Source organism: Notolabrus celidotus, chromosome 6 (genome assembly GCF_009762535.1).
Source record: "Notolabrus celidotus isolate fNotCel1 chromosome 6, fNotCel1.pri, whole genome shotgun sequence".
In the NCBI taxonomy this organism is placed as follows: domain Eukaryota; kingdom Metazoa; phylum Chordata; class Actinopteri; order Labriformes; family Labridae; genus Notolabrus; species Notolabrus celidotus.
Genome location: NC_048277.1, coordinates 21030923 through 21319280, shown reverse-complemented (window position 1 = coordinate 21319280; position 288358 = coordinate 21030923). Strand labels below are relative to the sequence as shown.

Sequence of the window (288358 nt, the reverse complement as noted above, 5' to 3'; positions counted from 1 at the left end):
TGCATAAGAAAATACAATAGTTCCAACAATTTCAGAATAATGTAGTTCAGCATGAAAATGCAACGAATGCAGGGATTTCATCATTTGCAGCTATTGCTGAAAACCAGTACTGAATAGTTGTGACCTTCTGGGCCGTCATGCACTGTTTTAACAGACATGACTCTTCAGTGGAAATTATTGTCACAAGAAACCATTGTCTTTAAATCCAATTCATTGTTACATCAACAAATGCAGGTAAAAACTGTACCATGCAAAGAACCCAACATAAAGATGATCCAGAAACTTTGGCAATTTCTCTGGGCCTGAGCCCAATTAAGATGGAATAAGGCAGAGTGGAAAACAAACCTGTGGTCTGATTAATCAAAATTTGACATTCTTTTTGAAAAATCATTGATTCTGTGTCCTCTACTTTGAAGAGAGAAGGGACTACCCAGCTTGTTATCAGTGCATGCTTCAAATGGTATGGGAATGCAAAAGTGTCCGTGGCATGGCTGATTTACACATCTTGGAAGGCACCATTAATGCTGAACAATATGTACAGGTTCTGGGCATGGACTGTATAAAATATGGATGTAGGATCCGTGACGTCACCCATCTGTTTCTGAAGAGCTGTTTGAGGCCAATCGTCGGCAGCAGCCATATTGCTGCTGTCGAGTGATTGTGACGTAAAGAGGCGGAGTTTGAACCTCCTAGCCAACAGCTACAGTGTTCCCGCAGCCAGCTGTGCCTCTCATTGGAAGACTGGTAAAAAATTCACCCCCCCTACAGTGTGTGCCGATCGAGAAATGAGCTATTCAGACTACACTCGTCTTTTGTACCAGGCTGTAAACATGTTGTAAAGATAGTCTTTTTCCCATTCATGTGTATGTGACTCCTGGTACTTCCTGAGTCAGCCTCAAGCGGATCCTCGATGAACTGCAGTTTTTAGCACTTCCGCATTGGACTCATATTTTAAGACCGGAGGTTGTCGCTTGGTTCTGGAGCATCATATACTACCATCCAGACAATGCCTTCTTCAGAGAAGCCCTCGTGTATTTCAGCAAGACAATGCCAAAACCACATTTTGCTCGTATAACAGCAGCATGGCTCTGAAGTAGAAGAGTCATGGTCCTAAACTGGACTGGGCTTGCCACCTGTTAAAAACATTTGGTGCATGATGAAAATTAACACAAAAGAGATTTAAACTGTTGGGCAGATAAATCAGTTCACTTTCAAAACTCCAGAAACTGGTCTTCTCTGCTCCAAAATGTTTACAGAGTGTTGCAAAGAAGAGGTAATGCAACACATGATAAAACAAAAAAACCTGTCCCAACTTTTATTAAACTTTTTGCTGGCATCAAATTAACATTAGCATACATTTTTGATCTGTTGCCTTTTCCCTAGTTTCAATTTAACATAGGGTTTAAATTATTTGCAATCCAGGAAAATGTACTACCGTCATTTTACTCAGCACCTGCACTTTTTTAATCAGGGTTGCAGTTTTAGAATGCAAGATTACATTTAAGTCAAGTCAAGTCAAGTCAAGTCAAGTCAAGTCAAGTCAAGTCAAGCTTTATTTATAAAGCACATTGAAAAGCAACCTCAGTTGACAAAAGTGCTGTACAGTTATTAAGATACAATATAATCGTACACAAATATAGTAATAAATAAAAACAAAAAAAGAACATTAAGAGCTCAATTTAGGAAATAAAAAGAGTAAAAAAAGTAAGTTAAGCTAGAGCTCTAGTTTCTGTTGATTCTATTGTAAAAATATTTCTCCTGTGCTTCTCTTTTATTGGTTTCAGTTGAAGTACGACGGCAGGTGCAGTGATTTAAAACGATTATTTCAGGAATTTAGACTTTTCATTTAGAATAATTATCTGTTGCGGGGTAGACAGCTAACTTTAATAATATTGAATTTCATAACTTTAACTTCTCAAATGTCTCATTGCTGTATCCTTTTATGAGGTGTGATGATTGAGATGTATGTAGTAGACCACTAGAGGGAACCTAATCCATCTTCATACAGCATAATTCACTGCAGTCTACTTAGAGATGTGGGTGCAGTATAAGATGGTGAGACTGAATCTTGCAAGGGTTGACACAAGAAAAGCAACCTCTTTATGTCAAACAATGAAACAAAAGAGCTTACAGTGATCACTGCTAACATGACAGCAGATTGTACAGTTGTTCTAAGACAGGATTTATTGTTCTATGATTTTAGTCCTGGTTTGTGCCTTTGGGGACAAAATATTAGAGGGTAATTTCCTTTAATTTGCTGTAATCTCTACTCAAAAATTGTGGCCTCAGTTATACACACCAGTTTTGGGGTTAGTGGAACAGCATAGTAGTGCAACAGAGTGTATAATGAATGGGAAGTTTGTACATGTAGAACATTACCTTGCTGCCAGTTTCCTGCCTCGGACATGTTTTAGCATAACCCTTTTTTTAATGATCTTCATGGTTTCTTATTCATTTTTCTTGTGAGTTTCTTGTTTGATTGTTTCAGTTACCTTGCTTTAACAACTACCCCGGTTACTATATTCAAGGAAATCAGTTACACTGTATGTAAATGTATGGCAAAGTCATTGCCTGGCTTCACCCTTTTGAAAAAACAACAACAACAACAAAAAAGAAGAAACAACTAAACACAAAACTGGGACAAATTCAAAATGTCTCTAGCTGAATCCACAAATGTAGACTGTCATAGATAACATCTGTGTGCTTGTCATGATTGATGTGTTTAGGAGGTCTTTGGTAAACATGAGACCCTGCTGAGACTGATATTGAACAGATGAGGCAGGATAGAAGGAGACTATTCATCGGTGTGGCTGCTCTGCATGATAACAATAACCTTGACAGAAAAGCACTGGACGAATGGATCAGATATATTTTTAAATACTGCATTATTGTTTTTTAGAAATGAAAAAGATTCAAAGTTGTGAGCTAAAGACCTGTTTCTGTAAGAATAATAGTAGTTTTCATTCACTGTTGCAGGTTTACAACAAGCCCCGTAGGACTTATGTTGCTCACAACAACAGAGCTGTTGGGGGATAATGTTACTCTGCATGATGTCATGGCCTTCAGCAGCCAGCTGTACAGGTGCAGGCCTGTCCTGCCCATGACTTTGTTGTTGATTTATTTCTTTTGTTCTCAGAACATCCAGTGCCTTAAAGCTTAACGCTATATTTATGATCACTGTGTCATGGACTTTCTTCTGACTGCACACATGCGGGTAATAAGGCTAGTGAACCTGAATGCAACATACTTCGACTGGAGAGTGTTGTGACACCAAAATTTAAACAACTTTTTCTGTGTAATTACTGTGTAGTGAACAAAATGTATCTTGGTTTTTGACTGCTGGCTAGATGAATCAAATACAGGATGTTGCTCTCAGGATTCTGAAAATTTGAAATATATTTTTTCCTCCAGTTTCTCACACTTTTTGCTCGGTGAATACATCAAAACATCTAAGGTTATGGCCAACTGGCAACCTCCGAGCCCACAAGAATTGAAGCCAATGCAGAAGTGTTAAAAAACGGCAGTTTCTCGAGTGTCTTCTTGATGCTGGCTCATGAAGTACTGGAAACCACATACACATCCATTCAAAAAACACAATCTTTACAGCCGAAATAAACATGTTTACAGCTTGGTACAAAAAATCAGTGTAGTCTAGATAGCTCATTTCTCGATCGGCACACACTGTATGGGGGTTTCGAAATTTCCAAAATATTAAGATTACGAGTTTTCCATTATGAGAGGCACAACTGACTTGATTGACAGGCAGGAACACAGTAGCTGTTGGCAAGGAGGCTAAAGGCCCGCCTCTTTACCTAACACCAGCTCGATAGCAGTTAGGTTGATTTCAGCATATCCAATATGGCTCCCGCTGACGATCAGCTTGAAAAACAGCTCTTCAGAAATAGATGGGTGATGTCACAGATACTATGTCCATTTATTTATACGGTCTATGGTTATGGGGAGAATTTGACATCACCACCTACACAGGTGTAGTAATGAATACAATAAGCCATGACTGTTAATAGAGCTTGATTTAAATGTTGCTCACTCCAAGTTTGTACCTGGAAGTATTTATGTGAGAGTACATGACTTGTATTTAAAATGAGCAGTACCTTCTCCAAACCAGGAAAAAAATTAAATAAATAAAAAGCCTTGAAAGCAGGGGTATCTCATAAGTACTAACAAGGGTTGTCACTGTTGCTGTCAATTCCAGTGAGGGCAGGACAGTATTGAGGGTATGCTGATACCGTGGCTCAATCTAATACTTGTACTTGAATTTTACTCATTAATACAGCTACATGATTCACACCTCAAGCTAGGGCTGGGCGATAAATTGATAACGACAATTATCACGATATATATTCCTATATATATATTATATCGATATATATATATCTATATTTCTCAATATAGATATAACAAATGTTCCATACATATTCGATATATTTAAACCTCTAATTACACCCCCCAACCACTGGAAAGAGAGGGAGCGCCAATGTACCTTTAACGCTAGATGCCACCAAACATTAGGCAGAAGAAGAAGACCGCACTGAACAGCCAATCATACCACAGGGTTAGAGGTATTTGAAGGATTCAAGAAGTTTATCAGAGAACTAAATACAGACACAAGTTACAAACTGTCTTCAACTTTCACTCGGGACCAAAAATCTACCTTTAAATTTAAATGAAAGAATGATTTGATATTCATCGTGATAATTATCGTTATTGACTGATATGAAAAATTTGATCATGATGACATCTTTTTCAATATCGCCCAGCTCTACCTCAAGCACATAAAAAATCAGTATAACATATATATGATTGACAGTTAAATAGTTCTGTAATATATGTGGAACATCAAGGCTCTTTATTTTTGTGTCTTATTTTCAAAAAGTAAATTATGTAGTAGAAAACTCTCTCTGAAATTGGCCTTATTAATGCCAGAGGTGGGTTTTCTGCTCTCCTCTGTAAGTAACTGTTATCCATTGACTGTTTTTTGTTTTTTTTATTTGTACTCATTCTAAATCAGTGGGCTTTGGTTTCACCTGCAGCTCCTTGGTTAGTAAGTTTGTCATTGGCTCTCCTCCAGTTTGGGGCTGGGTCTTGCAGATGTGAAACTGTGCCCAACAGACTCTAGTCAAAATCAAGACACTCTCACATTAAGCTGAAATGAAAAGAGTCCACATAAATCAGGGGAATTAACATTTCCGTTTTGTTATGTCTTTGGGCCTTGGCTGGGCTAGGCCCAAAGACAGTGTGACTGGAGAGGCTGCACTAGTTATGTACATGGATGCTTCACATTGAGAAGCATCTTGTGACAGCTAATGCAAAACACAGGATCTTATCAGGCTTAGTATTGCTTGTTAGGCTGATATCTAACACTAAAAATGGCCCTGAGACTGGTTTAAGAAACAGATAAGGAAACACCAAGATTAGCCAAAACTGTGTTTTTTAAAATATGACCTCATCTGATTGAAAGAAAACAAAAATTATATTATAAAGGATATGATTTATTTGGTAACTTCAAACAAATACTGTTAAAACACCAAACAAAAATTGCATTCATCTCATTAACAAGACTTCCATGTGAAGCAAAACACTGATAGAGCTTATTACCTGTGCCATAGCCCTGTACTGCTGTCCAAGAGCTATTTAAAACACACCAGTGGGCTTTAAAATTGCTCTGGATGACATGTTCCTACACTAACATGTGCCTGGGCAGGCAGTGCAGTTTTATTTTGAAACAATCCCACATACACAGACCTGCTGCCAACAGATTTACATCTTCAGTGGGCATGAATGCTGAAAACTGAGGGACAAACTCATTCTCATTAGTTCATTTTTCATGAAATGTATCCACATTATTCCAAACACAGAATAACACTAGTCATACGTATATTCTAACGCAGTGGATCTGATGTGGCTCCAGTTATATAAACCTTACTTAGTTTACAAATTGCTTTAAATCCTGACTGCTTTGTGTTTTCATGCTCTTTACCTGGGCTGAAGTTGATGCTAAAATGCATGGATTGACTACTGGTTATCCCTCTTGCCATGGTATCCTCAGTAAATAGACAGTGGATTTGATTTATTTGCCTTAATTAGACATTCACATTTGTCCTTTAACTACCTTTCTTTAAATGCCAGACTGGGTTTTATCGTTTCAGGCTTTGACTTGACTTCTATGGTGACAAGCCAAGTAACAGACACAGAGCTTTTGTCTCTCCCCTTCTGATTTAATCTAGCACCTGTTTGCTATGCAAAGCCTCAAGAAGGGCTCTTTGATATAGGGGTGGGCGTGTGTGTGTGCATGCGTGTGTGTGTCTAACACTCTGGTGCAAAATCTGATGCTATCACTTATATGTTCTCTCTAATCTGTGCTTCAAGGCTAGCTATGGGTGTTTGATTTTGTGTATTTATTTCCTAAGATAGTAAAAAAATAGCTGTATGGGTAATTCCAAACTGGATCACACCAGTCTGTTCCAGCTGTTTGTTAGTCAGACCATGACCTGAAAGAATAAATAATAAATCATAGAGCTACTGCAAGCTTAAAATGTAAGAGTTTCTTTGAGAATTCATAAATATCTTTTCACGGTGGACCATTGGTTGGGTCAACATTTTAAATCAACAAAAGTTTTTAAAATATTAAATTGCATCTGAATTCTTATGAGACCTTTAACAATCAATACACAGATTATTTACAATAATAATAATAATAATAATAATAATAATGCTAATAATAATCAGATACCTGTTATGAAATATAGTTGGGGTTTTTTGGAAAATTTGGACAGAGTTTGTTAAACTTTTTGGGCCCTAAATGATTGATCTATTAAATCAAGATTGGAGGACTGATGTTAAAACATTAATCCAGCTGCCAGTCATACTGTTGCTCTTGAGAATTGAAGCCTTATGACAATAAGCAATCCTTACAAAACAAATGTGCAAACCAAGACCATTATAGTTTACAATAGTAGTAAAAAAGTTAAAAAATGAAGCCTTTTTTATGTAATATGACATTTTGAAATTTCTATTGAACCTTTAATTATCCAGGATAAAAAAAATTCATTGAGATTAAAACTCTAAATTTCAAGAGTTCAGCCAAGACAGACAGCTGCACAGTTTATATTGTTTCTGACAGCCAAATAGTAGCCATACATTCAAACACAGTACAAAACAATGGCCACAAAGCATTTACATATACAACATAACTGAATGAAATGGGACATTGTCACGCTCTGTTTCTGACTGTGCAAGATTTATTTCCCCACTGCCTTCACCTCAGCTAGTCTGACTGTGCCTGAAGTCAGGTCAAATGGAAACCATTTGGTTTGTGCAGAAAACAGCCCTGTAAGTGGATATACACTGTATCCAAAATCCCCAACTTTTAGAAAAATGTATCAGTGTCTTGTACTTTGGTGGTATGTGTTATGATTCTGACTGAAACTCTACACAAGACCCCTTCAGGCAACAGAGTCAGTAGACCTCTGTGATAAATTGGATGTTGTGCTGCAGGCCTAATACTCAGCTTTGATAAGGGATTCAGTTACTAGCGAATATTTCAGTCTCGGTTTTTGTCATGTGCAGATCCTTGGTAAAATCCTCCTGTCTCTTCATAGTCATCGGTTTTGAACCCGCAGTCTTCAGAAACTTGACTGCTGTCATTTGTCATCTGGGTAGAAACGGTTGCAAAAAGAAAGGCTTTAGGGGTAAGTAATTTCATTCTGTAGACATGACTTTATTTATATTTTTGAGTCTGTTAGTGAAATGCTACAGTTGTATAGACATTCTGAGGCTTTGAGCAGGATTCTTCCTCACTGTGTGGTAAATGTTGCTTATTTATACATCTACCCAGTCAGAAATAATCCTGAGTATGGAACAGGTTAGATGACTTACTTGTAGGCACTTTGATTTTTATCAGAAGGGTAATATTGTCCCACTATTTCACAAAAGGAAAAATGTGTTTACACACCTGTTCTTTATTTCTGGACCAAAAGAGAAGAGCCTGTACCTAAGCAAAGTTGGTTGTCTCAGCTTTTCTTACATACACAACAGAGTTGTCATTTTAACCTCTAAAGGATCCCAGCTAGATCCATGCACAGTTCTTGCTGTACGGTCAATACACAGGTCTCAAACTTGTAACATAATTACACTGGAAAAAGTGCTCCTCCAAAAACAAGAAAAAAAAATATTTATAGGTACTTTTACCTTGAAATAAGCAAAACTATCTGCCAATAGAACAAGTGAAATTTTGCTTGGTAAGATTTCTTAAAATAAGACTTAATATTTAGAAAACTGTGATCTTAAAATTAGCAGGGAAAACTTATTTTAAGCAATATTTTACCAGTATTCTAAAGCTTAGTGTCTCAGAATAAGCCAGTAATTCTAACAATTAGTATTTTTTCACTCAAAAAAGATTTTTGCACTAATAAATTTCACGTCAACTTCTTCATTTGATATATATTCACCTTAAATTGAGTTATATCATAGCGGCACTTCTCTGGGTTTAAGACCATCTTGTCCTTGAATTAAGATTACAAAGTTTAATTTGAGCATTTTGAGATATAACGTCTTCTCATAGTTAGCTGGATATACTAATAGTCAGGCATGTTGTTTTTTAGGATAAGCCAGCTATGCTCAAAAGTATGTTTCATTGTGTACATGTAGTTTAAGGATGGATATTTTTATCTGATTTAGAAGAAACAGTTCCTGAAAACTGTAACCCACCCTCAAAAAAACAACTTTTCTTTCTTTCTTTCTTTTATCAATGGAGCTGTTTTCTGATAGATTCTCCAATAAAATGCATTTACTTCAATCAAGTAAAGGGTTTATCTTAATTCAAGATTATCCGTCTTCTACAGATAAGATCTCAGTTTGAAAAATGTATGAAATGTAAAATAAACCTTGTTTCTTCCAATTTACAACTCAAAACAAAATAATTTCAAGATTGTTTGACTTAACAAGATATTTAAGTCCCTCTATCTTGTTCAAATGTTACTTGTTAAGTAACTTTATCTTAAATCAAGTGGGATAAGACATTTTGACTAAAAATGAGACAATTTCACTTGATAAGATTTTGAGTTTTTGCAGTGTACTTAGACAGACCAGGTACAACAATTTGAGAGGGCAATGTGAGAACTCTGTTTATGATCTGATACACACACACAATGTGTTGTTGAATCGGCCTATCATAAGATATATTTGCTAAAATAATCTCCTCCTGTATTCATCATACTTATTCCTCTCAGGTTAGTTCTGTGTTGTTTTATCATACCTTTACAAAGGTGAAATGATGGAGGGTTTTTAGGACTGGAGATAAAATAGCAGATCGGCTGAAACTGGACTGACCAGGCTGGAGCACAGCATGCAGTAGCTCGGAGCCTCTGCTGACTCTGTGTCAAATACTGTAGCATTGATCTGATGTGGCACTTTCCAACCTAAAGCACTGGGCTATTTCTAGTCTTGTATGTTGCTGCTTTATTTTAACACAATTTTACTCAACACCTGCAGAAACATTGGCAGGCCTTGCAGATTAATCCATTAAAAAAAGAATAAAGTTTAAAAAATATATTGTTTGGATTACAGCCAGAAAAAGTTGTGGATCAACAAAAAAACTGTATATATCGTGATTTATGATAGATTTTGTGTTGTAGTCGTTTCTTAAATAGAAATGATTTTTTTTCAGGAAAAACAAAAGATATGATGAAGTCATGTTGCACTACAAGTGGTTGGAAAGTTGTATTGTATTTGGAATTGTACAAGGTAAATAGAAGACAGATTTATTTAAAGAGTTTGTGCTTAAGTGGATAATGAAAAAGAAATGTTACTAGCATGGTTCATTTATAATCTCCTATCTACTTCAAATATAAATTCCAGTTGAGATGATGTATGGCTTAAAATCCTAATTCAAATAGAATTAGGATTCAAATAGATTGGGTTATGCACCGAACACACAAAAACACATTTTTAAGTTGGTTACAATGACAACAACAGTTAGGTTTGGCAAAAGGTCTCAGCAGTGAATTAGAGTCTTCAAAGGCGAAGCGCATGTTGACTGTGCAAAATGAGTAACCAAAATGAAACTTTCACTCTTTTAGTAGTTACACGGGATATACAGGATTTACATTTTATTTCTGTTTAAAGTGTTATGTTTACTCGTTTTTTCACATTAAATGGCTCAAATTTGTTGTTTTTTTTTCCTACCTGACAGGTTGTGAATGATACTGTGTCTCTCTGTATCTCTATGTGGTTGTACAAGGTGCAGATAAGGTTGCCTTTTCTCTCCGTGGTCCCCCCCAAACCCTATTCCAGGATACAACCATACTACTGTACAAAATTTGACTGTCAGTGAGTGCATCTATTTTAAAAATCATGAAGAGATCAGACTCAGGCCATGCAGAGCTTTTTGCTGCTCTATCATAGCATGACTGCAAAGGAAAAGGTACAGCCTGTCTTCCAGTCACACTTTACTGGATATATACAGCATCTCAATCTCAATACAAAAATAAATGAATATGTTTACATAATCGAGCATATTTAACAATGACAAAGTTTAATTCCAAAATCAGGTGTGTCTTAGCTCTGCAGATTTACTGTAATGATGTCATTATACATTTCAATGACTTACAAACACAGCATTGGGTGTCATGCTGATATTAATAACCTTGGCAAGACCATTCAATGTTCAGCTGATATATGTATGTAACTTAGTCTTTAAAATTGACACACTTATGTTAAGTGACTTAGGGCAGGGGTTCCCAAAGTGTGGGTCGGGACCCCCTGGGGGGTCGCCAGACACAAATCTTCAAGTCTTGAGATTTTTTCCAGAGTGTTCTTTTTTTAAGTTATCGAAAAATAGTACATTTTACCCATTATAGTAAAAAATATCGACTAAAATAGTAGCTAAACTTGAAATAAAAACTTGTATATAGAAAATGTGATCAGTTCTCTGCCTTTCTTTTTGCCAGGTGACTCCTAAGTTTAGGGTTAGTAAACAGTTAATTATCAAAAGCACCAGTAGCAGTAGTTTAATTCATAACAGTACAGGAAACTCAGACACATGCTCATATAGGTAGGATAATTTTCTACAGACCAGCTAAATGAAGCCACATTAAATCACTTTGAGGGACAGTGGGGGTCGCAAGTCTTTGGGACCTATATTTTGAGGGTCACGAGCTGAAAAGTTTGGAACCCCTGACTTATGGTGTGTTCACACCTAACGCGAATAGAATCATTCTCGCGAATGAATTACATGTAAAGTCAATGTATAGGCGCGAGTAGTCGCGAGTAGAGGTCTGGCGGCGCGTATCAAGTGAATTGAGCGACGCGAATGGCACGACCTATTTGCGCAAACGAAGCAAATTAATTTGCGTGAATGATCAATCAGTGCAGATCACCCGGTGACGTGTGTTGTGTGACGTATGGACCAGCAGAGATTCCCTCATCTGGAATATATGGGACACTTTGATTCTATTACCATGCAGCTTCCCCAAACTCTGTGACACTACCTGTTTTTATGGGTTCAGGAATAGACATGAGCTCACTGTGAGGACAGAGAGTCAATCAATCAATCAATCTTTATTTGTATAGCGCCAAATCACAACAAAGGTTATTGCAAGACGCTTTTACAAACATAGGAGGTCTAGACCACTCTATGTCAATATATATCTAATCTATCAGAATATATATCTAAAAAAGAAATGTTCATCAAAGACGACAGATTGGCCATAATCCTCCTGTCAGCCACCACCTCCACAGGGTCCAGGCCTGAGCTGGCCTTCTTCACCAGTGTGTTCAGTCTTGCTCTCCTGTATCCTGTCCGCCCACAGCAGGTGAAATCCTTCCAATGTGGCGTTCGTGTCCGGTGTTAGCTCTGTTAGCATGATGCTACTCTGCTAGTATTCCCTCTGGTGCTGGGTTAGCTCGTCCACCTTATCGTAGATAGATCTTACATTTCCCAGAGTGAGGAGGATTATATGGTGAGTTATGAAGAACTTTGTCTGTCAGCTATCGGTTGTTGTAGAAGGAAGTTAGCTCTGCCCCTTTTAGCATAACCGGCTTCCCCATTCAATGTCCGCGAGCTCAACCTTGTTACTGCGGCCAAGCCAGCCTCCACTTCTGAAACGAAAGGCAAGCCAGCCTCCACTGTATTCTGTTTGTTGACAAAAGACAGCTGTGGCGTGGGAACCCCCCTCCCTCTCGTGTATGTTCATGTCTTGAGCACTCGTGTACACACGATTTTGAAGCGCGAATTGAGCGAGTCATTCGGGCGAAGAGTGAGTAAACACAAAACATTCTTGCGTCTATATTCGCGCAAATAGCGCGATCGTTCGCGTTTGGTGTGCACGCACCATTAGAGGGAACATATTTGTTTTTTGGGGGTGTTCCAGTTATATAAGTGTTCAAAAAACATTGCATATACCACATGTATACATTTAGCACACTTGCTTTTTACAGCTGTTTATCAGTAGAGATCAGCTTCAACATCACTTTGTCGCTTACCTGATGCAATAGATTTTTCCTAATGAGTTCATGGTCTTCATCATTGGTGTCGAGTAGAGCCACTTGATGTTAATTTTGAAATCACATTTAAATGTCAGGGTCCCGTCTAGAATTGTATTAATGATAAAGCAGGAAATGCTTTTGGGCATGGCTACCTTGTGATTGACAGTCACTACCACTGCAATCACCAAAAACAGGATAGAGGCCTAGGAATGTGTTTCACCCCTCTTGTCTAAATGTGCCCACTTTTGGCTCCAAAACGAGGAGATGATGACAGCCAGGCTTAAAAGTTGTAGTTGATTTCATAGCTATTATGTTCACGTCATACATGTACAGTCTATGCTTAAAATACCACAGAATCCTTCATATTCCCTTCCCTAAATCCAAGTTCTCTCCAATCCCTGTAATGAAAATACAGCGCACAAACTTAGAGCTAGATTTTTACACCATTACAAAAGTCCTGTCATATCTTATTTCTAGCCTCATCCTAATTGATTCTTGGTGCAACCAGATGTTGATCAGTTGGGTTGACACCATTATTTATGCAGGGCCCTTGTCTGCCCATCAGCTTCCATGTGCCAAAAAATCTGTCTACTCCACAACTGGGTCATCAATCCTGTTCGACACACACCATCCAATAACAATCCTTGTTGTTGGCTGCCTGATTAGAATGGCTAGATCAATGTCATGCACCAGTCACTGAGCATGAATAAGGCTATTCATCATGTGTTGGTATTACATGCCTGGTATTGACCAGGTAGACAAGCTGGCCTGGAGGTTGTAAGAGTACTGTAGTTGTTCTTGTGACACAATGACATGGTCAAAGCTGGTTATATGAAGGGGGGTAGTGGCAGTCCACACATAGTTTGGCTTGTCTGCAAAGGACAGAGTCAGGACGGTGTCATTGGAGCTTCTGTTATTGGTCTTTCCACAATGATGACCAGACTGAAACACTAGTTATTTAGTTCACAGGAATACGTTTGGAAATGGTTTGCTGACTAAGAGAGTCCAATATCCCTCCGGTCAGAACTTATAATGACGTACAAAAGTCAATTAAATCAAGCTGGAAGAGTGGGAGACACCAATGCTACTAATTTTGAGGCACATAGATAAACCATAGTTAAATTAAAACGATAAAGCTAGTATAGATAATTTAAGTGTGCAGCATATTTGGCGAAAAGAGAAATGAAAGTTTCTCCCTTGCTGACTTATCATTCAGTTTAAAGACCTCAATGTGTGGCAATGGTGTTGTACTTGAACTGCTTTTAATTGTGTTACTCTTAACCATTCATAAGTCATAAACAGGGAGATCCATCCTTGTTTCCTGTTGTCTGGAGTTCTCGGGTACTGCTCTGACTCGTTGTTGTGGTTCCATGCTGTCTGTTGAGTTGCCCGGGAATGTTAGCATTTGTCACATATCTTTGCACCCTTTGAAGGATCACCACGCGACCCAGCAGCAGGCATACATCCTCTGATCTGGTCTGTTTCTGGGCTGAGCTAACTTTGGAGGCCTGCAGAGAGGAGTGTGACCCGAGAGGATTTTTGGGTGAGGCACAGAAATGGAGGCCTGCTGTATCGACTGTGTCTTGCATGCTCTTGTCAATGTATTAATAGGCCTGGCCTGAGACTGAGGGTTGCACACATGGCATAATTACATTAAGTTTTATTTTAATCTTAACTGTATATGTGCCTAAAATGTAAACGTTGCCAAACATACAAATTAATGTAATCATTAAAGAGTCTGGGAGGTTATTGGATGACTTTCCCAAGGTCATAAAATGAGGTGATTTATTTTCATCAACCTTTGTCCTTGCATATATATTTTTATGGCTATTGAGTTTGCTTGCTTTATTTAGTTTCAGCCCTTTGTCCATGAATGACTGAGATACCAGAATATCATGTTGTTTTCTAAATTTGTTGCCCTGAAGAACGACTGTCATTTACTACATGGAGCTATTTTCACCCCTGCACTTCTGTTCTTGTTGAGTCATAGGAAGCTGTTATATTTACAGTAAGTGTTAGGATAAAATCTCATCCGCTACCTGCATTGTGGGTTATTGATATCAGTCTAACACAATCACATTAATGCCACAAGTAGTGCAGTATGAAGACTGAGGAAACTCTCAAATTGTGTTATTGTCACAGATTTTTTCTGGCTTAAGACAAGAGTTGCTGGGATGGGTCCAGATCTGGGCATGATCATAGACTGTGAATAAAATGGACAGCATTGCTCCGCCTTTTCCCATTGAATGGTTTGAAGCCAAAATATCCCGTCCCTGAACGCTGCCATCTTGTAAATTTTTCTGCAGCCAGAGTCTGCACAGTAGAGAATTTCTGTGTTGCCACTGTAATTTCTGTGTTGCCACGGCAACGAGCTCCGCCCTACAGCGTGCCGTCACGAGATCCAATGGAGTTTCCCTGCACCTGTCAATCAAAGCAAACTCGGAAGTAAAACCTCGTTTTTTTTAACCTCTAATAACTAACGAAAAAGAAACTTTTCAGAAAAAAGAGGCCTTGAACACAAAATAGTCAAATAATAACTACATATCACCACAGCATACGGATGTGAAAAACATTCGTACGGCGTGTATTTATTTTCTAAAGTTTGACTGCAGCCACATTCAAATGAATGGGGAGACTGAATTTTTCACCTATACTGCAGCCAGCCACTAGGGGGAGGAGTTTTTGTGGAAGCTTCACTTCCAGCCGAGCAAGCTGCACCCCTGGGCATGATACATAAGCCTACCAAATATAATAATTCTAGGTTGAACCTGCTGCAGGGGCTGAATTTTTGAAAATGTGTTGGGGGTGCCACTGGGCTAAGAAATTGTACTAAGAGAAAGAAAAGTATGTTTTCATACACACTGCAAAATTTCAACACTGATGAGCCAATTGTTTCAAATTTATTGATAAGGCATCGTGTGATTATTCCTTTCTAAACCCTTGCAATCGTTCTTTTCATGCAACACTTCTATCTGTATCCATCACTTTCTGGTGTACTTACCTTTTTTTCCACAAGATTTTACTCCTTGTAAGTAGAGCAGCTTATTTCAACTTCTTTAATATCTGACCTCAGCAAAAATACCCCCACAATTCTTTGCAAAAGTAACTTTCACTTAAGCTACCTAATGGGTCTGAAGTATGTACTAGTCAGGGTTCCCACGCGTCCTGGAAAACCTGGAAAACCTGGAAAACAGTTGACCAGTTTTCCAGTACTGGAAAACACCTGGAAAATGGGAGAAGAAGTAAAATGTCCTGGAAAATCACATATAGTCCTGGAAAATTATTCCAACATGGCTGCGTTTGACCTGACCCTATTAACAAAACACATCCCCGTTCATTGAAAGCTGAGTGCACGCAGTGCTGGAAAAGACAGCGACACTGCGCAACTTTTTTCACATCTTTTCTCCTTCACTTCATAATCATGCATTCACAGAAAACGGGGGTATATTGTATAGTTTTATGGTACATTTGGCTCAATTACCGTACTCTAGCTCAGTTGTTCTCAAAGTGGGGTCCTGGGACCCCTGGGGGTCTGCTAACCATAGCCTGGGGGGTCCGTGAAATAATTTGAATTTGAATAAATTTCTAGTAAATCATAAAATTGTGCTGTGTCATTACAAAACAACATACACCATTGTTATGATACCATTTGGTGGCTCGAAGGGATATGTGAGTCTTGTTACTGTTAATTTTCTGAAAGCGTTTAAGATCAGTTACTTGAAAAGTATAAATGTTGTCATTTTGAGTCCGAAAGGAATGAAATGACCCTCTGTTTTAAAGTATACAAGTGGTATTTACTTGATTCAAATTTAAGTGTTATCTGTTTTTCACTATGGTACAGGTCTGAAGTATTTACATTGATACGTTTTACAATACAAATAGTTCCAAGGGCAACTAAGAGTGCAAATTGTAGTAAGCGTGTGCTGTAGTGATGGGAAGTTGGGCTCTTTTCAGAGAGCCCGGTTGTGATTAGGGTTAGGGTTAGGGTTGTGATTAGGGTTAGGGTTAGTGTTGTGATTAGGGTTAGAGTTAGGGTTGGAGTTAGGGTTAGGGTTGTGATTAGGGTTAGGGTTGTGATTAGGGTTAGGGTTGTGATTGGGGTTAGGGTTGTGATTAGGGTTAGGGTTGTGATTGGGGTTAGGGTTAGGGTTGTGATTAGGGTAAGGGTTAGGGTCAGGGTTGTGATTAGGGTTAGGGTTAGGGTTGTGGTTAGGGTTAGGGTTAGGGTTGTGATTAGAGTTAGGGTTAGTGTTGTGATTAGGGTTAGAGTTAGGGTTAGAGTTAGGGTTAGGGTTGTGATTAGGGTTAGGGTTGTGATTAGGGTTGTGATTGGGTTTAGGGTTAGGGTTGTAATTAGGGTTAGGGTTGTGATTAGGGTTAGGGTTTTGATTAGGGTTAGAGTTAGGGTTAGGGTTGTGATTAGGGTTAGGGTTGTGATTAGGGTTGGGGTTAGGGTTAGGGTTGTGGTTAGGGTTAGGGTTAGGGTTGTGATTAGGGTTAGGGTTGTGATTAGGGTTAGGGTTGTGATTAGGGTTAGAGTTAGGGTTAGGGTTGTGATTAGGGTTAGGGTTGTGATTAGGGTTGTGATTAGGGTAAGGGTTAGGGTTGTGATTAGGGTTAGGGTTGTAATTAGGGTTAGGGTTGTGTTTAGGGTTAGGATTAGGGTTAGGGTTGTGATTAGGGTTGTGATTAGGGTAAGGGTTATGGTTGTGATTAGGGTTAGGGTTGTAATTAGGGTTAGGGTTAGGGTTGTGATTAGGGTTAGGATTAGGGTTAGGGTTAGGGTTGTGATTAGGGTTAGGGTTAGGGTTGTGATTAGGGTTGTGATTAGGGTTAGGGTTAGGGTTGTGATTAGGGTTAGGGTTGTGATTAGGGTTAGGGTTAGGGTTGTAATTAGGGTTAGGGTTATGATTAGGGTTAGGATTAGGGTTAGGATTGTGATTAGGGTTAGGGTTGTAATTAGGGTTAGGGTTAGGATTGTGATTAGGGTTAGGATTAGGGTTAGGGTTAGGATTAGGATTAGGGTTAGGGTTGTGATTAGGGTTAGGGTTGTGATTAGGGTTAGGGTTAGGGTTGTAATTAGGGTTAGGGTTAGGATTAGGGTTAGGGTTATGATTGTGATTAGGGTTAGGATTAGGGTTAGGATTAGGGTTAGGGTTAGGGTTAGGATTAGGATTAGGGTTAAGGTTATGATTAGGGTCCGGATTAGGGTAAGGGTTATGATTAGGGTTAGGGTTAGGATTGTGATTAGGGTTAGGGTTAGGGTTGTAATTAGGGTTAGGGTTAGGGTTGTGATTAGGGTTAGGATTAGGATTAGGGTTAAGGTAAGGGTTAGGGTTAGGATTAGGGTTAGGGTTGTGATTAGGGTTAGGGTTGTGATTAGGGTTAGGGTTGTGATTAGGGTTAGGGTTAGGGTTGTAATTAGGGTTAGGGTTAGGGTTATGATTAGGGTTAGGATTGTGATTAGGGTTAGGGTTGTGATTAGGGTTATGATTAGGGTTAGGGTTGTGATTAGGGTTAGGATTGTGATTAGGGTTAGGGTTAGGGTTGTAATAAGGGTTAGGGTTGTGATTAGGGTTAGGGTTAGGGTTGTGATTAGGGTTAGGGTTGTGATTAGGGTTAGGGTTGTAATTAGGGTTAGGGTTAGGGTTGTGATTAGGGTTAGGGTTGTGATTAGGGTTAGGGTTAGGGTTGTGATTAGGGTTAGGGTTAGGGTTGTGATTAGGGTTAGGGTTAGGGATGTGATTAGGGTAAGGGTTATGATTAGGGTTAGGGTTAGGATTGTGATTAGGGTTAGGGTTAGGGTTGTAATTAGGGTTAGGGTTAGGGTTGTGATTAGGGTTAGGGTGAGGTTTGTGATTAGGGTTAGGGTTGTGATTAGGGTTAGGGTTGGGGTTGTGATTAGGGTTAGAATTAGGATTAGGGTTAAGGTTATGATTAGGGTCCGGATTAGGGTAAGGGTTATGATTAGGGTTAGGGTTAGGATTGTGATTAGGGTTAGGGTTAGGGTTGTAATTAGGGTTAGGGTTAGGGTTGTGATTAGGGTTAGGATTAGGATTAGGGTTAAGGTAAGGGTTAGGGTTAGGATTAGGGTTAGGGTTGTGATTAGGGTTAGGGTTGTGATTAGGGTTAGGGTTGTGATTAGGGTTAGGGTTAGGGTTGTAATTAGGGTTAGGGTTAGGGTTATGATTAGGATTAGGGTTAGGGTTGTGATTAGGGTTAGGGTTGTGATTAGGGTTAGGGTTAGGGTTGTAATTAGGGTTAGGGTTAGGATTAGGGTTAGGGTTATGATTGTGATTAGGGTTAGGATTGTGATTAGGGTTAGGGTTAGGGTTGTAATTAGGGTTAGGGTTAGGGTTGTGATTAGGGTTAGGATTAGGATTAGGGTTAAGGTAAGGGTTAGGGTTAGGATTAGGGTTAGGGTTGTGATTAGGGTTAGGGTTGTGATTAGGGTTAGGGTTGTGATTAGGGTTAGGGTTAGGGTTGTAATTAGGGTTAGGGTTAGGGTTATGATTAGGGTTAGGATTAGGGTAAGGGTTATGATTAGGGTTAGGGTTAGGATTGTGATTAGGGTTAGGGTTGTAATTAGGGTTAGGGTTGTGATTAGGGTTAGGGTTATGATTATGGTTAGGGTTGTGATTAGGGTTATGATTAGGGTTAGGGTTGTGATTAGGGTTAGGATTGTGATTAGGGTTAGGGTTAGGGTTGTAATAAGGGTTAGGGTTGTGATTAGGGTTAGGGTTAGGGTTGTGATTAGGGTTAGGGTTGTGATTAGGGTTAGGGTTGTAATTAGGGTTAGGGTTAGGGTTGTGATTAGGGTTAGGGTTGTGATTAGGGTTAGGGTTAGGGTTGTGATTAGGGTTAGGGTTAGGGTTGTGATTAGGGTTAGGGTTAGGGATGTGATTAGGGTAAGGGTTATGATTAGGGTTAGGGTTAGGATTGTGATTAGGGTTAGGGTTAGGGTTGTAATTAGGGTTAGGGTTAGGGTTGTGATTAGGGTTAGGGTGAGGTTTGTGATTAGGGTTAGGGTTGTGATTAGGGTTAGGGTTGGGGTTGTGATTAGGGTTAGAATTAGGATTAGGGTTAGGGTTAGGATTAGGGTTAGGGTTAGGGTTAGGATTAGGGTTAAGGTTAGGTTTAGACCGGGGTGCCCTTCAGCAAGGTACTGAACCCCCAACTGCCCGGGGCGCTCATTGGTACCCTGCCTTCTGCCCCATGTGACACGCTCCGACAAGGCTCCGACAACGCTGTCAAAATTGACATTTTAAACAGTTTTTTGACCAAACTTTCCGCCAACGCCTATAGCGCCCTTGTTGCCCCACCGTTTGTCCTCCTTTGTGTTTCAACTTTTTGGCGATCGACCACTTTGATCAGCCTGTTTTTTAAACGTAGCTAGCAGGTTACCTAGCCACGGCTTACACCGGCTTGTCATTAGCAGTAGCCGAGCTAACAGCCGCCTCCGGAACAGTCGCTGTTTTCAACGGTTCCCACAACGGTTCAACTGTCTGTGACCTGAAGTAACATCTCTGCAGCGGGTCCACTTGTTGGACCCGTGTGGGTAAGTGCCGATCGGCTGTCTCCCTACTTGGATCTCTCTCTGTGTGACCCCGGCTAAACCGGACCAACTCTGCGGGCTCCAGGTGGAGCCCCGGCGAGTAAGTCTCGGTCCCCTACCTGCTGCTGCCGCTGCTGCGGACCTGCTGAAACGTTTTTAACGCTCCTGTGTTTTTAGCCCTGTACTGGCCTCTTTTATCTTTACTCCCCAGCTCCACTACAACCATGGCTCCACTCACCTCTGCGTCCTGCGATTCCTGCTCCCGGCTCGCCGTCAAAATCTCAGAACTGGAAGGTCGGATCTCCACTCTACACCAGATCCAGGAAGCTGAACGTTTTATGGACACAATCACCTTCAACCCATCTCTCACAGACACCACCAATCCCCGAGTTCACGCTGTCCCTTCTCCTACTGCTGAAGAAGCCTCCCCACCGGTCACCGCACACAGTCCAGCTCCTACTGTCCCTCCTCCGTACTCCGTCGCTGACGTTTCCTGGACACGGCTCGGGGCCAAGCCCAAGTCTTTGGTCAGCTCCACTCCATCCCAACCGCCCCAACACGGTCATTGGTCCCTGCCCACCGCTGACAGCAGGAGAGGGGCACGCTACTCCCGTGACCCTCACTTCGACATCCAGCTGGAAAATAAATATGACATTCTCGCCATAAATGACTTCCCTCTTCTCTCTGCTGACTCCCGGACACCTGCACCGTCTCCCTCGCCGTCATCTCGGCCTCTTCCCTCGTCCATCCCCGTGCACTCGACCCGCCCCAGGACCCGCCGCTCCGTGCCTCAAGCCCAAGATCCACAGGATGCGTCGCGTTACGTTACGGCTGCGCCGCGCACGTCGCAGCAAATAGGTTCCCATTCAAGTCAATGCTCTAGAGTCCACAGGGCACGCTGCGGCGCGTCTCAGCTCCGTCTCTGGAGCGTTCCGCCGCGCCGCTCTGCCAGAGATACGCGGGGAGTCTATTTTCGCCGCTCCCCGCGCCCAGCACGCGTCAATCCACACAGAAATGATCGAACTATCCCGGAAGTCAGGCACGAAGATCGTATGCAACATCCGCTCACTTTCAAAATAAACACCATGTGCAAACACAAGATCGTAAATTTCACCACTTCTTCAACATAACGTCATAGCCTGTGGCATCGGGCCAGACGTCAGTCTCAAAAGATATCCGACACCATGGACGAGGAAAAGTTTATACTGTGTTGTTCTCGCGCGTTTTGGAGTTCTCGAGGGATCTTGAGTTTCCTGCTCCGGAGTGCGCGCCGCTCCAAACACGCATCCTATGGACCAGGGCGAAAGCCCCGGGACGGAGCAGAGCCGTGTCGAAGCCGTAACGCGGCGCACACGCATCCTGTGGATTCCCCGAGTCAGTTAACACCGGCGCCGCGTCGGGCTGCTGCCTCTCCCCTGTCCGCTCCGCCACCTGTTGCGGTCTCCCCCTCACCGTCCTCCTCCGCTCCATCCCCGCCTGAGAGCCGTCACTCATCTCCCCGACCACTGTTCCCTCCGACTGCTCTCATAGTCGGAGACTCCATCGTGAGACGTGTCCGCTTTTTTAACGCCATCACCCGCTGTTTTCCCGGAGCCACGGTCCCCGACCTCCTCTCCAGTCTCCCCGCTCTGCTGCAGTCCGTCCCGCCCTCCGTCACCAAAATCATTGTCCATGTCGGAATCAACGACACCGCACGAAGTCAGTCGGAGGTGACGAAAATGGATTTTAAAAAGCTCTTAAACTTTTTAAGCAGCTGCGGCTTGCGTGTTTTTATCAGCAGTCCAACTCCCACACTCGGTCGCGGCTCACAGCGTTTTAGCCGTCTCCTCAGTCTCCACACCTGGCTCCAGTCCACCTGCACTTCACTCCAAATATCCTTCATAGACCATTTTAATCTGTTCTGGAACCGGCATGATTTTTATTCATCCGACGGCATCCACCACTCCTCACTGGGCACCCGCATTTTAGCTGCAAATATTCAATACTCCGTTCAATCGCTAACACATGCTGCATGACTGTTTACCTTCCCCTCACACGCCCCCCCCTCTTCTTCTCCGCCGCCACCCCAAACCACCTGTCTGTGCGAGAGCTCCCCCTACCCGCCCCCTGTGTCATTACCCCCATCCACAACAACAGTTCATCCTATTCACACCATCACTACAAAAAGGCTTCCCTGCCCAAAAACCGGTATTAAATCAGTAAACAAGCAAAACCTCATCTACATCCAGCCCAGTCACCCCTCACAGTGCCAGATCATTTATAATTTCACATCCCCTAACTCTATCCCATCCATTTGGACAACACGCCGTTCCACTCCCATTTCTGCACCTCATCCCCACATCAAAAAGCACGTCAACACAGCCAACCTCGGCTCTCTCCCTAAGTCCTCCCACCAAATCAGTTCACATCATCTGAAAGTCGCTCTGTTCAACACCCGGTCATTAAATAACAAGAGTCTCATCATCAACGAATTCATCACCGACAATAAACTGGATATCCTCTGTCTCACTGAAACCTGGCAACAACCACTGGACTACTACACCCTGAACCAAGCCACCCCCCCTGGATACTGTTATCTCGCCAAGCCACGCCCTGACAGCCGTGGCGGTGGAATAGCTGCTGTCCTCCGCCAACAATCAAAAACATCCCTCACCACTATCCTTTCTCCACCATCATTTGAACATCTGTCATTTAAACTCTCTGGTCCAAAACCCCTAATCATTGCAATAATCTACCGCCCTCCCAAACATAACCCATCTTTTCTCTCTGACATCTCTGAATTCCTCACCCAACTCTGCGCCGTCTCACCCTCCATCCTCCTCCTTGGAGACTTCAACCTACACATTGACTCCACCCACTGCAAAACCGCAAGAGAATTTCTGGACATTCTGCAATGTTTTAACTTCACCCAACACGTCAACTTCCCCACCCATAACCATGGACACACTTTGGACCTGGTCTGCTCCACTGGCATCACCATCAATCACATCTCCAGCTCCGACCTCAACATCTCTGACCACCTAGCCATCCTCATTGACCTAGCCACCCCCATCGCTCAACCCAAACAGAAGCGCACCATTACCTACCGCAACATCAAGTCCATCTGTCCCTCTTCCCTGTCAGCCTGCCTCACAATAAAATTATCCACTCACCCTCCCTCAAACCTCTCCCCCTCTGACCTGGTCAACCTCTACAATGATACACTCTCCTCCTGCCTCGATCAGCTTGCCCCTCTGAAAACCCGATCTGTTTCCTTCACCCACTCTGCCCCCTGGTACACCCCCGAACTCCGTCAGATGAAATCAAAGAAACGCCAACTCGAACGCCTCGCCAGACGAACATCCCTCACCGTACACACCCTGGCATACAAGGACTTTCTCCACCACTACAATGACGCCCTCCATACCGCCCGGTCCACTTACTACTCCAACCTCATCCACTCCAGCTCTACCAACCCAAAGCACCTGTTCTCAACAATAAACAAGCTTCTCAAACCCATGGACAATCTCTCCTACTCATTCACAACAGACAAATGCAACTCTTTCCTGTCATTCTTTCAAGAAAAAAACGAAAACATCCACACCGAACTGCTTACTTCTGCCCTCCCCACCCATAGCCACACTCCCATCAGCCCCCCCCTAACAACCCAGTCTCTCTCTCAGTTTTGCCAAATCTCCCCCCTGGATCTCAATAAATCACTCTCCGGCATGAAGACATCAACCTGCATCCTGGACCCCCTCCCCTCCTCACTGACCAAAGCTTGTCTCCCTGCCCTTCGACCCCTTATCCTCTCCATAATCAACTCCTCCCTGTCCACTGGTTCTGTCCCTCCCGCCCTCAAACTCGCCTCTGTCACACCCATCCTCAAAAAACCAGGACTCGACCAGAACAGCCCCAACAATTTCCGCCCCATCTCCAACCTCCCGTTCCTGTCAAAGATCCTCGAACGCACTGTCGCCACCCAGCTCAAAGCCTATCTTCACTCCAATCAACTGTACGAACCATTTCAATCCGGATTCAGAACTCATCACAGCACAGAAACAGCCCTTCTCAAAATCACCAACGACCTCCTCCTCTCATCCGATAACAACTCCCTCAGCATCCTCCTCCTCCTGGACATTAGTGCAGCTTTCGACACCCTCAATCACTCCATCCTCCTCACCCGCCTTCAATCTTCCCTCGGTATCACTGGCACTGCCCTCTCCTGGTTCAAATCCTACCTCTCTGACCGCCATCAGTTTATCAGCATCAACAACCTCAAGTCACGCACAGCCCCCCTCTCGCATGGTGTCCCCCAGGGTTCAGTGCTTGGTCCCCTCCTCTTCATCATCTACATGCTCCCTCTTGGTCACATCATACGCCGCCACGGCCTCCATTTCCACTGTTATGCCGACGACATCCAGCTTTACATTTCAACCACATCCATCACCGCTGATTCCCACACCACCCTCACAAACTGCCTCACTGAAATAAACTCCTGGATGCAAACAAACTTTCTCAAACTCAATTGTAACAAATCCGAAATTCTCATCATAGGCCCAAAATCCCTCACTTCCACCTGCCCAGACTTCTCACTCACTATTGATAAATCCACTGTTTCAGCATCCACCCACATCCGTAACCTTGGTATCATTTTTGATCAGTCACTTAACTTTCAACAACACATTAACAATATTTCAAAAACTGCTTTCTTCCACCTCAAAAACATCGCCCGTCTCCGCCCCTCCCTCTCCTTCACAGCTGCTGAAACTCTCATCCACGCCTTCATCACCTCAAGACTCGATTACTGCAATAGCATCCTCTACGGTACACCCAACACCCTCCTCAACAAATTACAATACATACAAAACTCAGCTGCACGCCTCCTCACTCATACCCGCTCCAGAGACCACATCACCCCAGTCCTCCAGAACCTCCATTGGCTTCCCATCCCCTTCAGAATACAGTACAAGATCCTACTCATCACCTATAAAGCCCTCCATAACCTAGCTCCCTCCTACCTCACCGACCTTCTGCAGCCATATAATCCCTCCCGCAACCTCCGCTCCACCAACGCCAACCTCCTCACCCCTCTCACCAAACCCAAGCACCGAACCTGGGGGACAGGGCCTTCTCTGTCGCTGCCCCCACCCTCTGGAACTCTCTCCCCCAACACCTCAGATTCTCTCCCTCACTCACCAAATTCAAATCCGGACTCAAAACACACCTATTTACAAAGGCTTTTAAACTATAATTGATTGATTTTTTTTCTTGTTTTGTTTTATTATGCTGCCTTGCTTTTATTTGCTTTCTTCACTGTTCTCCTTTTGCTTCCTATTGTAAAATTGTATTTTCATGTAAAGCGCTTGGAGAACCTTTTAAAGCGCTTTTATAAATAAAATGTATTATTATTATTATTATTATAGAACTAAACTTAGGCATACAGAACCAGAACCAAACTCATGCAAACAGAACCACAATCAAACTTAACCAGAACCAAACCAGAACCCTACCATAAGATCAGAAGCGAACCAGAACCGAAACCAGAACCGAAACCAGAACCGAACCAGAACCGGACCAGAAAACGAACCAGAACCGAACCAGACTGAACCAGAACCGAACCGGATCCGAACCGAATCAGAACCGAACCGAATCAGAACCCAACCAGAAACCGTACCAGGACCGTACCAGAACTGAACCAGAACCGAACCGAACCATACAAGAAACGAACCAGAACCGAACCGGAACCAAACCAGAACCGAACCAGAACCGAACCAGACTGAACCAGAACCGAACCAGAACTGAACCAGACTGAACCAGAACCGAACCGGAACCGAACCGAATCAGAACTGAACCAGAACCTAACCAGAACCGAACCAGAACCGAACCAGAACTGAACCAGAACCGGAACCATACCAGAAACGAACCAGAACCGAACCGGAACCGTACCAGAACCGGACCACACCTGAACCAGAATCGAACCAGAACAGAACTGAACCAGAACCTTACCAGAACCGAAGCAGAACCGAAGCAGAACCGAACTAGAATCGAACCAGAACCGAACCAGGACCGTACCAGAACTGAACCAGAACCGGAACCAAACAGAACCATACCAGAAACGAACCAGAACCGAACCGGAACCGAACCGGAACCGTACCGGAACCGTACCAGAACAGGACCACACCTGAACCAGAACCGAACCAGAACCGAAGCAGAACCGAACTCAAGCAAGCTGAACCAAAACCAGAACCAAACTCAAGCAAACAGAACCAGAACCAACTCAGGTTAACAGAAACAGAACCAAACTTGAGCAAACAGAACCAGAACCAGAACCAAACTCAAGCAAACAGAACCAGAAACAAACTCAAGTAAACATTATTAATGTCCTCAGGTTGGCATTGAGAAATATCAGATGCCTCAGCTTGGATGGGCTGATCCGATTTATCCTCTCAGTGAGTATTTGCCCTGTCTTCAAGAAGACTCTCTGAAGGAACAGATGTAGCCAGGATACACAGCCTCCCCTCCATCACCTGTATCCTATATCCTCGCATACGACTGGCCGCATGGCCGCCATGCTGACCAATCAGAACAAAGTTGTGATTAGGGTTAGGGTTGTGATTAGGGTTAGGGTTGTGATTGGGTTCAGGGTTAGGGTTGTGATTAGGGTAAGGGTTAGGGTTGTGATAAGGGTTAGGGTTAGGGTTGTGATTAGGGTTAGGGTTAGGGTTGTGATTAGGGTTAGGGTTAGTGTTGTGATTAGGGTTAGAGTTAGGGTTGTGATTAGGGTTAGGGTTAGTGTTGTGATTAGGGTTAGAGTTAGGGTTAGGGTTGTGATTAGGGTTAGGGTTGTGATTAGGGTTAGGGTTAGGGTTGTGATTAGGGTTAGGATTAGGGTTAGAGTTAGGGTTAGGGTTGTGATTAGGGTAAGGGTTAGGGTTGTGATAAGGGTTAGGGTTAGTGTTGTGATTAGGGTTAGGGTTAGGGTTGTGATTAGGGTTAGGGTTAGTGTTGTGATTAGGGTTAGAGTTAGGGTTAGGGTTGTGATTAGGGTTAGGGTTAGGGTTGTGATTAGGGTTAGGGTTAGTGTTGTGATTAGGGTTAGAGTTAGGGTTAGGGTTGTGATTAGGGTTAGGGTTAGGGTTGTGATTAGGGTTAGGGTTAGGGTTGTGATTAGGGTTAGGGTTAGTGTTGTGATTAGGGTTAGAGTTAGGGTTAGGGTTGTGATTAGGGTTAGGGTTGTGATTAGGGTTAGGGTTGTGATTGGGGTTAGGGTTAGGGTTGTGATTAGGGTTAGGGTTGTGATTGGGGTTAGGGTTAGGGTTAGGGTTGTGATTAGGGTAAGGGTTAGGGTCAGGGTTGTGATTAGGGTTAGGGTTAGGGTTGTGGTTAGGGTTAGGGTTAGGGTTGTGATTAGGGTTAGGGTTAGGGTTGTGATTAGGGTTAGGATTAGGGTTAGGGTTGTGATTAGGGTTAGAGTTAGGGTTAGGGTTGTGATTATGGTTAGGGTTGTGATTAGGGTTAGGGTTGTGATTAGGGTTGTGATTAGGGTAAGGGTTAGGGTTGTGATTAGGGTTAGGGTTGTAATTAGGGTTAGGGTTAGGGTTGTGATTAGGGTTAGGATTAGGGTTAGAGTTAGGGTTAGGGTTGTGATTAGGGTTAGGGTTAGGGTTGTCATTAGGGTTAGGGTTGTGATACGGGTTAGGGTTAGGATTGTGATTAGGGTTAGGGTTGTGATTAGGGTTAGGATTAGGGTTAGAGTTAGGGTTAGGGTTGTGATTAGGGTTAGGGTTAGGGTTGTGATTAGGGTTAGGGTTGTGATTAGGGTTAGGGTTAGGGTTGTAATTAGGGTTAGGATTAGGGTTATGATTAGGGTTAGGGTTGTGATTAGGGTTAGGGTTGTGATTAGGGTTAGGGTTGTGATTAGGGTTAGGGTTGTGATTAGGGTTAGGGTTAGGGTTGTAATTAGGGTTAGGGTTAGGATGAGGGTTAGGGTTAAGATTAGGGTTAGGGTTATGATTAGGGTTAGGATTAGGGTTAGGATTGTGATTAGGGTTAGGGTTGTAATTAGGGTTAGGGTTAGGATTGTGATTAGGGTTAGGGTTAGGGTTGTAATTAGGGTTAGGGTTAGGGTTGTGATTAGGGTTAGGGTTATGATTATGGTTAGGGTTGTGATTAGGGTTAGGGTTATGATTAGGGTTAGGGTTGTGATTAGGGTTAGGATTGTGATTAGGGTTAGGGTTAGGGTTGTAATTAGGGTTAGGGTTGTGATTAGGGTTAGGGTTAGGGTTGTGATTAGGGTTAGGGTTGTGATTAGGGTTAGGGTTAGGGTTGTGATTAGGGTTAGGGTTAGGGTTGTAATTAGGGTTAGGGTTAGGGTTGTGATTAGGGTTAGGGTTAGGGTTAAGATTAGGGTTAGGGTTAGGGTTAGGGTTGTGATTAGGGTTAGGGTTGTGATTAGGGTTAGGGTTAGGGTTAAGATTAGGGTTAGGGTTAGGGTTAGGTTTGTGATTAGGGTTAGGGTTGTGATTAGGGTTAGGGTTAGGGTTGTGATTAGGGTTAGGGTTAGGGTTGTAATTAGGGTTAGGGTTAGGATTAGGGTTACGGTTAGGGTTGTGATTAGGGTTAGGATTAGGGTTGTGATTAGGGTTAGGGTTGTAATTAGGGTTAGGGTTAGGGTTGTGATTAGGGTTAGGGTTAGGGTTGTGATTAGGGTTAGGGTTAGGGTTGTGATTAGGGTTAGGGTTAGGGTTAAGATTAGGGTTAGGGTTAGGGTTAGGGTTGTGATTAGGGTTAGGGTTGTGATTAGGGTTAGGGTTAGGGTTGTGATTAGGGTTCAGGGTTAGGGTTAGGGTTGTAATTAGGGTTAGGGTTAGGGTTGTGATTAGGGTTAGGGTTAGGGTTGTGATTAGGGTTAGGGTTAGGGTTGTGATTAGGGTTAGGGTTAGGGTTGTAATTAGGGTTAGGGTTGTGATTAGGGTTAGGGTTGTGATTAGGGTTAGGGTTGTGATTAGGGTTAGGGTTAGGATTAGGGTTAGGGTTAAGATTAGGGTTAGGGTTAGGGTTGTAATTAGGGTTAGGGTTAGGGTTGTGATTAGGGTTAGGGTTGTGATTAGGGTTAGGATTAGGGTTAGAATTAGGATTAGGGTTAGGGTTGTGATTAGGGTTAGGATTAGGGTTGTGATTAGGGTTAGGGTTGTAATTAGGGTTAGGGTTAGGGTTAGGGTTGTGATTAGGGTTAGGGTTAGGGTTGTGATTAGGGTTAGGGTTAGGGTTGTGATTAGGGTTAGGGTTAGGGTTGTGATTAGACTTAGGGTTAGGGTTAGGATTAGGGTTTAGTTTAGAGCGAGAACTAAACTTAAGCATACGGAACCAGAACCAAACTCATGCAAACAGAACCACAATCAAACTTAACCAGAACCAAACCAGAACCAAACCAGAACCCTGCCATAAGATCCGAACCGAACCAGAACTGAACCAGAACCGAACCAGAACCGGACCAGAAAATGAACCAGAACCGAACCAGACTGAACCAGAACCGAACCGGAGCCGAACCGAATCAGAACCGAACCGAATCAGAACCCAACCAGAAACCGAACCAGGACCGTACCAGAACTGAACCAGAACCGAACCGAACCATACCAGAAACGAACCAGAACCGAACCGGAACCGAACCAGAACCGAACCAGACTGAACCAGAACCGAACCAGAACCGAACCAGACTGAACCAGAACCGAACTGGAACCGAACCGAATCAGAACCGAACCAGAACCGAACCAGAACCGAACCAGAACCGAACCAGAACCGAACCAGGACCGTACCAGAACTGAACCAGAACCTGAACCGAACAGAACCATACCAGAAACGAACCAGAACCGAACCGGAACCGTACCGGAACCGTACCAGAACAGGACCACACCTGAACCAGAACCGAACCAGAACCGAAGCAGAACCGAACTCAAGCAAGCTGAACCAAAACCAGAACCAAACTCAAGCAAACAGAACCAGAACCAACTCAGGTTAACAGAAACAGAACCAAACTTGAGCAAACAGAACCAGAACCAGAACCAGAACCAAACTCAAGCAAACAGAACCAGAAATAAACTCAAGTAAACATTATTAATGTCCTCAGGTTGGCATTGAGAAAAATCAGATGCCTCAGCTTGGATGGGCTGATCCGATTTATCCTCTCAGTGAGTATTTGCCCTGTCTTCAAGAAGACTCTCTGAATGAACAGATGTAGCCAGGATACATAGCCTCCCCTCCATCACCTGTATCCTATATCCTCACATACGACTGGCCGCATGGCCGCCATGCTGACCAATCAGAACAAAGCTCTGCTGTGAGCAGAGCTGGAGCTGAGCACTGTGAGAGCTAAGCAGCGAAAGGAGAAAACTGGGAGCCGGCTCTCTCTTGATGCGAGCCGGCTCTTCTGATTCACTCCAAAGCATCGGCTCTCAGAGCCGCAGCTTTTGATCATGACACATCACTAATGTGCTTAATCTGTGTTACAATTATGAGGGGGCCATGGACAATTTTCTCACCTGTAAGGGGTCCCTGGCTCCAAAAAGTTTGAGAACCCCTGCTCTAGCTAGCAGGAGTGCAAACTCCCGATAGTGAAAACAAATGGAACAAAAAGAACGACACAGCTGCACAGAAACTCCACGTTGTAGACATCGCTGATCATAATAGACATCGCCACGCAGGAAGACAGTTTAAACTTTTTAAACCTCTGAGAGATCTTCAAATACAGAGTGCGTTTTTACATCGGTGCGATTTTTTCAGAGTTTACGGTAACTCAAATAAAAAAACGTAACATTTGCTTTTTTTTATATCGACCACTTAGCAGGATGAATATCATGATGAAGCAGGTATATTTTGAGTCTGAGTTGAGTTGAGAAACATTTGTGGCCATTTTTGTCATTCAGATCTATTTAGGTCATTAATGCATTGATCCTCTGATCATTATTATTATTTAATTATTTCAGTAAGGCAGCTTCCTGATTCCTTTGCTGGCTCTTTTGTTTTTTTCTTAGCTCATTTTATATTTTTTGAGAAAAGAGAAAGCTGAGATGAGAGTTGCCCATCATTGTTACTTGGTTGCACTAATAAAGTGAAGTGCTGTACATCTGTGGTTGCATTATTCTATTATCAATTTGCCATAATTTTTAAGTATGTAAGAGATGATTTCATTGATAGCCATAGACTGCACGTCTTTCAATGTAGACTTCCACTGAGAGGAACATATTAGACTATTTAGGAACTAAATTAGGAACTAAATTTAGATGGCCATACCAGCTTGATCATCAATGAAAATGTCCTGGAAATGTCCTGGAAAATGATCTCTGGAAAAGAGTGGGAACCCTGACTAGTGCCTGCACTGCTGCCAGCATGCAACACATCCTAAATTTTTCATGACATGACTCAGGGAAGACTGAATATGAAGCTACTCCAGGGCTTAATAAAGTGCTCTGCTCATTTCTACAGCTCCATGCGGTTTATATGCAGGATTTTTTTCTTGCTGTTTAATGGGAACTCTGTGATTAAATAGTGTAGATACTTTTAAAGGACAACACACTTTATTCTGCTTGTAATAGGGACGGCCAGCAACTGATATGTCATATGGATTTGTTGTTGGGAAAGAAGAGGCAATCCTCATCTCCTAACATCATATTACTTTGTCATAGCAGCTGGTCCAAGGATCCCTTAAAACCAGGACACACTTAACCCTTCTGTTATGTTAGTTTCTCAGTAACAGCAATAATGTTCCTGGGTCAATTTGACCCGAAGCATATTCAATTATCCGAATCTGTCAGAACCCCAAAAAATCCCAATGAACATTTTTTTTAATCTCATTTTAAACTCTAGTACTAATCATTTAAATCAATATTAGGTGCAATGGTGTTCTTTTATTCTCACAGATCATGGTTCAATGAGGATAACTCACTTGTTTTTCATGAAAATTCATGTTAAAACCTTTTTAATGTACATTGGAAAGCCCTAAATATACATACAATGGTTTTACATGACATAGATTTGTGTTTATTTTCTTTTACATTTTGATTTTTTTTCTTTTTATGAAGTGATGTTGATAAATGAACACGAGCCACCTCTTCTGTCACCTGCTGCCCAGATTTTTAGCTGCATTCAGCTACTTTGGGATGCACATATTGCCTAAAATGGACTTTAAAAAAGGTCAATTTGACCCGTAACATAACAGGAGAGTTAAGGCAGCATTCTTTCTTGTCTTCCTCCCCCATGTTGATTCCTGATTCCTTGTGGCTTGGTCCGAAGTACCTCCCCTTTATAAACTAAAATAATACACTGTTATTAGAGACGTGGCAGAGGGGCGCCTCCAGCAACTGACAGCCTTGCAATGTTCTTACAGTCGCTTCAGGTCTCCTGATGTGTACCTTCTTTTTAAGTAAAGCCTAAAATTACTGTTGCTCTAACCGCTAACTTAGACAAGAAACACAAAAACAGAATGATGTGTACAGTTTGTGAAGGAATTAACATGAGTAGTGTAAATGGAGGGTAGCTTCTTTGAAGTTTTACTATGTGATCATGGGAGATGTTTAAACTGGAGATTACATTCAATCGGTCTCTGCCCCTGTTTTGGACTCAAGGTTGAAAGAGTCCTTTAAAAGCCCAAAGAATAATGTGTTACAAGTGGTTTGTGTGACTGCATTTTCTCAGTGCTGGTTCAGCTTTGATGGAAAGACAAAAGAGCAGGACATATCCAGTTTCATATCCCCTTTGAGTTACATTTTGGGGTATATTTTGCCTTTATTGATAGGGCAGATGAAGAGAGACAGAATATGTGGGGAGGAGAGAGTGGGGAAAGATATGCCGCAGAAGGTTGTGCACAAAAGTTGAGCAAAGATAAAACTGAAATTATTTTAATAGGAACCAAAGCAGCCAGAGACAAAGTACAGACCAAGCTAGGAAGTTTTAATCATCATGTTGTTTCGTACATCACAAACCTGGGAGTGGTTTTGGATTCAGATTACATTTTAATGCTCATTTTTAACAAGGTTGTAAGTACTTCATTTTATCACCTTAGAAACATAGAGAAAGTCAAACTTTTTTTATCTTAGAAAGACGATGAAATTATAATTCATGCTTTTATCACCACTCGTATCGATTGTTGTAACTCCCTTTTTACTGGTTTGCCCAAGAAGTCTAGAAAAAAACTGCAACTCCGACAGAACACTGCTGCCAGAGTTTTAACAAGGAGAAAGAAAACCGATCATATAACCCCCCTTTTTTTTTGTAACTCTGCACTGGTTACCTGCTCCTTTTAGGATTGATCTTTTAAAACTCTTTTAATTGTTTTTAAAGCTCTTAACAGCCTTGCTCCTCCATACATCACTGATCTCCTGTCATTTTATGTTCAACCACGATCACTGAGGTCCTCGAATGCTTCCCTTTTATCTCTCATGTCCCTCACAAGTGCCGGCCAGAGAGCTTTCTGTTTTTATCATAGACTGTATGAAATATGGACGTCGGATCCGTGACGTCACCCATCTGTTTCTGAAGAGCTGTTTTGAGGCCAATCAGCCACATTGCTGCTGTTGAGCCAGTGTGACGTAAAGAGGCGGAGTTTTAGCCTCCTAGCCAACAGCTACAGTGTTCCCGCAGTCAGCTGTGCCTCTCATTGGAAGACTTGTAATCTCAATATCTTCTAAATTGCTGCGTTAGAAAAAAAATCACCCGCCGCTCACAGTGTGTACCAATCGAGAAATGAACTATCCAGACTACACTTGTCTTTTGTACCAGGCTATAAACATGTTTATTTCTGCTGTAAAGATCAGCTTTTTTGAATTGGTGTGTATGTGACTTCCGGTACTTCCGGAGCCAGCCTCAAGCCGATCCACGATGAACTGCAGTATTTAGCACTTCCGCATTGTACTCATATTTTTAGAACGGAGGTTGCCGCTTGGTTTTAATGCACCAAAACTGGGGAACTCTCTGCCTCTGGACATTAAAACGGCGAGCTGTCTGGGTGTTTTTAAAAGTAAACTTAAGACTTACCTTTTTTTAATCTGGCTTTCAACTTGGAATAATTTGCTTTTAGCCCTGTACTGCATTATTGCTTTTATGACCATTGTTTTGCATCATTTTTTTATTTTTATTATTTTTATTCTATCTTATTCTTTTAAATTATTTTGTTTATTTTTCTGGTAATTATTTTATTTTATTTTTATTTTTTAAGTATTTCACAACACATTCCTCTATCTTTTTTTAGTCTTGTATCATTTTATCTATTGCTGTTGTTTTCTGTCTCTGTTCTTTTGTGGAGCACTTTGGGCTACATGCTTGAATGTATGAAAGGTGCTATATAAATAAAAATGAGTTGAGTTGAGTTGCGAGCCTGCTACCACTGGGATATAGTCTCTGTATGTAGGGCACACGCTTAAACCTCAAGGCCAACAGGCGCCCCAAAGTTTCATATCTTCTATCTTAAGTCAAGACGCTGTGATCTGTTTGATGTAGCCTGTTTCATTTTGCCAACGGGCCCTGAGCTTTCTTTAGATCCTTCTCACAATGCTTATTGTAACATGGCTCCTTTGTCAACTCAGTGTGGTGACAAAAAAGAGTGTTTCTTGAGGGGACGAGAGTGGGACGTGAATGGAGAGGCGAATATAATCGCTGTGTTGCCGCGGCAACCTAGAACACGATACTGCAGTGAGAGTCAGGAAACAAGGTGACTGGTTAGGTGGTGCTGTAACAGAAGAGCCCAGAGTGGTTACCTGTTGCCTCTTTAGATCAGCAACCGTCAGCCACCAGCAGGTAGCATTTCATGAGTATCAGGGGTTTCCAGAAGAGTGTCATCGCCTTGAGAAGTTTCTTTGATCTATTTATGTGTGGCAGATATACTCCTCATTCTACATGTTAATGCGACGTTTTTTTTACACACTCTGTATATTCTTAAGTTCAAGAGCCACACTGAAGTCTGTCATTCCTTCTCTTAGCTCTGTGCACACCTGTTTCCACCAAAGCAAACTGGATTTGGAAACGGGACTACCGGTGACATTCATGATTATCCACAGGCCTCCAGGGGGTTAGAGTAAAATATTCATGTTTATAGATTGCTGTCTTTAGTTAGCCTTCCTCAAACACATGGTCAAATACCAAAGAGTTGTCTGAAGGGATTTCATGAATGTCTCACATTGCGAGAGCTTTATCACAGCAGCTGTACAAGAGCGTGTGAGACCCCTGGAGAAAGGTGCCAAAGGCGGGGATCTTTTATCTTTCAACTAAAAGCGCTGTAGGCAAGGGATTAAGATCGCTATTCTAAGACACAGAATTAAGATGCAAGCACACTTTTGACTCCCAAAAAACCCAGAGGGCAAAGTGGGAAGTACTGAACTCAAGGCTCTCAAACAACACAAACCAATGGGTGATGTGACAGTGGCTTTGCCCACTTTTTATCTGCAGTCTATGGCTGGGCTTTGTGCACAAAGATGTGTTCCAGGCATAGACTGTATAAATAATGGATGTAGTATTCGTGACGTCACCCATCTGTTCCTGAGCGCTGTTTTGAAGCCAATCGGCGGCGGCAGCCATATTGGAAATGCGGAACATAACCAGGCATAGTGTGATGTGAAGAGGCGGAGTTTGAGCCTCTTAGCCAACAGCTATGTGTTCCCGTCTGGGAGTCAAGTCAGTACTGTCCTTATTTGGCCAAAAACTCGTAATCTTAATATCTTCTGAACCGTCATGTTAGAAAAAAATTCATCCCCGTACAGTGTGTGCCGATAGAGAAATTAGATATGTAGAGCCAAGCCGTTTTTTGAACCAGGCTGTAAACATGTTTATTAATGCTGCAAAGATCGTCTTTTTTGAATTGGTGTCTATGTGGTTTCCGGTGTTTCTGCAGCCAGCCTCATGCGGATTCTCAATGAATTGCAGTTTATAACACTTCCGCATGGGCTTCATAGTTTGAGACCGGAGGTTGCCGCTTGGTTCCAGGTCAACAAGTAAGACAAGACATTTACACAAGACACAGTTGTTTATTCACATGGAGGCCACTGAAGTAGCCCTTACTGAAAACCAATGTTTAAGCTGTGTTTATGTAGTTTAACATGCAGTACGACATGTGTTTATGTCTTTAGCTGACAAAAGCCAGAGTTCCCTTGTGAGTGAAATCACTTGTTGAAACAGCTTACGTTATGGCCACTGGTTGGTAGAATAGGCACACTATGGGGCCCACTACAAATGTTGTTAATTTCTTACTTGATGGCTAAATCTTGCATCTGGTATGGACCAATTGGTTTTAATATAAAAAAAATGCCTTGTTCCAATTTCCTAAAACCATCCCACCAAGACAAAAAAAATGTCTTCCTCTTTAGTTGAAAAAATAATTGTATACCTTTTGCATGACATTAACCACGTCATCATTAATGCCATTGTGTTTTCTACACGTGCAATAACTGTGTGAGGCTTGATGTTGCGACACTAATGCTAATGTCACTCATACATCCCCTGCTGCATGTGACACAATGGTATAGTGAGGGGACAGCAATCGCCTTTGACCTTTTCATTTCAGAGGTAGTTTGAAGGGCCTGTAGGGGGGAGGGACTGAGAATGCTGCTGTTAAGTGTAATCAATCAACACCCTGTCGCCCATCATCAAATCTCCCTACATGTGTGATATTTGAATGATTATTTTGCACCTCAGCCTTTGGAGGATTTTTAAATGTATTTGATTTGGAAAATAGATGACTTTCTATTTTCTGCTGTGTTAAAATCATATAGATGTTAAAAACATCAGGATTTTTTTCAACCATATTGCAGTGTTTTTTTTCTTTTATCTGCAATTTTTCATCTTGTTTGTAAATAATAGTAACTACAACGATGAAAGGAGTGTAGGGCTGCAACTCTTAATGCTTTTCAAATTTGGTTAATCTGCTAATTATTTCAACAGATCTTTTAGTCTATAATTTTCACACAAAAAAGATGAATGGGAAATTACTACAGATTTTTACAGAGCCCAAGATGTCTTATGTTGTTTCCCTTTGTCCACCGACCTATCAATTCAATTCAATTTGCATGAACAAAGACATGTTGTTGCCAAAGCACATAAGATTCATACACATACATTGCATATATATTCATTACATATTATATATTACATATTTTATATGCATTAATGAATGATGGTGTCACCCATACAGCATATCTCAATGTCCTCACTTGATGCGGTATGTTCATAAAACCTTCACTTAAAATCAGGTATTATGGGATGGTGTATCCCTCAGGCTGTGACAGGCAGACACATATTTAACAGCTTCCCCCAGGAGAACTGACAGGTTCTCATCTGGGGTTAATGTTGGGAAGTTTGTTACTATTTTAGTAATTTCCCTGTAGTGGGAATCTCTTAGTAAAGAGAACTTGCTACAGTGGAGGAGGAAGTGCATCTCTGTCTCTATGTCCCCTGTAGAGTAGTGAGCACATAGACGCTCCTCTCTGGGCTGCCATGTTTGCCTTTGTCTCCCTATCTCTACAGGTAGCTGGTGGTCACTCAGCCTGTATTTGGTCAGGATACGTCTTTGTATGTCCTATCACCCTTTATGTTACACTTATGGCAAATCCTCACATTGAAGATGCTGCAGGTTGCAAGTGTTTGACATTGGGCCTGGAAACATGTTGGGTGTAAAGTTGATAGATTATCAAGTAGGAAAATAATGTCCCATCTTGATTTATGCATTATTGGATTAATAGTTTCAGCTCTAGTTTAAAAGATGATGTTCAAGTAAGGGGTATTTGTTTGGACTTCTAAAGCTTTTGGAGGTTGCACATGAATGCGTGAGTTATTAATTTATCCTAAAATTATTTCAAACAAATTTTATAAGAAGGATCCATCGACAATAGCTTTACCAAATCTGTGATTTATTTATCTAATATGCAGATTTTATTTGTTAAAGTTTTGCAATCGGTCTGTGTTACAATGCTTCCATTCAACAAACTTTCATTTGAAACCACAGTAGTAGCTTTTTCTTGAGTTCTCATGTCATTTTCACTCACTTGTCTTTCAATACAGTCATTGTATTTTTTTCTTTTGAAATGAAATGCTTGAATCCATTTGTGACAGAGGGACAGATCAGCTCAGTGGAAAAGAGGCTTTTCATTGTGGGCGCAGAATGATCGTCTGTGTGCTCAGCAATAATATTTCCCGGCTGTTGTCCCCTGCGGTCATAAGGGGTTCAACCAATTTGTGTTAGCAAAGGTCAGGTCCGTGTGGAGTGCTGTTTACGTTCTGGGGTGCCCTTCTTCCTGAGGCGTCATTCACAGAGTAGTGTCACACACACTGGAAATCACACAGCCTTGTCCGAGTAAGTCTGCATTCCAGCCAACCTACAATATTTGGCATGTGAGGAATTTCGTACGCTCCATTTTCAAGTGTGACAGTGCTTTTACTGTCACACTTATTATTGCCACAAACACAATGCTCCTTTTATTTCCCCTCATGTTGGATTTATTGTGACTGAGATTCTATTGTCACTGGGTTTTTTTTGGAAGGTCACATCTGCAAGATATAATAGTGAAAAGCAAAACTTGCTTCCATGGGCTTGTTATCTATCTTCATGTCTTCAAATTGCATGATGTTCCTCACTGGACTTTTTCAATAGTTTACTTTTTGATAAATTGTGCAGATTATTTTGCAGATGTGAGTTATTCTGCAGACATCATAAATACCTGGCTTTATTTTATAGCTTGCCGTCAGGCCTCAAATTAAAGGTCTCTGTGGTCTGTCATTTCTTCTTTCCAGTGCAAGCTGTCATCTTCACTGCAAATGAGTACCCTTTATTTTATGGATCCTTCATTAATAATTTAAATAAAAGAAAATATTTTTAATCCTTCAGTTGGACTAACAGATAATCTGTCAGATGTTGCCTGGATGGTTAGGAGCCTATTTGGCTGCACTTAAATTCCCCACAGATTAAAAGATAGATGTGTCTGATTTTGCATTGGTCAGTGAATGCTTGTCTATAGTCTGCTTTATGAACAGTATATCCTCAAGTAAAGCTCAGATTGGTCTCTGAGGGTTATTTCTTCATGTATGAAAACTGTGCATGGATTGGGGTTAAATCTGACTTAAAATTTAATCGTGGTTTTAGTTGATCAAATGATTTGTAATCAAGGGCTTGGTCGCTCTAAGTGACAGGTGGGCACGGCTAGATGTCTGCTCAGTGTCACCTTGGATATTTCAGTCACTGAACTTAACCTCTCCACCTTGTTCGTGTTGTTTTTGCCTCATGGAGAAATTTTGTGAACCTCTGTTATCTTGGCTTGCTGGCTATGCTAGCAACAATTAGGGTTGCAAAATTCTGGGAATTTTCAAAGTTGGAAACTTTCCATGGGAATAAACTAGGAATTTTCTAAATTGAAGGTTGGCTCTTAATAGTGAACTTAAATAAAGTTGGGGAAAATATGTTTTAGCATAATCCTGACTAAAACAATCAGATTTCATGCAAGTGTAGTTGAATATCAATGCTATTCCTCAATCACATGCACACTGCTTACTGCAGGGCTATTGAGACCACGCCCCCTACATGCACTTTTTAATTATATGTTGAATGGGACTTTTTTTAGAATAGAATAGAATGGCTTTATTGTCATTGCAACAAGTACAGTGAAATTGAAAAGGTGCAGTCCTCATTAGGTGCCATTTAAAAGAGACAAAAACAATCAAGATATAAAAAGTAATAAATACAGGAGTAAAAAAACCCACTGTCATACACATAAAAAATCACAAATCAAATCACGGAGACTTGTTATTGCACAGTTCCTTATTATTGCACTTGTGTTATTGCACAAAAGTCACCATTCAAAAAGCCCATACTCACGCAGTGTTGAGAGCAGTAATGGCCCTTGAATAAAAACAGTTTTTTCGTCTGTTTGTTCTTGTTTTTAATGTCTAGGGAGAGGGGCTCTTTTATTTAACATTTTGAATGGGACTTTGTTGGGAGTGCATTTTTGTTAATTTTTGAATGGATTGGGTCGGAGGGTAGAGTAATATTTAACTCAACATTCATATTTTGGTCTTCAATGAAATTATTGATTGTTCAATAAAATATTTAACACTTGATAAAGTTCTACTTACAAATAAATCTGTTTTAATTGTATTATTTTGGATGGATGTCTGCTTATAACAAAACAAATATTTATGCTTGGACATGATACCTTTCCGTTAAATTACCCTCAATTCCAAGTTAATTCCCATAAACTCCCATAATTTCCAATTTGGAATTTGCAACCCTAGCACCAATTAGCAGGCATCGGTGTCTACCTAATAATAATGCTGGTACAGCTGTATGTGTTTTTAGCAAGGAGAGCACCTGCTCTCCTCCAGAGATGTGGTTGAGGAAGCAGCCTACCCACTATATTCTCTCCTCATGTATAAGGTCTGAGAAAGCACTGCTCCAGTCTACAATGAAATCTGTGAGAAACATGGTGGTGAACAGCTTCTTTTTTGCTTCTGAATTAGCCACTGGTGTCAGCTTTTGAACTTTTTGAACTTTATGGTCACCGCTTCTTGCTATCTCTCGCACCACGCTCTTCTTTAAATATTGCCACTTCTGGCTAGGGGTGGGACAAAACATTGATACAGCAATATGTTATCCTGACTAAATATTGATATTTCAATTATAAAAAGATGGGACTCTTAACAGGTTTTCTAGCCAATGTGACTCACTGCGTCACTACTTCATGACTTCCTCTGGTGGTGCTAATGACATGAATGAGGGTGACGTGAACAACAGTTAATTGGTCGAAGAAGTCAACAGAGGGAAACTAGCTGAAAAGAAGTTATGAAATGTGCTAGCCACTTTCAAAACTAAAGAGAGAAAGAAAGAAAGAGAAGAAAAAAATAATTCAGCTTTTACTCTGAGGCAAGAAGAGAGGTGGAGGATGCACTCCAGTGAAGAGAGAGTTGCACTGACTTCATGGGCTTGAGAGTTTCAAGGGAAATTTACCACCCATTTTATGGATGAGAGGGAAATGTATGCCTATGTGCTACAAACTAGTGTGACGCACCAGACTTACTGTAGTGCTCATATGGTAGAAGTTTTACTGAGGGCTATGGAATTGGAGCTGTTGTTAAAGACACAAGACTGCAACTGTTAAGGTACAGTCATACAGGTTAACAACACAACAGGTTTTTGTTGAATGTTGAAACTGAAGATAAAAACCACACACCTTGTGTCTTGTACCTCTGCTGATAAGTGATGCAGTTTACTTTATTTGTATGTCTTCAGTGATATAGGAGACACTTTTTATTTATCTGCAAAAATGTGAAGTCTGATGAAAGATATATTTGCACTACATCTATCCCAATGGGGAAATTGATCTTCTTTCAGCAATAGCATCAAGAATTTAGTTTTCAAGGAGGTTAATTCTAGAAAAGACCCTTTTTTTTCCAGAGGTGGTACTTTTATTTTTACTTTTTTTTAAGTAGTTTTAGTTCATGGTGCTTAATGTCACAGTCAAAGAAATGATTATTTTCATGAGATGGAAAATTCAGTCTCTTTAAGTTGTACTGCTTTGTTTCAAGCTAGACATCTAGCTGAAAGTTATACTGCTTTTATTACTATTTTCAGGAGAAAAACACAAAATTGTCAAAAATCGTAAATTGGGTTTTTTGTTAAAAAAATCTGGGATTTTATTCCTAGGCCATATCGCCCAGCCCTAGCATGAACCAGTGATTTGTACCCCTACTTCTGGCTCCAGACAGCCTACATGGCAAATAAGAGTGGTTCCAGTGAGGCTTCTATGAAGATAAGCTTTTTTTTCTGTTTGCTGTAATATAATTAAAAAACAATATTGAGGGGGTTTGGTCTGACTTTGGCAGAAAATGCAACCAGCCAGTTTGGAAATGATTCATTTTCTGATATTTTACAGACCAGACCATTAATTAAAATATATAGAAAGAAGTCTGTGGATGGAGTAAGAGGATTTAAAGTTTCTGTTTTTTTTTGTTTGTTTTTTATCTCTGCCTTCTGTAACAGTACAGCAGGGTCTCTGCAAAGTGATCACAACAATGGGTTATTACTGGCACAGAAAGCTGCCTTATTTTTTTGCAGTTTGAAAATATTTTGTTCAGCCAGGTTCAGTTCTGTTTGTCCTTTTGACAGCATGAACACAGTTTGTGGGCGTGTGTTTGTATTTGTTAGGAAGCCTGAAGATTGTGTGGTTCTCACTAAACCATTGTTCAGAGTATTGTTGTCCGGTTGTGGTGGTGGTCTGCGGTTCACCAGGGTGTAGGTGTTTAACAGATGACCACTGGGAAAAGGCGGCCATTACATCCTGCTCATTATGGTCAGCCTTTGTGCTCAAATCATCGGATTATTCCCTTGGCAGTTTTTGATGGATTTGTTGTGACAGTCAAGTTTAGATAAAGTCATTATGAGCAGATGGTAAGTCCTAACAATTGTACCTATATCCTCTCACAGCTGCTGCAAGGAATCCTTTATCAGACGACCTTTGTCAGAGGTTGAATATCATCATGCTTTTTGAGCAAGCCCTGGTCACACAATCGAATTACCAGACGAAATAGACATTGTGTGGGTTCGCATAGCCCTGGGCAGGCAGACAGACACACACACACACACACACACACACACACACACACACACACACACACACACACACACACACACACACACACACACACACACACACACACACACACACGCAGCCTTTGCCCCAAAGGGACAAGACAAATTCAAGTATACATCATATTATATCCTTTCTGACAACAAGCCCCAGTGATGGTACACAATTAAGCGCACTTGATTTAATTATTTCATGGCCTGACTCAAACCACTGAGGGTATTTTACAGTTGCCAGATCATAAATATTGAATTTGGGTTTGTGCATGCTCTGAAAAGAGCTCAGCAGTGACAGAGAGAGTGCTGCAACAAGGAGCACCTCCCTTCCTCCGTCCACTCCTCTCCTAGTCAATGATGTAATGTTTCTGCTGCTGATAGAGCAACCCCCTCTCCTTCCTTTTTTTCACATTTTTTCCCCTCCCCTTCCGATTTGCTGCTGCCGCGGCTGCTCTCACTGGCGGTGATAGTGGTGGTGGTGGATGCGTGCGTGCAGCGCCGGTTCAGCAACATCTCTGGGCATCTCTCGGGATCCCTGCAGAGCTTCTTTTTTCCTCTGTCACCACTCGACCGAGAGCCGCTCCTGCTGAGCACTGCTAGACCTCATCCTCTGCTAATAAAAGGTAATTTTTCTGGCTCATGACAAAAGATATTCATTGTAAAAAAGAGAGTAAAAGGGGAGCAGAGAGGAGGAGAGAGAGTTAAATAGAGGAGTGACAGACAGAGGGTTGACTGAGTGTCCACTTAGCTGCTGAGTAAATTGGTCTGGTCGTTGAAAGCTTCTTGTCGCCACAACGCTGAATGCCATGGCAATTGCCCCTGTGGTGTGTGTGCATGTACTGTAGTATCTTGTTGGTTTCCATGGTAAAGATGAGACGGATCCCTGTGCTGGCTCAGAGCTAATTCTGCATGTGTCATGGAAAGCTAAAATTGCCTGTGGTGTGAAGTGATTTCTTTTCTCTTGTGCATAATTTATCACAGATTACAGTCAATTCATTCACTTCCATGGGATTTCTTTTTTAAGATCGCAGCTCTGTTTCACTTTTTGATAAGAAAAAAAAAATTGTCATTAAGATTATTCATCCTACTTTCGTGGAACATACAGTATGTCTCACTTTGATTCGCCTGCTCTACAAAAACTGGGCGTGTACAATGACAGTCATGAATTCGGGATGAGTGATGCGGTGGGTGTTATCTGCATGCAGACTTTTGACCACTTCTGAAATTTAACGGTTACATGCAGCGCTTTAAGCGGATGTTTGGACAAACACTTTTTCTTCGTCACCATCTTTCACAGGATGTGATGTTCTGGCACAGGACCACAGTGGGTTGGTTATGAATGCACAGTAGGTTATTTTTTCAGGAGTTGTTTAACCTAACTCTTGCACTTTATGAGATGCTAACTTAATATTTCATGTCTTGTCTGCCCCACATGTAGATGGTCTTATAACTTATTCATCCTCAGGATTTTCCCTGCATTTGAGTCATCACTCTTTTGTCTCTTTTGTCTCTTTCATCTCATCAAGTTTTCATCCCACAGTACACTGTCTTTTTTGTTGTAGTCAGCTTGACAAACCAACACATCCCTAAACAACGATCTAATTACACCTCTGGGATCAGGGTGTATGAGGGGGTAGATCCCAGCCAAAATAAATCATGTGTTACTTTGAGGGTCATTTTATGATGTCCCATGGGGATGGGGTCATGTGTCTGCTGAATGTAATTGGTCATTGGAGAAACCGCGGAGACAGCAGATTACTCTTCAAGCTGTTATTTTTTCTGCATAAATGTGTCTACCCAAAGACAGCTTGTATATGTAATTACTGCACCGCTGAAACTGAAATGTCAAACATCTCGACTTTGTCATTTTCACCTGAAAGACAAGGTGACATCATATGTCAAGTCAAGGGTAATGATGTATTGAAAATGTCCATTAGGTGTGATTGTGTTTGACATGAAGGATTTACCACTTAGGGAATAAATTATGTGAAATGTGCTTTGGGAACAGAGTGATGAAACCAAACTCCCTCTTCTTTAGGGTTGTCTTTAAAAGTTGTTTTTTAAAAACTAATTTTGTTTATTATGGATGTATGATGTGGTAAGTAGTAAATCTGTCCTTTGGTCAGCTTAGATTTTTATAGGTCCTAGTAACAGTAGAACTTTCCCTGCATTTTAGTTGCGGCCAATATGATCAAAATATTTTGAATATTACATTATCAATTTATATTCTGTATGTTGTGAAGGGATGCAACAATTATTCTGTTATTTGATTACTCTGACTACTGAACATTTTTTTTTATTTAATACTCTGTGCCTTATGTCTGTTTGTCCAAAACTCAAAGATATTCAACTCAGTTCAGTTTTTATTTTTAGCTTTATTTTTGAGAAAGAAATGAAAAGGGATATAACGAATATAAGAAAGAGGGAAAAAAGCAACATTAAAAGACAGACAGTATACAGACATACAAGGTTCAAGGTTCAAGGTTTCTTTATTATCCCTGGGGGGCAATTTGTCTTTCAGTCAGCGGTGACACAAACAAAACAGTACAACAAGTCACACCAACATCAAAACATTCAAAACAGTAACAACAAAGAAACAACAGCTATGCAGCATCGTTAAGCAGGCTAGCTGCTACCGGTACAAAATAGTTTATTTTCCTATTTGTCCTCCTTCATACACATATTATCGATAACAGTAATGTATGGCTCGTGTATGTTTTTTTTGAGGGAGCATACCTGGACTGGTGACAAAAAAAAAAAGGAAAAAGGGAAGTGGTATCATTTCGTGCTCTGTGATTGTAAATGGTTATTGGTGGGGGTAAGAGTATGGCTAGGGTTATTTATAACTCAGTTCAATTTGATGTAAGAGAAACAAAACAACACCCTCACATTTGTTAATTGTTCACATTTGAGAAGCTTAAACTCACTTAAAAAATAATAGTACATATATTAACTGTTGATCAGCTCAGAATTTAATCAACTTATTCTTGCTGTTTGAACATTTAAGTTAGCAAAACTACACAAATCACTGTCCGATCATGTTTTACAACCAAAGTGGTTTATCAATTGTTTTTTTAGGGATTTGGAACATGATCCTTCTTCTTATGCGTCTGTAAAAACATATTCAATTATCTGAAAATGAGTTGCCATTAGACTGAAAATGGTGCTCCTCTTGCTTTTAAAGTTTTGACACAGTGGAAGTGCATAGTCAAAGACAAGGACAAAGACAAGGGGTGTTAGATCGATGGATGAATTGAATTACCAGAGAGGATCATCTGTCTTTATGGGAGTGGTCACTGGGTTAATACCTTAAATATCATATAAAATTGTGTTTCCTTCTCCCTAAAATGCTGACATGAGTTTCACAAATACTACAGATATCAATGGACTGATATATCCTATTTCTTTTTATGAGAGGAGCAAAACATTTGCTTGATTTAGTTCTCCTTCTGTTGGAAAGAGTGACATGGTTATCCCTGTGTGTGGCGGTAGGTGTAGTGTCTGTGTGGGGGAGGGGGACCTTAGGTAGCATACACAGGAAAGTTGAGCTGCTGCCACATGGACATGAAGGGCCACCTGAGGAGCATCCGAGCTGTTCCTCTCTCTCTGTCTGTTGAATTTCAAGCAGGCCTATTCACTCTGGAGCTGTGCTTTTGGCTCTGCTTTGACAAAGTGCTAATCCAATAAATAGTTTGGCAGTCAGAGCTACTACAATCATACCTCTCTTTACAAAGATAAAGACAGATAAAAGAACTGGGGGGGAAAAACGGGTGCTGACAACACAAGCACCTGAATGGAGCATGATGCGATTAGTCACACGTATAGTCTGATGATGTAAGTAGACATGTGACTGGTAGTGCTGGGAACTCCTGTACTGGTTTCAGTCTTGTGAGTAACAGATAGGATGGTGACATAGAGAAAATGAGCATGTATGCAACAGTGTAATCAAAGGGCCAGATGTGAGTCACAAAGCGCTCAGAGCTCAGCTTCCACACACACACACACACACACACACACACACACACACACACACACACACACACACACACACCTCTGAGATTGTTCATTGGCATAACTTCCCTGCCAGAGGGCACTTATCTTACAAACCCTCGCTACAGCGCTACAGAGCCAGGTGTGGTGGAGTAACACCTTTCCTTATGCCATGCAGAGGCATTACAGCGTCATATTTCCCCTAAAACAGAGAAAGCCCAGCTACCTACAGCACACCATCTGGAAAGAGTGTGACTGATCATATGCTTGGTATATTATTCTTACAACATGCTGAACCAGTCACACTCTGTAACTAAATGAGTCACTCTACACATACATGGATCACGCTGATCCACTTCAGCTGATACCTTTCCAAACAACACACTCAACTGTGCTACTTAGAAAACATTCAGATGCACCCTGTTTGGTTTAAAGTAAGGTTTTTGTTCAGAGGAAGACAAAACATGATATTCATGAAAATCTATATTAGAACGTCAATGAGTTATTCCAATTTAATGAGTCTAAAACTCAAATTACAAACTTGAGTGATGCTATAAAATGTCCCATTTTTTCCAAGTGTAGTCCAAATGGAAATGTAGTTTTCAATCTGTTGATGCAATAAATCAGCTGATATAAAATATTGGCTCATTAAATAACTGATGTTGATTATTTATTTGAATAAATCTAATCTAAGAACCTCTAATCACCTTAAGTTGAATGTTTGTGATCGCATTTTTAAGTCCTTCATAAAATAAAGTGGCCCGTTTGATGGTCAGTCAAAACTCATTTATTTTCCACAACTGTTCAGTCCTTTAGTGTTCTAATTTTTAGGTCCTGCAGATTTTCCAAAGCTTACACAATTCTGAGTTTTTTTGGGGGTTTGTTTTTAGAAAGGTATTTACTTTTTTTTGACACATATCAGGTAGAATATTCCATTTTATCACATACATGGATCACGCTGAGCCACTTCAGCTGATACCTTTCCAAACAACTCAATCGCCTGTGCTACTTAGAAAACATTTGAATGCACCCTGTTTGGTTTAAAGTAAGGTTTTTTGTTCAGAGGAAGAACTTCAGTGACTTATTCCAAAACTAAATTAAAACTAAAGTTCAAATTATAAACTTAAGTGATGTTATAAAATGTCCCATTTTTTCCAAGTGTAGTCCAAAACGGAAATGTAGTTTTCAATCTGTGGATGTAATAAATCAGCTGATATTTTTTCTTTAAAAGATTGGCTCATTAAATAACTGATGTTGATTATTTAATTTAATAAATGTTATCTAAGAATCTCAAATCACCTTAAGTTGAATATTTGTGATCGCATTTTTAAGTCCTTCAAAAAACAAAGTAGCCCATTTGTGGGCCAGTCAAAACCATAGACTGTATAAAATATGAACATAGTATCCGTGATGTCACCCATCTGTTCCTGAGCACTGTTTTGAAGCCAATAAATGGCGGCAGCCATATTGGAAACTCAACCAGGCAGAGGAGACGTAAAGAGGCGGAGTTTGAGCCTCCTAGCCAACAGCTATATGTTCCTGTCCGGGAGTCAAGTCGGTCATGTCCTTATTTGGGCAAAACTTTTAATCTTAACATCTTCTGAACCGTTGCATTAGAAAAAAATTTCATCCCCCGTACAGTGTGTGCCGATAGAGAGATTAGCTTCATAGACCGAAGCCGTTTTTTGAACCAGGCTGTAAACATGTTTATTAATGCTGCAATGATCTTCTTTGAATTGGTGTCTATGTGGTTTCCGGTGTTTCTACAGCCAGCCTCAAGCGGATTCTCGATGAATTGCAGTTTATAACACTTCTGCATGGGCTTCATAGTTTGAGACCGAAGGTTGCCACATGGTCAAAACTAATTTCTTTTCCCCAACTGTTCAGTCCTTTAGTGTTATATTTTTTAGCTCTTGCAGATTTTCCAAAACTTACACAATTCTAAATGTGTATTTACTTTTTTTTTTAAGTTATATTTTTGGGGCTTTTTCCCTTTTATTTTGATAGGACAGCTGAAGAGAGACAGGAAACGTGGGGAGTGGAGAGTAGGGGAAGACATGCAGGAAATGGTCGCGGCCGGGAGTTGAACCGGCGACCTCTGCAACAAGGACTGTAGCCTCTGTATGTGGGACGCTTAGACCACTAGGCCACCAGCACCCCGTATTTACATTTTTTTGACACATATCAGGTAGAATATTCCATTTTATCACACTCTCATTCAAAGCTGTAGAGGTAGGGCTTTTAAAAACAGTGCCAGTGTGTTGTGTGTCAGATTGAGAAAGTGGGTGCTCAAGTACAAAATATGAATTGGCTATCAAAGAAGGATGAAGCAGCTCTCAATAAAAAGCATGTGTTAAAGTATGTTGCTGGGTTCAAACGCCATTTTGGTTTAATGAGGTGTTGGAGTGAGCTGATTCGTCCAGACAGAGTGGAATAAAAGTGTATTAACCTCTAAGCTACTTTACAGGAAAACTGTAAATCAGGGGTTAAGCATTCAAGCCCTGCACAAATAATGAGTCATCATAGTCAGTGTTTTGCAGTGACCTGGTTTTACATAAAGACTGAGGCTCTAAAATCAGGCCAAATCACAAGCACAAGTGGTATGAAAACAAGGTGAGGCTTTGACTGGGAGACTCTGGGAACTTTTTTAGCTCAGTTTGTTACTTGTATTTTTCTTTTAGCTGCTAGCAGTGAACAGATGCTTGAAGTTAAGTGGTGACCCGCTGTTACCATTCAACTACTTGACAACCTGAAAGATGCTCAGCAGTGTTTTTGCTTTAAAGTGGAGTATTTTTCACTTCATGTTCACAGTAATTCTAGTGCTGAAAATATGATATGGTGTTGATGCTGTTGTGCTTCCTTCCTTCTGAAAACACTTGGCACCCCAGACTCCAAATTTGCAGCTCCTTGCACATTACTCCAGTTATATATGGCTGCTAAGATAAATGCATAAAGCATGTGATAAAATCAAGCGGCAACATTCGGTCTAAAAATATGAGTCCAATGCGGAAGTGCTAAAAACTGCAGTTCATCGAGGATCCTCTTGAGGCTGGCTCCGGAAGTACCGGAAACCACATACACACCAATTCAAAAGAGCCGATCTTTGCGGCAAGATTTTTTTTCTAACGCGGCAGGTTCGAAGATATTGAGATTACGAGTCTTCCGATGAGAGGCACAGCTGACTTGATTGACACACTGTAGCTTTTGGCTAGGAGCCTCAAAGCCCGCCTCTTTACGTCACAATCCCTCGACAGCAGCAATATGGCTGCCGCCGCCGACTGGCCTCAAAACAGCGCTTCAGAAACACATGGGTGACGTCACGGATCCTACGTCCATATTTTTTACTGTCTATGGATAAAATCAACAACAGGAGGAGATGGTGGACAAAGCTGCCACATTTCACTGCCTCATGAAAAACAGTAGCCTATTGCTAGGATTTAACACATCATACAGCACTGTGTTATCAAACACATCACGGCTGTAAAATGAATTAAATTGATGAAAGTCAGTGTAACCCTTGAACACTGAAGTGAAAACATGAAGCTAAGAGTTCAGTGCCAGAGGTTTTCAGCTGTCTTCAGTGCTTCTGTCAGCCTCAGCGACTCTTTAAGTAGCACTAAAGCTGCTATCTGGTGTGTTTCCATTAAGCTAATATGTGAAACACGAGGGGCTTATCTCTGCACTCTAATTCCTCAACAGTTATTGGTTTGTATAGACTGACCTGTCAGCACTTCTGCCAGCTGCATGTGTGGGAAACATGGTGGCAGTATGATCAAACTCAGTTTTCTATGCAGTCTAATGGGATCAAAATAGCTTAAATCAGTGATTCAATATATTTATTATGAAATAAGTGCATACTTCTTCATAACACAAGCTATATTACATTTTTTAAAATACTTTCAGATTGCCCTCTTCAAAGTATCTCACAAATCTATTGATGAACAATATGGATTTTTTGAGCAGATAGCAATATGTCGGTAGTAACCTGCTAATGATGGCTAACACAGATTAGATCAATTTTTTTAAATGTATTTGTACATCAAAATGAGTATTTCATCACACCTGAAGGCAAAAAGGTGAGCATACATTCAGTATATTAATATTCTATACTTACCAATTATATCTTAAATCACTATTGTTAGCACACAAAGAACAGTTCTGACTCTGCAGTTGTCATTTATCTCTTACTGTGATCTGGAGCACTCATGTGCATGCAACAATGTTGTTTTCCTGTAATAGTCTTCATCCAGTCACTGGGCAATCAAACATACTCAATCAATCTTTATTTTATCAATCTTTATTTATATAGTAAGGTGGCCCTGAAGTGCAAATCACAACGGCAATTCAGAAAACACAACGGCAAATGTCGATTTTGTGATTTTAATTTTTCTTTAGTTTAACCCTAACCCAATGGTTAATGTAGTAGTGTTTTCTGATTTGCCATTGTGTTTTCTGATTTGCCATAGTGTTTTCTGATTTGCCGTTGTGATTTGCACTGCAGGGCCTCCGTAATATAGCGCCACATCACAACAAAGTTTGAAGCGGCTCAGATTGAAAGTCGCCGCAGAGACTAAATGGGGTCGTGCTTGTGACGCGTCTTGCCATGAATCAAAATCAAAGTTTAAAGTATGTTTTCTATTTGTTAACAAAACACTCAAAATAAATGAATACCAAAAAAGATCGAAATAAACAATGACAATGATGATGAAAATACTCAACCCCATTCATCCTCTTAGTATACCTCCCACCCCCAACTGAACAGGTACTTAAAAGGTTAACCACAACCATGAACCCAAAACCGTGGGTTGAAGTAAGTAATAAAAAAGGAAATAATCATGATTAACGAATAAGACAGAATATCAACATTATGGCCCCTACAAAGGTTATCTCAAGACGCTTTTATGAACAGACCGTACTCTATGTTAGATTATTAACATAGACCCAACATCAAGACAGGATAAGATCCAGTCCAATCTTACAGACAGGAATCAGAGAAAGAGAGAGAGAGAGAGAGAGAGAGAGAGAGAGAGAGAGATGATAGTGCTGAGACGTATAGTAGTAGTTGTAGCCGGTGGCATGTCCATAGCAGCTGGAGTCTGGAACGTCCACAACAACAGGCCACCTACGGCAGCGACACTGGACCAAACCAGAAGTCCATAAATCTGTTGAAGTCACTGATGTTGTCGTCAATCAAACTGTGAATGTTTGGGGCAGGGAGGGACTGTTCTGCAAAAAAAATCCAAATCTGCCATTAGCTGGTGAAACCCTTTGTCTTCTACCTCAGAAAAAAGTGAGTCATCAAGTGCCATAAAGTCAATGATTCTATCATGTATTGCTTTAGCTTTAGGTAAACTTTCTGCACTTCTCAAATGCTGAGTCAAAAATATGGCACTCACAATTTTTTTGTGCTACTGCTAGCTGTAGCTACTGCTGCGTCAGAACAGCATCTTAGGAGTGATGACTTCTTAAGTGACATAAAAGATCAGCTGCATTAAAACTTAAGGACTTTTTCCCTTCTCTCTCAATACTTGTTGTTCATGTTATGCAAGTTGCAATTGTGTAATTCTCCTCTCGCTCATTCATTCATTCATTTATTCATTCTTTTGTTCATGTAATCTGTGAATTATGAATGATTTGAGTAATTATTCAGGATGCTCCAACGAGATCTTTTTTTGGCCAACAATACTCAAAAACAGAGTCTTAATTTGTTATCCTTTTTACAATAAAAAGCTGAAAATCCTTTCTTTGAATAAGCTCTCTGACAAGTTACCAGCAGAATGAATGGAGCAGTTAATCAGTTCTTGACAGAAGAGTAATAGAGGTAATGAAAAGTAACATTTTGACATCAAACACAGACATGATCATCGAAACGGGCCAACCATTGTCTTTTTAGTTCTGTGCCAAGTGTTAAAGGCCCTGCTGGAGGGGCCCTTGTTCTGAGGATTGTTTAGCAAAGGTTGTCTGCATGGCAGTGGCAGGTGGTCCCACTCAACCAAAGTTGTGCTCCAATGGTAAGAGACTATCAGACTAAGGTCGGCTGTAAATAAGACACCTAGTGAGTCCCCTTGCTGTGGCCTAAATACGTCTCAGGTGACCGCCAGGAATCTTGACTCTGCACAGTTTCACACTGAGCCGGCATTCAGAATCCCAACACCTCAAACTTGGCATCGTGTCTCCCTCCTAAGCAGTTGCCTAAAGTGTATAATTAGCATCTGCTATTTTAGAAGCAGGCGTCCCTGTCTCAGCCCCCCGCTATCTTGCACTTCTCTTTATTTACACTGGAAGTATTTTTGGAAAAGCCTTGAGAAGTTATTTGGTAACGCTCAAGTGTAACATGAGTGTCTCCACACATCGGAGAAAATTGGTTCAGCATTTCCTTAAAAAACCTACACGCACATCTCCTTCCCCTCCTATCGTCACATAAACATTCAAAATGGAACTAACTTGAGTTTATTTATCATTTGGAAATCCAGGAAATCCAAGTTGTGTTCATGAAATATAAAGAGAAGTATGTGGCTCATTCAAGCAGAATGCCTCTTCCATGAAACTGCTTTTGTTTTTTTCAAGATGCTTTTGCGTCATTCCTGTTGTACTTTCAGTCTTGTGGCCTGAAAACAGTGTCCTTGCCAGGGTCGTTAGTATTATTATAGAACTACTTTGTGACTCTGCTCACACACCAGCTCAGAGTTTTCATCATGCGTCCTTCATGTAGCCTGTAGCTCTGCAGATCTTTCTGAAATTACAGTTTTATACTGTAATGAGGATGTTGTGTCCGTCATTATAACACAGAATGTTCATTAAGAATATAAGGAATATTATAACAGTTTTATTATCTTAGAAATGTCTATTATTTTGGTGATTTTAATTTCTTGTGTTGAGTTTTAACATCTTATTTTACCTCCAGTGTTTCCTCATTAAGATATCATAAGAACGTTTCCTCAGTTCATTCAGCTTCTTATTTTTCATTTGTATTTATTTATTTTATTTTCATTGTTTTTATTATTATTGTTGCATATATTGTGTTCTTCACCTTGGTATTGGGGGCTGGGTTGGGATTAGGATCAATCAATCAATCAATGAATCTTTATTTGTATATAGCCAAATCACAACAAACGTTATCTCAAGACGCTTTTACAAACATAGGAGGTCTAGACCACTCTATGTCAAATTATGACACCCAACTTCACGACAGGGTAAGACTCAGTCTGACCCCACCTTAATCCATCATGAGCATTGCACATCGCAGTATTTAGCTAGTTACAGTGGCGAGGAAAAACTTAATTTTAACAGGCAGAAACCTCAGGCAGAACCAGACTCATGTTAGACAGCCATCATGCCTCGACCGAGTTGGGTCTGGAAAGACAAATAGAGGGGAGTAAGAGAGAAAGAGGTGATAGTGATGAGACGAGTAGTAGAAGCTGTTGCCACTGGAGTCCAGCACGTCCGTATCGTCTGGAGTCCAGAACGTCCGCAGCAGGAGGATGTCTACGGCAGCTCAGAGGAATCTACGAGACAATGGAGCTCAGGGACTCCAGAAAGGTCTATGGTTAGTAACTTTAATGGGACAGGCAGAGTTAAAGTAAGTGATGAAGGGGTGGGGGGGAATGGGATTGGATGGGGGCGTCTTTTTATTTCAATTTTTTTTGTACAGCACTTTGTGTTGCAATATCATTGTATGAAAAGTGCTTTATAAATAAAGTCTGATTGATTGAAGAAGAAGTACATGATTGAAAAAAGCTTATCAGGAATTCATTTAGAAATAGCTTACTCTTAAATGTAGTCTTCAAGGTACGACTAGCAGGACTAGCCTTAACCCTTCTAGTCTTCTTTCTTCTCCTTTAAACAAAAAACACAGATAACAGTTAAAAGATTAATATGATGAAGGGGACAAAGTACAGTAGTTCCTGGTAATTACAATCATTAAAGTCGGTCTTTACATGGTAGCAAGCAGCTGGCTGAGAGTCAAACATCTGCAGTCTTTAACAAGGAAACCCGCTCTCAGGGGAGCTCAAAGGCTGCGTTCACTGTGATTAGGACTTGGTCTGATTTGGTTCCTGTTCACATTATGAGTTCAGCCATATCATAGCATGTTAATTAGATATTTTGTCTTGTGTTATTTTATCACAAGTTTTTGCATGAGTCAGCTGTGATTTCTCAAAAGCAGAAAATCCCAAGCCCTGTGACCAGAAAGTCACAGGATACACATTACTGTGAAGTTTCATTTTGATTGGTTTGTTTCTGGGATCAAGGTTAAAGCTGAGTAAAGTTTGCACTGAAAACACATTCAATGTGTCTACACGGATAGGAAAGAATCATTTTTTTTATTACAGCAACCTAATTTTATTTATAATAATGAAGACATGTTAAAACAGAGGTTTAAACATCTTCATCTCCAAAATCTCCAAAAAAATACACATGCTCATTGTCCGGCAAAAAGTGAGTCATGCTCATTCAGTGTACTGCACCTCTCTATATCTCTCCCTCCCTCCCCCTGACAGTGTGTGGTGGGAGGAGCTCCAGCCTTTTGAGCGGTTGTAGGCAGGCTGTAGTATGACACTCTGTCAGGCAGAGGGAGAGTGTGGACCTGTCCTGTACCAGAGCTTTAAACTCTGTCGCTCTTGTGGACTTTCTTCTGACACTTTCTGGAGGAGGAATCAGTTTATCTGTGTCAACTAAAGGAAACTATTTTAAGCATCTGAAGGAAGCATTTCATTTCTTGGGACAGAGTGTAAGTAGAGCTGTTATAGAGACCATCCTTCTGTTCATTAACTGTGTGGCGCCTTGGCTTCATGAATCATTAATGTGAGTACGCTGCAGGTCTGGTTACCTATTGAAATGATGCCAGGATAACCTGTCATTTCCCTGTTAGAGGGCTATAACGTTTTTATGACTAAGTCTGCGTGGGGTTGCTTGTTAGTTTCTCTCTTTCAAAGGGATAAGTGGGTGTGAGCTGAGAGGCAGCAGCCCTCCTCCCTCTTCAGCAGGTCTTTATCGCAAAGTGATAGCAGGGCAAGGGGGTCATTAACGACCCAGTCTGAACTTCTATCTCTCTCTGAGTCCTGTGCTTGTTATTTGTGGGTGTTTGTGTAGGAGCTACCCATGCATTTAGAGATGTTGATCTTGGACTTATTTTCTGTGGAAACGCAGCTCTTCACCAGGGTGTGCTTATATTTTAAGTCCTTCTAGCTCGTGTGTCTGGTAACACTAGAGAAAAAAAATGATGCCTCAGACTCTTAAAGCTGAGTCTCCTCCTGTGACTGGTATAGTGGTGTCTCTTTCCGAAAGAGGGGAGTTGGTGAATGTGGCAGCCAGTGTGCACACACAGGCACGCACACATCGTCTGGAAACTTGAAACTGAGTGTGAACTGAGAGGAGTGTTGAAAAGCTCATGGGCGAGAGAGCAAGAGCATAAATATCAACAGTGTGCTGTGTGTGGTGCTGAGAGTCAGTTCATTGAGGAGTCTTTGTGTTGTGACACTAGTTTGGGGGCTCATGGTGAGAAGATGCTGTCAGCTAAAACACAGAAGCATCAGGTGTTACTTACTGCATGACATTCAAATCTCTCTCTCTCACATGCTGCTGACAGCACAATGGAAACTGATGCCAGACTGTTAGCAGTGTGGGTGGTAGTTAATGAACTGAAACCTAAAACGGAGAAGTTTGTCAAAAGTCAACGGGGAGGTCAATGCTAGATTTGAGTTCACTCCTTTTCTTTACTTTAGAGTGTGCACTGCCAAGTACCTCCTAACCAAAAAGCTCTCAAGCTGGCTTTCCTGTGTCAACAGAGTTCAACAAAGCTAACTGTTTTGTGAAATAACAGGAACAATTTAGTTTGTTTTCCACCAGTGGAGAGTGGGCTTTGGTGTTAATGTTCCCATTTAGTCTGTCTCAGACACATTTGAGGACAGACAGTTCTTTGCTTTGTGTCATAGTACATTTATTCCTAGTCTCTTATTGGAAAACTCCAGCATCTGATCATGAAAATATTGTGACGTATAAAAGATAAGCGACATGTTCCCATCATTATTGAGCACCCCTTCATCACTTTATGTGGGCAAGAGGATCCTGCTGAGCTGGGGTGCAAGAAAGGGCTATTCTTGAAAACTGCAGTATTCTGTTTTATAAAACTTTGTCATCTTTCAAAACCTTTTTTTGTTAATAGCTACATTTTATTGATTTGATTCAAATCTCTGACATAGGCAGATCATTATGTAGGGGGATTACGTAGTAAGGATAGACCGATTATCGTCCGGGACGATTATCGTCCGGGACGATTATCGTCCGGGACGATTATCGTCCGGGACGATTATCGTCCGGGACGATTATCGTCCGGGACGATTATCGGCGCCGATATTCGTCATTTTGACATATATCGGCATAGCCTTTTTTAAATATCCGAAAGCATACACCTAAACCGAAGTGAGTGCTCGGGTCGGAATCTTTCAAAATTCGCTAAATCACGTGGCAGAAGTGACACCGTATGCAGAAACCGTAGCCTAGCTTGTGTTCCATTTCTCCCTGCAGTTTCTCATTGCAGGAGACGAGCTGAGCAGCATCCGTTGAGGCCCCTACAATTACTAGTGTTTTAAAACTCACACAACCACACTTAAAAAAAACGGAGATATCCCCATAAAACAAAGATAAGTGAAAGATTAACATTTCAGTTATATTGACATTTTGGAAAACTTTATTTACTGTAGAAAACTTTAGGGAGCTATTTATTTGCTTAAGTTTTCATTTCACTTTATAAAACATGCTGCTGGGCCTGGGAGCTCCCTGCACTTTGTGTTAGAATTTTAAAACGAAGATGTCTATTGTCTAAGATTGAATAAAAACCTTTAACATGTTGCAAATCTGAAAAACTGTTTAATATACTTGGAGGCATTTAAACGAAGTTAAGTGTTGGAGTTTGTATTACTCAAAATTTTGACGCCAATATTTCCCCTTTTACTGCAAATGAATATCGGCTCCTAATATTGGCTATCGGCCTCCTTGACTACTAATAATCGGTATCGGTATCGGCCCTTCAAAAAAACATATCGGCCTATCTCTATTACGTAGCACTAAAAGAAGTGCAGTGATATTGGCTTGCATTAAGAAATTTTACTTGCATGTTGATATTTTTCTTATACAACCCTGCCACAGGTAAGTAAGTACATTTTTTAAAAAGTGTCAAGAACTACCTGCCACTTACAGGATGAATGTTCAGCCTTAGCATTAGCTTGTGTCAGTAGTCTACTGGCCAATATCCTATATTTCCAAAATTGGCTGATTAGGTTTTGCAAAATCCTGCTCCTATTTTCAAGTCTTAAACTCAGTTTTAAGGCTGGCAGAGAGTCAGATACATTTGAATAATGTTAAAAATTGCAGATTCATCAGTCTGTTCAGCAGGTGGATGAAGCCTGTTTGGAATAACTAGCTGAAACACACATCTGCTTGTGCTTAGATTTTATAGTCAGGTGTTTTTATTCTGGCTCATAAGATGAAGTGATTAAATAAACCTCAAATAGTAAAAATCATGTTTTTATGTCCCCATGTATTCATCAGAGGAACATCAAAGTCCTGTTATTGTTCCCAAAGATCTGAGGATTTCTTCTGCCGTGACTGTTTATGTCACATGCTTCATGATTTATTTGCCAAGCCTATTCTCATTGCACTTTATTACAATTTATTTCATTTGATTAACTTTTTTTTCAAGGCTAGAACGACTTTCAAATCGTAAATTGGCATAAAACCCAGTGGATGGAAACCCGCCTACAGACACAGATCCTCAAATGATGAGCAAACACCCAACAGGGCTGGAATAAAGAGAAGCTTTCATGAGTTTTTGAGAATGGTTGAGTTTTCCACAACAGGCGGAATATAATCTATCCTGATTGTGACAGAGAGACTTTTTGTCTTTACGGTCTCGTATTTGGAGATTCATCGGTCTGCTGCAGGAGAAAAGCCTGTCTGTGCTGACCTTGGCCTGCTGTTTTCTTTTGGGTTGATCCACAAAGAAAACAGCTGGCAGTTGCATTCTGGATGCCGGCGGCCTTCACAATGAGCTGCCTGTATGATGCTGTCAGAAAAGCTTTGGCTGGTTGGTAAAGCATGGTGCCTGACTATCAATACCTCCAATCCAGATTTCTTGACTCAAATAAAGTTAATGTGATGTTAGTAACTTGTAGAGAAAGCCTGAATATCGGAGGCCACACAGACCTCTGGGAGAGCTTAATATAGACAGGAAAATAAGCAAATTATAACATGCTGTGTTTGTCTCATGGAGCTGCTCAGAGCAGTGAAGAACCTGTTGCAGTGTGCTAAATCTGTTCAGGGGAGAAAATACAAAGAAATAAATCATACTGTTTCATCACAGCTTAATCCCCCATGCTGGCCCCATATGCACATGTTTCCGTTTTGTCAGCATATCCCAAGGGCATTTTCTCAGCATTAGGCTACTCTGATCCTTCTCCTTCATCTGTTTGTATAGACAGGTTGACTCTCTCCCTGTCAATGTGTGTGTGCGTGAGTGTGTGTGTAAGGAAGAGAGAGAAAATGTTGAATTATTTTTCCTACACCCCTCTCCATGTGGTTTTGTGTCTCAAGTGTTTTGATTTAAAGCCACTAACACAAGTTTGAGTGAAATATGTGAGAGGTTACAGGATCATTGAAGTGACGGCTACTGTGCTCTGAATTAGATTACACTTATTATTACAGTGTTGATATTTCTCCCAAAATTCAAGGTATGTTTTTAAACTGCTGCCAGAAATTGTGTGTTTACTTTCAAGACAGAAGCAATGCTTAGAGCAGTACAAAAACACAGCCCAAATACAAACTGTGAGGTGTTGTCTTTTCTAAAACAGAAACACAACACAGATTGAGGTCAACTTGATGTTGGATAATTATCAGAAGTTTCGTTATAGGACTGAGTTTTGTCTCTTGAGATGTAAATGACGTTAAGTCTTGTCTTAAAGCTTCGATCAAATCACATGACCACAGCAGTTTGGTCTGTTTTCTTTGAATTACAGATGTTTAGATGCAGGTTTTTTTCTTCATATTGGTCTTAGAGCAACATTTATTTTGGACCTGGGAAATTATGACAAAGGAAGAGTTCTTCCAGTTCTTTTAGTGCATGAAATAGTCTTCAGATGTTGTGATTCTTTGTTGCTGTTTCTGTTTGTGTTGACTTGAACGAGTAAGAAAAGGGTTAATGATAGCTGAGGCAGAGGAGGGCTGGCCTGTAGAGTGGCCAGCCACTTGTAACCTAAAGGTTAAATACAGGCCTTCAGGGAGTCCTATTACTGTGTACTCACTGATGGGAACTCTGCAAACATGCATTCTGGGAGCACAGCGGGCTCCTCTGTTTATTCCCAGTCCAGCACTGTGCCCCGATGTGGGAAATGACTGAAGACGTGGAACATGGCCAGGTCGCTGTGTTCAGTCCTGTCTGTCAGAGAAACTCAGATTTGACTTTTAACCCGTAACAAATGTGCTCAAAATAAGTCACAATTGTATCAAGAGCTCTAGAGGACATTCTCTTTCTCATGTAGTGACTTCTTTTTTACTGTAAACAAGCCTGTGAGGGAGCTCTCAGGAAATCATGTGGATTATGTTTACATGTGTGTCAGCATTTCACATGTGCTGCTGTGAGAGCTGCAAAATTGTCTTTTCAGGGCGTGTTCCCATCACCCTTCACCTCACACCTGTTCCTCTTGCATGTTTAATAATACAGATCTATTTGAAACCTCAGAGCTATGTGTACATTTGACCCCAACGTAAGGGACTACTATAAGGTGTCCCGTACAGCAAACATGCATCTGGTGGTTGTTAGCGGTCGGACATGTTCGTGTGTTTCCTGACATGAGTACTGGAGTAGTCCTGATTAATGGAATCAGCCTCTAACGGGGCCCTGTTAAGCAGCTCGTCCCTCCCCAAACACTGTGATTTGATATCTCCTAGCATTCCAGGTTGTGCCCTTTACTCTGCTAATGGTGCCACTGACCCTTACAGACATTACCTACCGTAACTCTGATCACAGGCTTCTAATTGCCTCACTGTAAACAAGCTGTTGTCTTTTTTTTATTACTGTACACAGCAATCTTTACCAAAAGTAGGCTACAGATAAATTATTAAAGCACCTACTGGTTGAAAAAAGTTTTAAGTCTACTGAAAAAGTTATTCCTTTATAAACTTTGGTGCTAATACTGCTATACCACAACAGTTTTATGTCAGTTCAGCATTCCTATTGGTGGTGTGTTACTTTACAGACTGAAAAACAGACTTGAGTACTTTTAAATTGTTGACTTTTCTAGTGGTCCTAACGGTATTGTCAGGTAACAGGTAACATACTCCAGGTTCTTGAGTTTGCCCCAGCTCTGTCAACACAGATATTTGCACAGTATCAAAATGATCCTGCTTTCTTTTAAACCCTTGTAGAGACAGATCTTTGACATGGTAACATAATCTCACAGTGCCTTATTCCTCCAGTCTGAGTGATGGAAACAGAGATAGAGGGAGGGGGTTAAATGTAACAGAGACCACAGGACAGCAGCAGACTAAAAGCTTCCTGTGGCAGGACAGAGAGTAAGCCAGAGCTGGCAGACAGGCTGGCAGGGCAGATGTTTTAGGTGAGAGGCACAGTAGATAGCACGGTCTGAATAATTCATCAGATCAGATTGAAGATGTGATATATTAAGACACAGCACACAAGCCGTCTTCTGGCCTCTTTCAGCACTTTTTGTGCAGCATGAGTGGCTGCAAGGCTCAGATCCCCCTCCCCTGCATCTCTGCTTTCTTTCTGGCAGTTATCCACTAGAGTCTGGCCAGTGGAGGAGACAGTAATAGATGTGCTGGCGCTGGGTCTAGTGAGGCCTCCAGACATCTGGAGAGGATGAAAATGTTCGGCATGCAGGTGCAGTTTAAGCTCACAGTGCTGACACTTTCATGCTTTTTTCTCGCTCAATATGACTTCTGCTCTGGTCAATGGATAGCACTGGGTAAGGTAACTGAGGGAGGATACATGCTTTTTGATAGCACAGGAAATATGTCCTCTTCATTTTACTGAATACACAAAATAAAAAAGTTAAAGGGTCACTTTATTGTGACTTTGTAGAAATAGCCAAAAGTTCTTATTGAGACACTTTCTCAGTTACTGTATTTACACTCACACTGGGATATGGGCTGCTTTTCCCATGTTTCCATGTGTTTGCTTTGTTATGCAAGTCCCTGCTTGTGGATTAAATCCCTGACCTCACATCTTAAAGTTAAAAAATCATTTTCTCTCTCATTGTAAGAAAGTAGAATGACATGAATACGTCTTCTAACTGCTTATTTTTATACCAGTGTCAATAAAGCCAAATGGGTTTTCACCACATTAGAAATAGCTGACTCTTTAAGGTCAAAGTTCCAAATTAAAAGTTTATTTTTTTATGATTTATAACTGCTAAAAATACAATGAAGTCATTTTTCTTTGGGCAGTTGCAACATGCCTTTCCAGTCTTTCCTTTTACATGTGCAAAAGTAGGTGAAGTTGGCGGAGGATATGCATGTGCTCTGATATCACTCCAGAGAGGCTCAGCTTTCTAGTAAGAGATCATTTCACCTCCATCTCTCCATGACATCAGCTGCCACCTACATGCATCCTGCTATGGGGGTCTGGGTGCTGTGTGGGCGTGTCAAGACTATGACTGGATCTCACACGCAATCTAGTTGTTTTCTTTACTGCAAACTTTAAGGCCCTGTTTGACACTAACTCTTATAAGATTCAACCCTAAGAATGTTGTGAAATTTAATGCCATTTATCTTATTTAAAGGTATTTGATGTGAGTTTTTTGAAAAATATTACTTCAAGAAGAGAACTTATTTATTCCAACCTCTCAGTCATTAGCAAATCATGTGAAATAGGATATCTGCCTACCTGCAGCCAAGCACACTGAACTCTGTCATCTGATAGGTTGCTAATCCCCTTATTATGCTTGTCTGGTTAAATAGAAGAGTCAGTCAGCCATTTAATCATCTAGCCAGGAGTTCAATGTGGGCTCCATAATTTTTGCTGCGTGCTTGGCTGTGTACAGTGCGGTTGACAGGGAAAGTGGAAAAGGGCAGAGTGAAAAATGTGAAGTATAAACACAAAAAAAATAGATCTAAACTCAGCAATGCTAGCTTGACAAATTTGCTTTTGATTGCCTGAATTAGCATGGACCATAGCGTGATACTCTTGAGTGACAAGGGTTCATCTCCTGTGTAAGGTTTACCGCACATGTTGCCCTTGAAGGTCAAGTCTGGTCGTCTTGGATGTCTTATGTCAATGATTGGAATTTACTCCGAATATCACCATACTAAAGGATTCGCAAGATGGCTGGGATGACTAGGATACCAGGGCCTAAGTGACTTCTGTGGACAAGGAGTGAGGAATGTGCAGCTCACTATTGATCTTTGCTAAGTGAGGTCACCATGTGTTAGGGGGAGTTGCCCCACTCTCAGACTCCACATAAAGGGAGGGGCTGACCCCTACTTAGATATTTTAATGTGATGTATGTGCCAAATGCAGAGGTCAAATGAAGATGTGACCCGTGCTTGATATCAACTTTTCAGACATGTTGAGATTAGAGCGAAGGATGTGAACCACATTGAATCACAACAGCTACAGACCAGTTGATATATCAGGTGATTATATCTTGCAGAACATTATTTAGGATTAAGGTATGTCATTCCTGAGAATATTAAAGGTTTCTCTAATTAGTTTTTGAGCCATAGATGTGCAATAAGTCCTTATTTTGTCGCTCCTGCCAAGGGTGCACTGGCAAAAAGGACTCAAGGGTAACAGCGAGCATGTTCTTGCTAATAGTGCTACTCTAATGACTATTCCCCTTAGCTACAGGTGAAGGTGATGTGCCATGATATGCAGAAATATGCTACAAAATGCCGACTAAACTAAACATGTCTATTAGCATTAAAGGATAATTTCAGAAAATTGGCTTTGCATGTGTTCCTCTAACAGGATACATTCATACTTTTTTGTAAGTAGCTCCAAATGTTGACATCATTTCATATATTTATAAAAGATTTAAATTCTTCCATATTTTATTTACAAGAAATGCTACATAGTCCACTTTAAGAGTCGTCTTGTAAAACTTTAAAAACCTCAAACCTGAAAGTTTGATCATGAGGGTTATCATGTGCTTTTAAAACTCTGAATGGTGTTTGAGGAGGGTCAGTGGATTCTATACTTGATGGACATGTGGAGGAGAGGACATTCTGAGCCTTTTATCGGTCTCACACAGTGATGGATGTGTGCAGCTCTTTGCCCAGTGGCCTATAGCCTGAGCTTCTGTCTAAGCCTCTAAGCTAGTGGAATGCGTGCAGCTTCTTGCTGCGGACATCAAGGGAGAAGAGCCACGCTGCTTTGTTTACAGCCTTTCATGGATGCCACAGCAGCCTAATCAATTTCAAAGAGGATAAATATTTCAATGCTATGTGTGTGTGTGAAAAAATGTGTGAGACATAGAGTAATTAAACACGATCATATCATAATAATGCCTTGAACAAAACCACAGAATTCTGTGTCTGTCTATTTTTGACTATAATGTTGCAAGTTAGTAAAGGTAAACAAGACCAAGTGAGTTAAGGGTCCTCTGTTGGACGCTGTGTAATCAGCACTTGCTCTATAAAGGTCAATATGCCACTCGACTTAATGCAGACACAATTTTATGGCAAAGATGAGAAGACATTGAGAATAGAAGTGAGTGTTTAAGCAGGCCTGACCTACTTACGGCAGCCAGCACTGAAATGGCTCCTCACCTGTGTCTGTGAAACGCCAAGAGCCCTCATAAAAACACAGGCTGCGATATCTCCTCCAGTGCACTGAACAATACTAAACAGTTTTTATATCTCATAAAAGTCTTTGATGAATGTGTTGCTTTTACTGGACTGGACTGGACTGTGTTTGGTCACATTTTCTTTGGCTGTTCCAAACTGTTACGCAACTCACGATCAAGTGACTACTGTATATGACATTTAAAGCCTTCTTTTTTTTAAACTCATTGTTACAGTAGCGGAGCAGCAGGAATTTTATGAGACGGCACGCAATGTGCAGGATATAGTATTTCTTGACCTGAAACTAGTGGTTACACAGTGAACTAGAGTTTGGTTAAGTTCAGTAGGGACTGCATTAAACCCTTTGTGAAAAATTACCTGATAATCAGAATCAGAATCAGCTTTATTGGCCAGGTATGCTTGAACACACAAGGGATTTGTCTTGGTAAACTGTGCTCTCTTTGTACAAAGGCATAAGAATAAGGCATAAAAATATAAATATGATAATAATAACATCAACTATAAACACAAAAGAACAACAAATAGGCATGACTAATATGTACAGGCTTAAAATAATATGATAATAGTGCAGTGGTGAGTAGTGCAGAGGTAGTTTTACATTAAAAAAAAGTATATGTAGGTGATAGTTAAATAATAAAACAAATACAAATTTGTGAATTCCGCTTGGAAAATTGTTACATTACATGTTTATTTACAGAGAGTATTTAGTGTTCATCAGAGTGACTGCCTGGGGGAAGAAACTGTTCATATAAGGTTGTTTTGCACAGTGATCTGTAGCGCCTGCCGGAGGGGAGGAGTTTGAAAGATTTGTGTCCAGGGTGTGAGGGGTCTGCGGTGAAACTACCTGCCCGTTTCCTGGCCCGGGACCGGTACAGGTCCTGGTTGGGGGGCAGATCGACACAGATGATTTTTTTTTTGCAGTCCTTATAGTCCGTTGCTGTCTGTGTTTGTCTAGTTTGGTCGCAGATCCAAACCAGACAGTGATGGAAGTGCACAGAACAGACTGGATGATGGAGCTGTAAAACATGATCAGCAGCTCCTGGGGCAGGTTGAACTACCTAAGCTGACGCAGGAAGTACATCCAACATCCATATGTTGTAATTGAGTTACAACATATCTAAACATAATGTTACCATATTCATTTGTAAGATATTTTTCTCCTGCAAAGACAGCATGTGTTGGCAGTCTATTAGCCATCCTGAAAGCAGTCTGTGTCATGAAAAAGAAAGATTGAAAAATAGTTACAAACTATGCTAGAGATTCATATGCACATCTCATCACTGCCGATCAAAAAGGTAGTTTATTTTCAGCAGAGGATTTTGGTTGCGTTATAGAAACACGTATGAGATTGTCATTTTAAAGTTTGATACTGAGCATCTTTGGGAACAGCAGCTCATTTGAAGTGATCATTATTTTCCAGCAGTAGCAGCATCAGCAGCTGAGAAACTTAAATAATAATTATATGCAGAGAATGTCAAAACATTTTATGGTAATCGTGACATGCACATGGTAGGAAATAAGTAAGATAATTTTATTAAACAATTTCCAACCCATTGTTTTTAAAAAAGTCTCTGAGAAACTGTAGATAGAAGCTGAAGTCAAAACCTTAGTCATTAGTTCAAGGTTTTTGAGTTGTACTTCAGAGCAGTGAGCAGAATCAGTGACATCCAGACATCCCACTTTGAACTGTGAAGGGGATTTTATAGTGGCTGCAACACTTGCCAGAAAATTGTCAAAAATGCTAGAAAAATATATGAAAAGAGAAAACAGGTTATAATGATTCCAGGTATTTATTGTAAAATGTGTGTATTAAGTGATACAACTCTTGATACTTTAAATGATGAAAGCTAAGGGTTTGAAAAAAGACTGTTTCTGCAGTGTGCAGGATGCTCCCTAAAAAGTGGTTTAGCTGAAGAGTCCTAAAAAATTAAAGAGTGCAGAGAAGGCACGAGCTGGTCCTCATCCTTCAGTTTTTGCCATTTCTGAAGGGCCTTTTAATGACACCACATGAAGAGAATGAATCAAGAGTGTTGCTTTCTTTGATGTTTTTGTAATGGGAAGATTTGACCCAGGTGTCGAGAGTAAAGGGCGCAAAGTCAAGAAAGGAAAATGACTCTCACATAGTTTTAAAAATCTAATATTTCTCTGGTGAAGTTAGTCACTCACAGGTGATTTCCATCTTTGGGTAAGATGGAAATACTTATCACAAAGAATCCCAAAGTAAAAGGTGTAATAGCTCCTACTCTAAGTTTGGAAGCAATTTTATGACTTTCCATGGAGACCCTTCTGCTCTTTTTCACCCACTTTGGTCCAGCCAGTAATAGCAGGCCTAGCGTCAGCCCCTTCTTTGCTACTTAACATTTCATAGGCAAGCTGCTTCTTCTGGCCCCACATCTGTTATGGAAATTTGCACAGAAGGGAAAAGGACTGAAATGGAATATCATTTCAAATATTTTCAAGCAGGGTTGATTTAGGCCCTTGAATGGGTTTTTAAAGCCAGAGGTGATGAAATATGCTCATCCACTTTCACAGCCATATTTTACTGTTATCTATCAATACATTCTTGGCTCTAAATTTGGTATTTTTTTGAAGAAGTCAATGCTTGTGATAAAAAGCTCAACCTATGACCATGTGTCACAAGCCCCTGAGGAGAAAAAGGCCTGATGAATTTAACTCCTCTGAACCTTGAGTTCAAGATGTCTCCTATCTCTGTTCAATAGTTTAATAAGATTTTAATTAGGCAATTAAAAGTCTTTGGAACAGCATATGGTCATAATTACTGCTGTATGGTTCACTCAGGGAAAAATGAACCATTAATTACTCCTAGCTGGGTCTGGGGATTGGGCTTAAAATTGGTCAGGCAAGGAAGAGATGGTATTCCTCTGCAGATTTAAGTCACCTATCAGAAATGCAGACTTCTGAATTTCCATTGAAAGAGAACTGAATTGGGTTTCCCAGGCTACTTGTGAATCAATTATTGGTCTCTTTTAAGTTGTCAGCTTCTAACTCAGTTTGATCTACTAATTATCGAAGAGTGTGCCCCATTGAAACATGGGAAATGTTTAACATTGAGGACTTGAATCAGTAATGGCTAAATAAGTTAACAGCGTATAATGGAAGGTCAAATGGTGTTGAACCTAACCACAAATAAAACCATGTGAAAGACGGGAAAGACAGCGACACTGCCAAATCACGACATATTTATAGGCCATCTGACAACGCTCTTTATTTGGGAGGCCGAAATACTGTTTTAATGTCAGTGCTGTGTCTTTAGCTTGTTAATTATACGAACTTAGGAAATCGGTCTATCAGCATTTTTTCCCCATATCTTAATCAATCAATCAATCAATCAATCAATCAATCAATCAATCAATCAATCAATCAATCAATCAATCAATCAATCAATCAATCAATCAATCTTTATTTGTATAGCGCCAAATCACAACAAACGTTATCTCAAGACACTTTTACAAACATAGCAGTCTAGACCACTCTATGTCAAATTATCTCAGTCTTACCCCACCTTAATCCACCATCCACCAGCTAGTTACAACCATGGACATATAAAGAGTAGACGCCGCATTGGCTGCTGGGGCGCAAGAAATGTGGCCACCATCTTGGTCCAGTCATCCTACCCATGATCCTACCTGTAAACGTAAACTGAAGCAGCATAGACTTCAAGATGCCAGAGCACTGTGCGGCAAAATACCTATCATACATCACATATATCGCATATCAGAATATTCTATTACTGTTAGGCCCACTATGAATATTAAAATACACCAAACCATGTGTCCTGTATCATACCTACATGTATGACGTTTGCAGAAAAAAAAAAAAAAACGCATGAAAATCAGTTTAGTATTCAGCGAGTTATGATTGATTAAATGCGCTGACACTTAATTGCGCCTGCCAAACAGATCACACTGAGTGGAGCGGGTGACCATACCAAGATGGTGGCCCCACGGCTCGTCAGCGCCAATAGGTAGTAGTGGTCGATGTGGCGTCTACTCTTTATATGTCAATGGTTACAGCCGCAAGGAAAAACTTCCTTTCCTAACAGATTAGCAACTGCAAAGACAATAGATGATGAAACACTGGAAGCACATCTTGCAATGATTTAAGGTAAAACATTTTTTACAACTCATTAGCTAACATCTTACAATGCTAATGTTTGCGTTTAGCCACCTCCTGGTTAATACATAGACTGTATAAAAGATGGACAACATGATAGCTCTCCAAAAGTGAGACTAAAACATTAAAAGCTCCCTCTAGTGACTGGCTGCCGTATAAGTCATAAGCCATGCCTCCTCCATTGGAACAGATGAGACATGGGTCAAACTAGAAAATTAAAAGACAAGTCAATACACTTTTTTTCAAACATAGTTCTGTCAGGAAAGTTAGTTCCAATAATGCTGATTTATTTGGTAATATTCATTGTTCAGAAAAGTTAAGTCTAGCATTCTTTACTAAAGTAGCAAATAGAAACACGGTGAGAAAACACTGACATAAGAGCTTAAATTTCCATAGCCAATACTACCCTTAGCTCAGATGTGCCTGAACAGTAACATCACTGTTCGATAAGGCTATAGCTAGAGTGTAACATTCTGGTTAGCAGTAATATCAGAAAGAGATTGGCAGCATGATAACATTAGCTGCTGTCTAAAGTTAAGTGATAAGCAAGCGGCAACCTCCGGTCTAAAAATATGAATCCAATGTGGAAGTGTTAAAAACTGCAGTTCATTGAGGATCTGCTTGAGGCTGGCTCTGGAAGTACCGGAAACCGCATACACACCAATTAAAAAAAGCCGATCTGTACAGCAGAAATAAACATGTTTACATCCTTGTACAAAAGACGAGGGTTGTCTGGATAGCTCATTTCTCGATCGGCACATACTGTAGAGGGGGTGAATTTTTTTCTAACACAACAATTTCGAAGATATTGAGATTACGAGTCTTCCAATGAGAGGCACAGCTGTTGGCTAGGAGGCTCAAAGCCCGCCTCTTTACGTCACCTGACAGAAGCAATACGGCTGCCGCCGCCGATTTGCCTCAAAACAGCGCTTCAGAAACAGATGGGTGACGTCACGGATACTACGTCCATATTTTATACAATCTATGGTCATAAGCAGTAAAACATGTTTTTTTTTACAAGTTAAGTCAATCTACATATTTTATATCATTTTGTAAAACACTTTGAAAAGGTAAGTGTAAACTTTGAGCTATAACCGATACAGGAACATTAGCTTGGATGTAGTTAAATACCAAAATGACCTGCTGTCAGATGGTAGATTATTGGTATTCAAATATGTTGTTTTTAACTCCTGATAGATCTGGAAGCATTGAAATGATAATCTCTATCAGATTTCCAACATTTGATCATATAATGATTAACTTGGATCACAGCAGCAGAAAAAAGTTGCTGCTGTGTGAATCTGGTCAGCCTCCACTCCTGTAATGGGAGTGATGTGTGAATGTAGGAGATTCTTGTGATTTGGATTTGTCACAGCGCTACTCGGAACCCGTACTTGACCTCTGCTACACTTCCTGTAATGTCTGACGCAGAGATAAGCATTTTTAGATCTGGAGGAGCGGTTTCAAGATAAGCTAGGGAGGCAGTAGGACGTGTGCAGAACTGTGTCAACACTGCGCTCCCACACCACCACTCTCCTGGTAAACAGCCACTTCGACCATATGTGCGAGTGTGTACCTCCATTAAAGCCTCTCCTGACAGACGATGTCCTCCACTTCTCACATCTGCTCCTTCACACATCTGAGAGTCCTTCAGCGATGTGGAGATGCATATGTGTGTGCGTGTGAGTGTGTATGGAGGAGGTGTTGGAGAACACAGGTGGAAAGCCACGTCTGGGAGCATGTGACCTGGGTTGTCCGATGGATAGGACATAGGCGGCCAGCTTGAGTGTGTGTGTGTGTGTGTGTGTGTGTGTGTGTACAGGTGGCCTCCTGAGATGACAGGCATGCCAAGAGGTCGTATTTATCCGTCCACACTCTTCCAGTCAACTGGCTGTGTGTGGAATTCCGACAGCCTTGACCCCTCCCACTCTTCGCTGAGGGTGATGCTAATATTGGTGCCACCTGTTTCAGCAGTGTACGCGCTGCTGCTATTTATAAAACCCAAAGTCTTATAAGCAGTGCTGTCATTGGACAGTCTCTGCAAATCAGTGATTTATAGGGATAGTTTTATTGTGTAGCAGGAGCTTTATGACTGGAAATGACTGGTCTGGAGGGCTGAGAATTTCCTGTTTGGTTATATATAAAACTTTTTGACACACTGTTCTCTGAAGTATTTTACTGTACAGAAATACAATGCCCAGGAGTTTTTCCTATTTTTCAAAGTGCTCCTAACATTTTACAAGAACGTTACATGTCGTATATATCACTTGGGTTCAGATTCATTTTAAGGAAGATACCTATTTGTTGGAGTTTTATTCCAAAAGCCATGTGTGGAAATGTATCAAAACTTCTGTCATGTAGAAATCTCTCCCTATCCCCAGTAGAGCTTTATTTAATGGACCTCAGCCTCAACTGATTATATGTGCCTCAAGGGCCGTCAATACTATTGCTACAGTATAGTGACAATTTGGGATTTCACTTGTTTCCTACCCAGAATCACATGATGTTTCACTTTCCACTCACTCCCCCTTTTTGAAATCCTAATTTGTCATCCCCAATTGCTGTCCTGAAGTCATAACCAACAAAGCCTGAAGTCGATTCACAAAAATAAAAATGTGGTACATTCTTCCAGGATGCCTTGAGTTGTAAACCTGTTGCTCTTACAGCTTACAGGCGACTAAGAGCTCTTCTACCACATGAAGTGCCCCCCCCCCCTAATCCTGAGACTGATGGGGGGTTGATGGGGCTGGTCACAGACTGTCAGGATGGCTCATGGATATTTCTTGGGACTCAAAAAACCACATGGTTTGGCGAAAAAAATAAGGGTAGATCGCAAAGGAGGGAGAGCTGTTAGACTGAATATTGGTATGATATGGTCAGTTTTTGAGGATAATAACAGTCATGCTAATTTTAAGTACCACTGCAGGATTTAGAGTGTGTGAATGCCCCTTGTCAAATTGAATTATCTGGTCAGGGCTTAGTGTTTGTTTCATCAATAATTGTCAACTATTTTACAGAGGAATTCTTAACCTGAGTGAATCCAATGAAGATGCACAAACTGGCATCAATACAACAATGAAGCCAAACCTATGCTTTTTGTTAGACTTTCTATTTTGTATAATATATGGTCGAGTTTGACATGTGCAAAGATTTTGTCAAATGCATATGATGCTGCAGGGAATTGCACAGGGAAACTCCAGGAAGATTTAAGAGGAGATCATAGACAGAGGGATGAGAGTATCAGCTATAGCCAGAGCACACTGTCACGTCTGTGTAGGGAGTGAAAGGGATGATTCAGTTTATGCATCATGCAGGGGAGAGCTGTGAAGTGCAGGGTTGCATATAGATTTCTGTGCTGTCAGAGGGGCCCTTGTTTTCTCACTCACGCTGAGTCGATCTCTCTCCACGTACCTCAGTCAGATTCAGCTGGATGCATGCAGGCTTCTTTTTTCGGACTGTCACACAAACCCAGAATTAATGTGAGCTTCAAGTGGCGTCTCACTTTAAATCCTTTTACACAAAGGACACTAATGATGTCTTTTACATCTTACAATCTACTGGCGTCTGGGAGGCTGCTGTGGGGGGGGGAAGGCATCATCATCCTAAAAATGTTAGACAGTGACCCAGGCCTTGCAGGTTTTAAAAGTAGAAGTTTGCCAAATCCTTGTCTGTTCTTGTTATCATGATCATTAGAAGTCACAGTGCAGCTGCTGTAGGTTAAAATTCTTTAATGCACAGGCATCCTTGAGTGAGTGGTGAGATGAATGAAAGTGTTGGAATTATAAGCTCTCCTGTTGACTTCTTTAATTTTGAAAAACTTCAACTCAGATTATTTCAAAGATCTTAACCCAGAAGACAAAACTTGATTTGCCCTGGGTGTTGTTCAGCCTTTTTGGAGACTAAACTGACTGGACACAATAGGTCATGAAACATTTTTAATATTCAAGTCTTGCATGTCTCTCTACTGCAGTAGAAATATCACTCCTTCTGTCTTCTTCCCTGGCCTTCATCATGGCCTCCCCCGCTCCTCTGAATGTCATGTTTCCAGCTCCGATTTGGAGATGTCTGTGTTTGCTGCAAGTGTCAGACTGCTTATTGACTCAGAGTCAGGATAGAAAGCAGGGATAGCTTCATTTACTCCTTTTAGCTATTGATTTCCCTACCTTGCTTGAAACAGAGTCTCCCATTGGCTACATTTAATAAGGAGCCCTTATGTAAACTCTATGGAAGCTGTTTGCTGTATTTGACTGGGATGCCTGAATTGAATTTCCATGTTACCATGTTTGCTTAATCAGCATCTCTAAATTGCTCTATAATTATTTTATTAGGATAATATTTGCCCTGCAGCTTTGTGAAGATGTTTTTAAATTAATTGTTGAGGCATTGTGGATCAAAGAGTCAGCCAATGTCAACTCCTGAATGTCCAAAAGAAAAGTTTAAGAAGTGATCTGCTTTGATTAGAGGAGTGAACAGAAGACCTCTTCAAACATTGAACCAGTTGCCTGTGGCTTTTTGCACTTTTTATCTTAATAAATCCTTCTTTAGAACTGAGAGCATGCAAAACCAAACTCCTTCTATGAACTGTGGGAAGGAAAACACTTTACAGTATCAGTGGTTACAATGTATAAACACTATTTCTCAACACTCAGTAATTAAAGCAGGGTTCAACCAAGGAAACAGTGGGGCAGAAAGTCCTGTAATTCCAGTAATATGAGCAGTTAACTGGGTGTCACCCATTTTCATTGTCTTATAGTTTTAACAAAGATCTCCAAGAAATCTTCGCTTTCTTTTCTCTCCTGTGCAGAGCACAATAGAGCAAACACGAACGGTTCAGATGCAGAGATAGAGGCTTTTGAAGCACAAGGTTGTTCTTCAGTATCTGATGCTATCATATTAACCTGACCTGAGCATTGTGTGTGACGGTCGTTTATGTAGTGTTCTGTCAGTGAGCACGACTCATGTGTTTCTGCTAAACTTTCTTTTGCATTTTATTGAGATAGTAAAAAGTCTTTCCATGTCATTGATAAGTCCCTGAAGACTCCTTCGGCTAACTGTCAATGGCATGGGAAGACATCTTTATAACTCTGTCCCTGTTGGCCTTGGAGCTGTACAAGATGCTCAAGCATTAAAATTTGCCGAAGGACAGATTTTTGTCAGTCACAGTTGTTATGATTGTGAACAGTGTCATCTGGATGCAGAAAAACAAGTTGTTAATGACACTAGGCAACTGGTAATTCAAGTGAGTCCTGGTAGTATTTCATAACATTTGTTTGACTGCTATGTGATGTCTGGTTCAGACAGTGCACAATAAGCTCTTAATTAGTAGTGAACATTAAAGTGCATGTGTGCTTTGCCTCTTACTCTCTGGACATGTCATTTGTCGGTTACAGTGCACCACTTTATTTACTCAAGCCAGAGTACAATAAAGAAGATTGCTAATCTGTGTCACGCCAGAGTAACTGTGAGTCAAAGTGCACCACTATAAGAAACACCCGACGACTAGGAACACATATCGAAACTTCAACCTTACAAGCATAGAATATACTTTATTATAGGACACCAGTATGTTAAGGCAGCCACGAGAAGGACATATCTGTAGGTCTGGCTCTTTAACAGAGGAAAATGTATCAGCTCTCATAATTTAAACATTGTTTAAATTATGAGAGCTTATGCAAAGAGCTCCTATATAACTTTTATGATATGTCCAAATCTTTTTGATCAGAAGATAATTTTTTCTGCTTTAATTCCTGGATGCTACTTATATTTGACTCATTTTGGAGTTATAACTTGGGAGAATTTTTAATTCCTAAGTATGTGATAATTTTGGTTGATTTATTGCCAAGTTTAATCTTTAGTCTGCTGATGGGATATTCTTTGGTGTTTGTTTGATATTTTTTAACCCTCCTGTTATGTTGCGGGTCAAATTGACCCTTTTTAAAGTCTATTTTAGGCAATATATGCCTTCCAAACAAGCTAAATGCAGCATAAAGATCTGGACAGCATGTGATAGAAGAGGAGTCGTGTTAATTTATCAACATCACTTCATTATAATAATTTTTTTTTTTAATGAAATAAAATAAACAAAAATCTATGTCATTTAAAACTATTGTATATATATTTAGGTCTTTCCAATGTACATTAGAAAAAGTTTTAACATTGATTTTAATGAAAAACGAGTGAGTTATCCTCATTGAACCATGATCTGTGAGAATTAAAGAACACCAATGGACTAAATCTTGTTTTAAATGGTTAGTAATGGAGTCAAAAATTAGATTTTAAATAATGTGTATTGGGATTGTTTGGGTTCTAACAGTTTTGGATAATTGAATATGCCACGGGTCAAATTGACCCAGGAACATTATTGCTGTTCCAGAGAAACAGACATAACAGGAGGGTTAAAAGTATTATACTTTGCTATTACATTTTTTAAAGGATGTGCCAGTGAATATGTTGCATATTGAAAAGAAAATGAAAGTATCAGAAACTAAAGAATTATCAAAAAATGGCCAAAAATTATTTTAGAGGCAGAATCAATCACTGCATAAATACATGTTTTTAAAATGATTACAACATTGAGCAGTGTCATAATATTTCAACAAGCTCATTTATACAAAACATCAATTTAAATGTTGATTCTCCATCTTTGCAGATCTCAGCTGTGGCCCTGCTGCATTGTGCATGCATGGAGACTGACTGGTGGAGGCTTTCTGTCGTATCCTGAGGTCACAATCCATCGTTTCAAACCAGCATCATTCTCTGCTGCCCAGAAGGAGCGCAGAGGCCGGACGTTCAAGAAGCCTGAAACTGCAGGAAGAGAAGTAAAATAAACACGGCTTTTTAAAGACGCTCTTCATGAATTCATGAAAACCTGAAAGGCAAACACTGCAAGTTGGCTGGCAGTCCTGAGGGGAGGAGGCATGAGGACACTGAGTATGGCTTGGCTCTGTCTCCCGGCCTACATTGTCCTCCTTGTTGGTTGCCTTCACACAGCGGTCACAGAAAACGATGTCACTCCTCGTCTCTCCTTCTCCTACAGTAAGTTTTATCACCTCATGTATGTTATGTTTCCTTTGAGTTAGGTTAAATGTAGCATTTATGTCACATATTCATGTCACTTTAGTGCAAAGTAGCAGACTCATAAGGCTCCTCTTGATTAAAAAGGATGGTGTCAACTTTAGGGCGCCTGTTTTGGGCTTTGTGGGATCCTTGTGCATGAACAGCAACACTTGACAATGTTCTCACTGAAAACCTTATAGATTATTGTCTAACAGCTTGTGATAACACATTAGTAGGAATGAAATGAAGTGTAATCTCCTGTGGCCATTGTGGCTGACATTTTCACAGTAGCGATCACAGAAGTCAGGTGATGTAGTTTGAATCAACCAAACACAAGAGTCTCACGGTGACGATCATGGTTGGAGTACCTCGTGACCAAACGTCGACTTTGACTTATTTCAAGTGTAGTTGCTCTTGACCTCACCATGTTGCCAAGGTGCCTAAACCTAACCACTATGGGACTCATAGGCGTTTCTAACCCATTTTTGGGGGTGCTGAAGCACCTCTAAATTGAATCCCAGCATCCCTAAAATTTGACAGATTTAAACATTTTTTTTACTGTATGTCCTTTTTAAAAAGCTAGAAAAGTTTCAAAAACATATAGTGCTTGGTTGAAACGTAATATTTTAACAACAAAAATACAGCACCACTGCGTTTTACATGTTGTGCATTGCATTTCAAATGAGAGTCCAAAAAATAACTCCAATGTCCATTTTTGGTATTTTTGGTACTCACTATAGGGGGCTGGTTTACTCCAGAAACATACATACTGTTTATGTATATGTTGAGGAGCTGCTGTGTCAAAATGAGCTGTCTTTCCCAAGAAATTAGGGTTACCACATGTTTATTTTATGATTCCAATCCATTTCTCTTTCGCTGTGGCTCAGCATTTAAATAACCTTTATCAGATTTGATGGTTTAGTCACAGACTTTCCTAAAAGTGTTATACTTTTCTTTCACAAATGTGGGAATGAAATTGCATTACAATGTACAAAACAGTGACATTTATCTTGCACAGCTCAGCACCCCTAAACATTAGATCCTAGAATCGCCCCTGATGGAACTGTTTCATAACTTTGACCTGATGTTGAATGTGTTTGTCCAGCACTGATCTGTAGGACTAAGGAGCCGAGTCGTTGCTTTCTCTTGAGGATCTGCTGCAAACAATCAGCTGGTCATAGTGAAACTGCATAATCTAGAAACATGTTTATAACAAACCACAAACATAAACAGGAACTCTTTTCAGTCTGACTATCTACAATGTCTCGACGATAACAGCTTAGACAGACATTATATTCCCTCTTCACTGTGCCTGAGAGACTGGTTTTGTATTGCCCAGTTGTCCCCCTGTTCATTAAATCTGCACATTGAAAAAGAAAAACAGTACACCTCATATGTGTCCTTTTGTAAGAGCTAAAAGGATTAAGATGGGTGAAATGGTGTTTGTCTGCAGCATAATGATTTAAAATCCATGTAAATCCACACAGTGAATGGCAGCTCCACCAGGGTGGCTCTGTCAAGTACCTACAGGTCAGACATAATTACAAAATGAACAAGCCTATTGTGCTGCGTCTTACACAGTCTCAAAGCACTGACAGTTATTGCTGTTATATAATGTGTTTTTTTTTTTAGTTGGCTTGCACTGTGACATATCACGCAACCCGAAGAAACATAACAAATATGCCTGTCATATTTTATCCTGAAAATAAGTTTGGCATATTGACAGTTCACCTATGGCACAGGGTGTGTATGCATCATGATTTACTATGCTTCCTTCCTATCAGTGCTATTGTGACTAGTACGAAGGGATTTTGTCAAATGGGATTTTTTAAAGGATGCTTGATTGCACTCCAGATGACAAGCTTGATTTAAACATGTATTTTTCCTAAGTATCTCCATGGTAAATTAAACAAAAAGATAAACGATGAGATCAATGCAGGCTTTCAATGATTAAACTGCAGTTAGTGACTAATGTTCAGGCACCATTAGCGTCTTAATATCAGGGAGGATTGTGTTGACAGATCTCTGTTAATAATCTAAAACAGACAAGGATACAAACTTCCAGTTTGGGGCTAATTTTATACCATCAGGCTTTCAAATAGGTCAGCCTGCTAGCCTGTCTGAGCGTGTAGCTTTCCTCATGTGGGACCTCTATATCAACAGGTAATCTCTCTCACCTGTCAGCATCGACAAAGCCCACAGCTCAGCCCTGACAGAGCATTTCACAACAACTCACATCATCAATCACTCATTGAAAAGACACCTCACGTTCACACTTCCCACCATTTGGATGGAGAGATTTGCTTTCAGGGCGTGCTGCCATTGTCGAACATCACCATAAAACAAAACTTACATGACAAGATCAGACTTAACATACATGATACTGCATGTACTCAGTATCCCAAAGCCTAGGCAATGAGTGTCATTTCTGTATCACATTGTGTCTAATTTATTGATTTTATTAATTCATTTATTGGTACATTGGAGCCAACATGAGTTTCCTGCTTTGCTGAAGCACTCGTGTTATTGCACAAGACTTAAACCTCACTGATAAGCTCTGATCTTTCTATGCCAGGTCATGCAAGAAATACCACCCTTAACAACAGAGGTAGATACTATCTGCCATAAAACTCAACAAGGAGTCATTTCATCTATCTTGACACGCAGTTTGGGGCTCATCTTGACTTAAAATGTACTAGTTGGCTTATGAACAAGGTCACATTGAACTCCCTGACACTCTACGCACGGTGTCAGTGTTTAAAAGACCATTTCTTTGCATTTACTTTTAAATATAAGTTACAAAAACAGACTTAATCCAGCTGATGAGGGTTAGCAGGGTCTGATGATAGAGTTTGTCTCACTGTGGTATTGTTGGTTCTGCTACACTGACATTTCCCAGTGTTCTGCAGAAGGGCTTTGTCACATTGTGTTTACAGTATCAAAGCAGAAGGAAGAGCTGTAGACCTCAGGGACCTGAACTTCATACAGCAGGATCTGCATGGTCCTCTCGGTCCTAACTGGTTGCCTGTTAGCTCGGAGAGTCTGCATGCTTTGACTTCAGTGATGTAGGCGGGGTCAGGGCTACATATATGTAGACTGACTTCCCCTCCTTTTCTCTCATGCCCTCTGTGCCCCCTGGTCCCCGCCTCTGTCTTAATGAAGAGGCTAATCTGCCATGAATAATGAATGGGGATTTGTATGTGTTATGGTGTGAACACTCCTCTGGTTCTCATTATGCGCCTATCAGGACGGATCATGGGTTCAGGGAGTAGAGCCTGCATCTGCTTTTCTCTCCGCTTTTGTTCCTGGCTTTAACGCAGACCATGCTGAATGGCTTAGTGTGCTGGAACACTGTTTAAAGACACACCTTTAAGCTGTTTATGTTGCCGGATCCACTCAGCCCTCTGGTAGAAATCACATGTGTGGTTAGTCATGCTTTAATTTTTATTCAGGGGCCATGTCACACTGGGAGTAGGGCATTCTTAATTATTTATAAGCTGCAATGTCTAAGCTGTCGAGTCAACCACTCGCGGGTAATTCAAAATGACAGCATTGTCAGGTGAGATAACAGCTTTTCAAGAGTGTTGGTGGCACATAGCTAAATAACACACATTGCACAGCTCATCTGTTTAGGTCTTTGATACGTAGCAATGTGGAAATTCAAAGTAACTATGATAAATATTATACTTGTTCAGACTACGACCATATTATTTAAGTATTTTTGATTAATTAAGTGCTGATTAAGTTTTATGGGAAAGGATGCATCAAAATCTAACACAGGCCAATTTTTTATTATCACAATGATTGTGATTCTTAAATATTGGTTGACTCCTTTTCCAACCAGATGTGCCAAACATTGAACTTAAGTATTTTGATAAGTATGAAGGGTAAAACGGCTGTATTATAAACATATATATTTATATTATTCTTTGCATTTTTATAACGTATATTGGCCTATGAGTTCATTAAGTCAAGTCAAGTCAAATTTATTTATAAAGCACATTTAAAAACACAGCAGAAGCTGATCAAAGTGCTGTACAATACATAAAAAACACAATGTGAGACCAAACAAGCAATCATTTAAAAAGAGACAAACAAACGACAAGGAAAGCACAGCATTGGAAATGAGAACCTATTCAGGGCTAGAGGACTCAAATGCTAAAATATAAAAATGTGTTTTGAGGAGAGTCTTAAAAGAGTCGACAGAGGGGGCGGCCCTGATTGAAGAGGGAAGGCAGTTCCAAAGACGCGGGGCCTTTACACTAAAAGCGCGGTCACCCTTCAGCTTATATTTTGACCTGGGAACTGCCAGGAGACCCATGTCAGAAGACCTCAGAGGCCTGGAGGTTTTGTAAGGGCTCAGGAGGTCTGTTATATAGGGAGGGGCCGGAGCATTCAGAGCTTTAAAAACAAAAAGCAAAATCTTAAAATCAATTCTGAAGTGAATTGGAAGCCAGTGGAGGGAAGCCAAGACAGGGCTGATGTGATCCCTCTTCCTGGTAACAGTCAGAAGCCTGGCTGCAGTATTTTGGACCAGCGGGACAAGGCCGACTGACTGATTCCAGAATATAAAGAATTACAATAGTCAAGGCGGGACGAAATGAAAGCATGGATTACTATTTCAAGGTCGATTCGAGAAAGAACTATACCATTACTAGACTGTCACTAGACGGAAAAAGCTGAGCTGTTGGTTATTCTACTTTCATACATATCCAAACAGCATTTGTTGATTACAATTTTAAACACCACACTTAATGGAGGTTGTGATTTTAATTTACGATGTTGTCATAATAGTAGTGATTGCTTTCAGTCCACATGACAGATAACTGTTTGTGATATATAATTGTGTGACGCCCACCTTGCAAAATCCTCCAGGGAGTGGAACATAGTGGATGTCAATATTGGCACGTCATGTAAAAACACTTCCACATGCTAATTTGTAGTGTTTCAAGAACACCCCACTTGTTTCTGCTCCCACTGTAAATACCCAGCATGCTGTTAGGGTGTTCCAGGTCAGCCAGTGCTGCTGTACAGTTAGAAACATGTCACAACCTCATGTTCTCTCTCTGTTCTTGATGCTCCAGCGCTGTTTAAAGGAAGAGGTCATGGTGAGTTACTGATGAACCAGCAGCTGGTTTACATTATTGTGGTTAATCTGGGGTCAGCTTTTGTTGCTCCCTGACCAACACATCACCCTCTCAACCTCTTTTTTGCATGGGAAAAGAATTCTTCTGAGCCATGGCACAGGCTCATTTGCAAAGTGTGGGTTTAATAGATTTCAAATAAGGAGTTTTATTTAAATGTTAACAGATGCATTAGCTCCTGTCTCCCAATAAATGGCTCACCAAAGCTTTTTATTGCTTGTACCTGCTGTGAGAAATACGTAATGCACATACTTTACCTCCATACTCCACAATCCCTCCCCAGTTTCAAGAGTATTTGAAGCATTAACGAAATTACTTTCCAGCCTTCACTTCCTGAAGCTCTCCTCAGAATTACCACCAATCTCAGCATCAGCGTGGTGCGGTAGAGACAATATCCTGCTAACAAGATGCAACCCCACACATTACCCATGCAAACAGCAGGTTCACAGCTTGCCTAATGAATGTCCCGGTGAATTGACCCTGTTCTCCTGTTGTCTTAATGTGGTCCAGATGCTTCAGTCTCTGTCCTTCAGCTTTCCAGATCTGCTCTCCCAAACAATTACCCATTCAGCAGCAGCTCCAAATAAGTGGTTTAAAATGACTCGGGGACAATTTAGTTAGCTCTCCAGTGTGGCCTGTTTTCTGTCCTGATGTCTCTGCACAATGTTCTGTTGTTGCTCTGGCACTGACCCATTAGGATTGTCGATGGCAACCTGGCTTTCCGTCATGGTCATTGCCTCAACATAGGGAGAGGGTCCCAACCACTGCTGTATACGTGATTGTATTAACAAGTGTTCATCTGTTTGAACCCTTGAACAGGTAAACTGATTAGACAAAGTGACTATGGGGGTCTCGGTTCCCTTCCAAGCACACTCTGGTGCAGTAGGTTTGAGGTGTGAAATCAAAGTGGACCAACTTAGAAACCAAAGGCAGGAAGAGGAATAAAGCACAGTGCATGATGGGTGGAAAAAGAAAAACCAATTAAACCAAAAACCAAACTATTTTAACCCACAATCAAACTAAATCTCCTGAACTATCTTTTATTTAGTTATGTCAGTGATTTAAAGGCACTAGTTATTCATATCTGTAAAATGTATCTTCAAGTATGATGCAGTTAATTCTGAATTTTGATCCTCTAAGACATCACCTTGTTCCCCAGTTTAGAAGCTGTTTCATTTGTTCACTGACATGTATTTTTGTTCTTGTTTGCGTGGATAAGCTAACTTATAAACAGACCGAAGAATTTGTTGCCCTTTAATTAGCCATTGATCTAGGATGTATTTGTTTGCATCAATGTTTTTCTTGTTGTTCTTTAGAGAGTGAACAAGAACGGGTGCTTTAAATGAAGTATGCAATCCTCTGATCTCCTGAAAATACAGCTGTAAGAGCCGATAAAGGCAGCACCCTTATAAGGGAGGGCACTGATTGAATCAGTCTGTTATAGTTGCTCTACAAAGAAAGGCACTTAGATCTCCGTCACAAAAAGACAAATTACTCCACAGTTCCTCTCTAGAGGGAAAGTTCCAAGCTTTTAATTATCCCTCTAGTTTTTACACCATCAGAAAATCAGCTGCAAAAATGTAGGATTCCTTTAAGCCCGATGTAATTAATTCCTAAATAGATTAGCAAGCCTGTCTGGGCGGGCATTTCAATCCATTTAGCAGTGTTGCTTGCAGAAATTACTTTTAATTACATAATAATGGCAATGATCTCATATTGCTAGCAGCTGCCAGAGTTTGAGCATCTGTGTGTTCTATCTGTGCTTTTCTGAGAGGGTCATGGAAGAGCAGTGAACCCTGACAAGGCAGCTCCCTCTGGATCAGGGGTCTAGTGGTGGTTACACAGAGAGATGTAAAGTAATCCTACTCTGCCTGCTGGCTGCCTCAGTGTTTAGTGTTTAGTAGTTGGACTGATGATCATATACACTCTTGACCTTTGACAATTATCAGTCAAGTGAAGATCACAAAGAAGCGAGGAGTTTAGCTGTTTCTTCTCTGTTCCACAATCTGTAGAATTAAGGGATCAAGCATCTGGGACTTCAGATTGAAACCAATGCAGTAGTGCTTTGAACCTGCAATCTTTCTAATGACCAACCAGAGCAAAAGGCTTTAGATTGTCTAAGAATCTATGAGACTTACCCTGTCGCCCCACTCACAGGTCTGCACACTTACTGTTCCTAAGATGGTATATGCCAGGTCAGCAGTTTTCAGTCTTAGAAATGTTGGGAAATCGTGGCTTATTCTGGCACTGCAGCACTATTTGACCAGTTACAGGGATGAATACTGACAAGCTATTTGATCCTTAAATTTGCAATGATGCCACTTCACTTTGGCTACGTTCACACTGCAAGGCTTAATGCTCAATTCTGATTTTTTGCTCAGATCGGATTTTTGTTTGCCTGTTCACATTACCATCTGTAATGTCACCTGTATCTGATTCCAGTGTGAACTGTTTGCGGCTCCGGACTGCCCCACATGTGCAAAAGAACAGTAACAACGACGTCACATGCAGCTGTTTCACAAACTTAAACATCAAGGAAGTCAGTGTTTTCGCCTTTGTTACTTGTGCAGTGGGAGCCGGAGAATTAATGACCAGGTGCGGAGGAGGTCAAGTACACAGAAAAGAGAGCCAAATTGCTCATTCCGGCTTTTTGCGGAGCTGTGGCTGCAGATACAATTGAAAGGTCTATGTGGATGCAGGCACGGAGTCAGGAGTGGTGGGTCTGCGACGTTAATAGTTTCAAAGAGACAGAGTGTATTCAAAACTTCCGGATGTCGAGGGCAAGCTTTCCTTGTATGGAAGTGTCACCCCATATATTCATAAGGTCCAAGACCTCACTGTCCCTCCATTGACTTGCTCCATCGTTGCTATCCTCCATTTTTGCAAGGCTACCGCCGCGCAGAATTGTGACGTGTCGCTATAAAGTGACGTGAAAGTATCAAATTTGCATCAAATCCGCCTTGGCCGTTCACACTGAGGTCGCAGATTTGAGTGTTCACACTGCCTCTAAAAAATCTGACCTGGTCACTTGACCCCAAAAAAATCGGATTTGGGCCACTTTTGCCAGCATTGTGAATAGCCTTAGATTAAGTAGTGAAGAGACAAGTAACACCTCCACTTAAAGCATTACTGCCACACAACACTGACCAAACCTGAGCCGGGTTTACTTCACATGATTCTGAAGGTCATAACAAACTATACAGGTTTCACATTGAACCTTTTCTTGACCACTTCTGATTTTATCCTTATTCCTCGTGATCCACCCCCAGCTTTGATTATAACTTCATTTGACCCCCAAGGACAGAGCCTTTTCTGAATGAGTCAACATAAATGTCAGTCATGATGTTTCTTGCGTCATTTATTCAGGCTTCCCGTTCAATTTGTTGTCTGTTCTGGTGTCCTTTAGCAATTTGGATGGTTGTAACTGGAAGTTTTACTCAAAAGGGTGAGTTGATAGGTAGCAGACTTGTGGCAAGAACACAAAAAACACAGAACTTATAGTTTGGACGGTCACAAGGCTCAAATGGTACTCTGATTACAACCTTTAAAGAAGTGACCATCTGTTTTTTAAAAGGAAAACTTCCTCAAAGGTTCCCTCACAAGACACAAAGAAAGATGCTATTCTAGCTTGGTTGTTAATCAGTTGCTCTTTGAAACACCTTGTATCTGTGACTGGAACAGATCCAAGCTCTTTCACTTTAAAGTGCTGCCTCTGAACTGTCCTCCTGATGTGCACCACAGCATTACTGGGGCTGCACCGTCATGAGGAGGCCCCTCAGGAGTCAACCTCAGACAGACAGACAACAATCGAGGGGATTTTTAAGAGACTGTGGTGTCCAACAAGTTCAAGTGAGGTACATCCATTTAGCTATACTATCTTGTGATGCTGTTTTAGCACCACTACACGATGCTGGACTTCCAGATGGTATTCAGCCTGGGTTTTTTGGTCTCTGGACTGATGTGTTGCTTATCTTGAGAACTGCTTTGATTTTGGCACCAGTGTCTACTTAGGATCAAATAAAATCTGGTTTGATTCATCTAAAAGGATAAAATAATGAACATTTTAACTCTAAAGGTCAAAGGTGAGCATCACTTTGACATCCAGTTATTTTAATAAAAAAAACATACGAATGAAATAGTCTGTTTTTTTGAAAAATGTGGCTATGTATCTTTTAAGATTTAATTTCAGTGTATAAAATAAAAACAATAAGCCAGAAATCTTATACAGGGAAATTATAAGAGCAGTAAAACATCTCAATGCAATTTGAAGTTGTAATTTTAAGACTACTCCATGGGAAAACAGGATGTAAAAACACCATTTAACAATAACCTTCACCTAAAAGGCATGTAAACCAATAGGCCTTCTCTGAAAGTTGATTAATGTTTTCCTGAAATTGTGAATGGAAGCTTTGTGCGGTCACAAACCCTCCTGGATCTCTTTAATGACACTCAATTAGGGGCACTGTTGTTTTTCTTTGTGAGTTGTGGTCGCAAAGTATGACAGTGCTGATCTGACTCCGGAGTATAATTGAGCAGATACTATTCTCTGAGTCAATCCCTCATAGCTTTCCTTTTGATTCCAGCTTTGGCCTTTGTCTTTCTCTCTCTCTCTGTAAATCACAGTCAAAGTTGCCTGAGGCTCTGCAGGGAGGAAAACAGGGAGGTAAAATGATGATAAGTAATCAGAAGGAATAGGAGATAGAGAGAGTGCGCTCCTTTGGGTCCATGTACAGTATGCAGAGCAGAGCCTCTTGTGGTTTCACACACATATTTAACTTCACTGTGGCTCTGTGTTGCTGCGGTGATGGGCTGCTATTAACATGTTGTTTTTCCAAGGGACAGGAAGTCTCTCTTTTTTGCACCTTCCCACCGAGGTGAGGTTACACCAGGTCACATGTAAAACGGGAAAGGTACCACATAGTGTGCTTTAGCATGATCATTATGACTTAATGATCCTACACTGAAGACTGGATCAGTTTTATGCAGGGATGTGCCACAATTGAGTTTATTATTACCACCAGCAGCAACTGATCCAGTATGCAGCGTCCACACATTATTAAAGGGAGGTGGAACTGGAAAAGTTTTTTTGTTCTTTGTGAAGGGGAGTTTTTTATTCTTCCACGGTCATGGAGTACATTTTTCCCTGCTCTCACACCCTAGATTTATTTATTATTCCTTTAAGGATTTAAGTGATTCAAGATTATCTCTAACAACAATTTAAAACAAGGAAAGTCAAGTTAGGTGTGTATTATAAAGGAAGCTCACGGTTAAAATGTAGCCTCTACCTTTTGACCCAGTTTACTCATTTTAGATGCAGCGATAGCAAATCTCTATTTGAACATAGAACAAGGAATACTCTGCCCTTCATTTGGAGTCTGTTTTTCTATTTCCGAATTTGCTTACTTCACTGTCTCAAAAGTTTTTTTTCTATTTTCTTTATTCTGCTCTGACAGTCAAACAATTGCCTTTGAGTTGTGTAAAAAAAAAAGCAGTACATTTGAGGACATCATCGTTGGCTCCTGGAAACACTGATCACCATTTTTCACATGTTCCAGTCACTTTAAGGATGAGTTAAATGTGCATAATTCATCAGTAATCAAAAGAATCATTAGCAGCAGCCCTCACCCTAACTGAATTGGTTTGATTAGTGTTTATGCGAAATGTAGAATTCAATAAAAATGCTCTGGTCGAGGGATGCACCGATCCGATCCTGGTATCGGATATCAGCTAGATCTGGCTCAAGAAGCTAGATTGGATATCTGTGACAAAGGGCCGATATATAGTGCCGATCCATATGGCAGATCTATTCATCTCAGTTCTATACTTTTCTGTGTTTACAACAGCCATGTGAGTCTCCTACGTCATCAACGCTGGTCGGTCTGTGCATTTTTGCCCGGTGGAGCATGATGGAGGATAACTACAGAGGCTCTGCAGTTCAATTGCATGTCACGCTTCTTTTGCTAATAACTCCGCTGGAAACTTGCAACATGCGCTTCGCTCATGTTTCGATGGATGGCAGTCGCGCTGAAATGTTTAATGGGAGCCGAAAGGAGAAAGTTAATGTCAGCTGTAGCCTACTGCAAAGAAGGAAGAAACCTTCTATTAATGAATTCAAAGTGTGAAAAAGGTTATTGGATTTAATTGTTCCAGATCCTTGAAATTAAGGGATTCGAGCCTCTGGTTTAGTCCTTGGAACACAGGTACAGTTCACCATCAAGTCTGAAAAGCCTGAAGTTGCCAAAACATGATTCTATCCTCACATTAAGGAGTAGAAATTTTTAATTCAATACCAGGATCGGATCGGCTAGTATCGGTATCGGCAGATACCAAAGCCCAGGTATTGATATCGGTATCGGGACCTAACAAGTAGGATCGGTTCATCCCTACTCTGGTCATAGTCAAACCAGTTCAGCACTGTTAAATTATTTCATATTTTGGGGAATGTTTACTTATGAGGAGAGTCCAAAGAAAACATTAACTCTGAGAAGGGCCTTGATGTTTCCTAGAAGTCAAACATAATGTTCAGCCTGCACTCTCTCTTATGCAGTCTCTTAGAGTAGAAACTAATGAATAACCAATATTCCTCTACACAATTAGAATCGTATTATGAAGGAAAACAATGAGCTGAGGACCTCCCTCAATAAAATAAGTGGAGTCCTTTGGTCTGTTATTTTATCCTCATTCATCACATTGCAGGGGCAAAGGTCCCATTTCAGAGCTTCAGTCACGTCAGGTTTCCATCAGCTCCCTGCTTCTGTTTATGCTGGCATGCAATTAAGGAAAGCTGTTCAAATTGGGGCGAGCGGTGAAAGACTTCAGGCTGCTGTAAGTTTGAGATATACACACACATAGGCCTTTAAAACAGTGATTAAGAGAGCTGAGGACTTAACCCTTGGCTTCGGTCAGGAGGTGTTAATGTGGTTGGAGCACATAGTACATGTACTGTACTCTTGGGGAAGTTTGAGGGACTGTGTCGTCACAGTTTTACACACAGACATGTTGTTTAAGTTAAGTTAAGGCCAAGATCTTTCACTGTGATGGAGCTCTCTTGTAGTTGCTATGTTGCCCTTCAAAGTTGAAGTCCAGTTTTAATGTTTATATCCAGATAAACTGAAATAACCTTTCTTTCAATCCATCAAAAATCATGTTACTCAAGCATCCTACTGGCCTGAAGGCCCTGTGTGAAAATGTAGTTAAAACATCCCAAATTGGAATCTGGCAGTGACTTCTGTTGCATGTCATCCACCTCACTCTCCCAGATTTCTGTCAGCTCAGGACTGTGTACTGTTTCTGCTGCAAATCATTTGTCATTTGAGACTGTGCGTGTTTGTGTGTGTGTGAGTTTAGTTTTTTTTGGAATCTAATTTCCATCAACATTAAAAACGGAAAACGTGTGTAGGCTGTGCATTTGTCATGAGAAACAAGCTTGCTCTTTGAGGCTTGTCAGGAGTGACACATTATGCTAATGTGTTTAATTAAGACAGAAAATCTACAGACTATCTGTGGTGTGCATCAGGTTTTATTACCAGAAGCTAAAACCTCTTCCCAATGCTTTAATTTGCATATTTAAGTGTCTGGGCTTTCAGCAGTCACAATGTACTGTATGATACCCTCTTTATATTCAACATGTTCACATTAATTCATGACTTATCTCTGCTTCTCTGTCTGTTTCTGGTGCAGATGCAAAGGAGAGGACAACCAGAAGTTTCTCGGTCAGCGGGGTCTTGAACTACACATCCCTTCTCCTCAGTAAAGAGGACAACATGCTTTACATCGGCGCTCGGGAGATTCTTTTTGCTCTCAACCTCTCTGATATCAGTGCAGTCAGGCTACAACGAAATGTAAGAGCCAGGTGTCTGTAAACAGCAGTTTCATTAGCCGTATACTGTATCAGTATAAATTAAGTTACAACAGCATCCCAGAGGTACTGCAGGAATGTTAGTGTGAATGTGATACAGTCCCAGAAGTCTAATATAACTCACCTCAATGTCTTATTCCTGCAGTACCAATCTGACTGTGTTTCTCTCCTGCAGCTGACATGGAAAACTACGCAAAATAAGAGAGATGAGTGCAGTTTCAAAGGCAAAGATCTGAAGGCAAGTGAAGTGCTGAACTCAGATGGCTCAAACTGTATTTACATGACTGCAGGTTTGCCTCTTTAGTCATACGGTTGCATAACGTAGACCATGAGCAGAATCCTGTAAACTTCCTGTTAAGTTGTAACTTTCCGTTCAAACAATGGCTTTTTCCATTCCTTTTTAAACATAATCAATCACACTCTTTCTTTTGTCAGCTCTCTCTATCACTATTTAATGTAAACTGACACATAGAACTAAGTGAATTTATGATTAGTGTTATGAGTGAACACATGAACACAAGGATTTGTTTATTTGAACATTAAAGAGACTTTCAGAGATGCTCAATCAGAAAAAACTGACACAAAAAATCCAAATTGAGTTGGATTTGCAAAAGAAGCTCATAGATCCATAGATTAACATCTCCGTTTTACTTAATAGCAGCTTCACAGAAATCATTTATACTGGTATCAATAATAATATTTTATTTCTCATACAGACGGATTGCTTCAATTACATCAAGATTCTACTACGGTTGAACAGCACTCATCTGTATGTATGTGGAACATACGCCTTCAGCCCCACCTGTGCTTACATTGTAAGTGTTTACATAAAACAGTCACTTCTGTTATGACACCAAATGTCCATGTCTTATCTGAGGATCTAAAAATCTGTGTCATTCATTTCTGTATTTATTGCAGAACGCCAGATTTGATATTTACGTATTAGATTCAGAGGAAGTGCATCTAAAATCCGCCGCTGCTTCCTGCCTCTCGGCTCACTTAGCAGCTTGGCTGAGGCCCAACCCATGCAAGATACAATATACTGTGCGCACATTATTTTATTACCTCCTGTGCCACAGGGAAACGGATCAAAATATTTAATGCATGTCATTAGATTATATAAGAATCGACCCAGTTTTCAATCCTTTCCTACAACTCCTCTAAAGTCTTTTTAGAGTGATCCATAACACGCATACAGAGATGACCTGTGCTTCAACTTTACCCAGAGACTGACTGCCCACCTTCCCACTGAGGGACACTCAGACAGCGGCCACTGTCAGAGCAGCTTACAACCCTACATCTTGATAGTGACATGTGATGTGTGTTTGTGTCGTCCCCAGAACACTGCAGACTTCTCCCTTGTAAAGAGTGACTCTGGTGAGATTGTGACAGAGGACGGACGAAGCCGCTGCCCGTTCAACCCTGAATACAAGTCCACCGCCATCATGGCTGGTAAGGTCTCAGATCAGCAGCAGATAAAGTGTAAATGACTATGTAGATGATTTGACTTGTAGAAGTAGCTGTTAACATCAGTAAGAATACAGAAGGTTGACTTTGACACAAAATTGAGATATAACCTCCAGATATCATCACTGTGTGTGACGCAGACGGTGCTTGTTTCCTCTTGTTTAGCGCTGTGATTAAGCTGTTCTTCTTCATTGCATCACAGATGGAGAGCTGTATGCTGGTACAGTCAGTAATTTTCAAGGAAATGAACCCATTATATACAAGAGTCTCAGCCAAGGAACTGCTCTCAAAACAGAAAATTCACTCAACTGGCTCCAAGGTAAAAAAAAAAAAACCCTCTTCCTTTAATGCAGTCCCAGCTCTATGTAATAGAAAATCACCTGTATCATATCATACGAGAAAAACAATGCATTTTTTGAAAAGCTGTGTGAAAAGTCAAAAGAATATGGCATCATCAGACACACTGTAGGAGAAAATTGTTAACTTGTCGTCTGTCAGAGTCCCTGTAGTAGTTGACTTTTCCACAGTACACTGATAAGAGACAACTTTTCCCTGGATGCCTGAGAACCTGCGGGCTGACCGTTTTGTTCATGTTGTTTTTCTCTCAGACCCGGCCTTTGTTGGCTCTGCCTACATACAGGAGAGCCTGCCCAAGGGCAACCTAGTGGGCGATGACGATAAGATTTACTTCTTCTTCAGTGAAGCAGGAAAGGAGTTTGATTTCTTTGACAACACCATTGTGTCACGCATTGCTCGCGTGTGTAAGGTGAGTGATGCTTGAAGGCAGGTCTGAAAGCCCCCCCCCCCCCCCCCCCCCCCCCCCATCACTGCAGAAATCTAAGGTCTGTTTGTGCGCGGGTGTTCTGTACAGACATACTTAAACTTATTCTAGCTTTAATATGATGAGTAGAGCTCAGACTTTCTGGGCTGTGACGCAGATTCTCTTGTTACAGAAAAACATTCCTCCCTCATGTTTCCCTCTGTTTGATTCTTTTTCTCCAGATCCTCTCCTCCCTCCTTTTTTATCATGTTTCACTAAATATTTGTGTTAAGACAGAACTCAGTAGCCAGCTCAAAATGATCAAGAACATGTTATCACCTGCTGAAATACTCAAACTGTGAGCTTTAAACTAATACTCAGACCTCACACAGCATTTGTTATCATTTAGGGTCTTATTAGTGCTTGAGAGTCCTCAGATGAGACAGCTGCTTGCCTTTGCAAAAGCAATCATGTTCATAACAGTCACAGGAGAATGTATATACTGATCTAGTCGACAGTTTGACATTCTACTAAGAGAAAATATGTCAAGTAAGTGCCACCGTTTGAGGACATCAAACACTGTTTTTCATCATCTTTGAACACAACTCTTGAGGAAACTATATGGAGAGCCAGTATGCTCTTTGTTTCCACTTTAAGGTGTTTGTCTGACAGTCATGCCGCTGTCACACAAAGGTAGGACTCCACCTACGGTGTGTACATCAAATATAAACCCCTGAGTTGTAGCTGTGAGTCACAGGCTTGTTGAAGTCAGACACAGCCCACAGGGTTATTTTGTCTTGAGTGTCATGAAATGATCCACTCAGGTTTTCCAAATACTCACCAGAAGAAAATCAGCCCAGGTAACAGAGGGATGAAAAAAATGACACATTAGACTCAGGTTTGCTCACATAGGATTAAAATGTGTGCTGGTTATAAAACAACCTGGCTTAAGTGAGCAATAAAGTGTCATTTTAAGGGAGTGCTGCCTCACATATTCAACATGTGAACGTAATAAAGCTGTAACGCTATGTAAATACTCAGAGGACATATGGTGTAGTTTGTTTGAATATTACAGTATAGCGATCCTGGTTTTATTCTCCCTCTCTCTTCTTCCTTGTTTGACTTGTAATCTTGGCTGCCGCCCTGCTCTTGCTTGTTTATTCAGGTGTTTAGTACACAAGGCTAACTACAGAGTGATAAACAATGTTTTGCATGAAACAAACAAGCGCATGCTCTCATTTGCAGGATTGTTCAGTTTCTCAGAAAGAAGCCACGGTTTACTCCTTGCCATGTTCATGGCTTTTTGAGCAGCCTTTTGAGGGAAGCTTTTTACAAAAGATTAATGAACAGGATGCATTTGCTTCAATTATTCAGGAGGCAGTTTAAGCACAGAGTGGCATTAAATTATAAAAGTAGGTTCAGCCAGGAGGACTGGAGAACACAGTGCATGCTGCTCATTATCTGCATGGGTTACTACAGTAAGTATTCACATCAGTAGCTCAGTGTTTGGCATTTGTCATTTCCCTTCACATCAAGTGCTGCCATTTCCTTTGATTAATGTAATGCCTAAGTAAATTCAACTGAGGTTTGATGTAAGAGGTTTTTCATGTGGTTTAGATCATTTAGTATTTGGTCCTCAGCTCTGTGCTTTTTTTAAACTACTCCTCCAGGAGGCAACTTTCATCTTGTTCCATCTATGCCTGTGGGAAAATGCAAAAATTGTTGCATTAAACTGAATGTAAACACACACTGTGGCCGGTGGTGGAATTCTTCCGTTTAAATCTCATTTTTCTTGGTGTGTGTAGGCAAAACATCCTTTGCCACCTTCCTAAGCTCCCTGTGATCTGTTACACAGTCATACATCACAAACTACATATTCAAGATGAAAGATGTTAAAGATGTAGTTGCTCTCAAATTGCCACAGATATCCTAGGTACAATCTTTGAACCCAAATAAGTCCTTCATTTATGCCAGATTCCATAATCTTTATTTTTTCATGATCTTAAAGTTGGATGATTCAGGGTTAACAGTTGTGATTTAGCTCACTGTGGTTTCATTTGAGGATAGCATTTCCTAACCCTCCTGTTGTGTTCGTTTCCCTGGAACAGCAATAATGTTCCTGGGTCAATTTCACCCGGGGCATATTTAGTTATCCAAAAGTGTCAGAACCCCAAAAAATCCCAATACACATTTTTAAAAATCTAATTTTTAACTCCATTAATAACCATTTAAATCCAGATTTAGTCCATTGGTGTTCTCTAATTCTCACAGATCATGGTTCAATGAGGATAACTCACTCATTTTTCATTAAGATTAATGTTAAAACACTTTTTCAATATACATTGGAAAGACCTAAAAATAAATACAATAGTTTTACATGACATAGATTTTTGTTTATCTTATTTTACATTTTTATTTTTTCTATTTCTATGAAGTGATGTTGATAAATTAACACGACCCCTCTTTTGTCAAAATACACAGCTTGAATTACACAGCACCTTCTTTCGGTTTTTTTTCTAAAAAATAACAAAACACAAAATACATTTATTCTCCTGGTACAATAGAACATATGGTATGTTCTTGATGTTATGGTATGTAAGCTATGCCATTCTAACATACTGCATGGTGCACATTATTATTTCATGCTTTTTACAAGCCTGTCACATCCCATCATATCAAACTTTTCTTTTTAGAAGCATTGTTAATGTCATCTCCTCGCACAGGTGTCAGTCCTATATTCTTGCACCCTCTACTGGCTGCTTAGTAAACTGCTCCATCCTAATGTTATGTGTTACAGGGGGATGTAGGAGGTGAGAGGGTTCTGCAGAAGAAATTTACGACCTTCCTAAAGGCTCAACTCCTGTGCTCTCTGCCTGATGATGGCTTCCCCTTCAACATAATCCAAGACATGTTTGTGCTAACACCAAGCCCCGAGGACTGGAAGAACGCTGTGTTTTATGGAGTCTTTACATCCCAGTGGTGAGGACACAGCTTTTCACACCAATAAATCTAGTATAGTAATACCTTCAAAAATCAGCCATTAAATTTGACTTTTTCTGTCATCTATTCAAATATTTTGATGGAAATCAAAGAGCGTTTAATGCTATACTGTAGCAATAATGCAGTAGCTGCCTTTGAGAACTCAAGGTCCTCTAGTATTCTGGTAATTTTGCACTCTTAATGTTAATGTCTGATCGCCTACACCTTACTCAAGGGTCAAACTAGATCAGAATGTAATAGATGATTTGTTTGTATTGATGAGATGCTTCTATGTGTCTTATCAGGTACAAAGGTGCTTCAGGTAGCTCTGCAGTGTGCTCCTTCACTATGGAACAAGTTGAAAAGGCGTTCGGCGGGCGATACCGGGAGGTGAACAGAGAGACTCAGCAGTGGTACACGTACAACCACCCTGTGCCAGAGCCCCGACCTGGAGTGGTGAGTACCTTCTTGCTGCCCTCTGCTGGAGAAGCCAGTACTCTGCAGCATGTGGCAGCTAAACATGAATGCTGCAGAATCTCTCCTGTTATGTTCATTCTCAGGAACAACAATAATGTTCCTGGGTCAATTTTGACTTGGGGCATATTCAAGTATCCAAAAGTGTCAGAACCCCAAAAAACCCAAATCCACATTTTTTTAAATCTATTTTTTAACTCCATTACTAACCATTTAAATCAAGATGTAGACCATTGGTGTTCTTTAGTTCTCACAGATCATGGTTCAATGAGGATAACTCACTCAACATTCATTCAAATTCATGTTAAACTTTTTTTTAATGTAAGTTGGAAAGCCCTAAATATAGATACAATAGTTTGACATGACATAGATTTTTTTTTATTTTTTATGAACTGATGTTGATAAATTAACACGAGACGTCTTCTGTGACATGCTGCCCAGATTTTTATTTTTATTTTTATTTTTTTTATTTTTCTGCTTCCCAGATTTTTAGCTGGTTTGGAAGGCATTTACTGCCTAAAATAGACTTAAAAAGGGTCAATTTGAACTGCAACATAACAGGAGGGTTAACAGAGTTATATCATTGTAAAATCCAAGCAAATTAAATATTTAGATGTGGTATACAGCTGCAGCTTGTGTTATTGTCTCACATGTGTCTACATGTTGTCTCCACAGTGTATCACAAATGCTCTCAGGGAGCAGGGCATCTCCTCCTCGCTGCACATGCCAGACAAGGTACTGAACTTTGTGAAAGACCACTTCCTGATGGACAGCGTAATCCGCAGCCCTCCTCTCCTTGTGAAACGTAACGTTCGCTACACGCAAATCGCCGTTCATCGAGTCAAGACTGCAAAAAAAGCATACCATGTGCTTTTCATTGGCACAGGTAATGGTCACAATCACATAGAACCACGCAAATCAACTCCCTTGTAGCATCCAGTGTTATTAGTTTCAGTCTAATTCATGCTGTGTCTTTCAGATGATGGGAGGCTCCATAAAGCGATTAACGTCAAAAGCAAGATGCACATTATCGAGGAGATGGTGCTCTTCCGCAACTCCCAACCTGTGCAACACATCGAGCTGGACACTGAAAAGGTATGTTAGAGTGTAGAGGGAAAGTTAACATGCTCAGCTTGTTCAACAGAGCTCTCTCGTGATGGGAAGTAATAACAAGCTGGGTAAACTCATTTATCGGCAGTTTGGAGATTCCATGAGCCATGAAGAGTCAGAGCCTAAAGCAGAGCTCATGTTCAATGAGCTGATTACATGCAGCTCTCTCTCAGGGGGATCTGCACACAGCTAGCAGCTGGACTTGTGACACTTCTTAAGCTCTTCTTTGATTCTTTGCTTCGATTTAAACATATATAAATGCCAAAATATACTATGAACTGTTTTTTAGAAAAACATATATTGCTGTATTCACTTCACTTTCATGTATGGAGGATTCTGGATGATCTTCATAACTCAGTAAACTGTAATTAAGGCCCTTTCTTCCTGTCCCCTGCTCTATCATCTCTCCTCTACAGGGTCGGCTTTATGTCTCCTCTTTCTCTGAACTGGTGGAGGTCCCAGTAGCTAACTGCACAAACTATCAGAGCTGCGGGGAGTGCATCCTCTCCAGGGATCCTTACTGTGCTTGGAACGGGAGGCAGTGTGTGGATGTCAGACTGGCTGCTTCAAGCAAGTATGGCTTCCCCTGCACATTCATCTACAACATTTTTTTCCACTCAAGCTATAGAAAAAGCATTCCTCTCATGTGTAAAGATATGATAGAAAGAGCGTGCATTAGACATTTATTATTAAATGTGTGTGTTCCAGTGCCTGGCAGCAGGATGTAGATGAAGCAGACACATCAGCTATTTGCAACAAAACAGTGCCGAGCCCACGGCTTGCGAAACCTCCACCTACACGTAAGTGACCTCTTCTTCTGTTGACTGTCATAAATTTACGGATTTTCAGCGCTTTGTGTTTTTTCACATGCTTTTCTTTTCAATTTAACTCTTAATCGCATTATTATTTAAAATACTAAACCAGATACAGCTTATTTCTTGCAGTATATGACTCTATCTTGTGTCCACTTTGCCTTTTCACAGGTGTGTCTGCGTGCCAGGCGATCATTATACCAGCCAACACTTTCAGAGTACTGCCTTGCAAGCTGCGATCTAATTTGGCTGAAAGGAGGTGGGAGTTCAGTGAGAGTACAGGTCACTTCCATTACCCCAGCCCAGAGGGGGGGCTAGTGGTGGTAGCTCAGGCCGACAGGCAGGAAACCTACGAGTGCTGGTCGGTGGAGGAAGGTTTCAAGCAGCTTTTGGCAAACTACTGCGTGAGGGGCGAGGTCAGGCAGGAGAGCACCACTCTGACGGGCCGCTCGCGTACGCCACTGATATCCCAGGAGGAGTTCATCATCCTGCCAGGAGAAGCCCGCTCACCACAGATCAACACTAAGACCTACTGGAACGAGCTGATAGTGGTTTGTGCCCTGCTGGCGTTTTCTTTGCTTGTCTTCTCTCTGTTCGTGGTCTACAGGCATCGAGACCACATGAAGTCCATACTCAAGGAGGGAGAGTGCCCCAACATGCAGCAAAAGAAGCCAAGATTAGTGGGGGGGAAACCAGCTGAAAACTTGCCGCTTAACGGCAATGCAGTCACAGCATCAGTGTCAGACCACAAGGGCTACCAGACCCTTAATGACAACTACATCTGCAGCACTCCACCGCACGAGTGCTCGTCGCCTGACAACAGCAAGAGCTTCTCCGAGTCGGAGAAGAGGCCTCTGAACTTAAAAGAGAGCCATGTAGAGATCTCTCCCACGTGCCCGCGGCCACGAGTCAGACTGGGCTCTGAGATTAAAGACTCAATAGTGTGAGACGGGCTTCATGTTACATGGAGTGACTCATTTTAATCTGAAAGGAAGGAGTGCACTTTCTGAAGCAAGCCTGAAAGAGGGGAAACAGAGAAACATCAGACTCTTCATGGAGAGAGATTTCATTATACAGATTTTGCACTTTTTTTGTTCTGTTTCTGTGGTCCATGTTCATTTCTTTTTATTTCGCTTTCACTCCCCCCTTATTCGAGTGCATTTGAGGCACACTGAAGAAGTTCCAGTTTGCCTTCAAACTTTTTTCACGCACGGCTCACAGGAATGTATCAAGCGTGAGGCGTAAGGTATCCTGACCATGATATAGTGACGGAATTTCACAGCATTGCCAATCGGTCCGTCCAAAAACATCTACCGGCAGTGCTCTGAAAGACAGAATAATACTCAGACTTGTTTCCACTATCGGCTGACGCAGTGTTTGCTGTGTTATTTCCCTTCTGTCGTATGGTTAGAGCCTACCCTTTGCTGAGGCTATGCACTATGTACTGTTCCGTAGCAAAGTAAACACTCACACCAGAATATACAATTCAATCCAGTGGCAGGCAATACAGAAAAAAAATGTCCTGTCATAGGATTTTTAGATAGCCTGCGTGCATTCACAGATATATACTCATTGTTTAAGCTTGAATATAACACAGCAACAGAGAAAGAAGTCATTGGAAAAGAACATTTAGCGAAAGAAAACACAAACAAGTACTCACCTCAGTGAAAATGTTGAAGAACTCTAACCACTACAATCACTGCACACCAAAAAAAATATGTAGTTGTTAATGAAGACAGTTTTGTTTCAAGTATTGATATTATTAACTGGTACAAATATTCTTCTGTGTAAGCCTGACTTTTTTACAGGGTTTTCAGTCACCAAACGTACTAAAGGGAAAAAATCTCATTCCAGGTATTGTCATGCTCTTCATGAGACAGGCAGTCTATGCAAAGCAAACAATGTGAAGTGAGGGTAAACACCACGACAGCTTCAACTCGAGACTGAGAAAAGCTCAAAGGTGTTACCTTTTAGAATCAGCGGCACACCCACACACACTCATGATACTAACTCTAAGTATGCAAGAGATTTTAGCCATTTTGGGGTGTTTATGGAAGGAGGATTGGCCAGATGTTTCTTTTACAGAGAGACATTTTTCATTGTCATTCTTTAATGTTTTATGTATGCATCACTTTTTTTTCAAAGGGAAGACATCATTAACATTTCAATTGTGCATCATAATTTGACATATTAAAGAACATCCATTAGCCTCAACTTTGATAAACACAAGAATTGAGTGTTAAAGAATGAAAGTAAAGCCCTCTGGTCTTAAAGGCAACCATAAAGGCAATAATTATCATTCTCAACCATTAAAAAACATTATTCATTATTCATAAATCAGTGATAATAAAGCATAAAGTCCACCAGATTCATGAGTAACTTTAAAGCATTTTTCATTACATTGAATATTATCTAAGTCTAATTTGAGTTTGGCTCTGATGTTGTAATGCAACCTGCAAAATTTTAAATTCACAAACATGCATGGAGGCATACTGCGTGACTCAGAATGCACTGGATTTGCACATGATGCTGAAAAGCCTTAGTATAATGAAGGTCCTGGATTTGATAACAAGTCTGCCTTGAGGTGAATGAATAATGCCTTCTGAACTAATAATCAAGTGATGTGCCTCTAGGGATAATAAAACTAACCAGGTAGTAGTGCTGTTGGGTCAAACACTACACTTCAGGTGTGACAGGACTGCTCATGCTCAGAGACAACAGTGGGATACATGTGATCGAATTCTGTAAAAATGGTTAAGTATGTGCTTATGAGGTGTTTCATTTTATTTGTGTTATGGTGGCTTCAACATCTGTCAGGGACGACATTTTACTCTAAAAATGTAGCACATAAAGAATCACTGGCTTATTTGTTTTAATACTTAATTAAAGAAAAGCAAAAGTATTATGTTACATTTCTTTTCAGTGGCACTGCATAAATGACATGTGTGAATTTCAAAGACTGGTCAGCTATAATCAATCCAACACCATGACAGACTCATGCTCAGACTGTTATTAAAAACAAACAAATGGCAGCTTTTGTGAAGTGGCTCTCATCCGGACAATATTCAATTTACAGGCAGAACAAATATTTAGTGGCATTGATTTTAAGCAAAATATGTGCAGGTACTGAACATGCTTTTATTTGAATACAAGCCTAAAATTATTACGCCACAGTGAAAGTATTGTCGTCTGCTCTCTCTTAATTAAACCACTGTAGTCTGGCCTTCTATTTGTGACAGTAAAAAATGCTCAGACTCTTAACATGTATTGTAAGTAAAAGAGTTTTTATGTAAAATTGTTTTGTAAATTCAGCTGCCAATGTAAAAAAAAAATATTGTGAATTGTATTTTTTTGTATCATACATCACTACTGTTTTTCTTCTTTTTTGTACTGTATATAAAAAGCACTTTATTTTAATTTTTCAAATAAAGATCAAATGGATAATTTTCTATTTGAATGAATCATCATTTTTTTATCATTGAAATCATGACTTGTCATCATGGGAATAAGAGGAAATACTTGACTATAATCAGTGGTGCACAAAGTACATGTCTTCATTACTTAAGTCAAAGTATAGATCCTCCTGGTCAAATATTACTCAAATACAAGTGAAAGTTGCTCAGTCAGATTATTAATTGAGTTAAAGTACTGAAGTACTTGCTTTTAAAAATACTTAAGTATTCAAAGTACTACATAAATATCTCTAAACATTGTATTTTCACAAAGCATGATGGCAGTCAAGAATAGTACACGGTTACATTATCTTTATCTAGAAACCCTTACCTGAAATCCATGAAAACTAGACCATGGAATAAAAACAGAAATTACTCCAAAGCACAGACAACTTAGTTTGAAATGTTCATCTGGAATAAAACAAATGTTAAATAGCTCAACACGCTTTCTCAGGTTGGACAGTGAATTGTTTGTTTGTGCAGAGTGGGAAACAAGGAGAACATTTCAAATGATACATATCATTCTTCATTTCAAAAACCTCTAACACAGTCTGAAGATATGGACATGGGTGCTCAGGTGGAGAATGATAGCCATCACTACCACCTCTACATGAACTGCCTCATTTGAGTGAAGTTTGCTCTGTGTTTGCTCCACAAATTCATGAGCTGACTTCAAAGCTAAAGTAGTGAGTAACTAGAGCATTGACAGAAATGTAGTGGAGTCAAAAGTACAATAATTGTCTTCTGAATGTAGTGGAGTAAAAGTAATAAGTACCCCCAAAAATAATACTCAAGTAAAGTACAGATACTGAAAAAATGTACTTAAGTACAGTACTTAAGTAAATTTGATTTGTTACTGTCCTCCACTGACTATAATGTAGACATTTTTAAAGTTTTATTGGTAGACTACTTTTGAACTAGTTAATATTTTAGGGTGGAGTTAGACTCAATCTGCAAAGGGGAACATAGAGGAGTGTCTGATAAACTCGTATATACACACACCTTAAAGGCAAACAGAGACACTTTCGTATCTGTTGGACTTCTATTCCTCTGCACACATGGATGACATCTCTCCTGGATATAACCAAATAATTATAAACGTCGGTTGCTAGAGCAGCAAGTAGGAAGTGGCACATTGGGTCCATTTATTCGGACTATACCCGCCTACACTGAGACCTGGACCAATGAGGGACTCTTTATTACCTATGTGAGACTATTCATTGACAGTTTAACTGCGGCTTTTATTTTGGTCGACGCGCAGCAGGTGTGGGGGATTTTACCGTCACATTTTATAACCTTTTGTATGTGCTTTAACATTTAAAGTATGGAAAGACCGAGCCTTCGCAGATTGTTCTCTGCTTGTGATATGAACAAGTCCGGGAAGATCGAGTATGAGGACTTCACTGTTGTCTGCCAGGAGCTCAACGTCCCCGAGGGTCAGATACAAACCCTGTTCGACAAGTTCGACGCGGACCAAGATGGATACATCACCTACAGCAAGTTTTCGTCCAGGTTTCAGGAGGTCTCGGAGACCCTGAACCTGGCGTCTTTAGATGCGGGGTCGAACCACAACCCAGGAACTCCGGGGGAAGAGTTTTTGAATAGGATAGATGCGGAGTATATCATCTCTGAGAGGTAAAATAACATCCGGCTGCTCTTTCCATATCAACCAGGATTCAGCCAGCCTGCGGCTATTGTGGCTTCTGTAACGCTATTTACGTCAGATAACCGTCAAACTTACGTCAACAGAACGTAACTAGTCCCAGCTGAATTTAAAACACTTCATTACACTACACTACTGCTCAAAAGTTTGCAAACACCTTCTCATTCAAGGGTTTCGTATTTATTTTAATTATTTGAGAGACTGTAGATTCATACCAAAGACATCAAAACTATGAAAGAAAACACATGGAATTATTTAATTACCAAAAAAGTGTTAAACAAACCAGTATGTTTTATAGGCTTATTTTAGATTATGTAAAGTAGCCCCGTTTCCTTCATGATAGCTTTTTCACAATCTTGGTATTCTCTCAGTCTGCTTCATGAAGTGGTCTCCTGGAATGGTTTCTAATTAACATGAGCCTTGTCAAAAGTTCATTTGTAGAATGACTTGCCCTCTTAATGTGTTTGAGACCATCAGTTGTGTTGTTCAGAGGTAGGGTTAGGACACAATGGATAGCCCTATTTGACCACTGTTGTAATCCATATTATGGTTTCATAGTTTTGATGTCTTCAGTATTAATCTACAATTTAGAAAATAATTAAATAAATGAAACCCATTGAATGAGAAGGTGTGTCCAAACTTTTAACTTGTAGTGTATATTATGGACTTATTCAGTGAAACCGTAACTTTAAGTTTTTTTTCTCTTTCACAGTGCTTATTGTCACCTTTTGCCTCAAATAGCCGACAGATTGTATTTTTATTTTATGTACAAATTCTGATTAAATTAACCTACCTTTAGTATTTAAATGAAGGGTTCATGTTATTTTATTCCTACAGTTCTACAAACTACCGCTTCTCTTATACTATGATCATGAAAGGAGGATTTATTGCAGGGCTGTTGCTTTAGACTGCAGTAGTTTTAACTTGGCGTACCAAATAATTTGTATCTGAAAGTGTAAAACCCCCAATGTTAAATGGAGCTTTTTGAAATTACGTTTAAAGTGGCCATGGAGAGGGGAAAATTTGTGAAAAAAAGAAGACATATTTAAGGCATAATGATACAGGTGTAATCCACCATGTCACCATATGCTGCCAGGACTTGCTAAAGAAGCATTAAGAAATATTTCAGATTGACATAGATCCATAACTATTATATTTGAAGTGAAGGTAACAAAGGACATTTTTCCAGATTTTTAATTTGTTGTATTCTTTGGTTTTTGACAGGTGTTTACTCATACAAACAGCAAATGACATCATCATTTTTTTCTTCTGGTTTTAAACTTCGTAGTCATAGCAAGGTCTATGTTGATGTCTTGATAGATTACTTGTTTGCACATCCATCTGAGTCAAGCATGTGATGCTGATGATGATTCTTAAACACACAATCACATTATTTGTTTAATAAAATATTGTTACGGCTCTAGCAGTTAATTCAACCTTTAGACAAAATAGACTTGATATTCTACTTGTAGGCCTTACTGGTTGGAGAAACACATTTTGATGTTATCCACTATGAAACTACTTCCTCCTTAATGTTAAACCTTCCAGCGATAGTAGGGGGTAGGTATGAGTCATGAGAAAGATAGATGTTGTGTAAAGTATAACCACTGACCAATTTAGTGCTGGTGGTCACTATTTTTTCTCTTCCCACAGTCTCAGGGAGCAGCTGGGTGAGTTTTACCAGGCCATTCACACCTCTACAAACATGACAGTGCTGCAGCAGTATGAGGAAATCATAAGCTCCTTGGTCAGTCAAAGTCTGGACAGCAGGCTGGAGTGTGATCAGCTGGAGACAAGTTTGAAGCGGTAAGTACATACATCAGTTTTCTTTGTGGGGTCAATAGAGATGACAACATTTAACCTGAGGGAAAAACAATAATATAGGGTTATGATTCTATATTAATGATGAAGGGCACTCATTATTGTGACTGAAAATGAAATCTAAGCAGGGACATTTAGCATTATGGAAACTTAAACTGAAAGTCTAACTTTTCCGAGAGTTATATTCATAGTTTATCATATTCTTAAACCTGTCCTGTCTTTAACTTAATGGCCTGCAGGCTTGTTTTGATCACAGATCAGTGGTCGACTGCTGCCCTCTTGTGTCTGTAAACCATACAGATAGAACATACACCCGGCATCTATCTCCAGTGCATCAGCTGAAATGAGCTGTTTGACATGATTGCGTAATACTTAAGAGAAGAAAGCAGTTGCCTCTTTCATGCGCACTCATCAGCAGACAGAAAGCATCCACTAATGGGAATCTAATATCACTTCCCTTTTTATTTCTGTTTTTGTCTCCACCAACTCGTAAGAACAATTTGTCTCCAACTTTTTAATGGTTCATCATTCTTTCTTCATCAAGCTGTGATGAACCAACTACATACTGGTGAGGGAGGCTAATGAAAGCAGCACAGACCAAAATACTGTATAGTTTATATTTCTCTTTGATCTTGCATTATGAGCAACCCTATGAGGTTTTGATTCATTTTTTCACATTAGTTATGTTGAACAGACAAGCTTTTCTGTGGCCCTTCAGAGGGTATCATTAGCCGGCTCACATATCACTGAATCCCCATTAAAGCCTAAAAAAGGCCCAAGGGGAGAATGTAAACATTTTTATAGGGTGCACTAATGTATCAGTTAAACATCTGTATCAGCTGATATTTGTTCTATTAACAGACACCAGGTCATCTGCAAATAATGTGCCATGCACTGCTGTCAGAAGCTGATGTTTGTCTCCTGTGTCACATCAGTTTAATGTTGCTAAGCGGACTGCTGATTCAGAGAAGAGTTGTTTTATTTGTCTGAAGAAGTCACAAGTTTGACAAACTGATTTGTGTTCACGGTTACAAGTGATTTGATTTGATTTGATTTGATGTCTTTATTTCGAACATGTAAAAGTAAAATAGAAAAAAACAAAAAAGCATATAAGTAGTAAAGAAGAAATAGTTATACAAACATACAAGAAAAAAAAAAGAAATAATTATACAAAAGAAACAAAATCAATATTAGAAAGCACTGAAACATTTTACTTTACAGGTGGAAGAAGATGTCAGCAGTGTGGGGGTATTTTACACCCTCTGAGAAAGATAAACGACACGCAGTTTGGGGAGGGACGAGGGGGGTTTGATGTTTTAGCTTTGGTCTGATTCAGACATGATGTCTCTCATCTGGGTAGAAATAGACAAATTGATCAGTCAGGTGATTTTTATCAAGATAAATCAGAAATAGATCATCATCTTCCAATACCTGTGCTCACACTGCCTATCAAACATACTGTATATACAATTCATTTCTGTGACAAGGCAGCACAAGCAGCCTCATCAGTATGGCTGCTGTTGAGAAATTATAAGATCTCCCTGAATGATAGAACGGTTTCCCCATCCTAAAAGACAGCATATAAAATAAAAAGATCCATCTATCTATCTATCTATCTATCTATCTATCTATCTATCTATCTATCTATCTATCTATCTATCTATCTATCTATCTATCTATCTATCTATCTATCTATCTATCTATCTATCTGACAAAACATAGGAATACATTTCTCAATCATTCATTGATTATAAAAAGCATTCAAAACATGTAACTGGCTAAGATTACCATGTAAATTTGATTGTATTGTTAGTGGAATAATGGATTTTATTAGTATTAAATTGCAGTATTTTCTAAATGCGAAAAAAAACGTGGTATTGGCCATTCTTCTCTCTAATTGTCAGCAGAAGCCGTTAAAAACTGACATCAATTGACCACTAATACTTGGTGCTCACCTTAAAATTGTTGTGATGTAGACCAGGGGTTCCCAAACTTTTCAGCCCGTGACCCCCAAAATATTGGTGCCAAAGACTTGCGATCCCCACTGTCCCTCAAAGTGACTTAATGTGGCTTCATTTAGCTGGTCTGCAGAAATTAAGCCTACCTATATGAGCATGTGGCTGTGTTTCCTGTGCCTGTGCAGATGCTTTTAATAATAAACTGTTCACTAACCCTAAACTTAGGAGTCAAAGAAAGGCAAACTAATTACATTTTCTATTTTCATGGTTTTATTACAAGTTTAGTGACTTTTTTTGTCAATATTTTTTACTATTTTGGGTTTAATGTACTATTTTCAGATCATTAAAAAATATATATATATTCTCGAAGACATCTCACGACCCTCCCATTTGTGTCTCGCGACCCCCCAGGGAGTCCCGACCCACACTTTGGGAACCCCTGATATAGACCTTTTGTGCTGCCTGGTTGAAGTTGTGTGCAAGGTGTCAAACTTTACAAATTTGAAGCGTCTTTGCAGCATTAGCTTTGTCTACTGTAATGATTTGTCTATCATATTCAGCTTTATTATCCAGTAATGACTCTGTTTGTTTCTCTTATTGAACTAACACATTAGACATACAGCAGAACAACAAAGAATGACAAAGTCGAATAAGATCAGTTTTGTAGCCTGAGTATCCTGGAGGATACTAAGGGACTCAGTGCTGTGTGCCCAGTCCTGTGTTTTATTTATTTTGAACCCAAAGTCGATGTATGAGTCCACCCTTTTCATTTCCTCACTCTGGATGAAAACCAGGACAGGGGGCCCTCTGTTCTTCTCCACCTCAAGCTCTTTAGTTTTGCTAAAATTGAGCTTCTGGTGATTGTTGTTGCTCCACGTGATACAGCTCTGTATCAGTCCTCTGTACTCTCTTAAAGATAGTCTCAAAGTGAAGATGTTATGTGTTTTTAATCCGAAACTTCGACTAGAATCATAGGTTTCAATATATAGATAACTCAAGGTTCACCAAAAAATACATTTCACACCATTTAGTAAACACCTTAAATATATTACTTGAGTCTGGACTTGTTATTGAAACTAGGCTAGTGTATAGAGACATAACTCTAGTTTAAATTAATGTGAGGTCAGTGAGGGGGACACTCTCAAGGAGAACATTATCAGAAAGTTACCGCTTTTAAAAAAATATTTATGACTCTTGCCTTGTGATTTACAATAACTATTCAATTGTATTACAGTACAAGATATAAGAGACTGGGAAGTGTTTTAAAAAACAGTGTGGACTTTCCTATATCTTCAGATACATCAATCCTTTAGGTATTGCCCCCAGGTCATGACTGTGGGTTGTGATCAGCTTAAGATCAATCACAGTCCTTGCTAGCATGAAGGTTTGAAGGCTTGAAAAACATGTGATGCAGGTCTTTTAATAATTTCCCTAAAATCTACAACATGATCCCTCACATGATGCCTTTCCGTGACTATCGTATTTCGTCCTGACGCAGGAGAGCAACATTGTGTCTTAGCTGTTTTTTTCTTTTTCTATCCTTCTTTGGTTCAACAACAACACAGTATGAGAAAGGTGACATTCCTTATTCAAGGAAGTAGGAAGACTTAAATGTGCCTCCTTGTCTCACTCTTTTAACCCTTTTTTTAAAATCTGGCTATCTTTTATACTTCTGTAGTATCTGACATAAAAGATTAACATTTAAAATGTTGACATAAAACAAATAAAAACTAATGTGTGAGGTGGTTTTGAGACATCTCACTGACACAGCCTAGCACACCTGTGGAATCTCCCTTGCTTAAAGCTGTCCCTCCCTCCTCCCTCCTCTCTGGTTGATTCATGTGTCGTCTGACAAGAGCAAAGCGGTCATAACTGTAACGGGGTGAAGTCAAATTAGTCAGCTAGAATTGGCCTGTTAACAGGAGGTGATCAGAGAGTCCTCATAAACGTCCTTTTCTGTTTGAACAGAGCCGAGGACATGAACCACAGTAAGCTGACAGAACTAGAGGACGACATACAGCAGCAGCTTTCGAGGGCAGAGGAGAGGGTGAGAGATGAGGTAAGTGTGACAGGGAATGCAGGTAATTTGGCTGTCATATAAGCAGAGTGTGTTTTATCCATTTACAGTACATAGAGCAACTTAAAGAATGTATATCATTTTTCAAAAGTACGGTGGTTGGTAATTAAACTTTCAGCAAACTCCCCCCTTGCTTTCTGTGAGCTACCTGCATATTTGTGGTGCAGTACACGGCAGCAGATTACACATCTCTGCACAAAAAGCCTCTGTACAGTCAGATGAAAGCCTCTCTTTTAGCCCCAGCCAGTCTGCACCTCCTTACTACTTAGGTGTCTTGTTTGTAGGAGCAAAGGAAAATGGAGGGAGTTTTGGCGACCATGCAGAGGAAGCACCAGAACGAGGTCACAGACTTGCAAACAACTGTGGATAGACTGCTAAAGGTAAAGTTTCTCACACAGCACACATTGCTTTGTCCTTTCATGGTGAACAGGTTGCATAAAGATGGCCGAAAAATTTCCTGTTGTGCCTGTAAGACAACAAAGAAAGAAGCTGCAGATCTTGCTAAATCTCTGTTAATAACCCTTGCTGCAGTAAAAAGAGACAAGTGTTTTCCAAATATCTCATAATTCTTAGGTCACCTTTACAAGAAGGTATCTAAAGAACTTATATCTTACCAGCTCTCTGAGTATTTCATTATGTCAGGATCTATCTGAGAAAGAAGGCAGTTCACTAATAGCATGAGTGGAGGTTTGGAAATGTTAGACTTTAAACAGCATCCAGACATCAGGCTTTAATGTTAGGTGTCTGTTGAGGTAGTTCCTTGACGTTATGAGCAGTTGTTTTCTGTTGGTAAAACAAAGTTAAAGTATAAAAGCATGATCAAATATGTCGCTTTAAAAACAGAACGTAAAGCTTGGGTGTGGGACTTCAGGTTCGAGTTGATTTTGGCGACCCCTGTGGACTAGGGTTGGGAGTTGCCACGTGACTCACTATACAATACAATCCCATACTATACCGTACCATACCATATCCAAAGCTTGATCCGTAAGGCAACTGGACTGAACTGCCTTACAGATCAAGCTTTGGATTACCATGAACTGGATGACTGAGAACCTTCACAGACATACCATACTATACCATTCTAGACTTGACTAGACTTGACTAGACTTGACTAGACTAGACTAGACTAGACTAGTCTAGACTAGACTAGACTAGACTAGAGTGTATTGTACCATAACATACTAGACTAGAAGAGACTAGAATAGAATAGAATAGACAAGACAAGACAAGACAACCCAAGGCTAGGCTAGGCTAGGCTAGGCTAGACTAGACTGTACTGTAACTTACCATACCATATCATACTGTACGATATGGTACAATAGTAGTGCATGACTAATCTATTAAATCCCTTCACTTTGATTTTGTCTCACTGAGATGAAACAAAGAACAGTTTATTATTATTATTATTATTATTATTATTATTAATAATAATAATAATAATAATAATAATAATAATAATAATAATAATAATAACTTGTATTTATATATTATATATTTTCAGTTTCAGCCAGGCTCAAATTGACATGTCCACATCTGCAGGTCTAACTGAACCTGTACTTTCTGCATTTGCCAGTCGATGGAACTACTGGTCTAGTAGTGCTGTTTTGTTTGTTTAATGTTTTAAATAAAAAATGGCAAATCAAAATGTAAAACTGTGTAATAAAATACATGTCCATTTTTACTCACAAGAGCCAAGAGGCTTCAGACATCAACCAGTCAAGGGAGGAGCTAGTTCAAATGAATAAACAAGTTGGTGATCTCTCTCAGGTAAGAAGTGCTGGTTTTAGTTTAACACCAAACATGTTTGTATTGACTTGTATGAAAGTGTTCCAGCTAACTTACATCTCCTCACAGGAAAATGCGCATCTGCAAGCCTCTCTTTTAGAAGCTCAGACAAACATCTCCGTCCTGCACTCAGACCTGGACAAGCTGAAGAACATGTATGCAGACCAAAAAGCTCAATATGAAAGGTGAGGTGGCGGCTAGAACTCAGCTCAGCTCACAGCTGTTGTCAACAAATATAATTCAGCAAAAACATGCAGCAAAACATGTAACTTTTATAACTTTACAGAGAAACAGAAGAGTTGAGGAAGATGATTGAAGAGTACCAGTCCTATTCCAGTCATATTCAGATACTCCAGTAAGTGTTGTTCCCTTTACAGTTTAGCAGTGTGGACACTAATATAGTATATGGGGATCATTAGAAAAAGTGTAATTGAATGATCAATAATTTAAACTAATTAAAGGTGCAGTGTGTAGAATGTATCGCTGTTTAGAATAACAAACTTAGTTAAAATTAAAGTGTAACTAAACCCCATACCACTTTTTTTTTTTTTAGCTGAGAACATATTTATATAGGGATTTAGTAGTGCTGTTAATCAATTTGGGTCTTGATCCCAGTAGTTGAGCATAAAGTATTAAAATTCCTCAAATTATGTTGAAAATGTGTGTAGAGACTGCCATCTGCAGGTCGAAACCTGACTACTGCAATGGAGTTTTTCTAGTGGCTGGCTGAGTTCACGGTGGCATCATTTGGTACTTGCGTCTGTCATCGTACCCTATAACCTGCCTCACCACATTCCACAAACTCCAGCCCTGTCCAAATGTATACATTGATGTTCCAATGGCAATTTTTGAAATTCCTGGGAAGATGTAAATCTTTGATACTCGGGGTTCAGTTACCCTTTAAGTATAATGTCCGCAAATATGTTTAACTTAGTGAACAATCCCCTGAATCTAAAAAAAATTTTGTTTTTGTTAAGTTAGAATGATCCTTCTATACATTTTACATAAGGAGCAGGTCCCCTTCCACGGAGGCCACCATTTCACTGCCATTTTCTACAGTAGCACTAAACAAATAAACTATACACCATGGTTTGTTTTTTCATTGAGCCAAACATGTGCTGGTTGTAAGAGTAAGAAGAAGTAGAGAGCGGTTGTTGTTGTTGTGCGTAAAATACTTTGTATTGACACCTTCTTTTAACTGTAAAAACTTGACAAATGGAGTATCATACTTACCGTGCATCACAGGAGCTCCTATTCCTCAACAGCCACTTTCTCTTCACCGACAAGAGGGGTGACCAGTATCGTGAAATGTTCCCATTTTTCTACACACTGTACCTTTAAGACTAGAAGCCTTTTCATTTAAGATGTTCACAAAAGAATGCTGAATATATATACAATATTTTTAGAAACAAAATAATGACTAGTAACAGCAGAAGTCAAGATATCTGGGATGTAAGTTTAGTGTAGATATCTAAAATGTTCAATCTGGATAGTTTGGACTTTTTGGATATCTGAAATTGAAAGCCCCACTACACATGAATGGCAAAAGTAACATCAGTTTTCAAAGGAAGAATAGCGTTTTGGATATCTGGATAATAATTGTGGATAGTAGGAATGTTTAATTTTAAAAAAAATGTAACCTTTATTTAACCAGGTAAGTCATTAAGAACAAATTCTTATTTCCAGTGACAACCTGGATTGGGTCAGGGATAACAGTAATGATAAAAACAAACAAAGGGGTAAAAACTTCAAAGACAAGTTAAACATGACAGGACAGAACAGAGCAAATCATAACAAACAGCGACAGCAGGAGTCCAGGATTAAAAGGATTAAAAGCAGGTGCAGGTGTGTTTAAGAGTGTCCATGAGAGAGTTCCTGAAGGCTGATTTTAAGATGTAGTGGAGCAGTTTTAAAGTTTTCTGTAAATTGTTCCAGTCTGTGGGCACAGCAGACTGAAATGATGACTGACCGATGACTGAATGTGTTTTGGGGATTTTCAGCAGGAGAAGGTTGGCTGAACGTGTGTTGTAAGTGGCAGGTTCAGATTGTAACAGGCTACATAGATAGGGAGGTGACAGTCCGAGGAGAGTTTTTTATATTAGCATGTATTTCACGGCGGGTGTGTAAGGATGGCCAGTTTACAGAGGAGTTTAAAGTGCAGTGGTGAGTTCTGAAACAGGCTTTGTTTCATCATTGACATGTGAAATATTTATTTGGACTAGGAAGAATTGAATGACAAGATTTATATTTGTTCTAATGTTGGAAATATCTTATATTACTATACAGTTTTGATTAGGAAAAATAATAGTGTGGATATTGAAAATATGAGTGTGCTTGGATTGAATGAAAACAGCTTTCCATTGCTTAGTTTCCCATGCCTAACTCGGGGAATCCACAGGATGCGTGTGCGCCGCGTTACGGCTGCGACACGGCTCTGCTCCGTCCCGGGGCTTTCGCCCTGGTCCATAGGATGCGTGTTTGGAGCGGCGCGCACTCCGGAGCAGGAAACTCAAGATCCCTCGAGAACTCCAAAACGCGCGAGAACAACACAGTATAAACTTTTCCTCGTCCATGGTGTCGGATATCTTTTGAGACTGACGTCTGGCCCGATGCCACAGGTTATGACGTAATGTTGAAGAAGTGGTGAAATTTACGATCTTGTGTTTGCACATGGTGTTTATTTTGAAAGTGAGCGGATGTTGCATACGATCCTCGTGCCTGACTTCCGGGATAGTTCGATCATTTCTGTGTCGATTGACGCGTGCTGGGCGCGGGGAGCGGCGAAAATAGACTCCCCGCGTATCTCTGGCAGAGCGGCGCGGCGGAACGCTCCAGAGACGGAGCTGAGACGCGCCGCAGCGCGCCCTGTGGACTCTAGAGCATTGACTTGAATGGGAACCTATTTGCTGCGACGTGCGCGGCGCAGCCGTAACGTAACGCGACGCATCCTGTGGATCTTGGGCTTTAGGATTTTTTAAATGTTTTGCCATTTGTGTGAACTACTCCTTTAACAACGTTGGACTACCAGAAGAAACAAATGTCTCATAGTTGTCATGATTTAGTGGGCAACGCATTGTATGACATACAATTAAGGAGTTAAGGTATATAATGTATTTTAAAAAAGAATACTTGTCAGGCACTTTTGCTGTATATGTTTGCTTACATTTTCCAGTCTGGAAATCCATCTGTGTCATTCTGTTGTATAAATGTAAGCGTTAGTGCCTGCATCTGAACCTCTCTTGTATTTCCTTGAACACAACATTAGGGAAATGAACAAAAACCTGTATGACAGTAACGACGGGCTTCGGTCTGCGTTGGCCACTGAAGCAGTTGCAGCTAAAAGGAGGGTAAGTCCCTTATTGTATTTTCTGATGACATATTTCCTCATAACCTCTGGTTTCACATCACATGAAAGATGACAGTAAAAATGTTTGAGCTGTGTTAAGTGTAAAGTTTCCTCCCTGATATTTCTAAACCTCTCTACAGCTGTCTCCCAAAATTGAAATCCCAGCCCGCAGGATGAAACCACTCAGACAGAGCACAATCAACAACGGCAGGTACATCAAGTTTTTAGCACATCTTTGTCTATCTGCATAGCGTTCGCAGTGAATTAAATTGTCACTGCTAAAGCCAGTGTGTGTGTTTGTTTGTTTGTTTGTTTGTTTGTTTGTTCTGAGTGAAGCTTTGAACAAGATCCCAGCAAAATGACATACTCACACGTCGCCTCCTGGGCTGATAAGTACCTGGACAGCGGAGTCTCCTTGCCAATGGACACAGTTGACAGCGCAGGCAGCGATTACGACAGTGACGACAACAGGAGTTTACCAGAAACTGTTCATCACAGTTACTCGTACGTCCCATCTGATGTGGAGGTCAGAGCATTCATTAATGTCTCTCAGAAAATATAGACTTTTTATTGAGCTTTGACTTTAAATGAGTGTTTTCTTTGTAGCAGGTATCAGAGGTGAAATCAGAAGCTGCAGTGTCAATGGCTCCTAGTAGAACAAACTCCATCGCATCATCGCTACGAAGACGTTTGTCTGCATTTTCCACAAAGGTAAATTCCCTGATCATTGAGCATTCAAGTACTCTTTTTTCCAGGACTTCTTAAGCTCTCAGTTTAAAGTATAAACCATTTGAACTAACATGTATTGTTCTTAGCCTAGTATTTAGTACTCGAGTCCAGGACTGGTTTTCACCACTCAAAATCTGGACTTGAGCACTGATGTGTCAGACTTAAGCATTGACTGCATTCTGACTTGGAGGATGGAGAGGAGGACTCTGTCTTATCTATTAATAGACTGTTTCATTGTTTTTTGTTATTTTCTTGCTTGAGGCCCCAATTATTCACAGTTTCAAACAAGGGCATATTCACCTGCATGCACGTCCATATATCTTCAAGTTTCGCTTTCAAAGGAGAAGGAAGAAGCTCCAACTTTAATAGACATCTGTACAGGATGCAGCCAGACTAGACAGTGAGGTGCAGATGCGCCTGGCGGGATCAGTCAACATCTTCTGTTAATGAATGAAATGTGTTTTCTAAACATCTGACACTGTCAGTCAAGGTTTATCCAGTGAATAGCTTGGAGTCCAGTCATTTTAGGTATTTGGGACTTTACTGAAACCTGAACACTGGGGGACTCAAGACCAGAGGTGTGAAAAAATATCGATACAGTAATATATCGCGATACTTTGACCTTTAATATGATAACGATATTTCAACTCTTATCGATATTTTTGTAATATTGTGATATCGTGATATATCGTGATACTATCGTATCGTGACCCAAGTATCATGTTGCGTATTGTATTGGGAGGTTCTTGGCAATTCTCACCCCTACTCAAGACTCAACTCAGGCTTTGGCGACTTAACCAGTTTTTTAGCCGTACCAGTAGCACAGCGTGGCTCTTAGGACAATAGTGACAATCAATTGTTCCAAACCACTAACCTTTGAAAATGAATTGCCTAATTCCTGCCTGATACAGGACTTTAGCTGCTCAACAGCAGTGACAATTGCTTGCATCCCTGGATCATCTCTATTGATGGTTTCTTCTTTGATTGGTACAGTTTTAACCTTCATTAGTGGATGCAGCGACAAACTGTGTTCACAGAAAATGTTTTTTGGATGTGATTTTGAGCCCATGCCGTGCTTTCCACTACAGAGTCATGTCTGTGTTTTATGCAGTGCTGCCTGGGGGCACAAAAATCCCTGCCATCTAGTGCTGGTTTGTCTGGCCTTGTCCCTTTTGTGCAGATATTTTTACAGATCCTCTGAATCTTTGAATGATATGTTTTGTAGTTGATGGAGATATCCCCAATGATTTGTATTTTTACTCTCAGTAACATTATTCTGAAATTCTTTAACCTTTTGATCATACATGTTTTCACATAATGATAAAACTCTTCCCAACTTCACTCACAAGAGACAAAGTTGGTTACTAACCTGTTGCAAAATATCCCAATTAGCAAGGAGATTTTCCTCCAGGTTACAAAACTTTTTCAGTTTTGTTGTCTCTGTTCCAACTTCTTTGAAACATGTTGCGGATATCAGACTTTACATTAGAATTTATTTATTATTCAATTAATTTCAAACCATCAATATGTTTCTATCTCACAGCATCCCAACTATTTTTGAATTGGAGTTGTAGACTTGTTTTCTGGAGTGTTCAACCCAAATCAAGATAAAGGTTTATATGTGCCAAAATAAATGTTGTCTAATGTAAAGTGTCACATGGTTGTTTCAACATAAATATGGTTACAGTTGTCATCTTTTTTTTTTCCATGTCTGAAGCCTTTAGAAGCAGACATAGAAGAATTTGCAAAACCTGCTCCAATGTACCGTCTGGTTTTAGCTGGAGACGCTGGATCTGGAAAGTCCAGTTTCCTGCTGAGACTGCTGCTCAATGAGTTCAGAGGAGACATTCAGACAACACTTGGTAGTTGAAGACACATCACATTGAATCATAAACTTAAAATAACTTGACTGCAGAGTTTAAAATCTGCTTGTTGGTCCTCAGGAGTTGATTTCCAGATGAAGAGGATGCTGGTGGATGGAGAGATGACAAGCCTGCAGATATGGGACACGGCTGGACAGGAGAGGTACTGCACTCAATTAATGATCTATCACTGTGCCATCAACCTGTTCTTTTTTCTACCTCTGAATGGGAAATGTGTTTAACTAAATGCAGTGTTTTATTTATTTCTAATGAAGGTTTCGTAGCATTGCCAGATCCTATTTCCGTAAAGCTCATGGAGTCCTGCTCCTCTATGATGTGTCTTCAGAGAGCAGCTTTCTTAACGTCAGACGTTGGGTGGATCAGATTGAGGCAAGTGTTGAATATTGAGTCAACAACGTAGAATGAACCATCCCAGGAAGCAGGTATGTATTTTATTGTTTCCTTTGTTTTATCCAGGATTCAACAGAGGAAAAAATCCCCATGTGTGTTATTGGAAACAAGGTGGACCTCCGGGAGCAGCTTCCAGAGAAAAAGTGTGTGAGCAGCATGCACGGAGAGAAGCTGGCAAAGGTGTGTAACTTTTCACTTCACCTGATGGAAATGTGTTAACACAGACCTCCTGCCTCCCAGGTGTGTAAATAAACTAAGTGCAGTCAGTTATGTCAATGTTTTTCTTGCAGACATACGGCGCCTTATTTTGCGAAACCAGTGCAAAAGAGGGAACAAACGTTGTCGAGGCTGTGCTCCATCTAGCCAGGTAGGGAGCCAGAGAATAAGAGTGTTTGACTTTTAAGTGTTTATCCTGTTCTTAGACTTGTTTTACTCTCCCACAGAGAAGTAAAGAAGAACTCCAGTAAGAGGCGGCAGTCTCATTATCAGCTTCAACTGAGTTCGTCCAACCAAAAGAAGAGTCAGAACAACTGCTGTTGACAGCACAGGACAAAGGGAACAAAGGAGCAATGACGGACCAAGTTTTTAATTTGAGATGAAGAACATTGTTTTTTTCTTGCAAGAACATTTTTAACCCTTTAAGTATTTAACTTTGAAGCAGTAGATATATTTCATTAAGTGATTTCTGTGATCAAAATGAAGATTTCCATTGTTGGAAAATTGCACCGGCACAAACATAAATGTTTGCTATGTAATCAAAATTCTATTTTTCTTAGGTTTTTATTGTATTTGTTATTAAAATAAATGTAAATGAATGAAGAAAATTGTGATGTTTTGATATTTTGGTTTTACCAAAAGACCAAAAAAAAATGTGTCCCCATTTTTGGAGGCAGAGATGCTTGAATATTGGAAACAAACATGCACACAAAAAAAGGAGTTCATGCTTTTAAATATTTTTAATTAAACATCACTTAAATCCATATGACACTGCAGTTTCAGCACCTTCAGTTATTGGAGCAGAGATAAAAATGTTTTTCATCATTGTGATGTTGACAGTGTGACTCATTTACTTAAAATAATTCTTAATAGTTTGGTTAAAAAATTTGCAAAAGTTCCACAGCCATTGGCTTTAACACTAGAAAGTTTTCCAGGTATGATTTTCTTTTTTTAACTGACAATCAGAAATGTAATCCCTTTTCCAATAAATAGGAAGAACTGGACAGATGTCCTTTTGATCAGCAGATTAACATGCTGTTGTAGAATAACCTGATGTTGAACTATCTTTTATGGTGCGAGACCCCTGTCACATCTCGACTTTAAACTCTTTTCCATTGGTCTTGACTGAAAAGCCCTGAAGACGAAATTCTGAACTCGCACATGTTGTTAAGGATGATGGCGGGTTGATGAGTGCTTCCTGTAGAGGCTTTCAGTTTTTTGCAGTCAGAATCATTGACGTCACTAAGCTGCCCAAGGCCACAACCAGAGCTCCCAGTATAAACTTCCAGGAGAGTCCCTAAAAACACAACAACCAGACACAAGTGAAAATCCAGTCTGTTGTAATCAGAATTAAACATCAGATTGGTTCATCACACATCATATATGATAATCATATCATATATGTTTCTTTATTTTTCATGTGGGCTTACAGATGGCTCCTTTTTTCTAGAAGGAATCAGAAAAGGTGCGATATTGTCTCCAAGCAGCTCTGCTGGTTTCGGTTTCCAATCCTGAGTGTCTTTACCTCCCGACTGCCTTCTGACAAGTTTGGATAGTTCAGCATGGATCGCCTGAGGAGAAGTAGGGGAGAAAAAAACAGTAGTAATCCAGTAATACACAGCTTCTTAACCCTCCTGTTATGTTGCGGGTCAAATTGACCCTTTTTCGAGTTCAAAAATCTAAAAGAAATTGTTAAAATATATTTTGGGGTATGAAACTTCTTCTGCTTGGTTTAATAGATCAAGTCAACATATATTATTTAAAATGGTTCATTTCACATATTTTCAGCCCCCCCTACATGTTTATATGACATAGATACTGTTCGTGGGTCAATTTGACCCAGCAGTCAAAGTGGGGGGCATTCAAAGGTTCCTTCCATTTTAGGCAATATGGGCTTTCCAAACCAGCTAAAAACAGCCTAAAAATCTGGGCAGCATGTGACAGAAGAGGTGTCTCGTGTCATGTAAAACTATTGTATTCATATTTAGGTCTTTCCAATGTACATTAAAAAAGTTTTACTATGAATTTTCATGAAAACAAATGAGTTAGCCTCATTGAACCATGATCTGTGAGAATTAAAGAACACCATTGTACTAAATATTGATTTAAATGGTTAGTAACGCAGTTAATGATGGGATTTTTTTAGTTCTGACACTTTTGGATAATTTTAAATGCTTGGGTCAAATTGACCCAGGAACATTATTGCTGTTCCTGAGAAACGAACATAACAGGAAGGTTCATCTGAAACCTTTACATTTAAAAGCTGTATGTTGCAGTTTTAAAAGTGTCCAGCAGAGGAGAGCAGAGGTCTGAAACAAAAAGCTTGACAGAGTCTTTATGTGAGGACAATTGTCCCAGGTTTTCATACAAAACAAAATGTGAATAATATTGAAGGCTCCTTTCAAAACAAAACTTCCCTTCATGTACGAGTTGTTTTTCTTTTTTGTGATAGACTGCAGACTCCAGAAAAATGACCTTTTCTACAGAGCAGCTAAATCAGTTTTCTTCAAAGTATTTGATCCAGCATTGAGATGAGGGTATAATTACCAAAGAAGTAGATATTTTCAGTTTGTCTAGACAAGAGCAGACATATTTTTGACTGTGGCAGAGAGCCCTTTAGGTCAGGTTACTGGAATACAGGGAGCAGTGTGTTGTAAACAGCTAATGGAGATGTCCTCCAACTTCAGAAACCCAGCCTGCAGTGAGTGAAATCCAAGTTTTCTAAAATGATCAATATCTGAGATTCTTCTTCATTTTTGTTGCAATCAACAGAAACCAGAGTGGTTTTCTAAATTATACAGCATGGATTTTTTATTGTTGTTTTGAGGCTGACTTTGGCTCTCTCTTACCTTTATTTTACTACTTTTGGAGCACTGAGCCTCAGAGTCACAATACTCAGCTCGCACACGTGTTATTTTTACCGTCTTTGCCGGACATCTCAGAACACTGTGGTCACATCTGCAGACTGCCAGATGTGCAGTTTGCCAGATCCTCTGTGGAGGATTTGGCAGATTAGACGAACCACACAAACAAGACAGAACAGGCCTCTGAACAGAAGCAGCTCAGTGGGATCCCAGCAAGGCGTCTCTTTTCTTCAGGCTAATGTGCGAACAAATATGGTTTTGAATGCTCTACACTTTCATATTGCACATGAAGGGGTTTTTTTCATGAAGGAGGTGCTGTTCACAGTTTGCTGGAATGTTTTCTGGTAACTGGAAAGATGCAATAAACACAATATGTTGTGAGAATAATGAGTGTAAATAAATATTAGACACTGTGAATAACGTGTTCTTCATGAGGCTGTAAATTAAATTCATTGTGGTCTCAACTGTCCATCATAACATGATTATCAAGATTGTTTAAGCTCCAGGTTAAAATTTTATCAAAATAGTGGATGGAAATGACTGTTGTAACAATGTTTTGGCATTACAAAAATATATTTCCTACTTTGTCTGGGACTATTTGATATTTCTCCATGAATTAAATCTTGCATGTTAACTCAAATTTGGGCATAAAATAATCATTAGTTTGGTTTTGGATGTGTAGGTTACAACTTTGACTTAAGATTTTCCTTATCTTCACCGCTTTGTACGGTGGTCCTGAAGGCCAATAGTAATAAATATTTAAAAAGCGCAAAATTAATTTCACTTTAAAAAAAAAAGGTCATAATCAGAAAATAAATGTCATAATCAGAAAATAAATGTCATATTCAGAAAATAAATTTCATAATCATCAATTTATCATTTCCTGTGTAAATATTATATGTATGTCCCTTGTTGATGTATTGCGCTATCAACCCAAGCTCCTTTTCCATCCTGGTAAACACTTGAAATTTAGCGCTGGCTCTGCTATTGCGGTATCAAGTGTAAACAGGAAATGATAAATGACTGATGCCGGACAGACTGGGGTTTAGCCAATCACAAACAAGTACCATGGTCCTACCCTTTACGGTTTCTTGAAATTTGTTTTGTGATTCTGAAATGTATTCTTTGACTCTGACAATTTATTTTCTGATTCTGAAATGTATTTTCTGATTCTCAAATTAATTTTGTGATTCTGAATTTCTTTTTGCTAAGTGAAATTAATTTTGTGCTTTTTAAATATGTATTACTATTGGCCTTCAGGACGACCGTAGCTTTGCCATTCATCCTTGAATAAGAACATTTTAATTTATTTATTTAAAAGCATCACAAAATTAAAAAGACTTGAAACCACGTGCCAACTTCAGGGGGTAAAAATGCTAAGCCAGAGCATGCTGTCAAAAACTGCAGTTCATCAAGTGTCCACTTGAGGCCAGCTTCAAAAGCAAGTTAGTCCTCATTAAGTCACATATAACAATGCCCACTTTTGAACCTGTTTACAGGTTGGTACAAAAAACACTTGTAGTCTTGAAAGTCAGTTGCTCCATTCATGACAGCTCTACAGGACATTATTCTTGTGCTGTTTTTGTGCTGCTGACTACTGAGTTTATTAACGTTTATCTGCTCTGTTAAACTTTATGCGCAGGCGCTTCTATGTTAGTGGTTCATTAGAAAGTTAACCCCACAGAACAAAGCACAACTGCTAACTACTTGTCTGGCATTCATACTCAAGCGTTTTAGTCATTTTTGCATCAAGTGAACACTTTTTTTTTTAACGCAGAGGAAAGACTTTTCCATTTAACAGGGCCGCTCTCATATAATCCGAGGAAACATGGCAAGATGACAGACCACATTATCTCACCTTGGTGGTTGGTTCCAGTTTCAAGGCCTTTTTTAGCACCTCCATGGCCTCTTTGAATTCACCCTTGTCTGACAGGAGCTGAAAGAGAAAGTGAACAATTTGAGTAGCACTGCAGGACCCATAACTCAAAACAGGCAGAGTACAGTAGCATACATTACTTATAGGGCATACTTAGAAGATAAAAATAGGCCTCATTCCACATATACAAATTCACAGGAATCATCTATTGAGTCATAAATACTGTTTTCTTTCTGTAACATAAGGACAGGACAGGCCCTCACCTTCCCAGTCCTGAAAAGGGCTTTGACATTGTTGGACTCGAGGGTCAGAACATCCCGGCTGGTGTGCAAAGCATCGTCGTACTGCTCCAATTTGAGCTGAGAGGTGGCCAGATTGTTCAAACACTTCACACGATAGTCCTTCACCTCCTCCTCCTCTCCTGCCTTAACACCAACATCACTACCATCTGTGCAGGGACACAAACACACAACCTCTGATATCTACTGAACTTCAGTTTCTTTTTTCAAAATGCAAACAACATGGGCACAAAAGGTAAGGAGAAAGAAGTGGCAGAGAGGAGTAGTCTTTTCATATAAATGTCTTAACAGACTTTTAAAAGAAGCTTCATTAAAGTGATAGTTTCTGTGATGTTTGTCATTCATTCAGCCAGATATTGCTGGGACATCTGCATGTTTTCATCATAAAACACAAACAAAGAAAATCTGAATGCAGTGGTGACCCACAAAATGAGCATGTTAGCACCCAGAGATTTTTATATTTGGCCCAAAGCATCATGGGTGACAAAAAGTAGAAGCCAGGAACTACATCTGTTGGGGTTCAAGACTTGTCTTGCACCTAACATGTTTTTATGATTGAATTAATTTACATGTTGTTGAGTTGTCCAAATAAATTTTTCAGCCACCAAAGAGTGTTCAAGTAACATTTTATCACCTTAGTCTATATAGCTTTTTGAAGAAAATACAGAGAGTTACAAGATACAAGAGTTTAGTGCCTGGCCACCAGACCAATGCTATTCTAATGTACACATACTTTAAGCTCGGTTTTTGGTCCCTACTAACTCCTTAAGGATATGCAGTGTCTGGCTTTAAACTGCTAAATAATGCTCTTCTGTGTTTGTTTATTGGTTGGTTCGTTCATTGGTTCTTTGGTTTCGTTTGTTTGTTGGTTGGTTGGTTGGTTGGTTGGTTGGTTGGTTGGTTGGTTGGTTGGTTGGTTGGTTGGTTGGTTGGTACTCACTAAGGATATGTTCACACTGCAGGCAAAAGTGGCCCAAATCAGGGGTCAAGTGACCAGGTCAGATTTTTAGAGGCAGTGTGAACACTCAAATCAGATTTAGATCACTTCCATATGTGGTCCTGAATCAGATACAGATCAGATTTTTTCAATGTGACCTCAGTGTGAACTGCAAAGGCCGATTTGATGTGCATTTGATACTTTCACGTCACTTTATAGCGACACACGTCACAATTCTGTGTGGCGGTAGCCTTGCAGAAATGGAGGATAGCAACGATGGGGCAGGTCAATGGAGGGACAGCGAGAACATCATTTTTACTGTTCTTTTGCACATGCGGGGCAGTTCGGAGCTGCAAACAGTTCACACTGGAATCGGATACAGGTCACATTATGGATGGTAATGTGAACAGGCAAACAAAAAATCGGATCTGAGCAAAAAATCGGATCTGAGCATTAAGCCTTGCAGTGTGAATGTAGCCTAATAGAGGTATTTTATTATTATCTCCTTGTGTGAATTGTATTTGCAAAATAAAGCTGTTGATGCCAAAATGTCCCCAAAAGACCGAAGATGTTGGTGTCTCTCGTCATTGTTTGTTTGTTGTCTTCTCAAACACTAATTGCACGATCTGAATGCCCTGATGAACTAATCTCTTCAGATCCATCACGAGTTCCCTCTCTGGTGGTCCATCATTGAAACATTATGAAGCAGTTCATGCTTCTCTCCTCACTGACTTGTTCAGGCACATTTCTCTCATGGACCCACCCTGCCTTGTCAATGATTGGAGTGATTAAGAAGGTGGAGATCATATGAAAGTTGATTAGCTTCGATTATACAAAAGAATCAAGCACAAACATTAATGGAGACACTTTGCTCAGAGAGAAGTGTCTCTGCATGGTGACACTCTGATTAGTGTGACGGCAGATTGGAGGTTAGCACTGAACTGTTATGTCACTCTGGGCTTACATTGAAGTGGAAATGTGTGCCTGGGTCTCTATCAAAAGCTATGTTTCATACTTCTTATCCATGTGTGTTTGCATTTCTGTGCACTGCTTCCATTTTCTCCTCCCTGAGAAAATTATGCTCACATCTATTCCAACAACACATTTCTGGTAAATGTAGCAGTGTGGAAACATTTCCTATGAATAAATTCAGAATTTGATGCTAGGTTACCTCTGCTGTGTGTGGTTAGCACATCTAAAGCCATGCAATAGGCTCTGGCAGCCATGCTGTATTCCTCCCTCTGGAAATGAAAGTTTCCTCGCTCTCGTTTCTGGTTGCCGATGCGAATACGGTCTGCGACGGGCAGCGTGAATGGGTCTGGCTTTTCCCTGATGTTCAGAAGCTGCAGCTGGTAGAGTAAAGGAGCCCAGGCTGGAATATCAGGCTCCCTGCATGGAAACAAAGATAAATCAAACACATGCATTCTCAATGATATTACAGAAGAAGCAAAAGAGTGAGAGTTAGCTTGAGGTCGGATGTCCACATAAATAAATTCAATTGTTTCAGGTGAGAAGCTGAAACAAGCTGGCTGTATGTAGCTTGTGAAAAATGTGGGACACTAAAATATAAATCACTTTCCACTATCAAAAAGAATACGGACACATGATAAAAAGGATAAGGACTTTCAAAAAAATTGCTAACAGTCTTGTAACTTTGCAGGGGGGAGATTATCTACCCCTGAACTAATTTTAGACCCTGGTTCCTCCGGTCGAAATGCACGTAGTTCAGGGGTAAAGTCCCTAGTTCCAGGGTAAAGTTCCTGCGGTCGAAAAATGCCCATAGAAATTGGAACACAGTAGTGCAACCTGATAACATTCAACTTCCCATCCTGAGTGCAACATCACAGGAAAATGGCCACCATGGGAATGAAGTCCATTATTTCTACTCTTAGGTTTTTGTGGTTTCAAACTGTAAGCTTGTACTAAACCTCATCAGCACAGACATGTTGCTTAAAGGATTGATGTCTCATGGACCCACACTTGACAACAAACTGCTTTGATGATCACACAGCTGGTATGTTCAATCACTAGCTTCAAACTCTCTGATGTCAAAAAACCCAATCTTTTTCTGTTGCTCTGCAAACCCCGAACAATATCACTTTTTTCCCCTTGTTTCTTTACCATCTCTATTGTGTCCACTGAAAACAAATCTACTTGCATTTTAACAACACCTCATCCTCCAACAACCTCTCTGACATCCAGAAGTCCATCCTGGCACAGATGCAAGACTATAAGGTTGACTTTATATAGGGATGGCTGATCACCCTTAAGGTATAACAACTGTGATTTTATAAAATGTCATGTTCACATATACTAACATGAGTCTCTATCTGAGTGTATCAGAATGTAATTGGGCTTAAGGAACTGTATTTGTAATGTTGTGTACATTTGCCATGTGGAAACAAATTTTCACTTATGTGATGTAAAGTTTGCAAATTTAGAGTTCTGAGTTTAAGGAAAATTGAGCACTCATATCTAGTACAAGTGGTATGAGCAATGACAATAACTTTTGATGAATTCATCACATACACTTATTTGCTTATTTTTATCTAAACAAATTGTTAGACCAAAAAATCTTCCACTTTTTAAGACATACTCTCCTCAAGATTGCATCAAATATGAGAATGATCTTCTCAATTTGTAGCAGGTTCAACATATTTTTTTGACATTTAATATAAACAGTTCTAACTTATCAAGTGAGTATGGCTGTTCATTGCACTGGCGACCTTGTATTGTCCTGAGCTGAAGATACTATTCTAAAGGTTTATTTTCTCACATTAAATGTAAAACAGCTGTAGCTTGTGTTCTCATGCTCAGACATGAATGGTGGACATTAAGATATATCTGCTGTGGTTTTATCAGCCCTGAGGAGGAAATTTCCCCTCAGCGATGATTCAGTTGAACAGAAGATTTTCCAGTTTAATCAAAAAAGAAAAATATTCCAACAGAACATCTTCAAAGACTTATAGAAACATGTTGTTTTTTTTTTTTTTTTATCTCACAGCTCTCATGAATACTTAAGGTAAGGGTCATGGCTTCCTCTAGAGTGTGTCAACTGCACATCCACAAACAAAAAGTTTGTTATCAGTCTGAGAATATAAAGTGATAAATAAAGATCAAAGAACAAAATTAAAAAGATTTTTTGATGATTATGTTTATGATTTTTTTCTACAAGCTTTGATGGCTGCTGTCTGTTTTGTCACCATTAAGGACGACGGAACAACTCCGTCTCTTAAGCACACAATGATTTGAGACTGATATGAACCCTGCGAGCTGTGGGCAACTTCATCTCAAAGGTCACTCAGAAGAAATATTAATTTGGTTTTCAATCATCTGGCTCAATTATTCATTTTCTTATAGTTAATACTTTATTCTACTTTAGTCTTATTTCTTCTTACGCATCTGGAAGACTGCTCTTACCTACCTACCTGCCTACCTGCCTACCTGCCTACCTACCTACCTGTCTGTCTGCCTGCCTGCCTGCCTGCCTGCCTGCCTGCCTGCCTGCCTGCCTGCCCACCTGCCTACCTACCTACCTGCCTGCCTACCTGCCTAACTACCTACCTACCTGCCTGCCTACCTGCCTACCTGCCTACCTACCTACCTGCCTACCTGCCTACCTGCCTACCTACCTACCTACCTGCCTACCTGCCTGCCTACCTACCTACCTACCTGCCTACCTGCCTGCCTGCCTGCCTACCTACCTACCTACCTACCTACCTACCTACCTACCTACCTACCTACCTACCCACCTACCTACCTACCTACCTACCTGCCTACCTACCTACCTACCTACCAACCCACCTACCTACCTACCTACCTGCCTGCCTACAGACAGACAGACAGACAGACAGACAGACAGACAGACAGACAGACAGACAGACAGACAGACAGACAGACAGAAAGCAGTGACAAAGTTCATATTGAAACGCAGGCTTTGATGTTGCCAATATCACTGATTGTGCCAAATTTACAAATTGTCATGCATACATTTTTAAATTTTGTTTTGCAGGATTATAAAACAACATATTTCTTTCAGCATTGAAGACTTCATTAAACTTGTCAGTTTAATAAAGTAAACAAAGTAAGGTAATGTCAGAAAGAAGGAGGTGCATCGTCCTGCAGACTCAACCCACTGATAGTACCGGGAGGCGCTGTGTGGCATCATAAGTTATTCATATATGTTGAGTCAACAGCGCGTTTTATGTCTGAGTAGCACAATTAGTTGTAACCCTTAGTTACTGGGAGGTCTGGTGTTATCAGATTACTCCTCCTCCCTTTTGTCTGCTGTCATATGGGGCACACAGGACTATGAAACTAACAGCTGATTGGAGGCCTTGAGGAGCTGAGGCAGGGGTGCAACCAGCACTTGGCTAGACTGGCATTTAGCTACTTTGAAATCTGATTGGCAACTCCTGGTGTCACTATGATTGGCTATGTACCTTGTTAAGGCAGGACTGATGATAAAATCAACTGTATTTTCAACAGGTCGATAGTAGCTGTCTTAGCATTGCAGTGTAGCAATTGGGATATTGTTCTTTTGAGTCTTGTAAGAATTAAGCTTGGAAGATTTTTTTTCTCAGCTCTTTTGTGTTACTTTTAAAAGTTAAAGAAATATACACTGGAATATATCTTTGTAATACTTTATTGTTGGAAGTTAAAGTAGATATGACTAGTGGTAGCAGTGCCATTCATTCCTGCATGAATAATGTGCACACATAATTCATGCAATCCCTGCATAAGTCAGTTTCTCAGCTGGGTTACCCCCCATTAAAAAAATCTGGACACTCTCCTTGGGAAGTGACGTGTAGAGATGTTGTCTTTCATGGTAAAAATGAAGTATCTCCAGGTCTTTAAGGAGACCTATTTTCATCAAGTCATCTGTCATCTTGTTTTTTGCAGACAGCTGCATGTTCACGGGAGGCAAGTTGTGTAATAGAGCAGCAGTGGGGAAGACAGTTGATTCATTTATGAAGCGCACACACACATGGCTGGGGTTGCATAGGGTCATATTAGTCCTTCTGAAACAGGCCTTATACATCTGAACATTACATATGGATCCTTTTACTGCTAATGTCATGCATGTTTCTGGTGTAGTAAAGAATTCACCACCATGACCAACTGATCCCTGTGTAGTTGTTTGCACAACATATGAACATACTGTAGCTGTTTGTTGCCCTCGTATACCCTTATCTTAAAAATATTACACAATATTCTGAAGGCTGTGTCTTATGTAACAGTACGCTGAGTATAACAACAACACACAGTGTCCCTACCTACTGTGCCCAGATTGTACTTGGCTCAAGATTATTGGACTTGTGTGAATTCACCTCTGGACCCACTGCCACAGGCGCCGGATGTTTTGAAGTCAATGAATAAATTCGAAATAAAGCTAAGTGTTGTTGTTTTGACACAAACTGTGCATGTTTTTTTTTATCAGAGCAGATACTGTAACTGATTTTGAGTCTTTACTGTATCATATATTTATTGCAATGTCCAAAATACAGATGGTGTGTCCGACATTTCCTATTTACTTATTCATTCTTCGACCCAGCCTGTGAAGGAGGCAGATGTTTTTTATAAATTAAAGCCAAAAAAATGTGTGCTTGACGAATAAAAAGTTAATGTGATGCTAAATTTGGAAAAAATTCCACTGACTCAATGTGTCTATTTTATAAAACAACAGCAGGACTAAGTAGAGAAGAGTGGGTTGTCACTGTGTTCTACAGAATATACATTTTTGTATATTGTATATAAAAATCTGGACATCACTGGAACTTCTTGTCCTTGTTGCTTCACCAACAAGAGGGGTGAGCAAGGGAGCGTTTCAATGTATAATCTGACTGCCAGTATCACTAAGTATTCCAATTTCTACGACAGTGTAGTACATTAGTTGAGTTACACACAACCTCGAATGAGCAGTATTTCTGACGCTGATGACAGTAATCATTAACAGATGTGAAGTCTCAAATGCATCATTGTGGGATTATTTGATGTGTGTACATACCTCATGTCACGACCTCATAAGGCCACTTTAATAATTACTATTTGCCCGCCCAGAACACAAACACTCAATAAAATGGAAAAAGGTAAACACACAGATGCAAATACAACATTCCAGTAATGTAATTCCTGTTGATGATGAACAAGGAACAAACTGTTAAAAATTCTGTTACAACTTATCCAAAGCAGCTGGACAACAAATTTGTTACATGAGAGTTATAAGCTCTGGAGAAGAGAAGAAGTCTGTGTATGAATTTCCCGAATTCCCCTCCCCAGGATAAATAAAGTATTTCTGATTCTGATACTGATTCTGATTCTGAATGTACATCAACTGACAATGTATGCTTCCAGCCAGGAAGAGGTTAATAGATTTAGTAGATGTCTCATGAAATAAAGGAAAGGGGATCATGGGGATATTTCACATCATAATTCCAACCTGCCCTGAGATATCACAATAGAATTGTTTCTTGTTTTTTGTACACTACTCTGCATTAAAACCCCTTTCTCTTTGTGCCATTAGATATGATTTTTTTTTTTCATCCAGAGGAAACATGCACACATTTTGCTGCTCATGACTCACAAAGATCGGGATGCATTAAATGATGAGTCATTCATATTGATTGGTGTGAAGATGGCTGCTCCAGTCTAAAACTAAGTGTGTCACTACAAAGAAAATGAAACGTGGAATAATCTGTCATTTCAAACCAGTGGGTTCCCAAAATGTTTCACCAGGGCCACACTTTGGTAGATGAAAATATTTTTAAGCCCCCCTCCCTCAACGATCACTAGACAAAACATCTGACACATCCTCAACGATCACTAGACAAAACATCTGCCACATCCTTTGCTGACAAATACCTGCATCATTAGACATTATTTGAAACATTGTCTGCAACTAAAGTGATTCTGCAACACACAAATTCACATTCTCAATGTGTGGGCGGCCCACTGTTGGTGTTGGTGGTGAAGCCAAGGCAAGATATGACTTGTCGTAATTTCTTGTTTGGTTAAGATTCATTGTCAGCTACTTTTACCTGGCAGTCCTTTCACAAAATTGGCCATGCTTACCCAGCAGTTGTAAACTGTGCAATGTTTTATTTATCCATGCCACATCACCCATTTGTACCTCCAACCCCAGACCACCCCAAGGGTCGTGCTCCCAGTTTGAAAATCCCCGATCCGAATACTAAACGCACACTCATACAGATGCTGACAACTACCCTCTCAACATAAAGCAATTCTTAACATGCTGGGCTCAACAGGTAACCTTAAAACATTATGTCATTAAGCTGAGCTAATATGACCAAGCAGCAAGCAGAAAAACTGAGACAAAGTGAAGTGTTGTGACGTCAAACACTGAGTAATAATGTTAATCATTGCACTGGGCATTCTTGTAGCTGTCATGAGATCAACACAAAGTCCTAATGATGGCTGGTTGTAATTTGAGTAAAATGCATGGTGAAAAGATCTATAAGGTCTACAGTGTCATGGTGATCAGCGCACTTTACTGGGATATCTAGTGAGCCAAGGGTCTTATAAGTGCAAAGAGGAAGTAGAAGCTGGTCAGTGGGGTGAGCCCTCAACAAGATCCAGTGAAACCTGAATTAATTAAGACTAAAACATTTAACAAGAGTCCACTGTTACAAAGATGGCACCTGTGACACTGCCCAGTGTTGCATTCATGCCACTTTCGAAACTACAATATGAGAAAGTACCCTTAATGGACCTTTACGAAAACAAAATAATTGGACCCACCGATGGAACTCAAACACCAAAGTAAGATGGAAGTTTAGGTGGAAATTTAAAGCACTTAGACCATTCATGTCTCAGGTTTAAAACCATAATGCAGAAAAAAATGACCCAGGTACCAGGAGAAAAAAGGTCTGCAAGAAAGACATAAAGGGATTTTTCAGACTACAGCCAGAGGACAGAGCCTGAAGGCAGAAAAGATCAGGGCTTAACTGAGCTTAAAAGCTGGGCCGAAGCAGCAGCACATAGAGATTTAGGTTTAGGTGACTGGCTGACACATGAATACAGACATCCTCTCCACACAAAAAGTTTCAAGTAGTGTTTGTAACAGGCCTGTATCAAAAAAAGAGAAAGATCTACTGTCTCTTTTATAAACTCTGTTATAAACTTTTCATGTTTTCAGGCTATTTGTTGAGTTACACTGACTTATCTTATATTACTATTTATTAGTTTGAAGACTGAGCTAGATGATAGTTAGCTTCCCAAAGCTGGAAATATGGAGAAAAACAGTTAGACTGAGTTGGCCTGAAGGTAAAAAAAAGGTTAAAAAAAACCTGCCCTAGCAACTCTGAAGCTCACGTATAAATGTTATAGTAATGGTTTTAAGATTTAAGAAACCCAAATGGTATAAAACAGCGAGTTGAGCTTTGACATAAGAACTTCACCCTGACAAGTTTTTGGCCGACGAGCTTTATGTCTGGGATCTATTGTTACAATGAGGTTGCCATGAAACCATCAATTTGTACAGACATAAGCATGGTGTGAGCAATCTTCTCTTAATCTAATCTGTTTACAGTCCCAATTTGACAATGTGTCAAGCGTTTAATCTAACTCGCAGAAAGACAGTGATAACCTGCATTTTGCTAAATTCAAGTTGTCATTAGGGTCATGAAATCAGACAATGTATAAAATCCATTTATAAAGCTTTTTTATGAATACATAACATAAAGAATAACAAACAGTGAGCAGGGGGTTATGAGATTAGAATCCTGACAGGGTGAGCGAAACCCTGACAACCCCCTCCCTGAAAAGCCCCTCTGATTCAACAGTCATACCACTTCCATTGGCAACAGATTCTTATCAGCCTCTATGGGGGATGAATATGATAAAACTCAATATTTCAGTTCACAATTTAATCTTGGTCAAACATGCAAACATGAGCCTGGTCATTTGTATAGTTGTCTTTCAACTGCACTCTGTCATCAAAGGTAGATTTGGACATAGTGAACAGGACCTCTGTCCTCATTTAGCTCTTAAAACACAAATGAGGCTAAGATGCACAAACTCTGCTGCCATAGGATCCTCTATTAAAATAATCCTCCATGTTGTTTGGCCTACCGATTTAGAATGCAAACAAAAACGTTTTGGCCTCAGTGTCAACAAGCCGAGGTGAAATGAGCTGGACTCCCCTACGCAGATTGATTTGATATGACGTGTGTCCAGGTTGTCACCAAGGTCGCCCTTGTGTCGTCACACATGTTGCTATTTAGGATTAGCCTACTGCTGTTATGGACATTTGACCTATCAGAATCCGGTATAGATGATCAGTATGAAAGCCGGATGAAGATATTTATGAACAACCTAAAAAAAAAAAAACAACACTTTAAAATATTCATATCACCAGTATATTCCCATGAAATTGACTGTGACTTCAAACATCAGTCTTCTAAGTTTATGAAGACACTTATTCATCCAGCAGTTCTTTATTGTCTGATGTCTGTGTGACGTGGTTGTATTTCTCATATTGGGACTGTAAACAGATCAGATTAAGAGAAGATTGCTCACACTCTCCCTGTGTTTATTTTATCCATGTGATAAGGACAACATGCTTTTTCCTTCCTGTGTGGTCAGTTATGCACACGTAAAAGGGTGAATTTGATACGTGTGTGGTGGCTTAGTAAACTTCCTCATTAAGGTGCATGATAGTGCCGCTGACTCACTCTGTTATCAGTCAAGCAGGCCCCTCACTGCTTTGAATGAAAGGAAAAACTCCCTCAGAGGGAAAACAGCGGCCACTTTGACGTCATGCTCTCCGTTTCAAAGATGGAAAGGCCAGCAATGTACCTCATGCTGGTTTCTATGGTTACAACCTCAGACAGAGCACTAATATAGCGTAATAAATCTGGTGAGCAGCTTGTGTGTTGATACAAAATCCAAAAGGATTTATGAGGTTGTTTATTTTTTCACAGCAGTGAAAACAAGGTCTGCTGTTGCTGTCATTTACTGCTGTATCTGTTTTGACTCTTAGATGGACACACGGCACAAATACAGTCGTGCAAAGGAGCTAGCTTTAATCCTGGCATTGGTGAGACGTTCATTGCTGTTTTTTCCTCGCCTGCTGCCGCACAAGTTCATTTAAAGCATAACAGCCTCCCATTACCAGTCAGAGATCTAGGAAAAGAACTCATTGGCTGAGCCTGAAGCAGCACGCTGGTGCAGAGCTAATCACCAGTGACCCACATGACACCTTTCAGCTGCTGCCTCGGCATGTGCTTTTCTCTCCTTTTTGTTTTTATTTCCTCCTCCAGCAATGAGCTCGTGCTAGCGGGGGATCAAGGGGAGCTGCTGCCTACATCCTGGCTGTTGAGCTCCTCAAAAGTCCCTGTATAATCTACTGCAGACTTCCTTAGCCTGTTAAATGAAGCCAACCTCAGCTCTGGACTACCTGCAGGGCATAGAGTGGAGGTTTAGTAGCATGGATTTGTTGTAGCCAGACACATTAACTCTCTGGTACACAACTTTATCAAAACCAGCTTTAAGCAGAGAAAAGTATGATAAACATCTGCAGCTGGAAGGGTGAATGACATCACCAGAGCCTTGTGTAAGCAGCACCTAATTAATCTTTCATCACTGTGGTAGTGAGGTTAAGAGTAGAAATACATACCCCTTTACAAAAAAGCAACAAAGAGGGTCTGCTTGAAAACTTTTTTTTTTCTTGATCAGGAGGCTGATAAATCAGTCTGAACTGATTAATGTACATTTAATCAGTACACCCACAAAGCATCAAAAAGTTCACGTTTCAATTGAACTCTATTTATGTTCTAAGCCTATTTTCTCTATTTTGTATTTGTATTAGCTAGTATGATGCCGATGCTACACCCTCTGTTCTGACCGTGGTTACAGTTACTGTGTTTTATGGTAGCATGACTACTGTACGACTCTTGCTTTAGCTCATATTTGACATCCAAATTCACATCTTCAGTTTAGAGTTTAATAAATGTTTATGTGTGCTCAAAATCAAAAGAAAAAAAATGTGTTTCTAACGCGACGGTCAGAAGATATTAAGATTACAAGTTTTGGCCCAAATAAGGAACTGACTGACTTGACAACACAGTGCTGTTGGCTAGGAGGCTCAAACTCCACCCCTTTACCTCACACTCTGCCTGGTTAAGTTCCGCAATTCCAACATGGCTCGCCGCCGTCGATTTGCTTCAAACAGTGTTCAGGAACAGATGGGTGATGTCACAGATACTAAGTCCATATTTTATACCGTCTAAGCTCCAAATAAAGGTCATATTTTGTTTGTGTTAACAATGAGTCTCAGTGTCACGGTAACACTAAGTGACAAAGAGGCTTCACTCAGGCGTGCGTCAGTAGTATACAAAGAAAAAGACTATCCCGTGTCTAGATCAAAATCATCAGGTGAAAACTCTGCTGAAATAACAAATTCATGATGCAGATGTGAGAAATGTATATTTGCAAGCTTTGTCAGGTCTTTCTTCAAGCGTCGAAGGAAACAACTTAGGAAATACTTGAATGGAGATCAGGCTGATCATTTCTGATGCATCCCAGGAAGTCTCAAAATCTAAATCCTGATTGGCTTTTGCAGCACAGCATCAAGAAAATGTATTTCTCAAACTGAAATATTTGGACTCATGAGAATACACACAACATGAATTTTCAACATATCTTTCCTGTTCACTTTGCCCCTTGTAAATCTTTGTTTCCTAGTTGCTAATCTGCATCATGCCATTGACTTCAAATCGAAACTGTCTCATAAAGAATAAACTGTGTTTAGTCTAAACACAACATTGGACTTTCTTCATCATTTGCTTGCTTTATCTTCTTGTTTACACTGGATCTGCAGAATTTTGCAGAAACTGTCTGATGAGAGCAGCAAGGCTTCACCATATGTACAACTGCTGAGCCAAAAATATCCCCAAAAAGCAGCAAAAAACGGCAAAAATCTTCAATCAGAAGTCTTATCAGTTTTAGCACAGTAAATTAACCTCTTATAAAACACAGGGGTCATTTATATCAGAAGAAATAACTTGATGAAGCTCACTAAAACAATAAATCCTCAAGCTACTGCACACAACTTATAAAGAAACACAAAGTGTGAGCAATGATAGCAAGAATATCACATCAAACTTGTTTTTAATCAGATTTTTGGAAGTCTCTAGCCAAGCTTATTTATCATCTTAATTAGACTAATGTCAGATGTGAGCCCCACCTATAATCAACTAAATAAATGAGTGAGTGAGTGACTGAATGAAGGAAGTTGAGAGGTTTTAGACAAACAACAGCTCCCTCTGACTCATGAATGAACAAGACAGGTTCAGATTGCATCTTATGCAATGAGCTGAAATCCCTCATAGGTTTGGTCTCTGATATGTGACAGCAGCGAGATGAATAATTCCTCACAAAAAAAAAAAAGGTTCAAAGCTTTTGGACAGCATTCAAGGCAGCAGAACAGATATCTTATCCCAACATTGACTCTAAATCCATAATCAATCAATACGAACAACAGACACCTTGGAGAGAGGTGTGCACTGTGAATGAGGTCAAGTGGCAATTTCTTATTAAGCTCCTGAAGTTGAGGTTTACTTTTGGTGGATTCTTTGCAAAGTCAATGTGAAGCTGTGGTTAAAAGCACTGACACTTGGTTCTTTCTCTGCACAGAAGTTTGGTCGACGTTATAGAACAAACAAATCTTTGCCAGCTTTGGATTTCACTTCTGAACTTCAAAGCTTTCTAATTACCGTGAAAGTCTAAGCTAGGAGCCAAAAATCTTTCTCTTTGAAAAGATGAAAGTCCTCTCCTCCATTACTGCTGTACTTCACACAAACATCTGCCTACTTCAGTGGACATATAAATCCACAAATGTCCAAAGAGTGTGTTATGCTTTCTGTTTAGATGAGCAATGTTAATTTGCATCCAGATCAAAGATATATATATATATTTTTATCTGTAAGTGTGATTTGGCTATAAATATGTTTGATTCATTCATTGTTAGTCACTGCAGTTGCTGTTTGCCTCCTCTGTGGTTGTAGAGCCATGAACATCACGTCCACGACAACAAGCTGGTCATTGCTTTATGTCTGACATTCAGATTAGGAAATAAATGTCATAAAGAGATATTAATCAGAAATTAATTTCCCTTCCGAGTCTAAGCTGTCAAACACATGCATGTGCTGAAACCAGATAACTCCTGACGTGAAAATGTCACCTTTTCTCGAATATCATTTTGATAATTGTGCACACAACAAACGGACAGCAGTTATCACACGCTCTGGTTGATGATTAATTAAAGCAGCAGTTGTTGCTCATGTGCACCTTTGCAGCTGCACCCTGGCCTTCATATCTTTGATGTTAGACATTTTTTAGAACCTTATACATTTAGTTTACGTTTACTTTTCTGTGTAGTGTATCTGCATCAAACAAAACCCCCACCATAGTGTTCACTGCAACCTTTTGTCAAATCCCTGTCCACGAGAAATATGGCTACCTTAGTGAGTGTGTGTCTGTTATCTAACCAATAAAGATCCAGCCTCTCTGTGTCCCTGTGCAGCCTGTGAATCAATAGCAACAAACCGAGCTGCTGATTTATTAGTCATCTTGTCACAGAGGAGCAGCCTGGGTAAAGCAAATGTAGCAGAGCCATGAGCACAATCCTATAGTCTCTCACCGATGGCGGTGCACAGCTATGAGACCTGGAGCATCAATCATGAGTCAAAGAGCTACATATCTAAGGAGCGAGAGCTTGACTTTACTTGGTCAGAGCCAGTGGCGGTGGCAGAGGTCAAACTCATCCCAGAGATCTTTGAGAGCAAGCACAGGCAGCCCATTTATGAGGAATTTCAGCCTCTTTTTTTCCTCTCACTATACATACTGACAAAAGGACTTGTTTCCTCTGCAAAGATAATGCAATGTTTGCTACACATGAGCTCACTAGCTTTGTCCTTCACCATCTGGAATGACAATATGAAACATCATCACAGTGCGGCTAATCCCATCAGCGCAATAAATCATCTCATTGTTTTATTTATAATGAGATCTACTTTGTTAATCCCTGAAGCTTAATCATGGCACATCTGATTGTGATTGTTCAGGAGGATGTTGGCGGGTGTCTGCCAGTGATTAACTTTGAGAGGAATATTTTGAAAGTCTATCTGGTGTGTTTCTGTGTGTGTGTCTGTGATAGAGTGTAACAGACGCCTGATGACGGAGCAATGACGTCTCCACGAGATGAGTCACACTCCACGTTCCCACTGATGATACTTCTCGTCCACACAGACGCATGCACACCAACACTCACACTATACATACAGACGCAGCGGTGCCACTTGTCACTTTGCTACAGTTCTCATTCCTCCAGCTCGCAGGCACATTACGCCACTTCACATCCCTCTCCCAGCATGCTGCACAGTGATCTGAACACAGGAAATCTTTTCTCCAATACACTGCTGTCTCCACCTCTGCCACAGTACATGAGAAGAACAGCATGTTAACCTGTTGATTTAGACCTGTGGGACACTGTGTGGGTGTGCACAGTGTGTCACTGGTATGAGTAACAGCTTGCCCTTTCACTTTTCCGTTTGTATGAATTCTCTTGGAGTTACAAATCAGCTTAATACATAGCGTGGGTTCATGAGTATTCATCAACTCTGCCATTCATCACCTACTCAGTCTAAACTGAAGTTACAGAAAAGTCTTGTTTTTAAATTTGTGCCAGAAATTGTCAAAATCATAACAAGAAGTGATGTCTTATTTACAAATTGAGAGTGGTCCTGGAGGTCAAAGAACCCCCACAAACAGCAGTGAAATTGATTGAAAGCAGCTATGAACACAAATTGAGGAGTACAGAATACAGGTGAGTTTGTTAATCTGGTTGGAGGCAAACTATTTATAGCTCCTCTAGAAGGTAAAACCTGAAGGTTGGCATAACAGTGGCTGTAATAAAGAAACGCATGATGCAATAGTGTCTCAAGTCTTCACACTTGTTCATTTAGAACTGATTCAAGTAGCTTTTTTCAGAATAAAAAAGTGTTGTAAATATTAACCTGTTGCTCTGTGAGACTGTACTTAAACACAGATGTGCTTTTACAATGCTGACATCAGTAAGTACACTAGCATGTCACAATCATTGAGGCAGTTGTCTACCAAGCACAATACTTATATATTGTTGAATCAGAGCCTTGCTGCTAACATGGTACAAGACAGAGTTGTTCAGTTAGACATCAACTCCATTAACATACTGTTGGTTCAGGACCAGATTTCAGTATAAGACATGTTTTGGTTCATGTTTCTAGTATGAGTAGTGTCTTCCACTTGTTTTTTAGCAGACCCAGTCTTGTCTAAATGTAAAGGGGTTCCTCTGCTGGCTGAACCTTATCTCACCTTTAATGACTACTACCATATGTATCAACAATTTTCTGCATGGTGTAGATTAGCAACTGGGAAACAAAGATTTACAATGGGCAAATTGAACAATAGGAATGATATGTTGCAAAATTCATGTTGTGTGTATTCTCATGAGTCCAAAAATTTCAGTTTGAGAAATACATTTTCTTAATGCTGTGTTGCAAAAGCCAATCCGGATTTAGATTCCGAAACTTCCTGGGATGCATCAGAAATGATCAACAATTTTACACCAAATATTAATTTAGCCATGGTTATATTTATTTACAATGGTTACTTTTCTTCTGTTGAAAATAGTCCATTAAACTCACAATTTGAACTGCATCCATAGTAAATGGTGATCTCTGCAGCCTGCATAAATGAGTAAACATAGCTGTTATAAACTCACTATAACTAATTTCCACTGATGCATAAGTTGAAAAAGGTGAACAGGAGTGCATGAACAACCCTTTTAGTTTTTTTTTTACTTCTGCACTGTCATGGTTTGTGATGTGTTTTTTTTCCTTTGAGCAAAACTTAAACACCATCACTGTATGTTATGATCACTTCTCTTTTTTCCACACTCTAAACAATCCGTTGTCAAATTTACTTGACTTCATTCTGCAGATTGATATGATTACAGTTATAACGCCTAAGTTTTCGGTGCGATCTACATCCATATCACCAATGTGCTATCCAGAAACAACAGACCATTGCTATGGGGTATTGACCAATCAGTAACAAGAATTTAACACAGCTGTAATAAATGTCTATACAAAAGAAATCTGTGTTACAACCGCAGCCAACTGCCTAATATGTTGTCTCTCTACTCTTACTCCATCCCAGCTAGTAAAGTTGCTAGTCAGACTGAAAAGATGCAGCACACTGATAAGAGAGTCCTGTATTGCTGACAACAATCTAAGCCCAAAAAGTTCCTCTTTTAGAAGCTATAGCCTCGATTGCTAATAGGCTCACAATTGTTTCTGCTCTAAGAAACCAGCAGACACCAACCTGTTGAATCTGATGTTATTTAAAGTCTATACTGATGTGTAGCCATGCCAACTTGCAGACTACTTGTTTTTTTTTTGGGGGGGGGGGGGGGGGGGGGGGGGGTAAGCAGAGCATAACTACACATTTTAGCCACTTGCCTACAGAGGCTGAAATTTGTGTCATTGCTCTACTTTGTTGAGCACACAGCTCAACAAACACTTGACAATAGCTTGACAATCATTGAACTGGTTGAACTTCATCTGAAAACTGCTTCTTGTCACAGTGCCAAATATGACAGTCAATTCATTGGAGTTTGTAGATTTTAAAGTTCTGCACCAAGGTAATACAAAGGGAGCCAGAGTGACATATATATTTTTTATAGTGTCTCTAAAAATTCTCCCTTCACCAGCTTAAGTTGTTTGTTTTCATGAATGGTTTAACATTTTGACTTTGATGTTATCTACTTGAGACAAGATAGTGCACGTCTCTCTGGTATAAAAGCATGTTAGGACACTTTTAAAACCAGTTTTGTGCAGCCATCTATTTTTGTCTTGCTCCACTAATCCTCCTCTCCCTCTCTGCCTATGTGTATTATACACAGCAGGCAGGGATGATTTAAAAAGAGTGCCTGGCATGAGTAGGAAAGGTGCTGGGAGTGCTGTGAGTGCTGAAGTGCTGTCTCACGTGTGTTCCTCTTGTGTTTCTCTTTCATGCCACGCTCTGGAAAACAGACTCTGTCGCAACAATGTGGTTATACAACAGAGCACAGCAAGTGGCACAGTGTGCAGGAGGCGATGTCAGTGAAGCATAACAGGGTTGTCAGTTTTCCAGCATGTACAGCTTGTTAGACATCTACATGTGAGAGTGGACGGATCAGAGGTGAGGGAAGGACACTAGTTACAGATGTCCGTCTTTCAACTGTGGCTCCTAAAGGTTAATAGATTATCTATTTTTGTTGAGTAACTTTCATCTTTCCTTTCAAGAGGAAAATGTATCTTACATTTTGGGTACCAACAAATATTTAATTTTAATACAGAGCTAAAAATAAAAGAAGTAAATAAATAATTACACTCGAGTGCTTCTGAGGTTCATATTTAATAAAGCTAAGACACAAAAAATAAAGTTTTGTCTGGTGAGATGATATTTGGCAAGTTATATGAAAGCATAACACTTAACCACATCAACTAATTTTAGTATTTCAGTACATTTTGCCAGCAACTTTCCGGACTTCTATTGAATTCAAATTTTGTTTGCAGGACTCAAACTTGAGAGGTAGTATCACTACATCTTAGGTACGTTGTGATGTGACATTTTTTAAGATCTGCCAAATAGTTTTATGTTATGCTGACCACTAATATGTGGCAGTTAACGGACTACTAAAACGAGCAAGATGACTTACCACATATTTAAAAAACCACAGCATTCTCAACATTTAAAAAACATGATCTTCAAATGGCTAAAAAAAAGTATATGCATAGCTATTTTGGTGTAGAGGATCTGCTCACTATATTCAATGTTAGTTTCAACCAAAATAATAAATGATGTTTGTGGGTAGGAAGCTGGCTTCATTGATCTTCATACCCTTTTACCAAGCTCATCTCTGGTGGTTATAAAGCAAGGCTATGTCAAACGTAGAATAAGAAACCTTGCAAAAGAAGTTAAGAAGGTCACATAATGTAGAGGTTGAACATGTCTGGAGAGATCAGTGTCAGAGTGCAGGCCAAGTTCAATGCTAGACCTCTTTAACTCGACAGGTTTGCCTTTCATCAATTTATATTTTTTAATGAGGCACACCTAAACCTTAATTCAATACACATGATACTTTAGTAAATGAACTACCTGAGCAAAATACTGTGACCCAATAAAAACCACTTCTCAATTTTCAGTTTTTTTACTGTTTTGTCTGTTCATCAAAATGAAAAGTGCTTTATTTTATGTTTACTTTAAACCGTTTCCTTCTATATGAGAGTACTGTTTGTTTTATATATTTTGTTGGCTAAATTGTCCCCCCTGTAAAATCTAACAGCCTGGTCAACGGCTTTCCTACGTCCCAAAAACTAAAGCAGGAACAATGTCTGCAAATCTGGCATTCTGAAGTGGGGTTTTAAAGGGGATAAAATAGAGTCTCAGTTTGCTAATCATAAAATGCAGGCAAATTTTACTCTGCTGTGTGCTGTTGGCTATTTATCTAAAACTCAACAAAGGCACATTTCAGTTGAGTGGATTTATTGTCCCATTGAATACTCTCTGACCAAAAAAAGCAGAAGTAGATATAGCTAAGGCTGCGTTGATGATGACAGCTACAGATAAGCTGATAGCAGTAGGGGAAAAAGGTAAACAGAGAGATTAGATGAGGTACATGTACAGTTCAAACACTGGTCTGGGTAGCAAAATACAGCTGTGGTGCAAAAACAACTAACCATAGACTTTCAGAGTCCAGACTACTTGCGCTAATATTTGATTCATACTTCTGTTAAGCTTTAGAAAAACACTGTAGCTTCAAACTAATGTGGCAGTGGTTTTTTGCAAACAGAGGTGAGCTGATTGAGAGCTGAGCCTGATCTATCTGGAGCGTGCTGCTCGTTGGCCTCCCTCCTGGAGCGTGAGGCTTGGGTGTGGTCTCATGTCAGCCTGCTGGTAAGGACACACACGCACACACGGCCCAAAAGCTGCTTTGAACATGTGAGATCAGTGACGATGCAGCTGAGCGTCTGGCTCTTGCTGAAACACCCAACTGATAACAGGGAGTATAAAACAAAGCAATATGTTTTACTATAGACAGAGGAAACACCAATGACGTGAAGAAGCAGTTTGATTCATTGCAGTGCTTCCAACGGAGGGGAGCCTCAAAGGTCACATTATTCACTTGACCCAGGAGGTTGTGCAGAGTGAGTTCACACCACCTTCACCACAGAGAGGAACTCCACCTCACTGGTTTCTGAGTGGACAACATGCTTACGTATCGGGAGCCAGAGGGGAGGAGGGCTTGTGTGCCTAAAAGTGACAGCCACCAGACCAGCTCTGCTGTCAGCGAGACACTGAACCTGTCTTTTAGCACCTGATACAGAGATACAGTGAAAAGCAGAAGTGCCCATTCATAGTTCATCATGTTAATTTGAAGGATTACAATATGGATACGTTTGCAAAAAGAGGAAGATCACACTTTAATGAATGAAACCAAACACTTGCACAGTTCGTGCTAGCCTGCACACGAAGCAGTTGTACTTCTATCAATAGCTCAATGACACGTCACACTCCTACACCTACAGGTGTCACTCATCGTCAAGCTTGATCCCACCAGTTGTGTCTCTGAGACAACTTTCATATGTTTCCATTTTTCTTTGTGAATGACTCCGTTTGCTTAGACAGCCAGTCTTTCTGCTCTGAGAAATGTCACTGTTACCTTTTTCATCTACATTCCACGCTGGGTTTGGGTGTGTCTCAGTAGAGACGGGGAAAAACTTTGACACACGCCTATTTCCTCAAAAGTGTCAACAAAGATTACCCTTGAGCAGATTCCCAGGAAGACATTTCACTTCCTTATGTATGTTTTCCTTTCAGCTCAGGGTCAATATTGATTTTGTATGTCACACAAAATGCTTGCTAAAATACCAATAAATATTTAATTAAATATTTGCCTTGAAAACTTGTTGGATGTTTCCCAGATCCTTGAGCGGATTCTCATTATTGGGTCCTGATGACACCTTCTGATGTCATCTTAAAAAAAGTTAATGCCAAGATATTTTCTTTTATTTCTTTTTAATAATTGTTGACTTTCTAGGCGGGGGAGTTTTTCTGCGTTACTCTTTACCTCATATTCTCCCTAATAAAACATTATTGATTTTATGACTATATGATTATATTCAGGTATTTTCATTTCCAAAGCTAGCTTACTGACTCATCGGAGTCAGATTGTAAAACACTTTGCTCAAGACTAATATCACTGATAAGCTAGATTAGAAGTTCCCTTAAATTATTCAAACAAAAAGGGTGCTAGATGTTGAAGTCCCTCGCCCCTCATTGTTTTAAAGGAGAAAATGATCTTGTAAATGCCAATTACACTTGTCTCTGTGTGACAAGCCTGGCATAATGTTCGAACAGGATAACATTTCTTGCCCATTGCGAACCAAGAAATCCTCACTGGGTTCCATTTTTTACACCAGATATAAACATGTTTACAGACCGGTACAAAAAATGAGTCTGAAGCTCATTTTGAGCTATAAACAGATTGCACAGGGGTTGAAATTCTATATGACCTGTTTTAATTTCATGAAGCCCAAAGTTTTGCTTAACTGGGTCCATAACTCTCTTTTCGGTCTAATCATAGTATGCTCAAAATAAACCCACGATCAATACAGGGCTGCAACTCCTGTAAGCCTGACTTTGTACCCAGATTATGAGTTGTTAGGAGTCTTGCTGTTTAACCAGCAAAGGTTGAGTTTGAACTCTCTGCATGCACCTGCGTCATGTAATTCCAACAAAGCATTGAGATTATCTAAAGTGAATCTTCTGTGTGCTTTAGGTTTCCATTTTACCATAATGCAAACGTTTGTATGATAAAATGTTCTGATATTTTGTCATGTCTGACCTCAAATGTCTTTCTCAGACTTAATACAGTTTGACAGACTGGTAAACAGCAAGGGAAGTCTGACATCATTTAGAGTAGTTATCTTTCAGACACTGCCCATATTAAATCACACATTATGACAACATTGCAGTCTGGCACTGGTTAACTTAACAGATGATGAATTGCACAATAACCATCAATCATCAAGGTAGTGTTACAGTACTTTCCTATGAACCAAAGCCTCACTCAACTTGCTCCACCCTGCCACTGTACCAACAGATCAGTAAATCCCATTCACACAAGACTCCAACAGCCATCAGGCCCACCTCCCCTGGGGCCAAAGAGAGGGAGTTTCTCCTCCCTTCTCCACCAGTACGACTAGTTTGTTTTACTGCCCCCTAGAAACTGACAGTGATAGCCATCTGCTGTCTCCACAGTGTCTTGTTTTGGTTCACTGTCTCCGCAGGTAATCTAAAGGGCCACAGTCACAGTGAATATTTATTATTTCATGTGGGATACACCAGGGTTCAATTCTAGGTCCTTTATAATTTTTATTTTTCTATAAATATACCTAAAACCATGGACAGCATAAAATGTGTTCTGCTCCCTTTACAGGAGACACTCATGCACGGGTCACACTAAAACCCAAAGGACCAAAGCTGAGGACTTTATATGCCAAATCTTCAATCCTCTTCTGTTTACTATGTTAACATCAGCTTTCAAGTGTTGTTGAAAATGAGGAAATGGGTCAAAATGCTAAATTATGTCAGACCAATAAAGGCAGGATTTAAATCTAGTGTTACCAAACTTATATTTCTGAATAGGCACATCTTTCCACATCTCATGTATACAATTTTCCATGCATGAACCTGTCCTTGACCTAACTACTACTACACATTTCAATGGTTAAATCTGAGATTTGTGTTTCCTGTATGCAGCTCGTAATATTAACCTGAACTTGTCTTTCATCTCTCTGTTATTAATGATTCGAATTAAATTGTGTATTTGATTTTGGAGTTCTGCATTGTTTAGTAACCGCTAAGCCTCATAAAAGGATATATAAATGCATCATCCCAAGTAGGATTTTGGCTTGGGACTTCTGTTGCATGTCACACACCTCTTCCTCTCCCAATGTTACCTGCCGCTCTCACTATAGTTTACCATCAAATAAAGGACATTTTTCCATTACATAATGCAAAGTATTTGTCAATTATCCAAAGCATAGTTTATAAAATTATGGAACTTGGCACCTTTTGCTTAAACTGGAGTCATATGTATCAAAAACAGCTTTTCCCCTACTGTGTACAATAATGACTTTGAATTTGCCAATAAGTAACTTGTGATTTATTTACACTGAACTTGGCCTTGGCAGCTCTGTTGAACAAATACCCCACATATGCTTGATGCTGCTGGTGATCCTCATGTCCGCAGTGTATACCTGACAAGTGGATTCTTTGTCCATGAAGAACTTCTGTTTCAATTATACAAATTTCTACTGACCTCTTTTGTTTATACATCACACGTATACTTGTAGTAAAGTACTCATCACACATTGAAGGTAACAGTAGAATGTTTAACTGGCTAACAATGTCTATCTGGGCTTTGATAAAACCATTGATTTAAGTATGACACATCCCAATGGTCTAATTAACTCCACTTCACAGGTGCCACTGAGGTACTTTGCATTCGTGCCAAGAGTAAAAGTACAGCGACACCTTTGCTGCCAGCACCAGAGTTTAAGCATCTGTTAGTTGACAATCAGCCAACATAACACACTTCACAGCTGATGATTTAACACTGAGAAGGTCCTCAAATGATGTGTTGACTTTGAAATACAGCTAAAAACATATGTACTATGTACTGTATAAAGGGGAGTAAAGCCATATGTCATTGTGGTTTCTTTTTATTCCGGTTTTATTGGAAAAATAATGAAGCAGCAGCAGGTGACATTTCATGTTGTTGACTTTGTAGGGCAGAGGAGGAAGACTCCCTATGTCCCTGAGGTTTTATGAGCATTAGAGTTCCTCATGTCCATCGACCAACAGATCAGCATCCTCTTTTCATCTATAAATGGCCTGCTGACTGAGAGGAAACACTCTGCGTCTGTGACTAAGTCATAAGTCACAGTGGGAACAGTTTTGACGCACGCTGCTGTTCATTGTAAAAGCAAGTCTGACGTAGTTTTTCATCACGTCTCCACTTTCAAATGCTTGGGGTTTTAGTGACACAGGAGAAATGTAAATGTTTCCTTCAGTCAACTTAGTCCCAACCAGCTTGTCTGTTGTAATCAGTCAGGTAAACGCTCCAGATTGTTATGACCCTCCTCCTCTCCATTTTTCAGCTCTGATCACATCAGACCCTGCAGCATGCCCATCACCCACACACTGAGCTACAACCTCTCCACTGTGCTGTGCTGAATCACATTGTCTGCCCAGCTTTGCACATTGTCTGATAAATAACTGTGAAGTGCCCTTAGCAGCACAGTTTGGAACAGGCGACTGACAGAGTTCAATCAATGTAGAGAGAGGAAACAGAGAGAGGCTAATGAGATTTTCACTCATTCTTGACACGCCGAGCCTGTCAAATCTACTCTGAAACATGATGTCTGACACAGCTTGAAATGTTATTTTTGTCAGCTTATTTACTCATATAATTAGTTTAATACGTCAGTTTACTCCCCTAGAATGCCATTTAGGGAGTTAAATGTAAATACTGGGCACTCTCCTGTCTTTTTAGTAAATATGATATTTTAGCTTATTGCTTAGCTTAGCAGTTAGACTGGAAGTAGGGGGAAAATATGCCTACCTCTCTCTTAAGGTTCAAACAACCTGTCTATCGAACCTCTCAATCTTATTTTTGTAAAACTGTTCGCAAAATTTGTACAAAACAACATGCTTAAATGACATTTTGCCGTTTTACAACTGTGTGTTGGAGTATTTCTTCTCTGTAGGTTGTGCTTTTAGCTTAGAAGTACTCTGGCACATAACAGTTATTGTATTGTATGTATAAAACAAACTAGAAACAAAATGTAAAGTAATTACCATATAGAAAAACTTGTTTTACCCATTTCACCTTCGTGCTGAGCTTATTATTCTAGCTGCAGCATCACATTAATGATAAAAGCAGCTTTTCAACCCTTGTGAAAAAAGACAATTAAAACACTTTTAACCCTTTGTGCAAGTATGCACAGCCATTTTTCCTTACTTGATGATCTTTTCAAACTTTTTACAATCTCATCTTGGAGTTTAGTTTGCTTTGTAAGCTGATGTTTCATCACATTTGCATTTGAATCTCTTCCCTGTAATTCTAAGTCATGAATAATTGCATTCAAATCAATAAGTAAAGGAAATCACAATCTATGCTAGCATGAAGCTCTGATTCTCTTCCTCCTGTTACAACTAAATTTGACTCCACAGTACACACTCCTAATCAGCTGAATCAAAACAATTATTAACTAACCTCTCGCTGCCTCCTTTCTTTTTTCTCCTCACACATGACAGAGAACGAGATGCTGGATAACACCTCAGGGACCAACACACACCCCTCATGTTCTATCACCCCCTTCACACAGCTCTGAATTAAAAAACAAGACATGCTGTATGAAACACACAGACAGAGGAAAAATTATGCTCTCCCAGCGTGCAGCACAGTTGAACATTACATTGTCAACAGTTTCTGCTACACTTCCTGTCTGTGAAAATAGATTTGCCTCATAGATTTTCCTCTAAATCCTGCACTTTTGCAAGGCGTTTATCCTCAAATGATATTTCCAGATGCATGGACATGTTTGTTTTTATGCATTAGTCCTCTGTACAGCAGCACAATTTAACAATACAGTATGTTCTACAAGAAGCACATAGAAAACTCCCAGTGAACTCTCTTATTTAAGAGTTTAATCAAGCTTTATATAAGAAGTATTTTTTGTTTGCCGACTGGCTGACGCTAGAGTGCTTGGAACTGACTAATAATGTTTAATTTACTCTAATGGGTTAAAGCTTACATAAATACTGACATTCAGTTGTTATTGTTGCTTTCAGATTAAAATACAGTATATGGTCACACATTGTGCTTTTACAAAATAGTGTAACATCCTGTATTTTTTCAGTCTGCTTTTAAAGTCAAACCAGAAAACAAATTAAATCACAGAGGAACATTTTCTTTTACTTTTTACCTCTTGGTCCATCACAAAAAAACTTCCACTACTTTATTTGTAGTCCTTTAAAATAAATCTTACCAAATCACAGTGCTATCAATGTCTAGTTGGTTCTCATGTGTTCAAGTTATCTTACATCAAGAGCTATAAATAATGTCTATTATCAGCGTCACACCTATTTCCTCTGTGTTTATACTGGCACTTAAATGGTGTAGGGGTTATAAACCAAAGCCATTGGTGGTAATATGAGTAGTGTCCTCAACCATAGGTTGGGAGGTTACAAACACACCACATTTTGTTACCTCTGAATGGTGTCAGGAGAAGGCCATCTGCTCCTGTTTATGGCTCATTAACCCTGCTACCCCTAGATAACCAGGCTACCCCCATAGCAACAGGTACAAGAGATCTGGCCTCGTTCATTCAATGATCCCCCAAAAAATTTAATTAGAAAAAAGAAAATCTTAATTGGCCAAGTCTTATTTGCTTCAGTATGCTCCTAATTCAATGATATAAGAAGACAATGACTGGAAAATCCTTACCTTCCCAAAAGTCCATAAGCATACTGTGAATCTGCCAGCAGTAATGTGATCTCGCCTTTCTGCATGGACATAACACACTCCTCCAGGGCCTGCAGGTGACACAGAACAACTTTCTTAACATGGCAATGGCTCAACTCTCCATATCATTATCCACAATGAGCTTGATTATACATGAGTGTTGAAAATCTGACATAAAATTACTTAAAACCTCTTACAATTTATTACTAGTGGACAAAATGTTTTAGATCTGATGCTAGCTTGAATAATGGCCAGTTAGTTCACAAATAATTCATTGATTGACACAAAATTTGGCATGTTCTATTTCTTGGGAATGTTTGATGACCACAGTTTTGGTGAAATGTTTACTCAACAGCATACCTATTTTTCAGTTTTTGCATATTTCTTTACAAACTATTGGACTGATTTGTCAACTGATTTGTCATTTGACATGTACAAAAAAATACATTGTTCATGACCCTAAAATAATGTTAGGAAGTCTCTATTGCTTTTATTAAATAGCATGCTGTCATGTTAAACTGAGATGGCAAACATCTAGAAAATAAAAATTGCAAAAAATCAGCTAATTAGTGTTTTGATTGTGATGTGGGCACGTTTGGCTCCAACCTTTGAAATCTATCAGAAACAAGCAGCAAACTTTGCTGTTGAAAGATGACGGCCACTGCAGCAGCGCCAAAAGCTGCAGTTCCTCAAGTGTCAACCAGGGGCTTGTCCTAAAAGCCCCCAATAAGCCCAATAATAAAATGCCCATTTTGACAGTGGAATTAAACCTGTCTACAGCCTATTAAAATAAATTAATCTTGGTCTCAAACACTCACTACTTTATTTGCACACACTGTACAGGGGGTGATTTTTATCTTCTCAACCATTAAGATAAAGTTTTGCTTAAATTTGCATGATAATGGGCACAGCTGAGTTAACAGTCAGGTGGGTGCATTGTAGCTTTGTGCCACAAGGTTAATCCTTACCTCAGCTCCACTTCTTTGTCTATTTGAGCTGATCAAAAGTTAGGATGAGTGAGCATTTCCAACATGACGACCACCATTATTCCGCATCTAAACGTCCCTCCAGAAACCAATGGGTGACGTCACCGAGACTGTCTGCATTTTATATATTCTATGTTGGATGCTAGCATATTGTTAACTCTTAAACTTTGTTAAAACTGATTGCCCTATTTTTTTTTATAGCAAGAACCATTGATGATTACAAGTTGGATTGTAGCTTCATTTAAAGTTTTGTTTGAGTTGTGATTTCAGTTCAGTTTCTACGTCTCTCAATCTTAAATCAACAAACTACAGCTATGTTCCAAGCCACCATAACAGAGAGCTGTGTCACTGAACAATACTGTACCTACCATGTAAGCTGTTGCCACAACACCTTATGTAAATGTGTAGGTTATATCCAAGCACAAATACAATCTAATCACTTGGGAACATTAAACAAGCCTGATTTGACTGCAGTCTGAATTTCCTACTCATGTTTACCTCTGTCCACAGCCTATTTACATCACCAATATGTAACATAAGCACTTTATACTGAAGGGAAAAAAACACTGGATTATACTGAAGGAAAAAAAAACACTGGAAGAAAATCAGGTTACGGGGCTAAAAGTCTTCACCTGGTTTACATCTCCCTCTCCGATAACAAAGACAAGCTTGCAGTCCTTCTCCACCACAGTGCGGTCCTCCAGGACACACTGCATCTTCACAGTGACCTCCTGACCCAGGTTGGGTGTGATGCATTCAGGTCCCTCGACACCAGCACCTTCTTCCTTAACAGGTGATCCTCTGCGTGAGGAAAGGAGAGCAGGTTATGCAGCAGGGAGCGGGGTTAATCTGTTAGTTGTTGGTAAAGGTGTGTGCAGAAGTAGTCAGAAACACACCAAGCTTGATCTCGTCATTTTGGCCCCTCTCCTCCTTCAGTGGTTCAATGTAAAACCAGATGTTGAGGTTAAACGAGGGAAATAAAAGGCACTAGCTATAAGTTAGTTATACTTTTAGTGCATATATCAAGCCTCAAGCGTGTCACTAAGTGTCATGTGCACTCTGTCCTCACCTGTGATGTCATGCCAGTCTTCTGCCATAAAGAGTTTCTCAAAGGTGGAGGAGGTCCACTCCTCTGTCACGTATTGTGGAAAGAGGCTCTCTGCCGAGGGGTCTCTGTCTGACACATCATCCTCCATTGATGGGTCTTGGAATCGAACCATCTTCCAGCTGTTTGTTTTTTTCAGATTCCTCTTTTTCTTGCATTCTGCGTCTCCACCGTCTCCCCCAGGATCAGAGAGACTTTTGATCTCAGAGCTGTTACGCTCACTTACACAGATTTCTGTCTCAGCTGGCTCTTTCACACAGTGTCCTTTGCTTTCCTCTGCAGGCCCACAGAGCGGCTCGGTGTGACCATCCCTATCAGCAAACTCGGAAATGGCCCCTCTTACCTCAGGCTCTGTAGGCTCTCCTGCAGGGTCTTTGTGTTCTCCACAAGTTGGATCAGTCTCCATTTTTCCACAGAGCGATAGACACCATCTGCAGTAGTCTTCAAAAGAGACGATCCTCCTCGTTCAGCCAATGTTTCTACAAAGGTGCAGGCTGGTATTTGTGTTGTCAGTCTATTTCAGCCATCTAAGCTCTTTCAAAAGAATTTTGCTCTGATGTTGCGTTTAAAAATCCATGTTGCGTTTCATCTCAGAGCTCATCCCTGAAATCCTGGCTTTACCCACAATTGTGTAAAAGGTTTGGCCCGCCTGCAGCTGTGTAGCTTCTGCACTTCTGTTGCACTCTGACCTTTGCTTAGTCCTGCCTGTCCCTCCTCTGTCTCAGTCTCCAAAGTCCAGTGATGTGGCAGCAACAAAAAATGATCAATGTAAAGAAACTGTGGCAGCGCATCGAAGCACTCCCAGCCAGCAGGCTTGTGCAGTGGTAATCTGCCGGATTAGAAGAGAAAAACCTAATCTGGCAGAACGTCTGTAAGCTTCTTAATGACTTCACCGTTGTGCCCCATAGTGCAGTTTCCATGAATGCAATCGACCAATAAGATCTCGGGAGACACCATCTCCTTCTCCATTGTCTTTATTACAGAGCGCTTTTTTATTTTTACTTTTTAAGAATTCACGTCAAGCTGGAAGATCTTGTAAACTGCTTGAATACAGATTAAATATACTCGTTATAGGGAAAACTGCCAGAGTATATCTTACCTCATAGTCATTTTATTCTGTATATTTCCTTTTATACTTAAAAACTTTAGAATGGCTATGTTTCAGACGGTGTCCATGATATTGAATGGTTTGCTGATGTCAGGTTCATCGTGTAAAATTAGTTGCACAACTGTCTTTTCTCTCTGCCGTAAATTAAAGATACATTTACAAACAAATGTCTAACCAGAGATAGTTCGGTATTTGCAACACTTTGATTGTGCTCACTTAGTATGCTCCTTTTAACTAATTTTAGCAAAGGTTCAGGAGCCGCAAAAGAATGTGCAATCCTTTTGTTAATCGGACCCTGAGTGAGCCAAACTCTCCAACGTCACCCTCAGATCCAAATATGGTCATTCCTGGTTCCAAATAACCATCATGGCATCAAACAGAATCCTGAACGGAGTACTAAAAACAGGTTGGCGATCCAATTGATGATGTCACAGAAGCTACATCCGATGTTTCACAGGGTTAGAAAGAAATGTATTGTAGGTAAAACAAAATACTGCTGTGACGATGCTTCTTAACAAACTGCCAAAGCGTGTTATATCAAAGGTTATACTGGTTCATATTTAATATTTTTACATTATCTGACAGACCCACAGTGAAGGTGTCTTAATCTTTGGCTTTCTTTAGAGTTTGTTCTTTCACAAGTACTGCCCCTTAACTGATCAATGAGATACTATGTAATTAAGTGACATTCTATAGCTTTCTTTGACTTATTGAAACTATCTTTGAGTTTTTGAATGTTTGTTTGACAAACAAGCACTTTATATTTTGCTGAACTAGGTGGGCCAATTGTTTTCAATGAAATATCAATAAATGAAAAAGAACTCTAGGGTTATTCAATGATGAAAATACTCTTGTTGAACAAATAAACTGAAAGTGGCGTTTCTTCATTTTGCATACTTTACAATTCTACAATTCTACAATTTATTTTAGTAGACGCTTTTGTCCAAAGCGACGTACAACACAAGCAAGAATTTAAACTGGAGGGAAAAACCTTAGTAAGTGCGACAAAGTGCTTCAAGTTGATTGGCCACAAGTTCTGCCATCTAGTGCCAGGTTTTTGGTTTTTTTTTAAAGATAATTTAGCCACAGCTAATCACAACAAATAATTCAAGTCAACAATATCGTTCAACACCCAACAGCATTCAATATTCAGTGCTAAATATTCAATATGAGCTGGGTTTTAGACCTTCTGATTCATTCTACCCCTGAGGACAAAGAGGAGAAGGGTCAGGTTAAGTTGCATAAGTGTCCCCTGAACAGTTGAATCTTCATACATTTCTTAAAAGTAGAAAGGGACTCTTTAAATTCAATTTGAATTTCAAATAATCTTACAGACTGTCTCGACATATTTCATTCATTTATCAGTCTGTAGGCATAAAATAGCTAACCTGAGGCTGTGTGTGTGTGTGTGTGTGTGTGTGTGTGTGTGTGTGTGTGTGTGTGTGTATGTTGTATGTGTGTGTGTGTGTGTGTAGACACACAGACAGCACGAACAGAGATGTGCTTGTAGCTTGAGGCTAACCCAAAGAAGAAATAGATCAAAGCAAAGATGAATACATGCTGAAAACGTACAGGTTACAAATGGACAACGTACGAAAGTCACCTGGAAAGTGAAAGTAAAAAAGCATTCTTCGTACTTCCTGTATGCGTGCGTGTGCGTGCGCGCGCGCGCTCGTGTGTGAGTGTTTAGCCCCTCCCACAGGCTCGTGACGTTCGAGTCAGAATGTCGCCAGCAGTCCTCAGTTGTAGAAATGGCAGCGCTGAGACAGGAGCATCGGTATGGGCTCTCCTGTGGCAAAATCAACAAAAACACCCCGAACCAGACTCTGTATCACGTCAAACTCACTGACACTGCCATCCGGACCCTCGAAGCCTACCAGAACCTGAAGGTAAGAACAAATACCCGCTCGAACTTTGGACCTTGTGTGTGTTTTCCAGCTATATTTTCATTTTCTTTTATAGCCTCCCAACTCGAGGAGCTGTAAAAACCCCTTACTTGAGAGGCAACTTTGTGTCCTTCTTTTTCTTGTTGAGGAAATATTGTTTAAATAAGAAAGTGACCTTAAATCTCGTTGTAAAAAGCGTTGCGTTTAATAATGTTGCTTTTTGTGGCTGAAATACAGCAAACGCAGGCAACTCAATTCATAAATGAGGTAACATTTTATTCAACATATGATCAATGAAGAGATTTCATTTGTGTGTCGTTTAAACTCTGAGCAACAATAGTTAGGAACAGAAAAGAGAGGCTGGCTATACTTTATGTTGTGTCTACTTGTTTACCAAAGCTTATCTCCCGAAAAACTGAAACGTAGTTAAGTTCCCATATGACAGAGGCTAATGTTTATACCTGGAGCTGCTTCCTCTCTATACTTTCATTACATTTCAAAAGCATTATTCCTATTATGAGCCAACATGGAGTTGACTCTAAATGTGTTTTTCAAGTTTTTTTAGAAGCTACTGCTCGTTTCGCTCTTGGGAATAAATTAATGAATAAGCTATCAAGCAAATTATGCTTCTCCTCTGAATCAGGAGACTGTTTTATTGCTTTTATGGTCCATTACATTAGACGAAGATAATTTAGTCTATCCAAATGGTCTTTTCCAGGGCTATGCTTGATAAGACAGTTTGTCCCGCAGTTCGCACTTTAGTATGAGGATCATTTGGTGGATCCCTACACTTAGTTTTGCTGTGTAGTCTCCACAGGGCTCCGTAAGTTGTTACTGAGCTCTTGTGTGTTATTGTTTTTTTTTTCTCTTCTTTTTTTCTCCCTTTTTTTTTTTTTTTTACGTCTGGAAGCCCGCCCAGCTCCAGATCTCATTGGTCTGTGAAGCAGACTGAACTCCACATCCCCCACAGCCTGACAGCTTCCTCCAGGCTGGAGAGGTTACAGTGAATTTGTTTGGAGTCAAAGACCACCCCAGATATACAGTTTTTTTTTTACACCACCAGACCCCCACTGGAGCGTGAAAGAATATCTAAAAGGACCTGTTTCTTGTTATTGGAAGTAATTTTTTTAATGGTTTTCATGCGTGGTGCAAGTTAGAGGAGGGGCTTCTGAAACCTATAACCCTTTTTGTCAACACTTTGCTGCATGCAATGATTTCTGTGACTGTTTTAACATGCAAGTCAATTACTGTCTGATTAAGAATATGTCAGAAAAAAAAGTCACACTTAAAAGTAAGCTGAAAGATGATAGTTTTAAAGTAAAATACTTTTAAAGCAGTAGTCATCTACTTTCAATTCAATTCACTTCAATTCAATTCAATTCAATTCAATTCAAACAACTTCAATAATCAGAATCAGAATCAGAGAGAACTGTAATCACAATGTATCTCAAGAATACAAAGAATTTGACTCTGGAATTTTTGGCGTACTCCCTGTACAAACATAAATAGACAGACACAAAAAATCAAGTACTAATAAAAAATATGTATATAAGTACAAAAGGCACGAGTGCAATAAAAGAAACAAGAAACAACAGACAAACATGATAACGTGCAATAGTGCAAAGAGTAAGGTGGCTCTGTCCATGAGGTTGCTAGTTTATGACAAAGTGTTAAGTGTTGAAGAAACTGTTCCTGTGTCTGGATGTTTTTGCGTACAGAGCTCTGTAACGCCGACCGGAGGGAAGGAGTTTGAAAAGTGAGTGTCCAGGGTGCCCTAACCCTAATCCCTCTAAGGGCAATTTGTATGGAGCAGCTTGTACAAAAATAGGCAAGGCAAGGCAACTTTATTTGTATAGTGCATTTCATACACGAGGGCAACTCAATGTGCTTTACATTAAAACATTAAAAGCGAAGCTCCCCTGTTCTTTTGTTTATATGTTATTGCAATAGAATGACTTGAGAACAAAGAACCTAGGAAAGGCAACATGGACAAAAAATAGTCGGACTATATACTATCACCTTTCCCAAACCCCAGGGAAGGTGGTGATTATATGATGGAAAATATTTGAAGCAGACTAAAGAAAGACTGTGATACTGAGGTGTTAAATGCCAAAGAAATTGGTTTGTATACTGTGCCATTCCAAATAAAAAAAACAAAAAAAACAAAACATTAAAATCATTGGAAACATTCAGATGAGCATAAAAGAGCACAATTAAAATGACAAATATAATAAAAAAGAAAAGAAAAGGAAAATTACAAATATATTAAAAGTAAATTTAAAATTAGCGTTTAAAGCGAGTTAAAATAATCTAAGATAGGAAGGCAGTGGCGAATAAAAAAGTCTTAGTCTTTGATTTAAAAGAGGTGAGAGTTGGAGCGGACCTACAGCTTTCAGGGAGTTTGTTCCAGATATGTGGTGCATAATGACTACTAAACGCTGCTTCACCATGTTTCAATAATACCATAAATACAAACACGGACATATGGGCAACAATGAATTGTAGACAAGAGCTCCAGTACTGGTAAAAGCAGAGTAAAGTAAAAGAAAGGCTGGATAAAATCAATAAAAGATCAGTATACAGATGACTTTTGAGTCATCAATATGATGACTCAAAATAGTCTTACATTTTTGTTTTCATCTATTTATCTCTATCAGTTTTTATTGAGGCCACCTCCTGCATGAAGGGATGGTATTTAAGTAATTGCTTTATTAATTGAAAGTCATTACAGTGGTAATACTAATATCAATCAGCACTGAGGCCTTTTTAAAGACTACTTTTGGGTTGCCAGGTTGTGAAAGCTTCCTTTGACTGGTGTTTATTAGTTATATAATCATAAATGTTGCTAATCCATCTAACACCCTTTAATGAGTCGCTGTAAACAAGTCGCTAATAAATGAATTGTAGTTCAAATGGTCCAGCTGGAGGGGGCTGACCAGAAAGCAGAGAGATTTTTCACAACCTGGCAACCCTAAATCCATCATGCTTTTGGAAAATGATTTCAGAACATTTTTACAACTTCTATCACGGCAGACATAAAAGGTTGCCTCGGAAGAATAACTGTTTCAAACAATAATAATTATACACATATGCTAAACTGGGCCATAGTAATGGGCTTCATTTTTACACTTAAAATAAGCCCCCATTAAAAATAAATGAAGTAAATAAATCTGACTCAGCCCCCACGGCTGTGTTTGTAGTATGTGACAAACATAATGTGCTTTAATATTTATTATTCCATTCAATATTAAAAGCTAGAGGATGATGAAGAATATCATAACAACACTCCTCGAAAGGGAAGACATTTCCCCAAACCATTAATAATAAATTAAGAGCACTGTCAATCATAAGCACAGCTGTACCTCACAGATAATAATCTCCATCTATTAACCATGCATCATGTTGCCTCAAAGGCAGACATATTTCATGATTTTAATATTTTCTTATCAGAAGGAGGGGACGAAACAATAACACGCAGTGGTTTCAGAGAGCAGCGTGGGCACAAACTGTAGCTCAGGGGTCTGATAAAAAAAAAAGGAGAAGCTTTTTTTTTGTCATGTAATTGGTTTCAAGAGGAGTTGTGTCTTTTCTCTGGGATCTGTTGTTGCCTTTCATCATTTAATCATTTAAAGGGGGAATCAGCTGAAGCACAATCACACACAAACATGCTGACTGACATGAGCAAAGATTTCTGGAGGCTCAGATCGATGTATCACAGACATTCCTCCGAAGGTTAAGGTGAGAAATCTCCAAACTCTGCCTGATGTTTAAAAAAATCAGAGTTATCTATATAGTAAAGTTAGAAATAGTAGCTTTGACGACTTTATTAAGGCAAGTGAAATCAAGTTTCCTCTCATCTCAATACTGCCGATACCCACAGAAATCCACTTTGGAGAGCTGAAACAACAGCAGTGTCTTCTCATTCATAACATATGAGCTGTCTATGGAATTAAACCTTAACGTGACTCCTGAATCAGTGACCAGTTTCATCTCTCTCTCTCTCTCTGTCTCTCTCTCCCCTCAGGCATCACTATCGAATCAGCCAGCCATTTGCTTCAAGGGGAGCCAGGGGGTAAGACGTTTTGCATACTCTCCCTAATGCCTCACAAATTGAATGCTCTAATTAGTCCTGATTTGTAGTGAAGCACACTTGTGACTGTTTCTCGAACACGTCCTATTTGGTTCCTTAAGCATTTAATTAGAACGGGGATTCATGTTCATGGATGTCGGAGGCCTAAGTTGTGACTTTCAGTTCCGTGTCAATGTGTGGATTTTGGTTGGCTTGTTGGACTTTTTTTTTTTTGATTTTCATGAAAACAGTGACACCAAAGAAATCAGCTGATTGAATGTTTCAAAAGCCTGAGGGAAAGGTGTCATTAACATGCTCAGTTGTGCTGTGTTAGGTTGTGTATCCTGGACTGTGTGTGTGTTTATTTAGAGAATCATTTGACGGGTTAAAGAACTAGTGAGAGCAGCAGATTTAATTTGAACCCGGTATCATCCCTGTCTCTCTCACCCTTGCATTTCCTGTCATATCCTCTCATATGCTTGACTATTTTTCTCATTCATTTAGAAACACAAGTGCATGGTTTTTTTTCATGGTATTTATTTTTACAGAATTATGAATCCAGGAAAACATTAGAACAAGTTCTCAAAACTTGCTGAGAATTTTTAGATAAAAAATCTTGCCTAATCAGAAAAACATGGCAAGCAAAAACAGTTTTCTTCACACTGAATGTATTTCTCTTCTGTACATTCCTGTAAAGCGTCAGTAAATAAAGATGCCTGTGTGCTGCCAGATTAGCGCCCTCCCTGCCTCTGCCTAGTAGGCTACTACACATTTACCACACAATCAGCCCTGTCTAAAAGGAGCTGTTCTAATCCCTGCAAGAGCCGATTGCATTGACGAAAGTGACTTTGCTCTGTACACAAATGCCGGCCCTGTGTGCTCTCTCGGGCCCTGGCAGCCCTGAGACAGGTCGTGCTGTACCCCCAGGCTGCTAGCCAGGTTACTGGGTCAGGCTAAAAAACTGGGGAGGCTTTGTTCAGTGAGGGGGAGGAGGTAGGCGAGTGTGCAAACCCCAGGGAGCCCCCTATGTCTCCATGCCTGTTGTCTGTGTGCAGACATGAGAGATTTGAAATGTGCTAATGATACATGAACGCAGGAATTTTCATCCAGGCGGCACGTGAAAAGACGTCCCAAGCACAAATAATCTATGTAAACATGTGATGGAACATCTGTAAAAAAAGTGCAGCAGATTAACAAGCTCATAAGACTCCGTCTGTGAAGAAATGTTAAGTGAGAGCAGTTTAAGTGTTCTTTAATCACTGAATGGGATTTGGTGATTATATCACGGTTGGCACATTACATATTCAAATTGCTTTGCGGAATTCGAGCAAGGGGTCCCTCCCCCCTCCGACAACAGTCCCCCGAGCTGGACGACTGGGCATTAATGAGGTAGCTGCAAACATCAGCGGTGGTGGGGGAGGCCAGATTAAGCCGTTAGAGGGGGGAGGATGTTGGTGAACATGGCAGTCTGGCATATTACAGACATCGGGGATCACCAGTATCTGTGTCTCCAGGTTGGAGGTTTAGAGCATCACAGATGTAGGTCCTCCACTACTTCTTATTCACTGGCAAAGAGTTTAGTGGAGCAGGGTGGAGGTCACAACATCATGTGTAGTGAGTGAAGAGGTCCGTGTCCGCTGACAGTTGTCAGCTGTAGAGTCTCGATCACAAGAGCTAAGACTGCTCCTCTCTGATCCCCGTCTACACTTGGCTCATGTCACATTTCCTGTAAAAGTGCACTTGCAGGGCCAGAGAAACCAGAGGAATTCTTCAAATCACTGTCCTGGCATGACTCCAGGGCTCAGTGGTATCAAGGGCCAAGGCTCCTATCGAGAAATAGCACGCTGAGGTTTTTCGGCTGCCTTTCCTCACTCACCCTGCGGCATTCGGGCCTGCTATTGTAAACTGTCTGCCAAGTTTTGTAATCATGCGTTAAAAGACACAAGCTTTTATTCGCCTCTCAAACTGGTGCTCAGTGCAACTGTGAAACTTTTGAAAAAATCTAGTGTATTGGACTAAAATAGGTAAAAAAGACTTAAACTGGGTGAAGAGAGTGTACTGAATGTGTTTGATCAATAACCACCATCTGGAGGAGAAAGAAAATAACAGAAAATGGAGACTGTGATGCAACTATAAAGAAATAAGAGAAGGCAAGAGGGTTTTTTTTCTCCACATTTTATTGAAGCTGGAAGTTGAAAAGGAATCAGACTGTGGATTTCTTTGAAACAATCACCAGGGATTAAAAAAGGAATATACTCAGAGCTGGTCTGGGTTCCCATGGCCTGGAATTTCACATCCTAGTGCTCATTTTCCTTTAGGGCTGACAACAGCGCCGTTGTGTTTGCATGATCCATATCCATTTAGTGAGACATGAAGCTTGTGTTTGTTCTTATTTATGTGATCCATGCTGCAGGGCACTTCTGATAAGGTAATTAGCGTAATTTGTTAAAAAATAGAACTTATTTTTCTTCATGTTTTCACCTGCAGATCTGAATGCATTGGAGAGCATTGAATATTACATTAGCATAAAGTGGTTCAGTATTGTTTTGTACCTCTGGATTAAAATTTTATGAGTGTAATAGCGGTGCAGTAAACACAGATGCTACATTTAAATACCGTGTGTTATGCTGTGTCAGGTGTGACATCAATTTAATTTCCTCCCTAAGTTCATAAATGTTGAACTGTAGTTGCGAGAGTAATTGTTTTTTTTTATGGCCCTGTCTGTATTTATGTGCACAGCTGTCACACAAAGGCAGCAGCAGCGGCGTTGGGATGAGGGGAATGCAGAGGCGCTCTTAAAGATATTTTCATGACGACTGTGTGTGAAGGCTGAGCTTCCCCCATGGGCTCCCTCCTGCCTGCCCTCTTGATTATTTTGCCATTTCACCCTGTGCCTCGGCTGAATCCTTGGGAGACATCAGGGCCTCTATCTCACACACGGCTGCTCTGACTCGACCCCCCGCCACCACACCGCTTTGCTTCGCCCCCCCCCTCCTGCCTGCACTGCAAATAAGCTTTTTTTGCAGCGTGCAAGTGTGTGTATGTGTGCATTTTTTCTCTCCCTTTTTTTTCTGGAAGCTAATTAGAATAACAATAACAGGAATGTGGTCTGAGAGCCATCCTCTCCCAGCGGCATAGCAGTGAGAGAGAGAGCTGTCCCACGTGTTTCTGAAAGGGCACACGCCGCTCTATTCATCCAGATGTGTTAAGCGAGGCAAAAGTCTCTGTGTTCTCTGCTCGTCTGAGGCTCGCAGTGTTTATGCAGAGAGCCAGTTGGCCTTAAGAGCTGCAGATCACACAGTATATTTTAGGAACAAGCCTCATGAGAAGCCTAACGAGGACTTTTCGTAAGTTTGCCTCTCTGTCATTATTGTCTTCTCTGGCTTCAAACAAGCAATTTCATACGATGCCATGGTGACTGTGGCAGTGTTTTAAGAGGATTTTATGGCTACACGAGTGCAGTAAAAGATCAGACTCTATGGTACTAGCTGGGTAGAAAGTGGGAACAAAGGTAGTGATAGATAAATAGAAAGATGAAAAATGGACCTGCTAGAGTTAAAAACAAACCAAGAGTCAAGTTTTCTTGTTGCAAATTTGTTTTGTTTATCTAGAAACACTCAGACTTAAGATGTTAGCGTCACCTCAGGGTAACAGGAAATAACAGTAAAAAGAACTCCCAATCACAAGAGAGACAGCTCTAAAGAGATACTAAGGGAATATGCAGATTTGAATATGGTCTAATTACTTATTATGAGTATTGATACCCCCAAACTCAGCAGATTCAATTAAAAAAATAGATATTGTGGATTTGTTTTTTGTTTTTTTTACATTGTAGCTTGGCGAAAGCTGGGTGTTGAAGGCATCCATGTGCTCATTTACCTTTATTTTAGTATTTGCATCAGTAACTGAATCATAAAAAGTAGATGCAATTTGAATCCAGTCATGTTGGGTAGGGATGCACCGATTCGATCCTGGTATCGGATATCGGCTTGATCGGACTCAAAAAGCTAGATCGGATATCGGTGACAAAGGGCCAATATATAGTGCCGATCCATATGGCAGATCTATTCATCTCAGTTCTATGCTTCTCTGTGTTTACAACAGCCATGTGCGTCTCCTACGTCATCAGCGCCTTTATAAAATGTGCTGCTGATTAATATTATCACAATATCAGACGAGGAGAAGGGAAACAGTAAGGGCAAAGCTGGGCAGAGTAATAATGTATTCAATGATTTTAATCCCAGCCACAGGTAACTGTACTTCTGTGGGAAACACTCTATGGAAACACTACGTTGACATGTTTTTTATTTTCTCATTTGAAGCATTTTTTTTATACAGCATATTTAATTCCTCTTATCCACTGCTGAGGTTTAAAGTTGAATTGTAATATCTGTTGGTTATGAAGATTAACTCACTCATTTACTGCTGGTACACATTTATAATCTCTTGAATAATGATACTGTCAGTTTAAAAATGTTCATTTTATTTTGGTTTACAAAGTCAGAATAGCCTGAAGTTGCCAAAACTTGATTCTATCCTCACATTAAGGAATAGAGATTGTTAAATCAATACCAGAATCAGATCGGCCAGTATCGGTATCGGCTGATAACAAAGCCCAGGTATCAATATCGGTATCGAGATCTAAAAAGTGGGATCGGTGCATCCCTTACGTTGGGACCCTTTTACTTGTTTATGTTGTGTGTCAAAATATTTGTAGCTTCTTGTTTTAAACACATTCACTATTTTTTTCTTTAATTTTCTATTTTAGCTGCTTATTATTATTTCAAAATAAATCAGCTTAATTCTACCATTTGGTCAACTCAGGAGTCGAGATGTTTTAGAACACTAAGCTGGTTTTATTTTATTTTATTTATCATTAGAGATAATAATAATAAACTTTACAATCTACTGTACACAGTTGTTGACTATCAATCATCCTTCAAGTCAGGAGTTGTGGTAAAAAAAGGAGCAAAGTTGACAACAAGGAAAACACTGTGTACTGTGTAGGCCCAGAAGTCTTATCACAAACATTTTTTGCTTGGATTTAAAAATGCAGCACAACAGGATATGAACAAGACTAACACTGCAAGTAAGCGTTGCCACTGTTATTGTGTACATGACTCTCCACCAAGGCTTATGGCTTGAAACAACCACCAAGGAGTTATTGTTTAACTTAAGACAGAAAGCTTTAACAGTCTTACGTAATCACTAGAGGTTTTGTGATGGGAAGATACACACACCTTCTTAAGGGACTATTTTCGAATCTTGCTGTAATCTTTTGGATAAAATGTACTCAAAAAAGTGACGTTCATTTGGTTTGAAATATTTCCCGCATGAAATCATTGATACTACTAACCTGAGTAACCTCATAAAGCCTATCACCTGCTGTCACATGAAGAGTCTGTCTGTCTTTTCTGCTTTGACATCTCAACCTCTTTGAATGTGTTGTTTGGCTTGATTCCTCAATCCATGAGACTTGATTTTGCACATCTCATTGAATGTTTTGGATTTGCTACTCTCTCTCTCCAAGTTTCCCCTGAAAGTTAATCAGGTTTGGACATACTTTCCGATCCACAATCTGTGAATTGTTAAAGGATTACTGACTGCCTGCTTGCGTGGAGAGAAAAGTCCAGTAATGGGAGTATAGTGCAATAACCCTCAGGGTGGTTTGTGAGGTTGCTCTAGTGAAACAGCCTGAGCTCAACTAGGGAAACGCATTGCTGCTGTCAGTGCATCCGAGGTCTGAAAACCAGCGTGTAAAGAGAATTACCCAACCTCTGAACCATCATCAAATGCAAATTGGGCATAGATTTTTAGAAGAGGGAGTCCATGTTAAGTAAAACCAAACAATTTAAAAAATGTGTTCAGAGTCATAATGATGAGGGACTTTCCCAGACAATTAAACAGAAATAAAAATTCCAACTAACTGGTTAGCCTAAAAGGTAAACCAACAACATGTCAACCTGCTCTGGTGACGGTCATGTCCTCAGTCTGTTAACCACATCCATTAGCTGATAAAATCCTTTCAACTGGATCAGAAGTAGGCACACAAAGACGGCAAAGCTCAAACCAGAGCTGCGGTTTAACAGGTTACTCTGTCAACTGGTGACTGTCGGTCAAAGCATCTATTGTTATTGTTGTTACAACAACAGTAGAAATGGAAAGAGTCCTTGCTGAAGCCACTGTGCTGCTTAGTCATTCATTTAAGATATATGTGATGAGTCAATTTTGACATTATACTAAAAGGGACTCCCCGTTTCAACAGCTGCTGTAACTATCACAACAACAGACCTATTCGGCTGAAGATCGCCAGTGAACAGGGTCACTTGTTAATCAGACCACTGGTATACTTTTGGACAGTGCTGTGTCTTCACGGGCCAGCTTTCCTGCTGTTGGCATTGTGGGCCTACATTTGTAACACTAATAATTTGTTGAATCGACACCGCCAACTAAATGCATAATAATACCAATAGCAGCAATTGTAATCCCCCTGAGACATACCAAATATGAAATCAGGTATCTGCCATAGACTGTATAAAATATGGAGGTAGTATCCGTGACATCACCCATCTGTTTCTGAAGCGCTGTTTTGAGGCCAATCGTCGTAGGCGGCTATAGTGCTGCTGTCGAGCGATTGTGACATAGAGAGGCGGGCTTTGAGCCTCCTAGCTAACAGCTACTGTGTTCCCGCCTGTCAGTCAAGTCAGCTGTGCCTCTCATTGGAAGACTCGTAATCTCAATATCTTCAAAGTTGCAGCGTTAGAAAAAATTCCCCCCCCCCGTACAGTGTGTGCCGATCAAGACATGAGCTATCCAGACTACACTTGTCTTTTGTACCAGGCTGTAAACATGTTTATTTCTGCTGTAAAGATCGGCTTTTTTGAATTGGTGTGTATGTGGTTTCCAGTACTTCTGGTGCCAGCCTCAAGCGGATCCTTGATGAACTGCAGTTTTTAGCACTTCTGCATTGGACTCATATTTTTAGACTGGAGGTTGCCGCTTGGTATCTGCAAGCATGCAAGACAATGGACTAATATATCAACATTTTAAGTTGCTTAAAAGTGGATTCATTTGTGTTTCTCGATTGTTTAAGAGTGTTAAAAAGGAATAATCTACTGCTAGCATGTTACGATAGTCAAAGCTAGCATAATATCAGCCACCATTGTTATCCATAAACACATTTTAAGATTTTTTTTGTCCATTAGTTTGTAAGTTAAGATGATTAAAACTCATGAAAACTGGTTATGGCTCACATGAGGATAGTAGATGTCACAAGCCTTGCTGGCACTAGCATTAGCTTACCTCGTACCCAGCTCTAGATATATAGCCTTCAGCTTTTAAACAATAATAATGTGTTAAATATTTTTTGTTATACTTGTATGTGAGGGGAACTTGGTACTGGCCAATACTCCACTCTAGGTACCTGAATCAGTATAGGGAAGGAATAGATGGTATTGCAACATTTCAAGCTTAAAACAGAAGAAACAGTGTCCTATCATTCAACATAGGCTCTAAAATTTCTCCATCCCCCTGTGTATGAAGAGGAGGGCACCTACAGTGGGGAGGGGATGTTGGGGGAGGGGGAGGGGGGTGAGGGTGCGGAGAGTGTTTGTTGAGGATGACAGATTAGCTCCAGCCTCTTGCAGAAAGACTGATTCTGCCTGGCATAACAGGCAGTACCTTGGGGGATGCTCGACAGTTGCCCATCCCCATGTCCCCGCACTAACTCCCGTCAGTCCCTACCCCCCACCCCCTTCTTTCTTTTTGCTCTCCTGTCTCTACCAACCCCCTTCAATGAATTTATCCTCGAGCACAGGAACCATCACATCCACCCTGGCTTAGAGAGCATGAATTAGAGAATGAGAGATGTTTGGTTTGGTACAAATGAGTCACTGTGGAATTGTAGATCACATTGTACAAAGCTTTGAGACAGTGAAGAATCATAATTAATGTGACCCCTGTGTTTCAACGAGATGCCATTCATCCGCATCAATACACTTGCTCAGCTGCATGTAACACTGAAACAAGGCTCACAGTTCCATTTTCTACACTCAACCTGTAGATTAAAAGAAATACAACCTAAACTTTGGCCAGACAAGAAGGAATCAGGATCAAATGCACTTGCCCCGTCCTTAATCCATCCCTTTCTTCTCAGCTGAGTTGCACATTCCTAAGGAAAGACTATTTAGGGCCATCCCTCATGCACTGGCTCTACTGGGAGCCACCGCCACTTCCAACCCCCTCCCCTCCCCTCCACATGCACCCATCCAAACACCCCCCATCCCTCCCTTTACCCTCCGACAACACACAGCCACACGTCCCCGCTGTTCATGAATAATCCAGGCGGGCCGACAGCCCATTGCACTCAGCTTTGTGGGGGGAAGACGCTAGAACAAAAGACGGGCAGCTCACAGAGCAGCTATGGCTGAGTAGGCTCAGATGAGAAGACAATGGTAACTAGTGTCAGTACAGACAGGGGCAGGAGGCAGAGACTTCAGAGTAAATCACATATCCATGCTCCCTGCTCCCTGCCTCCGTCTCAGTGATGCCTTGCCAAATACCAGAGCCAGGAACCTTGCCTTCTGGAGCAAAGACGACAGGGGGAGAAATATCCTCTCATCTCTGCCTGCAGATGTTTGGCTCTCCAACAGGACTGGGGATGAAAGTAGATCTCTTTAGTGAAGTTATTTTTCCCTCTCTCACCAAATAGCCGGTTAAGAACCCTGTTTAACCCCATCACAAGATGAGTAGTTTAAACATGCTTGGGGAGTTAGAGTTGACATTTTACAAGGACATAACCAACTGTGTCCTTTGTCCTTGTTGAACTGCAGAGCCCCCTGCCAAGATTTTCTGTTCCAGTCCAGTTCACACCTTACAACAGCCTGAAAGTATTTGACATCCCCAAACACACAGGCCCTAGAGTAGCAGATGTGGCCACAGAGGCAGTTATTGTAGCAGCCCATGGCTCCACAGGGGGGCTGCTCTGACAAGGTGCTAAGGATTGTTCCGCAGATGTCATTTGGTTGCTCTGACTGTAACTGCCCAACGGCCAAACTTTACTCAAGTCATGACAATGGACAGCATCACTGCACACAGCTCTGACTGCTGCCTGTTTCTTGATGTCAATAATACACCCTGATGATGATAATTTCCCATTAGGCTTTTCTGTGATTAATTCATCATCGGATTAAAGGATCCACATGATTATGATGTGAGCACGTCAGAGCGTAAGCAGTTTAATGAATGCTTTTGCACATTCTGGACCCGACGTGCAATTGTGATGAAATATTTAGCCCATAATCATCATATCTGCTGCAGCCAGAGTAGAGCCATCAAATACAAGAACTGAACAGAAGCAGAGACATTAATATATGTAGTCCATTTTGTATATGAAACAGAAACTTTTGTTGTGTAATTTTTTTAATTGGGGCTATGCCACAATTGAGGGTCAAGATTACTATCATTGTTTATATGTTACAATCAAACTATCGATGTAGATGTAAAAACTTCTGGCTCTTAGTACAGCACATTGTGGTTCCAAACTGCATTTTGAACCAATACGCCGTCAGAAATTTTGTAAATGGCACGCAGTTTGGTGGACAAAGGCTTCTGTTCATCACATTGATGTAGTAAATGATTTAAAAGGCCTTGATCTTGAGTACTAGAGCTGTATTTGCCTACGTGCTGTAATCCTCATGTCTAAACTTCGCCAGCCTACTTGAGAACTTCTTTAAGCCCTTCTGTGTGTGCGTCATGTGACGTATAAACTTTTTAACCTCATTTTAAATGATGAATTTCAAGATAAGTGTTCAGATTGCTTGTGTTGTGATTGCTCGCTGATGTCTGCCAATGGTGACTCAACAAAACAATGATCCCTCTTTGTTGACATAGGCGGGATATTTGACCTCACCTCCCTTGCATGTAGCCCCCGTGGGAGCATAGGGCTTCCTCTACCTTTAAAAGAGAAACGACAACACACACACACACACAAACACACACACAGACACACAGACACACACAGACACACACAGACACACACACACACACACACACACACACACACACACACACACACACACACACACACACACACACACACACACACAGCCTCAGGTTAGGCTAACCCTCCCTGTGGAGATGTCTGTGAGTCAGCGTCTCTATGTAAATGTACACCTACTGGCTGACTGACAGTTAGCTGTGAGTAGGATCACAAACCTGTCAGCACAGGTGGTGTCAGTGACTGAGCACATTTGTGCCAGAGGTCATTTCATCACAGTGAGTGGATTAATCATGAAATATACAGCTTTACTACAAACCATTGTGATGCCAAAGGTATTTTGTAGTTGCTAAATACTTTCTGTGGCCAAAATAATTTCTTAAAGGGTAAGTTGTTTTGTCAAGAAGAGTTATTTTCCAACAATTGCATGCAATGGTTGAATTAATTGAGACTTTTTACAGTTAAACAATAATCTTTTCAGTGCTTTTTGTTTGACTAAATACTCTGTCAAGATACTCAGTCAACAGTGTTTCCAAAATATGGTAAATCGGTTTATAACAGCCAATATATGGGCCCGCTCTGGCTCTTGTGGCTACTCTAGGCTATCGTAAGCAAACTTAAGGTGCTTTTCGACTGCAGGAACTTTCTCCAGGAACTAGGGACCTTTTGAGAAACTCTATAGGTGCATTTCGACCAAGAGTTCCGGGGTCCAGAACTTCTTTACCCTAAACTAAAAGGTTCCTCTGCCCCCATTGTTGTCTGCGTTTCGACCGCAGGCTGAAGCCCCGGGTAGATTGTGCAAATCAGGCCAATGATGTATAGACAAAAAAAAATTATATTAAATAATATTTTGAAATCTTAATAAAAAACTAAACTAGTATGCATTCCCAGGAACTCCCTCTGTGTTTCAGCAACTGTGTAAACTCCACAAACACTGTTACGTTCAGCCGAAAGTCCCAGGACCTTTCAAAAGTACTACCCCCAAAGCAGGGGCTTTTCAGGGGGAGATTAACAACCCCTGAACTAAATTTAGACCCTGGTTCCTCCGGTCGAAACGCACGTAGTTCAGGGGTAAAGTCCCTAGTCCCGGGGTAAAGTTCCTGCGGTCGAAAAACACCTTATGGTTTCAACAGCAGGAACCAGGGTCTAAATTTAGTTTTGGGCTTGTTAATCTTCCCTCTGAAAAGCTGCTGCTCAGGGATAGTACTTTTCAAAGGTCCAGGGGGGGGGGGGCAGGGCCTGCAAAGCCAAACTTCTCTGATTGGTAGAGTACCCACAGTGTTTTCATAATACAATACACTACAATACAATAACATTACACATAAATGTGATTCACTTTGTTTAATAACTCCCTTACAGTTGTCTTCGACCATTTAGTTGAAGTTCCTGGAACTAAAAGTTCCTTGTACTTCTGTTCGAAAAGCATCTTTAGGTGTACAGTTTATCTACAGCTTGCTTTAACTGCAAGTCAGACATTGATTTAAACAATACATCTAAAAATAGTAAGGTTTAGAGGACCTGGTCTGCAGAGGTTGTTACATAGTGCAGGTCAGGCCAGCTGTTGCCCTGTTTCCAGGCTTTTTCCTATACTAAGCTAACTGGCTGCTGGCTATAGCATCCACATATTAGAGCTGTATCATCCCCTCAAATAACTAGTAAAATAAGTTACTCTCAAAATGTAACTATGAGGTTCAAGTTAGTGCATTTTCATTTTTTTTTTGTTTCTCTGCCAGGTTTCTTATCTGAGTTTCAGACAGACAGCCTCTCTCTCTGGAGTCAGGAACTGGGAACCAATGGGTTAAATGACATATGGTTATAAAGCTTGCGAGGAAGCTGTGAATAAAACGGGGGCGACCTCTGAACAGTCTGACCTGAGTGACATTGATTAGAATTAGAATGTGAAGTGTGCATGGTGGCATGGACGAAGCTGACAGGCAAATCTAATGCATGGCTGGAGGGGGCTCACAGTGCTGTCATCGACTGAAAGAGGGGACTAGTGGCAGTATTGCAGTGCTGGATGTGCAAATGTGCACTCTCATCTCACGACATGCTAGAGCTTTTGTTTGGCAGTGCTGTCATTCAAAAACAAGTTCAAATGCAGTACATTTACGTTTTTTTTCCCTCTCAACCTGTAAACCTACTTCAGAGACTTGTTGCTTCTAATTTTGGTCAAGGCGGCCGCAGCTTTCTTCTCTTAAAGTAATAGGTCCTGAGGACACGGCTCGCCTCTTGCCCCCACTCACTTTGATGCTTTTTTGTTGATGCTCCTTAATTAGCGTAAAACCCAAAGCAGGCATATGCACGACTCTACTTTACAGCGTCACGTGAACGCTCTGACATAAATAGGTCAGAATTAATGGTCAGCTGTGTGTCTCAAGTGTCCGTGGCCCTGGTAGGCTGCTTTGCGGTTTTTTTTGTGTTGACATGGGTGGGCCTGTGCACATGAAGGAAAGCTGGAGGCTGATGGGGGCAGGGTGAATGGCATGCGTTGGGTTTTAGAGGAGGAGGAGGAGGAGGAGGAGGAGGAGGAGGAGGAGGAGGAGGAGGAGGAGGAGGAGGTGGACGCGGAGTGGGGAGAGGAGCCGTTCATTGGCTCTGTTAGAAAAAAAAAAAACAGCTTATGGCTTTGCCGCATGACTGGGCATTTGTGACAGCTATAGTCCTGCCTGCCACATCTGCCAGGGACACTGTGCTCTCAGCCGGTCAGCTTATAATCAATCACTTATGACTGATGACTAAAAAGGCAGCTTCAGGTCTGTCCGACTGTCTTTAAAATAAAAAAAAGTATGTGACCCAAAGTTAAAAAACGACTGTGCTTCTTCCTGCAGTGGCCAAAGGTCTGCTTAAGTTGAGTGAAAGATCGGTAAAGTTTTTGTCGTTCACAGAAGAACTCAACTCAACTCAACGTTAGCACCTTTCATACGTAAAAACATGCAGTCCAAAGTGCTTCACAGAATAACAGAGAGACAGAAAACAACAGCAATGGTAAAGTTATAAAAGGCAGGATTATAAATAAAATATTTTAAAATAAAATAAAACCAATAAAGTAAAATTAATAAAATAAGTAACAGTGGAAAGAAAGGTTAAAAGTAAGGTAGCATTAAATGCATTAAAAAGTTAAATGTATGTTAAAGCAATGATTCAAATAATAATGGTTAAAATAATAATACAAAAAATAATAATAAAAATAATAATAGATAGGTAACAGTCTTTAGTGGTGGCTGAATCTAGGACAAATTAACAAATAAAAGTAACCAACTGTCTGTTTTCAGACTTTAACTCAGCAAAAGGCAGTGCAGAAAAGCATTGCTGCTGTGTTTTTACAGGGACATAATACCTGTTGCTTAACGACTCTCTATGTTGAACTGTCCTGCTAGTGGAAGTAGGTTTTTGGGTCGTTCTGTGTAACACGTTTCTGGCAGAGATAGGCTTCACCCTGCTGGCTTGTTTGTTGCTATGGAGCTGTGATTAGTCTCTGACAGGAGGAGAGGTTATCCACCATATTGTTGTTGTATTCTGCCTTTCAGTTCTGACTCTTCCCAAGACTGGCTGGCTATAGGTCATCCTGCTGACCTGGGAGGTCCTGTTAAGTTTCTCTGATTGGCTCAGAGGAGGAGATTATTTAGGTCACATTTATTGTGTGAGAAAGTAAAGATTGCTTGAATTAGTTTTAGTAACAGAAGCTGCCTTGTGGATCTACTTTGAGATTATGCTGATTCAGATGATTTTGAAGAAGACATGATAATTATATAACACACACTTTTTAAAAAATCATGCTACAGAACAGAAAACAGTTCATTTTAAAAGCTGCCCAATCATTGCTTTTGTAAACACAAATAAAAGACTAACTTTGACTTTATTTGTACTAGTGAAATGTATTTTCTTCTCAAAGAGTTCCCACTAATTTCACCCTTTTTATTCCTCTCTTTAGTACGTGAAGATCCCAGCTCCGACCCCTGAGTCCCCCAATGGCTTCAGAGTGTTCTCATTCTACCTGTCCAGTGACAGCAAAGAAAAGCCTCAGTCCAGCTTCGACTGCATTCACCAGTATGTCTCAGGGTAAGCAGCACAAATAACACTTTCCACAGACGACCACAAATGGAGTTTGTAGTAAATTTAGTGTCAGACTGAGACCGCAGGGCCTAACTTAACAGTGGCTTCTCTCTTCAATACTACAACAACAGATAGCACCACTGTCTGGCTAAATTCAAACAAGACTACAGTAACACACCCAAATGCCGTCATGCCACAACTGACCTAAAAGGTGTGACTAGTAATAATTGGGAACAGAGAGGTAGTGTTTGGGGCTGTGCAGGCTCAAAGTGTTGTTGGTTAAATGGAGTAGCTTTATTTGCACTTCAGTCTTTTGGCTTTTATGTGGCATGCCTTCACATAGATGGCTGGAGTTTGTATGCAGGCACAAGTCACAGAACCGGTTACATGTTTCAGACAGCCCTAAATATGACGGTGTGACAGCAAGAAGTTTGTAACTCTTGAGTTTGACAAATGGCCGTTTAAGTGAAAAGAGCTAGAGAATTCATTGCCCTGTATTCTTAAATCATCTGTCTTGTCTTTTTTTTCATCCTGACAGGGAGGGAAGGGACCACCTGGAGGGCCAGGGCAGCATCCAGGACAAGATCACAGTTTGTGCCACAGACGACTCCTACCAGACGACCCGGGAGCGCATGTCTCAGGTGGAGAAGGACATCTGGAGCCGCTCAGCGATTGAAATCAAACCGGGGCCGAGTAAGCTCTTGCCTAATAACTGTATCCACATTCTACTGTATCTCCCAAGCCTGAGTTTTAGCCTTGAAGCATGCTGGGATCAAGTAAAGATAACAAGAGAGAGAGAGCTTTCATGTATCCAGAAAGCTTCTGGACCATTGCTTCTCACCATTTCATCCTGCTGGTAATTGCCATATGGCGTGGAAGTGATCACATAATTGATCAAAGTACTGCGTCGCAATTATTCGTGCAAGTGGGATGTGGCTGTTTCTTGTGATTCCTCTTTCATTCTGACCAGATTGCTCAGGCACTGAGCCAGTTTGCCTGCAAGCAGTGTTACTATGATTGAGTTTGCCAGAAGTATGTGCTAACAGGTCTCTTGCTGATGAAGTTTATCCTGAAATGTAATTACAGTGACTAGAATCTGATGGATCTAGAACAGAGACAGCAGTGACATGGAGTGATCTTTATAACAGTCAGGATCTCTTCCAATTACATTTTTTTAAGTTAGAGTTATAGTCAGGAGGATTCACAACATTCAAAGGTCCCATGTGAATGTAAATGCTTGAATGTAAATGCTTCTCTAACTTATATTTGATGAACTGCAGCATGATGTTTAGGGTAATTGCTGTGGGAGTCAGCTGTTGGAACTGGTTCCTACACATTACAAGCCATACTTTGCAGCAGAAATAGTCTCCAAGAGGCTTTTCAAAATAAATTTGACACGTGTTATTCATCAAAAACATGCTGTTAGATGACAACCAATTTATTTTAACATATGTTCTGAAGCAAATAACTGTCCCTTTCTGAGGGCGTCAGATAGAGATAAATAAATACGTTGTGGATCACAGTACGCCATATACAGTGCACAAAGTTGTTTTGCGGTGACTGACTGTCTTTTTATGGTACAGTAATGCTATGCTCATCAGAAAAAAATGTCCATAGACCGACTTAGAATTACAGGTTTTAGAGCAGAAAAATGTTTGCAATTGAGATAATAATGTAGGATTTAGAGTTCAGTTGCATTCAGGGGAAAGGAGGCATTGACAGATGGATAACTGAAATGTGTGCAAAGCAAGCACTGGACAAGTTTGATAAGAAATCTTAATACATTTAAATTTTACTTCTCACTGATTTTTAACTATTTACCTGTATTCAACTGATAAACAACAGCACGAAGTGTTTTTTGAACATTATCTTTGTTTATTAATGTCCAAAACACGCATGTGACAGCATGTCAGTTATCCTAAGTGAACCATCACTGTCACTCAGGGATGTGTCACTCACACAAAAGCTGCATTAAGAAGAGTCTTAAAACTTCCCTCAAGCTGCTTTAATTTATTACACCGTCAAACAATGGTTCTAGTCGCTGCTTGTTTGAAATGTGGCTGTACAGGTTGTTTCAGTGTTGGAAGGATATTTGTCTAAAATCTTCATAATGTTGAAACAAGCTTCCACAGGACTTTTACTTTGTAACAGAAACCTGTGCATTGCTACAAATCATTGAACTTATCTTTGTTTAAAATCTAAAGATCTACAGCTTTACTGTAAAACTGTCATAAGACACCCTGTATATATATATACATGATACTTCTAACCTTTAGTGCCCGTGAAAGCACTATTATCCTCTGACCTATAGAAACCTCCAAAGTATGGCTTAAAGTTGTAATGAGATTACGGTAGATATCTATAAGCACTGCCTGCCCGGTCCCACAGAATTAGAACTACAACAGGAAGAAAGGGCCTCTCTGTGTCAGTTGCTTTAGTTTCCATGCTTCTCTGTTTACTCAGCAGTCAGCCTACTCTACTGTCAACCCCTTTCACTGTTTTCCACTTGCAGAAACACTGCCTCTGCACGTGAACACAGGCTGAAAAGTGTATTTTTTTTGTATGTTTAGGCTGAAAGTGCAGCACCTTATCTGTTTCTGTTGTGTGTAAATAATGCAGACTGCGTGACATTAGAGAGATACAATGTAGATAAAATGCTTCAGGTTGTCTTCTTTCAAAATAAGGGTGTGATTTGAAAAACTGGCCTCAGGACAGGATTAAGAATGTAATGTTGGCTCTTCTATTACTGGATACACATAAGGTATGTTAATCCTGTTACTAGATCAGTTATAATCTTCTGCTCTTGTTTATTTTTGCATAGGTAAAGTGACCATATGGCCATTTAAACACAGCTTTAGATTACCACTGTGGGACCTTTTGATTCACTATCACTGCCCTAAGACTCTTAGCCTTATCTGCCACAAATGCTACATAAAACTCTGCTATGTGTCCCTTTTGTTTTGATCTTAGGTAAGTGTGTGAAGGTCCAGAGGAAGCAGGGTCTGGTATCAAGCTCAGATAGCAGCAACAAGCACTCACCCAGCAACAAGAGGAGCCTGGTTTCCAGCCCTGTGGCACACCGGCCCCTGAGGGATCGCATCATTCATCTCCTGGCCTTAAAACCGTACAAGAAACCTGAGCTGCTACTGTGGTTGGAGAGGGAGCGGGCAAGTCAAAAGGACAAGGCAGACCTGACCTCAGTGCTGGATGAGGTGAGACATCTGGCACGGTGCTGTGTCAACACATTGCTACTAATGATTAACTATACTCTGATGCAAAAAAATAAAAGTTAACAACCAACAATATAGCAGCTGATCTGGTCTAAGAACCAAAACATCAAACATGTGTAGATATACTTCATACTAAAGAACACTTCATAACTGAAGAAGGTAATGTTAGAAGGTTTATATCAGAAATATGTCTTGTGTTGACAGTGTTTGAGTGTCTCGCTGCCGTCATGAAGTGGTGACTGTGCCGACGCTGCTAGCTGTAATTAGAGCTGTGCCTTAATTATCTTTGGAGTAGAAGATTGTGTTTTGACAGGAGAGGGGTGGGGCATTTCCTTCAGCTGGATTCTGACTTCTTTCAGAATCAAAAGTGGTTGGTTTGGCTAGATTTGTCTCTGCCAGATTAAACTGTGAAAGGGCACGGTTAAAATGTTAACCACAAAAACAATGCAGACGCACTGAAGAAAGAAAGGTCTTGTTTTATTTAAATATACAGCGGACTTACAAAGTGTCGGTGCTTTTATGACCTCAGTTGCCCTTCTTTCCTGTATTCTTTCCTCTCTCTGCTGAGTGTTTTAAACTTCAGGGGCTGCTGTGCTTTTTAAGGTTGCTAAACTGAACCCAAAAGACCACAGCTTCTCTCTGAAGGACGAGCACTACAGACACGTTCAGAGGGACTGGCCTGGATATCTGGAGGAGGAGAAGCAGCTCATCAACAGGCTCCTGATCAGGTGAGTAATATACAGTACATATGTGAAACAGACACTAGACTAATCAATCAGTGTATTAAAAGAAACATGCAGGACATTTTGTGCTTTAAAGGTAGGGGTGCGTTAGTCGAGAAGTTTTATGATAATTTACGACAGGTTAGCAGCTGTTTCCAGCCGTTGTGCTAAGCTAAGCTAATCACCCTCTGTTTGAGCTTCATATTTATTTCAAGTTACCTTTTGCCCCAAATATATTTACACCTAAACCTTCCATGCCAAGTTCTTTTTGGCTAGTACTTTTTGCCTCAAAGCCCTCCCTCAGGGCTTTCTGCCCAGAGGGTTTCTCACCTGTGAGTCCATAAATCTGTTCTTCTCTTGTGGGTTATGGTTATCAAATGTGGGGAATAGAGAGTTGGGGTGGTCATGCAGCTAAGGGCAGTGGCTGGAAGTCCAACCAGTGAGCGCTGTGACAACTATAACCTCTGTACATGGGGCGCATGCTTATACTGCTAGGCCAATCGGCACCCCCATGTTTAGTCTAAATCAAACCTTCTCCCATCGTAATGTAACAAACCTAATTGCTTGGGCTTGGGCATGAAAACTTTATTTATCAAACTTTCAGCAAGAAAACAAACAAGTGTATAACTTTAAATTCTTTAAACCTTAAGTGACCAGTTTGGGCAGATAACACAGAAAAGACTCAGGGATTGATGCGTTTTGACAGTGCTGGCGTTAACACAGAAGAGCCTCTGAGTTATTGTAAAAGTCTGCTGTGATCATGTTGAAATGGGGAGCTTCTAAATGACTTCTCCTCTGCTCTGATGAATCCCTTAATGGACACATCAAAGCATTGGAAAATGTTCCCCTGCACCGGGTTGCCAAATGGCATTAGCATTGAAGGTTCAGAGGAGCAAGGCTGAGCTTTTCAGGGTGAGTTTCCTCCCCTCATACGTGTCCTCTGCTTGCCAGTAAACATGCAGGCCACGAGCTCCATGAGCGTTTTGGAAAAAGTGCAAGTCCTGTCTGTTCTCCACCCCTGCTAAGGGTCAGAAGCTTAAACGTGTAGTCATCAAATTATTTGATGAATGTGATAACACAGTGAGAGCCTGTAAATACTCTATACTTAGACTTTCTTTGTGTTTCTTCACATGTTGGACTGGGTTCTTTTCCTGTTCTCTCACTTTTGTCATTTTTGAACTCCACTCACACAGACTGTATTATTATGAAGGTAGCTTGGATTTGATTAGGGGTGTAACTCGTTGTAGCGTCTGTTTGAGGAAGGAGCTGAAGGAAGCAGATTAACAGAGAAGAGGGTCTGGTCCTACAGAGGTTGAAACGGCTGCTATTGTTCTGCTCACTGGACTGCGTTTAGTCTTTGTGGTCGCCTCCTGTTGATTGTATCAGTAGAAACACAAAACCAAACACACTGCATACATTTCCCAAAAGATGCTTTGATAGAACTCAAATAAGATTGACAGCTTTGTAATGTCAATGATTACGCCTTCTGCAGAAAGGCTGCCGCTGCTGTCTTTTCTTGGTGTGTCATAATGAATGATAATTGCTCACAGATCTGCCAAGGCAGGCTTTGTGACCTACATACTGCCTCTTCCTGTTTAGCTTTACAGGCCATTTACCTTGCAGTCACTGTCCAACTGAAGGTGCTGTGTTTTTTTTTCTTCTTCTTCAGGAAACTTCAGCCACTCCACAGTAGCCAGTTGAGAAGTCCCCAGTCCAACCATTCATTCCTCAAAACTCCTGGGGACTCTCCGTCACAGCTCAGCCCGGCCAAGAATCTCTCTGTGGTATTTATTCACCTTCACTGAATTGAAAAAATGCCTTCTTTCTTTTTTCTGAAGACTGAAAATAGATTATGAACGTCTTCGCTTGCAGATGCACATAACTGGAATTCTATTTCTGCTTTTTCTTTTAGAGTAGCTTTTGACTAAATATAGCCCTAACTGGAATTAAATGAGTATTAAGACATTTGGGGAAATGTGCTAATTCAGCTTTTTATTTCTTTGGTGCAATGATTAATTATTTGTAATCCTGGAAGGATCACACTGAGTTCTTCTGCAAAAGGACAAAACAAATAGTGTATTTCCTCTGCTAACTTTGATCCTTGGGGGCAAGAAGGCATATTCATGTTCATTGTTTACTTCTATAATTCTGAGTGTCCTACAGAGTTCATGTCTCTTTCCAAACCTTTTTAGTCCAAATTTCTCAGAAACATAAAATTTGTTTGAAAATAGTTTTCCAGCTACTCCAGAGATGTTTTGAATCAGCTTAATGGTAGCCAACAGCATCGTCTCTGACCTACAGTGTGCGGCAAACAGTGGATATAATACCTTTAAACCTGAGATACAGGGTTCCATTTTGGATAAGGTTAGACTGAAGCTCTCTTGTAGTACATCAGTCAGTCCTAAAGCTAAACATAGAGCTTTATCTCAAATCAATAGGGATTTTATTGGGATTTTAGTGTTTGAAATGTCATTTTTTGTACTTTTGTACTCTTGTTTGAATTTTGCTATAGCCATTGAAGTTGCAAAAGACAAACTTCTGACCTTGTCTGACGCTAAAGTTCTATCAATCGACCAATCAATAAATCAAATGAAAGTGAGATGTGGTCATTTATTAGTAGGGGTAGTTGATTGACCGCAGTCAGTTATTTCCCTTTGTTATCAGTTTTTATGCTAAGTTAATCTCAGCTGCTGGATAGAGTATTATGCCTTTATTGTCATTGCAACAAGTACAACGAAATTGAAAGGTGCAGTCCTCATTAGGTGCCAAAAACAATGCACCTAACGACGGAGCAACCAGCCGCAGCGTCAATGCGTGCAGCCATCTTGGATCAAGAATTACAACAAGAACATATATAGAAAATAAATGTTGTAGCTTAATTTTAAGCTTCCAAATATGAAAGAAGCATTTATGTTCTAACAGAACTCTCAGCAAAATTGAAAAATGATGTACATATTTTTACATAAACCAATTTTTCAAACTCATATAAACATTTTCAGTTAAATTAATTTCTGTTAAGGTGCCGTCGTTATCTGTTTTTAAAAGCTTTTGTTATCCTTGAGTTATGAACCGGGCTTTGAGCTGGTGATTGGTCCACCAGAGAGAATAGGCGGGAGCTGTGTGCTGTTGTCCTTCTCTACTGAGTTATGTGGCAACACTTAGTATGATTGAGCAAACAAAAAAAAGTTCTTTGACTTCTGATGATGAAACTTTGAAAACAAGTGCACTCCTGAAAAAACAAATGTGCGGTTGCGCTTCAGATGATGTGTTAAGCTGTAGCCAAAGACGCTGTTTTGACCTCTGTCATAGCCAGAGGTAAAAACATCACTGCCCTGTTAGAGGGAACTCTCTTAGAAGCAATTTATCCATTTATCACTGTTTTCTTTTTTCCCCCTCTAGAAACGCCCACTGCCCTCAGACCCTTCAAACACACAGACCCCCAAAAAACAGAGACTAATAGACCCGAGTTTACCTCTGCAGTCACCATCTCCTGGAGACTACAGCACCAATGATGTTCACAGCTCCATCGGTCATGGAAACTCCAGTTATCACATCAAACCAGACTTTGACAAAACCTGCAATCATCTCCTGGGGAGTCCAAATCGTCTGTACTCGCCACATAAACTCAGCACATCTTTTACAACACCCAAAGTGGAGAGGTCAGAACCAGCTGTGACTGCACCCAGCCCCAAGCATCCACACACAAACGGCTCCATATGCACTGAGCAACAGTTCAACAACGGGCAGCATAAAAAGAAGAGGTCCAAAAAGCACAAAGAGAAGGAGAGAGAGCGCTTAAAACCAGACTGGATCGAGACCAGTCCAGACCTGAAGCAGAACCAAGAAAATTTCAAAGGTGAAAACATCTGTGGAACCTTTTGTCTCACTTTGTGTGTCCTATTGCGCCATCATGAATTTTGTTTCAGATAATTTGTTCTTTAATGTTGCAAATAAATCACGTTTAAGTCACAGTTGCTTCTTTAAAGTCCACCAAAAAGAAACCCATACACTTTCATTTGAGAGAGCAAGCGAGAGTTGTTAGGCCTGTATTACTCTCTCCGCCCTCTTGTGCTCATTTCTGGCTCCACTCTGTTGATGATTGACTGAGAAACAGCTGGCTGACCTACGGCCAAGCGCGTCAGCAGGCAGCATCACCTCCTACTCTGTGCTGCTGACGCCACTGCTTACCTTGGATCAGATCTCTTATCATAGACAGCGATTAAATGGCTCCATCAGCCTTGATATGATGGGCACATAATCACATTTGCATTGGCAGATTGCTCTAACCTTTTTTATTTCTTTGTGTGTGTGTGTGTTTTTCCTATCTGCAGACCACGGAGGAGAGAAAACTACTGTCAGTCAGACCTCAGCCGAGGAACTGCCTGATTATTTAATGTAAGAGAAACACACAGTCTTGCTTTTCCAGATTCCAAAACTACTTTTGAAAATGTCAGTGCCTGCCGTGCACACATTACTTCAGATCTGTCACTGAGAAGTTAAAGAGTCTGACACAGTATTGTTGAGAAAAGAAACAGTAATAATTAAAGGGAAGTAAAACACTGTAAACGAGCCAACACAAAGCCTTCCTTGAGAATGACTTTGCAAACAAATTATTTTACGTTTCACCTTGATACATCTGGTCAACACATCATGCTGTGACGTGTCAGGCCTCAATCCACCACTCTGCAGTGCCACCTTCTGGGAGAACGGGGGAATAACTTTGCTCCAGGGAGTGACTTCAGCTTTTAAAAAACATTGTTTAATTTTTTTTTTTCTCTTATTCTCCATCAGAAAGTACAGCACTATAACGGCACTGGAGCAGCGTCAGCAGTATAAGGACGACTTCTGTGCCGAGTACGATGAATACAGAGCTCTTCATGATCGGATCGGGGCTATCACAGAGATGTTTGTTCAGTTGGGCTCAAAGATCAACACTCTCTCCCCGGGATCACAAGAGTACAAGGTACTGTGAGGACGAAGCTTTCAAACTGCTCTTTTCATTCGTTTATGTCACATTACTAACTTTTCTTCTGGATTTTTTTCAGCTCATGGAGGACCAAATACTACAAAAGTACAGAAAGTATAAAAAAGTAAGAACTGTTTCCTCTTATTTTGTGTGACACTAATAGAGCCTTTTCAAAGAAGCACTGCTTCCTCTACATTTAAAATGTTTTCTTTTGTGTCACTGAAATCAACAGCCTAACTGAAAACCCCCTAATATTATATTGACCTTATCAGTGTAATTTGCACCATGAGTTGCAATTTACTGAGAGATCAGACATTGAATTGTAGATTTCAGTGACAAGCAATCACAAACAAAGTTAAAGTTAGGAAGCTCATCAGGGAATTCCGTCTCAGTCAGTGTCATTTTAATTGCAAAGTACAGTCATGTGTAATGACCTTTTAAAGCAACTGATAGCCCAACATAACCTGTAATCACATTTTTTTATTATCTTCTATCATGTCATGTGCCCCGCACCATACCATGGTTTCATGGCCTGTTTTTTAAAGCTTGTTTTCCAACTTTAAGTCAGCCAGTTTCTTCCTGGTATGAAAAGCCTACTGACTCAACAAAATTTAAGTTTCTTTTAAAGTTTAAGTGAGTGAAATCTTTTGATGATCCAATTAAAATGTGCAGCATGTCACAATTAGGGCTTCTCTTACACTAACAGGTGGCATTTGTTGGAGTGAAACAAATTCAGTTTAAAGGGTTTACCCATCAGATCAGAACCACCTTGGCAAACCTCAAATAAAGCAGAGATTTTAACCCTCCTGTTATGTTTGTTTCTCTGGAACAGCAATAATGTTCCTGGGTCAATTTGACCTGGGGCATATTCAATTTTCCAAAAGTGTCAGAACCCAATACACATTTTTTAAATCTAAATTTTAACTCCATTACTAATCATTTAAATCAAGATTTAGTCCATTGGTGTTCTTTAATTCTCACAGATCATGGTTCAATGAGGATAACTTACTCTTTTTTCATTAAAATTCATGTTAAAACCTTTTTTAATGTACATGGAAAGCCCTAAATATAAATACAATTGTTTTACATGACAGATTTTTGTTTATTTTATTAAAAAAATATATATATATATTTTTATGAAGTGATGTTGATAAATTAACACGACTCCTCTTCTGTGACATGCTGCCCAGATTTGTATGCTACGTTTAGCTGGTTTGGAGGGCATATATTGCCTAAAATAGACTTTTAAAAGGGTCAATTTGACCCGCAACATAACAGGAGGGTTAAGAGTTTAGGTATAAGATTCCAACAATGTCACTGTATGATGCCCATCTTGATACATTTTGATTGGTGTTCCTCAAATCTAACCTGTTCTTTACTTTTCAGAAGTTCCCTGGCTATCGGGAAGAGAAGAAGCGATGCGAGTACCTCCATCAGAAACTGTCACATATCAAAGGTCTGATCACAGACTTCGACCGAGCACAGGAGCTCTCCTAGTACCTGGCCTCACCCTCTGAGGGGTGTGATATGACTGGACCAAAAGACTTGTGAGGGACCTATAGACTGCCCAGCTGGGTCCTGGGGTCGTGAGACACTTTTCACTTTACTCCTTTGTGGAAATGGAGGAGCGAGGTTTCGGGCTGAGACCACCGACTCGTGATCAAATGTAGCCCTTTAACATTTTGGTTATCAACAATGATTTTCGCTGGATTTTGTTCTGCTGTAAAGGGGTCACATCGAAGGCCAAATTAGTTCTTCTGGAATGCGAAACAAATGTGATCCTTCCTGCTTAACTGCATTTTTTCCTCTACCTTCATCTTGTCAGAGCTAAAAAGCATTGATTTATTCAGAAAAAAGTACTAAACTGATGATACAATCAGTCTGAGGGGGAAGCAAATGCTACTAAAACCTTTATTTAACATACAAAGGATTGTTTTTATCACTGTCTGCTGGTAACTAGTCAAATGTTGACTGAAATCAGATAAATTATTCATTTGTTACGGTAATAAGATTACATAATGACAATAATATTGATGTGCCATGAACTTTCTTTGGACCACATGCAATCAAACTATATCATCCACACAGATCTACATTTCTGTGGGATTAAGACCCTTCAAAGGTTGACCTCAATGTGACACTAAGCTGAACACAAAGTGAAATTCAAACTGAACATGCAGAGTTTCTTCAAACGTGTGTGACTATCTTTACACACAATTTGTGGTTTGAATCGTTTTTTGGGGGGGATCTGATCATAAAGATTTTACCACGTAGCTTTCTGCCAACGTCTGTCAGTTCTTGGAAATGTCTGAATGCCACATAACCACTCCACTCAGAACTAAAATGCTGTTTTCACGATACTGCTTTTTGCACTTTTAGTGTCAAATTCACCCACATGTAGCCTGCCATGAACTGCCTTTACTATAACTAACACCTCTGTTAATTTGCGGTCACTGGTGCGTTTACTTTTTATGTAATGTGCATTTTTTGAAGCTTACAGGGTATTTATCTTTAATAATCAAGCTTGTCCACAACTTGATCTACTACGAGTCTTAATGGTATTCAATCTGAGGTTAAGGGGCAAGCCACATGTGTCAAGAGCGGGAATGGCAGTTGTGTGTAAGACACAGACTGACCTCTAGAGGGTGCTAGCAGGTTTTCAGACTCCTTTCCTGAAAAGCATATTCAGTTGATTTGCCTCAGTTTGTTATTCTATTTCAAATCAACAAGCTTAAGCCTGCAGTCATACATAGTGATCCGATTTCTGTGTTTTCTGGACATTTGCATCAATGTAGCTGTACTCAAAGTTAATGTCTTAATGGTGGCTTGAAATGGGAAAAGGAAACATTTGCCTTAACATAAATGCCAGACATTTCCAGCATGATGTTATTCAGGAAGTTCTTACACAATTCAAAGCAAGCTTTTTTTTTTTCCTTCTGTGAAAGTCTTTTCATCTGATGGAACATTTGGTTACTGGATACATGTTGTGCAACAGTTGTCTTATCTGTGTTGGTCTTGTTTTTTTGCCCTTAAGGTCTTAATCTTTTTCTGTGTTGGCTTCTTTTGTTTTCTCCTAATCAGTCAGATTAATATACACTCTAAAAGGAATTTAACTCGCTGTCTTAGTCTATCAAGCACCACAAAGAATTGATGCAGGAATCTGATTTTCCAGATGTCTTAATACAAACACTGAGTAGGTGGATCATCATATATTGAACAGCTCAGAAGCAGTTTACTTTCAAGACAATGAATTTTTTTTTATTTGGTATTTTAGGATGTTTGAAAGACTCTCAGCATGCGCTCTGTCTTGGCACATATGACCGTTATCAACGAATCAATATTTATTAGCACTGACCATTAGAAAATTTCTAATTTTTAAAACACAGATAGGGTGCAGTCATTTTAAGGATTTAACACAACCAAATTTAAAATGAATCATGGACTCTGAAAGTTCTGGTACACTTTGAACATGTTTTTGTTCTTAATTCAGAATGCCTCTTGCTGAGCTTACTCCATGTGTTTTAAAGCTCCTGGATCTGAAAAAGATTAAGTCTGATTAAATGTATGTAGGTACAAGAGCAAAAAGACCTATCAATATGTATGGAAAACATAATGTTTGAAAAAGGAACAAAACAGAAAGGTACTGTTGAACATGTTGAGGATTATGAGGGGATGCTGTGAGCAGAAGTGGTTGAATTGGTCGATTGGGTATTAGTAAACTATAGAAATGGTCTCATGAGAGACGCTCTTGGGGCAAAATATCACTCTAATCAAAAGGTATGAATGAAGAAAACCATTCCATTAATATTGACATGTGAAATCAGCTGCTTGGATACGAAGGGTTCCTAAGTGCTAACTTTGATGTTTTTTACTTGTGCTGGAGCTAACTACTGAAGGTGCCTTTTTTCCATTCAAAGAGCAGAGCCACTCTGCATGTACTCATTATTGAGATTGTGAAATTCAAAAAGAACTTGGGCTGGCAGTATTACATCTGTAGTTTCACACTGTTGCCATTTTTCGAAGTGCTTTGTTCCTTTTTTAGACTCGGTTGATATCTGATGCCTTAAGATTCTACCATTTGAGTTGGCAGTGGTATGACATTAAAACACTTTTACAGAAATACTTTGACATTTGAAAATGTAAAGATGTTCTTGACACTATGAAACGGCATCTAATGGTAGCCATTTACAGTCACATTTATATTAGCTGACCTGGATTTTTTTTCCAATTTCCAGCCCTGGAAACTATTTCCACAAATCACAACAGAGTGTGTTGAATTGGTCAGCTGGCACTGGAAAAAAAAAGACAATGCGGAAATTGTAATGTGAAATCAAACTCTTTACCTTTTACAAATCACTGCAATTGATCCATTTAGGACAACATATTTCTTTATTTATTGCTTTGTATGTTTTTGTCCTTTCTTAGAATTCATCTTTGCATAGTTAGGTCTCTTTTTTTTTTCACAGCAAAACTCAAATGTTCGATGAAAGGGAAATGGAATATATTTTTGCAATTTTTAAATGGTGGATGCTTTATCACATTATCATCTTGAGAAAAGCTTTCAGCAAAAAGTGTATTGCTGTCTCAGTATATGAAAAAATAAAGCTCTTTTCAACTCAGCAAGGTGTTGTAATTTTCCCAGGAGGAGGTGTTACCTGTTGAAAAACTGAACCACAACTTTCCCATTGACCATTACTCAAAGTTAGTCTGTTATTATTGGCTTTTATTTATACAAGAAACTTTGTCTTTGCTTTGACAACACAGATATAAATTATTCCAAGCTACATTAAACTTGGTGAAAAAACAGCCCTCTTACACCACTACAGCTACACATGGTTATAAAAGTGATGTGTCCCTGCAGCTTTGAGGTATTACATTATTTGAGGGACATAGGAAGTTTAAGTTTTCTAGTGTTTCCTCACATCCATGCTCAAAAACCCTGCACCCACAAGAAATACATTTCTCAAACAATATATTAAGAATTGAATCGTAAACTTATCAAGGGTGTCTCCTCTCAATTAAGTATCAACATGATTTGTTCAATTTGTTTTTCATGAACCATCAGTTCTTTTCACTTTTTCCTTCAGTCCACATACATTACAACCTGCTGACAGTTAAAGCTCATACTTCTGATGTGCAATGCATAAAAACAACTAAATCACAGGTGAGATAATCCCTGAAATCTCACATCTGAATTGCCATCTTGAGGCACTTTTGGCTGAGGAGCAGCTTTTTCATCACTTGATTCAAAAAGGTAAAAACATATAGCAGCATTTATCACAAAACAGGCAGCAGGGAAAGACAGTGGAGTCACATTAAGGTCTTCGGTTTATGAAAGGTGGGTATAAAAGCTCAGGAGTCCTTATTTTGAAGTACAACAGCTGCTGGTGTTGTATATGGTTGCACAGGAATGCGTACAGGATTTGCTCAGGCTCTTTAAATTATAACAAATGTAAAAAATATACTGTGTAGAAAATGGATATGTTCCCTTTAAATCAGTGCTTTAGACCTAAACTGGTCTGTTAAATGTCAAGTACTTTTCTGTCAATCTCAAGAGGATGTCGTACTCACTTATCAAACTTCTGTACCAAAAAAGCAAACACAGACTATCAAGAAAGCCTTACAGTTTTTGCTACCTTCAACATTAATAGTGTTGTCTCTGAACATATCGTCTGAGATATGAAGCTTGATCTTATTCTCTGCTCTTAGTCGCTCAAGTTTATCTTCACCTACGTTATCAGGGTTTGATTTTCAACTTTGGCTGTGCGAGGGTTATAATGCCAATCACAGAGGAAATCAGTCCACAGAATCCCACCACTCCTGCGTTTGACTGGTATATCCCCAGCTTGTCTAAGGGAATGAAGAGATCGCATATATTCTTGAGTGTGTCCAAAGCAACGGCCGGTTGTGATTTTAGGCTTTCCAGAAGCAGGAAGAGGAAAGCATCCAGCTGAGGGATGACCACATCAGCTACTTCAGGATTCCCATTGAGATGTGCGTCCATTTTCTGTCTAAAGCGTCTATCTCTTGCTCTCTGTGACATCAACAGGAGGATTACATACACGTCTCGGGTCAGACTCGTGACGAGTGAGATAAAATAGCAGCGAGAGGCATTCAGGCTCCAGCGTTCCTTGTCCATGTTGCGGATAAGGCCGACATTTCTGGCCCAGAGAGCATTGTCGCAGACAAAGTAGAGGGCACGGGACATGTTGGATGCAGTAAGGCAGAGGCACAGCACTCGATCAGTGAGTTGCATGGTTCGCTTAGCAGCCTCAATGGAATTTATTGTGTTTCCCAGCCGGAACACTGACAAAGGAGGAAGAAAAATGTGATTAGAGCAACAAACCAGTCTAATATGAAATGTCAGGTCAACACCTCATGGCTGCAGTCTGCTCTGGAAAGTAAAACAACGTTAAAACTGATGCAGCTGTCATCTTTGTATATTTTTCCCTCTGAGAAAGGTGCAATACTCTGTTCTGTGATCGCACCTGAAGCTCTGCCTTGCATGCTTTCCTTTTGAATCCTTTACAAGCACATTACCGGCATCATTGACAGATCGCTATCAAAAATAAATTCCTCTCTTACAAAATACTTTTTAAGTTTCCGCATATCTTTTCCCCCACACTGAGTGCAGCAATGTGGGTCAAACAGAGACGCAGGAAAGTCTTGGCACTGGATCTCTGATTCAGAGTGTGATCATTTAATGATGCAGCAATACAACCAAGCTTTGGCTCTGATCCAGCTCTACTGCAACAGCAACAAGAGGGACATAGTCTTTATTAGCTGACCCTGCTCCAAAGCAAGGCTTCCAGTCATTTCCTCGTGGAGCTTGTGTCAAATGAGCCTCCTTCGAAGTGTCAAAGTTCAAAAACTTGAACAATTACCCCGGGTTGTTGAGTTAACCTATCTATCTATGATCTGTCAAGGCCAGTGTTAGGGTCATCAGCCACATGGCATGCCTGCAGTGTCAGCTCACAGTGCAGTCACCATCCCAGCGTCTGTGTCCAAGCAACAGACTTTAACACAGGTACTAAAAGATCTGGTCTTGTTAAAAGGAGGCAAAAGAGCCACTCACAATTTAATATGTACAATAGCAATGATGTGCACTTTTACAGAGCACGAAGAATGGTGACTTGTGCCAACAGAGAGCCCTAAAATATGTATTAATCCTGTACTGGAGAGGAGTATGAAAGGCAATACAAGGGAATAAAAGGCATAGCACATACCATCGAATAATAAACATGCAGTTTACAAGGAGCCATACAAATAATGTAGGCTCCACAGGTTAAAACCCTCTTCTTAAATTACTCCCTGAGCAAGTTTTCATTGTGGGAGTAACGGATTGGAGGATTTGGGATAAATTTACCAAGTATACTTCCTTCATCAGTTTTAGTGTTAAATATGTTATTTCACAAATATATATTAGAAATGTGCCTGAACACAAATAGCAAGCTTGTAAAATATCTCCAAGATAGAAACCAAGAAATGCATAAAAGCTATTTGTTACCCTTAAAAAAAGATCAGGTAGAAGTACCCCACAAGAATTAATGACATTTGCAGCTATTACCAAAAACAGGCTCAGTTTAATCTATTGCTCTCTACTCAAACAAATGAGTTGTATTTTCTGGAGCAAAGGTGAGTTTAGCAAAAGTTTCTACAGAGCAGAGGGAAATATAGATTTATTGAAAATAGAATGGTTTGCAGGAAGGTGAAGGAAGTCACACAACAAAGGCTTTTGTTTGTGTTGACTCAGCCTCTGTCTTCTTGGCCTTAAAGTACTGGTTGTCAAAAACACAACCTGACCTTGTCAATCAGACATTATTGTATGTGCAGAGAAAAAGGCCAGGGACAGAGACAGAGTTTTTGAGGGCAGAGAAAGTGGATACATTTTCCAAGTCGCTTCAGTTTGTTTTATATTATTATGCAGCAGCCTACAGTAATGGTATGGATTCAGAGAGAGAGGGATGGAATAATGAAGAGGGAGGTCTGCTTTATTTCATTCCATTAGTGCATGCAAGTCTATCAAACTAATGGTGAATATGTGGGAGGATAACTAAATTGACTTCATCCAGACGCAGTACTGTGGCTCAGAAGGAAATTGGCAAAAAGATGACAAACAAAGAGGAGGGGAGTATAGCGAGGACAATTTATAGGAGCAGGTTATAATTGAAAGCTGTTAAAGAGAGAGCTTGTTGTGAAATGTTTGGCAATCTCCACTTTGTGTTTTATAATCTGAATTTCTCTTCGGTTTGTTGATCAAACTAAAAATACTATTTGAAGATACCCCCTTGGGGCTTTATTATATCTAAGACTGAAGACTTTAGTGCAATAATGATCATATAATTGATCTAAAAACAGGTATATTCACTACAGCCTGACTGTTGGAAGTTATAGGAACTTTCTTGTTGGTAAACTGGGATTTATCAATGCACTTTTCAGATGAGTGACAGGGGAAACTTTGACTTAGAGAGAGAGGATGAGCTAATGTTTTACCAGCAATGTTGTGCTGTGGTTTTACTGTCAGGACAGAAGATCAAGGGTGGGGCACTCAGTGTAACACTATTTTACACCATGCACTAAACATGGTGGAAACCGTGTAGGTTTCTAGTCCTACTTTTAGAACACTGCATACCCTACAATACACACTAAGCCACAGCAACCTTCAAAACTTATTCTTGTCTGGGATGAAACTTTGTTTTAATTCAAAATAAGTTTCAGTAGGACTTTTTGGGACGTCTTGAACCATATCAGACTCAGTGAAATCATACCTCCTAATTTAATACTCACATTTTCGTCCAGCGCTCATCGTGGATTCCAGACTTTTCAGTCTCACCACAAGGTCCTTTCTTTCGGGGTTGTCTTTAAGTAGGTATTTCGACAGTGCACATGCATATTGGGTCGCTCTGAAATAAAGACAGAAGACGGAAAGGGTGTAGATGAAGAAAGTTGACGCTTCAGACTCCTCTCAGCACGCTCTGCATTTGCTCAACGCTTATCCAGTAACTTAAAATAAAGCATCCACAGTCTCATATCAAGTTATTCATACTTTAAACAACTCACCTGAATATACGGTCTCTTCCTTGGCTCTGGCTTGTGAATTTAACGACGGCGTCCATGGTTAAATCCCAGAAGAACAGGTTGTTCTAGTTGGCTAAGGCAGAGTTCACTCGCGTTACCACACACCAACCCGTGGACACGTTAACGTGAAAATGTTGCAACCGTGAGTAAAATGTCAGTTTTTTGTCTTCGTCTGCAAATGTGGTCCCTGTTTAGAGGTTAATCCAAACTTGAGCATCTACTCAGAATCTTTGAAGCTCTTCATCAAACACGCCGAGCTAATTCTCGCGTCGGGTTAATTCTTACATGGCAGCTGACCAAATCTTACTTGTTTCACTACGAGCAGCTTTTCGAACGGACCGATAGACGGACCGGTTAAAATGACGGACCAGCGCGCTAGTATGTCACTGGTTACGATGGTAACCAGTGTAAACAATAATCGAAAATGCAGTAAATTAATTTCATTTCAATTAAATTTGCTTTATTGGCATGAAAAAATACATGTTGTTGCCAAAGCACATACGATGTATACACATACATTAAATATATATTCATTACATATTATATTCATTATTTATTATCTCTAGACGTGCAAATGTCACTAAAGGGACACTAAAGAAGAGCACTTCGAAATACTTAAAAAGGAGGGATAATGAAAAAAAACCCATTGTGCACAAAAAATAAATACAGTAATAGAAATAAAATAAACGATCTCTGTAAAATCAAAAGCTATTTTGTTAACACATTTCCATTAATCTCCATATATTTTTCCAGTTCCCACTTTAGAATAGATGTAAATCTCTATCTGTGCCCCAAAACTGTGGAATTCTCTTCCCCCCACCGTCCGGTTCTCCCCCTCTGTCGAGACTTTTGAAAGTCGTCTCGTAACGCACTTTTATCCAATCGCTTTTAACTGCCCCTAACCACACTGGCTCAGATACTCACTGCACTGTTAATAGTATTTCTTGTCATTACTGTTGTTATTATTACTGGTAATTTCATTTTTAATTATATTGCTCTCTTACCACTCTTATTTCCCTCTCTCTTCCTTTGTTTATTTTTATTTATTTATTTAATTATTTTATTTAACCTTTATTTAACCAAGTGAGTTAATTGAGAACCTATTCTCATTTGCAATAACGACCTGGGCGAGAAGGCAACACAGGTGGCATGTCAATAAATAAAAGACAAAACAAGAAACAGAGAGGACATACAGAGAAACCTAGAGACAGAACAATACAATACAAAAATATGACAGTAGTGAACAACTTAAAAGCAATTTAAAAGCAAGTGCAGTGATGTTGAGTTATGGGGTGTTACAGGTTTTTGAAAGTGGCGAGTGGAATGAGAGAGGTCAGCTTTAGGGATTGTTGCAGTTGATTCCAGTCATTTGCAGCGGAAAACTGGAAGGAGGTGCGTCCAAAGGAGGTCCGCGGGCTTTGGGTGTGATGAGTTTGATAAGGCTACTTGAGCGCAGGCTACGGTTTGTGCTCTGAAGTTGAGAGGCACCCTACTGCAGGCAAGATGGCGCCGCCACAACATCCACACCGGAAGTCCATACCGGAAGTCCATACCGGAAGTGATTCTTTAACCCCCTCTCTACCCAATGCCGGATGCTTCGAACTGGAAGTTTCTTCTTCGTGTAGCGTATTGATTGCATTAGTCTGTCGCTGCTAAATCAATTAGCAGAAAGCTAATTGTGATAGAGAGAGTGAGTGAGAGAGATCCCGCTGTGTATGAAGAACAGAATAATGTAGAGTGTTAGTGTGTGTGGGGGGAGGGGATGAGAAGGAAAAGACTGTAAGTAAGAGGGAAAATACACTCAAGCTGTACACAGAGATCTATATTCACCACAAAAACAACAGAGGCTCCCCAGAAATGTGTACTGTACATCTATCATCAGTGGCTGACAGTGGTGCCTCAAGTTGAAATATTTTAGTCCTAATATTCTATGTTGATTTGGAGTTTGTAATAGTAAAAGTGCATTGTTCTTTTTCAAGTACAACATTATCAATACAAAAGGGTTAAGACATCATACATATAACATTAAAAGAACATAAAATAAAGTATAATTCTACATTTCAAGTAGGGGTTGGATGGAAAGAAACAGTAGCTATGTATACATTTGCAGTTTTTCTAGTCATTCTAATTGAAGGTTCCAACTTCAATGTTTTCATGGACGCCAAATAAAGTGATCTTGTTAAGACATTGGTGTACATGCATCAAGCATTCAATCTGAATAAAACTGTTTGACAAGCTCAGAGTGTTTACGCCCATCTAATGTCTCAAAATAGAAGGAGAAACCATTCCCTCCGTTTGTTCTTGTGGTTAATGAACACCCCTGTCACTGTGTCATTGTAACGTGTTACAAATTATGTTAAAAAAGAAACAGTCACCACACACCTCTTCATTTTCCTCCTCCACTCGCCCCTGCACCATAGATAACATTCTGCTCTTCTCTCGTGACTGTGGATCTACTCTGGATCTGTATTTCATTCATTCATTAATCTATACATGTGATCACATAGGCAGACAGCATGCAAGGTAATTTGGAACAAACACTACAGCAAACTTAGATAATGTGACAAGTCCCCATGGAAAGAGACTCCTGCACGCTGCACAGTTATCATATTGAACCTGTGGGGAACAGCTGTGCAGGAAGGAAGAGGGGTCACTGGGGGAATCAGTCAAAGGCAAGCAGGTGTGCAGGGGCAGGACACACACCACAGGTGAGGTACAGTCAGGCTAACACAACATAAAATAACATATGACCCAGACAAAACAAGAGAGGCATATGCAGATGTCATCATGGCAGCATCATAATCAGCTTTAAGTATTTCAACACACACTCGGAACAAAAGGCTGTGCATGGCTGAGACGTTAACACTATAACTTAGTGATTCGTGCAGGCTTCTAAGTAACTTGAATTCTCAACAGCCTATACACTTTTGGAGTCAATCAACTAGTCAATAATACTGATACGATTAAAATGTAAGTGCAAAAAAGTTCATAGAATTACGCGTAAACCTACGTGTTTTTGAAGGCTTTTATTTTGCGTTCACGTTCCTGTTTTTTGAAGGCTTTTATTTTTGTAACTTCTGGTATGGACTTCCGGTGTGGGTGTTATTGCAACGTTTTTAGCTTTGTAACTTCCGGTATGGACTTCCGGTATGGACTTCCGGTGTGGATGTTGTGGCGGCGCCATCTTGCCTGCAGTAGGGTACCCTTGCTGAAGTTTGATTAGTGACTGTATAACGGGGTTTTACCAGTGAGGGATTTGTAAATGAATGGAAACCAGTGTGTTTGTGTGTTTTTTTAATTTCATTTTCTCTTTGTTTTTCTCATTTTCTTTTATAAAGCACTTTGGATCAACTGTGTTGTGTGTAAAGTGCTATATAAATAAAGTTGAGTTGATTTGATTTGATTCAATTAAGTGTATCGGACAGTCACAGAAAACTTAGGCGCAAAACTGACGTAATACTAAGCCTAATCAGGATGACATTTTAGCTTTATTGTGAGACACTTTTCATAAATTAATTGATTTAATCTCTATTTTTGTCTCAGATGTGACTTAGAACATAGCGATTTTTTTGTGTGCCTAAATTCAACACGTCTTTTGTGGCATCATGTTTTTTCCGAATTTCCTAAATCCCGGAAACACCATCATCAGAACAACGTCTCAACTTGGATAATTTGTCCATCCGAGTTGCACCTGAATGCAGCGCTAGGTACACGTGCTTTGAACTAGCCAAACTAACATAACACCAGACGCTACTTTCCTTTTGCTTGGGAAATATCCTCCAAATTAAAAAAGCTAGTTAACGTTGTATTATAACCTGCAGTGGTTTTCTTCTCACTCAAACTTTAGTATGGACAATATGTGCACTGGAGGACATAAACCAAATCCGTCTGGTGTATTGTTAGACGACAGTGAATTTAAGCTACTCTCCTGTCACCCCCACCACAAAATAAACCAGGTCTTTCTACCGTCATTTGAAGGCAAATAAACCATTAAAGCACCGTTTTAAGTGTATGGTAGTTAAATGCTATTTTTACATTTTAGTCGCAGTAGTAGTAGTAAGTACCAGACGTTATTCAAATGATACATCAGGCAGCTTGTAAACCCTCAATGCTATTTCACAACCCTCAATCCTGCTCTGGAAGTATTCCCACAATTCCCTAAAACTCCTGGCACCATCTGGCTGATAAAAAAAATTACATTTGATTTGCATATTCCATGTATAAAGTTGGAAAGCACACATTGGGCTCAAGGGAGCATAAATATGCCCTTTAAGGCCCTCAGCCACTTCATTTTATTTATTTAATTATTTTGCTCTTTGGGACATTTTCACTGAGAACTAATGTGCCATGCCTCTAACTTTGAAGGGAATGATGTTGCTGGACTATAAACTGGTCTTCAGGGGAGCTGCACCCCAATACTTGCATTGAAGACCTGGAAGACATCACAGTGGGATGGATTAAAAGACACTCGAGGTTGTCTGAATGGTAAGTGGTGCTTGACTTTTGTTACCGCTGGTTTTGTTTTGCTTCTGTGATGATGTTTGTATGTAGAACTAAAGCACGGTATGCTCCCTGTTGTGTTTGTGCTCAATTCTGTTGCTATGCTATTGAAGGGCTGTTTCTTGGATTGCTTGTGATCTGGTGATTACTTATTATTACACTGAGTCAGGAAGGGTCATCATTTATCAGATTAGATGTGTTGTTTTTTTGTTTGGATTGGATTAGATTGAAAAATCTTTATTGTCCCGAAGGGGCAATTTGGTTTGCAACAGAAGTCACCACAAACATCATACCACAACACAGGCAATACACATAATAAACAAACATATATTCATACATATAACTTAAATTCACAACTCCCATGAATAACATCATGGTTTTTTATGCTGTGAAATATGACACATGAGTATTCACAGTCCTTAGTATTTCTGCAATGGCAACAATTCCAACACCCAACAGATTTGATGTCGATGAAGGTTGTTACATTGATGTCTATCACACAGGGACCAGAGAAAATGATTTCTGTGAAACAATTTAAACGCTAACACAGGGGCTACATGAAAATCTCCTTTTGACTGGTAACTCCATGTTCTGTTGTGTGACATCTGTGTGGGAGGAGTGATCTCTCTTTTTTCCCTCATTTTTCTCAGAAAGCTTGGTTTGTAATGTGGATTGTATTTTCTTATGAAAGAATACTTTTTCCAGATCTTGGCACTCAGTGATTAATGCTTAGGTTGCTTTCATGGGGCATTGCAATCAAGAGTTTTAGATACTCTTCAATGTTGAAAATGCTTTTTTCACATTTTGTCCTGCTTTTCACCCGACTAGCCTTTTCAAATTACATACTGCCATTACAAATTTTAAGGAGCGTAAATTAAAAACTATGAAGGCACCAACTAATGTTTTCTGACTTTAATCAATATTTAATCAGAAAATTGTGTACTTAGATTGTTTGTGTTTTTGTATGGTGTTTAAATGGCAGAAGGGGTCTGGGGGCTCTATACCTACGGCCAAATTCCACTGGATCCCTGTCTGGTCAGTCTCAGATCCCTCATGGCACCGGAGTTGATACGTTTCTATTCCAGTCAATGGGTTAACTTCCACTGGATCTGCTCTGTTGCGGTATGGCTGCGTCACACTGGAGCCCTCCGGATCAGATATGCAGGACTTCTATTTTTGCCGAATACCGGAGCACGACGCATAAGTCTCAACAGAGAAGATGGAGCCGGACAGGAAGTTAGGCACCAAAACAAAATTAAAACATCTAGTTAATTTTCAGAATAAAACACTGTGTTATCACCAGATCATATTTCACTTAACTACAACAACAAACTGTCATGATGAGCAGAGCCAGGTCTAGAGTCAACAGGTCAGAGGTTTTCAGAGGTCAATAAAGACAACATGGATGAGGAGAGGAGTCTGATAAGATTGTCATTCATGATTCTGAGGGAGCAAAGTTTGCTAGATACTTACTAACTGGATGCTCATCAATTTATCTCAAGAGGAATCAGCCTATAGAAAGTTGTTCAGCACTCATGCACTGCTGAGAGACTTCCACTTCAACTTTGACCTTTAACAACAACTGTTGTCTTGAAAAACAGAGAACACGCATTGGGTAGAGTCATGGAAATGAGAAAGATCTAAAAGAAGTATGGGGGGAAAATGATTGAGAATGCAGAGGAAAACCAGTGGAGCACATAGAATGATGCTGTAAAGGGGAACAACTTGGGAGGTAAGGAGAGGAGATGTGAAAACTTGTAGTGGAAGCTGGTAAGGAGGAATGGACAGGAAATGTAATGTGTAGAGAAGATGTGAGTGACTGTCAGAGGAGAGGTGACAGAGGTGTCAGGAGTAGATGAAAGAGAGTACCGGCAGAGACATTTCTAGGTATAAATGAGCAGAGCTGTGAAAGAGAAGGTAAGTTTGTAAGTTGTTCAAATATTTGATCATGTTCAGTTTTGATGCTTTGGCAGTGATTTAGGGAAGCTGTCATGTTTTAATTATAACATTTATTTTTTCTAACTTTATGAAGTATTAGCACTTTGTGGAAAAATACTTTAGGCTCCTGATATGTTGTCTCCATTATTGATGATTTGTCCAAACGAGGTGCTTTTGATTTTGATTCAAAGGTTCTACGTTAAAAAGAATAGCATATGCACGCAGGGTTCTGGATTTTCAGCATGGGAAGTGTTTTGGTTTGTTTGCAGCCAAGCAGTATTGATTAATATTCTCTCAGTAGGCTTTGGTGTATTGAGGAAAAACAGTGTGTGGAGAACAGAAAAGGGCAGAATCAACACAGCTGCAATGACATCCCGTTGGCCGTTACCTGACAATAATTTATTCATCTTTTGAACAGATATCTTCTTCCATATGCAGCCAACAAACTGTTCAAGATCAATCATTTCAACTTGAGACACAAATCTGCTCAACAGTGTGTTTCAAAAGCCCATCAGGGGTTACATTTCCTCACTACGTGGAATGTGTCAGTAATGATTCATCCGACCCTCAGCAAGCAAGCATTTTCAAAGGTTGTTTTCTCCTCCTCTTGAGGATAAACCTGACCAAGTTTTGTATTTTTACCATGATGTTTTTATTTCAGCAAACCCAAAACCTGTGAGTTGTAAGGAAATCACAAGAAAATCTGTTTCTTCTTCAGGCTCATACTGCTGAAGTAAGCCAGAGTGAAGTGTGACTACTGTTGAGTTGAGACCATAAGGCTGCTATCCTGAGGGATATAATGGACCAAGAAATGGCAGCGTTTAAGTTGCAGATGTGAACGCAGCATGGAAAGGGAAGGCTTGGATGAAAGCCATTCTTTGTAACTGCCGGCCGAACAGTTGGTATCGGTTGCTGGATGTTACCTCTCGCCAGGACGATATAGATGATAAGCTGATGGGCTCTGAGATGCTGACAAAATATCAATCAGGGTTCCCACGCGTCCTGGAAAACCTGGAAAACCTGGAAAACAGTTGACCAGTTTTCCAGTACTGGAAAATGGGAGAAAAAGTAAAATGTCCTGGAAAAGCACATATAGTCCTGGAAAATTATTCCAACATGGCTACGTGTGACCTGACCCTATTAACAAAACACATCCCCATGCATTGAAAGTTGAGTGCACGCTGTGCTGGAAAAGACAGCGACACTGCGCAACTTTTTTCACATCTTTTCTCCTTCACTTCATAATCATGCATTCACAGAAAACGGGGGTATATAGTTTATGTTTTATGGTACATTAACCTTGTAGAGTGCTCTATTGATTCAAAGAGTCTTATATTTAAGTTATAGTGTGACCAGTGGAGTCGGGCAGAGAGCTTGGGTGTCTGTGCCTCACAACTTTCTCTGCAGGCTGAGCTCAATTACCGTACTCTAGCTCAGTTGTTCTCAAAGTGGGGTCCTGGGACCCCTGGGGGTCCGTGAACCATAGCGTGGGGGTCCGTGAAATAATTTGAATACATTTCTAATAAATTATAAAATTGTGCTGTGTCATTACAAAACAGCATACACCATTGTTATGATACCATTTGGTGGCTCGAAGGGATATGTAAGTCTTGCTACTGTTACTTTTCTGAAAGCGTTTAAGATCAATTACTTGAAAAGTATAAATGCTGTCATGTTGAGTCCACAAGGAATGAAATGACCCTCTGTTTTAAAGTATCCAAGTGGTATTGACTTGATTCAAATTGAAGTGTTATCTGTTTATCACTATGGTACAGGTCTGAAGTATTTACATTGATACGTTTTACAATACAAATAGTTCCAAGGGCAACTAAGAGTGCAAATGGTAGTAAGCATGTGCTTTAGTGATGGGAACTTCAGCTCTTTTCAGAGAGCCATCTCTTTTAACTCAGCTCCCAAAGAAGAGCCGGCTCTTTCGACTCCCGAACGGCTCTTAATATAGGATCTTTTGTTGCCGTATATTTTACCTTAACTTTGAAAAAACTAATGGTTTGTGTTGAAAACCCTTTTACGTACCGTGTTTTTATGAGCAGCCTTATAATTGCCCAATTTTGTGCATTTCTGTTACAAAACCATTCTCACCCTGATCCTAGGGTTAGGGTTGTAATTAGGGTTAGGATTAGGGTTGTGATTAGGGTTAGGGTTGTGATTATGATTAGGGTTAGGGTTCAGATTAGGGTTAGGGTTGTGATTAGGGTTAGGATTAGGGTTAGGGTTGTGGTTAGGGTTGTGATTAGGGTTGTGATTAGGGTTAGGGATAGGGATAGGCTTAAGGTTACGATTAGGGTTAGGGTTGTGATTAGGGTTAGGGTTATGATTAGGGATAGGGATAGGCTTAAGGTTACAATTAGGGTTAGGTTTGTGATTCGGGTTAGGATTAGGGTTGTGATTAGGGATAGGGTTGTGATTAGGGTTAGGGTTAGGGTTCAGATTAGGGTTAGGGTTAGGATTAGGGTTAGGGTTAAGATTAGGGTTAGGGTTCAGATTAGGGTTCAGATTAGGGTTAGGATTAGGGTTAGGATAAGGGTTAGGGTTGTGATTAGGGTTAGGGTTGTGATTAGGGTTAGGGTTAGGGTTCAGATTAGGGTTAGGGTTCAGATTAGGGTTAGGATTAGGGTTAGGGTTGTGATTAGGGTTAGGGTTAGGGTTCAGGTTAGGGTTAGGGTTAAGATTAGGGTTAGGATTCAGATTAGGGTTAGGGTTCAGATTAGGGTTAGGGTTATGATTAGGGATAGGGATAGGCTTAAGGTTACGATTAGGGTTAGGGTTGTGATAAGGGATAGGGTTGTGATTAGGGTTAGGGTTCAGATTAGGGTTAGGGTTAGGGTTCAGATTAGGGTTAGGGTTCGGGTTAGGGTTGTGATTAGGGTTAGGATTAGGGTTAGGGTTGTGATTAGGGATAGGGTTGTGATTAGGGTTAGGGTTTGGGTTCAGATTAGGGTTAGGGTTAGGGTTCAGATTAGGGTTAGGGTTCAGATTAGGGTTAGGGTTAGGGTTAGGATTAGGGTTAGGGTTAAGATTAGGGTTAGGGTTAGGGTTCAGATTAGGGTTCAGGTTAGGGTTAGGGTTGTGATTAGGGTTAGGGTTAAGATTAGGGTTAGGGTTAAGATTAGGGTTAGGGTTCAGATTAGGGTTAGGGTTAGGGTTAGGGTTCAGATTAGGGTTAGGGTTCAGATTAAGTTTAGGGTTCGGATTAGGGTTAGGGTTAGGGTTGTGATTAGGGTTAGGGTTCAGATTAGGGTTAGGGTTAAGATTAGGGTTAGGATTCAGATTAGGTTCAGGGTTCAGATTAGGGTTAGGGTTAGGGTTGTGATTAGGGTTAGGGTTCAGATTAGGGTTAGGGTTAGGGTTCAGATTAGGGTTAGGGTTAGGGTTCAGATTAGGCTTAGGACTAGGGTTAGGGTTGTGATTAGGGTTAGGGTTCAGATTAGGGTTAGGGTTAAGATTAGGGTTAGGGTTCAGATTAGGGTTAGGGTTAGGGTTCAGATTAGGGTTAGGGTTTAGATTAGGGTTAGGGTTCGAGTTAGGGTTAGGGTTAAGATTAGGGTTAGGGTTCAGATTAGGGTTAGGGTTCAGGTTAGGGTTAGGGTTGTGATTAGGGTTAGAGTTCAGATTAGGGTTAGGGTTAAGATTAGGGTTAGGGTTCAGATTAGGGTTAGGGTTAGGGTTCAGATTAGGGTTAGGGTTCAGATTAAGGTTAGGGTTCGGATTAGGGTTAGGGTTAGGGTTAGGGTTCAGATTAGGGTTAGGGTTCAGATTAGGGTTAGGGTTGTGATTAGGGTTAGGGCTGTGATTAGGGTTAGGGTTCAGATTAGGGTTAGGGTTCAGATTAGGGTTAGGGTAAGGATTAGGGTTTGGATTAGGGTTAGGGTAAGGATTAGGGTTAGGGTTGTTATTAGGGTTAGGGTTAGGGGTCAGATTAGGGTTAGGGTTCAGATTAGGGTTAGGGTTAGGGTTGTGATTAGGGTAAGGGTTCAGATTAGGGTTAGGGTTCAGATTAGGGTTGTGGTTAGGGTTAGGGTTAGGGTTCAGATTAGGGTTAGGGTTCAGATTAGGGTTAGGGTTTAGATTAGGGTTAGGGTTCAGATAAGGGTTAGGGTTCAGATTAGGGTTAGGGTTAGGGTTCAGATTAGGGTTAGGGTTAAGATTAGGGTTAGGGTTAGGGTTCAGATTAGCCTTAGGGTTAGGATTAGGGTTAGGGTTCAGATTAGGGTTAGGGTTCAGATTAGGGTTAGGATTAGGGTCAGGATTAGGGTTAGGGTTAGGGTTCAGATTAGGGTTAGGTTTAGGGTTCAGATTAGGGTTAGGGTTCAGATTAGGGTTAGGGTTAGGATTAGGGTTAGGGTTAGGATTAGGGTTAGGGTTAGGTTTAGGATTAGGATTAGGGTTAGGGTTCGGGTTAGGGTTCGGATCAGGGTTAGGGTTAGAACCAGAACTAAACTTAAGTAAACAGAACCAGAACCAAACTAATGCAACCAGAACCGAACCAAACTCAAGCAAACACAACCAGAACCGAACCAGACCCAAGCCAGAACGTACCAGAACTGAACCAGAACCGAACCAGACCGAAGCGAACCGAACCGTGCCAGAACCAAACCAGAACCGAACCAAACTCAGCCAGAACCAAACCAGAACGTTCCAGAACTAAACTAGAACCGAACCAGAACCGAACCGAACCAGAACTTTGCCAGAACCGCACAAGAACCGAACCAGAACCGAACCAGAACTTAACCAGAACTGAACCGAACCAGAACCGCACCGAACCAGAACCGTGCCAGAACCGAACCAGAACCGAACCAGAACCCAACCGAACAAGAACCCAACCGAACCAGAACCGTGCCAGAACCGTGCCAGAACCAAACCAGAACGTAACCAGAACTGAACCAGAACCAGAACTGAACTCAAGCAAACAGAACCAGAACCAAACTCAAGCAAACACAACCAGAACCAAACTCAAGCAAACACAACCAGAACCAAACCAGACCCGAACCAGAACGTACCAGGTCTGAACCAGAACTGAAGCGAACCGAACCAGAACCGTGCCAGAACCAAACCAGAACCGAACCAAACTCAGCCAGAACCGAACAAGAACATTCCAGAACTAAACCAGAACTGAACCAGAACCGAACCGAACCGAACCGTGCCAGAACCAAACCAGAACCGAACCAGAACCGAACCAGAATTGAACCAGAACCGAACCAGAACTTAACCAGAACTGAACCCGAACCAGAACCGAACCAGAACCGCACCGAACCGAACCAGAACCTTGCCAGAACTTAACCCGAACCGAACCAGAACCGAACCAGAACTCAACCAGAACCGAACCGAACAAGAACCGAACTGAATCGAACCAGAACCGTGCCAGAACCGTACAAGAACCAAACCAGAACCTAACCAGAACTGAACCGGAACAGAACCAGAACCAGAACCGAACTCAAGCAAACAGAAACAGAAACAAACTCAAGCAAACATTATTAATGTCCTCAGGTTGGCATTGAGAAAAATCCGATGCCTCAGCTTGGATGGGCTGATCTGATTTCTCCTCTCAGTGAGTATTTGCCCGGTCTTCAAGAAGACTCTCTCTGAAGGAACAGATGAAGCCAGGATACACAGCCTCCCCTCCATCACCTGTATCCTATATCCTCACATGTGATTTGGCTGCATGGCTGCCAAGCTGACCAATCAACACAAAGTTCTGCTGTGAGCAGAGCTGGGGCTGAGCACTGTGAGAAAAAAACGAAAGGAAAAAACTGGGAGCCGGCTCTCTCCCGATGCAAGCCGGGTCTTCTGATTCACTATAAAGCATCGGCTCTCTTGAGAACCCCTGCTCTAGCTAGTAGGAGTGAAAACTCCCGATAGTGAAAACAAACGGAACAAAAAGAGCGACACAGCTGCACAGAAACTCCTAGACTCCTAGACTACATGTCTTTCAATGTAGACTTCCACTGAGAGGAACATATTAGACTATTTAGGAACTAAATTAGGAACTAAATTTAGACTGTCATACCAGCTTGATCATCAATGAAAATGTCCTGGAAATGTCCTGGAAAATGATCTCTGGAAAAGAGTGGGAACCCTGATCAATATCAACGGCTGAACTTGTGCATTACAATATTCAAATGGCTGGCACCAAATATCCATCCATCCATTTCCACAATGCTTATCCCATTAGGGGTCGCGGGGGGGCTGGAGTCTATCCATGCTGACATTGGGTGGAAGGCAGGGTACACCCTGGAAAGGTCGCCAACCTATCACACCCTTAATTTATAGTGACCAATGAACCTGGTGTGCATGTTAGTGGACTGTGGGAAGAAGCCAGAGTACCCGGAGAGAACCCAAGCATGCATGGAGAGAACATGCAAACTCACAGAAAGACACCTGCCCAACCGGGGATTCTACTCAGGAACCTTCTTGCTGTGAGGCAAGAAGGCCGCGATCATGTCCTGCATGTCTTCCCCCCTCTCTGCTCCCCACGTTTCCTGTCTCTCTTCAGCTGTCCTGTCATGAAGGTACAAATGCCCCCCCAAAAGAAATATAAAAGTAACACTGCATTCTACGCAGATTTCCCTTCCAATTTGACTCACCGTGACACTACTTCATGACATCAAGATCATGACATTGATCCTGCTCTTTGAGGAAATTTAGTATCCATCAGTTATTCAGATATGCTGATGGCATATTGTTACTATATGACTGTAAAATATGGTATTACATGATAGTCTTGCAATCAATCAGTTATCACAGAACTGCTCTGTTACTTTATTATCACTATTGTTGGCAATGTATCATGTATAGTATTGTATTTTGGGTGACTTTGTGACTCCCACCCCTGTTGTCCCGTCAGTGCCCTAACTGGACAACAGAGGTGTGTAGGATTTGTTTGAAAGTCAGACTCAGATATATTGTTTCCAAATCCTAAAGGGTCTTGGTCGATGGTTACTCTTCATTTTAAAATCAGCTGCAGTCATTTCCATAAAAATAAGGCCGTTCATAAAGCTATTGTATTGTCAGTCAAAATAAAGCCATTGTATTGTTAGTCTGGGCTGAGACACTTGACCTTGTGGGGACTTATTGTGCTTGAACCCTTTCGACAAATCCCAGTTTTGGTATGCAGTATCTCTAATCCTAATTTGAATTGAATTGTCTTCACTTGACCAAAGTAATGTTCAAGATATGGCTATGGATTACTTTTCAAGGCTGCCTTTAAATCAATACATTTGTCATGTGTGAAATTACTTTCTTTGTCTTTTTTTTGTTTTGTGTATATATATTTTATTAATTTTCAAAGTGGACATCAACAACAAATAACAATACAAATCAGTACAAGACAAAAGAACAAAAACAAAGACAAAAACAAAAACAAAGACAAAGCATTAAAGGTGACATATCATGCAAAATCAACTTTTTAATGGATCTCTACCTGAAATATGTTTCCCTTGCATGTCTGTTGTAGGCTGTCTTAATAAACAAGGTCGGTTTTACTCCCCACGTCTGCAGATTTGAAGATCTAGTGGATGATTTTAATTTTTCATGGAAAAGTGCTAGAGCTAGTTAGCATAGCCACAAAGCTGCATAGCTACATGTCGTAGCTGTAGCTGTGTACCAAGACACACGTCGACATACTGACAAATAAAACAACAAGAAATACAAAATCTGTGACCAATGGTTCAGAAAGGTCCTGCTGCCTTTATGGCAGAGGTCGGTTTTACTCCCCACGTCTGCAGATTTGAAGATCTAGTGGATGATTTTTATTTATCATGGATAAGTACTACCGCTAGTTAGCATAGCCACATAGCGACATGTTAGTAGCTGTGTACCAAGACACACGTCGACATACTGACAAATAAAACAACAAGAAACACAAAATCTGTGACCAATCCTTAAGAAAGGTCCTGCTGCAGGCGCCTCTCCGTCAGGATCAGATTCTGGATCAAATTCAGAGGGTTGAAGTAACGCGGGTCTGTGAGCAGCCGTGTATATTCAGCCAACATGTAAACATTAGATCAACGTGCTGGACAGCCAAGGCCACATCCACTTCCTGAGGGGGCGTGGTCAGAGAGAAAACAGACCGTTTTGCGGAGGGCTGACAAAGAGGGTTTTTCAGGCGTGCCAAAATCTGATTTCAGTGTTTTTTTGGGGACCTCTTAGACCAATATCTTTTGATGAAAAAAGTGTAATATGTCACCTTTAAAATAATTTACAAGACAAAAACAAAACAAAAGAAGAAGATAATAACCCGACAGCCCCCAGATCAACACTCACAACCAGATAGTGATATCTCATGGCATATGCTGCTAAAGTAGTAAAACACACATTGGTAAAGAGGTCAACAGATTTATGGCACCATGCCACAAACCCTCCTAAGAGAAGGAGAGGGCAAAAGACATCCCGCAAAAACAGAAAAAGAAGATAGGAAAATCGAATTCAGCCCAATGTTTGTGAAATAAGGTTCAAATTGAGAGGCATGCCACCTTTTTAACAAGTCTGTAATTTCATAAGGTAATTAAACTAAGACTGGTTGCCAAATTTCAAAAAAATATCTGTTGTTCCCTTTTAACTTTGCAGAGAGGCTTTCCATTGGTATAACCTTGTATAGTTCTCTGTACCACTGTGTTACTGTTGGTGTTTTGTCCTTAATCCATTGAAACAGAATACACCTTCTTGCTAGTAACAACAATTTCATTAGGAGAATGCATTGTGAGGGATTAAGATCGAGATCGTTTTGTGGGAATAACAGAAACAATGCAGGTTCCAGTTAGATTTTTTTGTGTAATATTGTACCTCTTTTTTTAACATTTTTCCAGAAATGTGCTACCACAGGGCATTGCCATATTAAGTGAAAGTTCCCACCTCTTCCTGACATTTCTTACAGAGGAGAGAAATGTTAGAGCTACATTTATGTAGAAATTGAAGTGTGCGTTTTGTCCTATGGTGAATTCGGCACTGGCTCTCCTTTAGTCAATTACATGTAAAGATTTTATTTGACATTGAAATTACCTTTGACCACTCTTTCTGACCTGGTTGGATTTTGAGGTCCTTCTCCCATTTGCTGGTGATTTTGTCAATGCTTTATTGATCAAGGGATTGCAACTTCTGATAGAAAAGAGCATTACACTTTTTAGAAATATTTGGAGTTAGTAAAACTGTGTCAAAAGGGCTCCTGATGTATTTATCATCAGAAAACTTGCAAGTTGTTAAAAAAAAGTTTCGCAAATATGCGAACAAATTTGTGGAAGATATTCCAAAATTGGCCAGAAGCTGCTGGAAGGACATAAGTGCCTCTGCTTCAAACAAGTCTCCTATTGTTTCAGCACCCTTCTCAAACCATTTTTCAAAACCACATCTCCCTTGTCCAGGTGGAAAGAGATTGTTATTAATTATCGGTTGAAAGGATGATGAGACATTCTTATGGTCAATCAGTTTGGAAATACTGTGCCGAGTTTTAATTGTGTTGAATGAAATTAAATTTGTTTTAATATTTGTGGAGAGCGAGACATTATTAGATAAGAGACACGGTAGTGAATGTGTATGATCACACCAGGAGTCGGTATGCGGTCAAAACAACCGTGGACTACAAGTCCCAGGCAGTTAACTGTTCAGTTTGAATATGGGAATAAATTCTGACTGTAAATTTAGGTATTGAGTAGTTAGCTTTAATATGTTTCCATGGGGTTAACAGCACTCCCACTGAACAGATTTTTAAAGTAGAGGAAAGATGTAAAAAGATTGAGCAAAGAGCTTGAAGATGCACACCTTCATAAAAAAAAAAAAATGGCACTACCGGGATAAAATTCAAGAGAGCACCCTCTTTTATGTATAGTACAGCGTGGTTACAAAGAATAACAGGCGAGAAATATAAAATACATTATTGAACAACATTCACTGCAGAAAAACTTCAGTTTCACCATCTTTCAATGGTAAAACAAGAAGCACATTACCTTCCTAATGCAAACATATTTAAAGGTTGATAAAGCTGTTGGGTTTGGTAGGTGTAGTCAAAGCACTGAGCTTTTAAATCTACCAACAGCTGCCAGAACCATCTTTAACCGAGTATGAATGTGTTGTACATACACTGTATAAATTATATCCAGTTATTAAACCGTTTCAGCTGGAACTTTGAGGCTTGAAGAATCAATATTGAAATGTAATACAGCCAGTGAGGCAATCACTGAAGTAATTGAAACAAGAGCAGTGTAATTGGGTTAATTGAACAAGGGTTGAGAAATACCAGTAGCAAAGAGCTCTACATATTTTACCACAGAAGTTAAAAAAAGGGGACAACCTTTGCATCATTACATTAAATCCAATCTAATGATAATCTCACTCTCAGTGAATCTTAAAGGTTTTCATCCTACTAGTAAGGGTAACTCAATACATCCTGTCCCATACATGCAACTTTCTTACTACTCTGAAAATCACCCTGCTTTATTTATAGTAACAAATACAATCCTTTCTATTACAGAGGAGACAAACATGCATGTTTCATTCCCAAGACATTATCATACTAATTAATTTCTTGTGTCTAAGTGGTTACAGATATCCTATCTTGTCACTTACTAAAGCACCAGATGGGTTTGTGGGATTCTTCTTGATGTCTCCGGAGTGCTCTCACGATCATGTAAAACCTGCCTCTTATGCTCCCTGAGCTGGAGTTAGTCACAAAATCCATTACTTTAGAAAATACCTTTTGTGTTTTTTTTACAAACGGACTTGAGGTAAACACGCTGCTGCTTTACATAATTTTTGTATGGATGGGGGAAGTGTCATTGTTGTTGTTGGATTTTATCACTATCAATCAATACTGATACTGCTTATCGATACAGATACTTATGGTTACTCTTTTTGATACTACTCTCCATAGTTTGGTGCAAAAAATAAAGCCATGACATGTCCATCCATCCATTTTCTTCCGTTTATCCAGGGTCTGGTCACAGAGGTAAAAGTCCAAGCAAATTGACCCAGACATCCCTCTCCCCAGCAAACCTTTTCAGCTCCTCCTGGGACTCCCAAGGCGATCCCAGATCAGGTGCGATAGATAATCCCTCTACCGAGTTTTGGGTCTTCCCCGGGGCCTTCTCCCAGTTTGATGTACCCGGAACACCTCTAAAGGGAGGTGTCCGGGAGGCATCCTGGAGGCATCCTTATCAGACACCCAAACCACCTCAGCTGACTCCTTTGGATGCAAAGGAGTAGCGTCTCTACAAGACCCCGAGATACTTAAACTCCCCCACATGGGGCAAAGACACGCTCCCCACCGAGAGAGAAATCCACCGTTTTCCGGCAGAGAACCATGGCCTCAGACTTGAAGGTACTGACTCTCATCCCAGCCACTTCGCACTCAGCTGCAAACCACCCCAATGCCTGCGGAAGGTCCCAGCTTGAAGGACCCAGCAGAACCACATCATATGCGAAAAGCAGAGATGAAATTTTGAGCCCCCCAGAACTGGAGACCCTCCTCCCCCCGGCTGCGCCTTGAGATCCTGTCCATGAAAATTACAAACAGGAACGGTGACAAGGTCCAACCCTGGCGGAGGCCAACATGCACTGAGAACATGTCCGACTTTGTGCCAAGTATGCGGACACAGTTCTCACTTTGGTCGTACAGGGATTGGATAGCTCGCAGTAACAGCCCCCGAACCCCATACTCCTGCATTACCACACACACACACAAGAACCCCTGTGGAACACGATCGTAGGCCTCCAAGTCCACAAAGCACATGTAGTGTGGATGGGCAAACTCCCATCCCCCCTTCAGGAGCCTTGCAGGGGTAAAGAGCTGGTCCACTGTCCCACAGCCAGGACGAAAACCACGCCATGACATGTAAAGACGTAAATAGAAAACCATATATTGTTTCATTTTCACATTTTCTGGTCATTAAATGCCTCTACCTGAGTGAAGCACACATTTCAGCAAGGTTCACTCTGTTATTTTTCACACTGTCATCTCTAAACTGAGAGGAGAGAATTGTGTTTGCTTTTTTTAACACCTAATGACATTCAAGAGTATTTATCTCCACTCACAAACCTTACATAAAAAGACAAATATGAAATATTAAACAAGAGATTTCTCTACAAGGGGATTCATTTTATGTTCACTTTGCAAGGAAACATTTATGCAATCTAAATTGACTTTGAAGTTGATACACAATTGAAATAAATGCCTTTTTCAGTACAATTGAAATAATTTAAGTAATTGTGTTAACTCTGACTGTAGCATACAAACTCTTTGGATTTTAACCCTTTAATCACCAATAAGTAAGTGCTCTGTGATATGACTCACAGCAATTCAGCCCATAGAAAGGGAGGGAGAGAGAGAGAGAGTGCACGCATGCATGTGAACAAAGTTGCCAACCTGAAATGAATGCATGCTGAAGGAGCATCAATTAGTCCCTCATTGCTTTTGGGAGTAGAGAAAAATCACGATCTGATTTAATGTTTGAATCAATAAACTGTAAGGCAGTTTGTTTCCTTACTTTATATTTAGGTATACTAAAAATTTCAAAACAGTATTTTTCAAGTGACATAAAGAAGAGGAAAGTAATGCTGTAATAATAATCATCCCCTCATAACTCTACCTGGACAGATGTAACAGAACATATAGCCTACATGTAGAGCTAATTTATTGATTTTTTTTTTTTATTCAATAAGCCCGTCTTCTGGCATATTTGGAAAACTTTTTAATGCTTACTGCACAGATGTTACATTTTTTGCCACCGTTTCGCAGTGTTTTCCAGTACTTTCTGAGGCAGCCGGTTGTAACGACCACTCACCTCTATACAATGAAATGCAACTTTTTTTTAATATATATATATATATAATTTTTATTTTTCAAAAAGCAGGTAGAGATCATAGTGTAGTTTCATAAAATGTTTTTTGTTTTTTCTAAACATACATCAACAAGAACATCCCTCCCTCCCCCTCTCCCTCCTGCAAACCTGTTGTTACAGTGAGACGGACAAGTAGAAACATATATGCATAATAACCACAGTGACAGCGACTACAGAAAAAACAAAATCAACAGTAAAGATCAACAGGTTTAAAATAATGATCATAATAATAATATAAATAAATAAAGTACAATCAAAATAAATTAAGATAACTTAGGTGTAAATCAACAAACGTGCAAAATAGTAAATTTTTGTGCAGAATAGTTGTGCAAATACAGTTGTGCTATATATGGCATAGACTACCACCTAAAACAGTGGGAGTTGATTGCTCACGCCTTGGTTGACAGCATGCTTGGATTAGGTTCATGTTGGGCCAATTTGCCAGCGGAAGTGAGCTCAATTTAAGGACACTTCTTGGGCTGGAAGATTGTCAAAATAAGCGAGTAATGGTATCCAGAGTGTAAAGAATCTGTCAGATGAGCCTCTGAGTGTGAACTTCACCTTCTCCAATTTCAAAAGAAATAGCATGGCATTTAACCAGACTTTTAGTGAGGGTGGTTGAGGGGATTTCCATAATAAAAGGATTATTCTAAGGGCAATAACAGATGTAAATGCAATGACGTTCTTTTGGATAGCTGTGGTGAGAGTTCCATCTGGTGGTTTGCCAAAAATTGCAATATGTGGTGTCGGTTCTAATTCTAAGCCTAACGTAACTGATATAGCTTTGAAGAATGATTGCCAGAAAGTAGATAGTTTGGGGCAGGACCAAAACATGTGAGTTAGGTTGCACGGTGTCTGTAAACATCTATTACATCTCTCGTCTATCTTGTGAAATGCAACTTTTTTATCTGATCTTAAATTATTTTGCTAATATTTATCAACATCTCCTCAGCAGAGCATCCCCACCCCTGCAGACTCACACACTCTCAGAGGCTGGACCAACACAGATGGGCGGGAATATTTCTCATGCTATTGATTCGAAGCAGAGAACTTTACAGGGTGAAGTCAGTTGAAAGTCGTTTTATTTTTAAGTTATATTTTTGGGGCATTTTTGCCTCTATTGGATAGGAAAGCTGGAGAGACAGGAAATGTGGGGAGTAGAGAGTGGGGGAAGACATGCAGTAAATGGTTGACCAGCCGGGAGTGGAGCCAGCAACCTCTGCGAGGATGGGGCGCTTAGACCGCTAGGCCACCAGCGCCCAGACAAAACTGTTTTATTAGAACCAATAACAAAAACAAGAAGTCGCTGTAATGACGTGGAGAGTCGGCTGTCTGGCTCGTGGTTAGCTGTTTTGCAGACAGCAGTGTTATGGATAGCCTCGCATTAAGGCAGAAAGTTCCCATAGAATACAGATAGGAGCACTGTTTGTGGGGGCGTTAAAGGAGGTTAGAAAATAGTTTGTGTGTGTGAACAGAGGTAAATGAATGGAAGGTTGACTTTTGCTTACATAGCTTTTGAGTTAAAAAAGTGAAAGGCAACAAAACAGTAATGGCTATATGACAGTATCCATATGTTTTTCATCAACCAGTACATAAAGCCATATGCTTCTTTCTACACTTTCTCAGTGTATATTCAGAGAATTGTGTTAATTGCATCCCCAATCATTCTGTTATGCAGCAAACAGCTTGCACTGACTCATTAGCATATGTTCATGTGGGAGACCAAGCTCCTAGCTGAGATACATTTTAAAACTCAAGGAGTTATATTTTTGGGAAAGACCAAAAAGCAAGGGTAGCTGTGGAGACCAGACCATTGCAACAACAAAACCATATATACAACATGTAACGTGAAAAAAAAACACACAAAAGAGTATTTATAGGCTTGTCAAACACAGCTTCAGGCCAAAGGGGATGAGAGATATGAAACTATTTTTCAAAGTGTCAGTCATGGAATCAGATTTTTATACATTGTGGGCAGCTGTTAATCCAAGGGCCACAACCTCAAACATATCATCGCCCTCAAGCGTGAGCGTCAATGGTGGCACAGAAAAGAGATCCCTTTGAAGGACTTGAGGGATTTTGGGGTCCAGTATGAGTGTAGCAGTTCAGAATTTTAAGTAGGAGCTGGATCATTTAAAGCCTTATTGTCAAGCAATAGAAACTTCAGATTGATCTGGAGCACACTTCAGTAAAGGCGGTGGTTGTATCCTGGGGTTATATTCTCTGTAGCCAGCCAGAAGCACAACAGCAGCTTTCTTTGCTAAAATCTTTTCACTCTTTGAATTTATTGGACAGACACAGAGATTTTTCCCATGCTCCAGCTTTTTACCCTTCATTCATTCTTAAGGGACAACTGATTCCTCGTCTGTGTTTACCACTGTGTGAATGTTTCAATGCACTGAACAGAAACAGCAATTGCTTTTATTTAAAAAATGTATTGAGATTATTCATTGTTAAACTAAGCTGGATTAAAACATGGACACAATTTGGTGACATTTCATTATCTCATTTGTGAAGCTTCATTACTATAGGCTTTATCCATGGCTGGAACTGAATGGCATTTCCATATACAATAACACAAAGGCTGGCTGTGAGTCATCACATAGAAGCTTTTGACTCTGTGAAGACATATGTCAGGTTACTTGGGTCCATCACAACCCTTTGAGATACAAAGGTTATTTTTTAATGTCACCACCACACAGTGTATCAATGTAATGGTACCTTCAGACACAGGGGGTAACTGGTAATCAAAAGGAACAATTTCCATTGGTGAGATAAAAAATAACACACCCTCCTGTAAACAGAAGGGCTGGGTATTGTCAAGAACCTCACAATTCAATTTTTTTCTTTGATTTTGATTCTTTGGGGCGGCTGTGGCTCTGTGGGTAGAGTCAGTCGTCTATCAATCGGAGAGTTGGCGGTTCGATCCAAGCTCCGGCAGTCACATGCCAAAGTGTCCTTGAGCAAGACACTGAACCCTAAATTGCTCCCTCTGTTGTTCAGAGGTGTGTGAATGTGAACGAATGAGATTTGCAAACACTGATGGTCCCTCACTGTAGCAGTCTCTACCATCAGTGAGTGAATGGGTATGAATGGGTGAATGTGATGAGTAGTGTAAAGCGCTTTGAGTGGTCAGAAAGACTAGAAAAATGCTATATAAGTACAAGTCCATTTTTTTTTCTTTGGGTGTTTCGATATTGATTCACTAATATGTATTGTATATATGACAGAAGTACCCATATCTGTCATTACAGGCTTTAATTTTCCAGTTGAATTATTTACAACATACATGGAAACGGTACAGTACTGTATCTCTAAAGTGCATATCTGCAGAAGATTTGACACTAATTACCACTCATTAGAAATTAGAAATGAAATGGGTATTTATGGTTAAATAGGGGTCCTTTGCTCATCTCCAACCAAGTTGACTTCTGCTTCCTTCCTTCCTGCTTTCTTTCTCTACTTATAGCTTTTGAACGGTGACCTCTGTCCGATGGCATAGAATTGTTCCAGCGTGTGTGTACTGACTTCTTATAGCCCTCATTCTAGACAACGCAACAACACTGTTAGGATGTAGGTCCTCATACATAAAAATCTTCTGTGCACTCAGAGCTTTACTGCAGCCTGCAGAGAGACGAGGTGTGGAGCTGCATTTGCTTGTGGTCCTTGGCTTTAGCCGCAGGTTGTAAAACCTTGGTGGCGTCAGCTCAAATAATTGTGTATGTTCGTCATATATTTGCAGCATTACAATACTGCCTCACAGAGCTAATACACAACACAACTTTTATTGACTTTATTTATTCTAGTTTTCAAAATCCAAAATGCGTTCAAATATCAGCTTTTCATAATGTTGTAGTTGCTGACTTTACGTTTCCACTCTGCTGTTGCTATTATGTTGACTAAACAACAGTTGGTTAATCAAGAAGGTCTTTGTACAATGCAAAGTAGTATGGTGGCACCCACAGTGCCCCCACACAAGTAGGGCGTCATTAGAATGGAAATCAATTCAAGGATGGTCAGAATCAATATTGAGTTGGTAAAAATATATTGCAATGCACTGATGGATTGATTATTTTTCACTATCCTATCTGCCTTTGGCTTTTCTTGTACAAAGTAAATGGACTGTGTTTTATAGCATTTTCGCTAGTCTTCTGACCACTCAAAGCCCTTTACATTGCAATACACCACACCACATTCATACGTTGATGGCAATGGCAGAGGATGCTATGTAAAGTGCCAATCAGTTTTCACCATAGACTGTAAATAAATAAGGACGGTGTTGCTCCGCCTCTTCCCGTTGTACGGTTCTAAAGCCAAAAAATCCCACTCCTGGGCGCAGCCATTGTGCAGCCAGAGCCTGCAAAGCCACTGTGCCACACTGCTGAAAGCTTCACCTCCAGCCGAGCGAGATGCACCCCTGGTTTTAACTAATCCCATTCACACACCAATGGAACAGCCACCGGTGGTAAAGACACTTTGTGGATGCATGTGGACAGCGGGATCTGTGATCGTACTCCAATGTCCTGATGGAAAGACAGTGGCCCTCATTTATCAAACATGCGTACAACCGAAAACATGGTGTATGACCATTTCCATGCAAAGGTCGGCATTTATCAATTTGAGTGTGGGTGGAGGATACGCTCAAATCCCACGCCAGGTCTCAGTTCGTGTACGCAAGTTTTCATGTCAGTTAAATTAGTCTGTGACGGAGAATTAGCACATATTGGTACAGTGCATTTTTAGACAGACATACAGAGGATCAAAGATTAATATTTAGATCGTTAGATTAGGTATGATACCTAAAATGTATTTTACGTTTTGCTCGCTATCGAGCCCTGAAAAATGTGTTTGTGATCTCCAGTCAAAACCTGTCGGCAGGTCTGGAGTTAATGATTAATGTAACACTCCGGTTTGCCAAGCGATTTCTTGCCCAGGCTATGTGTTACAAAATGACCACAGTTGGAGTTATGGATATTGAATATTCAGGTGTCGATCTCAAGATCAGACAAGTTTCCTGTTCCAGGGCTGCCACGCAAAGTACATTTGCGGACTGGTTTTGCAGTTAAAACACAATAATACATTTATACATTTGAAATAATTGTGGGACACAGGTCAAGAAAATTACCTGTCCTAGCTAGAAAGATGTGCCCAGCAATTCCAGCATGTAAACATTTCCATCCGTCACTCTAGGAACTATTATAATCATTTACATCTGTCATTCTTTTTCCTGAAGATGGTGGTAAAGGTGGTAATTATTATAAGAATATTTTCATCTCATAAATTCCTCTGAATAATTGCCAAGGCATTTGACAGTTAATGAAGTGTTGGGACAAGATATGACAAGACTATTTTTATGCTGTTGCTAGGCATGCAAATTTAGCTATCCAATTAACACACTCAAAGATATCATTTCATAAAGGGGCAGTCCAGCTCATTACCAAGCTAGAATTAGACTCAAGAAACACATAATACCCCACGTTTCATCACAAGTTAAGATCCAATCACAAAGCTTTGTCTTTGAATTAATTGCTTAAACTGTAAGCCCTCTTCAACCAATACGTTAATTGTGAAAGAAAATTGTCTCCAGTTTGTTTCTACATGTAAGCCTGATCAATAAACTTATTGAACTTTCATTTACATCAACCTTTAAGAAGGCTTCCTTTGTGGCATTATTGTTAATTTTTGTGTTATTTCACAAAGTTTTCACCAAGTTTCGCTAAGAAGGCCAATGTCAATAACAAACTAATTTAATTATTTACGTAAATTGATTACAGGCTCATTAAAGTAAATCCATAAAATGACTCAACATTAAAGTCGTCTGAAAGGTTTGCAATCAAACAAACATAACGTTCCAATGTTCTTCAAAGCACATTTCCTGTAAACAAAGTGATGAGTCACTTCACTCCCTATCAGTAAGTCATTTTGATTACATATGAAGGCGTTTCTCTGTTTTAATAATCAAATACAACAACAAATACATAATAATAATAATAATAATAATACAACTTGGACAATTTAAATTCCTCTCCACCCTTATTTCCCTTGTTCCATCTCACACGATGTAGTATATGAGATCTGAATGCAGATGAATTAGCTCCGGTCCTTATCTGACTTCTCAAAATATGGCAAGGGTTCTAAGATGCCACATAATGACATTTCCAATCACAGCTCAGGGCCAATGTGAGTCATTTTCACACTCATCTACAACTGGGGATATTCAAGAAATTACATGACCCAAAACACTGTTACCGTCAGATGTTATGGAAGAAACTCATTTCTCACTGACTGACTGCAGTCAGCATGTCTATCTGGTTGAAATTAGATTCAGTCTGTCACCACAGAGACATAAGAGCACATAAATCAGCAACTTGTTGAAGTTATCAACACTGATTTTCAGTCAGGGGGAAAAAGTCATGGTTAGAGAGCTATGTTTTTATGTGCCTGCAATCACATCCACTGCATCCAGCATATTTTGCATAGACAGTATATTGACATGTATCATCTGGAGTGTATAGTGTTTTAGTTAGAGTGGAATTAATTGCAATTGCTGTGTTTTGTGTCAAATTTGAATAACTATATTTTTAAAGAAATGTATGATACATCTGCAAGGTTCTGTGAGGTTTCACAGTAAAATGACCAGGGGTTGTTTTCATTGATTCATCAGTGAATTGAATTGAAGATGTACGAATTAATTAAAGGTAAAAACACACAAGAAAGGGATGAAGTAATGCATTTATACAATTCAATGACAGTACAGGCTATTTATGCTTATATGCAGATCTGCCTTAAGATAAAAAAAAAACCTGCAGTCAAGACAACATGCACAGAAGAAATGGCACAAAACCTGTCATCTTGTCAAACTTAATGCAAGAACTGCAGCTGCAAAGGAGGATGGTTATTTATGGAAAGGACATATGATATGCTTGAATACCCCTCAGTCTGTATTCATAAGATATCTTATATCTACATCATGAGTTTTTGTTACTGAGAAAGCCTGCACTCAACAGTGACTTTCACTAGTTACCCTTCTGTCACTCAGATTCAGTTAAAGTGTGACTTCTGCCAATTAACAAATACAATGTAAAATAAATCAATTAGTATATAAACAAAGCAATCAAATGATATATTTTGAGTCAGGCGGATAAAGTGCCAAAGTTAATTTGTCCCATAAAAAAACTGGAACTTTGCCATGAGACAGCCACTTTTAAGATTGTCACTCAACATATTTTTAATTATGTTCTCAGCAGAAGTTGTCTGCACATTTGATCATGAGCACTTCCAGACCTCTTCCAAAAATTGTATTTTCATAATGTCGACAACTCAACAATTTGACAGGGGGGAAGGAAAGACTTTTTTTAAACAGGCAGAAAGTTTAAGCACTTGAGTGTTATTAGAAACTCAACTCGATTTAATGTTTCTCACAAAATGATAGCATATCCTGCCCCACCTGCTGATTTTCTCTGCCTGTATATGTCCAGTTTTTTTTTTACAAAGTTAATCAGATCTTTTTGTGGAGAAGCCCAAATAGCACAATTCACATTTTTAAATATTTCACTGAAATGTTTTGTTATCACTACAAGTGATCTGCATATCAACTAGACTTGTTAATGATGTAGCATTTTACATCAATCCAAAATAAACATAATACATATTGACATCAGCTGCACTTTGACTTTAGCTGTAAAAACAGCATTATGAAAAGGTTTGTATTTAACATGAGACAACAGACTTCCATCAATGCATTACCAGGAAGGGATTTCTAAAGGACCCCTTCTTCTCCTTCTCTCTTTTTCTGATCACCTACAGAGCATGTGACTGACACTGTAGCAATAGTAAAGAATTGCCTTGAGGTTACATTGCATAACAAATACTTTATTTACTCTTGACAGCCAACAAAAAACAGTGCTACTCAAAAATGTAACCCCCACTTACATTAAGATGCAAAGTTTCCCTTTACTTGATGTTACCTTCAGCCTGGGATCTTATTTGAAACTTAAATTGATTAAATAAATGTAAATAAGTCATGATTTATGAGTGGTCATGATTTATAGTGTTTGTGATTAGATGCTGTTGCAATTATCCTTTTCTGAATCCATTGTAATCAGTGTTTGTTACCTTTCCATTGTTGTGTGCATTCCCATTTATCAGCTGTTATATGCCATAAATTATTCAAATAGGTTAGCGAACCACAGAAAAGCAAGAATTGATTACGTCTGAATAAGTTGAGTCAACAGCCACATCATCAGTCTCATTGTTTTTCAGGTGAAGACATTAGCTGTAACATAAAGATATCTCTTTTTCTTTGGTTGGATTTTTCTTCTTTTGGTAGATTTTTCTTCAATTAGTTTTTACACCCTTTTAGGGTTTTCATTTTCTGTTCCATCAACAGGAAGACATGAGGGGAATATGGACAGTCAATAAAATGTGTTTTTGTGAAATAAATACCAGGGGGCAGAGATGCCTCATCAACTTTCATCAAAACTAAGTCAGTGCTATCTGTGGTATCTCATGAAAAAAATATATAAATAGATTTCCAATAGGTCATCTACTCTATTTTGTCAAAATCCAAGAGTTAGATTAGTTCTGGCTATACTTTCAGTGAAATAGACATACTGTTATATTACTCCTAGAATTCAACAATGTTGTCTCTGAAGAGACAATGTAAAGATAAAACGATCTTCAAACGGTCAGGAGTCCGTATATGATGTTTTATTTTGAAATTGGTATCCACTGTCCCCTCTTTTATAAATAAAGGGGAAAAGGCCTTAAAATGTAACTAAAAGGAAAAGGGTGAAAGGTCAACCATCAAGTCTCGCAGGAATTGAGATACTGAGCATGGTAGCACAGTTTGTATAAAAACACAACACAACCTCAGTAACCTTGACCACAACTGTGAAACCGGGCTATTGACTCGTTCATACAACATTTTCCCTGATCCAGGCTGCCGTGGACCTTTGCACTTGAATCTTCAACATCATGATAGGTTACAGATTCAGACTGGTGAATCTTTATAACCCTGGGAATTAGGAGGGGAGCTGCATTTACGTGCTCCCATGGCTGACGCTGCAGGTGTCAGACTAAATGAAACCACGAACTGGTGTTTTCTAGCTGTGTGTCTCTGGTACATCAAATGAACAGCTGTAAGGATTTACCACATCTCTCTTGTGTCACACATGTATGTATGCAAGCTTCAGCTAAAGAAAGTGGTCAACTTCTTCAGTGAGTCACATTTGATTGGAATAAGTGATGGTGTGTTACCACTGAAGTGGAAACTGTAGATTACATCAGACAAAGCTGCTGTTCATTGCCTCACCTACAAATTGCATACTCTAAAACTACAGCCTGAGTAACACCTGGTGGCAAATGGAACAGCACAGCACAACCCTTTTCAGAGCCCTCTATCACCTGGTTGATGGTGTGCTTGTGCATTTCAATGGCTCATGCAAGTACTCTATGTTTATGGAAATGTCATGAGCCTGCCTGCATGCAAAGACTGCTGAGCTACAGATAGAGGTTGTTGTCATAATAAGACCTGGTCTCATCTGCTGCACTCCCAGCTTTTATGTCCGTTTTGGTTCCAACGGTTGCTTTTGATTTGCAAACATGTCCCAGCTCCAGTGGGGACTGTGGCGCCATGACTCTCATGCCAACTAGTAGCAAAGGGACACGATGTCCAATAAACAAAGACAATGAATAATAATGTTGTTATGCGTTCACTCTGTGCACCAGCAGTCTGACTGTCCTCTTATCACAGGGTTGTGAAGCCTAGAAAGGATGTCAGGCTGATTTATACTTCTGCGTCGCCCTACGCAGCAGGGGCTGACGCGGACATGAGCCCCTCATACTTCTGCGTCGGTGTGTCCGTGTCGCGCAGCAATTCTCCGCCGAAACGCCTGAGGGCAGTGCGGTCTCTCTGATAGCCGGTCGCCTGCTTCCGGTCCCGCTACGATCTCTGTTTACTTTTCCACATCGATTCAGAGCGTGTTATGTTAATCTACAGCTGATACATGTTGCTGTTTATCATACAGACATGATTACATGAAGAATAGAGAGGAGGAGATGAAATACACGGCCGATGTGTGGCCGATGTCCGGGACCCCGGAAGTGCTGTGAATGCGGGAAAGACAAAGCCGTCGAGCGGACCAATCACAGAGCTTGCGGTCCGCGTCGGCTCTACGCGTAGTTACATTTTGGAGGAGGTGCACGTCAGCTACGTGCGTAGGCCTCTGCGTAGGTACGGGAGCTACGCGGACCTACGGCGTAGGTTACGCCGTCGATTCGACGCAGAAGTATAAATCAGCCTTTAAGAGGGTTGCTTGTGACAAGGAGGGCCAGGAGGAGGGGTAGATGCTGGAGGGAGTGAGCTCAGCAGGGAGGGAGGTTATTCAGGATAACAGACTGAATATATTTTAAGTTGCAGATTACTGAATCCACTATAGCAGGGGTTCCCAAAGTGTGGGTTGGGACTCCCTAGGGGGTTGCGAGACACAAATGGGGGGAGATGTCATCCAGACTGTTTTTTTTTAAGTTATCTAAAAATATTGATTTATTTTTGTTTATTTACCTTGTTTTCTTATGTTTATCTTCCTTTTTGTTTGTACTGTTAATTGTTATTATTTATGTTATTGTATTTTTTTTTTGTATTTTTTCTTCTCTTTGTTTGTTTTGTATTACTTATATTAATTTGTTAACTTGCGGTGAACAAAAAAATACTGAAACAAATGCAATAAATAAAGTTGAATGACAAAGGTTATCAAAAAATAGTACATTTTAGCCATTATAGTAAAAATTAACAACAAAAATAGTAGCTAAACTTGAATTAAAACCTTGAAAATAGAAAATGTAATGAGTTTTCTGCCTTTCTTTTTGCCAGATGACTCCTAAGTTTTAGGGTTAGTGAACAGTTAATTATCAAAAGCATCAGTAGCAGTAGTTTGATTCATAACAGCACAGGAAACAGCCACATGCTCATATAGGTAGGGTCATTTTCTGTATACCAGCTAAATGAAGCCACATTAAATCACTTTGAGGGACAGTGGAGGTCATAAGTCTTTGGCATCTATATTTTGGGGGTCATGGGCTGAAAAGTTTGGGGACCTCTGCACTATGGTACTGACAAACTGCAAAGTCTATATTTTCAGTTAGAGTGTCATGTATTCCCCATCTCTGTCATTGGTGTCAGATTAACCCATGCAAGCAAACAGCTGATGACCCAAAACTTTGTTGGCTAGGACAATATGATGTATCTGCTAAGCTAAGTTACAAGGGGCTTTTCAGACACTACAGATTCTACCAAACCTCTCTTCTTGGGGTCCTTCAGTACATAAAGAAGTCAAAGGGATCTTTAAGTATTGATCTCTTGATTGCAATATGCTCAAACCAGCCTGGCTCTTGTCATGCTATTTGCTACTTTGAGGACTCACATGGCCTTCCAGGTTGAGCGGAACTAGCTGCCACATTAGTGTCCAGTTGTCTTCTTTGGAAACATACTGACTCATATCCGGCTGTTCTTTGTGGTCGCCATACGTGAAGTCTCCTCTTCATCAAACAAAGACTAAGATATCTATGTGTTGAAGCTCAAGACCAGCAAGGGCATTTCTCCAGGTGTATTTGCAGTGTAAACTGAAGTGTAAAATCCATGCTTATAGCAAGCTATTCTACGCTCGGTAAGTCTCTACTTATAAGGAAGCACTTTACTGTGAGCCAAGAAAACAAGTTATGAAAACTCACAAGAGGGTCTTGTTTATGTGATGCTGCAACAGCAAACATAAACACTTTCAGCTGCTTTGGGACATACAAACTGGTTGAAAAATTGCTCTTAACTTACATTCTTGATTTTTATAAAAGAAATATGTAAAACAGAGCACCTACATACCAGGAAGAAAAATAAGGCTTGCATGAAAAGAAATCAAACAGGCCACCATCATGCTTTGCTCTAATCTACCACTCAGGGATTAGGGATCAGAGGGTCAGACACAAAGTTAATTGCTTTGTGTGACATTGAACTCTTGAGTGCGATTTCTGCCCGTGTCCACTCACTTGTTCATAAACACATCAGAAGGTACAGCAAGAGATCTCACTCTGCAACAACAATGAGTAGATTCATGCTCAGAGTCAAACAGGAAATGTTGTCAGCATGGATTTTGAATACTTTTATAGGTTGATGTATTCTGCACAGGTTTTCTTTATTCACAGTTCATTGATGAATCAAGTTGGACTTAAACCCCTTTTTCAGATGCTCAAAATCACACTGAATATATGTGACAAATGATGTCTGGATTTTCTGAAATGCATTGACATGTTATTGTGGCAGAGACAGTGGAGAAGAAGAAATATACAGCGCTTGACTTCATGTCACATCAGGAACAGTCACTGTCATTTCTCAACCACAGAAAAATCGTATAACACTGAAACTGTGTAGATCCGATCTCTCTCTCCCTCTTTCTCCCCGTCTCTCCCCCCTTCTTCTGCCTGATGCACACCTGAGTGCAATTAGCTCCCAGGGAGGAGAAGGAGGTATTAAGAGGCAGGGAGTGCAGTGATGGGGATGACGTACATGCTGGACAGCAAAAATGTGGTGAGTGTTTTTTTCTCTCACTGAATTTATCTTTTCACTCCCCGAGCAGCTTTTCTTCAGAATGATTTAGATTTCTACTGACTAAATATTATGATCGCAGTGCAACATTTAACATGTATATTTATATTTATATTTATATTTTTATTTAACATTTATCATTGAACATTTAGATTATTCGTTGAACATTTATATTTATATTTACCTTTAAATTTATACTTAGCATTTGGATTTAACAAAATGTTTGCTTAATATATTTTTCACAACAAAATTTAATGTGAAGGAGATCACAAATATTCCTCTAAATGTGATTAAAAAAAGTGACTTTTAAAAATTCACTCTACATTGTTGTGATGTTTTTTAGCTAAATGTGGAGAATTGTTGCTGTTATTTTCAGTGTGCACAACTTAACAAACAGCGCCCAATACCTCAGTAGAGAAGAACAGCCTATTCTTAGGAATGGCATAAGAAAATGAGGCTTAATATGAAGTTAATGCTACAAAAAGCAAGAGCCCGATCGAATTAACCTTAACTATTCCCCTCATGAGCGCTGATAAAAAGCCTCCTTTCACAATTATAAGGAAAGTTTGCTTTGATGTGACCAGTTTAGCAAAATATGAATGTATTTTTATTTCTATTCACTGATTCTATTTGAGTTGGCTTAGAGTAGTTTTAATTTCTTCCCTCACTGGACGAGATCTTACACTTGTATTGTCTTACACTTTTGACTGCCTAGTCTTTTTAAGTTTGTGCTTAAGGCCATTTAAACATTAATCTTTTACTTCTTTGTAGTGTCCTTGTATTTTTTCTTTATTCACTCAACTCAGACGAGTCTGGCAATGAAAATTCTATTCTTCTACAATGTGTATCAGAAGCCTTTGAGTGCCATTAATGGTTGTAGTGTGTCACAGTTTTTGAAATCTTGCCTGCTCATAGAGTGAGTAGTTCTGTATTAAAACACAAATGTATTGTAAAAATTTAACAAACCTGGCACAGAGCCTCATATAGAATAACAACCTATTTTACACTCAAATCATGAGAGACTTCATTGTGAGGGAAAGGACATGTTATTAAAATGTGTATAAGACAGAAGAGAGGGGTCTTAGGGGATAAGACCTTATCATGATTCCTTCTTAAATATTTTTAGGATTGTACTCGTTGAAGCAGTCTAGATACTGAAGTGGTGGTGACAGAGAGATGATGCTTGAAGTTATGAGGTGTGGACTTTGAGGAGCTCAACCCAGACATTGTGTGTGATAGAGTGTAACTGAAGGGGATGAGGAATGTCTCAACATGTAGCAAAAAGGAAAGCAGAATACAGGTTTGACAAGCTCAGATGATAAGAGGAGCAGAGAGAGAGAGAGATGGAGATCAAGAGAGAGTGAGAGAGTGTGTGTGTGTGTGTTCTGGACAAGACAGAAGCACTGAGAACATAAATTATTTAGGTTGTAAAAACAGAGCCCGTGAGCTAAGATTAAAGGATAAGTGTGTAGGATTTGGGATGATGAGATATAATATGATTGAGTGTACAGGGTAAATTATTATACTTAAAGTATATTTTTTTTATTTGGGTAAAAAGGCTGTCTATAAAAATCATTGGACAGTCATCTTTTTGGGGGCATTTTGGCCTGGATAGGACAGCTGAAGAGAGACAGGAAATGTGGGGAGTAGAGACTGGAGGAAGACGCAGTAAATGTTTGAGGCTGGAATCGAATATGCGACCTCTGCGACTAGGGTTATAGCCTCTGTATATGGGGCGCATGCGTAGACCACTAGGCCAACAGTGCCCCGTATAATCATTATCTTTGGTACTTGATACAGAGACACCTTAGTCATCTCTTCAGTCAATTCCCGGATGTTTCATATCATTGCTATGCCGACGACACTCAAATCAATTTTTCTGCCAAAACTAACAACCTCAATCAATTGTCCTCCCTCCATAACTGTCTGGCTGCTGTTCAAGACTGGTTGTCTTTAAATTTCCTCCACCTCAACCCAAATAAAACTGAAATACTGTTAATCGGACCCTTCACCACTGCAATTCAACAGGCCCATTACAACTAAATATCAAACCCACTGCAATATATCCAGGAATCACTTTTGACCAGCGCATGACTTTTGACCGCCATATCTCCAAACTCATCCAATCCTGTTTTCTCCAACTTGTCAATATAGCCAAAATCAGACCAATTATTTCCCTTTCCAACCTGGACACATTGATTCATACCTTCATTTTCTCCTGTTTAGATTATTGCAATTCCCTTTACACCTGCCTAAGTCAATCATCTCTACACCGCTTACAGTTAATCCAAAATTCAGCTTTTTCAATCTATGCCCCCTAGGGATGGGTACCTTTCACATTTGAACTGATACGGTACCGATACCCGGTACCTGGGAATCGGTACCGGTACTGAGCGGTACCAATTTTCGGTACTTTTGTGTTTTTATATGGTAATAAATATTAATTAAAAAAAAAAAAATCTCAAATTTGTTTAATTTAACATATTTATTTAATTTAACATGAAATGAACAGAAACAGGATTATATAGGTGATTAGATATATAAGCTGACGTGCTCGTGGCGTCTAATTGCTCTTTCGGGAGTTTATCAATGAACACACAAGAATGCCTGCGGACGGGAAAAAGTCAGTTCTCCGTCTCTTTATAATAACAGGACACACAACTTACTTGTTTGGCATTCACGCACACAGGAACGGTTATAAACAGGGCAGGTAGTCAGAGCGAGAGGGTCAGTCTCAACCATAGACTGTATAAAATAAACTTAATCCTTCTGCAGCTCTGCCTGCGGTGGGTGCGCGTGCCCGTCAGCTGCAGGCTCCGTTTGGCGCGCTCCCGTGCAGATGCAGAGGGCAGAGGGCAGAGAGCAGAGACGTCCACCCGATCAGTCTCTGACTTTATTACAGGGCGAAAGTATGGAAACTCGCCTCCTCTTCCACTCCCTCACAGTCACAGGAATGCGTTCAGGTACCGAAACATTGTACCGTTTGATTTTACGTGAGTCGGTACTCGGTAGTACCGACGGAATTCAGTCGGTACCTATAAAAGTACCGAATTCGGTACCCATCCCTAATGCCCACTCCCTCTGGAATTTGCTCACTCAAGCCATCAGGTCTGCTGAGTCTGTTGACATATGTATGTGCATATGTATTTTGTTTCTATCTTGCTTGTTTTTATTGTTTTATGTCTGTGAAGCACTTTGTAAATGAGCGTTTTAAAAGTACTATATAAATACATTTTTACTTACTAACTTACTTACTTACTTACTTACTTACTTACTTACTTACTTACTTACTTACTTACTTACTTACTTACTTATCATGAATAAAGTGTTGTGTTGAACGCTAACATGGTTCTACAGTAGCCCAGATAGGACAAACCAAGCCTTTGTGTTGTTTTGGAAATTTGAACTCCAGCAGGTTCCCTTACTCGTCTGAAAGAGGAGGGGGGCTATCAGTTGGTTTCTGCTAGAAACAAGTAAATCTCGGTCCTTTTAAGATAGATACAATATTATGAGAAAAGTCAAGCTTTGAAAGGATTATGATAACAGAGTGACAATTATTTAAATATCAATTTATTAGCACTTGTAAGAACAATATACAAGATAAATAGAACATGAAACAAATAACAGTAACATCAAATTACCTGGACACATTCATATAAGGTCAACCTTAAAGTGACAATTATAAAACGTATATTCAGCCATCAGCCTGATTGACAAGTTTGGCCACGGAGGGAGAATCAGTAAACAAGTTTCCCCTATGTCCCTGAATATATTCTGTTGTTATGCATCAGCTGCAGTGCAGTGTGTAATCACCAGAGACTGTTGACTCTCCTCAGCACCTTTACCCTCTGAGCCACCACGGATGATTTCAGAGGGGTGTGAAATTGAAAATGGTTACAAGCGGCTGCCATCTTGCATTGCTAACATGTAAAGTTTCCTAATGCTGGTGTTGTTACAAATATTCATGAGCAACACATCTTCCTACAATTAAAAAGAAGAACCTGTCTGAGGAAAAATCGGTTACCCTGTTGTGATTTTATATATTTCTGGAAAAAGGTTTCCTATAATGTTAACCTTTCTTTTTCTCACAGACACTGTCAGTGCTGGTTTCTTAAAACTTCCTTATGGAGTCTTTACCTGATGGTAGAGTATTGAAATGAGAAAGTGGTTTGAGATTTTACATTATAAATTCCTCAGCACAGCACAGGACAAGCATGCTTCTTTTTTCATATAGGTTGCCAAGATCAACACAAAGTGAGTCCTGCAGTTTAATGTCTTAAAATGCGTGTTGACATTTTTGAGCAAACTACCAGAGACGTGAACATTTGTTTTGTCTTTAGAGATCGATTTTATGTATTACACAGTCTCAGTTACATAAGAACACAAAAAAATCCTGTAGTGCATTTTTTTAGTTAAGCAGTCCCTCCAGGAAGTTGCGATCAACGCAAATTCAACCAATCAGCGCGATTTCTGCGCGGCCTTGCAATTTTATACAATCACCGCAACTTTCCCACAAATCTGACCAATCACCTTAACCTCAGCCCCTGTACGTCATCGGTTTCATCATCAATTTCACTTCCTTGGAACATAAACGTAAGTCCTCAGTTGATTGGCACTTTTCAACAGCTAAACACGCACAGAGAATGGGTGAAAAACGAGGACAGCAGGCAGGACAAGCGACGATGACAACGTTGTTAATTATAGATACTCAAATACCAAATACCCTTTTAGTATTAATAAGCTATAGATCATACACTTTGATCATGTTAATGAAACGATGACGAGACGAAAACTTTAGTAGCGGACATTAAGAATCCATATTTACCCCCGCTGTGCATCTAATCTTTAAAGATAAAAGCGTTGCATTCCTGTGACAGGCTGAGTTATTATTTGAGGGGCTCAGCGTTAGCTTGGTCTCTACCTGCAGCAGGTGTGCTTATGAATCAGCTCTCCTCACCTCCTTGCATCTGTCTCAGTTCCATTGATGATTTTTACCCCTGGTATGCGTTAGTGACAAAGATACAGCCGGGGGAGGTAGGTTTGATATTTGGTGTTTGACGTTGTTGCTGCTATTACGGTAAAAAGCTCCTGGTCTAGAGCTTGATTTATTCCAGTTTGGTGGTACATCAGACACATTTAGTAAGTTTGGATCAACTCCTTGTTGAAAGATGCAGATGCATTTCAGAGTGCCGTGAACTGACTGTCTGTTCAGTGCGCCACTCACTGCAGCTACATTCAAGGACCGTCGTAAATGTGCAATACAATCCTTTCATAGCATTTTTCTCTGAATCAAGAGAATCAAAATACAGTCACAGTGGTCAAATCAAGAATTTTTTCTTGTAAAACAACTGTAATTTAGCGTATTAACTTGCCCCTGAGATGTACTTGGGGAAAAAAGCTTAAAAAAAATGCAACTTTCACTGCAATTTTTTCAAAAAGCTCTCGCAAAATCAGGCTTTTTGGGCCACAACTATCACAAAAAAATCCTGTGAAATCCTGGAGGGACTCTATAGGAGAAATAAAGATTAGGGGTTGGTTCACTTTTTGTTTCACATTTCTAGAGCCTTTTATTTTTCTATCTTTTTATGTACATTCATTTTTACAAAATACATTTTCTATATAACAGAAAAATCATAATCATTATATTTAAACTGGTCTGACTGTGTGTATGTTTTTCGAGTTACAATTATATCACTTTAATTCTAGCTGTTTCTGCAGTCAGAATCCTGAAACACCATGAAGCCGTAAAACAAAGCCTCACTGTGAGGGAAACAGCTGGTGGGCAACCTGACCTTTGTCTATGTGCCAACGTGGGCGTAAGCATCACAAACCTGAGCTTCACTCAAATCATGATGCGTTTTAATATTCTTTGAGACTACATGATCCCCAAAGTCAATGAAAAATGTGATAAACCTCAGGGCTGAATAAATGTTCTGTGAGTGTGGTTTGTTCTTCTCCATGAACTGGGACTCAGACAATGATTCATGACTGTGTTGTAATAAATGCAGCGTAAGGACATACAGGACCATTCGGAGATTTAATATGGAAGTGATTTTGCCTTTTGCTGTGAGATTACTTTAATAACATATCTTAGCCACTGCATGTTCTCTTAAATGTAGCAACAAGTACTCTACATTTGCTCTGCAGTGCATTATATCCCTGCCCTATATTTTTGTGTCCCCTTTTTTTCTTTTTCTGTCCAACAAATTGATAAAATTGTCTAAAAAATGTCACATTTTAACATGATCACTCCCTCCAAGACTGCAATTGTTCCTGGCCTCTGTAATGGGCAGTGAACTATAACATTGTGCCTTGTAACAGGTCCACCCATATCACCAGACATTATATTTCAAATCAGCTTCATCAGGTAACATTAAGTCTTGGCCAGACCTGCCAAACTGGAGAGAGCTGCTGACAGGTGAGAGATCCTCTGCTAGGTTTTTAGTTTAATGGTGTCTCAGCAGTAAGATCCCATTGAGGGGGACGTGTCAGGATTAATGACCTCATCATTTGCTGAAATGTGGCGTATGCATTCCAGGTACCCAACAAGTATTTCACTGCACATGTACCTGTCACCCTCTGTCATCCACATCCAGTCAGTTTTTAACAGGTTCAGCAGGCATGCCCCGCTCACTGCTGTACGAGACGAAGACTTGTAATTTACCTCAACATGATGGGAGAACATTAATTAAACCCCTCCTTCATTTATGACAACTCGTATGACTTCCACTTTATATGCATGACACACTCAATCATGATTCAAACTACTGAGACAAATTAAAGCTCAAAAAATACCAATATACTTCCACTTGTGTTCATAGCTCCTCTTTGCTTTGTTTTCATTAAAGGCAAAGAGTTCCCAATAAGCAACTGGTGTACTAAGATGCTCATTGACACGCTCAACTAATGTCATTATCCTGTTAATAGTATATAATCTGCATGAAAGCATCTCTTCTGAACAGAGTTACATCAGAACGTTACGGTTTATGAAAGATGAAGATATAAAACATCCAGATTTGATTCTGTCTTTCAGCACATTATCAACAATGACCACTGATGCTTATAATCCTCAGTACACTTTCATCTTAAAAAGACTAAATAATGACCGTCGGTACGGTCGCCTTTTTGGCAGTGAACACAGAGGAAGAGATAAGCTAGTTAGAAGGAATGTTAAATCCAACCAAATCCCCAATTAAACCAAAAGACACATTGGTTTGATATTGTATCCTGTCACTCATTGTCCATTTCACTTCCTCATAACATCACTTCAATAACTATTTGATTATCAGAGAACAAAATGGCTTCCCATTGGAGTGTTAATCCTATAAAGGTGTGCAGATGTTGTTGTACAGACACCTGTTCTCAGCTGAGATCGCTGTTGTTACATGTTAAGATTCTTGTTGAAAACCAGTGAGTCACCGAAAAGGAAAAAGTAGAGTTTTTTTAAAAGGAATGATGGCTGTTCCACTGTCCACTGGTATCAACACTGTGCTATGTGTACAGACACTAAAAGGGAGGAGAACAGACTGTAATTCTCCAAAAGGGCTTTTTTCCAGATTATTTTGGTATCCAGTGAGCCACAGCACCCTAAGTGTTAAAGTAACATCTTGAGCTTTTACTGTGAATTCAGCCTAAAACTTGGTCCATTGTCAGATAAATGATGGAAGGGTTAGTGGAAAGGTTAGTGTAGTGAAAAATGTTTGAGTGCTTTGAAAACTCCCCTGTGGTGCTAGGGGGATTCAGGTTTTGAAATAGCCGTTGAGTTCTCACTTCAAGTCCCATTAGCTTTCTGTCCTCTTCTCTGAATCCATGGTGAACTTTTAATCTTGGCGTGAGAGGAGCTTTAAAGCTTTAGTGAACTTTGAACCTCAGTTTTAAAGCTAATATGGTTGAGAAACCCTTTAGTTACTCAGAGGATGTTTAAATGTTATCTCAAGTTTTATGACAACTTTGCAAACTCCATCCCCTCCTGTGAAGTTATTGAAAGGTCCAAACCATGAGGTGAGCTCCTTTTTCCTGGGATTATTGCAAAGTGCAGTACATTTCTGCATGCAGTCATCCATGATCTGCTTGGACTGTTGCCTCCACGACCCAACCAATAAGCGGAAGTAAATGGATGGATGGATGGATGGATGGAGTCATCCACTACTTCTGATCAAAATTCAGTTACATTTTTGTTGGAGGAATTTGGATTCATCACTTCTTTACTGCTTCTTTCTTCGTGTTCTGTAAACTAAACGTAAACTAAAAACGTATTTATTCAGCCTGGCTTTTATGTAGGGTTTTACAATTGTATTACTTAATTTTAAATGATATTGGTTTAAATGTTTCTTTATTATTTTATTATTTTTTACTGTTTATTTTATTTTCTATTTATTTATTCATTTATTTTAATTTATCTACTCAGTTTTATTGATATTTTTAGCCTTAGTTGTATTTTCAACTCTTATCCTTACCCTTTTTAAATGTATTTATTTTAACTATTTATGTTCCCAATACCAATTTGATGCATTAACTTATTTTAATCACACATATTTTATTTCTGATGGTGTGCATTAGTCTCTATTTTAAAATAATTTTTTGTTTTTAATATGTCTTGCTGTTATTTTATTCCTGCTTCTTTTTTGTTTTCAATCGCTGTAAAGCACTTTGAATTGCATTTGATTAGTATGAAAGGTGCTATATAAATAAAGTTGATTGATTGATTGATTGATTGATTGATTGATTGATTGATTGATTGATTGATTGATTGATTGATTGAGTGAGTGAGTGATTGTAATTTTAAAAGGCGGTATGGCCAATTTTACACGCATGACTATTATGGATGATCTTATAAGATAATGTCTCAAATCAGCTACATGATGCCGAAGTTGTGGACTGTTTTGTATTGGGGTGTGCTTGGGCTGCTGTTTGCATCCTGGCACAGTTGTGGCCATGCCCTCTCACCAGGTGAGGATTGTCTGACAAACATAAAGACAGAAGTTGCTCTTACCTCATATTGAGTCCACATGATATGATTGCTGAGGTAGAGCAAAAACACTCTGGCTATTTCAGACATGTTATTATGACACTGATGCTGTCTTCCAAAAGGGTAAAACTGATGAGTCACACAAGATTGAAGACCATGAGCACAGTATGTAAAAACACAGGAGCTCCTCATTAAACTGAGTTAAAACTTTCGAACACCCAACTCTGGCTCCACAGAATGATGCACTCAAGTCTTTATCAGTGAAATCAGTGACTGACTCGCATCAATTATTCTTAACACCTTTCTCAAAAGTTAAACTTGATCTGCAATGCTTTCTCACCCTGACCCAAAGCCAATACTCTCTGCTGGTTAGAGGTGGGAATCACAGGGTAATCCACAACAGGATACGATGTGATGCAATACAATGCAATACGATATGGTCGAGTATGATACATTACACATGGTTAATATCATCGAGCCTCGTTGCCTGTGGATTCTAAAATCCAAACAGATGTATGTCTGTCAAAAGTTATCTGAGAATGATGCTTCAGCCCATTGAGTGGGATAATTCATCCAGTTTTTTTAATGTATGGACAACAATCTGATCATATTCTGCTTAATTCAATAATGCATAGTTCTTTGGTCAATTGACAGTAACGACTCAGTGTAGGACATGATAGCATGTTAGCATTGGAATAGGGATGTTAACAATTTATCAAGTATAGATGAATTGATTGTTAAGAACTTACTCGAACAGGTTTTGTTGTTTTCGATTTAATCATGTGGAACAAACATCATGTGGTCTCATATTTCGTAAAGCTATCAGGGAGGTGTTTTCAGTTTAAAGCACGTTTCAATGTGAATCAGCTATCAGCCTGCTAAATGCTGAGGGGTAAACTGGAACCAATTGTGGCGTATGCTATACTTGGAGTCTCAGGTGTATCTTCTTGATGCATCATGGACATTGTATTTATTGTATTTATTGCTGATCCTGCTGATCTGTTGGCACTGACATGTGAATGTGGTTTTCTATATGTTTTTGAATGTTTGCATTTGTTTGTTTTTGTTCCTTAATTATTTAGATCATCAGGGATCAATAAAGTCATCTGAACTGAACTTTGAACTAAACTGAAAGTGTTTTGCGCAGCGGGCAGGCTTAGCTAGGGGCTGCGGCTGTGCGGCAGGTCTCCACGAGCGCTTTTTTTCTCTGCCACTAGACTGCTCATGACCTGGTTGTGCTCCCGACTGGCACCTGACAACATACCCATGCGTTTGTTTGTTTTTTAAATGATTAATCGATAATTGACCGTTAACATTTCCAAAGGAATGATCATAGAGAATACTTAAAATTGACATCCCTACATTGGATTTTGAATTTCTTTAAGTAGTAATGCAGTTAATCAAATTGGAGGGGAAATCTGTTTAGAGCACTGTGTTATATTTTAATTGAAATATTGTTAGTTGGCGCCAGTCAATGTAGAATGAACCAGAAGGATGATGTGTGTTTATTTGGCCCACCTCTACTGCTGGCCTTGCATTACTTTACCTTTCGCTTAGTTTCCCCTGAAATTATATCTTTTTTTCTATTTGCCATCTGCTTTATTGTATAATGTATGCAAATAGAGAAAGTACCCATAGCACCCTGCACTGAAAGCATCATGTTTCCACATCCATTATCCATTGTCTCTTTCTCTCTTATGGGACCATTTTAGCTGATGACTGATTCACAAAAGCCCTTTAGAGTTGCATCACCCAATGTAGAAAAAAAAGACGGAGTTCTTTATTCTTAAGATAAACACATTGTAGGTAAACAATACAACAACTTCAACATCTTGCAAGAAATAAATCTAGTCAGAATGTGTTCCTCATACAGACAGTTGCCTTTGCTCTTTTATGGTTTTTGCTATTGCAACAACATATCAGAAAAATGAAAGCATCAAACATCAACTTCATCATATACCACAGAGTTTTAAAGTTCGAAATTGAAATTAAACTATTTTCTAACTGTATTTCAGCCACTGAAACCAATACAAATTACAAAATAATACCGAACAATAACATTCATATTTAAAACATACCAAATGGAATGAATCAAGTATACATTGTAGAGCATTTTTATCTTCTGCTTACATCTGTGACTTCAGTGCAACACATTAACTATAGAATTGATCACGGACAAATTTCACAAACCTTAACAGCATGCCACACAGGTACATTCAATACACAGTACTGTTTGATTATCTTAAAGGTAGGGGTGTGACGATACACTCAGCTCACGAGACGATACACAATATCGAGTTAACAAGAATGAGACGCAACAATTTTTAAACGCTATTTTAAAGAAAACTTCAACGATGAAATTTATGTCTGGAAAATAGTCTTTCATTCCAGGGAAAACCAAAAAAGACAAACATGCAGGTTTATTTTAAAATGTTTTAACCAGTCATCATCTTCTAATGAATGTCACTTCAGTTTTACTTTCCAAGTATGAATTACCAAAAGCAGCAAAGGACACAAACAATATTGAAGCACTAAGTGTCCACATTCACATGTTAGTTTGATGATGCTTAAAAAAGACTGATAAGTGTACATTGGAGGTGCAGCTGAGGAGATGGTGTCCACCTTCAAATACCTGGGCCTGCACATCTCCAATCACCTCACGTGGTCCACCAACACAACCAGCACCATAAAGAAGGCCCAGCAACGCCTGTACTTTCTGAGATGGCTGAAGCAGGCTGGCCTCAGCCCTGCTATCCTGACATCTTTTTACCAGTGTGATGGAGAGCACACTGACAGCATCCATCACTATCTGGTATGGGAACTACTCTGTGGCTGACAGGAAAGGGCTGCAGCGAGTGATCAAATCTGCTCAAAAAACTACAAACATCAGCCTCCCTTCCCTGGAGGACATATATGTCAGCAGGTGCAGAGGCAGGGCATCGTACATCATGGAGGATCCTACCCATCCAACACACGGACTGTTCACTCCCCTCCCCTCAGGCAGAAGGCTGCACAGCCTAAAAGCCAGAACAACAAGGCTAAAGTGTAGCTTCTTTCCAGAAGCTGTGAGACTTGTGAACTCTCTTTAGGTCTGATCTCTGCAGTTTACCGCTGTGACTGCATGCACACATTACTGCACTTTCTCGCTGGTTTTAAACTACGTTTTTATATTTACTTACTGCAGGCTTTAGGTTATGTATTTATTTTCTTATTTGTAGAGTCTACTTTAGGCTTGTTATCTATTCTGTATGCTGCTGGACCTGAGTTATGTGTTTAGTTCCTTCACGTTTTAAATGTGAATGAATGACATTAAAGTGAGCCTTGAACCTTGTTCATCAAAGTAATTCACTCAACTTATTGATCTTGAGTTACAAATCATCAGATTTTCACATAATAGGGGCTTGTGGACTATTTGTGGTGATAACAAGTTTGTCCTTTGGTTTACCCTTTTATCATCAATGTTCAATCTTCCACAATACGTATATATGTCCAAGTATTTGAGTAGTAAGTACACACTAACTCACTGTAAACAAGATGTGAGGGTGCTCAGTTTTAATTGAACTAATAATTAAACATATCGTATTACACTATGCACGTGCCAGGCAGACTTGGGGAAAAAAAACAGGATAAAATGAGGTATTGTTGATAAACTGCAGTCTGGATTCTCTGTTAAGGGAAACTAAAGCCCCGTTTCCACCAAGCGGTTCAGTTCGGTTCGTCTCGGTACGGCACGCATTTTGTGGCGTTTCCATTGACTAAAACCGGGACAGGTCCCCAAATTACCAAGCCGTACCATCCCACTTTTTGATACCCTTCTGTTGGGGTGCCAGACATTCCGATCCGACCCCAGAAGGAGGAGCTAGAGACACTGCAGTCCGTTGATTGGTCGACAGAATTGTCACTTCCCATGCGACATCGGTAGTAAAGAACAACACATAACCCCCCATGTTTCAATCTCCAGTGGACTTTGGGAAGATATCTTTTTTTTTGTTTGGAAAATGGCATCAAGAAACAGCGTTCCATGGTCGACCGTGGAGGGGCAGACTTTCTTGTTTTTCTTCTTTGTTGCATTTATTAGCAGGGTACACTGTGTCACGCTGCCATGACGTCACACTATTACGTCGCTGACGCGGCTATCGGCATCCGGCTTACACGCTGCCCACCAAGTAGGGCACGGTTGTGCAAACGCAAACAGGATCAGGCGTTACCAATCAGACCCATACCAAACTGTACTGATCCATACCAGACCGCTTGGTGGAAACAAGCCATAAGTGGTCTCATATGAAAGATCCCTCCACATGTTGAAAGTGCATTCAGAGATCAGTGCATTACAATAACATTTTCAGCCAAAATTATCTGTAGAGACGCCCTTACCTCTGGCATAAAGAAGACACTCTCTGTAGAAAACCCTTTACCTTTCTTCTTCTTTGGCAGTTTTAGCAGAGCCTTTCCCTCTGGCCCCAGGGGAGGGAAATTTGGCTGAGGCAGCAGCTCTGTAGTTCTGACAGCTTTTCATCTCAACAAGAAATATTGCCTCTCTTCAGTACCACGAGTTCTCGTGGCATGAGATCTCGTCACACCCCTACCAAAAGGCCATCATGGTCAATCATGAGAAAAGTCATAACATTCATTTTTGTCATGAAGTAAAATCACAGTCTTGGACATTGTACATATAGCACTACAAATAGCAATTTAAAGCAGTTTCCAGAGAGTAAGCAATTAAATCAATAAAACAAAAAACACCCCATCATGCAAAATTAAATAAAAGATAAGAACAGCTTTTATCAAAATGATATGAAATGAAACTCTACAAGTTTAACAAAGCAAAAATATTTTTTCTCTCGTTGTTCAAATCTGTTTGATTATCTTCAGTTACTTGTGCACATTTCTGTTCCTGTGGTTTATTTAACACATGAAATAACAGAGAATATAATCAGATCCACTAAAATCTGGCAGTTGTGTTTGTTGTGAGTAAACCACAGAATGTAACTGTTAAATAATCTGTCATTCAAAGTCTATTTAAGCCCACTGATATCATGTGGGACACGAAAAAATCTGATCAGTGGTATCCAAGACGAGTGGCAGACGAAGGGATAAATAAACCGTGTCTGAGCAATAATGCAGTGTCACTTACATCAGTGAAACAAAAATGAACGGATCCTACTGGCAAAGGAACATTGAATTTTTGTTGAGCTTCAGCATTTCAAAGCTCAGTCATCAAGCTTGTTCTTATCTCCAGAGAGAAACTGAGCTCAACGCTGATTGGCAGCAGCAGGTTTTCTTTCTTATGATGCTGAAAGCAGTTACATCCTGCTTATAGGAATGATTGGCTTCAAGCACCTTTTCCTGCTGTTGCTGTCATCCCCCTCCTCTCTGTCTGGATTATGGCCACCTGAGGCAGTCTGCCTGCGGGACGACAGACGGGTCATGTGCAGAAGGCACGTGTTGTTTTCCAATGTAGTTCGTGTGTTCGAATTTCGACAGCATCTCTTCAAACCCTGGTGGAGGTGGATAGTGAACAGACCATACGTGATGGGGTCCAGACAGGCGTTGAAGAGGCCAAAGATGAACAGCATGTGAGTCAGTGAATGAGAGACAGTCTCCTCCATTTTTTCAGGAAACAACCAATACCACAGGCCCAGCAGATAGTACGGGGTCCAGCAGATGATGAATGATGTAACGATGACGATGCTCATCTTAAGAGTCCTCATTCGAGCTTTGGGGATGTTGTTGTGGGAGCGACGCAGGTGAACATCTCTCGACACCACTGAAAGAGAATAAAACACTCCATCAATAACAACTGCATGGGTCTCAGAGCATGTATCTCCACTTCAGATTTCATCACATGGCACTTACGGTTGTTGCGGGCCATGCGGCTTGATATCTCAATAAGAATTCGCGTGTAACAAAAGATCATGATGACCAGAGGCAGGAGGAAGAGGCAGACAAAGGTAAACATGTTGTAAAGGGTCTCCTGCCAGTGCTGGACAAAACTGCCATGGGTGGTGCACTGGGTGAAGTTCTCTGGAACTGTGATGGTCACGTTGTGGAATATAAACATCTGCATGAAATGATAAGAAGACTTGCATTAGGGGTATAGCTAAGACTGACTTATGCCTAAGGAGTGCTTTTTTATTTCCTCCACTATCATTCCTGCAAAAAAAAGCAAAGAAGAAAATAGTTCTGCAAAAAAATAGCAATATGTATCTTCACTATTATTCCTGTAGTCACAACAACCTCTGCTCCTAGAGTTGGTGTTCAGTTACTAGGTAGGCTCTGAAAGCTTCAGCAAGCAAGTAGGATCGTGTATGGACATCAAGTGCCACTCATGAACACAAAGCGGTGAAACAAAGAAAGTGATGTCCTTGGCAATATCCATCTCTCATTCCTGCATCCTGAAATCTGATTACCAGCAGTGAAATAATTTCCACCATACACCTATTTGGATTATTGTGTGACATTTCTATTCATAGAGTACATGCAATTCGATTCTGAATCACAAAACGCATCTTTGCATATGAATTGATTCATGGAAAATGATACGTGATCATACATCATACATCTGCACAGTCATGGTAATTACTACATCCATTATACTGTATCTAGTCTGAAGCACACACTTTATGTACCTGCCTAGCCTCCCTCTGGTAAATCATTGCATTTTATAGCTGGTTGTGATTGCTGTCTCGCATCCAGTCTGTAATACACACATGTAATTGTTTTTAGTCATTTTCAGTAATCAATAAAATTGGCACAGCAGTATTGAGGTGACAAGTTATCTTCTTTACAAATGTTATTCAAATGATCTCATCAGATTAAAGTGCAATTGAGGCGCACTGCATCGTTAGTAATTGCTGTCTCATCTGAATGATGCTGGAGTAAGAAGGAGAGTTCAATTTGGTAAAAGAAAAAAAAAAAGCCACTGTCCTTATGTCTCTTCCTCGCAGTAGAGAAGAGCTAAAATAAGGGGAAGTGATGTGACCAGGTTTTATATAGCGCCCCCCCCCCCCCCCCCCCCCCCCCCCCCAGCTGCCACTATACTCCCTAAAATGATGCTATCTTGCGTTATAGAAAAACTAGCAAAACACTGACAGGCTACCCACATTTTCACCCTGCAACGCCTGCCATTTACCCCATAGGTGCAAGTGGCAGGTGCTAATTGTATACCCTATATGTAAGTGATGGAAGCGTGGAGCCACATTAGCTAAAGTGAGAAAACCTAATATATGGGAGTGACTGCAAATTTCAGTTTAGTGTAGGCAGGCTCAAGAGGCACACTGTAAATCACATGCAGGGTTTATAATACACTTCCTTTTTCTATATATTCTAGAGCAAAACACCACATGCTAATTGTTGTAATTAGCCAGCCCTGCATTGCTGCGTCAAATCCAATGGTTTCAGTCTATATGCATGTGGGGGAATGAGAATAGGTTTATAAATGCAGTCCATTTATCCCACTGCTATTCCATCCATGTTCAGCTGAATCACAGTAAGACACAACTCTTTCTTTAATAAATGTAGGATATGTATAGGCTTATGGATATTCTGACTCTGTGGCAGTGACTGAAATATGTAGGGCTTTAAGGTGCATATATACAATAAACAGCATAAAAATAATAAGCTAACTACAACAAGAACAGCAGTTTATGTCAATGTCATTTCCCAAGTAGAGCCATAATATCTAACAGACTTACTAAGGTGCCTATCTCAATAAAAGGGATTGACAGGTAGTATTTGTTATTGACCATCAGAAGCCTTTGGCAGTCTGTGTCTCGAAAAAGATTTATCCTTTTGGAAAACAATCCTATAAGACACCTGTGCCACCAAATCACTGCACTATGCGGTTGATAGTGCGTCCCCTGTTGAAGTGAAAGCCAGTATTTGCAATTCTAGCAGACAAATAAAGTAAGCCTCAAAGGAAAAACAACAGCGTTGGCTTTCATCTCAAGCACTTAAATAAATTAAATGACTAATTGTGCTCTCATAACAATTGGTAGAAAACACAACTGTGTGTTTTGCCAACAATTTTGCTGGCCTCCTGTGACAATGCCTTAATGACATGAGAATAAGTGTGCTCTGTTCAAGAAAACACAGGAAGAGAGAAATAATAACTACAGTAAGTGGCACCATAAACTCTAAAGTGCTAAATTATCTATGTCTTGTCGGTATAAATGATTGACTTTATAGAGGTATCTAAAGGTAAGATCAACTTTTTGATGTTTTTCATGAACAAACATGTTGTCATTTAAACTGAGCAGAGCACAGAGCTCAAGGGAGAATCAAACCTAAAGGCTACATGAGCAGAATTTTGAGAGGACCCATTGGCCTCTGATCTGAGAAAATAGAAACAGCAGTAGTATCGCTGCTGAATACTTTCATTTTATCAAGACATTTACTGCAGTCAGTTTGAGGCCCCTCAGATATCACTGAAATAATAAATAGACTGCGAAGGCACGTGTAACAGCTGGACCTCTTTTAGTCTGGATCAATTCAACCTCTTATAAGCATAGACAAGTACACTTCATGAGCAAACTCAAGTGTCAACCTCTGGTCTTGAGTAATGAAGCCAGTGCAGAAATGCTAAAAACTGCAGTTCCTCAAGCGTCCACTTGAAGCTGGTTCCAAAAGCCCTGGAAGCCACATACTGTACACACCCTTTCTAAAAGGTCCATTTTAACATAAAAAATAAACATGTTTACAGCCTTATACAAAAACAAATTTTCATCTGAATAGCTTCTTTGTCCATTCAAACACATTGTACAGAGGTTGAATTATTTTATTGCTCATTATGGAGAGATTAAGGTTACAAGTTTTGAATAATACTAGGACGACCAAAGTTAGGTTGAATCAGCATTTCCAATATGGCGACGTCCTTCGATACGCTTCTGAACTCTGCTTCAGAAAGCAATAGGTGATGTCACTGAGACTACATCCATGTTTGATACAGCTTATGAGGAACACCCTCTTTTTTCCCCAGTATATACATATGGCCATTGGTGGACAGTAACAAAGTAAATTTACTTGAGTACTGTACTTAAGTACATTTTTTGAGTATCTGTACTTTACTTGGGTATTATTTTCTCCCTGTTTCCCACTCTGTCCAAACATACAAAAATTCACTGTCCAACCTGAGAAAGCGTGTTGAGCTACGTAACATTTGTTTCATTCCAGATAAACATTTCAAACTAAGTTGTCTGTGTTTGGAGTAACTTAGTGTCTGTTTTTATTCCATGGTATTGTTTTTTAGAGATTTCAAGTAATGGTTTCTGAATAAACATAATGTTACAGAATGTACTTCTATTCTTGACTGCATTTATATATTGTTAAAATACAACATTTTGAGATATTTTTAAGTACTTTGAATGCTTAAGTATTTTTAAAAGTAAGTACTTCAGTACTTTAACTCAAGTAATAATTTTGCAGACCGATTTTCACTTGTATTGGAGTAAAATTTGGATTGATGGATCTACACTTTGACTTAAGTAAAGAAGCTGTGTACTGTGTCCACCACTGTATATAGCCAATATTTAATTTTGGAATAAAAATTGGACATTATTTAATTCCTCTTAAAGTATACCAAACAAGCCTTAGTTTGGTTGGAGATTAAGAAACGGAGGTCTGTCTGTACAGGTTTTCCAGTCCTGGTTAAAGTGGAAGTAGAATATAATAAACTGCCTCGAGGAATCAGAAATTTTACCCTCATGTCAAAGAAATGTCTGTGCCGAGGGTGATATTTTTTGAGAGCTTTTAATGCTTTAACATTGGTTTTTACACCATAACTCACTGCTCATCAGTACAAAATCCCTGCGTATGCCCCAAGTCATGTTCATATGCAGAGTTTGAGTGCAAAAGTGCAAATTAAACGTTTCCAAAAATATCCAAAATGTGAGACACACACACACACACACACACACACACACACACACACACACACACACACACACTCCTTTTTCCTTTTTGGTCAGCCTAACTGCCTTCCAGCCTGCTGCCATGCTACTGCAGGTTTTACTATAATATAGTATATTTATGTCAGTCATTCATATATTATATGAATGACTGACATAAACAGATGTGTGCAAATGAAATGGAAAAATGACTGGATGGAAACCAGTTGGCTCGTCATGTACCAAGATCTGAAATAAAAATGAATGGAAAATGTCCTTTCACTGAATGTACTTTAGTCTGTACCTTATTTTAAGAACATTGCAAGACCTATATTACAAATGCAACACAATATATAGAAAGGTCTTTACAGAGGCTGACAGAATCAGGGTGAGTGTGAGTGAAAAGTGACCGGCCAACATCACTGACACATGTACATACAGATTTAATACTTACATCACATTAGTGGGTGTCATGCCTACCACACACACCCACAGAAATCTGCTTCTTGCCGAGACATTAAAGATATGAGATGCATTTCTCAATGAGCAAAAAAAACGGATATTGAAATATGTATATGTAATATACTTCATGGCTGCGGTAGGATACAATGTTCCCTCATCCACATTTCAGTCCATGTCCAGCCTTAGAGAAGACAAAACTGATGAAATACAAAAAATGTATAAGTCATTTTTAGTAAATCTACAGAAGACGGTGAGAAATGTGTCATGAATATTGAGAAAATCATTGATATTCTCAGGTTGTAGAAAATGAGACAGAAACTGAGGAGCAATAGAAAAGCAGACAAGTGCCAATATGATAAAATATGTATGCCCAATCTCCAGTGTATCTCTGCATTTATCACGGACTGTTCTTATAAATTAGACAAAAATAGGCACACGAAAAGGTTTAGGTTCTTTAAAACTATCTGTCCATGTAGGTTGTACGGTTCAGAACAGGTAAATATTGCAGGAACTTCTCTACTTCTCACAGGGCAACAAGGCAGAGATGATCTATTTTAATCGTACCACTAAAGTACATGCAGCAAGAAATCCCTGTTGAGTATCCACATTGTGAAAATTGGACTGAAAGGGTTCATGCAGAAGTTCACATTTTCAGCTCAAGGCACTTCTGTAACACCAAAGGTTAGAGATCTGTGAAGAACCTGTGCATGTAAATGAGTGACAGCAGGAGCACACCATCGAGGCGATACACTTAGGGTCTCAATAAGAGTTCATCCTAGACCACAGGGAGGTCATGCAAACGGTTTAGAGGGATAGTGAAGGCGTTTGTTTGTAACTAACATAGTGATAAGTAACAGTGCAACAGAAGATGAGTGGTCCACGATTTGTCTGGACCACCTCACAAAGTTCTGAATGCAGATTGATAGAAAATGTATCATCAACGTACAAGAAGTTGCGACAAGCTGTTTCTCAGGAGGCGTGAGAGAGATGCTGGTGTGTGTGAATTAGGGGAGACGGATGTAGGCTTCAGAGTTTCGATTAGCAAAACAATTAAAATCAGATGGGTGATTGACACCGGTAGAAACAAAGTGACACCTGCACAGTTTCCCTGAAACACCACGCAGATGTTAATGGATAAAGAAATGGAATGAACAGCTTTGCTATTAACTGATACAAACATACATTGCACCGTGTTTGTCCTCTCTTCCTCCAAGCTGTTGACCAGAGACAAAGCATCACTCCACTCATGCAAACACTGCAATCACAGTGATATTAGGGACAATAATCAAGTTGCGAAATGCGAGGAGAGTGACGATACGAGGGCTTTCAATTCACTGAGACACAGCGATATGAGTACACGAACACCTCACATAACCTGCAGTGCACGATGCTGAAGCTCTGACACACAAACACACAAAGAAGATGGCAAGAAGTCTATGAACCTAGCCAAAACGAACTGAACCTTGAGGTCTGTGATCCATTGCACTGCTAGTGATTGATAATGTATGTAACCTAATCTTTAATATCTTTTTCTATTGTTTTGATGAGGCGTAGTCTTATTGCAGTACAACTGACAGACGTGTGGTTGGAGCAGGGCTGCTTGATGCTTGGCGGCAAACTCATAACCACGATTATTTGGATTGATATTGATTAATATAATTAAGATCTTTGATTTGTCAATATCTGTATCACAGGCTGTTACAACTGGCTCCAAATTGTAACAACACAAAGGGCAAACACAGACTGATTATTTACCACATGTTTATTGGGTCACCACAAAACAGAAACCAACATAGGAAATGTGTTCATCTTTAATATCAGTGGTGTTGGGGTGTCTGGGTGAATGTATTATGTAGTGTATGGAAATTATGTCAAAAGGGGAAAAGAGAGGAGACGTCATCTCCCATGCCGAGCCAGCCAGAGTAAGAGAGCTACTGAAGGCCTGCAGCACCTTTTGTATGTGCTGGACCAGGGCAGGTGGGCTAAATCAGCCCGATTAGCCAACCTACTACTCAGGGAAAAAAAAGAGGGAGACACAAACACAGCAAGACAAGCCACAGGGTTGTCACACAGGCATTTATTGAATTTAAGCACTTTTAAGAACTAAATATTCTGAACACTTTGAAAGTGTGAAAAAAAAAATGTAATAAATGCTCTTATCTTTTTTATTTCCAAAAGCCTGTTTAGCTATCATATTCTTCAACCTGCTCATTTTTCCTTCTACCTGGATTAATGCATCATTAATATGAATTTTAAAATATATAATATTACAGATGGCGAACATTTACTGCATTAATACTTAACCTCACTCTGGGAGCTTAGGCTGAATTTTGATGATAGTACTCACTAAATGAAAGAAGACCTTCACTCGGAGCAGAGTATTTTAACACTGGTATCAAAAAAGGATGTTTAAATTACCTAAGCTCTTCGACCACTCTCATTTTCTCTCAGGCTGCAGACTTAATTTATAATTCAGCCTTTATAAGCTTCCATCTGAATAACATCAAGACTTACTTTTCTGTGTTATCATGTTGCTGACTACCATCCCTCACCGTTCAGCCTGGCAATTGTTAGCTCATCATTCTCACTGTGTCCCTCTGCTTTACTAACACACACCTGCTCCTCCAGGGTTCCCACGCGTCCTGGAAAACCTGGAAAACCTGGAAAACAGTTGACCATTTTTCCAGTACTGGAAAACACCTGGGAAATGGGAGAAAAAGTAAAATGTCCTGGAAAATCACATATAGTCCTGGAAAATTATTCCAACATGCCTGCGTTTGACCTGACCCTATTAACAAAACACATCCCCGTTCATTGAAAGCTGAGTGCACACTGTGCTGGAAAAGACAGCGACACTGCGCAACTTTTTTCACATCTTTTCTCCTTCACTTCATAATCATGCATTCACAGAAAACGGGGGTATATTGTTTATGTTTTATTGTACATTTGGCTCAATTACCGTACTCTAGCTCAGTTGTTCTCAAAGTGGGGTCCTGGGACCCCTGGGGGTCTGCTAACCATAGCCTGGGGGGTCCGTGAAATAATTTGAATACATTTCTAGTAAATCATAAAATTGTGCTGTGTCATTACAAAACAACATACACCATTGTTATGATACCATTTGGTGGCTCGAAGGGATATGTGAGTCTTGTTACTGTTAATTTTCTGAAAGTGTTTAAGATCAGTTACTTGAAAAGTATAAATGTTGTCATGTTGAGTCCGCAAGGAATGAAATGACCCTCTGTTTTAAAGTATACAAGTGGTATTTACTTGATTCAAATTGAAGTGTTATCTGTTTTTCACTATGGTACAGGTCTGAAGTATTTACATTGATACGTTTTACAATACAAATAGTTCCAAGGGCAACTAAAGGCTGATTTATACTTCTGCGTCGCCCCTACGCAGCAGGGGCTGACGCGGACATGAGCCCCACATACTTGTGCGTCGATGTGTCCGTGTCGCGCAGCAATTCTCCTCCTAAACGCCTGAGGGCAGTGTGTTCTCTCTGATAGCCGGCCGCCTGCTTCCTGTCCTGCTACGATCTCTGTTTACTTTTCCACATCGATTCAGAGCGTGTTATGTTAATCTACAGCTGATACATGTTGCTGTTTATCATACAGACATGATTAAATGAAGAATAGAGAGGAGGAGATGAAATACACGGCCGATGTGTGGCCGATGTCCGGGATCCCGGAAGTGCTGTGAATGCGGGAAAGACAAAGCCGTCGAGCGGACCAATCACAGAGCTTGCGGTCCGCGTCGGCTCTACGCGTAGTTACATTTTGGAGGAGGTGCACGTCAGCTACGTGCGTAGGCCTCTGCGTAGGTACGGGAGCTACGCGGACCTACGGCGTAGGCTACGCCGTCGATTCGACGCAGAAGTATAAATCAGCCTTAAGAGTGCAAATTGTAGTAAGCATGTGCTTTAGTGATGGGAAGTTGGGCTCTTTTCAGAGAGCCGGCTCTTTTAACTCGGCCCCCAAAGAAGAGCCGACTCTTTTGACTCCCGAACGGCTCTTAGTTTAGGATCTTTTGTAGCCGTTATTTTACCTTAATTTTGCAAAAACTAATGGTTTGTGTGATGAAAAAACCTTGTACGTGAGGTGTTTTTATGAGAAGCCTTATAATTGCCCAATTGTGTGCATTTATTCTGTTACAAAATCATTCTAACCCTAAACCTAGGGTTATGATTAGAGTTATGGTTTTGATTAGGGTTAGGGTTGTGATAGGGGTTAGGGTTGTGATTAGGGTTAGGGTTAGGGTCAGGGTTGTGATTAGGGTTAGGGTTGGGGTTAGGGTTGTGATTAGGGTTAGGGTTGGGGTTAGGGTTGTGATTAGGGTAAGGGTTAGGGTCAGGGTTGTGATTAGGGTTGTGATTAGGGTTAGGGTTGTGATTAGGTTTAGGGTTAGGATTAGGGTAAGGGTTGTGATTAGGGTTAGGGTTGTGATTAGGGTTAGGGTTGTGATTAGGTTTAGGGTTAGGGTTGTGATTAGGGTTATGGTTTTGATTAGGGTTAGAGTTAGGGTTAGGGTTGTGATTAGGGTTAGGGTTTTGATTAGGGTTAGGGTTGTGATTAGGGTTAGGGTTGTGATTAGGGTCAGGGTTGGGGTTAGGGTTAAGATTATGTTAAGGGTAAGGGTTGTGATTAGGGTTAGGGTTAGGGTTGTGATTAGGTTTAGGGTTAGGATTAGGGTTAGGGTTGTGATTAGGGTTAGTGATTGGGGTTAGGGTTATGATTAGGGTTAGGGTTATGATTAGGGTAAGGGTTAGGGTTGTGATTAGGGTTAGGATTAGGGTTAGGATTATGATTAAGGTTAGGGTTGTGATTAGGGTTAGGGTTAAGGTTAGGATTAGGGTTAGAGTTAGGGTTAGGGTTGTGATTAGGGTTGTGATTAGGGTAAGGGTTAGGGTTGTGATTAGGGTTAGGATTGTGATTAGGGTAAGGGTTAGGGTTGTGATTAGGATTAGGGTTAGGGTTGTGATTAGGGTTAGGGTTTTGAGTAGGGTTAGGGTTAAGGTTAGGGTTAGGGTTGTGATTAGGGTTAGGGTTAGGATTAGGGTTAAGGTTAGGGTTGTGATAAGGGTTAGGGTTAGGGTTGTGATTAGGGTTAGGATTAGGATTAGAGTTAGGGTTAGGGTTGTGATTAGGGTTAGGGTTGTGATTAGGGTAAGGGTTAGGGTTGTGATTAGGGTTAGGGTTGTAATTAGGGTTAGGGTTGTGATTAGGGTTAGGGTTATGATTAGGGTTGTGATTAGGGTAAGGGTTAGGGTTGTGATTAGGGTTAGGGTTAGGGTTGTAATTAGGGTTAGGGTTGTGATTAGGGTTAGGGTTATGATTAGGGTTGTGATTAGGGTTAGGGTTGTGATTAGGGTAAGGGTTAGGGTTGTAATTAGGGTTAGGGTTGTGATTAGGGTTGTGATTAGGGTAAGGGTTAGGGTTGTGATTAGGGTTAGGGTTAGGATTGTGATTAGGGTTAGGGTTGTAATTAGGGTTAGGGTTGTGATTAGGGTTAGGGTTATGATTAGGGTTAGGGTTATGATTAGGGTTAGGGTTAGGGTTGTGATTAGGGTTAGGGTTAGGATTGTGATTAGGGTTAGGGTTGTGATTAGGGTTCGGGTTGTGATTAGGGTTAGGGTTATGATTAGGGTTAGGGTTATGATTAGGGTTAGGGTTGTGATTAGGGATGGATTGTGATTAGGATTAGGGTTAGGGTTGTGATTAGGGTTAGGGTTGTGATTAGGGTTAGTGATTGGGGTTAGGGTTATGATTAGGGTAAGGGTTAGGGTTGTGATTAGGGTTAGGGTTATGATTAGGGTTAGGGTTAAGGTTAGGGTTAGGGTTGTGATTAGGGTTAGGATTAGGGTTAAGGTTGTGATTAGGGTTAGGGTTGTGATTAGGGTTAGTGATTGGGGTTAGGGTTATGATTAGGGTAAGGGTTAGGGTTGTGATTAGGGTTAGGGTTTTGAGTAGGGTTAGGGTTAAGGTTAGGGTTAGGGTTGTGATTAGGGTTAGGGTTAGGATTAGGGTTAAGGTTAGGGTTGTGATAAGGGTTAGGGTTAGGGTTGTGATTAGGGTTAGGATTAGGATTAGAGTTAGGGTTAGGGTTGTGATTAGGGTTAGGGTTGTGATTAGGGTAAGGGTTAGGGTTGTGATTAGGGTTAGGGTTGTAATTAGGGTTAGGGTTGTGATTAGGGTTAGGGTTATGATTAGGGTTGTGATTAGGGTAAGGGTTAGGGTTGTGATTAGGGTTAGGGTTAGGGTTGTAATTAGGGTTAGGGTTGTGATTAGGGTTAGGGTTATGATTAGGGTTGTGATTAGGGTAAGGGTTAGGGTTGTGATTAGGGTAAGGGTTAGGGTTGTAATTAGGGTTAGGGTTGTGATTAGGGTTAGGGTTGTGATTAGGGTTGTGATTAGGGTAAGGGTTAGGGTTGTGATTAGGGTTAGGGTTAGGGTTAGGATTGTGATTAGGGTTAGGGTTGTAATTAGGGTTAGGGTTGTGATTAGGGTTAGGGTTATGATTAGGGTTAGGGTTATGATTAGGGTTAGGGTTAGGGTTGTGATTAGGGTTAGGGTTAGGGTTAGGATTGTGATTAGGGTTAGGGTTGTGATTAGGGTTCGGGTTGTGATTAGGGTTAGGGTTATGATTAGGGTTAGGGTTATGATTAGGGTTAGGGTTGTGATTAGGGATGGATTGTGATTAGGATTAGGGTTAGGGTTGTGATTAGGGTTAGGGTTGTGATTAGGGTTAGTGATTGGGGTTAGGGTTATGATTAGGGTAAGGGTTAGGGTTGTGATTAGGGTTAGGGTTATGATTAGGGTTAGGGTTATGATTAGGGTTAGGGTTGTGATTAGGGTTAGGGTTGTGATTAGGGTTAGGGTTGTGATTAGGGTTAGGATTAGGGTTAGGGTTAGGGTTGTGATTAGGGTTAGGGTTGTGATTAGGGTTAGGGTTGTGATTAGGGTTAGGGTTGTGATTAGGGTTAGGGTTAGGATTAGGGTTAGGGTTATGATTAGGGTTAGGGTTAGGGTTAGGGTTGTGATTAGGGTTAGGGTTGTGATTAGGGTTAGGGTTAGGATTAGGGTTAGGGTTAGGGTTAGGATTAGGGTTAGGGTTAGGGTTAGGGTTAGGATTAGGGTTAGGTTTAGAGCCAGAACTAAACTTAAGCATACAGAACCAGAACCAAACTCATGCAAACAGAACCACAATCAAACTTAACCAGAACCAAACCAGAACCAAACCAGAACCAAACCAGAACCCTACCATAAGATCAGAACCGAACCAGAACCGAACCAGACTGAACTGGAGCCGAACCGAATCAGAACCGAACCGAATCAGAACCGAACCTAACCAGAACCGAACCAGGACCGTACCAGAACTGAACCAGAACCGGAACCGAACCATACCAGAAAAGAACCAGAACCGAACCGGAACCGAACCGGAACCGAACCAGACTGAACCAGAACCGAACCAGAACCGAACCAGACTGAACCAGAAACGAACCGGAACCGAACCGAATCAGAACTGAACCGAATCAGAACCGAACCAGAACTGAACCGAACCAGAACCAGAACCGAACCAGGACCGTACCAGAACTGAACCAGAACCGGAACCGAACCGAACCATACCAGAAACGAACCAGAACCGAACCGGGATCGTAATGGAACCGTACCAGAACTGAACCACACCTGAACCAGAATCGAACCAGAACAGAACTGAAACAGAACCATACCAGAACCGAACCAGAACCGAAGCAGAACCGAACTCAAGCAAGCTGAACCAAAACCAGAACCAAACTCAAGCAAACAGAACCAGAACCGAACTCAAGCAAGCTGAACCAAAACCAGAACCAAACTCAAGCAAACAGAACCAGAACCAACTCAGGTTAACAGAAACAGAACCAACTCAAGCAAACATAACCAGAACCAAACTTGAGCAAACAGAACCACAAACAAACTCAAGTAAACATTATTAATGTCCTCAGGTTGGCATTGAGAAAAATCAGATGCCTCAGCTTGGATGGGCTGATCCGATTTCTCCTCTCAGTGAGTATTTGCCCGGTCTTCAAGAAGACTCTCTGAAGGAACAGATGTAGCCAGGATTCACAGCCTCCCCTCCATCACCTGTATCCTATATCCTCACATATGACTGGCCGCATTGCCGCCTTGCTGACCAATCAGAACAAAGCTCTGCTGTGAGCAGAGCTGGAGCTGATTACTGTGAGAGCTAAACAGCGAAAGGAGAAAACTGGGAGCCGGCTCTCTCTCGATGCGAGCCGGCTCTTCTGATTCACTATAAAGCATCGGCTCTCAGAGCCGCAGCTTTTGATCATGACACATCACTAATGTGCTTAATCTGTGTTAGAATTATGAGGGGGCCATGGACAATTTTCTCACCTGTAAGGGGTCCCTGGCTCCAAAAAGTTTGAGATCCCCTGCTCTAGCTAGCAGGAGTGCAAACTCCCGATAGTGAAAACAAACGGAACAAAAAGAGCGACACAGCTGCACAGAAACTCCACGTTGTACACATCGCTGATCATAATAGACATCGCCACGCAGGAAGACAGTTTAAACTTTTTAAATCTCGGAGAGATCTTCAAATACAGAGTGCGTCTTTACACCGGTGCGATTTTTTCAGAGTTTACGGTAACTCAAATAAAAAAACATAACATTTGCTTTGTTTCATATCGACCACTTAGCAGGATGAATATCATGATGACGCAGGTATATTTTGAGTCTGAGTTGAGTTGAGAAACATTTGTGGCCATTTTTGTCATTCAGATCTATTTAGGTCATTAAAGCACTGATCCTCTGATCATTATTATTATTTAATTTTTTCAGTAAGGCAGCTTCCTGATTCCTTTGCTGGCTCTTTTGTTTTTTTCTTAGCTCATTTTATATTTTTTGAGAAAAGAGAAAGCTGAGATGAGAGTTGCCCATCATTGTTACTTGGTTGCACTAATAAAGTGAAGTGCTGTACATCTGTGGTTGCATTATTCTATTATCAATTTGCCATAATTTTTAAGTATGTAAGAGATGATTTCATTGATAGCCATAGACTACATGTCTTTCAATGTAGACTTCCACTGAGAGGAACATATTAGACTATTTAGGAACTAAATTAGGAACTACATTTAGACGGCCATACCAGCTTGATCATCAATGAAAATGTCCTGGAAATGTCCTGGAAAATGATCTCTGGAAAAGAGTGGGAACCCTGTCCTCCCTGACAGTTCTACACAGCTCCTCTCCCCACCTGTGGCTGCAGGATGTAGATACAGCATTTTGTGGCATCTGTAACTTCTATGCACCCCCAAACTTATCCCATGTCCTCATGATGACATAATAGCCATGTTAAAACAAGCACATCATAAGTGTTCAACAACCATGCGATCTTCTGAGAGAAAGACACCCAGCAGAAAGTTAATCCGCAGAACAACAACTGCTCTGTCACTATGAAGGTACTGTATTCAAAGTACACATTGAGTTGCAGTGTGTCAGGTTGATTCTTACCATAGCAGAAATGATGCATGTCTGAGTGTCTGAGGGAAAATGCATAGTTGTTTTTTTTCCAGGTGTTTCCCATGGACTTTTGAAGTACAAAATCTGACATGAAAATCAAATAGAGGGGTAAATGGGTCTACCCTTAAACTCTTTCATCCATAGCAACTGTGTGCACCATGTTCCATCAGCGCCATGGTTTTGCTCCAGCTGTGATGCCTGCTCTTCCCTCCCTGCAAGCGTGTTTAAAGCATAGTGCAGCTCCTATAGAAACTGGACTCTAATGATCACAAAACTGTGAGAGCTGAGAAGATCAAGGGGGAGTATTGTGATCTTGTGATAACAGCGATGTATGCACAGAGAGCATTGAAAGGACAGGATACCTGAGGTTGATTAACTGTTCCATTATTACTCCGTGACCTTTGTGCTTCTACCATGGGTGAGTACGCTAGATAATTAAGGGGTTTCTTTTTACTCATGGTTCAAATGTGTTTGATGTTTATAATTATTCTATTTATATTGTTCTACTTTGTTGTGAAGTCAGCTACAGACAACGTCAGCAGATAAAGGTTCTGTCGTGAACAGCGTGGATCAAAGATTTGTGGCTGTTTTGTAGTTGTGAATATATGCCTCATCAATAACCCTGTCTTATCTATAGAATCTGAAACACGTTTGAGAGTCCGTTCATGGTATTCCATTTTTTAATTAACCAGATGCTATTTTCATGTCAAGACTCTCTGTCCAGGTTGATCTGCTCTGCATAATAGGCAAAATGAAACAGAAGCCCAAAGGAGGAAGAAGCTAACATCATCTGATTGGCTCATCTGAAAAATAGACTCACTGCATGTCTTCAGCAAAGGGGCGGAGAGACGCTTCTGGGGGAGATCTGAGAGGCGCCGCGGCACCTCCTATGGTAACACAAGCATTGACTCGACAGGGCATGAATCAGCTCCAGAGTGTGGGCCGCTTACTGAACATGGCGCACACATCAAGGGGATATGTCGGCACATGGGGGGGTTGCCTTTGCAGGTGATCATCGAATGACTAACAAGTAGATTGGATTTTTACTTGAATTGTTCTTCTGGTGTAAAAAGCTTGGGAATACCCGCCTAGGAACCTCAATTTGTATTTCATCCTGCCTAACTACTAAAGATTTTTCACATTCTATGTTTTACTTGGTTTTTAATATACCTTTCTATAATTTACATATATTTCTACTTTATTTAAATATTTTTGAAACAGAGCAACACGAGTCATCCAATATCATTTTAAGTAAGTAAAACTATGCATTAAAGTTTTCAGATCATGCTTACACTGCAAAAGAAAACAATTGAGGTTATAAGCACAGCAATCAAAGGAAAGAGTAAAAAACAAAAAACAACATTTTTAATTTATAGTAGTTTATAGATGTTGATAAATATAGTACAAAGAAAGTTGATACATTTACCTAAACTGTACTATTTAAAGAGTAACTAAACCCCCACACCATTTTTTAAGCAGAAAATGTATTTATATGAGTATAGTGCTGTTGATTTATTTATTTATTTTATTTATTTTTTATTTAAAAGGACCATGCATATTAATTAACACGTCTGTAAATATGCCAGAATTAGCCAAAAGAGCTAGTTTACATCTGTAGTCCCTTGCCAGATGTTAAAAAGGCTCCCTAAATAGAAAAAGAAAAAAAGAAAAGAAAAGTACAAATAGCACCATACGATTAAAAATGACTAAAAGCTACATAAGGACATGATATGACCGTCTTTGAGAAAGTGTCCATGGACATAAAATACATGGAGCAAGACAATCAGGAAGCAGCAATAAAGAAATGCTGAGGAAGACACAAGCAGACAAAACAGGACAACATTTAACAGTGCTGTACACATTTGCATCCAACAGTGACTATCAATCATTAAACGAGCTGCATACAACTAAAATGAAGCAATGTATCAATTTGGGTCTTGATCCCAGCAGTTGAGTATACAGTATTAAAACTCCTCAAATTGTGTTAAAAATGTGCGTAGCGACAGCCATCTACAGGGTGAAACCCAGCAACTGCAATGTCATTTTTCTAACAGCTGACCTGGTGCACAGTGACGTATTTGGTACACGCGTTTGTCACCGGACCCTATAAAACACTCAACTGGGAGGAGTGAAGTGGACTAGGAGAACAACACGGCCTGATATTGACTGTGACTTTAGCGGTTGGATAATTCTGTCGGCATGTTGGATATATTTGAGAGTTGCGAGTTTCCAGGATTTAGGAATATAGTTTTTAGTTTCTGGCAATAGTTTGGTTGTTAGATTTTTCCAGTCTAGGCATGCTGATAACTTTTGCTTTAGCTCATAGTGCATCCAGTATGATTCGGCACTATTACTTCCCCGGCTTCAATCGCACTTTCTCTTTGTATAAGACTCTGGGTGCAGCTCTCTCTCTCTCTGGATCTTAAAATAGTCTGTGTCGCTCTAAAAGTAGCTCAATGAACGTACATAGCGGCCAGCAAACAGCTCCTAGCATAGGCACGCTAATCACTTCACTCTGCTACAAGCACGTTCACTAACCTCAAGCTAATGGCCCGGTTCACTGGTTTTGCAATCCTAGCGTTCTTTTAATTTGTCCACAAGCCAATTAGCTTGCTTTCTGACATGCTCACTGTGGTAATACAACCATCATTCTGCACAACAACAACAACAGCTTGCCACAGACCACCACAGAGGGGGCTTTCTCTATTGATTTGTCTGTGGAGTCAGAGAAACTGAGGGTATGGCACATAGTTATAACAATAGTCAAAAATACTTAGGCCTTTGGGAAATATTCTGGGCTTGAGCTCTGAGCCCCGCTCTGCTGACATCTGTGTGTGTGTGTGTGAGACTGCATGATACTGCAGCTGATAGTAACGGCATGAATGAGTGAGTGGGCATGTCTTCACGCCCCTCCTCCCACCCTGTCAGTGTTGTTAAATGCAATTCATGGAAACTCTGGGGTTTAGTCACCCTATAACAATGAAGAAAGAAAGGACATTCTGTAAAGTGAGCACACTACTAGACCAAGTAATTTTATTCCCACTAAATTACACGCTCTTCATGTTAACATTTCTTCTTAAAGGATGACGGAAAGAAAAAACTTGATAGGCAGCAATTCATTTGTACAATGTGATCCATACATCACAAGTGAGGAGAAAACAAGGTATATTTCGCCTTCCTGCTATAGTTGAGTGCAGAAGGCTGAGCACAGTCACGACCAGGACTCAAATGTTAACAGGCAGTGCTTTTTACCCCTAGAGAAAGATCTCTCTTAAGAAAATGAGGCTTCTCGTAATGGTCTTATGGGAACAGAATTTTACAGTTAAACGGTCAAACAAATCTGCATGTTTACAAACTGTGAAGGCAGCTCCACAAGGACTTACCTGTCTGACTAAAAGCTTTTTCACTACATTAAACAATAAATTTTGAAGAGCAGCGGGGCTCCTCTGACCTGATTCAGTTGTTTTGCTCTAAGCTTCAGGCTGCGTTTTTTACAACTCACCCATAAACATTTTCAGCTCTCTTTCCTCTGCAGGACATAACGTTTGATGCTTGAAGGATTTCAGCTGTTGGTACCACAGGTGCAACCCAGTACAACAATTATCAATGTTCTCAACAACTCAGGTGAAAAGCTTAGAGTAGATGTGGCTTACATTTGATACTTATTTCTCATTGTAACATTTTTCTTTCTCCAAACTATTCAATCTAATACAGACAAAAAATGTGGTTGTTAATTATCCCTACTCGAAGCATTATCTTGTAGCTTTTTAGAGTCTTTCTCCTATGTTATTAAGACCTGGTCACGGTGCCACCATTTAGCCTTCAAATTTTGCATAGTAAGCTGTCTTGAAAAATCCTCTGCATCCCAATAAGTACTTCCCAATTGGCCACCAACTACCCCATGTTCCACCCAGGGTCGATTCTAGGATCGGATATTTAGGGGTGCTGAGCTGTGCAAGATAAATTTCACTGTTTTGTACATTTTAATTCAATTTCATTCCCACATTTGTGAAAGACAAGTATAACACCTTTTGGGAAAGTCTGTGACTAAACCATCAAATCTGATAAAGGTAATTTAAATGCTGAGCCACAGCAACAGAGAAATGGATTGGAATCATAAAATAAACATGTGGTAACCCTAATTTCTGGGGAAAGACAACTCATTTTGAAACAGCAGCTCCTCAACATATACATAAACAGTATGTATGTTTCTGGAGTAAACCAGCCCCCTATAGTGAGCACCAGAAATAACAAAAATTGACATTGGAGGTTTTTTTGGACTTTCATTTGAAATGGAATGCACAACATGTAAAACGTGGTGGTGCTGCTGTATTTTTGTTGTTAAAATATTACATCTCAATGAAGTACTGTAGGGTTTTGAAACTTTTCTAGCTTGTTAAAAAGGACATACAGAAAAAAAAAAAAATCTCTCAAATTTTAGGGTTGCTGGGATTCAATTTAGAAACAACACTTAAGTCCTCACAGCAACTTCTAGGAGCATTGCTTTGGCTGTGATTGACAGAATGAAAAAAATGTAGAGGCTGGTTTGCTGAGGGTGAATTACCAGCGGTCACGAGCAAGCAAACAAGCAGTGGACCACTAATTTCAGGTTGAGGAACAGTATCTGTAGAAATGTTCTCCTTGCAATTTGATACAAGAAGTGTGGCACACTGAAAAGCTGTGAAGTCCCCCCCCCCCCCCCCCCCAGGAGCTGAACTGTCTATTTTTGCTGGGTTTCTTTTCTTTTAAAAAATATATTTGCCGCTGTTTTTCAACCAGTGATTCCATAGCTCATAGATAACAACATTTTTTTCTACCAACTCTCAGGACATCAAGCTTCTTCTATGAAGGTCTCCATGGTGCATTACTCTCTTATGAGAGACTGAAGTTGTGGTCACAGTCCTCAAAGTAATATCTTCATTTTTTTAGCGTAAGAAGGACACTGGGAGGAAGAAAATGTATAAATGCAACCAGAAAGTTCAATAGGGTAATGTTGGCAAATAGTTGCTTAGTTACAAGCACAGATACTAAATTTATTCATTAGGGGTCATGGTTTGTGTCGTCTTTGAAAGCTAGTTTAATAATGTTCGCTTTCATTTATCTCTGTCATGGTTCCCATTAACATCCACTGTGAACAGACTGTAAGCGATAATCAAGTAATATAATAAGAGATATTGCATGCTCTGCAATATTTTTCATTAAAGGTGACATACAGTTGTGCTCATAAGTTTGCCTACCCTGGCAGGATTTGTGATTTTTTGGCCATTTTTCAGAGAATATGAATGATAAAAAGAAAACTTTTTTTTCACTCATGGTTAGCGGTTGGGTGAAGCAACATTTTTATTAAACAACTGCGTTTACTTTTTTTATATCATAAAGACAACAGAAACTACCCAAGAAACCATAAATTCTGCCAGGGTATGTAAACTTCTGAGCACAACTGTATTATGCAAAATCGACTTTTTAATGGTTCTCTACCTGAAATATGTGTCCCTGGCATATCTACGAACCCCCCGAAAATGGAAAAAATCCATTCTGCCCCTGTTCTGATTTCTCCACTTTTCTGTAAATGTGTGCTGAAACGAGCCGATCCAATTTTCGTGAATTTCGTACGTAACGGAAGTCAGAGCTCGGAGCTTGTTCAGCCCTCAACCCCTCCTCTGTTTTTCATTACCTCCACGTGTGCTAACAAGGAGCTTAGGAGGGAGACATACTAGTTGTAGGCTGTATAATAAACACAAAGGTCAGTTTTACTCCCCACGTCTGCAGATTTGAAGATCTAGTGGATGCTTTTTATTTTTCATAGAAAAGTGCTAGCGTTAGTTAGCATAGCCACATAGCTACATGTTCGTAGCTGTACACCTAGACACACGTCATCATACTGACAAATAAAACAACAAGAAACACAAAATCTGTGACCAATCGTTCAGAAAGGTCCTGCTGCAGGCGCCTCTCCATCAGGATCAGATTCTGTATCAGATTCAGAGGGTTGAAGTAACGTGGGTCTGTGAGCAACCATGTCTATGTAGCCAACATGTAAACATTAGATCAACATGCTGGACAGCCGAGGCCACATCCACTTCCTGAGGGGCGTGGTCAGAGAGCTCATTCTCATTTAAAGGCACAGACACAAAAAACTGCCTGTTCTGAGCAGGGTTGAAAAAGAGGGGTTTACAGGCATGCCAAAATCTGATTTCAAAGTGTTTTTTTTAGTATAAACTTTAAAGACATGTTTTGGGGACCTCTTAGACCAATATATTTTGATGAAAAAGAGCATAATATGTCAACTTTAAATGTATTATTACTGCTGTAACAATGCAACATTTCCCTGTTGTAGTAATAATAAATGGTTATCTTATCTTATCTTATTAATAGGCCTAAATAGTTGTGCTTTAAGTTCATTAGACATAGTATAAAACATTGTTATACAAAAACTATATACTGGTATTGATGAGCTAATGTATCTTTTATTGGATATCTAGGATCAATTAGTGTAGTATGACACCAACTTTATTTTATACATTTTTGGTCATGTGTAAAAAACAACATTGTATCAACATATAGCTCAGTAGTAAAGAAAAAACAACAATTGTGTTGTAAGCTTGTAAGCAGTTCAGTGTAGTTCTAGTGTCTTGTAACCTTGAAGGATCGGAAACATGTTATAAATACCACTGACATGTTACATAACCTTCTCAGAAGAAGAGGACAAATTGAATGTTGGTCTTGAATCCGTTGAAATATTGTTGTTTTCTCCATTTGTGAACAACAGAGCTGTGGGTTGACCTGTGTTTTTTGTGCTCTATCACCTTCCATTAGGTCCCTTTGTAGAGCAATTTTCTGTTTTTGCTTCTTGGCTTTCTTCGTATTGTGAAAACATGTGCCCCTTCGGCCAGCCTGTCGTAAGTAACTGGAGTATGAACTGAAGACAGCGGTGTCAGTCATTAAGAATACCCCTGTAAAATTAGCAAATGTTCCTGCTGATGGTCTATTCTGCTTTTGTAAATCCTACAGAGGCATTCATATAAAACACAGACTGCTTTATGTGGAAAAACTCCTCACAGCAGGATCATAATAAAAACAACAGAAGTCTTGAAATCTCTATGCCATTATTTTTGCTGTCACCTCTCCATGGCTTCTTGGTTATACACTGAGGAAGCTGAATCCTGACTGTGGTAGATGCAGGTTCGAAAGTATAAATCAGGCCACGTAACATGTATTATGGCTGTGGTGCTATGACATCTGCAGCTTTTCTTGTTACTGTACACAGTGGCTCCAAAAATGACACTGACAGTGACATATGTCTAACCTCCCTCACTGACTCTCAGTAGACAGTTAGATGCAGTTTAACAGTGACTTCTTGAAAGGAGAAGCCTGCAGTGTACTTTTAGTTTACTTGGTAATTCAAGGAAGACTGGTTCTAAAAAATAAATCTTGGGAATTTTAAAGTATGTTTACCCTTATTGTTGCAAGGAAATGGAGATCTCTCCCACTAAGCATAAAAAAGGATAAAGAGTCTTAAGAAATCTCTGAGCCAGGCTTTCTGCATTTCACCAGGGGGTGGAGGAATGTGCAGAATAAGAAATTGAGGAAAACATGGTCCCAAATAGACAAACAAAATACAAGAACACCGTATGTCTCAAGGTCATTCTCATTATATTTACCAAAGTTTCTAGTCGCCCCGTCTGAGAGGGTCATTTTGAATTAGATTGACCTCGACAAATCGCTACGTGACATCACGGTTTTAAGCTGTATGATATATTCATTATTATTTTATTGATTGTGTGAGATTGGTGCCGATCTGTCAGGAAACAAAAAGAGAGGAGAGTCATCATAATATTGCCCACAAATTGCTGTGCTTGGTTTACAGTCAGGTCCTCAGCAATGACAACTTAGATTGTTTTCTCTTTTGTGGCCAATTGAGACATTTTTATGCATCTTTTATGAGAAGTTTACTTGAAGACACATTCTACCCTTTGCAAATACTAAACTTCTATCTTCCTAGCAATCAGTAACATTGCTCTTGTCATGTCTCAACTTTTCATATGGCACTTTTATGGGGAACATTAGTAACCAAACTTCAAACAAATTGTTTCAAGGCAAGTGTGTAGATTTTTCCCATCAGTACTGGTTGGGAAACATAGGGTGTTATGTGGGTAAGGGGCTCTAGGGGTCTTGCCCCAGGACATTTGGAGCAAAAGGGCGTAATATCCTGTATGATGGTGTATTTTCAAGCATGAATTTTCTTTAATTTTCTTTAGTTTATTTCAATTTATATTTCGGAAAAAATTAAGCAGCCTTATTTAGCAGTCGTGAAGCCAATTTTCTAAGTGAAGCTAATTTACCTCAAATTAAATAAGACCTTCATCCAGAGTTTAGCAGTGAACCACATATTATCTTTTTTCATTGAATGGGTTGTTGGGAAATGTCATCAAACTTGGCCCAAACAATGATCTTGGCCATGTTTATCAAGTCACAGACACTCTGAAGGCAAAGGCCATCCTAGGAGACCCTCACCACCCTCCCCACGCAGAGTTTGCCAACAGAGAGGTTCAATTATGTCAGCAGGGCCAAATCAAACAGATAGCTCAGATCATTTGTTCCATCAGTTGTTGGGTTCTTAAACAAGCTGTAGGAATTGATGCCATTGCACAAATACTAATGATTTTGAGACCTGATGTTTCATATCTTACTGCAAAAAAAATCATGTTATCCATGGGTGTTAAAAAATTTAAATTATATGACTTTATGTTTGTTTATTAAGTGTATTGCCTGTGTTGTGATATGATTCCTGTGGGGACTTATATTGCAAACCAAAGTGCCCCCTTGGGGACAAGAAATATATTTTTTTAATCCAATTCTCAAATGAAAGAAAACAGAATCCAGTGGCTTTCAGAAAAGCCACTATTTTCATAAAGCTAAAATGTAGTGTGACTCTGACTGAAAAAAGATATAGAAATCATCAAATAAATACAGCCTCTGCTCAAACATCTATATAACCATACAGTATAGTACCAATGCAAGCTGAATCTGGTGTCGTTTAATCACCTCAACGTTCAGACTAATGTTTTATTCTGCATGGTTCATGTCTGACCGAAGTAAGAATTTAACCCAATTTCAAATTATTTAAGCTTGGATAAGTTTCTAATGATCATGTCATGAGAGTTAAGGCTGATTTATACTTCTGCGTCTCCTCTACGCAGCAGGGACTGATGCAGACATGAGCCCCACATACTTGTGCATCTATGTGTCTGTGTCGCACAGCAATTCTCCGCCGAAACGCTTGAGGGCAGTGTGGTCTCTCTGACAGCCGTTCGCCTGCTTCCGGCCCCAATATGAGCTCTGTTTACTTTTCAACAGCGATTCAGAGCTTGCTATGTTAATCTACAGCTGATACATCCCGGAAGTGCTGTAAATGTGGGAAATACAAGCCGCCGAGCTCACCAATCACGGGGCTTGTGGTCCGCGTCAATTCTACGGGTAGTTGCATTTTGGAGGAGGTGCACGTCAGCTACGTGTGTAGACCTCTGCGTTGGTACAGGAGCTACGCGGACCTCCAGCGTAGGCTACGCAGTCGATTCGACACAGAAATATAAATCAGCCTTTATGCTGTCTTAGCTTTGAGAATCTTTGCAATGCACCCCATGTGTGAAATCTGACACAGAGAGACATAACGTCTGCTGCTCCACTACTATGAGTGGATACACTTATGCTTATCACAAAACACTAAGAACTCACTAGAACACTTTTATAACTTAGTGTTGTCTGTTTTCAACTTGCAGCAAATTCTCCCACTCAGCATAGGCAGCTTCCTAAACCTCTGGATTCCCACTACTCAGTGGGCCTGAAGTTTGTTTAGTCCATGGCCAGCATCAGAGTGATGGGTCCATCCATTAAAAACAACATCCAGGAAGTGGGCTCTGAGAAGTGGGCTCTGAGCCCTCTTCCTGGATTGGTAAATTATACTTCTAAGATATAAAATTACGTTTACATACTGCTTTAAGTTATTGTTTCATAATGCTTTTTATTAGCTGTTCTGTATGTTACAGGAAAGGCTGCAGCTGAAATATCAAGTCTAAAACTGTCATATACACCACAAGAATGCATCTGAGCGATGGATTCACTTGATGGAACAAATGGAAGTAATTATAGTCAGTACTTGTGTGCACTGATGACGGAAATTGATGTGATAGGCTTTAATTTACCTGTTCTTCCTGCACTTATCAGATGAAGCTGGGATCATTTTGGAATATTAAGTATGTGTTAACTTCTTCACATTGTGATTGTGATTTACTCTGGGCTTGTAATATATGGTGATTTACTGGTGGCAGACATGTTCATGTTTCTGGTCGATCCTGAGCTGCTAATCCTGACCCTTTATGTGCACTTGTGAAAATCTTAAACTGACTTACCAAGTTTGCGTCGTGCAAAAACTTTGTACTGCGACAGTTTTGACGGTATTGCATAGCAACACAACATAAAGAGGCGTATAAAGTGTTTAACACACTGAACATCAACATGCAGAGCAGGCTCATAAAAATAATCTGTGCGTGCACATAGTCATATATAGCGATATATATATAGCGATATATATAGTGAAGCTGGAACAACTGGATTTGCTGCAATAAGAGAACTGAAGAGAAAAACATGTCAGACTCACAGCGTCCAGTTTTCTGCCTACTTGTTCTCACTGACAAAAATAAGCATGTCCACATGGTCGGGTGTCAGTTGGCAGCACAACCGGGTCACCATCAGTCCGGTGACAGAAAACACTCATGATGAGCTCATTGACGTTGCAGAGATACTGGTGTTTCAGCTTTGACAGTCTGGGAAATCTCTTTGCTTTGACTTTCTACCAGTCTGTCGGCTTTGTATCCAAAGCCGTTTATGATGAGAGCTGTCGTGCCTCCCCCAAAAGAAGAGCTATCACATTGAAGTGGCGTACGGCTGAGCGTATCCATCGGATGCAACACCTTCAGCTAATGTATTTGCATTTAAACAGACTTTAAAATACCACACTGATGACTGGATGTAACGGGAGAACAAAGGTTGTTTACTCAATACTCAATTAAATTGTAATATCCCTAGTAGGTACAAAATTTGCTTCGATTTAGGTCCACACTGTTCTTTGGTGCACAGCATCAGCTATTAATTATCATGCTTTGCAGCCACCCACATTTTCAAAAGAAGCTGCTTCTGAGGTTGTCTCTAGGTGGCCTTAAAAGTGGAGCTTAAAAGAAACAAGTGTCAGTTTTGTTTTTATACATGAATCAGCACTGAAATTATGTAAAAGCAAACAAGCATTAGATTTGCTTGTTGAAAGCATCTAGGTTAATTCCTCTTTACAACCCGACGGATTAGAGAACAGCAATGGTAATGTGTGGGGTGTTGTTGAAATCTCAGCTGTGTATATATTGTCTCATGTCTTCAGCAGACAGTGAGGGCCGATGTGATACAGAAAAACATACACCACTTGTACTACAAGTGCAACCCTTTTATGAAGAGTAATTATTTACTTAACTTCAGTATTTCCCTTAATATGTTGTTCTGAGCTACTTATCTACCTCTTTCAAGGATCACTTATTCACTGTCTGATAAGAAGATTGCTCATTCTCAGTCAGAATAGTTAAGTCAACCTTATTATCTCAGTTAACCTCTGCTAATGAGGTACAGCATCTTTCATCACTGTTGGATTTCTGTGTTCATGTTCCAAGTGTATCCATTCTTTTTTCAATGATCCTTCTAAAGGCTGTATTTTTTTTAAACAACAGACACTTCTTGTGATGTTGTTTTTTTTAACCCTACCATAAGTGCCAGACTTGTAGGTGCAGTTTAATAGTTAATCACTCCATGTTTGGCTCTGGCAAACCACTTACTGCTTGATTACTTAAAAAGTGTCAACACAAGGATGTTGCCGATGACACGAGATTAGGAAATTTTCTATCTCACGTCAACCTTGGAAGAGATTCATATTGTAGTGAAGTGGTATCATTTCTGCAATCTAGTTTTAAGATTTGGCTTTTGATTGTGCATAAATCTGGCACAAATGCTTACTATGGAATCAGTTAAGGTAAGGGGAATGCCATGGTCAAGTCACGGTAAAAGTCATGGTAGTCAAATCTTGCATAGTAGAAATGATAAGCAGTGTCCAACTTGTCAAACCACCCATACTTACTACTTGCATGCTCTACATTAGCCATTTTTAAGAAGATCTCTTGTTTTTATAGACACGTATATGATGGAAAATACACTCCATTAGTCGCATATGTTGTTTAGAATTGTGTGATTAGAGGTGTAGGTGTATCCTGGAATATATATATTTTCAAAGTTGGCTTCAAGATAGGGAGTGGCTGCTCTGAATAATATCCTCATCTGTGTTTTTTAATCTGAAGTTGTTAAACTCCCAAAATGTCTTCAGGAAATATATAAAACAGGACCTCTATGCCCTCAGTGTGGCCTAGACCCGTTCCCCCTATGGAAATAAATCTTAACCTTTGCATAAAAAACCTTTTAAAGGGATGTCTGGACTTTTACGTAAGTGCACACAAGTCCCACCAGATGAGTCTGAGAAAATAAAAAGATGATCTTAAGCCTAATGAAATACTTAATAAGCATCCCTGACATTTGAAACCTACCTCAAAAGCTGTCGGGTCAATGATCCCCTTGACATTATGCTGTACCTGATCAGAAATCCAGCTCTATTAATGAGAGCAGCTAACTCATTTATTCATAGCCATTCATAACAATTCAAGGACAAACTTTTCATAAATGTTACAATTTCTTAATTTCATGTAACAAATGGTTTTGTAAGAAGGGACTTACTTCTGAGAGTAAGTACAACCAAAGCAAGCATCTAGACAGGAGGTAATGAGATGAATAAGTGCAACTACCTGCTTCAAGTCCGAACGAACACAGGTGCTGACATGCAGTGCTAGAGGCCATGCTCATGGTGTTTAGTTAGAAGCAGTTTTTCTTTTTTAATTAACATTATCATCACCCACACTGTCTGTCTATCCCTCCGTCTGTCTGTTTGTCTGTCTGTCTGTCTGTCTGTCTGTCTGACTGTCTGTCTGTCTGTCTGTCTGTTTATTTATTTATTAATATTTATGTATGTAGGTTTTTACTTACTTACTTACTTACTTAATCACTCACTCACTCACTCTCTCACTCACTCACTCACTCACTCACTCACTCACTCACTTACTTACTAACTTACTTACTTACTTACTTACTTACTTACTTACGTACTTACCAAAATCAGTCTTGTACAGCCAGGGGGAGTATTTCCCCTCTGACAGCCAAGCTAGGTCAAAACCTGAAATACAATGGTGACAGGACTTTTGTTGCTGGTCAGGGGCAGAGCGTGGAGCACTCAGGCTCTATTCTGTACTTGGACCCGGAGCAGGAGATCTACTCTGGCTGCTACTCGCAGGAGAGCGAGTGTTGCCATCCACACAGAGATGGCACTGAGAGTGCTTAAAAAGGCAGAGATTTTTTTCTGCTTTTCTTGTGGTGGTTGCAACAATTTTTTCCCTCCTCAGTCCGCTATACGGAGTGTACACGTGTGTGTTTGCATGCCCGTGTTTGACCTGATCTAAAAGAGAGGTAGAGAGGTAACCTCCCCTACCATTATATTGGGGAGGCGGGTGATGGGAGATGGAACGGCAACTAAATGCGGAAAAGGCAGAGAAACCAAGAAAGTTACTTGGTGCTGCAGGTGTGTAAACTGCGAGCTAATGTCCATGAACCGAGAAAACTACTTGCTGTCATGAGCAAGACTTAGTAACAACATTACCTCTGGACCTTTAGGAATCAGAATATACCAGCAGTTCCCATTTAAGGCTGCAATATGCAATGTTCACCAACCAGAGTCCTCAGCCGTTCTGAACTCTGAAGTTTGATACCAACTTTCTTCAATATTCAGAAGTTAAAACAGAAACCAGAAAAGCTGCTGTAGGGAGAAGACTGAGCTGAAATAACAAACTTTAGAGACAGTATTCTGTCCACCGGGTAATATTAGGCATTTCGTGCTTAACATGATGTAATAAATATAAATATCAATATTCACAATATATCAGTGACACGTGCATCAGAGACCCGATTAGCTGATCACGCTGCGGGCGGAAGAACTTGTATGAGTGTTGGGTCTGCAAATGGTTAAAAATAATGAATACTTCACAATCAGAAAGTGCTAAAAAAATATCTCAATATGGCCTACACTTAAACTTAGATGAGTGCTTGTATTGCAGTCTCTCAAAATTAGCTAAATTATGTGGCATACTTGGCCCCATCTCCAGATAACTGTAGTATAGCCTGCATGCTGTTTATCTCAGCAGTTTCTCATTTAAGGGGCCGGGCTGACCTGCATCCATTGTGGCTAGTACAATTACTAGCGACATGTTACTCATACAACCCTACTTCAAATATACTGAAATATCCCTTTAAGAGTGTAGGTGTTCATGAAATAGCTGGGTCTTCAGCTTTTTCTTAAAGGTTGAAAGGGATTCTGCCGATTGCATGGTGCAGGGTAATTCCCTCCACCATCCAGGGACATCAGAGAAGAAGAGTCTGGCTAGTGAATTGGGCCACCAATGCTGTGTTTTACCATCAGTAAGACTTTGTGTTGTGTACTGAAAGTAGTTGTGCATGCTAAGTGCTGTGTTGCTTGCCACAACTTTAAATATGTTTTGACCTTAAAACTTCAAATTTTCAGTGAAACCCAGCACTTCTAACACAGCAGGTGAAAGAGAAGTGCTCTTCTTTTGAATACAATGTAATTCACCTGAAGCAGCTCTTGAGATTTAGTGACCCAGCTGTACTTCTGTCTTTTCTTACTTAGAAAATCTCTCAGAAGACTTTAACTACTCATCAAACTAACTTTCATGATCCTTTTCTAAAAAAAACAGAGGAGAACATGGTTTCAGCGCTTATAGCTATTTCCTAGACAATGTTTAATTCCCTTTAATGGGGATGTAAAAGCATTTAAAACCCGCAGCTTTAAGTCTCACATGATTACAGAGTTGAGTGGAGAAATGAGCTGGTTTGATGTGAACTCACAGAGCATAAAAAATGGATTTCTTCTTACCTGAGGGAGCGAGAGGATGACGCTCATGGTCCAGGCCACAGTCAACATGATTTTGCTCTTCCGTTTGGCCTCGCTGATTCCCAGAGGGTTGAGGATGGCTGACTGTCTATCCAAGCTAATGACCACGGTCACAAAAGCGCACGAGTACATCGCCACAAGCTTCAGGAACATAAGCAGCCTGCAGGCGACATCCCCTGCTTGCCACTGCACTGTGATGTTCCACACTGCGTCCACAGGCATCACGATGAAAGTCACCAGCAGGTCCGCCACTGTCAGGTTCATGATGAGGATCCTTACGTGAGATTTGCGCTTGCCGCCGTTGCTGGCAGCCCACAGCACAACCAAGTTGCAGACAGCTGACACGGCGCACAGCGTGAAGGTGATGATGACTCTGACTTTAGCCGCGGTGGAGAAGGTTGGCAGCTGCAGCGCGTCCCCATCAGAGCTCTTGTTGCACGCTGAGGTGGCTGCCAGACAGCTGCCGTTAATGGTTTGATCTGTAAGCTGATGGAACATAATGAACCCCACAGTCTGCAAATACGAGCAAGAAGCAAATATCTTCTGATCCTAGACTGTGTCTTTCTTTTCTGTGCGCATCTCCGGCTAGATCCTCAACTGTGGAAACTGTGAAAAGAAAGACATAATTGTTTCAATTACTGCTTATAAGGATCCTCGTGTAACATACGTTCCACATGGTGCAGGTGTGTGCACCATAGCAGCTCGTTAAACAGTTCCACATGAAGTCCTGACACGCACTGTTTTCATTTGCGCATAATTGTCCCGAAACCACTTTATTTAGCTTCTAAATTATATTTAGAGGCGCGCAAAAAAATGTTTGACAGCACAGCTTTTACCATAAATGACTAAAATAAGAAAGAAAATATGAGGAAAAAAACAATAACTGAAACAGATGAGGGGGGGAAAAAAACCAAGGAGGATAAAACAAAATCGGATGTGTTACACTTCCCGTCCTCTTTTTTCGATTTACGCACGGTTCCACTGTCAGTGCTTTCCCTAATGCGAGATTCTTACCTTGTTATCACCTGGGATAACATGGCTAGAGGAAAATAATGAATTGGAATTAAACCAATTTAAGCGACAGTTAAAAATAGCTCACCTGCTCAGGAGCGAAGGCGATATTGAGCGCACCCGGGAACCTCACTGAGCGTGTTTCCACTGCAGTGTCTGCAGCTGTTGCTTCAGTCCGCTTCATCCCTCAGCTCTGACGCGCGCAATGACAGGCGCGAGTACGAGACGGTCTGGTTTGATTCCTCCGTGAACCTGCTGAGCTCCTCGTTTTCCTGTGAGGGTGGGTTGGAGGGACATGTTGGGAATTATGTTTTACTTTTTTTAGTACTCTGATAATTATAAGTCAGTTATGTTCAGCTTAGAATGCATCAATATTTCATGGTTCAAGTATTAAAAAAAAAGTTGTATTTTAACATTTTAGTTTTCAAAAGGCTGTACATGTAATGCATTGTACATTAATTCATCTGAATTTCACTCATAATGTAAATGTTAGGGATAAACATATTTTCCTATACCCACTAATGATGTGATCATCTGAAGGCAAGGCAAGGCAGCTTTATTTGTATAGCGCATTTCATACACGAGGGCAACTCAATGTGCTTTACATTAAAACATTAAAAGCATTTGAAACATTCAGACAAGCATACAAGAACATAATTAGAATGACAAATATAATGAAACAGAAAAGAAAAGGAAAATTAGAAATATATTAAAAATTACATTAAAATTTTAATTTAAAGTGAGTTAAAATAATCTAAGATAGGAAGGCAGGGGCAAATAAAAAAGTCTTAGTCTTTGATTTAAAAGAGATGAGAGTTGGAGCGGACCTACATCTTTCAGGGAGTTTGTTCCAGATATGTGGTGCATAATGACTAAACCATGCTTCACCATGTTTCCTTCTGACTCTAGGGACTGAAAGTAGACCAGTACCTGATGACCTCAGAGGTCGAGGTGGTTCATACAGTAGCAGCAGATCAGCAATGTATTTTGGGTCTAAACCATTCAGTGCTTTATAAACCATCAGCAGGATTTTAAAGTCTATTCTCTGACAGGAAGCCAGTGTAGAGATCTAAGAACTGGAGTGATGTGGTCTACTTTGTTGGTCCTTGTTAGGACTCAAGCAGCAGCATTCTGTATTCTGAAGTGTTCCGCTCCTTTTGTATGGCAAACAATAAAACGACACAGAAAAAACACCAAGCTGCATATGGAGCATTCATTTTTTCAAAACCAGCATAAAAATGTGGCTGTTATCATGCTAATCCGGTGTTAATCCCATCCAGTGGCACACCTGTTCAGAGCATCTGCAGCTCACTTGTGTCTCATGATATTTTTGTGACTTCATTTTGTCAACACACTCCCTGAAATCCTTGCCTATCCTCCTCCATGCTCGTAGTACTCTTTATATATTCCTTACATTTCATCACACAGACTACAATAACAATAATCTGGTCATGGAATTATTGTCATGTGCTAAAAGTCTGTCCGTCACTGGTGGCTCTCTTTCTGCAGCCTCTGGAGCATCAGAATGCCATTGTATGGCCCCAGATATTTCTTTGCTTGTGTGCAAATTAAATGTGTGGTTTTCTACTTATCTTTCTGTTGCAGGTATGAAGTCAAACTCTGAAACCCGCGCATGTGTTTCCGTGAAAATCTGTTGGTCACTTTAAACTTATCTCTCTGCTACCCCCCTCAGGACTGTCTGTATTGTGTGTCCCTGAAAGACATTGGTAGCCAGGTCAACTGCTTTAAGCGACATCCGTTTTCTTTTGTTTTTTCATCCACATTTGTAATTATAACACAGGTAGAGATTTGACTGGGATGAAAAACATTTTGCGATAAAGATTGTTTTGGTTTATTCTCAGAGTGTTTTTTCCATGTTCATAAGACTTGTGTTTGTTGTGTCTAAACAGCCATTACCAAAATCTTGTTTATGGAGACTTAAGAGAAACAACTTCGTTCTGAAAGTTTTTTGTTTTTGTCTTCTTGAGCAAGCAGAAAAAAAGTAGAATCTAACTTGGTTAAACTCAATTTATGGAAAAGGCAACATGAAAACCATGATGGAATATTGAATTTAACTTTCAACCACAGTCAGTGCCGCAGTATGAATCACTGTGAAAGATAAATACACAGTAAAGCACAGAAAATGTGATATCTACAAAAGGGAATTTAACTCAAAAGAGTCAACATCTACATCCTACATTACAGGACATGAATCAGTTTCAAAGACTCTGCAAATCCTTGGCAACTAAAATTGTATTTTCTTTCTGAGGAAAGATCTTCAAAAGATTCCCAGAAAGGAATGGATGTGAAAAGTGTTCTTGCTGCATGGTTCCAAGCCAACCCAATTAATCTTAATCAATCTAGATTTATTTATTTTGCGCCAATTCACAGCAAATGTTATCTCAAGACACTTTACAAAAAGAGCATACTCTTTGTTTGTATTACTTACAAAGACCCAACATCAACATACAACAACATTCTACCCCACTTTAATTTAAACTAATCCACCATGAGTCGAGCACTTTGCAGCTTTTAGCAAGCTGCGTGTACTACAACTAAAGGTTGTACTTTCCTGGCTGTTCTTAAAAGCATTATAGACATCAGCTTCTCACCTTTCAAATTATTGGGTACCTAATTGTTGTTTTACAGACTTTAAAGGATTGCTCAGGATGTTCTCAAAGTGTTTACAAAAGCAATTTCCTCTCTCAACTACACTCCTGTAACTGGCAGGAAACAACCTATTTGTTTTTCCTCTATATTCCTATCCACCTTTCCAGAACATTATGCAGAAACTGTATTGGACCTTCTCCACAACCCTTTAGGTGATCCTTTTTTTTTCTCCTTCATGTTTTTTGCTAGGTCCACTGTGGGGAACTTATTGGCAGCTTCAGACAGGAAGGGGATAACCTGGAGCAACATGCCCAGGTTGAAATCAGACAAGAACAGGGAGGAGGTAACAACAGGAAACTCTTCATTTGAACTTCATGCATGAACCACTCCTAGTCTATGTCATATCAACATATATTTGGACATATGGTCCTCCACCATTGCGCTATAACAGTCCAAGTATAACTAAATCTAAACTGTAGATCTGTCATAAGCTAAGGAACATTTGACTAACTTGTCTAATGTCAAACCAAATGTACCAAAAGCGAGTTTAGCATGCCCATCAGATTATTTTACTACACTGTCTGTAGAAACGTATCATTAACATGAGTTAAGTAGAAGTGTTTGCACCAGGAATTTTCATCTCTTTAACAGGATCATGTCCTGATACAACACTGCCATGATATGAACTTACATAATGATATTAATACAGCGATTAAAGAACTTTGATTTCCTGGTGAAAAGGAATAAAAAGCCTTGATATTGAGTATTTTTTTCTCTGACAGGAGTAAGACCTTTTTATTATACAACATTCAACTATGAGTTAAATGGATGTGCTTTACATTGAAGTGTTCACACAAACAGACAGTTAGGTACCAGCATACAAATATTCAGATAAAAACTACAGACACACATACAGCCTAAAAGAGAAATGATAAATTAACTGTGTTTATGTAGCACTTTCTCTTGTCTTCTGACCACTCAAAGCACTTTCACTTTACATGTCACATCCCCGCATTTATACACTGATGGCTAAGACTGCTATATAAAGAGCCCATCAGTATTTACTAATCCCATTCACATACTGATAGCACAGCGACTGGGGGCAGTTCAGGGTTAAATGTCTTGCCCAAGGACACTTCTGCAAATGGACAGCAGGACCAGGGATTGAACTCCTAACCTTCCCAATTGAGAGATGACTGACTCTGCCACTGAGCCACAGCCTGAGAAGATAGAAACATTTTCTGTTTGCTTTTAAAAGTTGACACTGTGGGAACAGATGTCAGATCATCTGAGGCTTACTTTGTTCCAGAGAACAAAGAGAGGGTGATGAGGAAGGTAAAAACAAAAGAGGTGTCTGACTGTAACACAGTTAAACACCCTGAACTTTCTGCTGAAAAGTTAAGAAAGAACCACGACTAAATGACATCGACTCGGGGTGGAAAGATTCATAAATCAGTATCAGCGACTAAACAAAAAGTTTAAAATGCAGCTGCACTGGACGCAGCATCCTGGATTGGTTAAAATGATATGAAAACCAATCAGTGGCCCGGTTTTCAGAATCAGAAATTCTGATTCTGATTTTGTTGTGCTCTTTCTCAGCATCTTCAATCTCACAAGACTCAGATGATGTTTTTTTCCTTTAGAAAGTAACCTTAAATGGCTTGTCAGGTAGAATTGGTTAAATCACAGTGAGAAAATAATAACATCTATGATCTGCAATTTAAAGTCTCCACCTGAGATATAAAGTCATTTAGATTTAATATGACGGGGAACATATATACCATAAGTCTACCCGTCCTTATTTCCCCTGACACGGAAGCAGCATCATGGGCAGCCCCCAATATTGAACACTTTTTCCAGGCACTGTGTAATGAAGTCATTGGTCATCACGACATGTACGGCCTGTTTCATTACAAAGGTTTATGGCATTACCGTGACATTTGGAGTGAGTGCTTTGTGACATGGTTTTTACGTTAAATCTGAGTTTCAAGATACCAAGCAGACAGCATTCCACCGAGTGTGGCTGAAATGTTTTTCAAATTTAGAATTGAGTTAAAGAACTTTAACCCTCCTGTTATGTCTGTTTCTCTGGAACGACAATAATGTTCCTGGGTTAATTTGACCTGGTGCTCATTCAATTATCCTAAAGTGTCAGAACCCAAAAAATCCCAATCAGATTTTTTTAAATCTAATTTTTAACTCCATTACTAACCATTTAAATTAAGATTTAGTCCATTGGTGTTCTTTAATTCTCACGGATCATGGTTCAATGAGGATAACTTGCTAATTTTTCATTAAAATTAATGTTGAAAATGTTTTTTATGTACATTGGAAAGCCCTAAATATAAATACAATAGTTTTACATGAGACTGATTTTTGTTCATTTTATTTAACATTTTGAATTTTTGTTTTTTATGAAGTGATGTTGATAAATTAACAGGACACCTCTCCTGTCACATGCAGACCAGATTTTTATGCTGCATTTAGCTGGTTTTGAAGGCATATATTGCCTAAAATAGAGTTTAAAAAGGGTCAATTTGACCCGCAACATAACAGTAGGGTTAAAATGAAGAGCAAGTTGCAACAACAATGGCTTAATGGCATGTGCAATCCATATTTGAGAGTCACAGAGAAAAAAAATGAGGAGGAAAAATGATGTCTTGAGATGTTTTCATCAATACAATTTAACACAACAGCACCTCTCCCCTGTCTAATATGAGACAATGACTGCTGTCATACATTGAATGTTTCTGTCTCATCTAATTGTTTTATTGGCTTCAATTTTTGTTACTTGGAAAAATTCATATTCATTAGTAGCGCTGCAATGCAAATGAAGACAGATGTCCAGAGGAGCCAAGATTTCTGTGTTGGTAATAACTCATTTTCATAATTCTCCACCCACTACATGTCATAGTGAGACACATGGGTGTGTGATAAAGACTTCAGTTTATTTGTCATTATTTCAGGTTATACTGCTCTCTCAGTCTTTGATCTGTTGGAAATGACATGAACACATTGGCTTGTTATTTTGAAAGACAATTTGTTGTCTTCAAATTTGTACTCAGTTATATTTAGTAAAAATAACTTGTGGTTTGATTATTTCATCAAACCGAACTTGATTGTATCGCACCAAATTGTCCTATATTTTGATGAAGATCTGTGAATTGAATTGTATCTTCAAGGTTTGATTTGCATCCCCTAAAATATGCTCCATAATTATGAGAGCAGTGCAGTTAAATGGAATTTGCTGACATTTGAAGGTTACATGATATGTCTCTAATAGTTTTGACATTATAACAAATATCTGTTAATGTCTTTATATTTTTAATACATAAGATGCAGGCAAATATTCAAACTAAGGTTCAAAGCTATGTTCAGCTCTGTAATTATGGTCAGTTAATATAATTGTGTCACTTAGCTTCAGAAGTTTCATTGAAAGTTGGTTTGAAAACAACCATCAGATCAGGGGCCCTATCTTCCATCCTTCCACCCTTTTTGTTTCCCTCATCTCCTTCCATCATGGCACATTTTTCAGTATGGACCCAATCTAGAGATGACAGAACACAACAACACCCTCGCCTTGTCTTCAAACAACCTGCTTCACCTCAGCCAAAAACTCCAATAAAAGACCAAGCTCTCCATTGTGTGCTCCGTCTGATGCACATGCAGAAACAGACACACTCACACACGCACTTCACTGATCTTCTCTGCCATGCACTGGGTTTGCTTCAGTGGATATGACATCAATCCATACATAATATAACTCTTAAAGTCACCTGTGTGTTCTGTATGTACATAGGTGCACTAGAGGGAGAGAAATTACAAGTAATTTGCTGGCTCAAGCCTGGTCTCTCAGTCTGACATCAACTGTGTCCATAGCTACACATTTGCCTCACCTGGCTTTTAAAGGGTAAAGGGCCAACACACTGATTTGGTGTTAACATGAATCAAACCAAAGGCATCTATGCATAATCAAGGGACTTAATACAAACACTTTGCACCTTATGCCTCACTTAGTGCTTAGTAGGATGTGCACCAATAACCAAATCCAAATGTTTTGTGATACACCCTGAATCACTGTGTGCCATGCACTGTGGACTGTGACTATAGCTCATTAAAGTATGAGCCCTCAATCTTTGTTTTCAAAGGGAAAAATAAAATAAGTCTTTCAGAATCAAGCTTATAGATAAATATGTGAAAATAATCACCTGAAAGCAACAATAGTTCACATTTGTATTATTAACTCTAGAGCACTATCGCCGGGTGATTTTCACCCGAGCAAACACATTTACATGATTTTCATTATGTTGCATTTGTCTGAGTGTCATGGTCACTGGGTAGCTTCAGCTTCGTCTTTGAAGGCGTGAGTGTTTCCCTATTCCAAAACCCGCTTTTTCCTACAGGCATGTGTTCGGGTGATTTTCACCCTTTATTGTTTCTCTCTCCTGCAGCTGTTTGTGTGTCAGGGAGACTGTGCCTTCACCAGGGAAGTCTCAAATGTCCCAGGAATGGGTAGAACACCAAGTCCCTAGTTACATAATTTTTTGTTTTTGGAATTTTTGGTCCCGAATTCAAAATTTTCAGTAATTTTGTAGCATTTTTGTAGGGTGTCCCCATGATACATTTTTTTCTATTTTGTCAGACATGGCACAGTTTAAAATAAAAGAACACTATTATAATCTGTCATGTATTGTCATATTATGATATATTTGATGACAAGTAGGGGAGAACGGGGTTGGTTGTCACACGTTTTACTGTTTTGATGATTGCTCATCATCAAAACATCTTTCAATAGTCATTCCTACATTAAATTGAAGCTTAATGTGTTGGCTTGAAATGTGAATCCCTCTCATTTTCCAACTCATTGGAACAAAAAGGCAATTCATTATCAAAGACACTCTGACACATTGTGACAACCAACCCCATCCTGGGGATGGTTGTCACACACTATGGGGTTGGTTGTCACAATGGTATTCAATGGGAAAAATCTTTTTAAAAAGGCAAGAAGGCAGAACTAAGTTTAATTGCACTGACAAGTGATAGGCCTACATAACTTAATGCATTTTAACATAAAATGAGGAACATGAACAGGAAACACATCTTTAAGCCAGCCTATATACAGTAACAACATAAAGAACAAGACAAATAGGCCTAACAATAATGGCCTACTCAACTAGATGTTACATGTGACAACCAACCCCAAAGAAAATGTGACATCACATGTGACCATTAGCGATAGTGTTCTAGGGTTAAAAACAGCCGACTCTGTGAAAGTTGGTACTCATAGTAATGAGTTGTAGAGTTTGTCTTTCCTGCAACTGTACAGATTTGGTCCTTATCCCAACTGTAATTGTATTGTTTTTTTGGCTTCAGCAGGCAGCTGTTTTTCAGAGCAAAACAAACTCTTAGAAACCCCACAGCTCTGAAAAACCCACAGCACACTAGGTGAATAGCACCAAGGAGCAGACAGGCCAAGATAGAGGCAACATGGAGCTTAACATTTTGGAACATTTAGCACCTGCAGAGCTAGCTGATTCTCTCAGGAGTTACTGGAAACCAAAAACGGCCAAATTAAGGAATTGATTTTAGAGATTTAACATACAGCCCCTCAGTACATTCTAATCAAATGATATCCTGCCATTGATTCGTAGCTGCTTGAGATGCAACAGTTTCCAAAATACGATTTTTGTATTGACTTTAAGGACGTTAAATCAATGTTGTGTTTGCATTCTTTGTAATCTGCCTCCAAGTGGTCATTACTTACAAGCTTTACCAAATAACCACAGACAGGGTGTTAATGGAGGAAAGTGTGGTCATACTCGGACACTTTTAGTAAGTAGGTCATGCTTTAAGACTCAGCTCTGTAGTGAAGCCTTTCATTATGAGACATCTGGTGTGCACACACTGCAAACACACAAGTTAAGTCATTACCAAAATGTAGAGTTACATCACTGAGTGAAAACAAACTTGAAGGCTCACACTGTATATTGTAATGTATAATCTTTTTTTCTACTGCACTGACTCAAAAGCTGACACATTCTAATAAAACTGTTGATTAAATCCAAATAATTGACTTTCATGCTCAACATTTTTCTCTCTAATGTTTTAACTGGAGGCTGAGTCTGTGTCAATGGATACAGAGGCCAGTGAAATAGCAGCTCATTCATTTTTTACTGATCACAAAGCTGCAAGAGGACTGCAGAGATGTCCTTGATGACTATCATACAGGATTATTCTTCTAGAAAATTTTAGTTAATAGCCCAAAGGATTGCTTGTGAATTATTCCCTTCTCAAACTCATTCACACATTGAGGAAATGAAATAGGCTTTTTGGGGAGGGGAAATGAACTGAAATGATTCACAATTTTATGCATTTTACATTTTAGTCTCTCAATGAAACACTTCTTTTCCACCCAAATCAGTATGGTGGAGTTAATCTGCGAAAGAGAATGATCCTACCCATAGGCTGAAGCATATATTATCATGCATCTCGTGTTGTAAGTAAACAGACACTGTTAGCAGTTTGCAACAGGGTGTTTATCCCTATTGATACAGCTGCGTAGACTCTTTTTGGATTCCTGACAACTGAATATGTTGTGTTTTCATATTTATGATCTGCCATCCATTCAATGCAATTAAAGCATTTTAAAAAAAGTGAACAAAAAGCTTACAGTTTGTCTTTTTCCAGTGCGATGTCAGCTGTCTTCATCAGATCTGCAGATGATTAGCTGGTACATAGATGTTCAAACCATGTGATTTGTGAGCCTCCCTGTAGTGAAATTCATTTCAGGTCAAGGTGGTCTTTAACGTCTGATGATCATGTGTTCCCTGATTTCTTTTGATGATTTTGACCACTTACAGGTGCTGTGATTGCTTTTGCTCTGATATTCATTACCTCCTTCTTTTCTCATCAATGGTACTTTTTCTCTCATTGATTTGGTCTTTCGTCAACCGAATGTGGCATCATGTGATTGGATTCTGATTGTGATTGGGAAAAATTAGACTCAGAAAAATTGGATTGATAATGACAGAACTTTAATCATCAGCATCCATCATGTGGTCAAACAGTGTGGTTATCCTTCAACTTGTCACAGTCATCAAATCCCATGAAGTGATTCAAAAAACGATCTGGTTGCTTTGGTTTCCATGTAACGGTAATTTACTCCTTAAGATCTGTGATTGTGGACACCAAAACTTTTTGCTGAGTTCAACATGTGTAACACATTTCCTGAAATGATGGCAGTTTGGTTAGATGAAGAGTCCAGTCCGGAAAAGTCTGTGTGGGCTGCATCTGTGGATGCATACATCAAAGTCTGTGCACCCCGACTGTGTGTGGACTTTTCCCTTCCAGCTCCCTTGTAAAAAATGTGCACAAAGTCACAGTGAGTTTTGTGACAGTGAGAGATAAAGTTGAATGTAGGCAGTGTCTGGTTAAACTGACATATAACCAGTGGACCGGAGCAATGTGTAACCTGAGCATGTGGACTTCCACCTGCAAGGATTGAAGCCTGGTGGTGCTAGCTCTGCTAACTGTAGCTACATTCAGCGAACCAATTTGACATTGTTCACCCACAGACTCTGTGATTCCATGTCTAGTGGTGTTAGATAAACTATGCTGCATTTTAACTGTTAACTGTGTGTGTTTCTTTCAGACTACTTTGTTAATAGTCTAAATTTGGTAACGGTGATAAACTTATACTAATCTGAATTTCTGTTGAAACGATTAAGAACTAAGTTGCTTCAGAACATCCTTGGGTTGTCCAAAATGTCAATACTGTGTTGCTTCTGAAAAGCATGTGTTTCACAATGACAGTCTGTGACATTTTTAAGTTTGATAGTACTGAAAATTAGAAGATCCACAGTAATATTCTTAATGGCGGCTGTGAGAAAAAGAGAGAGAGAGAGAAATTGTGATCAAGTGAAATAGTGTAAAGACAGCAAGCTTTGTCAATGAAAACAAAGCAGGGAAACAAAAAAATAAGACATTATTGTCTGATTGTTTCAAACCATTATAATGACTTAGTATAGAATAACTAGGAAACTCCTATTCATTTGATTTTATTATTTCATAAGTAGGAACATAATGTCAAACGTTGGTGTTCAGTGACCCTTTGTACATTAGCGTGTTCCAGAAAAATGTCTATTTTTAGGACTTGTCAATAAGCACCTTGAGGAATTAGCTATGCATGAATTGTTATATTGTTCACGTAGTCTGCAAAGGGGCGGCCCTTCTTCTGTTGAAGGACGAGCAGTCATTGACTGAAGTAAGGTAAACACCAAAAGTCAATAAGACATCAGTGCAGAGGATTTGGTTAGAAGTAGTAATGACACATTGTTGTCAGCATCAAAGCCTCATAAGAATCCTTGCCTGAGAAGTGGCAGGTGCAGCTAATCGGACTGATGTCAGCTTCACAACTGCATCCAAAAAGCCGGCAGAGTACTATTTGGCAGTGTGAGTTATCACAGGCCTGTGATAAAACTGAACCAGAGAAACAGAGAAAGCAACCAAACTAGGACTCACGAAAAAGATTAATGCTGTGGCATTAAATGGGAATCACTGGATGTCAGTGAGTTGTCAAATTTATGTCAGAGTAGCTGCACACCAAATTGATGCTGATAAGACATTTCACAAAAAAAGTACTTTAAGCTGTAATGGTTTCAGACCAAACTTGTGTACCAGTGCATTTGAATAATTCTAAAAGTGAAGACCTTACATTTCACTGAATTAATTTGATTCCTAATTCAAGACACTGTTGAAAATTGCTTTACATAGTTAATATAGACTTAAGAACTGTTTATAAAATGCAAAAGAATAATAATAATAATTAATCTTTATTCAAAAGATGAATCATTTGATAGCCTTTGTTCAGAGACGGAAACATGGTCATCGCTCCTCACCGCATTTTGAAATGATAAGTCATGTTCTTATATTCTTTATATAGGTAAGAAACTGTATTACGTGTGTGTAAAAATAAGGTCGTCTGGGATACAGGACAACCTTATTTCTCCGGATGAATGGGGGCCGTTACACCTGATATACTTCCCAAATTACAAAAAAGTTGTACACTACGTAAAATGTTATGGATTTTGGGGTTTGCCATCAATTTTGACCTGATATGTTGTTGAAAATATTTGGAGGACAACATATCAAATGCTGAAATGGAAATTTTGTATTGTTTAACGAAAAATATATACTCATTTTAAATTCTATGCCAGCAACATGTGTCAAAAAAGTGGGACAATAAAGCACTGACCAAGTTGCCCTAACTAATTAGATTAATTTGCAACAGGTTATTAAAATGACTGGGTATAAAAAGAGCACTTCAGAGAGGACACGTGTCTCACAAGTAAAGATGGGGGGGAGGTTCACATCTCAATAGAGAGACAGTAGATCAGCATACAATTAAACAATTTCAGAATTATGTTCTTCAGTGTTAAATTACAAATAATTGGGCATTTCATCATCTTCAGTTCATAATATCATTAATTGAACCAGATAATCTGGAGAAATATCTGCACAAAAGGAACAAGGCTGCATTGCATTGAAAACAGACGTGACTCTGTAGAGGAAATAGTACCATAATAGCAAGAGTGCTTATTATAGTGGCCGCATGTACACAGTGTTGCAATAATACAGTCAAGGGTTGCAACACAATGAAATACATCCTAATATTTTGTCCACAAACACTCAGTGTGCTATAGGAACTGAGAAAATTGGATTTGAGAAAAGTGTGGCATCATGTTGAGTTTCTTTTATTATCAAAGCATAGTTCATTCATAACACAGGTACTTCGAGGTGTTTTCAAAGGCATGCATAGGGGGACTGTTTCTAACCATGTTGGTGTTCTTATTGGTCTGTAGATGAAGTATGACTCACCCCCTCAGCTCCTACATTTAATGGCCAGCAAAGTAAACAATGAGATGGTAGACTAATGTCAACAAGTTGGGATTCACTTGGTAGCCTCACTCACTCACTCACTCACTCACTCACTCACTCACTCACTCACTCACTCACTCACTCACTCACTCACTCACCCACTCACTCACTCACTCACTCACTCACTCACTCACTCACTCACTCACTTGCCTAAAAGGCTTTCATGTTCAGATCAAAATAGTGGCAATTATTAACATTCACCATTGTAGCTTGAATTGTGGCTTCAATCTGTTGAGCAGAGCGTTATTTATTGAATACATTAAGATCGACTGTTTTCAGAAATCTTTAAATGCAAGAAAGAGGTACATTTTAATACGAATATTTATAAAACCTCAGGTTTTTTGTTTTAGTGAGGCATCTTCAGGCTATAATGATTCATTTGTACATCTGAAAAACATCAAAGACACAAGCAGGCTATGTAGCATAGTTTTGGATTTTCAAATGTGTTCTGAGAGTGGAGGCCACAATGTTCTGTTCACTGTTAAAATGACAGAAGTCAAATTTTCCCTTTTAGCGTCAGAGCAGGCTGAATCCAATAAATGACTTCCTCTGGCTTTATTCTGACAAACAATACCTTGAATAAAAGTAGTTTGCATTTCCCTTTGATTTTTTTATTTTTTTATTTTTTAAAGCAGCAATCAACAGCACTTTCTGCAAAGTATGCTTAGGTAGCTGTTGCCTTTAGCCCATATAAAAAGATGGGAAGTGACGACTCATTCACATATCTGAAAAACAGATCAGATGTTCCATTGTCATGTGGCAAGCTCATATTTACTGGTTATGGACTGTGCTTCAATGCAGATGCAACATAAAGTGGATGATGAAGTGGCAGAAACATTTGGTGTTTTGATCTCCTGAGTCAGTTTACCCATGTAAGCTTACAGCTTGAGTGTGGGACTTATACATATATATGAGCATCTGTTACAGTCGAGTCCAGCCAGACAGGTTGACGGTGTTGATAAAGCATGTAACTGCCACATGAATCTCTCTGCATTTAGCAGTTCATGACTTTGCTTTGCTTCTTTTTTTTTACTTGATATCTAGTTTGTATTCCTGTGCACTTTCTTTTTTTCAAACAGCAGGAATTGGGATTGCTGGAGCTGAATGAGGGATCAACAGTGTATAATAGTCCCTAGCATCTGCAAGAAAAGCATATAAAAAGTATATTAAAATGTGTCGTGTTATAGCCAGAAAAACTCAATGAAAACTTGAAAGTTGAGCAAGATAAAACAGTTCAAAAGCACCCCCAAAACATCAGAAACTATCTGAGATTAAAGAGAAAAAAAACCTAAAAATATTTGACTTTTCAAGCACCCCATAGCTACAATATAATAAAATTAATGAAACTGTACTTTCAGAAATTACATTATGAGACCCAGATGTGCTCATAGAAAACCATTTCCCCTTTATGTTTCAAAAAAAAAAAAGCACTATTGATGCAGCATTACAAAACACTCTGGAGCAAGTTTACCAGATACAACCAGCTAAACCCAGGAGTCTCAAAAATCATCATAACAAAGGATAAGACAGGACTTCATGCAAAAACATGCATGTGAAAAACACACATTAAGGGTATATAGTGTGGGAGGACAGTGGTTTTTGAGTGTTAATATACATAACCTATGACAGGAGTAAGTGGATGTTCTAGTGTTATATACTCTATTATTTGATTAAACTGGTCATCCCTTGATGACCCAAAGGAAAGAAACTGTGTTTGGTTGATTTACTGAGCTCTATAGTGCTCATATGAGGAGGAGTTGGACCTTATTGTGTAGGGGTGTGATTGGCCTACAGTGGTATTTATTACAAGCTCCCTGATGCATGGAGTAGTCATATGGGGATAAAATCGTGATTCTTTAAAGGTCATGGTTATGCATTTTTAAAACTCAAAAATCAATATTATGTGAACCTATTGTTTCTGCTATTGAGTCTTTAGGGTCCTGTGGCGTAACATTGTATCTCCAGTGGAGGGAACTCATTTAAATTCAATCTCTGGGGCACCATCATACACCAACTGGTTGCTTGAATAACATGCAAAGAGGTCTCAAGTTTACCGAAACAAAAGATAAGGAAGAAGGAAGAAGCAAAATGCAATCTTGCAAGATAACTACTTACAAAGGGGGAACACAACCTATATGGCAAAACCAATTTGTACTCTGCATCCATAAAAATGCCATGGTTTTTTAAAAAGCGTAGGCCACTCTGGCTACTGCCGCTTCAGGTTAGTCATCATCCTCCTCCACTCAAAGCAACTCGCTAATTAAGGTGACATAAGGCTACATTATGATGTGTTCAAGTTTGGATGAGTAAAATGACCATAAGTCAAAGGTAGATTAAACATCATTAACAATAGCAATACCTGTTCTGTTAAAAAAACATATTGTTGTCTCATCTTTCCGCCAAAAAAACAGTATTGATAAAGACTCAGATTGTTCAGGAGGCTCAATAAATTCACAGTCCCTGTCCCTGCTTAGTTATAAATGTAAGGCGGGTTGACAAGCTGAAGTTTCCCTGCGGTCCCTAGAGTCTATTATAGTATCTCCCTGTCTTTTTTGTTGGCAGATGTGAGTCAGTGAATTCTGTATAGACAGGGGACTGGATGATTAAAGTGGATCAGCAGTTCCTCAGGCAGGTTGGAGTAGATTCTCTGCAGGGCTTTTGTTGATGGATTCTATGTTAGGACATCCACACTAGATTATCTGTCTACTATCATCACCACAGTGTTGACCCTGTTAAGCTCCAGGTTGCTCTGACAAGAAGAGAAGGCTGCCTGTTCCACCTTCGGTCTACGTACACACTGGTCACTATTTAAACATTGTGTCATCGACAAACAGATGAATGTCTTGAGGGACAGTCCGTTTCATACACAAGGAAGAACAAAGGGGATTGCACACATCCCAAGGGTTGCCAGTGCTGATTGTCTAGGTAATGAATGTGATTTTCGCAAACATTCACCTGCGTACACTTATGAGAAAAGATATGTTTCATGGACATGTTTGGGCAGGAAGTGGCACAAAGATATGTGCAGTCATTCTCATTTATAAACTCTGTATGTCACCGAATACTGAGATCCTAAAAGTCAACACCAGTGAACAGACTAACCCACTGGTTTACAGGTATAAGAAAACACTCAGAAAACAGTCAAACTTTAGCACAACTTATTGAACACAGCTAAACACTGCAGGTTAACAATATCAAATTGGTTTGCTGAGCATGGCTAAAGCTAACACAGCTAGCCCAACCAGTCTTCGGTATTCCTAGCAGGCTATCGTCCACATACCTGTACTGGTTTCACAATGCTCCTTTCTAGTGGTTATATGCCATTTAACCAGACAGGGCACATATAACTTTGTCTCCATTTGTTGGATCACAAATCATATGGAAGAGAATAAGGGCCACTTCAAAAATCTGTTTTGCGAGTATAACAATTTTTTGTCTCGCATCTTCTTTTTTTTTAATTATTCTGACCTTGAAGTGAGAATTTTGAGATTAAAGTACGATGACTGATATTTTTTCACAGAATTCAGAATTTTTTCTCTGAAATCTGAGACTAAAATCAGAATTCGGACTTTAATCACATAATTTAGACTTTAAAGTCAGAATTTAAAAGTAATTTATTTTAGTTTTTGTGTTTTTTTTATGGCCTAACCTCCCCCCCAAAAAATGTCAGAGGATCTAATCCTCTGTACAATCTGGGCCCAACTCATCATCTTTTTCATACAAACAATGTTTTTCGCGTTGTTTGTGTGACGATAAGGATTAAATCAAAATAAGCTTGAGCGTGGTAAATCTCCTTATTTTTTGTCATCTTGATAAATTGTTAAGTTGATTAGTAATGCTGTTACCAGCAAGGATATGTGAGTTTAATCATTTACTTTACTAAACGCACACATCCTTGATCCAGACTAATCCTGTCTCACAGCTACCTAACAGCAGGAGGCTGCCTGTGTGAGACTCGTTCTTAACAACTGGAAATAATGTGTTAATTGTACACAATCACCAGCTGTGTTTTCACATCTTCTCACCCTGACTACAACGATACTTCATACTAGTAGGGCACCAGTGGATATTGACATGTGAATGCAGCTCACATCCATCCCCAACGGATATTTCCTGACGTTTTCATGAGCCGTGCATGTGTGAAAGGGGCTTAAGCTTAATGAATAATGTTTTGGATGATGAGGGGGAATGCACGGTTGAATTAACTAACAGTATCCTTGCATATGTCATTGCGGTGTTGCAGGTAGTGCATTTTCCTGGGACTGCATTATCCCCTGAGCAATATGCTCTGTTTGCATCAGCCAGGGTTTCAACAAAGGGTCTGCAACGTCCTTCAGGTTGATTTGCACATATCTGGACTTCATGACTGAAGACGTCAGACTGATAGATTTGTAGTCATGTAATCCTTTGATCAGGGGTCTCTTGAGGACTGGAATAAAACCATTTGAAGGTTCAGTGACAGTTTTGTTAGAGATGTGCTTGAAGACAAAGCTGAGCTGACTTTCACACGTTCTTTGGAAGTCTTTGAAAGTGTATGGTCATTTCTTGAATTATATCTGCCCATTGTATATCAATAAAAGTAGAATAGATCAAGTAAACCTCTATAGATTGCCTTTAAAATTCACTTTTTATGAAAATGCTTCAATCAAAACGGAGCATGAAAACCTTTGTGAAGGGAGGTTCAGTCATGATTGTTGAATTACTTTGAATTATTCGTAATAATCTGCTTATGCTATTGTTAATGAACCTGTGGATATATATCAGCCATCAGATGGTCCCAGTTTATATAATAATTCTTGCCAGATGAATTGCATTAACAGCTCAATAGCTGCCAAGCTGTGAAGCCCTATACCTGTGCAGCTGGTAGCAGTAAATACCAGAACCTCCCTTCGGACTGAAAATCTAGGAACAAGAGCTTCAGCTGAGACAGGACTCCTTCCTCTCATCCTTTACATGTAAACAGAAGTCCCATATTCTTCTCACCAGGGTCATACGTAGGGTTTCTGGAGCTTTCTTGTGAGGTCTCCCTCCAAAAAAGTAAGATTTCCCTGATCCACATATCCTCTTTCAAAATGTTTGAGGAGCAATAACTGAATAACAGCATTCAAACAAATAATCTTATCTTTATTGACTGGACCCTTTATTATCTAAAGGCATACACAGTCTTGAGATAAACAACCACACTTACACACATACTGACCATACCATTTACCTCACTTCATTAATCCACATGATCTAATTTCTTTCCTTCAATCAGCATTATTTATTTTAAATACTTTAATTTTTTATCTGGCATGCCCATTTGTAAATCTGTCCTTTGTTGTGTTTTATTCTTTTATTCTCTGCTGTGTTGTGCTTAATTCATCCCTTTATGCATTCATATCTGAAAGATGAGACTGATTGGACCTGATGTCTGTTAGCCTGAAATCAAGAGACTTAATCCCTGCTGAGTGCCTCTTCAAATAAAAAGCATCTGCCAAATCCCGCTAGAGCTGATCCCTCTTGTATTGGTGCAAGATGTTTTAACCTGAGTCATACCAACATACTCATCATATGAGTCCATAGCATTGACTGTATGTTAATATGCACACCCTGCCTCCATGCTCCTCCTACTGTGAAAAAGGACTCATGAGCAAGTAGGTGAAAGTCTTGCAAGCAGAAGAGCACAGAGCACGAGAAAACAATCCTGTACATGTCACATGTCAGTTTCTACCAGTGCTCAATGCATAATTTTGCCCTCACAGGCTGAAATGTTAAATATACAAACAGAGAAGTTGCTGTGTAAGTGCTTGCCAAAAAATATGTGTGCAGGGCTGTTTGACTTGTGTCTGTGGCTCCTTTACTTTCTCATGCATGCATCACATTTAGGCTTGTGGATTTAGTCTTTAAGATACAAATTTTGCACGCATTTGGACCATAACTCTCCAGTTTGAGAGGGAAGAGAGCTGGAAAAGTTATGTTGAAGATAATACATGATTGATCCTCAATGGGGTTTTACACTGCAGATCCTCACTGTCTAAATATACTGTATGTATAAACCAGTGACTCCTATGCGGGGGCGGATCTAGAAAAATATTTATGGGTTGGCAAGAGGGGGGCAGTACATTTTTGAGGGGTGGCAACATGGCAGACGTCTATGTGCTGAATTAATTTAAAAACGTATATACTTTGGTCATAGCTTGATATTTTTTTTACAATGATTGTTCTGTTTTCTGGATGTCTTTTTGAGTTGATTTGTCCACATATTAAATGAGGGTGTATTCCTGCTTTGATAAGGGGGCACCCCACCCCCTCAACAGGACAACCCCCCCTCCCTAAAAATCTAGTTAACAGACAATTCAGTTTTAAGAAATGCCAAAACATATATATGTGATATGGGTAAAAAAATGTTTGAAGTGTAAGATATATAAATAAAACACAAGACTTTAAATAATTTTCCTTAAATATTCAGATATTAACGCAAATTTAATGAACAGTATAGGGAGGGGAAACACTGGCTGTTATTGAATTGCTATGTGTTCAAAGATCAGACTGTGTTAAATGATGTCATTTGTGGTTCTTATTTAGTTGTAACTTTCATATGGTGTGGACCAGCACGACTGCAGATCATTTGTGATGACTCCAGCACTGTCTTTTCCCTCTAACTGTCTAGAATATGTATGTTGTCTTCTTGTCTCTCTGACAATGCTGTCCCTCTTCCATCTCTTCATCGCTGTGTTTTTCTCCTTCCATCTCTTCCTGTCCTGGGCATGAAAAAAAAATGTCGGAAAATTGATTTTTGTGACTTTAAAATGCACGTAATTTCACCTCATCCAACACACTCATCAGTCCTGGGGACAATTGCGACATTTTATGGGTTTCGCCAAAAAACTTGCTCACTAGCACCTACAGTTTTCAACCCCTACCGTAACCGTAACCCTAATCCTAATCATAACCTTTACGCTAACCCTTATCATAACCCCTACCCTAAACCTAATCATAACCCTAACCCTAATCCCAACCCTAACCCTAACCCTAACCCTAATCATAACCCTAACCCTAATCATAACCCTAACCCTAACCCTAAACCTAATCATAACCCTAACCCTAATGATAACCCTAAACCTAATCCTAACCATAACCCTAACCCTAATCATAACCTTAACCCCGGCCCTAACCTTAACCCTTACCCTAACCCTTATCATAACCCTAACCCTAATCATAACCCTAACCCTGACCCTAACCCTAATCATAACCGTAACCCCAACCCTAACCTTAACCCTAACCCTTATCCGAACCCTAATCCTAAACTTAACCCTAACCCTACTCAAAACCTTAACCCTAATCATAACCCTAACCCTGGTTCAGTTTGCTTGGGTTGGTTCTGGTTCTGCTTGCTTGAGTTTGGTTCTGGTTCTGTTTGCTTGAGTTTGTTCTGGTTCTGGTTGCTTGATTTGGTCCTGGTTCTGTTTGCTTGAGTTTGGTTCTTGTTCTGGTTGCATGAGTTTGGTTCTGGTTCTGTTTGCCTGAGTTTGGTCCTGGTTCTGTTTGCTTGAGTTTGGTTCTGGTTGTGTTTGCTTTAATAATAATAATTCACATAAGTGTACAATGAAGCATAACTTTTCTTTGAATTAAATCCTTCCAACTGGGGTGGCAAGGCTGCGTTTCAAGGTTGCACTTGACACCCTATGCCACCCCTGCAGAACCGCCCCTGCTCCGATGAGCCTTTCATAAACCTTACTTGTGTAATCCTCTATTTTTTTCACTCCTTTTTTTTAGCTCAAAGTTAGGGTTGGAAACTAGTTACTATGTTTTTAACTGATGCATCTAAACTTGACTGTAATCATTCTCATGCAATATCAGCTGTCTTTATTTTTGGAGGAATAAACTACACAAACTACATAAACTACAAATTTCTTCATCATCTGCAACAGAATATTTTATTAGATTTATCACAGCAACTAGCAGCAACTAGTGAACATGCTGATGTTAACTGGTGTGACATTGTGTTGTCAATGTGTTCAACATTTTAGCTTTGCACTCTTACCTTAGCTGTAATCACACCAAATGTAATGAGTAAAGTCATTAATTTAGCAGATGTTCAGACAATCAACCAGGTGGCTCCAGGTGGCTTGATGAAATGAGGAGACGTAAGCAGAGTAATTAAGACTCATCCTGAGGGGTTCCACATTATATACGTGATATATATCTATATTTCATATGTAACCAGAAATGCAAGGGTTGACTTTGAGAAAGGGTTGTTGGTTCAAACAAACAAAAAACAGCAATTGGCAAAAATGGCAATGTAAAGATCATGACTGAAATAAGCCAATTCCCTCTGGATTCATCAAATCATTCATTATCTAGGGGCAGTGTGTATTGTAGTGTGTGTTGTGTGATGTACATCAATTTTCTGTTATGTGAACCTCTCAGTCAACAGTCTGCAGGTAGGGACTTATAGAAAACAAACAAGGAGCAGGTGACACTGCTATCTCTCCCCTCTGCTTTCTGTCTGTATGCTTCAACATCAACATAAGGAGTACATCGTTATGAAATGCCAGTTGGACTTCTCAAAATAATGGTATTTACTCTGACTTTGAGCACTCTGCTGTCTGTCAGAGCTTTGTGAGTGCTTCAGGTGTGACTGACAGCAGAGAAGCGGAGAGACACACAGCGGAGAGACACAGCGCACAGGATGAAGCGCACAAACAAGCACTGCAAACAAACAAAATCCAGCCGACATACAGAATTGTGAATTTCTTAATAAAATCATTAATGTAATACTGCTGTAACACAGTGAGAAAATAACGCCTTAAGTCTCAGTCTTATTGCTTTATTTCCCCATATCAATTGTCTTCACATCCTCTTTAATCCGATCAAACACAGCTGCTCTCTCTCTTTTGCTCATGGCAGCTTTGGGTTGAAATGATGTGTGGACATGCTTTTGGATACTATCAAATGTTAAATCATTGGTATTATATCGCTTTAAAGAGAAAGAGAAAGTGGTATTTAGAAGTATCTAAGTTTTGAAAATGTTGACAACTTTACTTCAGACACAGTAGTTACTGAAATGTCTCGGCCAAATTGGTGTGCCAATTTACAACTCAATCCAAAGTTAAATGTTTTGAAGGCCCAAAAAAGGCTTCGGCCCTCCAAATCCATCACATGAAAGTTGGACTTCAGCCATCGGAACCAAACTTTGCAAGTGAATGTGAATAGCTGCACGGAAGTGTAAACAGAGTTGTGTCACTGCAGCCACATTTGAATGCAGAACCAATATTTTCCCCAGCAATTACCTTCCATCCACACTTGTTTGTGACTCTCAGCTTCCCACAGCAGAGGGCAGTAATCAGTATGCCAGTATACTTCACCATATGAGGCACCTTGGCTCTCAGATGACACTCTGACACTTGGGAAATGAGCCTCAAACAGATTTGCTTTGCTTCAACATGAGTCCAAAATTCAAATGTGTGCAATTCAAAAAACAGCAAACCCTCGTTATCACTAATCCCCCTTCATGCAGGGCATGCCACCAAACACAGTGCAATTCAAATAAAACAAATGGACCATTTCTATTTGATTATACAAGGATTGTCCAAATGGTGATTAGAAGTCATTTATTTAATTTAAAAGGATGGTTGAAACAATAAGTGCATTTATTGGTGGGATTTCAGATATCAGACTGACACAGACAGACAGACAGACAGACAGACAGACAGACAGACAGACAGACAGACAGACAGACAGACAGACAGATATTAACAGACAAGTGTCCACGTTTCTGTATGGCCACAGCTGCCCTCTTGTGGTAATGTGTAGAAGTACTGTCAGAGCGACCAACAACCTGTTAAATATTCTGTCTCATGAAAATTTCTAAGCAGCAGTTCTACACAGAATACATAGATTCAATTCTTTTTTATAAAACACTAGTTACTGTTTATGTTAGGTTAGTTTTATTTTAAGGTTATAGATAGGAAGAATGCATACGCACTTTGAGGTGATATGCATCGATTAGTTGTGCTTATTCTTGGTTAATACTTCAGACAGCTGGTAAAATAAAGTCTACATGAACATTGATAACTCACCACTTGATTTTGAATATTATGCAGTTGTGTTAATGCTGACTCAGCAGTTATGGTGAAAATGATAAATTAAAATAAGTTCATAGGCAAAATTGGTAGGTAGTAAAAAACAGTTAGAAATTGATTATTGTGTCATTTTAATAGTATATATTGTATGTGACTTTATCACATGAAAACACATTTGCATCGTTTATTTTCTTTCCTGTTGAACAGTATTATTTCTTATCATGTGATGATAAAGCGTATTTTTCGGTTCTGAATTTTGATTGTTTAAATCAGTGGTTCTCAACCAGGGACTCATTACAGGTGAGAACATTTTCCAAGGACCCCCTCATAATTGTAACATAGATTAAGCACATGCTTACTTCCATTTGCACTCTTAGATGCCCTTTGAACTATTTCTATTGTAAAACTTATCAATCTAAATACTTCAGACCTGTTCCATAGTGATAAACAGATAATCCTTAAATTTGAATCATGTAAATACCACTTGTATACTTTAAAACAGAGGGTCATTTTATTCCTTGTGGACTCATCATGACAG

General features: G+C 39.9%; 6 protein-coding genes across 7 annotated transcripts; 3 read left to right on the top strand and 3 right to left on the bottom strand.

The window, feature by feature from the left end:
* The first annotated feature begins 55187 nt into the window (after positions 1 to 55187).
* Positions 55188 to 99697, top strand: sema4ba (sema domain, immunoglobulin domain (Ig), transmembrane domain (TM) and short cytoplasmic domain, (semaphorin) 4Ba). The gene is made up of 15 exons (XM_034684809.1): positions 55188 to 55365; positions 75238 to 75623; positions 88469 to 88629; positions 88822 to 88884; positions 89363 to 89461; positions 89987 to 90098; positions 90316 to 90432; positions 90722 to 90879; positions 93671 to 93852; positions 94158 to 94308; positions 95002 to 95212; positions 95306 to 95421; positions 95853 to 96010; positions 96145 to 96236; positions 96420 to 99697. Exons 2-15 carry the CDS (start codon positions 75506 to 75508, stop codon positions 97193 to 97195), a joined length of 2514 nt encoding a protein of 837 aa, XP_034540700.1. The 5' UTR covers positions 55188 to 55365; positions 75238 to 75505; the 3' UTR covers positions 97196 to 99697.
* A 1085-nt stretch (positions 99698 to 100782) lies between these two features.
* zgc:162879 (ras and EF-hand domain-containing protein) lies at positions 100783 to 116337 on the top strand. Of its 2 annotated transcripts, none has more exons than XM_034686648.1 (17): positions 100783 to 101335; positions 103017 to 103169; positions 107111 to 107201; positions 107504 to 107599; positions 108909 to 108986; positions 109074 to 109189; positions 109291 to 109359; positions 112270 to 112351; positions 112491 to 112561; positions 112687 to 112876; positions 112960 to 113061; positions 114797 to 114941; positions 115023 to 115104; positions 115217 to 115331; positions 115419 to 115532; positions 115643 to 115719; positions 115796 to 116337. In XM_034686648.1, the coding sequence occupies exons 1-17, from the start codon at positions 101025 to 101027 to the stop codon at positions 115890 to 115892; spliced, it is 1989 nt and encodes a 662-aa protein (XP_034542539.1). In that variant the 5' UTR covers positions 100783 to 101024; the 3' UTR covers positions 115893 to 116337. The 2 variants fall into 2 exon arrangements, with proteins under 2 accessions (XP_034542539.1, XP_034542538.1); XM_034686647.1 differs by having other exon boundaries at positions 112957 to 113061.
* On the bottom strand, positions 116144 to 151233 carry fkbp16 (FKBP prolyl isomerase 16). The gene is given in 9 exon segments (XM_034686649.1): positions 116144 to 116865; positions 116999 to 117139; positions 120291 to 120368; positions 120572 to 120756; positions 122716 to 122933; positions 147166 to 147254; positions 148802 to 148905; positions 148908 to 148970; positions 149239 to 151233. Coding segments are annotated over 9 exon segments (1407 nt in total). The 5' UTR covers positions 149681 to 151233; the 3' UTR covers positions 116144 to 116778.
* An 895-nt stretch (positions 151234 to 152128) lies between these two features.
* Positions 152129 to 183924, top strand: LOC117814549 (RNA polymerase II elongation factor ELL2). The gene is made up of 12 exons (XM_034685947.1): positions 152129 to 152271; positions 156293 to 156340; positions 170266 to 170393; positions 170926 to 171080; positions 173358 to 173599; positions 174221 to 174345; positions 176009 to 176123; positions 177739 to 178195; positions 178671 to 178734; positions 179131 to 179302; positions 179385 to 179429; positions 180692 to 183924. The coding sequence occupies exons 1-12, from the start codon at positions 152134 to 152136 to the stop codon at positions 180800 to 180802; spliced, it is 1800 nt and encodes a 599-aa protein (XP_034541838.1). The 5' UTR covers positions 152129 to 152133; the 3' UTR covers positions 180803 to 183924.
* Positions 183925 to 184007: 83 nt separating this feature from the next.
* On the bottom strand, positions 184008 to 188720 carry pex11a (peroxisomal biogenesis factor 11 alpha). Its single transcript, XM_034685948.1, has 3 exons — positions 188366 to 188720; positions 188093 to 188208; positions 184008 to 185611 (listed from the first exon to the last, which is right to left on the bottom strand). The coding sequence occupies exons 1-3, from the start codon at positions 188419 to 188421 to the stop codon at positions 185043 to 185045; spliced, it is 741 nt and encodes a 246-aa protein (XP_034541839.1). The 5' UTR covers positions 188422 to 188720; the 3' UTR covers positions 184008 to 185042.
* Positions 188721 to 234062: 45342 nt separating this feature from the next.
* Positions 234063 to 264694, bottom strand: gnrhr4 (gonadotropin releasing hormone receptor 4). The gene is made up of 3 exons (XM_034684901.1): positions 264179 to 264694; positions 235086 to 235290; positions 234063 to 234996 (listed from the first exon to the last, which is right to left on the bottom strand). Exons 1-3 carry the CDS (start codon positions 264692 to 264694, stop codon positions 234533 to 234535), a joined length of 1185 nt encoding a protein of 394 aa, XP_034540792.1. The 3' UTR covers positions 234063 to 234532.
* Positions 264695 to 288358: the final 23664 nt, after the last annotated feature.

Coding starts and splice junctions, on each gene's coding strand:
- zgc:162879 (XM_034686647.1), top strand. CDS start 101,025: ATGGAAAGACCGAGCCTTCGCAGATTGTTCTCTGCTTGTGATATGAAC. Junction 107,600..108,908: donor CTGTGGATAGACTGCTAAAG/GTAAAGTTTCTC, acceptor TTTACTCACAAG/AGCCAAGAGGCTTCAGACAT. Junction 112,352..112,490: donor CAGTTGCAGCTAAAAGGAGG/GTAAGTCCCTTA, acceptor ACCTCTCTACAG/CTGTCTCCCAAAATTGAAAT.
- LOC117814549 (XM_034685947.1), top strand. CDS start 152,134: ATGGCAGCGCTGAGACAGGAGCATCGGTATGGGCTCTCCTGTGGCAAA. Junction 152,272..156,292: donor AAGCCTACCAGAACCTGAAG/GTAAGAACAAAT, acceptor CTCTCCCCTCAG/GCATCACTATCGAATCAGCC. Junction 179,430..180,691: donor AGTACAGAAAGTATAAAAAA/GTAAGAACTGTT, acceptor TTTACTTTTCAG/AAGTTCCCTGGCTATCGGGA.
- gnrhr4 (XM_034684901.1), bottom strand. CDS start 264,694: ATGTTCCATCAGCTTACAGATCAAACCATTAACGGCAGCTGTCTGGCA. Junction 235,291..264,178: donor TCATCCTCTCGCTCCCTCAG/GTAAGAAGAAAT, acceptor CATTTCATGCAG/ATGTTTATATTCCACAACGT. Junction 234,997..235,085: donor CCGCATGGCCCGCAACAACC/GTAAGTGCCATG, acceptor ATTCTCTTTCAG/TGGTGTCGAGAGATGTTCAC.
- pex11a (XM_034685948.1), bottom strand. CDS start 188,421: ATGGACGCCGTCGTTAAATTCACAAGCCAGAGCCAAGGAAGAGACCGT. Junction 188,209..188,365: donor GGAAGAGACCGTATATTCAG/GTGAGTTGTTTA, acceptor TCTTTATTTCAG/AGCGACCCAATATGCATGTG. Junction 185,612..188,092: donor GATGAGCGCTGGACGAAAAT/GTGAGTATTAAA, acceptor CTCCTTTGTCAG/TGTTCCGGCTGGGAAACACA.
- sema4ba (XM_034684809.1), top strand. CDS start 75,506: ATGAGGACACTGAGTATGGCTTGGCTCTGTCTCCCGGCCTACATTGTC. Junction 88,885..89,362: donor TCAAAGGCAAAGATCTGAAG/GCAAGTGAAGTG, acceptor TTTCTCATACAG/ACGGATTGCTTCAATTACAT. Junction 90,099..90,315: donor GTCCACCGCCATCATGGCTG/GTAAGGTCTCAG, acceptor ATTGCATCACAG/ATGGAGAGCTGTATGCTGGT.